The 252,137-nt window shown below is 47.2% G+C and overlaps 2 protein-coding genes and 1 long non-coding RNA gene across 7 annotated transcripts; 2 read left to right on the plus strand and 1 right to left on the minus strand.

Annotated features, from left to right (window-relative positions):
• Positions 1–62,446: 62,446 nt before the first annotated feature.
• LOC132432886 (uncharacterized) lies at positions 62,447–149,723 on the minus strand. Of its 3 annotated transcripts, none has more exons than XR_009521025.2 (3): positions 149,229–149,723; positions 146,162–146,411; positions 62,447–68,384 (listed from the first exon to the last, which is right to left on the minus strand). It is a non-coding gene; the product is annotated as an uncharacterized lncRNA (long non-coding RNA). The 3 variants fall into 3 exon arrangements; XR_009521027.2 differs by lacking the exon at positions 62,447–68,384 and adding an exon at positions 142,505–143,890 and having other exon boundaries at positions 149,229–149,717; XR_009521026.2 differs by lacking the exon at positions 62,447–68,384 and adding an exon at positions 143,908–144,734 and having other exon boundaries at positions 149,229–149,717.
• A 78-nt stretch (positions 149,724–149,801) lies between these two features.
• On the plus strand, positions 149,802–197,135 carry DUSP22 (dual specificity phosphatase 22). 2 transcript variants are annotated; one of them, XM_060023759.2, is made up of 8 exons: positions 149,802–150,275; positions 162,144–162,177; positions 166,246–166,328; positions 184,309–184,358; positions 192,997–193,071; positions 194,671–194,842; positions 195,277–195,349; positions 196,521–197,135. In XM_060023759.2, exons 1-8 carry the CDS (start codon positions 150,255–150,257, stop codon positions 196,565–196,567), a joined length of 555 nt encoding a protein of 184 aa, XP_059879742.1. In that variant the 5' UTR covers positions 149,802–150,254; the 3' UTR covers positions 196,568–197,135. The 2 variants fall into 2 exon arrangements, with proteins under 2 accessions (XP_059879742.1, XP_059879741.1); XM_060023758.2 differs by lacking the exon at positions 196,521–197,135 and having other exon boundaries at positions 149,807–150,275; positions 195,277–196,019.
• Positions 197,136–231,470: 34,335 nt separating this feature from the next.
• On the plus strand, positions 231,471–249,089 carry IRF4 (interferon regulatory factor 4). Of its 2 annotated transcripts, none has more exons than XM_060023755.1 (9): positions 231,471–231,533; positions 232,761–233,037; positions 234,183–234,369; positions 235,159–235,247; positions 235,807–235,951; positions 238,010–238,117; positions 240,378–240,731; positions 243,121–243,233; positions 245,789–249,089. In XM_060023755.1, exons 2-9 carry the CDS (start codon positions 232,822–232,824, stop codon positions 245,930–245,932), a joined length of 1,356 nt encoding a protein of 451 aa, XP_059879738.1. In that variant the 5' UTR covers positions 231,471–231,533; positions 232,761–232,821; the 3' UTR covers positions 245,933–249,089. The 2 variants fall into 2 exon arrangements, with proteins under 2 accessions (XP_059879738.1, XP_059879740.1); XM_060023757.1 differs by having other exon boundaries at positions 235,810–235,951.
• Positions 249,090–252,137: the final 3,048 nt, after the last annotated feature.

Genomic DNA, 252,137 nt, shown 5'->3' on the forward strand with positions numbered 1-252,137 from the left:
AACCCTAACCCTAACCCTAACCCTAACCCTAACCCTAACCCTAACCCTAACCCTAACCCTAACCCTAACCCTAACCCTAACCCTAACCCTAACCCTAACCCTAACCCTAACCCTAACCCTAACCCTAACCCTAACCCTAACCCTAACCCTAACCCTAACCCTAACCCTAACCCTAACCCTAACCCTAACCCTAACCCTAACCCTAACCCTAACCCTAACCCTAACCCTAACCCTAACCCTAACCCTAACCCTAACCCTAACCCTAACCCTAACCCTAACCCTAACCCTAACCCTAACCCTAACCCTAACCCTAACCCTAACCCTAACCCTAACCCTAACCCTAACCCTAACCCTAACCCTAACCCTAACCCTAACCCTAACCCTAACCCTAACCCTAACCCTAACCCTAACCCTAACCCTAACCCTAACCCTAACCCTAACCCTAACCCTAACCCTAACCCTAACCCTAACCCTAACCCTAACCCTAACCCTAACCCTAACCCTAACCCTAACCCTAACCCTAACCCTAACCCTAACCCTAACCCTAACCCTAACCCTAACCCTAACCCTAACCCTAACCCTAACCCTAACCCTAACCCTAACCCTAACCCTAACCCTAACCCTAACCCTAACCCTAACCCTAACCCTAACCCTAACCCTAACCCTAACCCTAACCCTAACCCTAACCCTAACCCTAACCCTAACCCTAACCCTAACCCTAACCCTAACCCTAACCCTAACCCTAACCCTAACCCTAACCCTAACCCTAACCCTAACCCTAACCCTAACCCTAACCCTAACCCTAACCCTAACCCTAACCCTAACCCTAACCCTAACCCTAACCCTAACCCTAACCCTAACCCTAACCCTAACCCTAACCCTAACCCTAACCCTAACCCTAACCCTAACCCTAACCCTAACCCTAACCCTAACCCTAACCCTAACCCTAACCCTAACCCTAACCCTAACCCTAACCCTAACCCTAACCCTAACCCTAACCCTAACCCTAACCCTAACCCTAACCCTAACCCTAACCCTAACCCTAACCCTAACCCTAACCCTAACCCTAACCCTAACCCTAACCCTAACCCTAACCCTAACCCTAACCCTAACCCTAACCCTAACCCTAACCCTAACCCTAACCCTAACCCTAACCCTAACCCTAACCCTAACCCTAACCCTAACCCTAACCCTAACCCTAACCCTAACCCTAACCCTAACCCTAACCCTAACCCTAACCCTAACCCTAACCCTAACCCTAACCCTAACCCTAACCCTAACCCTAACCCTAACCCTAACCCTAACCCTAACCCTAACCCTAACCCTAACCCTAACCCTAACCCTAACCCTAACCCTAACCCTAACCCTAACCCTAACCCTAACCCTAACCCTAACCCTAACCCTAACCCTAACCCTAACCCTAACCCTAACCCTAACCCTAACCCTAACCCTAACCCTAACCCTAACCCTAACCCTAACCCTAACCCTAACCCTAACCCTAACCCTAACCCTAACCCTAACCCTAACCCTAACCCTAACCCTAACCCTAACCCTAACCCTAACCCTAACCCTAACCCTAACCCTAACCCTAACCCTAACCCTAACCCTAACCCTAACCCTAACCCTAACCCTAACCCTAACCCTAACCCTAACCCTAACCCTAACCCTAACCCTAACCCTAACCCTAACCCTAACCCTAACCCTAACCCTAACCCTAACCCTAACCCTAACCCTAACCCTAACCCTAACCCTAACCCTAACCCTAACCCTAACCCTAACCCTAACCCTAACCCTAACCCTAACCCTAACCCTAACCCTAACCCTAACCCTAACCCTAACCCTAACCCTAACCCTAACCCTAACCCTAACCCTAACCCTAACCCTAACCCTAACCCTAACCCTAACCCTAACCCTAACCCTAACCCTAACCCTAACCCTAACCCTAACCCTAACCCTAACCCTAACCCTAACCCTAACCCTAACCCTAACCCTAACCCTAACCCTAACCCTAACCCTAACCCTAACCCTAACCCTAACCCTAACCCTAACCCTAACCCTAACCCTAACCCTAACCCTAACCCTAACCCTAACCCTAACCCTAACCCTAACCCTAACCCTAACCCTAACCCTAACCCTAACCCTAACCCTAACCCTAACCCTAACCCTAACCCTAACCCTAACCCTAACCCTAACCCTAACCCTAACCCTAACCCTAACCCTAACCCTAACCCTAACCCTAACCCTAACCCTAACCCTAACCCTAACCCTAACCCTAACCCTAACCCTAACCCTAACCCTAACCCTAACCCTAACCCTAACCCTAACCCTAACCCTAACCCTAACCCTAACCCTAACCCTAACCCTAACCCTAACCCTAACCCTAACCCTAACCCTAACCCTAACCCTAACCCTAACCCTAACCCTAACCCTAACCCTAACCCTAACCCTAACCCTAACCCTAACCCTAACCCTAACCCTAACCCTAACCCTAACCCTAACCCTAACCCTAACCCTAACCCTAACCCTAACCCTAACCCTAACCCTAACCCTAACCCTAACCCTAACCCTAACCCTAACCCTAACCCTAACCCTAACCCTAACCCTAACCCTAACCCTAACCCTAACCCTAACCCTAACCCTAACCCTAACCCTAACCCTAACCCTAACCCTAACCCTAACCCTAACCCTAACCCTAACCCTAACCCTAACCCTAACCCTAACCCTAACCCTAACCCTAACCCTAACCCTAACCCTAACCCTAACCCTAACCCTAACCCTAACCCTAACCCTAACCCTAACCCTAACCCTAACCCTAACCCTAACCCTAACCCTAACCCTAACCCTAACCCTAACCCTAACCCTAACCCTAACCCTAACCCTAACCCTAACCCTAACCCTAACCCTAACCCTAACCCTAACCCTAACCCTAACCCTAACCCTAACCCTAACCCTAACCCTAACCCTAACCCTAACCCTAACCCTAACCCTAACCCTAACCCTAACCCTAACCCTAACCCTAACCCTAACCCTAACCCTAACCCTAACCCTAACCCTAACCCTAACCCTAACCCTAACCCTAACCCTAACCCTAACCCTAACCCTAACCCTAACCCTAACCCTAACCCTAACCCTAACCCTAACCCTAACCCTAACCCTAACCCTAACCCTAACCCTAACCCTAACCCTAACCCTAACCCTAACCCTAACCCTAACCCTAACCCTAACCCTAACCCTAACCCTAACCCTAACCCTAACCCTAACCCTAACCCTAACCCTAACCCTAACCCTAACCCTAACCCTAACCCTAACCCTAACCCTAACCCTAACCCTAACCCTAACCCTAACCCTAACCCTAACCCTAACCCTAACCCTAACCCTAACCCTAACCCTAACCCTAACCCTAACCCTAACCCTAACCCTAACCCTAACCCTAACCCTAACCCTAACCCTAACCCTAACCCTAACCCTAACCCTAACCCTAACCCTAACCCTAACCCTAACCCTAACCCTAACCCTAACCCTAACCCTAACCCTAACCCTAACCCTAACCCTAACCCTAACCCTAACCCTAACCCTAACCCTAACCCTAACCCTAACCCTAACCCTAACCCTAACCCTAACCCTAACCCTAACCCTAACCCTAACCCTAACCCTAACCCTAACCCTAACCCTAACCCTAACCCTAACCCTAACCCTAACCCTAACCCTAACCCTAACCCTAACCCTAACCCTAACCCTAACCCTAACCCTAACCCTAACCCTAACCCTAACCCTAACCCTAACCCTAACCCTAACCCTAACCCTAACCCTAACCCTAACCCTAACCCTAACCCTAACCCTAACCCTAACCCTAACCCTAACCCTAACCCTAACCCTAACCCTAACCCTAACCCTAACCCTAACCCTAACCCTAACCCTAACCCTAACCCTAACCCTAACCCTAACCCTAACCCTAACCCTAACCCTAACCCTAACCCTAACCCTAACCCTAACCCTAACCCTAACCCTAACCCTAACCCTAACCCTAACCCTAACCCTAACCCTAACCCTAACCCTAACCCTAACCCTAACCCTAACCCTAACCCTAACCCTAACCCTAACCCTAACCCTAACCCTAACCCTAACCCTAACCCTAACCCTAACCCTAACCCTAACCCTAACCCTAACCCTAACCCTAACCCTAACCCTAACCCTAACCCTAACCCTAACCCTAACCCTAACCCTAACCCTAACCCTAACCCTAACCCTAACCCTAACCCTAACCCTAACCCTAACCCTAACCCTAACCCTAACCCTAACCCTAACCCTAACCCTAACCCTAACCCTAACCCTAACCCTAACCCTAACCCTAACCCTAACCCTAACCCTAACCCTAACCCTAACCCTAACCCTAACCCTAACCCTAACCCTAACCCTAACCCTAACCCTAACCCTAACCCTAACCCTAACCCTAACCCTAACCCTAACCCTAACCCTAACCCTAACCCTAACCCTAACCCTAACCCTAACCCTAACCCTAACCCTAACCCTAACCCTAACCCTAACCCTAACCCTAACCCTAACCCTAACCCTAACCCTAACCCTAACCCTAACCCTAACCCTAACCCTAACCCTAACCCTAACCCTAACCCTAACCCTAACCCTAACCCTAACCCTAACCCTAACCCTAACCCTAACCCTAACCCTAACCCTAACCCTAACCCTAACCCTAACCCTAACCCTAACCCTAACCCTAACCCTAACCCTAACCCTAACCCTAACCCTAACCCTAACCCTAACCCTAACCCTAACCCTAACCCTAACCCTAACCCTAACCCTAACCCTAACCCTAACCCTAACCCTAACCCTAACCCTAACCCTAACCCTAACCCTAACCCTAACCCTAACCCTAACCCTAACCCTAACCCTAACCCTAACCCTAACCCTAACCCTAACCCTAACCCTAACCCTAACCCTAACCCTAACCCTAACCCTAACCCTAACCCTAACCCTAACCCTAACCCTAACCCTAACCCTAACCCTAACCCTAACCCTAACCCTAACCCTAACCCTAACCCTAACCCTAACCCTAACCCTAACCCTAACCCTAACCCTAACCCTAACCCTAACCCTAACCCTAACCCTAACCCTAACCCTAACCCTAACCCTAACCCTAACCCTAACCCTAACCCTAACCCTAACCCTAACCCTAACCCTAACCCTAACCCTAACCCTAACCCTAACCCTAACCCTAACCCTAACCCTAACCCTAACCCTAACCCTAACCCTAACCCTAACCCTAACCCTAACCCTAACCCTAACCCTAACCCTAACCCTAACCCTAACCCTAACCCTAACCCTAACCCTAACCCTAACCCTAACCCTAACCCTAACCCTAACCCTAACCCTAACCCTAACCCTAACCCTAACCCTAACCCTAACCCTAACCCTAACCCTAACCCTAACCCTAACCCTAACCCTAACCCTAACCCTAACCCTAACCCTAACCCTAACCCTAACCCTAACCCTAACCCTAACCCTAACCCTAACCCTAACCCTAACCCTAACCCTAACCCTAACCCTAACCCTAACCCTAACCCTAACCCTAACCCTAACCCTAACCCTAACCCTAACCCTAACCCTAACCCTAACCCTAACCCTAACCCTAACCCTAACCCTAACCCTAACCCTAACCCTAACCCTAACCCTAACCCTAACCCTAACCCTAACCCTAACCCTAACCCTAACCCTAACCCTAACCCTAACCCTAACCCTAACCCTAACCCTAACCCTAACCCTAACCCTAACCCTAACCCTAACCCTAACCCTAACCCTAACCCTAACCCTAACCCTAACCCTAACCCTAACCCTAACCCTAACCCTAACCCTAACCCTAACCCTAACCCTAACCCTAACCCTAACCCTAACCCTAACCCTAACCCTAACCCTAACCCTAACCCTAACCCTAACCCTAACCCTAACCCTAACCCTAACCCTAACCCTAACCCTAACCCTAACCCTAACCCTAACCCTAACCCTAACCCTAACCCTAACCCTAACCCTAACCCTAACCCTAACCCTAACCCTAACCCTAACCCTAACCCTAACCCTAACCCTAACCCTAACCCTAACCCTAACCCTAACCCTAACCCTAACCCTAACCCTAACCCTAACCCTAACCCTAACCCTAACCCTAACCCTAACCCTAACCCTAACCCTAACCCTAACCCTAACCCTAACCCTAACCCTAACCCTAACCCTAACCCTAACCCTAACCCTAACCCTAACCCTAACCCTAACCCTAACCCTAACCCTAACCCTAACCCTAACCCTAACCCTAACCCTAACCCTAACCCTAACCCTAACCCTAACCCTAACCCTAACCCTAACCCTAACCCTAACCCTAACCCTAACCCTAACCCTAACCCTAACCCTAACCCTAACCCTAACCCTAACCCTAACCCTAACCCTAACCCTAACCCTAACCCTAACCCTAACCCTAACCCTAACCCTAACCCTAACCCTAACCCTAACCCTAACCCTAACCCTAACCCTAACCCTAACCCTAACCCTAACCCTAACCCTAACCCTAACCCTAACCCTAACCCTAACCCTAACCCTAACCCTAACCCTAACCCTAACCCTAACCCTAACCCTAACCCTAACCCTAACCCTAACCCTAACCCTAACCCTAACCCTAACCCTAACCCTAACCCTAACCCTAACCCTAACCCTAACCCTAACCCTAACCCTAACCCTAACCCTAACCCTAACCCTAACCCTAACCCTAACCCTAACCCTAACCCTAACCCTAACCCTAACCCTAACCCTAACCCTAACCCTAACCCTAACCCTAACCCTAACCCTAACCCTAACCCTAACCCTAACCCTAACCCTAACCCTAACCCTAACCCTAACCCTAACCCTAACCCTAACCCTAACCCTAACCCTAACCCTAACCCTAACCCTAACCCTAACCCTAACCCTAACCCTAACCCTAACCCTAACCCTAACCCTAACCCTAACCCTAACCCTAACCCTAACCCTAACCCTAACCCTAACCCTAACCCTAACCCTAACCCTAACCCTAACCCTAACCCTAACCCTAACCCTAACCCTAACCCTAACCCTAACCCTAACCCTAACCCTAACCCTAACCCTAACCCTAACCCTAACCCTAACCCTAACCCTAACCCTAACCCTAACCCTAACCCTAACCCTAACCCTAACCCTAACCCTAACCCTAACCCTAACCCTAACCCTAACCCTAACCCTAACCCTAACCCTAACCCTAACCCTAACCCTAACCCTAACCCTAACCCTAACCCTAACCCTAACCCTAACCCTAACCCTAACCCTAACCCTAACCCTAACCCTAACCCTAACCCTAACCCTAACCCTAACCCTAACCCTAACCCTAACCCTAACCCTAACCCTAACCCTAACCCTAACCCTAACCCTAACCCTAACCCTAACCCTAACCCTAACCCTAACCCTAACCCTAACCCTAACCCTAACCCTAACCCTAACCCTAACCCTAACCCTAACCCTAACCCTAACCCTAACCCTAACCCTAACCCTAACCCTAACCCTAACCCTAACCCTAACCCTAACCCTAACCCTAACCCTAACCCTAACCCTAACCCTAACCCTAACCCTAACCCTAACCCTAACCCTAACCCTAACCCTAACCCTAACCCTAACCCTAACCCTAACCCTAACCCTAACCCTAACCCTAACCCTAACCCTAACCCTAACCCTAACCCTAACCCTAACCCTAACCCTAACCCTAACCCTAACCCTAACCCTAACCCTAACCCTAACCCTAACCCTAACCCTAACCCTAACCCTAACCCTAACCCTAACCCTAACCCTAACCCTAACCCTAACCCTAACCCTAACCCTAACCCTAACCCTAACCCTAACCCTAACCCTAACCCTAACCCTAACCCTAACCCTAACCCTAACCCTAACCCTAACCCTAACCCTAACCCTAACCCTAACCCTAACCCTAACCCTAACCCTAACCCTAACCCTAACCCTAACCCTAACCCTAACCCTAACCCTAACCCTAACCCTAACCCTAACCCTAACCCTAACCCTAACCCTAACCCTAACCCTAACCCTAACCCTAACCCTAACCCTAACCCTAACCCTAACCCTAACCCTAACCCTAACCCTAACCCTAACCCTAACCCTAACCCTAACCCTAACCCTAACCCTAACCCTAACCCTAACCCTAACCCTAACCCTAACCCTAACCCTAACCCTAACCCTAACCCTAACCCTAACCCTAACCCTAACCCTAACCCTAACCCTAACCCTAACCCTAACCCTAACCCTAACCCTAACCCTAACCCTAACCCTAACCCTAACCCTAACCCTAACCCTAACCCTAACCCTAACCCTAACCCTAACCCTAACCCTAACCCTAACCCTAACCCTAACCCTAACCCTAACCCTAACCCTAACCCTAACCCTAACCCTAACCCTAACCCTCTAACCCTAACCCTAACCCTAACCCTAACCCTAACCCTAACCCTAACCCTAACCCTAACCCTAACCCTAACCCCTAACCCTAACCCTAACCCTAACCCTAACCCTAACCCTAACCCTAACCCTAACCCTAACCCTAACCCTAACCCTAACCCTAACCTCTAACCCTAACCCTAACCCTAACCCTAACCCTAACCCTAACCCTAACCCTAACCCTAACCCTAACCCTAACCCTAACCCTAACCCGTGCCCTCACACGTACGCTCACACTAAACCGTTGTCGTACCCTCACCCGGACTCTAAACCGTCTCTGTCCCATAACCCTAACCCTAGCCCGAACCCTAACCCTAACCCTTACCCGAAGCCTTACCCTCACCCGTCCCCTAATCCTAACCCGTACGCTAACACTAACCCGTGCCCTGACACGTACGCTCACCCTAAACCGTTGTCGTACCCTCACCCGGTCCCTAAACCGTCCCTGTCCCCTAACCCTAACCCTAGCCCGAAACCTAACCCTAACCCTTACCCGAAGCCTTACCCTCACCCGTCCCCTAATCCTAAGCCGTACGCTAACACTAACCCGTGCCCTCACACGTACGCTCAACCGAAACCGTTGTCGTACCCTCACCCGGACCCTAAACCGTCACCGTCCCCGAACCCTAACCCTAGCCCGAACTTTAACCCTAACCATTACCCGAAGCCTTACCCTCACCCGTCTCCTAATCCTAACCCGTACGCTAACACTAACCCATTCCCTCACACGTACGCTCACCCTAAACCGTTGTCGTACCCTCAACCGGACCCGAAACCGTCCCCGTCCCCTAACCCTAACCGTAGCCCGAACCCTAACCCTAACCCTTACCCAAAGCCTTACTCTCACCCGTCCCCTAATCCTAAGCCGTACGCTAACACTAACCCGTGCCCTCACATGTACGCTCACCCTAAACGGTTGTCGTACCCTCACCCGGACCCTAAACCGTCCCCGTCCCCTATCCATAACCCTAGCCCGAACACTAACTCTAATCCTTACCCGAAGCCTTACCCTCACCCGTCTCCTAATCCTAACCCGTACGCTAACACTAACCCATGCCCTCACACGTACGCTCACCCTAAACCGTTGTCGTACCCTCACCCGGACCCTAAACTGTCCCAGTCCCTTAACCCTAACGCTAGCCCGAACCCTAACCCTAACCCTTACTCGAAGCCTTACCCTCACCCATCCCCTAATCCTAAGCCGTACGGTAACACTAATCAGTGCCCTCACACGTACGCTCACCCTTAACCGTTGTCGTACCCTCACCCGGACCCTAAAACTTCCCCGTCCCCTAACCGTAAACCTAGCCCAAACCCTAACCCTAACCCTTACTCGAAGCCTTACCCTAACCCGTCCCCTAATCCTAAGCCGTACGGTAACACTAACCCGTGCCCTCACACGTACGCTCACCCAAAACCGTTGTCGTACCCTCACCCGGACCCTAAACCGTCCCCGTCCCCTAACCCTAACCCTAGCCCGAACCCTAACCCTTACCCGAAGCCTTACCCTCACCCGTTCCATAATCCTAACCCATACGCTAACACTAACCCGTGCCCTCACACGTTTGCTCACCCTAAACCGTTTTAGTACCCTCCCCTGGACCCTAAACCGTCCCCGTCCCCTAACCCTAACCCTAGCCCGTACCCTAACTCTTAACTGAAGCCTTACCCTCACCCGGCCCCTAATCCTAAGCCGTACGCTAACACTAACCCGTGCCCTCACACGTACGCTCAACCGAAACCGTTGTCGTACCCTCACCCGGACCCTAAACCGTCACCGTCCCCGAACCCTAACCCTAGCCCGAACTTTAACCCTAACCATTACCCGAAGCCTTACCCTCACCCGTCTCCTAATCCTAACCCGTACGCTAACACTAACCCATTCCCTCACACGTACGCTCACCCTAAACCGTTGTCGTACCCTCAACCGGACCCGAAACCGTCCCCGTCCCCTAACCCTAACCGTAGCCCGAACCCTAACCCTAACCCTTACCCAAAGCCTTACTCTCACCCGTCCCCTAATCCTAAGCCGTACGCTAACACTAACCCGTGCCCTCACATGTACGCTCACCCTAAACGGTTGTCGTACCCTCACCCGGACCCTAAACCGTCCCCGTCCCCTATCCATAACCCTAGCCCGAACCCTAACTCTAATCCTTACCCGAAGCCTTACCCTCACCCGTCTCCTAATCCTAACCCGTACGCTAACACTAACCCGTGCCCTCACACGTACGCTCACCCTAAACCGTTGTCGTACCCTCACCCGGACCCTAAACTGTCCCAGTCCCTTAACCCTAACGCTAGCCCGAACCCTAACCCTAACCCTTACTCGAAGCCTTACCCTCACCCATCCCCTAATCCTAAGCCGTACGGTAACACTAATCAGTGCCCTCACACGTACGCTCACCCTTAACCGTTGTCGTACCCTCACCCGGACCCTAAAACTTCCCCGTCCCCTAACCGTAAACCTAGCCCAAACCCTAACCCTAACCCTTACTCGAAGCCTTACCCTAACCCGTCCCCTAATCCTAAGCCGTACGGTAACACTAACCCGTGCCCTCAAACGTACGCTCACCCAAAACCGTTGTCGTACCCTCACCCGGACCCTAAACCGTCCCCGTCCCCTAACCCTAACCCTAGCCCGAACCCTAACCCTTACCCGAAGCCTTACCCTCACCCGTTCCATAATCCTAACCCATACGCTAACACTAACCCGTGCCCTCACACGTACGCTCACCCTAAACCGTTGTCGTACCCTCACCCGGACCCTAAACTGTCCCCATCCCCTAACCCTAACCATAGCCCGAACCCTAACCCTAACCCTTACCCGAAGCCTTACCCCACCAATCCTAACCCATACGCTAACACTAACCCATGCCCTCACACGTACGCTCACCCTAAACCGTTGTCGTACCCTCACCCGGACCCTAAACCGTCCCTGTCCCCTAACACTAACCCTAGCCCGAACCCAAACCCTAACCCTTACCCAAAGCCTTACTCTCACCCGTCCCCTAATCCTAAGCCGTACGCTAATACTAACCCGTGCCCTCACACGTACGCTCACTCTAAACCTTTGTCGTACCCTCACCCGGACCCTAAACCGTCCCCGTTCCCTATCCTTAACCCTAGCCCGAACCCTAACTCTAACCCTTACCCGAAGCCTTACCCTCTCCCGTCCCATAATCCTAACCCATACGCTAACACTAACCCGTGCCCTCACACGTACGCTCACCCTAAACCGTTGTCGTACCCTCACCCGGACCCTAAACCGTCCCCATCCCTTAACCCTAACCCTAGCCCGAACCCTAACCCTAACCCTTTCCCGAAACCTTACCCTCAGCCGTCCCCTAATCCTAACCCGTACGCTAACACTAACCCATGCCCTCACACGTACGCTCACCCTAAACCGTTGTCGTACCCTCACCCGGACCCTGAACCGTCCCCGTCCCCTATTCCTAACCCTAGCCCGAACCCTAACCCTAACCCTTACCCGAAGCCTTACCCTCACCCGTCCCCTAATCCTAAGCCTTACTCTAACACTAACCAGTGCCCTAACACGTACGCTCACCCTAAACCATTGTCGTACCCTCAACCAGATCCTAAACTGGCCCCTTCCCGTAACCCTAACCCTAGCCCGAACCCTAACCCTAACCCTTACTCGAAGCCTTACCCTCACCCATCCCCTAATTCTAACCCGTACGCTAACACTAACCCGTGCCCTCACACGTATGCTCACCCTAAACCGTTTTAGTACCCTCCCCTGGACCCTAAACCGTCCCCGTCCCCTAACCCTAACCCTAGCCCGTACCCTAACTCTTAACTGAAGCCTTACCCTCACCCGGTCCCTAATCCTAAGCCGTACGTTAACACTAACCCATGCCCTCACACGTACGCTCACCCTAAACCGTTGTCGTACCCTCATCCGGACCCTAAACCGTCTCTGTCCCATAACCCTAACCCTAGCCCGAACACTAACCCTAACCCTTACCCGAAGCCTTACCCTCACCCGTCCCCTAATCCTAACCCGTACGCTAACACTAACCCGTGCCCTCACACGTACGCTCACCCTAAACCGTCGTCGTACCCTCTCCCGGACCCTAAATCTTCCCCGTCCCCTAACCCTAACCCTAGCCAGAACCCTAAACCTAACCCTTACCCGAAGCCTTACCCTCACCCGTCTCCTAATCCTAACCCGTACGCTAACACTAACCCGTGCGCGCACACATACGCTCACCCTAAACCGTTGTCATACCCTCATCCGGACCCTAAACTATCCCCATCCCCTAACCCTAACACTATCCCAAACCCTAACCCTAACCCTTACCCGAAGCCTTACACTCACCCGTCCCCTAATCCTATCCCGTACACTAACACTAACCCGTGCCCTCACACGTACGCTCACCCTAAACCGTTCTCGTAGCCTGACCCGGACCCTAAACCGTCCCCGTCCCCGAACCCTAACCCTAGCCCGAACCCTAACCCTAACCCTTACCCGAAGCCTTAACCTCACCCTTCCCCTAATCCTAACCCGTACGCTAACACTAAGCTGTTCCCTCACACGTACGCTCACCCTAAACCATTGTCGTACCCTCACCCGGACCCTAAACCATCCCCGTCCCCTAACCCTAACCGTAGCCCGAACCCTAACCCTAACACCCGAAGCCTTAGTCTCACCTGTCCCCTAATTCTAAGCCTTACGCTAACACTAACCCGTTCCCTCACACGTACGCTCACCCTAAACCGTTGTCGTACCCTCACCCGGACCCTAAACCGTCCCCGTCCCCTATCCTTAACCCTAGCCCGAACTCTAACTCTAACCCTTACCCGAAGCCTTACCCTCACCCATCTCCTAATCCTAATCCGTACGCTAACACTAACCCATTTCCTCACACGTACGCTCACCCTAAACCGTTGTAGTACCCTTAGCCGGAACATAAACCGTCCCCGTCCCCTAACCCTAGCCGAACCCTAACCCTAACCCTTACTCGAAGCCTTACCCTCCACCGTCCCAAAATCCTAAGCCGTACGGTAATACTAACCCGTGCCCTCACACGTACGCTCACCCTAAACCGTTGTCGTACCCTCACTAGGACCCTAAAACGTCCTCGTCCCCTAACCGTAAACCTAGCCCGAACCCTAACCCTAACCCTTACTCGAAGCCTTACCCTCACCCATCCCCTAATTCTAACCCGTACGCTAACACTAACCCGTGCCCTCACACGTATGCTCACCCTAAACCGTTTTAGTACCCTCCCCTGGACCCTAAACCGTCCCCGTCCCCTAACCCTAACCCTAGCCCGTACCCTAACTCTTAACTGAAGCCTTACCCTCACCCGGTCCCTAATCCTAAGCCGTACGTTAACACTAACCCATGCCCTCACACGTACGCTCACCCTAAACCGTTGTCGTACCCTCATCCGGACCCTAAACCGTCTCTGTCCCATAACCCTAACCCTAGCCCGAACACTAACCCTAACCCTTACCCGAAGCCTTACCCTCACCCGTCCCCTAATCCTAACCCGTACGCTAACACTAACCTGTGCCCTCACACGTACGCTCACCCTAAACCGTCGTCGTACCCTCTCCCGGACCCTAAATCTTCCCCGTCCCCTAACCCTAACCCTAGCCAGAACCCTAAACCTAACCCTTACCCGAAGCCTTACCCTCACCCGTCTCCTAATCCTAACCCGTACGCTAACACTAACCCGTGCGCTCACACATACGCTCACCCTAAACCGTTGTCATACCCTCATCCGGACCCTAAACTATCCCCATCCCCTAACCCTAACACTATCCCGAACCCTAACCCTAACCCTTACCCGAAGCCTTACACTCACCCGTCCCCTAATCCTATCCCGTACACTAACACTAACCCGTGCCCTCACACGTACGCTCACCCTAAACCATTCTCGTAGCCTGACCCGGACCCTAAACCGTCCCCGTCCCCGAACCCTAACCCTAGCCCGAACCCTAACCCTAACCCTTACCCGAAGCCTTAACCTCACCCTTCCCCTAATCCTAACCCGTACGCTAACACTAAGCTGTTCCCTCACACGTACGCTCACCCTAAACCATTGTCGTACCCTCACCCGGACACTAAACCGTCCCCGTCCCCTAACCCTAACCGTAGCCCGAACCCTAACCCTAACACCCGAAGCCTTAGTCTCACCCGTCCCCTAATTCTAAGCCTTACGCTAACACTAACCCGTGCCCTCACACGTACGCTCACCCTAAACCGTCGTCGTACCCTCTCCCGGACCCTAAATCTTCCCCGTCCCCTAACCCTAACCCTAGCCAGAACCCTAAACCTAACCCTTACCCGAAGCCTTACCCTCACCCGTCTCCTAATCCTAACCCGTACGCTAACACTAACCCGTGCGCTCACACATACGCTCACCCTAAACCGTTGTCATACCCTCATCCGGACCCTAAACTATCCCCATCCCCTAACCCTAACACTATCCCGAACCCTAACCCTAACCCTTACCCGAAGCCTTACACTCACCCGTCCCCTAATCCTATCCCGTACACTAACACTAACCCGTGCCCTCACACGTACGCTCACCCTAAACCGTTCTCGTAGCCTGACCCGGACCCTAAACCGTCCCCATCCCCGAACCCTAACCCTAGCCCGAACCCTAACCCTAACCCTTACCCGAAGCCTTAACCTCACCCTTCCCCTAATCCTAACCCGTACGCTAACACTAAGCTGTTCCCTCACACGTACGCTCACCCTAAACCATTGTCGTACCCTCACCCGGACCCTAAACCATCCCCGTCCCCTAACCCTAACCGTAGCCCGAACCCTAACCCTAACACCCGAAGCCTTAGTCTCACCCGTCCCCTAATTCTAAGCCTTACGCTAACACTAACCCGTGCCCTCACACGTACGCTCACCCTAAACCGTTGTCGTACCCTCACCTGGACCCTAAACCGACCCCGTCCCCTATCCTTAACCCTAGCCCGAACTCTAACTCTAACCCTTACCCGAAGCCTTACCCTCACCCATCTTCTAATCCTAATCCGTACGCTAACACTAACCCATTCCCTCACACGTACGCTCACCCTAAACCGTTGTACAACCCTTAGCCGGAACATAAACCGTCCCCGTCCCCTAACCCTAACCCTAGCCGAACCCTAACCCTAACCCTTACTCGAAGCCTTACCCTCCACCTTCCCAAAATCCTAAGCCGTACGGAAACACTAACCCGTGCCCTCACACGTACGCTCACCCTAAACCGTTGTTGTACCCTCACTAGGACCCTAAAACGTCCTCGTCCCCTAACCGTAAACCTAGCCCGAACCCTAACCCTAACCCTTACTCGAAGCCTTACCCTCACCCGTCCCCTAATCCTAAGCCGTACGGTAACACTAACCCGTGCCCTCACACGTACGCTCACCCTAAACCGTTGTCTTACCCTCACCCGGACCCTAAACCGTCCCCGTCCCCTAACGCTAACCCTAGCCCGAACACTAACCCTTACCCGAAGCCTTACCCTCTCCCGTCCCATAATCCTAACCCATACGCTAACACTAACCCGTGCCCTCACACGTACGCTCACCCTAAACCGTTGTCGTACCCTCACCCGGACCCTAAACCGTCCCCATCCCTTAACACTAACTCTAGCCCGAACCCTAACCCTAACCCTTACCCGAAGCCTTACGCTCACCCGTCCCCAAATCCTAACCCGTACGCTAAAACTAACCCGTGCCCTCACACGTACGCTCACCCTAAACCGTTGCCGTACCCTCATCCGGACCCTGAACCGTCCCCGTCCCGAAACCCTAACCCTAGCCCGAACCCTAACCCTAACCCTTACCCGAAGCCTTACCCTCACCCGTCCCCTAATCCTAACCCATACGCTAACACTAACCCGTGCGCTCACACGTACGCTCACCCTAAACCGTTGTCGTACCCTCACCCGGTCCCTAAACCGTCCCTGTCCCCTAACCCTAACCCTAGCCCGAAACCTAATCCTAACCCTTACCCGAAGCCTTACACTCACCCGTACCATAATCCTAACCCGTACGCTAAAAAAACCGTGCCCTCACACGTACGCTCACCCTAAACCATTGTCGTACCCTCACCCGGACCCTAAAACGTCCCCGTCCCCAAACCCTAACCCCAGCCCGAACCCTAACCCTAAACCTTACCCGAACCCTTAACCTCACCCTTCCCCTAATCCTAACCCGTACGCTAACACTAACCCATTCCCTCACACGTACGCTCACCCTAAACCGTTGTCGTACCCTCACCCGGACCCTAAACCGTCCCTGTCCCCTAACACTAACCCTAGACCGAACCCAAACCCTAACCCTTACCCAAAGCCTTACTCTCACCCGTCCCCTAATCCTAAGCCGTACGCTAATACTAACCCATGCCCTCACACGTACGCTCACTCTAAACCTTTGTCGTACCCTCACCCGGACCCTAAACCGTCCCCGTTCCCTATCCTTAACCCTAGCCCGAACCCTAACTCTAACCCTTACCCGAAGCCTTACCCTCACCCGTCTCCTAATCCTAACCCGTATGCTAACACTGACCCGTGCCCTCACACGTACGCTCACCCTAAATCGTTGTCGTACCCTTACCCGGACCATAAACCGTCCCCGTCCCCTAACCCTAACCCTAGCCCGAACCCTAACCCTAACCCTTACTCGAAGCCTTACCCTCACCCGTCCCCTAATCCTAAGCCGTACGGTAACACTAACCCGTGCCCTAACACGTACGCTCACCCTAAACCGTTGTCGTACCCTCACCCGGACCCTAAACCGTCCCCGTCCCCTAACGCTAACCCTAGCCCGAACCCTAACCCTTACCCGAAGCCTTACCCTCTCCCGTCCCATAATCCTAACCTATACGCTAACACTAACCCGTGCCCTCACACGTACGCTCACCCTAAACCGTTGTTGTACCCTCACCTGGACCCTAAACCGTCCCCGTCCCCTAACCCTAACCCTAGCCCGAACCCTAACCCTAACCCTTACCCGAAGCCTTACCCTCACCCGTCCCCTAATCCTAAGCCATACGGTAAAACTAACCCGTGCACTCACACGTACGCTCACCCTAAACCGTTGTCGTACCCTCACCCGGACCCTAAAACTTCCACGTCCCCTAACCGTAAACCTAGCCCGAACCCTAACCCTAACCCTTACTCGAAGCCTTACCCTCAACCGTCCCCTAATCCTAAGCCGTACGGTAACACTAAACCGTGCCTTCACACGTACTCTCACCCTAAACCGTTGTCGTACCCTCACCCAGACCCTAAAACGTCCCCGTTCCCTAACCCTAACCCTAGCCCTAACCCTAACCCTTACCCGAAGCCTTACCCTCACCCGTCCCCTAATCCTAACCCGTACGCTAACACTAACCCGTGCCCTCACACGTACGCTCATCCTAAACCGTTGTCGTACCCTCACCCGGACCCTAAACTGTCCCCATCCCCTAACCCTAACCCTAGCCTGAACCCTAACCCTAACCATTACCCGAAGCCTTACCCCCCCAATCCTAACCCGTACGCTAACACTAACCCGTGCCCTCACACGTACGCTCACCCTAAACCGTTTTCGTACACTCACCCGGACCCTAAACCGTACTCATCCACTAACCCTAACTCTAACCCTTACCCGAAGCCTTACCCTCAACCGTCCCCTAATCCTAACCCGTACGCTAACACTAACCCATGCCCTCACACGTACGCTCACCCTAAACCGTTGTCGTACCCTCACCCGGACCCTAAACCGTCTCCGTCCGCTAACCCTAACCCTAGCCCGAACCCTAACCCTAAACCTTACCCAAAGCATTACCGTCAACCGTCCCCTAATCCTAACCCGTACGCGAACACTAACCAGTGCCCTCACACGTACGCTCACCCTAACCCGTTGTCGTACCCTCACCCGGACCCTAAACCGTCCCCGTCCCCTAACCCTAACACTATCCCGAACCCTAACCCTAACCCTTACCCGAAGCCATACCCTCACCCGTCCCATAATCCTATCCCGTACACTAACACTAACCCGTGCCCTCACACGTACGCTCACCCTAAACCGTTGTCATACTCTCACCCGGACCCTAAACCGTCCCCGTCCCCAAACCCTAACCCTAGCCCGAACCCTAACCCTTACCCGAACCCTTACACTCACCCGTCCCCTAATTCTAAGCCTTACGCTAACACTAACCAGTGCCCTCACACGTACTCTCACCCTAAACCATTGTCGTACCCTCACCCAGACCCTAAACTGTCCCTTTCCCGTAACCCTAACCCTAGCCCGAACCCTAACCCTAACCCTTACCCGAAGCCTTACCGTCCCCCGTTCCCCAATTCTAACCCGTACGCTAACACTAACCCGTGCCCTCACACGTATGCTCACCCTAAACCGTTGTTGTACCCTCACCTGGACCCTAAACTGTCCCCGTCCCCTAACCCTAACCCTAGCCCGTACCCTAACTCTTAACTGAAGCCTTACCCTCACCCGGCCCCTAATCCTAAGCCGTACGCTAACACTAACCCGTGCCCTCACACGTACGCTCACCCTAAACTGTAGTCGTACCCTCACCCGGACCCTAAACCATCCCCGTCCCCTAACCCCAACCCTAGCCCGAACCCTAAGCCTAACCCTTACCCGAAGCCTTACCCTCACCCGTCCCCTAATTCTAAGCCGTACGCTAACACTAACCCGTGCCCTCACACGTACACCCACCCTAAATCGTTGTCGTACCCTCACCGGGACCCTAAACCGTCCCCGTCGCCTAACACTAAACCTAGCCCGAACCCTAACCCTAACCCTTACCCGAAGCCTTACTCTCACCCGTCCCTAATCCTAACCCGTACGCTAACACTAACCCATGCCCTCACACGTACACTCACACTAAACCGTTGTTGTACCCTCACCTGGACCCTAAAGCGTCCCCGTCCCCTAACCCGAACCCTAGCCCGAACCCTAACCCTTAACCGAAGCCTTACCATCACCCGGCCCCTAATCCTAAGCCGTACGCTAACACTAACCCGTGCCCTCACACGTACGCTCACCCTAAACCATTGTCGTACCCACACCCGGATCCTAAAATGTCCCCGTCCCCTAACCCTAACCGAAGCCCGAACCCTAACCCTAACCCTTACCCGAAGCCTTACCCTCACCCGTCCCCTAATCCTAAGCCGTACGCTAACACTAACCCGTGCCCTCACACGTACGCTCACCCTAAACCGTTGTCGTACCCTCACCCGGACCTTAAACCTTCCCCGTCCCCTAACCCTAACCCTAGCCCGAACCCTAACCCTAACCCTTACCCGAAGCCTTATCCCCCCCAATTCTAACCCGTACGCTAACACTAACCCGTGCCCTCACACGTACGGTCACCCTAAACCGTTGTCGTACCCTCACCCGGACCCTAAACCGTCCCCATCCCCTAACCCTAACCCTAGCCCGAACCCTAACCCTAACCCTTACCCGAAGCCTTACCCTCACCCGTCCCCTAATATTAACCCGTATGCTAACACTAACCCGTGCCCTCACATGTACACTCACCCTAAATCTTTGTCGTACCCTCACCCGGACCCTAAACCATCCCCGTCCCCTAACCCTAACCCTAGCCTGAACCCTAACCTAACCCTTACCCGAATCCTTACCCTCACCCATCCCGTAATCCTAACCCGTACGCTAACACTAACCCGTGCCCTCACACGTACGCTCACCCTAAACCGTTGTCGTACCCTCACCCGGACCCTAAACCGTCCCCGTCCCCTAACCCTAACCCTCACCCTAACACTCTAACCGTAACCCTAATCCTAACCCTAACCCTCTAACCCTAACCCTAACCCTACCCTAACCCTAACCGTAACCCTAAACCATCCCCATCCCCTAAACCTAAACCTAACCTTAACCCTTACCCGAAGCCTTACCCTAACCCATCCCCTAATCCTAACCCGTTTGCTAACACTAATCCGTGCCCTCACACCTACGCTCACCCTAAACCGTTGTCGTACCCTAACCTGTACCCTAAACCGTCCCCGTCCCCTAATCCTAATCCTAACCCTAACCCTAACCCTAATCCTAACCCTTACCCGAAGCCTTACCCTAACCCGTCCCCTAATCCTAACCCATATGCTAACACTAACCCGTGCCCTCACACGTACGCTCACCCTAAACCGTTTTCGTACCCTAACCTGTACCGTAAACCGTCTCCGTCCCCTAACCCTAACCCTAACCCTTACCCGAAGCCTTACTGTAACCCGTCCCCTAATCCTATGTGGGAGGATCCCATATGCCACAGAGCGGCTGCACCCGTGAGCCGTTGCCGCTGAGCCTGTGCATCCGGAGCCTGTACTCCGCAACGGGAGAGGCCACAACAGTGAAAAAAAAATTAAATACAAAGAAAGCATGTGAAAAGCAGCAAGGGAAAAACAACAAATAACACTCAAGGGAATCCCCATAAGGTTAATAGCTGATCTTTCAGGAGAAACTCTGCAAGCCAGAAGGGACAGGCAGGACATGTTTAAAGTGATGAAGGAGGAAAAGCTACAACCAAAATTACTCTACCCAGTAAGGATCTCATTCAGATTTGATGGAGAAATTAAAACCTTTACAGACCAGCAAAAGCTGAGAGAGTTCAGCACCACAAAACCAGCTTTACAAGAAATGCTAAAGGATCTTTTCTAGGCAAGAAACACAAGAGAAGGAAAAGACCTATAATAACAAACCCAAAACAATTAAGAAAATGGGAAGAGGAACATACATATCGATAATTACCTTAAATGTAAATGGATTAAATGCTCCCACCAAAAGACACAGACTGGCTGAATGGATACAAAAACAAGACCCATATATATGCTGTCTACAAGAGACCCACTTCAGACCTAGAGACACATACAGACTGAAAGTGAGGGGATGGAAAAAGATATTCCATACAAATGGAAACCAAAAGAAAGCTGGAGTAGCAATTCTCATACCAGACAAAATAGACTTTAAAATAAAGACTATTAGAATAGACAAACAAGGACACTACAAACAAGGACACAAGGATAATGGTCAAGGCATTGATCCAAGAAGATATTATAACAACTATAAATATTTATGCACCCAACATAGGAGCACCTCAGTACATACGGCAAATACTAACAGCCATAAAAGGGGAAATCGACAGTAACACATTGATAGTAGGGGACTTTAACACCCCACTTTCACCAATGGACAGATCATCCAAAATGAAAATAAATAAGGAAACACAAGCTTTAAATGATACATTAAACAAGATGGACTTAATTGATATTTATAGGACATTCCATCCATAAACAACAGAATACATATTTTTCTCAAGTGCTCATGCAACATTCTCCAGGATAGATCATATCTTGGGTCACAAGTCAAGCCTTGGCAAATTTAAGAAAATTGAAATTGTACCAAGTATCTTTTCCGACCACAATGCTCTGAGACTAGACATCAGTTACAGGAAAAGATCTGTAAAAAGTACAAACACATGGAGGCTAAATAATACACTACTTAGTAACACAGTGATCACTGAAGAAATCAAAGAGGAAATAAAAAATACCTAGAAACAAATGATAATGGAGACACAATGACCCCAAACCTATGGGATGCAGCAAAAGCAGTTCTAACAGGGAAGTTTATAGCAATACAGTCCTACCTTAAGAAACAGGAAACACCTCAAATAAACAAACTAACCTTGCACCCAGAGCAATTAGAGAAAGAAGAACAAACAACCCCCAAAGTTAGCAAAAGGAAAGAAATCACAAAGATCAGATCAGAAATAAATTAAAAAGAAATGAAGGAAATGATAGCAAAGATCAATAAAACTAAAAGCTGGTTCTTTGAGAAGATAAACAAAATTGATAAACCATTAGCCAGACTCATCAAGATAAAAAGGGAGAAGACTCAAATCAATAGAATTAGAAATGAAAAAGGAGAAGTAACAACTGACACTGCAGAAATACAAAAGATCATGAGAGATTACTACAAGCAACTCTATACCAATAAAATGGACAATCTGGAAGAAATGGACAAATTCTTAGAAATGCACAACCTGCCAAGACTGAATCAGGAAGAAATAGAAAATATGAACAGACCAATCACAAGCACTGAAATTGAAACTGTGATTAAAAATCTTCCAACAGACAAAAGCCCAGGACCAGATGGCTTCACAGGCGAATTCTATCAAACATTTAGAGAAGAGCTGACACCTATCCTTCTCAAACTCTTCCAAAATATAGCAGAGGGAGGAACACTCCCAAACACATTCTACAAGGCCACCATCACCCTGATACCAAAACCAGTCAAGGATGTCACAAAGAAAGAAAACTACAGGCCAATATCACTGATGAACATAGATGCAAAAATCCTCAACAAAATACTAGCAAACAGAATCCAACAGCACATTAAAAGGATCATACACCATGATCAAGTGGGGTTTATTCCAGGAATGCAAGGATTCTTCAATATACGCAAATCAATCAATGTAATACACCATATTAACAAATTGAAGGAGAAAAACCATATGGTCATCTCAATAGATGCAGACAAAGCTTTCGACAAAATTCAACACCCATTTATGATAAAACCCCTCCAAAAAGTAGGCATAGAAGGAACTTTCCTCAACATAATAAAGGCCATATATGGCAAACCCACAGCCAACATCGTCCTCAATGGTGAAAAACTGAAAGCATTTCCACTAAGATCAGGAACAAGACAAGGTTGCCCACTCTCACCACTCTTATTCAACATAGTTTTGGAAGTTTTAGCCACAGCAATCAGAGAAGAAAAGGAAATAAAAGGAATCCAAATCGGAAAAGAAGAAGTAAAGCTGTCACTGTTTGCAGATGACATGATACTATACATAGAGAATCCTAAAGATGCTACCAGAAAACTACTAGAGCTAATCAATGAATCTGGTAAAGTAGCAGGATACAATATTAATGCACAGAAATCTCTGCCATTCCTATACACTAATGATGAAAAATCTGAAAGTGAAATCAAGAAAACACTCCCATTTACCATTGCAATAAAAAGAATAAAATATCTAGGAATAGACCTACCTAAGGAGACAAAAGACCTGTATGCAGAAAATTATAAGACACTGATGAAAGAAATTAAGGATGATACAAAGAGATGGAGAGATATACCATGTTCTTGGATTGGAAGAATCAACATTGTGAAAATGACTCTACTACCCAAATCAATCTACAGATTCAATGCAATCCCTATCAAACTACCACTGGCATTTTTCACGGAACTAGAACAAAAAATTTCACAATTTGTATGGAAACACAAACGACCCCAAATAACAAAAGCAATCTTGAGAATGAAAAACGGAGCCGGAGGAATCAGGCTCCCTGACTTCAGACTATACTACAAAGCTACAGTAATCGAGACAGTATGGTACTGGCACAAAAACAGAAATATAGATCAATGGAACAAGATAGAAAGCCCAGAGATAAACCCACACACATATGGTCACATTATCTTTGATAAAGGGGGCAGGAATGTACAGTGGAGAAAGGACAGCCTCTTCAATAAGTGGTACTGAGAAAATTGGACAGGTACATGTAAAAGTATAAGTTTAGATCAGTCCCTAACACCATACACAAAAATAAGCTCAAAATGGATTAAAGACCTACATGTAAGGCCAGAAACGATCAAACTCTTAGAGGAAAACATAGGCAGAACACTCTATGACATAATTCACAGCAAGATCCTTTTTGACCCACCTCATAGAGAAATGGAATTAAAAACAAAAATAAACAAATGGGACCTAATGAAACTTCAAAGCTTTTGCACAGCAAAGGAAACCATAAACAAGACAAAAAGACAACCCTCAGAATGGGAGAAAATATCTGCAAATGAAGCAACTGACAAAGGATTAATCTCCAAAATTTACAAGCAGCTCATGCCGCTCAATAACAAAAAACCAAACAACCCAATCCAAAAATGGGCAGAAGACCTAAATAGACATTTCTCCAAAGAAGATATACAGAGTGCCAACAAACACATGAAAGAATGCTCAACATCATTAATCATTAGAGAAATGCAAATCAAAACTACAATGAGATATCATCTCACACCAGTCAGAATGGCCATCATCAAGAAATCTAGAAATAATAAATGCTGGAGAGGGTGTGGAGAAAAGGGAACACTCTTGCACTGCTGGTGGGAATGTGAATTGGTACAGCCACTATGGAGAACAGTATGGAGGTTCCTTAAAAAACTACAAATAGAACTACCATATGACCCAGCAATCCCACTACTGGGCATATACCCTGAGAAAACCATAATTCAAAAAGACTCATGTACCAAAATGTTCATTGCAGCTCTATTTACAATAGCCAGGAGATGGAAACAACCTAAGTGTCCATTATCAGATGTATGGGTAAAGAAGATGTGGCACATATATACAATGGAATATTACTCAACCATAAAAAGAAACGAAATTGAGCTATTTGTAATGAGGTGGATGGACCTAGAGTCTGTCATACAGAGTGAAGTAAGTCAGAAACAGAAAGACAAATACCGTATGCTAACACATATATATGGAATTTAAGAAAAAAAAAGAAATGTCATGAGGAACCTAGGGGTAAGACAGGAATAAAGACACAGACCTACTAGAGAATGGACTTGAGGATATGGGGAGGGGGAAGGGTAAGCTGTGACAAAGCGAGAGAGAGGCATGGACATATATACACTACCAAACGTAAGGTAGATAGCTAGTGGGAAGCAGCCGCATAACACAGGGAGATCAGCTCGGTGGTTTGTGACCGCCTGGAGGGGTGGGATAGGGAGGGTAGGAGAGAGGGAGACGCAAGAGGGAAGAGATATGTGAACATATGTATATGTATAACTGATTCACTTTGTTATAAAGCAGAAACTAACACACCATTGTAAAGCAATTATACTCCAATAAAGATGTAAAAAAAAAAAAGAAAGCAAGGACTGGAACAGATATCTATACCCCATATTCATAGCAACATTATTCACAATAGCCAAAAGGTGGAAGCAACACAACACATCCTTCAACAGATGAATGGATAAGTACAGTGTAGTATATAAACAATGGAATATGATTCAACCTTTAAAACTAAGGTAATTCTCACACATGCTACAATGTGGATGAACCTTGAAGTCATTATGCTAAGTGAAACCAGCCAGACACAAAAAGGACAAACGTTCTATGATTCCACTAGTATGAGGTATGCAGATAAGTCAAATCCAAAGACAAAGTAGAATAAGGTTGCCAGGGGTTGAGGGGAGTCAGTGTTTAATGGCTACGGTTTCACATGGGGAAAATACAGTTCTGGAGATGGATGGTGAGGATATTTTTACAACAATGCGAATGTACTTAAGGCCACAGAACTGGATACTTACAAATGGTTGAAATGGGGCTTTCCTCGTGGCACAGTGGTTAAGAATCCGCCTGCCAATTGCAGGACACACGGGTTCAAGCACTGGTCCTGGAAGATCCTGCATGCCGCAGAGCAACTAAGCTCGTGAGCCACAGCTACTGAGCCCTCGTGCCACAACTACTGAAACCCGTGCGCCTAGAGCCCGTGCTCCGTAACAACAGAAGCCACCGCAATGAGGAGCCTGCACACAGCAACGAAGAGTAGCCCCCGCTGGCCGCAACTAGAGAAAGCCTGTGTGCAGCAGCAAAGACCCGACACAGCCAAAAAATAGAAAATAAAATAAAATAATTTTTTAAAAAGGTTTTAAAAAATGGTTTAAATGGCAAATGTTATGTGTTTTTAATCACAATGGAAAAAATGAATGAAATAATGATCAATGTTACAATGCGGATAAACACTGAAAACATCCCAAGTGAAAGAAGCCATACAGAAAACCACCCAGATCATGCCCATCTTGTACACTTTCAATCCAGCAAGGTTTTTAAAGTGAAGAAAAGCCCCAGTGATGGTTCCAAGAAGAGAAAACTGGATTCGAATAGAAAATTACATTTCCACAAAGCTGGGGCAGCTGGTGAAAGTTGAAGCGGGTCTGTGGATAGGATTATAATGTGGAAACCTTAATTATTCCTCACTTTGGGGTTATGTGCTGGTTCCCTGGGAGAGTGGCCCTCCCACTCTCACAGGGTAAAACAAACTGGAGTATTTTGTGAAGGTGGAAAACTTTATACTGCTATTTAAAGTTTTTTATACACTTGAAATTTACTAGAAAATAAAGTACTTATCAAAACAACAACATCATACCACGCCAGAAATACAGACATCAAACGCTGTTATAGAGGCCGAGCCCTACCCAGATCCAGTTCACCCACAGTGGGGACTCTAATCACCCTTGTAGGAGTCCACATACTACAAGAGGCACCATGGGAAGATTGTATTCGGAGCCACTATGTCTTGGGTGCTGTGGATGACCTGGATGTAGATGAAACAGTGGGATTTCTGAATTCTAGTTTTCCACATTCAACCACCAAAAAACTTACAACTAACAAATGAATTCAGTAAAGCTGCAGGATACAAAAAAAAAAATCAATGCACAAAAATCATTTGTGATTCCATACACTGATAATGAACCATCATAAAAAGAATTTTAAAAAAGATCCCGGGCTTCCCTGGTGGCGCAGTGGTTGAGAGTCCGCCTGCTGATGCAGGGGACGCGGGTTCGTGCCCCGGTCCGGGAAAATCCCACATACCGCGGAGCGGCTGGGCCCGTGAGCCATGGCCGCTGAGCCTGCGCGTCTGGAGCCTGTGCTCCGCAACGGGAGAGGCCACAACAGTGAGAGGCCCGCATACCGCAAAAAAAAAAAAAGAATACTGTGAAAATATGCATTCTAAGGTGGGACTTCCCTGGCCGTCCAGGGGTTGGGACTCTGCGCTCCCACTGCAGGGGGCGGAGGTTCGATCCCTGGTTGGGGAACTAAGATCCCGCATCCTGCATGCTACATGGTGTGGCCCCCAATTTTTTTTAATTTAAAAAGAATATACATTCTAGCCAAGTTAATGTACACATTCAATGCAATCGTTACCAAAAGTCCAATGACATGTTCCATAGAAACAGAACAAACAATCTTAAGATGTGTGTGGAACCACAAAGGACCCAGAAGAGCCAAAGCGACCCTGAGGAAGGAGAACGGGCTGGAGGCGTCTCCCTCCCTGATTTCACACTACATTACGAAGCTACAGTCCCCCAAAAGTGTGGAATTGGCACAAAAACGGGCACACAGACCAGAGGAACAGAGCAGAGAACCCAGGAATCAACCTACAGGCATGTGGTCAGTTAATTCACAAGAAAGGAGCCAAGAACATACACCAGGGAAAGGACAGTCCCGTCAATAAACGGTGCTGGGAAAACCAGACGCCACACGCCAAAGACCAACACTGCACTCTGTCTACACCACACACAGAAGGGGCCAAAAACCCAGTTTTCCACATCAAGCCCTTCCTCTCCTGGGTCCTCTGAAGACAGACACCCTCAGCGGTCAGCCACGCACAGGAACCTTCTGCCCATTTTTCCTCACCTTCTCCCTCAGCGGCATCACCTCCCAGCAGGTCCTGAGGAGACCAGGCTCCTGTCAGCATGAACTGGACCCCCCAGTGTCCCAAGCTGAAGCCCCAGTGGGTCCTGAGGAGACCTGGCTTCTGTTAGTGTGGACTCGACCCCAGCTTGTCCCGAAGCCCGGCCATCAGTGTGGACTCAGCCCCGCGTGTTCCAGAAGCCAAAGTCTCAGCAGGTCCTGAGGAGACAGGGCTCCTCTCCGCATAAACATGAACAGCATGATCCGAACAGACATCCCGCCAAAAATGACATACAGATAGTAAAAATCATACAGAAACAAGCTCAGCATCATATACCATTAGGGAACTACAAATTAAAATCATGAGCTATCACAGCACACCTATTAGGACTGCTAAGCTCCAAAACTATGACAATACCAATTGCTACAGGGTGAGGAGCAAAAGGAACTCTCCCTCATAGCTGGGGGGATGCATGTGCAGCCACTTTGTAAGACAATTTGGCAGATTTTCCAAAGCTAAACAAGTCTCACGTTGGGATCCAACAATCATACTTCCATATTTAGGCAACTACTTTGAAAATCTATGTCCAAATGCAAACAAGGATGCAGTTATGCACAGCAGCACTTCCATAATGGCTAAAAACTTGAAGAAATCAGGATATCCTTCAAAAGATGAATGCATAAGCAAATTGGGGTACATCCATGTCAAGGCGAGTAGAATATGCCACCCCAAAATATGTCTCTCTGGCATAAGGATTATTGGTCTGCTTTAAAAAACAAAACAAAACAAAAAAAAAACGGCTTCCCTGGTGGCTCAGTGGTTAAGCGTCCGCCTGCTGATTCAGGGGAAACAGGTTCGAGCCCTGGTCCGGGAAGGTCCCACATGCCTCAGAGCAACTAAGCCTGTGAGCCACAACTACTGAGCCTGCGCTCTAGAGCCCACGAGACACAACTACTGAGCCCGTGTGCCACAACTACTGAAGCCCGCACGCCTAGAGCTTGTGCTCCGCGACAAGAAAAGCCACCACAATGAGAAGCCCGCGCACCGCAATGAAGAGTAGCCCCTGCTCGCCATAACCAGAGAAAAGCCTGCACGCACTAGCGAAGACCCAATGCAGCCAAAAATAAAATAAATTTTAAAACAAATCTCAGAAAACTGAGATTGCCGTTTTATGAAGGACATTCACAACAGAGAAATCTCCATTTCTGAGGGTATGTCCCTCTTTGCACCAAAAATAGAAGGATAATCTTAAGTAACTCTTTCCAATGGGGAAGTCCTGACTTAAATGTGCAAACAGTCATACTCTTGTTTACTGTGCTGTGCATGATAACCTGCCATAACTGGCCTTCCCGCCTTCCCCAGCATCTTTCTTCTGTTTTTAGCTGAAGACGGTATTTAAGGGGATGGTTTTGGTCATTTCAGGGAGTGACTCGGTTTTCCGTGGTATCCCCCCTGTATTCAGAAGGTATAAATGTTATTAAACTTCTGTTTTTCTCCTGGTAATCTCTTTTTTATTACAGGGGCAGGGGGGGCCTCAACCAAGAACCTAGAAAAGTAGGGGGAAAATTGTTTTTCCTCCCATACACGTGTAGTGGAATACTACTCAGCAGAAAGGAATGCACCACCAACCTATGGAAAGACATGGATAAATCTTCAGTATATACTGCTAAGTGAAAGAATCCGGTCTGCGGAGGCTGCACACAGTGTGACCCCATTGATGACATTCTGGGAAACGCAAAGCTACGTAGATGATAAGCAGATCATGGGGTGGGGGGTTTGAAGTAGTCCATGTGATACTCTAGGGTGGATACCTGTCACTATGCATTTGTCTAAGCCCACAGATGTGCATAGCCCAAGGGGCCAATCATAATCTATTCAAATTTAGTTATTTAGGATGTAGGAGTGTTGCAGGATGGAATACATAATGTCACAGAATCCAACTGTATTAGAAATATATGGAAACAACTCACTGTAGGGGATGGGATAAAAGCTGCTGACCTAAGTCACCTTTGGAAATGAATGGAATCTGCAGACTGAAGGCAAAATGGACCGTATAGAAACAGTGGGCTTTATTCTACGAAGTTCTTTCCAGGGTGTAGTAGCTAACAATTCTGAAACCTCTGCACATGTAACCTGGAAAGGAGCAATGCACAGATAAATGGCAGATGGTGGGAGCCAGCCACAGCCTTGCTGTGGGAGTGGGAAGTTACAGATAAGCAAGGGGACAGCCTCTGCCCTCGTAATCCTGGATCTGGGCTTCCGGGGGGATGTTGACTGGCCGGGGGAAACACACAGATCTTCATGCTGGGAAGACCCTGCAGACATAGGAACTTCACACCCCATCTTTCCACCCATATCTGCTGGAAACACCCAGTCTTTTGTAATCAGTCACTTGCAGCTTTTAAGACATTCTCACCCCCAGGCAGATAAAGGAGCATGAGGGTCTTGCTTACCCCTAAGCTGTCCCAGAATCCAGGCCCTGGGGGTGGAGCCAGGATGGGGGTTCCTGGGACTCTGAATCCAGGCCCTGGGGGTGGAGCCAGGTTGGGGGTTCCTGGGCCTCTGACCAGCAGGTGAGAGGAGGGAGGAACACTGGTTCTGAGGACAGAGGTTCCCTCAAGTCTGTGAGCGCAGGAGCCCCGATGGGGTTCATTCCCAGTGCGGACATGGGCAGGGCCTGCAGTGGTTCTCTGTTCCCCCTGGGCCCTTTGATGAAGCCATGGCAGCACTGGGCCCAGACGTCTCCTGGCGGTGTCTCAAACTCTGACACAGCGGTTTTACAAAGGGACAGGAGAATGGAGCTGAGCCCCTGATGGCCACTCCTTTCTGGATCTGAGTTGCTCCCAACAGGACCGCAGTCACCTGCATGTAGTCTGCTGTGACCTACCTGCCCCCACTGGCCTTTTCTCTCCCTCCCTGCGATGATTCCCGTGACATTTCCAGCCTGGATCCCTCTCCCAGGCCAGACACCTCTGTCCAGCCGCTGCATCCCCGTCTCCCTTGGGGGCTAACAGGCCCCTCAGAGGACTGGGCCCGCAGCTCCCCACACCCAGGAGCAGCCCCACCTTCCCAGGTTGTCGAGCCCAGGCACCGGGTGTAACCGAGCAGGACCCTACGGGGCCTTCCCAGGACAGACCCCTCCCCGACATCCTCTGCTGTAGGTCCTCTCTGAAGTACCTGGATAACAGTGTCTGACGCACGCTTCCTCCACCACCAAGTGGAAGAAATTAACTACTTGATGATCATGAACACGTAGCCCCGGAGCTTCTGGCGCCTAAGAATTTATAATGTTAACCGCCTGTTACCTCACCATCAACCAGAGAATTGTGCACCAGCTGATCACATACCCTGCGACTCCCCTCCTTCACCCGGCCTTTAAAATTGCTTTGCTGGAATCCTTCAGGGAGCTTGGGGTTTTAGAGCACAAGCCACGTGGCCTCCTTGTATTGGCACTTGTACAATTAAGGCTGCACCTTCCTTCACCGCACCCAGTGTCAGTAGACTGGCTTTACTGCACTCGGGCAAGCGGACCCAAGTTTTGTTCAGTAACACTGGCGTCTCCCAGGCTCCCACCCTCCTTGTGCCCCAGTGACTGTCATCTGCTCCTCCAGTCTTGTTGCAGCAAAAGTAGAAATGAAGTTTTCCTTCCTCTGAGAACAAGGAAAACAAAGGGAACAGTGAACAGGCTAGAGTAGAAACATAACCTGGCCTGAAAGAGTTCATCACTCCTTGTTTTACTTTGTCACTGATCTGTAATAACGACATTTGTACTTTACAAAGCTAACCTCACTCCCTGACACTATGTAATTTACATTCGGCTCCCATCACCCCTGACTCCGTGTGAGTTACACCCCCTGCCTCTCACTCCCTAACCTTATCATGTCCAGCACTTACATTCTATAAGCCCCTCACAACAAATCAGCCCCTATAGCTTTTGCATTTCAGAAACGAGGTCACCGCCGATAAACCAGAGGCAAACGTATGCAATTACCAGACTGCTGGACCCCAATTACCAGGCGGCCTGATGCCAGCTATGACTGTTTTGAAATAATGCAAAGGAAAGGAGGAATGCAAGACCTTCACTACTTTTATCCTCATCCTATACCCCGGACTGCGAGAACCCCACATATAAAATCTTCCCTGATTCTCAAGGAGGGGTGCCCAGTTCTTGAGGAAGCTTGAGGCTTCCCTGCTGTCTGGCAGAAAAATAAAGACATCTCTCTCTTCCTCCAAAACCCGTCTCTGTATTTCTGTTCGGCCTTGGTGCACAGGGAAGCCGAGATTTCGACAACAGTCTGTGGCCAGTTCCCACACTAATTCCCCTCTATGCCCACAACCCTGGCCCAAGCCCGATCTTGTGCCTGGTTCCCCCATCAGGCCTGACAAAGCTCCCTGCCCGCACGGTGCGTCTCACATCCCACCCCAACCTGGTCTTTCTGAAGCATAAACGAGACTGACTCTCTCCCGCCTGTAATCCCCCAAATGTTTCCCCACTTTCGCTAGGGTATCTGGCGGGAGAGACATCTGCCAAGGCCCTGAGAGTCCCCGGCATCCCCACTAGGCTGCTGGCTCCTGAGTGCCCTGACAATGAGCACCTCAGCAGGCCGGGAGACACGGCAGGAAACCCCAGAACTGCTCACCTCAGGACGGGGCCGGCACTGCCACGGCCTGATCAGAGACAGCAGAGAAGGGTTCCCCAGCTGGGACACAAACTCTGCACGAGTGGCCTCTCCTTGAGCCATTACATCAACTCGTGTGACTTGAGGGAAGGAAGGACTGAAGCACACTTGGTTCCTAAGGAGGATGGCATAGGCTCAGTCACATCCCCTCAAATTCACATGCTGAATTCCTAACCCCCAGGACCCCAGGATGTGGCTGTATTTGGAGATGGGATTTTTAAAGAGGTGATCAAGGTAAAAATGAGGTCACTAGGGTGGATCCTAATCCGATAGGATTGATGTCCTACGAGAAGAGATTAGGACACAGATAGGCACAGGGGGAGACCATGTGAGGACATGGGGAGAAGACGGCTGTCTAAGCACCAAGGAGAGAGGCCTCAGGAGAAGCCAGCGTGCACACACCTTGATCTCCGACAGCATCCAGGACTGGGAGCTAGGTCTGTTACCCAAGCTGCCCTGTCTGTGCTATTTGTTACAGCGGTCCTGAGCAGACTCACACGCAGGGTAACTCAGGGCTCAGACTGTCCAGAGCCCACTCTCCATCCCCCTGTACGTGGGTTACAGGAACCCCAGGAACTGAGGAGGGGGTCCGTGAGGGGAGGCACAAGATAGAAGGTGCTAGGCATTAACATGGCTGCATTCATGTTAAACGTGCCTGAAGTCCAATCCCACGAGATGGTTTTGTCCTGTATGTACATCGGCACCTTCAGTCTGAACTGCAGATCTTGGGCTTCACCAGCTCCACTGAGAGCATTAGCTTCCCTGCTGTGGACCGTCTCCTATAGGATTTCCAGAACCACAAAGCATCGAAGCTTCACAGGACCCAGAGTCTGTGCGTTACCGTCCAGGCGACTCTCACAGGACAGCCGCGCAGCTGCCCATCAGAACCCATTTCCCTTTTTCCTGTTCACAGCTACCCTGCACCTCCCAGGCTTCCCACCCCTTCCAGCTGGGGCGTAGTGTCTCGTGTTACCAAGGGAAATGGGTGGAGGTGGTGAGGGCCTTGGCCAGCCTGCATCCTAGGACGGAGGGCATGATGCCCACCTGGTCACCGCACCCTGCTGGTTGGAGCCCTCACCTGGAAGCAGGGAGGAGAAGCAAGGGGGACAGAGCCTGGGCCCTGACACCCACCTGCCCTGGACTCTCACAAGAAGGGGACAGACACATCTTGAGCTCCAGCCCAGTTTTGGGAGACACTTTGTTCCAGCAACAAACTTTGCCTTAAAAGCCAAGGTGCTTTACAGACCCCTCCCCAGCTGTCACAGAAAGTCAGGCTTCATCTCATCACACTTTTCTCAAACCCCAGCTCACGGTGAGACCACCCCTCAGGTGATGGTGCTTCAGAGCAGCCCCTTTAAAAGATCCCAGGAGTTCAGCTCTCCCAGCCCTGCCTTCAGTTTAAGGGAGAAGTTTCCTTGACAAACCTTCTCAGTTTCCTTGACAACCAAGCTTCGCAATCTCCCAAACTCTTCTCCTTCAAACATTCCTATTCTAGGCTGGATGAGCTTAAAGAGACAGTGCTGTCATCACGTGCCAGAAACCGATTCCCCCAAGCCCGTAGTTATTGGTCACATGACGCTATTGATGATGAAATCCCAGAAGAGCCAGCTTTGCAATATAACCATTTCTGGACTCGGCACTGGGTCCCTTTCCACGGACAGAGTGGAGTGGCTGTTTCCATGGACCTCATGGTAGAAGAGCTCACCTAATGCAGCCAGGACTTCATCCCTTCCAGGTGATTCCAGAGTGATTCCTTCCAGAGTGATTCCTTCCAGAGTGATTCCTCACTCTGCCCAGACCCCACCCACATGGCTGCTGTCTGTGCCAGTCTATATGGGACCTTGGTAATCTCCTAAAATGAGGGTTATTTTATACACAGGCAATGGGTTGAATGCGGGCCCCAAAAGATGTGCCCCCCCCCCCCCCGCCCAGAACACGTGAACAGGACCATATCTGGGAAAAGGGTCTTTCTATATGTAGTTAAGGATCTCGAGGTGAGGTCATCTTGGGTTAGGGTGGCCCTCAATCCAATTGAGAGAGTCCTTATGAGAGACAAAACAGGAGAGACTCAGACACAGAGGAGAAGCCACGTGAAGACAGAGGCAGAGACGGGAGGGATGCAGCCACAAGCCTGGGGACGCCTGGAGACCCCAGAAGCTGGAAAAGGCAGGAAGAACCCTATCCTGGAGCCTCTGGAGGGACTTCGGTCCTACAACACCTTGATCTCAGATGTCTGGTCTCCAGGACTGGGGGAGGATGAATTCCTGTTGTCTTAAGCCACCCAACCCAGCTTGTGGTCATTTGTTACAGAAGACACAGAACAGTCACACCGACCCTGCTCTGTAGGATCCTGGATTGCGGGTCTCATTAAAGGCCAACAGAGGCTGGATTGCAGAACCCTTAGAGTCAGCATTGGGCCCAAGAAATCCTAAAGCAGTGGCTGGACACCAGAACGTTGAGGGGTCAGTCGGAAGCCCATCCCTAAGGGTGCCGGCTGCAAACGGCCTCCCCAGGTGTTTACGCCTGTACCTCTTGGGATAAGTATTTCCAAGCTGACTCAGGAGCTTTGATGACACGGTTCATGTTGCTAATTAAGAACCCACTAGTTACACAGATGGGCCCTTGCTCCAGTGGTAAACAATTCTGAAGTTGGTCAGAGGTGGGGTCTTTCTCACGGGCAGCCAGCAGCCCCCCGCAAGGAGTGTCCTTATTGGAAAGCTGGGGGACCGTGGGGAGGCATCTCTGAATAAACAAACGTGAGCTGAGCCCCAGGCCAACTGCTGCTGAACTTTTCCAACCCTTCCCAGGTAAAACACCTGAATGTGTGCAAGGACCTTACAGGTTGCAGGAAAGGGCTCGGAGCCACATCCCAGTCACAGCACACAAGCCAAGTTGGTGCCTGCAGGCCAGGCGGGATGATCATGGCCCCGGGCGCTCTTCTAGGAGCTTTCCACTTCCCTACATGAGCTACCCCTCCTGTCCCGCCCCCCACTGCTTTTATCCTTCCTCACCTCTGCCTGAGAAGAACTTCCAGCGGCAGGTATGGGCAACAGATCCTCTTCCTTAGTATGTGGAAGCCTGGCAACTCCTGCAGAAGGTCCAGCAGAGCCCCACTCAGATGAGGCCACCCACAAGGCCACGGCCCCTCACGCTCTCCCACCATCCCAGCTCTGCGGCTGCTGGTGGGGCAGAGAATATGGCGTCAGGCACAGCTGCAGGGGCTCTTGCTGCCTGGAGGGGCTATTAATAGAGCCCTCGACGCAGGCACACCTGGGGAGGGCTGGCCGGCCGGGTCAGGCTGCCCACGTCAGCCAATCCTCGCCCCTCAGGGGCTCACAGTTGCAGAAATGGGCCTTGCTGCACCGGCCAGGTCCAAGGACAGGTGTGGGATCCTGAGGGTCAGGGTGGACATTGGGTTGCAGCTCTGGCTTGTTTCCTAATTATTTTATCTGGCCCATGAGTGAGAGGCAACTTCAAGGAGACCCCTCTCCTCATGAGAGGAACCCAGGAGTCAGGGAGAGGAGGGGTGGTGGGTGGAGACAGAGGCACAGTTCCCCAGCTGCAGTGGAAGCCTCTGGAAGACTCGGTGGAGAGGGTCTGCACAGAGTGACGCCCAGGGTCACAGACCTGTCGGAGCTGCTGTTTGTTAGTTCAGGTCCTGCTCTGAGGTGCTCAGGGTCAGCTCTGACCAACAGGCGGGCTGGGGGTGCTCTGCAATGAGGGCTATGTGCAGGGTTGCTGGGTGCTGAGCCCTGCTGGGTGCCTGCCCAGGTGAGCTCTGTATCCTGGGAGGACCCTGCCCATGAGAGCCCTGTGGGCTGCTGGGTGTTTGTCCAAGTGAACCCTTTATCCTGGGAGGAGCCTGATCACAAGAGCCCCTTGCGCTGGGAGGGGCATGTGAATGGGCGTCCTTTCTGTGCAGCCAGCACAGAGTAACTTAGCAACGCCCCTGTGGGCAGCCCTGGGATGAGGTGAGAACCACGAGACGCTGCGGGGCCCCCTGAACCCCAAGCTGGGCTCATCAGAGAGATGAGGTCAGTAGGCGGGTGCTGACCTCTGTGCTGTGTGAGGGAGGCCCCATGGATACTTCTTGTTTCTGCCACCTGACACCAAAGAGGCCTCCCCAGGACAGAGTGGACAGCTTGCCTGGGGCAGGTGGGAGCTCCTGATGACCCTGCAGGGGACATGGGAGGGAAGGACCAGGAGGGGAATGGACGCCTAGGCAGAGCCATGGGGCTCGGAGCCCGAGGGGGCCTTTCTGGGTCTGAGCTGGGAGTGGACGGGCAGGAGGTGAATCTGAGCCAGGGAAGCTGCCCTGGTGACGTGAGGCTGAAACCGCTTCAGAGTGACGAGCCTCCCAGGTGACCCCCAAAACGGGATTGAGATGAATCCCATTAAAGGAAGGTTTTGTAACATGAATCTCGCTGAAGGGAGGGTTTGCAAAGTAAATCCCGCTAAGAGGAGGCTCTGTGAGCTGGTCCCGGGAGGGGGGTGAAGGGAACAAGTGTGGAACCTGCTGGAGCAGGCAGTCCCCCTGGGCGGGCGGCGGGTGCAGACCCCGTTCCGTGGTCCCACAGCTGTGCTTCCGGCTGGATTACTTGGCTTCTCGGAGCCTCAGCTTCCTAGTCTGCTCGTGGGGTGATGGCAGCACGGATGGACTAGTAATTTGCTCAGAACAGGGTAGAAAGAGGTCTTGTGGAAATCTCGCAGAACACCATCTGCAGGTGAATCACGGATCTGTCTTTAGGGTCAGGAGAGCAAATCCAAGCATATTTCCAGCAGAACCTGGGATGGTCTCGGTCTGGTGGATCCTCCTGTTTTCTGAATCATGGAGAGGGAAGACTCTAGTGGACACTGACAGGTCCATCCCACACCTGAAAGCGTCTAGACCTCAAGACCCAGAAGCCCCCAGGCCCTGTGTCTGGGCCTCTGAGAGGCGGGAGGGACAGGCCGGCCTCCTCACCTGCCCGCTTCCTGCCAGAATACGTGGGGCCCAGGCCAACATCAGGGAGAAACAGGGATGGCAGGGGCGCATCCCATGCGGGAAGACGACACGTGGCAGCTTGTATATGTGACGTCCACACCAGTGGCGTGGGTTGGTGGGACGTGGACACTGTGAGGTACAGGTGGTGGGTCTGAGCGAGCAGGGGGTCCCCGTGGAGGGGGTGCATTGAGCTTTGCCTATGCCAGTCCTTGGACTCCACTGGCCTTCCCTCTCCTGGTCACCAGGCAGGAGGAGCTGAGCAGGGTTGGTGTAGTGACCATTCTCACCCTGTCGGTGCTTCAAGCTCTAGGTCGGGGAGCCTGTGGAGTGGGAGTCCAGCAGTACCCACCAGAGAGGCCTGGAGAGGATGGGCAGGAAGCACTGGTGTGGTTATCACCTGTGTGGAAGCTTAGGAGCCAGTGTCCGGCGGGAGCTCTTGCCCTGCACGTGGGTTTCATGTCCACAGCTCAGATCAGCTTCCAGTAGCTCAGTTTGTTTGCTGGACACAAAGCAAAGTCCTAATATCTAGTATGTCCACTGCCCATGAAAAAGTACGTCTGATCTGGTGCCAGGTGCTGCCTCTGGGCCCCTTCTGACTGGACGCCTGGCAGCCAGTGTCACTGTGTCATGATGCTGTGGCAGGTGGTATTGGGCATTGGGGGGTCCAGGCCCATGAAGGGCCACACTGTCCACGGAGCCGGTGTTGTGGCTGTAGGTGTGCCCTCCAGTCACGCGTGGGCAGAGACCACCGTCCCCGTATGGACGAGGAGACTGAGACAGGTGCTTGGGCTGACACCTGCGCTGGGGCCTGTGGCTGGCATGGAGAATGGTCAGCAGGGGGCGTGAGGTCAAGGAAGGCTCTCTGTGTGTTTACACGGAAGATGTGAACGTCAGTGTAGATGCAGAGCTGCCTGCAGACACTGCTACGAAAACCCCTGAATTCTTTCTTGAGAACATCAGGGGGTGGGCCTTCAGGCTACAGAGCCAACAGTGCCTTCTGCTTGCTCTTGTGGAGGAGTGGCAGCATAGGCAGGCGACCAGCCCACAAAAACCCAAAACAGCTCCCGGAACAGCTCCCGGAATGGCAAGGAGAAGAGGTTCTTCCATCTACTAGACGTGGAGGGAAGGGTTGGGGTCGGCAGGGCCACCCTCACCTTCGGGGACTTGCTGGGAGGCTCACAGGGCTCAGCACACACTAGTGTGCTCACAGCTGAGATGTGTCACGGTGCACAGTAGGGATGAACTGGGGCATCCGTGTGCCGGCTTCCTCCCGCCTGCTTCTTCCCACGAGGTTCACAAGAGTGCCTCTTCCCCCAGCCACAAAGGGTAAAACCGTGACATTTCCCCCCAGGGAAGCTCATTAGAGACTTGGCCCACACCTGGGGCTGGTCACATGGTGGTGTCTGCCCTCACCCTCCAAAATGCCAGTGCCCAGGAGGGGAGCTGGTGTTCAGCATGAACCACATGGTTTGTGCAAACAACGTAGACGCAGAGGGCTGCCCCTAATCAGAGCGAGGGTTTGGATCAGGGCAGGGAGCTGCTCACCAGCTGTATTAGCTTCCTATTACATAACAAATAACCACAAACAAAGGCTGAGGACAGCAGAAACCTGGAGACCCAGTCCTGGAGACCAGACGTCTGAGATCAAGATGTCCCAGAGCTGAGCTCCCACCAGAAGCTCCAGGGGAGGGTCCTTCCTGCCTCTTCCGGCTTCTGGGGGCTCCAGGTGTCCCTGGGCTTGTGGACGCATCTCTCCAGTCCCTCCCTCCGTCTTCACGAGGCTTCTCCTCTGTGTCTCCTCTCCTATCTCTTAAGGACAAGGTCACTGGATTTAGGGCCACCCTCATCCAGGATGACCTCATCTCGAGATCCTTAATTATATCTGCAAAACTCATATTTCCAAATACGGTCCCATTCCCAGGTTCCGGGGGTCAGGACATGGACATAACTTTTGGGGGGCCCCCGTTCAACCAACTACTGCAGCCCAGTTCCCAGACACCAGCTAAGGGCCATCCTTGCTGACTGACCTTCCTCAGGACAGCAGTCAGGCTAGAGACATTGTCTTTCTGCATGGAGGTGTCTTTTGTTTCAACTCAGTGGGTGTTGGGAGGGGATGCTGCTGGCTGACTTCCCTGTCTTTCCTAGGACCATGACGAGGTGTTCTCCCTGGGGGTGTGGGGGCATCATCAGGGCTCCCTGTACAGCCTCTACACTGACTGCCTGAAAGGCCAGGTCATCATCAGGCCGGGTGAGAAAGTCTCTGATGATGGAGAACACAGCTGCCCTTGCCTGCTGAGCCAGGGCCTGATGTCCACCTTGTGGTCAGTCATGCCTCCCTACATCCTAGGACAGGGTCACACATGTGTATACAGCAGGATGCACAGCAGTGCATGCAGCAGGCCTGATGCCTACTTCTGCCCTGAAGGTAAGGGATTAGTGATGGTGGAACCTCCCTGCACGACATGGGGCTGACCCCGGGAAGGATGTTGAGGTGAAGCATTTTGGGAGCATCTGGAAGGAGCCTTCACCTGTCAGCACAGGTGGATTAAGGACACCACCTGAGGATGAGCAGGTGGGGGAGCCCAGGGAGGGTCCTGGGTCAGCCCTGAGGCCAGACAAGGGGTGTGGAGCTGGGGGTGATGTTGGTGAAGAGGAGGGGCCCAGTTCCGCCACCTCAGGTCCAGCCTGACCCTGGCCCAGAAGAGAAGGGAAGCCAAGTCCCCACTGCTGAAAACACCAGTGTAATTGTAAGATATTCACCCTCATCTTCACTGCGGGGAGAAACCCGCAAACTTAATTGAAAAGAGTGTTGGTGTTGAGGTGGGAAAGTGTGGGCACTTGGAGCCTAGAAAGGAGGGTTTCCTGTGGTGAACAAGGCCACAGGGAGACGGGCACAGACAGGGATGGACGTGGTTAGGGGCTGGGCATGGGATGGGGGGCAGGGATGGACAGGCGCATGGACAGCCAGTGTCCAGCACTGGAGCATGAGGTCCCATTCTGAGGTCTTGGGAAGTCCATGCATCTTCCTGGGGGCCTCTTGGGGTGACAAATGCTGATGGTCAACACTAACATCATGGAAATATTTCTTTCATATAATTATATGCAGAAAATTTTACAGAGAGATACATACGGTATGAACATATTTGTTTTAAAAACCTCAACTACCAGAAATAGATTTGTATAAATACCTATATGTACATTGATGTGAATGCAAAGAATGGACTGAAAACATGGGCCTGGTTACATCTGAGCAGGGAAGTTGGTTTAGATGTGGTCAAAAGAGATCTTCACATCAATCAAGTTTTTTTTTTATTGTTTAAATGTTTTATCCCAGCATTGTTCATTATTTCTGCAACTGTAGAAATCAATAGAGTTTTTAAAAAAAATCTAAAACAGCAAGAAAATTGTGAAGCACGAAGTCTATGGGTTGTCCATGACAGAAACCCATGCAGCCAGGGCCCCTAGGCATGTCTATTCTAAACCGCATGTGAGGGGACTTCCCCGATGGCACATTGGTTAAGAATCCGCCTGCCGATGCAGGAGCCATGGGCTCGAGCCCTGGTCCGGGAAGATCCCGCGTGCCGTGGAGCAGCTAAGCCCGTGCACCACAACTACTGAGCCTGCGCTCTAGAGCCCGCGAGCCAGAACTACTGAGCCCACATGCTGCAACTACGAAGCCCACGCACCTAGAGCCCGTGCTCCACAACAAGAGAAGCAACCTCAATGAGAAGCCCGTGCACCGCAACGAAGAGTAGCCCCCGCTCGCCACAACTAGAGAAAGCCCGCGCAGCGACAAAGACCTGAGGCAGCGAAAACACACAAAAATGTGTTATTAAACTGCATGTGACCCACGGGATCACAGCTGTGGATGCTGGAAAGGGCCTTAGAGATATGACCGGCTTCCTCAGCTCAGTAAAGGCATCTTTTAGAATAAATCACAAGATAGGGGTCTGTGGTAGGGAATAAGGAGTGTAGATTACAGAAACAAGGGTTCTCCAGAACCAGTGGAAATTCCGGTTCATTCATTTTTTTTTTCCAGTTCATTCTTAATTTTACTTTCATCTCAAAATGGCCTTGCCGCATTAAATATTTTAATAAAATCTAATGCAATATTGGGAAACCCTTCCAAATGCTCTTTATTCCCAAGTGATGGTTGGGCCTCTTCTCTTCCATCTCATAATACACCCTCTTTACCCATACTCCTGAATTGTTCTCCCCCCTGGTCACCAAGAACCTTGCAGCCGTTCTAGCGACTACTTAGTCAGACTTCTAATTTCTACAGACTTCAGACTTTTAGGGACAATAAGAGCTTACTCCAAACTTCTTCTTTCCATAATTTAAACAACAAAAAAGCAAACAAATGAAACAAAACCTTCTCTGGACCCTAGTTTTTATTCTCCCTCCAGCCCCGTCCATCCTTTTACTTTACCGTGCTGTCTTTACCTTTCTTTTTAGACCAAGACCCTGAGGGGGAAATTCCTTACATCTCCATCACCCAATCACTTTTTTTTCTGGGTAGACTGCTGAACTTGGGGGATTTACTGCACCCAGGTTATACTCAGCCACAAATGACAATGGAACCCACCCAGGATGGCACAGGTCCAAGGCACTGGGCCATAGGCAATGGTTTCAGTCCCTGTTAGGGTAGCTCTCTAATCAGATGTGCTATTGACTAGGCAGAATCTGTTGGTGAAGACAAGGTTTCACACATTGGTTGAGTGGGCCAAGTCCCAGCCAGCAGTTCAGTGTCCAGCACCTTGATTCCACGCTCCAGCTTTTATGCATTCACTGTACCACCCTCGGCCTGTTGTTTTGGATCCTTGCCCTGCCGTTTTTCTTTGAGCCCTTCAGCTGTCTCATATGCGTCTTCCTCCAATTCGCCTCATGGCCCAGAGGGATCAGAGTGGACCTAGGGCTGTGGCACACCATTCTCTCTCTCATTCCTGCAGATCCCGCTGGCACGTTGGTTTGCATTGGTCAGTTCTCTCCAACAGCAAAGCCAATGACATTTGCATTAAAACATTTAAATATTCTGATTTACTTGCTGTTGGTCATACATTCCTTACTTCTCCTTCATCTCTGGTCTTTCCTTCCTATTACCCCTTTTCTCTAACAGTTTCTTAAATGACAATGTTCCTCATTTCTGTCCTATTTCTCTCCTTGTTTTTCTCCTCTTTTCTCCCTTCCTTTTCCCTGTCTTTTTCTTCCCTTTCCTTCTGTTTTCAGTCTTTGCACCTCCTCTTCATGGCCTCGTCCTCCCTTGAGGATGTACTCTTGAACTCATCTCCAGACCTCTCTCCCAGTCGTTGCCTCCTGGACATCCCCACATCTGTGTCCCACAGGCACGTTGGCTTTGTCCAAGACAGACTGTATAATTCTCCCTCTAAACTTACTTATCCTTCCTGCCTCCCCAAAACGTATTCATCCCAGCTCTATACTTTTGCATCATCCTTGTTTCTTCCTCTATTCTTACTCAATCTGATCATGCCAATCCCATCTGCTCACAGGCTAAAATCTTAACTCTTGGCATATCACACAAGGAATCCATGATCTGAAACTGCCAGCCTCTGTCCAGCCTCATCTCTGACTGTCTGCATTGCCTGCACACGTGCACCTACACACTGGAAAGTCTTTACGGCTCTGCGTTTGGTGCCTTTGCTCAAGCTGCCCTCTTTGATGGAATCCTCTCCTCCCATTTGCCCACTCTTGAAAGCACATGTCTTTCAAGATTCAGCTAAAGTTTCTGTGATACTCCCATTAAACTATTCTTCTTTTCACAGGTAGAATGTACAGCTTCCTTTTTATATTTCCTCTGTGCTCTGGGCACGCTTTTTTTTTACTGCAACAAAAAAGACGTTTATATGTCTTAATTATTAAATGATAAGGCCCTTGGAGACAAATTCAGCACAGTATTAGTCACACAGCAGGCACTCGATGAATGTTTATTGCATGAATAAGTGAATGAATGAATGACAATAACTAACTAACTAAACTAGGGAATACTCCTGCTACAAAGGCAAAAATCAGTTTTTGTTTCTCAGTGGCCATCCAAAAACCCATAGTATCACTGCCTGGATGTGGGAGTGGACACTTGGGGGATATAAGAGAAAAGTCACGATTTTCATTGTATTGTCCCATCTTCAAGCGGGAAAATTTCTGAAAGAGTACCAAGTTGTTCAGTACTATGAATGTATTGGAAGTCCAGAAATGAGAAAGATGAGCATGTATGTCCATGGTCCCTTAGGATTTCATGTAGGAGCACAGAAAGGATGGGGGCGATCTAGACTAGAATGAGCAATATCTCTTTTAAAAAGAGGTGAGCAAGCAAAACAGCAAAACAACTGCTAACGTTCCTCAGTGTCTAAAAACTTCAACGATCTTCACAAATACTAGCAATATTTCTATGCAATTTTCAAATGCTGTTTCAGTTTTCAATTTCAAACATAATTTCACTGTAGCTCCACATACAACAGGCGCTAAATACAAGAAGGGCTCATTTATGCGGTGTTAGAAGCAGAATGAGGAGGACACAGATCTTCTTAGGTCTAACAGTGAGGTCAGGAGAGCAACTCATTTCAGGGGATCAGGAGATCTAGGCACTCAGAACATAGGAGTTGGCAGAGGCCTTACTCATGATCTAGCCTACCTAACCCCCTATCCAATACCCTCTGTGATGTCATTCAGGCTCTGCCAGGACATGAACAATAATGGGGAGCAGATTATCTTCCACGGGAATAGATGGGGAAGCATTCCAGGTGAGGGAAAGAAAGGTATATCCACAGAAATGCCAGGGTGATAGCTACGGGCCTGTAGAAGGTAGCTTCTGTGAGAAGATGTGCTCACATCTGGACATGCTGAGTGTGAGAGGATATCAGTAAATTCATAGGCAGCTGGCCTGTGGATGGGCACCGTGCTACATCTGAGTATAAGTGACAGATTAGACCCCTGTAGGGAGAGATCCATATAGAAGCAGGAATTGGAGCCATGGGGCAAATGTTCTACAGAAGTTTATTTTTAAATCAACTTTTCAGTAAGAAAAAATCCAAAAGGTGCGCCAAAAGAAAGTACTTGGGTACTTGGACTAGTGTACTTGAAACAGTCTCCTGTTTTAAAGGTGAATGGGTCTGTAATTTATTTTTACTGTGTAGGTCAATATAAAAAGTCTGCTTTGCAAGGGCATGAGGCCTCTTAGCATAAATAAAATACAAGAAAATATGAAATATATAATGTGATCGACTGGCTTAGAATGCAATCAAATTCATACACAGTACTGAGACACCTGGCTGAACTGTGTTTCAATTTCCACATTTCTTTCATTTCCTTTATGAAAGCTACACTAAGAAAAAAAAAGCTCCCCTGAGTATTCTTATGATACCTTTGGTGAGTGAAACAGTAATCTCAGCAAAGTTCAGTCTTGGTATCAGAAAGGAAAATTTCAGGGTTTTGTTTTTTGTGTTTTTTTGGCGAGGGAAGACTAACTGTCATTCAACATCAAAGACACAATATTTATTAGACTTATTTTTATTGAGAAAATAGTCATTTATGGTTTAAGATATTATGCTATGATCTGCTGAAGTATCGTGTGGTTCTAGCATATTATGAACGAAATTCCAGACAAAGGTGGAATATTTACTAGGAAAAAGGTCAACATTTAACAGTCCCTGAGAATGTACATTGAATGTTGTACATCTATATAGACCTAAATTAAAAATGCAAAGGTGATGTAATAAATAATATGGGCTTTTCTACTAACAATTGATCAATTTTAAAGGATATTAAAGTTTATATATATGCTAGTCTGTTGAGGAAAATTGAGATTCAACATTGTCTTATAAAGATAATCTACTATGGTTACTTTATTTATTTATTTATTTTTAACATCTTTATTGGGGTATAATTGCTTTACAATGGTGTGTTAGTTTCTGCTTTGTAACAAAGCGAATCAGTTATACATATACATATGTTCCCATATCTCTTCTCTCTTGCGTCTCCCTCCCTCCCACCCTCCCTCTCCCACCCCCCTAGGCGGTCACAAAGCACCGAGCCGATACCCCTGTGCCATGTGGCTGCTTCCCACTAGCTATCTACCTTACGTTTGTTAGTGTGTATATGTCCATGACTCTCTCTCACCCTGTCACAGCTCACCCTTCCCCCTCCCCATATCCTCAAGTCCGTTCTCCAGTAGGTCTGTGTCTTTATTCCTGTCTTACCCCTAGGTTCTTCATGATATGGTTACTTTATTATATTTATAAAATACTTTTGTTGGGAAGAAAGCCCTTAGTTACATTGATAGCCCCATGAGGGTCTATACAGTCCTTCAGCACTTAGGTCATCACATCAGATCAGCAAGGTGACAATGAACAGGCTAGTCACTGCAAAGTTAGGGGATTAGACCAAACCTCGGGGGCAAACAGATGGCAACCTGAAGTGGGCATCCTAGTTCTCTACAACAAAACCCTCTAACAAATACATTTCCTGTGATAAATATCCATGGTCTCAAGGTGGAACAATGAACAAGAACCCCAAACCCTTCAACATTATCTAAAAGATTTTGCCCTATCTAAACAAACTGATAAACGCATTTTGTAATGACAACGTACAAAAGAAGTATAGATTTAACTTAAAATTTATTGTAAAGGATATGTAAATATTTGCTAGACTTATCTTTCTAAGCACAGGCTAATGGTTAGTTAAGTACTTGACAATCTCAAAGCAACTGCTCCCTCTAAGGTCCCTGTTATTGAAGTTTGAGGCATCAAACCTCGTCCTAATTTTTAACCAAGGCTGAATTCAAGATATCAGAACCTTATAAATTTCTAAATCCTCTTAATGATGTAGAGAGGTTTATTTGGACATGAACATTCCATCAGACAGTGCTTCAACTATTTAGCCTAATATCAGGTAACATTCTCCAACAACAGCAATATTAATAAGAGGGCGAGAGGACACTTCTGGAGGTAACATGTATGTAATGGCACAGACTGATGACAGCCACGGATGTACACTTATACCAAACTCATCAAGTTGTTTACATTAAATACGTACAGCTGTTTGTACGTCAATCATACCTCAATAAAGTGTTTTCTTAAAAAAAGAACTGTTAGAAGAGGAGTAGGCTGCTTGGAAGGTAATGAGGTTTGCTTCAGTGGAAGTGACAGATGGCCTTCCTCAAAGGCAGAGAAGAGGATGTCTATATCCCATCCAATTAAAACTTTAGAAAGTGCAGGCCATAGACACTGGCGAGGGACCTTGGCCTTACTTCCAGATGCTGGTGACTCAGAAATCCTACCACTGCTCCCCTTCACCCCTGCAGGCCTTTTGTAATTGGGTACCATTGAAACTGCATTTAGGGAAAATTACAGTGTGTATCTCTTAGCCACTTAATTCATAGAATGGGCACAAGGCAGTAGCAATGTTGATCAAGACACGGATGTAGCACTGATTCCAGCCTGTCCTCCCAACTTGGGCCTTACCTACTCCTTCCTGGTGGCACAGGTATGCATAGAGAATCTATTGGTGACGGAGGAACCATCTCTCCTCACCAACCACCAGGTTTCCTTCTCAAAGTCAACTTCCTGCTTCCAGGAGAGGCTGCCTGAAGCTCACCTCCTCTGCACTCTCACCTGAAGAATCAGTTAAAGAGGATGGGGGGCTTCCCTGGTGGCGCAGTGGTTGAGAATCTGCCTGCCAATGCAGGGGACACGGGTCCGAGCCCTGGTCTGGGAAGATCCCACGTGCCGCGGAGCAACTAGGCCCGTGAGCCACAACTACTGAGCCTGCGCATCTGGAGCTTGTGCTCTGCAACAAGAGGGGCCGCGATAGTGAGAGGCCCGCGCACCGTGATGAAGAGTGGCCCCCGCTCGCCGCAACTAGAGAAAGCCACGCACAGAAACGAAGACTCAACACAGCAAAAATAAATAAATAAATAAGCTTTCATTTAAAAAAATTAAAAAAAAAAAAAAAGAGGAGTGGGCAGCCAGGGACCCAGACTCCGGAGAGAGGGGGAGAGCAGCGCTCTCTGTTTTCTTCTTGTTCCTCCCCAGGTGGCCCACAGCTGGAGGGCCGGCTGGGCAAACAGGTTCTGGACAACCTTCGGTGTAGCTCGGAGCCTCCTTATTGGCAATTACAAAGCAGTGGAGAGAAAGGTGTTTCCAAGAACTGAAGCTAAGAGGAACTGGGCAAGGGTAACTGGGAAAGATTAAGCAGAGGAGGCTGCTTCATGTGCCCTCTGCGACCTCTTTCCCCCACGGTGGTTCTGCAGAGGCAGCAGCTGCTATAATTGAGTCTACGCCATCAAGCAAGGTGAATTAGGGAGAGTACCGGTAGGGAAAGTACCTCCAAATCTCCCACACACGTTCTGCCACCTACCCATCAATGCGAACCTCTTCTAGTATCTTTTCTCTTTTTAGAGCTGGTCTTCCTGCAGTGACCTCAGCCTCATTCCAGTCATACTATTATTATCACCATTTACAGATGAGAAACGTTTCTGCGTTCCATAACGTTAGGGTATGCATTTAGAATATGGTCTGCCCTTTGAGAAACTTACCGTTTCCTTAAGAATTTTGTGCCAGATGTCTTCCTTTATTCTTCCAGACCCATTCTCCACCCTGACTGGTGCAGTGGAAGACAGACCAGAGTGGCCACACAATGGCCCCGCCCTCTGATTTCCTGTTGGGGTCAGCCTGCGGGGATCCTGGGGGAGACCAGAAGTGAAGAGGGAAAGAGCTTCCCTTCAGGCCCAGCCGTGTTTGTGCAGCCGTCATTGCTCACCTCTCTTCCTGGGTTCTGGGCTCTCAGTATACTTAGAAGTGGTAAGTGCTTCCCTGTCACAAGGGCAGGAGTAAACTTCACTTTTCTTTCTGGTTTCCCTATTCCCTGTCCACACTTTTAAATAGGCTCCTTTATTAAACCCTCCTTATATATTGTAATTTAAAAATATCCTAATCACTTGTTTTCTGCTAGAACCCTAAAAAAAAATCAGTCTTACTCACATAAAGCAGACAACTATTTAAGAGAAAAAAAAAATGTTGGTAAGAACTGTAGATTTCAGAGATGGAAAAACTGATGTGGAGCCTTGCTGTAAGACCTCAACCGACCCCAAAGGCCACCATGCACGGACATGTCATTCACGATCCAGGGGAAGCACCTAAAGCCTCCCTAAAGCCTCCTAACTAGGACTTAAGCCCAATATTAAGGAGTCTCTTCTCTAGCTGTGTCACTGCCTCTACCCTTGATGTTTACTTTTCGAATGAAACCCTTCTACATAGATGCAAGATAGCAGTTGAAGTTAGTGCTACAGTGTGATGCAGTGAACCAGATATTTTCTTCTCTGAGTAGAGGGTACCTGAAGTCTCTAGGAGTTCTTGTGTACCTGGGATGAAGATGCCAAATGGTATGGCAGGATGGGAGGCAGAGAAAGGCAAGTGCAGGTCTAGAAGGCAAACATGGGTGTGGAGTCTTCTCCAACCACTCCAATGTGTTCTCCTTACTGGGCTTAGGGCTTGACCTTGCTTTTCAAAAAGACAAGCTAAGGACAAAAGTGGAAACAAACTAAACGTCTAACCATTATGACCCAGCAGCACAGTGAGGTGTGCAGGGTCTTGTGAAAACTGTGTAGAACCATGGGAACTGTTTATGATACAGTGTTAAATGGATCAAGCAGAACCCTAACATATGCCATGGTTACAACTCTGAAAAGTGTATATGAACAGAGATTCTAGAAAGATAAAACCGAACAAAGAAAATAGGATTATGGGTACTATTTTTTGTCTTTTATGTCTTTGTTGGAAGAGGTAGTCCTCTGTGGGCCTCTTGCCCCCTTAAACACCTTTCTGGGAATGCCAGGGTACAAGGCCCTGACTGTCCCTTTAGCCATTTCTCAGCGTTGTTTGTATAGCTGGTAACCTTGAGAGATGTAACAATGTTCCCCAGACAAAGAGCAGGCTTGCTTACTACTTGCTATAAAAGCAGTGGATTCCCTAAACTGTGTTCCTCAGCTGTGATGCAAACCACTGTGCGTGTAGCATCTAGTCCAGCCCATTGTATCACCTGCGTGGGAACCGAGGGCAAAGGGAACTGACTCAAGCTGCTTGCTGTGCTGTGAGTGATACAGTCCTTTGTCTCTGGCCCAGAAGTCTCAAGTCTTCTGCCAACATCCATGAAACAGTAGTAACGGGTTGATTTGCACAGCTTATAAGGAGGGTAACATCCAATCTCAGACCAATAGTCTTTAATATTATCACAAAATCAATTTGTAATTATTTCTTTAATATTTCTCTTTCCCACCAAACTATGGATTTTAGGAGATAAGATTTGCGTCTGTCCTTTTCACAACTGTTTTCCCAATGCTGAAAGTTTGTAAAAGCTTCAACAAACATTTGTTGGCCGATGGTTTGAAGTAGCAGAGGTGTCTAAGAAGCAAGTTCTGAAAATGAATTCAAACCCAAATATGGGGTTTGAAGGTTGGAATGACATTTTGCAATCATATATCCCTATTGTTCAGCAACAATTAAAGCACCATGATTTACTGAGTAGCAGACGCCAGGCCCTCTTCTGGGTGAGTTTCCAAAGCTATCACATTTAAATGCTCACACCCTCCATTTTCCAGACACCACCTTGTGTATCGTCAACCCTAAAGGAAAGCCGACAGGAACAGCGAGCGAAGGCTGACCTTCCTGAGGAGCTACTGTGCACCACACACTCTTCTTGGCTCATTAGGTGTGCAAACTTGTGTACCATCGCATCTATTCTGTGAGCACATACCTTTATTGTCCCAGTTTTACAGTTGGAGAAATCGTGGGACAGAGTGGTAACTGACCCGCCCACAGTCAACCTGCTGCTGAATGGTCAAGCTGCAGGCCGAGCGCACAGTCACTGGGCTCATTTTCTCAGAGACAAGAGAGTGAAGCGAGTGGGTGTGAGTTCCTTTGTGGAGGTCAGCCAGCTGATAAGCCACAAGCAATGTTGGAGCTGAACCCAAATCCGAGACCCAGTATCATAACCAACCCCAAAACAGCTTCCTTGACCTCTTCCTATGGTCTGAGGGCCCTTACAGTCCAGCCGCTGCAGCCTTCTGGTGACTCTTGCCAACTCTGCCTGCCTGGTGGCTGCTAACGGATTTGCCTCCCTCTGGCCCATGGCCTCAGACAAACTTTAGACAGAATCCCTGGACGTGTCCACAGGGTCGGTTGTTGCAGCATGAAAGAGGTCAGAGTTCTCACACTGGTATTCCCGAATCTGAGGGCAAGATTTGGAGATGGGGGCTCTGAGCCCCTGCAGCTGTGTGATTCTGAGTCAGTCACACTCTCCTCAGAGCGTCCTCATCATCGACAGGCCTGGGTCAGGTGGACTCTGAAGTCCTTCACTCTGCTTCTCACACATCATCTGTTGCACCATTTCCTCACAGCGCACATTTGTGACTCCCTTTGGAGGGCCTGTGCTTTTTCCGTCCCCATCAGACCCACTAAGTGATGCTTCCTTACCCTCAGTTCCTTTCTGCTGCCCTTGACTACGCTAGGCCCCTCCTGGCTTTCTCAGTAAGTTGCATATCAAAATTTTCCTACCCTATATTTTCTTCCCACAGGGCAGGAAAGTTTTGATATCTGTCCTTATACTTGCAAGGATACTTGCATTTGACCATATAAGTTGGAATTTTGGCTCTCCAGTTAATATTTCATTTCTTCCAGGAAATCTAATGCCTCGACTCTCTTAAACTATCTTTGTTGTAAAAGGCTTATATTCCCAAATATATTCATTCTTCCAGATCAGAAACAAGTCCACTGATATACATGATATTGACCTTGGAAGTACCAATGCTTTATCTCTGTGTGGTGTTCAGGAGACTGAACGAATTCGCTAGCATGTCATCATTTATTAAGTGAATGAACATTGATTTATTGAACACTTACTTCCTATGTGCCAGGCACTGTGCCTAGGTGCCAAGAAGACGCAATGAACAAGGAAGGAAGGATATACTCAAGTGGTTTATTGTCTAGAGGGAAAGACAGACATGTACAAATTATTATATATTCCATGCCACAACACATCAACACACATGAGCAAGTGATAAACCATGTGGGGAGACCCAGGAAAGCTTTACAAAGGAGGTGACACCTGTTCTGAAAGCTTCATCTGAATTTCAGCCCACAGACCATGTTCAGTGACTACTTTTCCCCACAGCTCTGGGCAGGACTTGACACAAAGATAGGTCAGTTAATGTGGGTGAAGCCGTAACAAGTTTCTCCATTACTTTTGAGTGGCCAAGGGTCCTCTAGAGGGAGCCAGATGACTGTGGGAAAGGAACAAGCTTTGCGACATCTCTTATTTTTTTTTTTTAAGATTTTTATATCACTTTTTCTGATTGAAGTATAATTGACTTAAAATATTTTATTAGCTTCAGGTATGCAACGTAGTGATTGATATTTTTATGCATTATGAAATTATCACCACTACAAGCCTATTTATCATCTGTTATCATACAAAGTTATTACAATATTATTGATTATATTCTCTATGCTGTACATTATATCCTTATGAGTTGTTTTTATTATAACTGGAAGTTTGTACCTATTAATCCCCTGTACCCATTTAGCACAGCTCCCCAGCAACCACTAGTTTGTTGTCTGTTCTCTGAGTCTGTTTCTGTTTTGTTTATTTAGTTTTTTTAGATTCCACATATAAGAAAAATCATACAATATTTGTCTTTCTCTGTCTGACTTATTTCACTTAGCGTATTACTGTCTAAGTCTTCCATCTATGTGTGTCCCCAATGGCAAGATTCCATTCTTTGTTATGGCTAAGTAATATTCCATGTTATATATACAAATATATATATATATATATATATATATATATATATATATATATATATATAAAATACCTATATGCATCTCACGTCTTCTTTATCCACTCATCTATTAATGGACACTTGGGTGACTTCCATATCTTGGCTGTTGTAAATAGTGCTGCCGAGAACATCAGGACCCATAACCTTTTTGAATTAGAGTTTGGGGGTTTTTTTCAGGTAAATACCCAGATGTGGAATTGCTGGATCATATGGTAGTTCTGTCTTTAATTTTGAGGAAACTCCGTATGTTTTTCCATAGTGGCTGCACCAATTTACAATCCCACCAATAGGGCCTGAGGGTTCCCTTTTCTCCACATCCTGGCCAACACTTGTTATTTGTTATCTTTTTGATAACAGCCTTTCTGACAGGTGTGAGATGATATCTCATTGTACTTCTGACTTGCATTTCCCTGATGATTAGTGATGTTGAGCATCTTTTCATGTGCCCATTTGCCATCTGTATGTCCTCTTTGGAAAAATGTCTGTTCAGATTCTCTGCACACTTTTTAGTTGGATTTTTTTTTTTTTTTTTGATGCTGAGTTGTATCAGTTCTTTGTATATTTTGGATATTAACCCCTCATTTGATGTATCATTTGTAAATATCTTCTCCCATTCGGTAGGTTGTAAGGCACCCTCTTTGATGTTTGTCCAACTCCTCGTTTGCAAAACATTTTTGTTTTAATCAGAGTTGTCCCCAACTCCAAATCATTCTATATGTATTGTCAGTTATCCTATAAATCTGGATGTTTCTTCCTGAGCAACTTTGTAGCTTTTCCCTTATTAATGTAAGAAATGAAACTGGATTTCCAGGTGGCACAGTGGGGAAGACTCGGTGCTCCCAATGCAGGGGGCCTGGGTTCGATCCCTGGTCAGGGAACTACATCCCACATGCATGATGCAACTAAGAGTTTGCATGCCACAACTAAGGAGCACAGCAGCCCGCCTGCTGCAGCTAAGACCCAACGCAACCAAATAAATAAGTAAATAAATAAATATTTTTTTAAAAAGAAATGAAACTGGAGTCTGCTAATAGTACTGAGTGTAGGTAACAATTCTAGATCTTTCCATAAAATTTAACACAAGGGTCCTCATGGGGAGGTTCCTTTCTTTCTCGTTTGAATGTTGATTCTCGCATTGGCTTGGCCATAGCTCTGAAGGTGGTTTTTTGTTTTTATGTTTCTTTTGAAGAAAAAACAAGTCTTTGAGGCTTGTCTGTGAATTCTTGTTACTTCAGAACATAGCTCTTTTTTTCTGCTTTTTTTAAAGGAAAAAAGGCAGAAATTTATTCTCTCACAGCTCTAGAGGCCAGAAGTGTGAGATCAAGTCATCAGCAGGGCTGGCTCATTGGGAGCGCTCCTTGTGGCTGGCTGGCAGTCGTCGGTATACCTGGTCCTTGCCTTCACCTTCGCATGGATCCGCCTTGTGTGCCTGTCTGTCTCCAAATCTCCCTTTTTTAGGAGGACTGCAGTCATGTTGAACAAGGGCCAACCCTAGTGACTTCATTTTAACTGGGTAACCTCTGTAAAGATTCTGTCTCCAAATAAGTTTATATTTTGAGGTTCTGGACATTAAGACTTTAACACATGAATTTGAGGGGAACACAGTTCAACCCACAACAGTGCCCAAGCTAGAAATCTCAGACTTGGCTTTCAGTGTTCCCTCCCTTGCTCCCTAACCCCAATCTTTAGCCAAGTTTTGCTGTTTCTCTCCATGTCCACCCCTAGTCTGCACCTTCATATTCAGGTGACCTCTGCCCTCTGACTCATCTCCTCCAGCCAGTTCTCCCTTGCAAACCGCTGTGGTCCTAAAATCAACTGGTACCAGGTTTGTCACATTTTTTTGGTTTGTCAGGGACAGTGACTCTCTAGTATTAATTCATTTAATCCCCACACTAACAGCCCTTAAATGTGGATACTGTTACTACTATTATCCACATTTAAGGGGTGTTAGTGTGTGAATTAAATGAATTAATACATGTATTATGCTTAGGTGCCAGGGACATAGTAAATATTCTACAAATGTCACCTACTATTATTGGGACTAAATCACAATTACTGCAGGACATGATTCCTAAGTCAAATTATTGCCTGAGGTAGCTCTGGGGGTGAAAGGATTACACAATTTTGTCTGTACTTTCTACCTTCTGAATTTTTAAGAAGTGGAGCGCCGTGGGGACATTCCCACTGACGAATGACTCCTTCACACAAGAGGGGCATGATTTCCCTAGAACGTTGTGCCTAGTCTTCCAGATCGGCTACCTCTCAGAGGGACACCTTGCACGTTTCAAAAAGTAACTTCCTTAACGCACATCTGCTTGGTTTTCCTTCCTCTCTCTCCTCTTTGTTTCCTTTTTTCATATTTAAACTTTTGAGCATATTAACAAGACCGAAAAATTTTCCCCAGTCCCTCTTTTAACTGCAACATGATTCAGCACACTTCTGATCATTCTTTTATTCTGGATATGTGGTTTTTCTTGACCTTTTTTAAGGACCTAGTTCTATGTGCTTGTCCTATGTGACTTACCGTGATGCCAGAAATAGACTGTGATTAATTACACTGTTGCTTTTTTTTTTTTCTGAAACCACAGTCACATTAATGGGTATTTGTCATTTGACATCTATGAGGTACATTTTGTGGTTATTAATCTGAAGCCAGGATTCAAGGGAAGTACAATTCTCTTAAGAAGTTTATTTGGATGTTGAAAGAGTGTGTTTAGGACCACAAAGCAGTTCAGAGATAAAACTGGGATTTGATTGCTAAAGAATTAATGCATTGAATTTCATGCAAGAACAAAATATCAGCAACGAGAAGGTGGCCCAGTTACTCTGTTGTGGTGGAATTAAGACGCGTATGTTACCAGAAATCACACTCTCCTTCCGTACTCTCTGGGGTAGATGCTTAGCTGAGGATTTCTGGGATGGCCCAGTTACTCTGTCGTGGTGGAATTAAGACGCGTATGTATCAGAAATCACACTCTCCTTCTGTACTCTCTGGGGTAGATGCTTAGCTGAGGCTTTCTGGGATGCAGTATCATGTGATGAGAAGCAATAGGAAGAGTTGTGATGGGTAATGGCAGGTGACTGCTTTGTAGCACTGTTTTCTTCTAGAAGGGAGGTAGGGATCTTAATGGGAGAAAGAAACAAAAAGGACTAAAAGGTAATAGCTCCTAGAAAATATGAAGGTGGAACCAAGAACTAGAGGAATTAACGTTGTTAAGGGTTATAGTAGCTTGTGATGTCATTACATAATAAAATATAAGAAAAGTCATGATGTCTGTAAATACCTAATATCTGAAATAATTTAGCAAAACTAAAATAAATAGATGAGAACAATAAAGATGGAGGACTCCCACTATCTGATTCCAAGAATTACTATAAAGCTACAGTAATTAAGATAGTGTGGTGTTGATCTAAAGATAGATAAGGAGATCAATGGATTAGAATAGAGAGTCCATCCAGAAGTAGAACTATACAAATATAGTCAGTTGACAATTGACAAAGGTGCATAAACAGTTGATGGAGAAAGAAGAGTCTTTTCAGCACACAGTGTTGCGATAATTTACATCCATATACAAAAAGATGAGCCTCGACCCATATCTCATACCCAATGCCAAAGCTAACCCAGAATGGATCATAGACCTAGGAATAAAACATAAACTATAAAACTTCATGAAGAAGATATACCAACTTTCAACATTTTGGTATATGTCTTTGTAGTATTCTATTCATATAAAATCATATCAGACTGTATATACTATGTTTGTAACCAGTTTTTTGTCACTTAACATTATATAATTAACATTTTTCCATTTTACTAGAAGGCTCCTCTTGCCTCTTCATTGAAGGCCATCCTCTGGTTCTAGGACAGAGGAAAGCTATGAAGCAGGCAATTCGTTAAGAACTTGGGCTCCTACAGTGGAATCCAGAAACACACTTGGTGGCCCAGCTCATCCATCCTGTAGGGTGGCCTCAGAATGAAGAACACAAACCTTTTCCAGTGACAAAACTCAGAACTGTGCTGGAAAATCATGTACCACACAAAGAATCCTGAAATTAAAATACCTGAAAAGAGAGGTGTTCTCCATAAGTTACCTGCTGTAGCTGTGGGGGCACGCAGATGACTTGCTCAATGTCAGTAACTGACACTGAGAGTATTTGGCCTTTTTCCTCTGGGTCAACTGCTTGTGTTTTCCAGACCACAACACTCTGCAGTGTCTGTGTCTATGCCTGTTAAGATCTTAAAAAAATCCCAAGCCACATAAATTGTAATAAACCAAGACATTTTGAATTCTACCCTTTAAGTTTGTGATCACATGTAAAAATCATGTCCTGGGTGTGGGTTGGTTGATAGTGATGAATTCATTGTAGGAAATGGTCATATGACTTCCTTCTGGAGGAGAGGCCTCTGGGGGAGGGAGTGCTTTGGCCCAAGTCCAGGGGACACAGGTATATTTAGCCTCTTACAACCATGAGCTGCTGGGGTTGAGTCAGACCAGTTCTACTCCTCTGTGAGGTCCTCAGGCATCACTTGGTGTATAGAGTAGATTCTATTCTCTGTCTCAGTTTCTCCATGTGAATGTAAGACCCACTCCATAGGAGCAGAGGCTGGACCACATCTGTTTTTTTCACCTCTGTATTCCAAGCATCAAACAAAGTGCTGGCATCTGATGGGTATGAAATTAAAACTGTGTAGGATGGATGGATAGATGGATGGGCAGATGGATGGATGAGTGGATGGATGAGTGGTTGGATGGGTGGATGGATGGGTAGATGGGTGGGTGGATGGGTGGATGGATAGATGGATGGATGGATAGATGGATGGATGGATAGATAGATGGATGGATGGATGGATGAGTGGATGGATGAGTGGCTGGATGGGTGGCTGGATGCATGGATGGGCAGATGGATGGATGAGTGTCTGGATGGGTGGCTGGATGAATAGGATGACACGGTACTGATTTGTTGATCCTGTAGTTCAGTTTGAGTGCTTTATTGAAGTCATGTACCCGGGTGTCACACACCCCAAACATCAGCCTTCAGTTTAGGCAGTTTCCTCTCAGTCATGAGAGGAACAAGGTAATGAACACTCCTTTGATTTCTCTCTACTCCTTGTAAAACCCCACAGGTTGCTCACTAAGTACATCAACAACAACGGAGATTTGGCACAATCCTTGCAGCCCCTCCCCTCCTGGCCAGGGACTTCCAGCATGGCAGGATTTGTCTTCCAAGCCATCTGCATTTGCTCATTAGGGCCACACATGTGTGTCCCTTCTGTCAGGTGTCCAGCACAGGCCAACCACATTCAGCCCTTTGGTAATGTGATTCAGCCCATCTGTGACGATGCTGTCACCCACTCACCTCAGGTGCCCAAGCAGGCACACTCCTCCCTTGTAGACTGTGGGTCTGTGCCATTCTGTAGCTGCCAGTTTGCTTCCTTTCTCAGATAGAGAAAAATTGATAAAGGGTCCTAGGCGAAAGCAAAGAAAGTAAGCTTTGGGGTCATTTTACGACAGGCATAGTAACTTGAAGTCAGGCTCCTACTGGGCTTTTTAAAAGTTGAAACCCATACAGGACTCCCATTACAATCTTGGCATATCCCTTAGGGCTGCCCTTCAAGGAACCCACATTATCAGGCACTATCGGGCAGCAATCTAGAGATACTTGCTTTTTGTTCACCTCGGTAGAAGTTTATTAAGGGCTGAATGTGGCAGGTACCGTGAATTCTTGCTTAAAGAGAATTTACAACTTGGTTAGGATAAAAGGTGATATGATTCGAGAAGAAGGCAAAATACACTCAGAAGGTGAACTCTACACCCTCCTAGTCCAAGAGGGGAGGAGTATCTTTCTCTGCCTTCAGGTAGAGAGTCATAAAGCAACACCTAAAGTTAATCTATTAAAAAAGAGAAAGTTTAAAAATTTTTTAAATGGAATGACATCACACAGACAACTTATATCCATTCAAATATAAGTTGGAAACTGTTAATAAAATGCATCGGAACCACCTCCTAAAAAAATAAATAAATAAAACCTTCAGGGATTTAGGTTTCAGTTTCAACTATCTGAAATTTAGTTGCAAATTTAGGGGTAAATAACAAAAGCTCTCTAAACAGAAAAACAGATGCAACAGGGTTTATGCACCCTACGTAAGTGAGCTCCACCTTCGTCCGGTTGAAAGAAGCATAACACTCCTGCTTACTAGACAAAAACTAGTTAACAGCAGATATTTCAAGCAGAAATAATGCTGCCAGAGATGGAGTCTCTGCATTTAAAAAAGAGACAGCTGAAAGTGAAGAATTATATAAACTATTTTGTAATGTCAGGCACAGGAACTCAAAAGGCAGAATAGTCTTAAGACATTTTACTATTCAAGCAACCAGGCTTACAATTTCATGGCTCCTCAAACAAAGTACAACACACTTCAAATGTTACCTGATTTTCTAATGTGATATTCTATATATAACAGTAAGCTAGATGTTGGGAACACTGAGTAATTTCTTTTAGATATGATGGTATAAATAAAAATTCTATTTTCAGATCAGCCCCTAAGAGTAAATGACCTCCATAATACAACTGCAATATTTATAAATTGCAGTAGACATAACAGAAAACAATTCTAGAGCCACTGTTTTGTTTTGCTTTTTTTTAAACACGTGAAAGCCATATGGTAATACTAAAATAAGCCCATAGTTTGCAACTCTCCCCAAACCACTGGTCTGGTCCAGAGCCCAGGCCCATTTGGTGGAGATTGAATCGCCCTTAGGACCAGTGCTTTTGCTTGATTTCCCACACAGACCACTGGAATCCAAAACAGGTAGAAATATGGATTGGGAATGTTTCATATGAAAGGATGCAGTGAGGGTTAGTACTTGCCTCAGTAAGGCCAGAAGAGAGCTGATTTGTCACCAGAACACGTTAAGGACATTCTCCTCAATTTGCTGCATCTATTCTTTACGAAACCACTGAGGGCAGGGTCAGACCCCCTTGTATCCCCAGCACCTACTGAATGGCACATGGTAGACAGTAAATGTATTCTGAGCACATGAAACAATGAATGGAGGTAGATATCCTTTCCCAAAGAAAAGCAGCCACTGAAAGAGGAAGAGTCACCCTAGCCTAGGGATAGGGAGCTAGGTCCCCACTGCCTACTCCCAGAATGTCCAAACTCAGGGGCTAGAGGCCAGAAAGCCAGGCACAGAGTGGCATCTGGAGCCACTGGGAACCCCAGCACCCCATGTAGCAGGAATTTCTAGGGAAGCAACAGCTAATAAGGAAGGGAGAGGAGAAGTATCCAGAATACTCAGTGTCAACTGGTGGTGGCATGAGAAAGAGAAAATGTACTAGCAGCCAGAGGTGAACTCATTTAGGTAAGAGACCTGCTAAAATGAATGTTCCTGCTAGAAAATCTCTCAAGCCATAGGAAAAACAATTAAACTGTGTTTAGTTCCCTCTGAGAAACAAAAGAATATTCAATGCACTTTAGAAAGAATGCCAAAAAATGCATTAAAATTTAAAAGAATTCATTATTTTTCATGAATTGAAAGAATGTTCCATTATTTGCAAAATGCACTGATGTGCTAGATAAATGAGAATTACTTCTCCCAGGCTGAAAGTTATTTTAACAGCTGATTAGAGTTCTGTTTTTTAAAAAAAGTGTGACTCAATAGGATAAATCTTCCAGTCCAGTCTAATGTTAGAATATGTCTATACGTGGCTTTTGAATGTCTCGATTTTCAGATTCATAAACAATGAAAATGATCTTCAGCTACACCCACCACAGGAAAACAGCTGTAATAACCAAAGGTAAAGGACTGTGTAATACATAGAACCAAAATGAATACAGCTGAAAGTAAGTTCTGCTTTTTAGATTTAGTTCATTGTTAAATAGCTTGTCAGACTAGCAGGAGAAAGTAGGTAATTCAATAGCAAGGAAGACTGAAGCAGTATGTTTCAAAATGATCCATTAGTCATCCAGATAGATCATGCTATTCCCAATCCTTTGTTGGAACCCCATCTGAGCGTCATGGTTCTAGGAACTATAGGAATTCCAGTCACTGATTATTCCTCAACAGATCAAACACAGCAGAAAAATGGCAGACTGCAAAAAAAAAAAAAAAAAAAAAAAAAAAATCAACAAAGGCTAAAATCCTTAACAGAAGAAGCTCCTAAAAGTCAATATGAAAAACAAAAACAACTCAATTTTTTTAAATGACAAAGGATATGAGTAGCCAATTCACATAAGAATTATAAATGGCTAATAAGTATTTTAAAAGATTTTCAAGCCCCTGAAGATCAGGAATACACATATCTGACAAGATAGCATTTCCGGGCTTCCCTGGTGGCGCAGTGGTTGAGAGCCTGCCTACCGATGCAGGGGACACGGGTTCGTGCCCCGGTCCGGGAGGATCCCACATGCCACGGAGCGGCTGTGCCCGTGAGCCATGGCCACTGAGCCTGCGCGTCCAGAGCCTGTGCTCCGCAACGGGAGAGGACACAACAGTGAGAGGCCCGCGTACCGCAAAAAAAAAAAAAAAAAAAAAAAAAAAAAAAAAGATAGCATTTCCAGTTATTGGGTGAGCAAAAATTAAAAAGATTGCTAATATCCACTTTTGTGGAGAACGTAGGGCATTGTTTTCTAAGCATGATCTGAGGACCGTCTGCATGAGAATCATTTGATGGGTTTATTAAAAGGCAAATCACCGAAACCTGGAAACAACCCAGATTTCCTTCGAGTGCTGAGCTGACAAACTGTGTCAGGGGACACTACTAGGGAACACTACTCAGCAATGAAAAGGAACGAGCTATCGATAGGCAACAACTTGGGTGAGTCTCAATGGCATTACTCCAAATGAAAGAAGACAGTCTCAAAAGGTTACATACTGTGTGATTCCAGACTCAAAAGGAAAAAAATTGATAGTGGCAGAGAAAAGACTAGTGCTCAGCAGGGCTTTGCAGTGGGGAGGCTGTGAGTACAGCTCCATAGCATGAGGGAGCTTGCTGGGGTGTTGGAACGCTTCTGTAACCCAGTTGTGCTGGTCACGCAAATCTACTACCTGTGTACAATTCATAGAACTGTACATGCCACCTCCCCAAGACTCAAACTTAACTGTGTGGAAATTGAAAAAAAACTGACAAAAATATGTATGGAGCCCACCTCAGACCTAACGATCCAATCCCTGGGCAGGTGGGGTTGGGCCTGTGAGCTTTTCCTAACAAGCTCCCGGTGACTCTCATGGACAGCAAGTTTTGAGAGTCACCAGCCCTCATAATTATTCATACGAGTGTGAATGTGTGCCACGTTCTAGAGGACAACTAGGAATATCTGTCACAATGTGGACTATGCACATGCCTTCACTCAGCAATCCATGTTTTAGGAATTTACTGCATGGATACACTCACAAGAGTTTGCAAAAGCATGTACAGACATGGTTACTGCGGCTACACACGAGCGAAAATTGAGAACAACTTAGTCTTCCACCAACAGGAAATAGCAAGATAAATCATGCTACAGCCATATGGTGCATTAGGAAGCGTGCAGTGGAGAAAGAGAATGCGCCTTCATTTCATGTGCGTATTTACATTCTAATACATCTGGGAGGAATCTTCCACATGTCAGTGAACATGCTGCAGCCCCAGGGAGGCGCTTTACCTGCACTCACCCTACCCACTAAAAAAATGAGAACGAGTTGCCACATATGAAGCTGAATGTGCAGTTCCTTCTGAAGAATCGGAAGGCCTGGCAGCTGGCGTGGCTCACTCACTCTGCCCTTTCCCTCAGCACCGTTCTCCGTGTGTGTTATCAGGCACAGGAGACCTTGAGGTATGACGTACCTAATGAACCAAATTTTGTGTTTGCTTTTTTGTATGTGTCCCTGGGTGAATTGAAATTGATATGAAAGGTCTAACAGAAAGATACAAATTAAATCAAATTTAATGTTTTTATTATTATTCTGGGGCACCTTCTCTCTGATGAGGCTTTACACACGTGTCTAATTCTCACAACAGCCTTAGGGTGGATTTTGTTATTCCCCTATACAAATGAGGAAACCATGGGACAGGGAGGTTAACTCACTTGCCCAAGGCTCCCTGCCCACCCATGTCTTTGTCCCCTTGGGCTCCGCCTACCTTTCCAAGTAGGTTCTGAATTGACAAACCAACCCATAAAAATAAAATTCAGCCAATATATAAGCATGTTTCCATAATTTCACGTTAATTAAACAAATATTGATTGAATGTACACTCTGCAACAGAAACTATCAGTTCAAACATTATTTAAATTTGAAGTATTCGAGGTGAACAGCGCCCATTCTGTTTTCTGCGCCTCCCTGGCTACATCCCCGAGCGAGCTCTGGAAGAGTTCTTCTCCATGTCCATAGCCCTCATCCTTCTGATTGGACCACGATTCTGATGGTTAGTTCCCTTGCTTACCAGTTGTGGAGCCTTTTGGATATCACTCCTTCTTACGTGAATGTTTGCTTTGTAACTCTTCCCTGATATGCATCACATCTCCCTTCCTCCTTCATCTCTACTGCTAAGCTGTCTCTTGTTTTCAAAGCATATGTGACTCTTGAAGTTCCTTCTGTCTGAATTGACCTTCTTTACTACTCCCTTGATCTAACAGCCTCAAGCTTCTGGTCACATCCTCTGAAAGCCTTCCCTGCCCAGCCACCTGGCACTCTTGGTGGTCACCTCTGCCATGGACTCCTCTGCAACTGCTGTGAGTTTCCTGAGGGTGGCCTTACCTCTGTGTATCTTCCACGGGGGGCACAATACCTGTCACCCACTGTGTGCCTAGCACATGCTGCTTGACCCAGCTGGAGACGGACCAGATGAACAGCACTTACAACGGACTGGCCATTGGGGAACACCTCTGATTTAGTTGTTGTCAGAGCCCAGACCCCGTGATGCCGTCTCTCACCAGGCAGTCGCAGGAGTGGCCAAACTTGAACCCGATGGGAGGAAGCGCAGTCCCGGAAAGGCTTTCACAGCTCCACCACCTCCTGGCTTCAACGGCCTGACTGTTAACACAGTTTGGGGCTTGCCCCAGAAGTTGTTTCAGACAGACCGGGTACTGGCCCCACCCCCACCCGAAAGCCCTGACACCCCGTCCAGTCACCACTCCAGGAAGAAGGGGCTAATAAACATTCAAGTCTAGAGTCAGAAGTTCAATGTTGATGTTGTGAGATTGTTGTTTTCATCCACAAAACATCTCTGTGTTCTGCAAAGCCCATGAAAACAAGCACCCGGAGGAAGCAGTGGTGTGGCCCTCACTGCCCACCTCTCCTCCTGCCACCTGCCCAGCATTGGTCATGTATCCCCCGTTGCCCTGAAGGAATTTTCTGAAATAGAACACCCTCTCATTGCCTCAAATTCAATGTGTCTAAACACAAAACTCGGTCTTCCCACTCGAAACGCACTCACTACTGCCTCCAGTCTCCAGTCTTCCTGGCTTGGACCTCTGGCATAATCTCTCACTCGTTGCCCCCTGAGCCTTCCTCTCTCCTGTGCGACTAGCCACTAGGTCATCGTACCGATGAGAGGCTACCTTCTCTGCAGCTCTTTTACATTTGTGTTTCTCTCTCATTTCCTCAGCCACCAGCAAGTCCAGACTCCCCTTTTCCTCCTATGTTTTCTGACCAGCAATGTCTACGGGCAAGGCAGGGCTCAGATGCCACCTCCAGGATTTTCCATTATTCTCTGAGCCTCTGGATTCACTATAGTTCACTTCATGAAATGTCTCTAACCTGAGCTCCATCCTTCCCGCAGCTCCAGGACCTGGCATCTGGGTGCTCATGTGGAAGGGTTATCTGCTTCTAGAAAGGGAGGGAGGGAGGGATTATTCCACTAGAATACTCACTGATGTCCTTGTTTCATGTTTTGACCCCAGCTGAACCCAAGAGTTCTCAACTTTGTGGGGGTCTGATGTAAGCTATGGAATCCCTCCTCCAAAAGATGAATAAACCCACAAAATGATGGGTTTATTTAGGGACTCATAGGCCTCCTGAAGCCTACCCATAATCTCCAGGTTAGAAAGCCCTGCTTCATCCTTGCGCCCAACTGAGAATGTTACCGTCAAATTAATCTTCCCAAAGTATGTCAAGAATCTATATCAGAAAAGTGCTACCAAGCAGAGCAGAGCCTCTGTGGCTTGGCACTCGTGGCGCTTTACTAACTGGCTATGCCTCTGCCCATCCGTATGTATTTCCTACTCCCCAGGGTATAATCGGGCTGTTGATACCAGAGAGAAGTGTGTCATGCTCAGAAGTGACCAGCACTCTACAGCAGCTTTCTGAGCAGAACAGCCACCAGCAGTGCCACATACTGTCTTCTGGGACGGTGAGGCCACATTTGCTGTGCGGTCTGGCCAGAAGCCTATGGGGATATCTACACAAGGTCTCACCTCCACCCATCAACTTTCTTCCTCCCTCCAGCTCGTATGCTGCTCCCTTTACTCAACATGTGGTTCTTGGCTGGGACAGTTGTGCCCCAGGGCACACGTAGCAGTGCCTGGAGGCATTTTTGGTTGTCACAGCTGCGGAATGGGAGCTGCTGGCATCTAAAGGGTAGAGGGCAGGGGTGCTGCTTCATACCCTACAGCGCACAGGACGACCCCACAGCACAGAACCTTCAGGCCCCAAACGTCGACAGATCTGAGGCTGAGAGGTCCTGGTCTCCAAGGATCTCTCCACCAACAGTCAATCCTGAAACTTCCTCAAGCCCCACCGCCTCACTGAAATTTCCCAGGTCCCTCAAGTCTACCAGGATCTTTCCTTCCTTAGACCCTAGCCTGCTTAGCATCTCCCCAACCTGCACAAATTAGCACTTGACACTTATATAAGTGTTGCCGAATCTTGCATTTGTTTCATCCCATATCCTCAATTAGGTTACAGGATCATTAAGGACAGTGATGTTTATTTTTCTATAGGTATGAGCATAAGGTAAATATGGAATAAATACTTGTTCACCCAAGTAGTTCCCTGAGCACAGAATGAAAAATAAACTTAAATTCTAAGCTTAATTAAGCCAGTGCTTAAATTTACTGGCTCCTCTGAAGGATGCCAGGGTATGGAAGCAAAGGAATCGTGTTTAAATATAAAAGGGAAGTTCTAGAATTTCCACAGAATTTAAACTCTTCTTATGCTGAGGAATATACCTGGAAATGGAAGTCAACTATCAGCTAGAGTCACAACTGTCCTTTGAAATTTAAATAAAATTTGACTCAACCCTTCAACAATGGGGAAAATCAGCATTTTTCCCGCCCAGGAACTCTTTGGGAAGTTCTGTGTGCAGAAGTCCCTTCTTCTGCTGAGACGCCCTCGCTCTTCACCCCCGTGGCTGCCTGGGCGCTCAGCTCCTGTTCCCGTCTCCTGAAATCTCCCACAGAGGACATTTATGTGTGCAGAAGCCTTTAGGGATGGTTAGAGGGACAGGGTGGAAAATGAAATCGTAGAAAGCACTATTTTTTTTCAGACAGCCCTATTTTTGGAAGTCCCTCAGTAAACCCAGTCCAGGAGTTTCCCACAGACCCCCCTTTTGCTCCAAACTTCAGTCTCTTGCTATGTTGCTCTGTGCCTTCTCTGCCTTCTTCCCTTTTCCGAAGACCCTCTGAACCACTTCTGCAAAGCAGCCAACAGTTCCTGCACCCCAAGCCGGCTAGGCTGGCCTTACCCTAAGCAAAGACAGTTATCTTCCTAAAAAACCCGCCCGCCTTCTGTTCCTTCCTCTGCACAGACGTAATCTTGAGTCCAGTGAACAGAAGCATCTGCAGAGAACGCAGAGCTCCGCAGGGAAGGGCAGGTGCGTGGGCTGCCCTGTGGAGCGGGGACATTGCTGGTATAGCTCTCACCACTTCGCTGTGTGTCACAGTGGTTTTCTTGCTATCCAGATCTTGGAGGGCTGGGGACACCTTTAAAGCCCCGTGTGCCAGCCGGTCACCAGGCTGGCTGGGCCCCTCAGAACCAGCCAGCACGCCTCTGGCCGCACCCTTCCACCAGGTAAACGCAGATAGAGGCCTCGCTCACAATAAAGAAACACAGGTAAACACGCCATTTGGGCTGGACTTGCTTTTGCTGATGCACAAAAAGTGCTATAATGTCCTTGACTCTTATTTTGTAAGTGATACAAGCTCATTATAACCTCACTGGGAGAAATGATCTCTGTGAATATTTTAGTGCATTTCCTGCTCTGAGAAGGGTCCTTAGGGAATAAGACAAATGACTGGGTCAGTTTTACCCAAGGAAAAGGCCCGTCTTATTTTACAGGGGCAGAAACCCCTTCTGACCTGCTCCTGGGAAGTGTCACATAGCACCCTTAAGTTAATATGGATATCCTCTGCGGAAACTCAGAGGCTTTCTTAGTTCTCTTGCCCCTTAGAATTACTTGAATTGTTCGATAAATATTTATTGAGTGCAAACTGTTGTTACCAGACACACGTCTAGGTGACGGGGATGCACTGGAGCAGACAGATCTCTACTCATGTGGCTCTTCCTCGTGGGAGGAGACAGAGGAGGTGGGCACTCCCCTCATTTCTCTGGGCCTCAGTCTCCTTCCTGAGCAAATAAGGGAGGTTGGACCAGAAATTAAACATCTTCAGAACTTGGGAAACTCATTTGACAATGCCTGTGTGTTTTAAGAGAGAAAATTTCTTCAAGGTTTCTTTTTTTTATCTTTTAAAATTATAATGAGCTCTGCATTTTATTTCCTGACGTGTCCAGGTGTTTTAAAACATGAAAACAATGCTTAAAATGATTTATCATGGAGTAAAAATTGTACTCTGGGAAAACATACCTTGATTATCCAATGACTGACACACCTACTCAGAAAGACACTCCACCTTGAGAAGCAGGACTCTTCCTACTCTGGTGGAACATGGGAGCACTTTCTACTGACGTTTTCTGGACAGCCAGTGCAGAAAGCAAGACATCCAGAAGCATGGTGCTTGAGGTGGGCAGAAGAAACCACTGAGTGGGAACACATTTTCAGAAAAGGGAAGCTGAAGGCAAACTTCCCAGTTGTGCCACTGATGGGGCCTGAGGTCTGAGCCCTGTTGCTTCAGCTCTTGACAGATGAAATGACTTAATGCATGTTTTGAAGCTCCCAGACGCTTTCTATGACCTGACGTAATCCTCACAGTTACTCCGTGAGATGGAGAGCTTGGTCCCTTTTTTACAGATCTGAAAACACAATCAAAGAGGAAGGGCAACTTGCTTAAGGTCATGCAAGTAGGGGACTCAGACAATGCCCCCAATACCAAATTGGTCACTTCTGCCCTGTACTATATACACCCCGTCTCTGGACCTAAAATCCCTGTAAATTACTTAAAAGTGCAGACATGCTCCACTGGTCACAAAGTGGCTTTGTGCTTTGCTCACTATCAGGTACCAATGACATTAAGCAAGGTGCCTAATGGAAGCCCAAAGGCTGGCTGGGAATGAGCTGACTGGCTGACCACATCTTCCTTGGGCTAGTTTGCCCCCAGGTGAGGAGCCTGAACCCAGGTTCCACAGCGGTGGTGAAGGGCCTCCCTGCCTGTGTCTCCTAGGCACCCACATCTACCAGCAGGCTCTGGTAGCAGCCTGGCTAGTCTCGGTTGACCTGGCCCATTCACTGAGCCCTTTTCAGAGTAGCCATTATGTGTGAACTCTGCTGGGAGTCCTCTAGGAAGAAGAAAGACTTCTTAGAAGAACTTCTTTAGAAGCTGAGTTCTAACGAAACCTCCAGTGTTCTTCATCAGGCGAGGACTGTTCTCTGCCTAAGAGATCAAGCGGCGGCTGCTGGGGCGGGGGAGGAGGGGAGGCGCATCGAGGGTCTCCATCAGGGAGCTTTGGCGGGGTCTTCTCAGCGCTCTCTTCTTCCTGCCCTCCCCTAGGTGAAAGCAGCTTCAGTCTCCTAACCTGTAAAGTGAGAACAACAATAACCGACTTCAATGGTGTTTTCCTTCGAATTTTGAGAATTGAGCCTGACTGTCTTTAGCATAATTCTCCTCTACTCATGTGCCTAGTTTGAAATCTGAATCAACAGTTCTCAGAATAATTCAGGTTTGGGTGTGCGTGGAAGGGGGAGGGGTGGGGGCCTGGTCAATGGTTTAGAACTTTGCGGAAAGCTTGGAGATGTCACACTGACTGTCAGCAGAGGTGTGTGAGAAGCCCAACCACAGAGCTGTCCTGGGAGGGCAGGGCTGGGTGAGGTGAGGCTCGTCAGAGGCGGTGATGAGGAGAGACCTCAGGAACACAGGAAAAGAAGGAGAGCAGGAGGGAATTTCTTTTTGGCCACAAGGGAACTTGTCTCTGAGGAGGGGAAGCACAAAATCGACCACTGAGTAAGCAGTTACATCGCCTACCAATTTTCACATACTGGTGAGATCAGTAAAAAGAGAAAGGGAAGGAGACCACATATATCATGAAACTAAGCCATAAATAATGAAAGTACCAGTTACTCCCTAGGAGTATCTGTTTCTAACTGACTTTTTGTTAGATGGGGCAGGTATAAGCAAAAATAGCAAGACCAAAGCAGCAGTTATTTTCTGTGGATAATAAGCAAACATGAAAGGATATTTCCTACACTGATGTATGTGATGGGCCACGTGCCAGCTGAGGTCTCCCTATCCCTGAGAGATGTTTCATGGCTCCATCCCTTTATCCCACATTCTGTGGGAAGCCCATTGTCCCCTTTGGGACACAGGGACTCTCCTGGGCACTGCTGGGTCCCCTTTCTGCACTCCCTGAGCTCACAATCTCCCTTGGCTCTCGGTTCCCACAACTGTCCTTGTCCCTCTCCTCTGCACAGATCCAATGTGGAACTTATTCCTTTTGTGTGAATCCCACACCCCCAAACCAAAGCCCATGATATTAGGTGTGTTGCAAAATGTTGCAGGTTCAGTGTGAGAGGGACTGTCAGTAGATGTGCACAGACACCAGGCTGCTGCTGTCTTCACCTTTCCCGCCAGCCTGTTTCCGGGACCCTTGCCCTCAGGCTAGCCTCCTCGCGGACATTCCTCTCCCCACTTCTCCACTCTCTTGCCTCTCAAACTGGCTCCCCATTCAGCCCCTCCCTCAGCCTGAATTCAGCCCTTCCCTTTGCTCAGCCTCAACTTAGGCCTTCCCTTTGCTCATGAAGAACTCAGTGACCCTGCTAAAATGAATGGTTTTATCCTTCAGTAACATGGAAGGATGTGCGGACCCTTCGAAGATTTCAGGTTTTCGTTTTCTTTCTCCTCCACCAGTGTCTCTAAATGCAGGGGAAAAGTATAGAGGTTTCCCCATGGGTGATATCCTTTGTGTCCCATCTTCCCAGAATGCAGCGCATAGAAAACAAGCATGAGTTTTGAACAGCCAACATTTTTCCTGTTTCTTCAGTAAGTGAACATGAGTACTATTGAATAACGCACTGTCATGTTACTTGTCCCTAAAGTGACACTTGCTGCGCCATACTCACCTAAATGTGCTGTAGAGGCCTTTCCTCCTTCTGCCTTCTCGACCCCAGACCCTATTTCCACAGTGCCTCTCCCCGCCCTCCACCGCAGGCAGCGGTCTCCTCCTCTCTCTTCCACATCACCAGAATCCCATCCTGCCAACTCCAAGATGAACACCTGACCTCCCTGCTGGACCTGCTGTTTATTTTCTTAGTACTCTTTGTAATTATTTCACACAACTTTGTCTTCTCTCCTTAATTTTAAATGGACTACTTAAGGCTTCAAGAATTTCAAGCCTTGAGGTCATCTAAATACATACACCAGCAGTGATGTGTCCTTGGTTATATAGCCCCATCAGTCTAAGTGTCTGTCTCCTGCACAATGGAAATGAAAATAGTACCTTCTTCAGAAGTGATGCTGTGAGGATGAAATGAGATTATGCTTCAAAGGGCTACGCACAGTGTTGCCACATGAGAATGTCAGCTTTTATTATGCTGCGGATAACGATCAAGACGGAAGGCGTGAGCAAGACGAAGAAGATGAAGATAATCTGACCAAGTCAGTGAAATAACTGATTGGTCAAGCAAGGGAGACACACCAGCCCAGGAAGTTACCCGAATTATTGTGGACCAGAAGGAAGCCAGGTTGCTAGCTTGACTCCGTAGCTCTTCAGCCTGTGATGGCATGTTTTGCAGACAATATGGTTCTTGGGAGATTGTTCTAGCTACCACAAGCAGCACAGTGTGTCCCCTCTGCAAAGACCACTCTTGGCCAGTAGTAAGAATAGAAAGTGATGACAACGATCAGTCCGCTGGCCAGCTGGGATGGAAGGGGAATTCTTCCACAGATCATTGTAATTCCCCAAACTGAAAACTTGACCAAGTAGCCAGAAGGTTCACAAGGGGCCTCTGCTTGTCAACCCATGGCAGTCTGGTGGGTTTCAGGCAGGGTATCAGTATGAGCTTTCTGCAGCGCAGGCTGGCATGTTGCTTCTGTCCTGACTCAAGGACCTACTCATGACATTCTGACTCACCAGCACCTCTTCCTGCAGCTTCTCTATACAAGACTCTCTCCCCCAAGGGCTAACGAATGATAAAACTCAGAACCAACAGTTATTAAACATGTACTAGGTGTCAAGAGCTGTGTTATTCTAGCAGCATAACAGCCTTATGAGGTGCCTACACCCCCTTTTTACGGAGGAGAAGACTGGGCTGTGATGTCTGGGTGAGTCTCCCCAGATTACAGTTCGTAGCGAAATGCAGACCTGAGCTCCTTGGCTCCAAAGTCCACATTCTTAACTGTTGGACAAAGAGACTGAGCACATCTCAGCCCACGTAATTTAGGGTTATGGTCAGTATCATAGTTAACAGGTTAAATAAGTGCATATCTGGTATGATTTGAAAGGCAGTAAATGGCTATTTAAAACAAACAAGCAAAAGCAACAACTAAAATATCATCTGTATTTCCTGAAATTCTTATATTGCTCACCTCTTTAGATCAACACCCTAAGACTCTATCTACTAGGGAAAGAAATGTGATCTATTAAACAGACGCTATGTGTCAGGTAACTGTCAGGGATCCTGGGCGATTCTTGGGCACACTAAAGTTTGAGAACCTCGCCCTAGAGCATGTCTCCATTCTCTCCGCTTCACCCGTCTCCCCTTGTAGATGACTCAGAACTCTCTGTTCCTGAGCTCAACACCGCTCTTCTGGTAATCTGACAGTATCTGCACCCAGCTGTCCCTTTGGCACTCAGTGGCCTCAAAGTCAGACTTTTTTTTTTTTAATAAATGTATTCATTCTATTTATTTCATTTTTGGCTGTGTTGGGTCTTCATTGCAAGTGGGCTTTCTCTAGTTGCGGCGAGCGGTGGCTATTCTTGGTTGCAGTGCACGGGCTTCTCATTGGGTGGCTTCTCTTGTCGTGGAGCACGGGCTCTAGGCACGTGGGCTTCAGTAGTTGTGGCACGTGGGCTTCAGTAGTCGTGGCTCGTGGGCTCTAGAGCGCGGGCTCAGTAGTTGTGGCTCACAGGCTTAGTTGCTCCGCGGCATGTGGGACCTTCCTGGACCAGGGCTCAAACCCATGTCCCCTGCATTAGCAGGCGGATTCTTAACCACCGCGCCACCAGGGAAGGCCCAGACTTTTTAAAAAATCCTCTCTGACTTCTCCATTCTAGTCAGCGTTGACACCATTTCTTTACCACCCAGGCTGGAAAACTCAGTCTCCCTGGATTCTCCCTTTAACTTGAGAGAACCAACTGAGTCCTATAGATTCTGCCTTGTACGCTCCTTGGAACCTCCTTCCTCTGCTTCCCTCTCCTGTGGCTTTGTCCCTGTTCAGGAGCTGTTTGTTCTCCACCCCACCCACCACCACCAGGACTGGAGGAATGGCCTATGCTGAGAGCCGCTGCCCCAACTCCTGTCTCTCCCCACCACCGCCCCTGTGCACACCACCACAACTCGGACCACGTCATTGCTGTCAAGGCTTCCCACCAGCAGATGCTGTCACTGAAGGTCATCCACAGGGCGGCTCTAACCTGCCTCGGTGCCGCTTCTCCAGCTCCCAGGCAAGCCCTGGCTCTTGCTGCCCGACCACAGCCCCTAAAGTTCTCTCCTTTGGAGTGCTCTTGCCGTCTCTCCACATAAACGCTCCGGAGTTTTTATTAAGACCCTTTCAAAGGCACACTTTCTCCAGGGCTTTTGCTGGTGGCTTCTGCCGCTCCGTCCTAGGAAAGAACTTGAGGACAGGACATGTGAGCCTCGATCCCGACCCAGTGCTTAGCAGCTGGGTGGTCACAGAGAAACCAGCCCTGCAGAATGGGATTGAAATGGATAGGTAGGTAAGATGTGGAATAATGGGAACCAGCCTATCTTAAGCACCAGAAAGACAGTGTTTGAATCTAAGCCCAGCCCATGGTTAGCCACGTGGCCATAGTCGAATTGCCTGGACTTTGATGCTTTATAATTTGATTTTCTCACCAGCAAAAATGAGAATAAGTATCTCTTTTAGAGAAGTTCTGTGAGGATGAGAATTAACAAATGCAAAGTGCTGCATACGTGACCCTCGACAACAGTGTTTTTACTGTTAGTATGCCTCCTGTCCAACAAGCACTGTACACAGTTACTGTGATTATTGCTCTCAGCCCTTTGCAGCTCCCTGGAAGCCTTATCTTTCCTTGCCATGTTTTCTACTTATTTTAAGATTGCCTTTCCTTTGACTAAACTTGGAACTTCCTAGAAGAGAGACTGCTTCTTACTTATTTTTGTATCTGTCATAGAAGCTAGCAACATGCCTGGCACACAGAAGTAGCACAGGTATGTGGGATTTGGTTAAATCTGAGGAGAAAGGAGCCCCAGGTAGGCATGGAGGGTGGGAGGGGGTGTCCTTTGAGGCACAGCAGCGGGGACCTCAGGGACAGCTGGGGGCAGCCTGAAAACAGCAACAGCAGAGAGACCCAGGGCAGCCGGGGTCATGGGTTTTCAGAATCTGGCAACTTCACAGTCTGCCTCCTGGGGACGATAAGAGGCGTGTGCTGCTGTGCAGCGTGATGTTCATGAAGGAACAGAACCTTCAGTCACCCAAGCTTGGGTTCAAATTTGGGTTCTGCACTTAACTAGCTCCCTCAGGCTCCGTTCACTCCTCCATAAGGCCAAATAAGAATAAGATGATGAGCTCCAGAGGGTTTTAACAAGACGGATTCTCGGCCAAGTGCCTTGAATAACAATTTTCATCTTTCAACGTGATGACTGAGAGATGTGAAGGAAAATGGCCAAAGGGCAGGATTAGCTTAATCGCTAATCCTGTAGAAACTCCACCACATTACACCACCTCTTTGGTTGCAGGAAACCCCCCTCTTGGTCCCTGCCCTCCCATGGGCGAGTAACACAAATGCCAACTACTGGAAGTGACGCTCTCCATCATGCGTCACAACCACCTGCGCCCAGGGTGTGCACATTGGGGTGGGGGCACAGCGGCTGAGGGAGTGCGGGCGCGTGGGCTGCCATCCACGCTACGTGGAGCCCAAAAGCAGCTGAGAAGGCCAGCAGTGGTCAGGTTATTGCCAACATCATGCTGAAGGAAGCTTCCAATCCTGGCTTGTCTGACTTCAAAACCAGGCTCTCTTCTTGAGGCCACGACATCTCAGAAATGAAGAAGACATAGTCCCAGTTCTCAGGAAGTTCACAGTCTAAGCCCAGATTTGGAGAAGAAATGAACTGATTGATTGATATGACCAGAAGGAAGAAACATCACACGCCCTTAACAACCAAAAATTAAAACTAAAAAAGCCCCAAACTCTTTACTGACCAACTTCCTCCTGCACTCCCCTGCACTTTTATCTTCCCTTCTAAGCAGAGGACCAGGGCAAAGACCAGACAGCAACCTCGCCTCTTGTCTGTTTTCTGACATCTGTACTTTTGGAGGGAGGTGCTCCTTCCTGAATTAACGTTCCGGAATCAGAGCAACTGGAGCCGTGAGATTCTCAATCCACCCCATGAAGCACCAAGTGTGTGTGGCGCTTCCCTAAAGGAAGATGCCCTTTGAGCAGCAGCGTTCACGCTGAAGGGAGGCTGCGGTGCCTCACTGCCCTGAGGGACCGAAAAGGGGCAGGAAAGCTGGTCGAAGATTCCCCTGGGAGAGAGTGTTGACCTGAGAGAAGGTGACGGCTTTTTTGAAGGCCCTTAAGCTCCTCGAGGGGTTACGTTCTGAGGGTTTACCTTGGAAGAGAAGAACAGGCTGGAAGAAATAGGGGAAATATATGCTTACATGGAGGCATATAATAGACTATAGGCCCAGAAGCAGCCTTGGAGATTTAGTCAGTCCAACCCTCTCATCTTACACACAACTTGACTAAGACCCAGAAAGGTGAAGGAGCACGCCTAAGGCCACACAGCCAGCTAATGGCAGGAACCAAAGTTTCTTAGCAGCAATTCAACACTCTTCCACCACGTCAAGCTGCAGAACAATACCTTACAGCCTTGGTGGGAAGTGGGGAGGCCAAAGCAGCTGTGCAAACCCCCAACCCTCCTCACAGGCTCTGAGTCCATCCTTTCCCAGCCTGGAGTAATAAACTGACGTGTCAACATCTTTGAGGAGACAATCCGTATGCTGTTTGTTTTCCATGTCTTCCCAGCCCCACTTCCGTCCTGTCAAGCACCACACCTTGCAGGGAAAGTGAAGCAGGTGCTGAGGGCATGGGCCACTTGCTGGGCTCAGTATGATGAGCTAACTGAGCAAATGTAAAATAAAAGAATAAATCAATGAATCGTCTATATTTTCTTTTTTACAACCTAAATCAATATCTTCCCTAATTAATAAAAAATGAGTGAGTTTTAAAAATATAGATACAAGAAAAAAGTATTTCACATCTGCTCACTCTTATATATAACTTTTTTCACATATTCAGACTGTATACATCCGAATATCCTTAAATATTATTTTATACATTTGTTCACATAAGCCCTGTATTTTAGTTATATTTATTCCTAAGTATTCTTCCCTGTTTAAAAAAATTTCAAACCCACAGAAAAGACAAAGGAACACCTAATCTACCTTTCACCCTAGATCTATCAATTGTTAACAGTTTGTCATATTTGTATTCCCTATCTCTTTCTCTGACAAACCGTCTGAAAGTATGTTGCACAAATCAGATCACTTTACCCCTAAAAGCTTTTGCACCTACTATCTAAGAACAAGGACATTCTCCTACATAACCACAATAGCATTGTCGCAGCCAAGAAATGTAACATATAAAGACATATACGTTTTTTCGTGTGGTTTAATTTGGAGCAGCATGTGTTGAAGAAATCTGGAAAAATGTGATGCTACCTCTTCCAGATTGACTTGAAGCAGCAAATCCTCACTTTTGCATTAAGGCCAGTCTGGGTTCTGCCATAGCCTCCACCACCTCGCCCCCCCCTGCAGATGTTGACCTTTTCACGCCTTAGGCCCAGGGACTCTAAAGAAACAGGCTCAGGGGAGGCTGCATCCTTTCTCATGCAGGGGCTGGCTTTTAGGCTTCTCAGCCAGAGTCATGAAATATTAGTATTAGACTAGCTTTAGAGGTGTCTGGGAATCTTGCTGATTTGAAAACATATATAGCTTATTTCCATTTCATGGAAGCCTCTTGTTTTCAGTCAGACGGAGCAGAGCATCGTGCAGATGTATTTTTCACTTTAATGTGCTGCACTTCCTTACTCTGCCTTCTGAGGTGACGTTTCTAATCGAGGGTGCTAGCAAGGCGCCCAAGTTCCTGTAAATGCTCCCACAGGCTGCAAGTAGCTGGCTGTGGGAAACTACAGCTGAGAGGCAAGGGAAGGCACAGCGACACACAGAGAAGAGAAGCACACCCGAAGGGCTAAATTTGAAAAGAGCCGCAGGAAGCGTGAAACAAGGGCTGGTCTTCATGGAGAGACTAGAAACTTCTAAAAAAATTTAACGAAGTTGCCAAAGACACAAAGAAGCAACTGGCAACCTCTAGCAGGGCCCTTAGAACACTTCTAACTCTGAGCTTCCTTAAAATGGATAGCTATGGTGACTTTAAAATAAATAATATCCTGCCTTTGAGGGCGGAGATGCTCAATTAAGGGATTAAGGAACATTTGAGAGTGTACTGCTAGGTCGGCCACTAGCTTTTTGCTGCAACGAAGTCCTCAATTTCAGTTATTTAAACATGTAGAGTGGCATCTGGGGAGAGAATACACTTTCTGATAAGAAAGGAAACTTATTTTTTTTGAAACTGGTTAAAGATTGTCGAGTTTGTAATTCCCAGAGCTGAAAGAGCTGTATTACTGAAGGAAGTGAAGACTCTGTGGTCCCATATTTGTAAGATGACTAACAATAACAAGAAAAAAATGAATGAATTCACATGCATATTAACAGATATGAAACTTCTACTTTGGCTTCTTTCCTAAAAATTGTTTTTATTTGTCCCAATATTTTCCTCAAAAGAAAAAAAATGTAAGTGGGTTGTAAAGATAGATAGTTGGCATCTGTTAGGGTGGAAACTACCGTAGAGTATTTTGTAATGGTCAGAATAGAAACATCAAACGACGCAAACAAGCTAAAAACTTTGCATCAATGCCCATACTGCAGGTTCACTTTTTAAGCAGATAAGCAAAGTTTTCAGAACTTTGAAACATACTAGATCTGTTGAGGATGGCAATCTAAACCGTTGTGCTTTTCTAAATAATAAAATGTACATTGGCCTCAGGAGGTGAACGTGTGCTTCTGAGATTCTCTTTCTGTAATGTGAAGAGTCAGTGTTCTTTTTCTTTTATCTGATGGTGGAAAATGTCATAATGATACATCCAATTATATATTCTGCTGCCTCTTTTTCTTTCTTCTATTTGTCTGAGATCACACATTTGACTTTCCATGTCCCTGCGTGGTCCAGGGAGTGGAAATTCCGAGAGGTCTTACATGGGGAGTCCCCTTCCCTCCCGCCCCTCACACCCGAAGGCAGAGCAATGGAGGTATCTGAAGTCTGACAAGCTTGGCTCTAAAAAGGGACACTTCTTTTTTTTTTTTTTTTTTTTGCGGTACGCGAGCCTCTCACTGCTGTGGCCTCTCCCCCTGTGGAGCACAGGCTCCGGACGTGCAGGCTCAGTGGCCATGGCTCACGGGCCCAGCCGCTCCGCGGCATGTGGGACCCTCCCGGACCGGGGCACGAACCCGTGTCCCCTGCATCGGTAGGCGGACTCTCAACCACTGCGCCACCAGGGAAGCACTAAAAAGGGACACTTTTTATCCCATGCATTTTCTTATAAATGTGAGAGTATCATTTATTTTGGGTGAAAGCCTGCACAAAAGTGGTTTAGTAAAAAGCACATTAGAATTAAGCTGCTTCCGCTTTCATGCTTATAGTTTCATTCCTAATTTATAGCTGTCAGAATTGAAGCTCCTGGGTTTTGCAACAATGACAGTAACAAAATCCTCTCCCACTTCTCTGTGTATTTGCTGATGAATTTGGGGAAGAGGGGTTTGGGTTTGACTGGTCCTCCCAGCCTGTGCTTTGCGCAGCCTCTCCACAGCCAAACACAACATCCAGTTACCAGAACAAACTTATGTCCCTACTTCAGACATAGACTCCCTTTGTTATTGTTCATTACAGCAGGTGACGATTCTCTTGGAAGTAATTTTAGAGGAAGTCTTCCAGCTCATATGGCCCTAGTTCAGCTTATGTGGCAATTCACTCGTGTAATCTTACATGGTTTTGTCAGTGTGGCCTGTCTCCACAGTAATGTTTTAGCTTCCTGGATCTCATTTCGTCTGTCTCTCCACTTGCAGTGTGGGAGAATGATGGCTTAACCACAGTCCAGGGTCCAGAAGGCTTGTGAAGCCCTTGTGCGCAGTCTAGCTGGGAGCGGCATGGCTGGGGAGGGGTGCTGAGCGCCAGACTCAAGGCTGCATGTCTCGTTTTCAGGAAGCAGATCTGCTTTCTTCCGCGTGCGACCAGCCTGCTCACGTGGGGCGGGGCGACCACGTGTCAGGCCCAGAAGCGTGCGCTCATTAAAGCCCGACAACAACCCTGGGAGGTAGATCAGATGACCATCCCTTTCCAGAAGAGGAAGACCAGGCCCGCGAGGGCTCACAGTGATGGCGTAGCGTTGGAAACCTCTTTGCAGTACAGCATGGCAGGGGGTGGGGAAGTGGGCGCCCTCAGGAAGCCCTGCCAGTGCCATGGTTGAAAAGCTACCACCTGCCTTGGGCATCAGGCAAACAAACTACCTCATCCCTGCTTTGCGAGTTTTTATCTGAGTGGCTTCATCAAAGTTGCTTAACCCTGACCCTCATCTCTTTCATATGTAAAACAGGGGTCAGAAAATTTACCCCACATTTACCATGTGAAAGCAATTAACTGAGGGCCAGTTCTGCCGTAGGTGCTCAGCACATGTCAGCTGTGTTCTGCTCACGCCTGCACCCTTCCACCCTCAATGCCCCAGCGACTTCACTCACCGTGCTGCCGCCTGCCTCACTGCCCGTCCTGCCAGCCCAGCCGGAGCTACACCAGCTGCCCTCCTGCTGGCAGAGCATGTCAGGGGTGAAAAAGAGTGTTTTCTAAGGGATGTGATGTGCAAATTTCCCAGGCACTGATTTCTCTTTTAGCTCTATTTACCCCAGTTGGAATTTAATAGCTCCTGAGTGGCGCTTATTCCCAGGGACTAGGTTGTCCTGAATAAGAACTGCGGGAGGCCTGGACAGGAAAGCATGATGTTTCGGAGCTCCACCTGTGACACCCTCTGGAAACATCTAAAGGGCTTGAGAGCGTGGCAGAAGAGCCATTCCTCCAAGAATTACTTGCAAACATTCTTCCAACTATGTGCTGGACAGTCTTTAAAATGAAAACTAATTCTTGCTTTACATATGCCCGTTTTGTGCCAGGCACTACATGAGGCTCTTCACCTACCTTTCTGCTAATTTCTACACCAGCTCTATGAAGTAGGTATTACTATATCCATTTTAGAGATGAAGAAACTAAGCAGAAGTAGAAATAGATTTAGAAAGTGACAGAAGCAAGCTTCAAGTCTGGGGCGCTCTGGATGCATGTAACCTTATCCTTCCCGCTCCATCTTTGGTTCTCACCTGCATTGGCTGCACCCCTGTTCCACCTCTCTGGCTTGGGCAGAAAATCAAACCCCCTAATCCCAGCTCTGTAAATTCACCCCAATGATCTGAGCATTTATGCCTCACTACAAGGGATCACTCCTCCTTCTCTTCAAAGAGTAACCACCGCCTGGCCAGGCCGGAGTACCACTCTCTGCCCCCACCATCCTGGGCTCCAAGTCACCTTTGCCTTCTCTGCTCCACCTCTGTCCCTTGACCCTCCAGCCCCAGGTCTCTCGACTCCATTAGTGCACTGGCCCCCAAACCCCCTGTCCGGGCGGATGCAGCCTCAGGCCGGGAAGTAACTTCATGAAGGATGTGACTCACCTTGCAGAGCCCCACAGACAGCATGTAACCTCCTTTAAGGGCACTGCTCTGACCCTGCATCTCCACTGGCCTCAGGCGAGAGGCAGCATTTCGTGCGCTTAGGGCTCAGGCTCTGCCCTCACAGGGGGCTGGGCGCGTAGCCAAGCCCCACGTGGCTGGGAAACCTGGGCTTTAATCAGCCATTACACTCTTCGTGAAATGGGAATAAAGTCTCCCAGCAGAGTCCTTGGGAGGATCAGATTAAAAAAAGAGAGAACCCTTATTTGACGTCCCTCCCATTACTGAAAGGCAAATAGGTGGCAGTTGTCGTCCATTTGTCTGCGTTCTTCTGGAGCGGCGCAGGCGGCCACGATGCCACGTCCGTCCGCGGCGGCCGTGGGGACAACAGTTAGCTGTCTCTGGGGACACAGCTGGGACGATTGGGTTCTCCCGGTTTCTCTCAGATGTCTTCACTCCAGACCCCCAGCTCCCTTTCGACCAAAGGTAAGCATTTTTCTGAAGGAGCGGTCAGTCTGCGGACTTCGAGTGAAGAGAAGTCCTTTCGGACCCTGGGCTGGAGACCCCGGCACGGCACCCAACCCTCTGCAGCAGGGGCCGGGTCTGCAGCACCTCCCACCTAGGAGTCACTCTGCTCACATGCGCAGTGACTTCTACCCCGGCTGGGCCAAACATCACAGGTGAAAGGCAAGGCCTCTCACAAGACTGCTCTCACTTCTGATGCCAACCACGAGCTCCAGGGTCCCCAGGCCACCTGCACCTCTGACCAACAAGCTATAAATTCAGAGGTTCCCACAAGCCCTCAGGCTTGATCATTCACTGGATGATTCACAGAACTCAGGAAAATGGTACATGCATGATTATAGTTTCATTACAAAGGATACAAATCAGGACCAGACAAAGAACCTGGGGTCCTGAGTGCAAAGCTTCTGTGCCCTCCTCTCCCCGTGTCCTCAGGAAGTGTCACCCTCCAGGCACACCAATGTGTTCACCAAGCAGGAAGCTCCACTGAGCCTTGGGGTCACGAGTTTATTGGGGTTTCATTCCACAGGCATGATCGATAGAATCACTGGCCATGAGGTTGAGTCAATCTCCAGCCTCCTTCCCTCCCCAGAGGTTGGCCCGACCTCACGTGGCTCAAAGCCTTGATCTTCTAATGACATCATTCGTCTTCCCAGTATGGCCAGCCCCCATTCTGAAGTACCTAGGGCCCACCAGGAGTCACTTCATCAGCATAGACTATCAGGGCTTACCATGAACAGCAAAGTTACTCCAGTCACTGGGGAAATTCCAGCGATTTTGGGGGTCCCACCCAGGAACTTGGACAAAGGCCAGTTGGATTCTTTATTAGGCAGGGGTATGTGTATCTACTTGCATGAGCCTTCACACACATGCACATGTATGTGTCCTCTGTCATCCAGAGGATAAAACCGTATCTCCTTAACATGCCCCACAAAGTCCTTCATTATCTGGCCCCATTCCTCCTTCCCAGCTCTCCCTCCGGCTGCACAGAGCTCCTCACTCTTCCCGGGACACCAGCCCTTCCACTAATTCCCAGGTGCACGTCTCATCCTCGCTGCCTGACGTGAGGCTCCTTCATGGCCAGAGAAGGAGCCTCATGTCCATGGCCCTCCCCAGAGAAGCCCTCCCCAGGGAAGCTCTCCCCAGCTCCTTCCAGCAAGGCTGATTGTTCAGTCTTTGGTGTAGCCAAAGCTCTCTGATCATATTTCTGTAATCATAATTAACATGATTACTTTTCTATTTAATTTAATAGTTTTCCCCACTTGATTTTTAAGCCTGTGTATACATTAAATGGTGTTTTTGGCTACAAGTAATAGAAAAATCTGGCTTACATCACAAGGACTTTTCTAGTTTACTTAATAAGTCTAGAGATAGCTGAATCCAAAGTGTTTCAGCCACTCAGTGATGCTGTTGAGGACCGGGTTCTCTCCGTCCTTCTACTCTGCCTCCCCTGGAGAGCTGGGCTATCTGCCGAGTGTTCATCATCTAATGCGGAGAGATGGCAGCTGCCACAGTTGCAGGCATCATGTCTTCACAGTTGTCCTAAGCAGGAAGGGAGGGGAGGAACAAGGGACTTGCTCCTCCTGCACTTCTCTCCCTCAGGAAGTAAAATAGTTTTAAGTAGCCCCCAGCACACTTCCTCTTATATCTCATTGGTCAACACTGGGTCACAAGCTCTCTCCTAGACCAGACCCTGGCAAGGGGAATACATTGCTACAGTTTATTTGAGCTGTCATGTGTTCCCTAAGCACAAGTGAGGTTGTTTTAGGAAGGAAGATGGTGGGAATGGCTGGGGAGGGGTGGTCCTTTGACTTGGAGTAGTTGTAGAATGTGTCCTTAGACAAGAGAAAGGCAGTCAAGGGTATGAGGAAAGGAAGGAAGGAAGCAAGGAAGGAAAAGGGAAACAAGCAAGCAGGCAACGGTAGGAAGGGGGAGAAAGGAAACAAGACAGAAATATTTAACCAAAACAAAACGAAAAAAGGCAAGGTTCTAGCTTGTAGAAATTTTTAAAACTCAATTTATATTACAACTAAACCATATTATCATCCCTTACTATGGCTTAATAGTTTTCAAACTTTTTGAAGCAAACTAACTTCTATGTCAAATAAATAAAATCTTGGGTTTTTTATTTTTTAAATTTTTATCATTATTATTTTTTTTAATTCTATGGGTCAATATAAGACAAAGATAACCTATTTTCCATCTGGAAGTGACTTGCACCACACACTTTTTGGCTTATTCCTGGTTTGCTCTTGGGAAAAAATGCTCCTTCCCTTTTTAGAGTGAAGATAAGCACTTTCTTTGGAGATTGACAGGGACACAAAGCAGAATTAAATAATAAACTTCTGCAAATTTCAAATTTAGTTTTTCTCAAAGGACCAATTTCTCCCAGTCCCTCAACTTGTGGCGTCCTTGTTGAAGCCCTCCCTAGACTCTCAGGCAGTGCTGGTGGAAGCTCGGCAGCCGTGCTCGGGACGAGCCCTCCTTCCATGATGCCTGCACTGGCAGAAGGGCAAGACAGAAGATGCACATTGGAAGTTGTGCCCCAGAAGCAAAGGACAAAGGTGCATGATTTCATCCCTCCTCACAAGGTCTAGAAGGAGAGAGGGGCTCAGCCAGGCGGTGGGTGCTGATGTGTGGACCGACTCTCACCTTCCTGCTGCCAGATGGGTCCAGATCAGTTTTAATGGTTTTGAAAAGAAACTCACCTGGTGTATGTGGTTTGGATTCATTCTTCAGGTGTACGTGCTCCCCAAGGTCAAATTGAAACCCTCGAACCAGTGCCTCTTAAGAGGCTGACCCTTGTAAGTTATGCAATGTGTGCTCAGACTCCCATCACCTGAGACAGGTGGATTCTCAGAGCCCAACAGGACCCACCTCCCAGCCAGCGACCCCCTGGAGTCCTGAGCTGACAAGAGAGACTTGTGTCCAGCACTGACTCAGAATGAAGGCATCTTGGACCCCAAAATAAACTCCCTTTACTCTAGACCCTGCCCCCTTAATCACATTTCCAGTACACAAAGATGATGTAAATCCTTCAAATTTATACCCAGATGAAATCATTATATCTAAATATATATATATATATATATATATATATATATACACACACAGTATGTATGTCCACACATGTTTTTAAGTGTGTGTGTGTATATATACGATTCCGAATCTTGCTTTTTCACTTAATGATATGACTTGCAGAATTTTCCATATGATCATATTTAGACCTACCTCATCCTGTTTAATAGCTGCAAAATATTCCATGGTATGTATATGCTACAATTTATCTAGTCTTCTATTTAGGAAATAGGAGGTTTCCTCTCCTTCCCTCTTTTTTGTTTTTTTAGCCTTACAAATAATGCTGCAATAAGCAGCCTTAGACACAGATATCGATAGATAGATAGATGATAGATAGAGATGATACCTATTTACTTAAAAACACATGTCCATGGGGTATATAGATTTGCCTGGAAAAGAATATATGACTTTTAAATTTTGACAGGAGGGCTTCCCTGGTGGCGCAGTGGTTGAGAGTCTGCCTGCCGATGCAGGGGACGCGGTTTGTGCCCCAGTCCGGGAAGATCCCACGTGCCACAGAGCGGCTGGGCCCGTGAGCCATGGCCGCTGAGCCTGCGCGTCCGGAGCCTGTGCTCCGCAACGGGAGAGGCCACGACAGTGAGAGGCCCGCGTACCGCAGGAAAAAAAAAAAAAATTTTTGACAGGAATTGCCCACCAAAATTATTGCACAAATTTACCTTCCCACCAGCACTGCAGGAGACTTCCAGGTAAACCTCACCAGAACAGGACTTTATCGAATGTTATTTGGTGCCGTAGTTAAATAGACGGCCGTGCGCGTTGCACTGTTACCTTGATTTGCATGCCTTTAATTATGAGCGTAACTGAGAAATCTCTTTGGTGGCTATTTACATCTTTACTGTCACGCACTGGATGCTGATATATTATTCTTCCATAGAATTATTCACTTTTTTTTTTTTTTAACTAATATAACAGAGCTCTTTGTACAGTAAGGAAAGAAGCCTGTGGTCCATCATGTTGCAAAATTTCCCCAGTATATTGTTTATCTTTTGGCTTTGTGTATTTTTTATGTAAAAGTTTAAAACAATTTTTGCAAGATTAATCAATATTTTTCTTTATTACTTCTGGCCTTCCTTTATCAAGATGATTTTTGAGATCAACCATCTTTTCTTAGAACTTACAGTTATAACTAATTTTAACGTATCACGCAGCTTTTAAAAGATGACTGTTAATTCATAATCTCAGTGATTCCTGGGTGATGTTCCTGTGAAAGCTTTGGCACTTGTAAATGCACTTTTGTCCTACGTGACCTTTTCTCAAGGAAGACAAACTCATTAGCTGCTTGTCCTTCCCATCGTATTGGTGTGTGAGAAGATGAGTTTTGAGGACGCTGAATGCTGGTTAAACAATTATATGAACATTCATGGTAACAGCTGCCAGGTTTCCTGATTTTTTAACTGTGAAAGATTCCTGGGCTGTTAGAGCCCTAATTTAATCTACAATTTACCTTATTCAACGGTAGTGCCATTTATTTTTGTTTAATTAGAGTGATATTTCTTTTGATGAAATACTTTGAAAGAGTGGCCTTCGGGACACGCTGAGCACGTTCAGTACTTGTGTCTATGGTGGGGTTGGCTGGGAGGAGGAAGGAGGGGGATGGGGCTTGGGTAAGCCAGCAGTATTTTCCATTCAGATTCTTCTCTGATGCCCCGGGCCGTGCTTCCCTTCCTTTTGGAGTATAACTTGTGGTTCTGGTGCCTTTAGGGAATGGGTCAAGTCATGCTAAAGGTTGCTGTGGTGGGAATGCATATCGCATATCAAATGGGAAATTGTTCTTCAATCACTCACACCAAGGCTGCGTTATTTTTTTCATTTACTTTTCAGTAATTTCAATACTTATGTAATGAACATGTATTAATTTTACTTTTTAAAAGAACAATGGATGTGGGAAAAAATTAAATAACAATAATGTAGAAATTTAACTCTTGTTGGGTGAACAGAGAAGATTCCTGAGTTCATTCATTTTGAAACAAATGTGGGAGGGTGAGAATACACGAGCTGTTAAGGGGCCCTAAAGATCAGCTGGCGATCAGATGTCCACGTGACAACAGAGGCAGAGACTGGAGTGATGCAGCTAGAAGCCGAGGGACGGCAAGGATGGCCAGCCACCACCAGGAGATGGGAGAGAAGGAGACACGGCCTTGCCAACACCTTGAGTTTGGACTTCTGGCTTCCAGAGTGTGAGACAATAAATTTCTGTTCCTTTAATCGACCCAGTTTGTGGTAATTTGCTATGGCAGCCCTGGAAGCTAATACAGATACTGAGGCTCATTAAGTAGAAAGTATGACCAAATCCACTCAGCCAGGATTCACACTGAGGTGTCCCTGATTCCAAAAAAGTGATGTTTTTTCTGTGCTCCACACTGCCCTTCTAAGGCCAAGTGAGTGGTGGAGGTGACCTCACGGTGCACCCCTCAACCCCACTGCGCTGGCAAAGACAGAGTGGAAAGAGGCGGGAGGATAAACCTCTCCCAGGGGTGTTACTTCTGCTCTGAGCTTGGCAATCATGCAAGCAGGTTTCCTCAAAGCAATAGCTACCACATAGAATAATCACAACTCCACAGTTCAGCTAAGGAATAGTTACCTTAGGGATACAAATCAAGTTAGAAAAGGCTTAATAATAATAGTAATAGTGGCAGGAGAATAGCTCAGGTGAAGGGCTTTGCAAACATCAGAGCATAAGTGACTTTCTTAAAGACACACAACAGAGAAGTGGGGTTCTGAGTTTTAACCCTATGAACTGACTCTACACCAGGTGCTGCCCTAGTAGAAAGTTGTCGTAAAGGACGAGCATGCAAGAGAGCTTTGAGGGTGTAATTAGGTCACTTCCGCTAGGGCTTCCAGACAAAAGTCTCACTAACAGCTCCTGGGGAAGATGCATTTGTCCTTTCAGACTCTTGGCCCAGGAATCTTTTTTTTTTAATTTTTACTTTTTATTGGAGCATATTTGATTAACAGTGTTGTTAGTTTCAGGTGTGCAGCAAAGTGATTCAGTTATACATATATGTGTATCTATTCCTTTTCAAATTCTTTTCCCATTTCAGCTATTACAGAATACCAAGCAGAGTTCCCTGTGCTGTCGTTGTTGGTTATCTATTTTAAATATAGCAGCGTGTACATGTCAATCCCAAACTCCCCATCTGTCCCTCCCCCGACCCTTCCCCCCAGAAGAAACTGGATGTGGCAAATTGGAGGCTTGCCTGGGGGCCCCTAGCCATCAGGGAGGAGGGAGGGTGGGACTGAGAGACACAAGGGAGGAAGGAGGCTCCTCTCCTCTCCCTCCCGGCCTCTCCACATGCATATTAAAAGTAGTCCATAAAATCTCTTCCTTTCAAAATATCTGGGTTTGTCGTTTTGTACCAATTACCCCAATCTTTTCTTTTCTCCTCCTCTTCCCTGTTCCTCTAAAGCTTAAAGTCACATGAACAGATGGCACTGGATGAAAGTAGTGTTGGGCGTGGGAGGGAGACGCCGTGGGCAGAGGGACCAGTGCCGACAGAGGGTGCTTGTGCGTGGAGGAGCTGCATCCTCACGGATTGTCCTGATGCAGCTTTTCAGTGTGTCAGGAGTTGTTCCCAAATCCCGTGTCAGAAATTCATCACATCTTATTAAAAGGACTATCTTATTCGTATACTCTCTTTTCTTTTCCCACAGTGAACACAGAGGAGCCTAAAGAGAATTTAAACTCAGGTTTAAATCAAAACTCCTATCAGTGAACATAAATATTTTCCCATTCAAAAAAGAAAAGGGAAAAAAAGGTTTTGGAAACTTCCTTGGTGACTTGATTTTCCTTCACTTGTTGTGCTCTCTCTTCTCTCTCTCAAGGCCTCTTTCCATTTTTTCAGACATCACAAAGCAGAAAAGAAACTTATCTGACATAGACTCATCCAGGACGAGGAGCCCACCACACACCGAAGGCTGTCAGGGTGAATGTGGTTAATCATTTCACAGAGAGAAACCTCTTTCTGGGGAGAGCAGAGAGAGAAGAGGTTGAATTTTTTGCTCACTTGGAATTGACAAAATAAAATTGCAGAACTGGGGTCTGTAAGACCAAGAGGGACAGAGAAATAATGAAACAACAGCTGCTAGAACATCTCACCAGCCTGTGTCTTTCACAGCCCCGCTGCCTTCTCTTCATGCTCCTGGAAAGCCAGGTCTCTGGGGCATTTTATCTGGGATGCTGATAGGGGAAAAGTAGGGTTCTAGGAAGAACTATTAAAACAATCAGGAGTTTTGGATTTCTGACCTCAAACCTGTGTGGACAATAAATAGAACTTTCTATATCCAAAAACAATTTCTTCTTCCGTGTCCATTTTGCCTGTTGGGAGAAACTTGTTTTCAGGCAAGTCAGGCCCTCACCCCCTCCCACCCCCAGGATTGTCTTCAAATACAAAAGCAAAGCTCTCTTTCTACAGCCCTGTCCACCTCTGGAACACTCCGGTGTGCAGGCAGTCCCTCTACTGATGGCTGCTGGTGCCACACCGGGCACCCAGAGACCTAGAGAGCTTCCTTGGGCCATCTTCCCAGGTGCACCATTTCTATTTTTGCTTTCTTGGTAATTCCCTTTCATCCTCTCGACCCCCAGTAACACTGTTCCACAAGTCACCTAGGACTTCGGAGGAAAGTATTCTGTGACACAAAATGCAGTGAAAACTCTACACTAATGTTGTTTTTTGATCCTATAAAGAGAAGGAAAACCCCTAAGTTGCTGCCAGCCTATCTGATTTTTTGTCTTCTTTCGTGTTACTTCAGGACTCCAAAACATCAACTAAAAATCAGAGTCTTGTCACAGAACAAAAGTAAAATGCCACTTTCCCCATGATGTGGATAAGCAAACACGTACACACCAGTTCTCAGGGCTGGGCATGCTGCGGCACCGGGCAAGTCTCATCCACTAATGGTAGAAATATAGACGGTGTACAGCCTCGTGGTGAGTAACCGGGCAGCAGGCGCCTAAAAACCTCACGCATTTGGAACACGGACCAACTCTACTCGGAAAAATGTTAATTATATGTTAAAAGTGACTCATATACCCAAAAATGAGTGTGCACCATATTTATTAAAGTACTGCTTAAATAGTGAATAATTTGAAAACATTTAAAAATCCAAACATGGACTCACTATATATTCTAGGGGATTTTCATACAATGGAGAAAGTATACAGCCATTAAAACTTGTTGTAGATGAATATTTAACCACATTAAAAATGTCACTGATATATTAGAAAGCTCATATTACAAAATAAGATTTATAGTATTGTTCTTATAGAAACTTATATTTATATTATGTAATATGAATAGAACAAAGACCAAAAAAACCCCTAAAAGCTGAAATGTTATCATTAGTATTCCTAGATTATGGGCAATTAAAATTTTTTTCTTTTTCTAAAATGCTCACAATGTATTTTCTATACCTGTATAGTTTATAATTAGAACTTTTTAAAAGAAATTCACTGGATGAACGAGACAATACTTTTTAATATTTTGTTCTTTCCATCAAAATGTTCTCTCCAGCATAAAGCCCAATAGAAGGCAGCACAGTGCTCAGCCCCTCATACTTCATACAAGCTTGAAGAAGAAACTTCACAGAAATGAAAACTATTGTGTTTCACACACCTGTTCTAAACTGGAGGCTAAAGATAACAGCTCCTGCTGAATTCAAAGCAAATTTACGAAAAACAAAAACAGTCTCCTCAAAAAACAAACAAAAAACCCCACCACCTACCACATACTCTTTCAGTGAACACTAAATTCACTTTCTAGTTGATTGTCCAATTCCTCCCTATTATTTTTCCTGTAAAATGAGCCACTAAATTCATGATCACTCAAACCAGACAGCTCTTACTGATCATTAGCAACACTGAAGTCCAAGAATGTAGAAATTGCACAAACCTGAGACCAAATCTGCAAAGGACAACCGAGAGGATGATCTAACAAAAGGAATTGCATATATAAAGGAGTGGTATTTATAGTACATATATATATATATACTTTTTTCTTTAATATTCTTTATGATACATATATATATATACATAAAAGAAAAAAATTATAGTTGGAAAGTCTCTTAGTAAATAAAAGGGAGCTCTTACTATATATCACTACATTACTATTAATTAATTTTAACTTTTGAAAGAATGTACTTCATGGAACTAAAAAACCACTGATGGTGAAAATGGAAACAACTGTTGAAATAATACATTTATTTGACTTGACTGTGTGCAGCCTCTTTGCTCTCTTCCCCTGCCACACTCCAGAACACCAGTATCTCCCAGAGAGGAGCTTCTACACAAGTCTGGTGCCCCAGTTCTTATGTCTGGTGCCCAACTTTTTGCAGCTGCCACGCAGAAGACACCCCTGATCACCTGGCTCTAGAGGCCAGGGGGGCTTAAGTTCCTGGGTTCCATTGAGACTGTCACAATTGGAGGGCCAGTATTTGGCAGACTACTGCTCCCAGGGCACTGCAAACACAGAAGGCTGAAACACACCTCAGTCTTTCTGAGAAGGAGGCCTATTTGCCTGTCCAGAAGCTTCAGCTTGAGGGGCAGGCTTCTGGCGTGCAGCACTTACAGGGGCCAAAAAGATGCTCCCAAGAAATGGAGGCTGGTGGAGGCAATCTTCATGCTTGGCCTCTGCCTTGCCCCAGCTCACCAGTATCTCACAGAAAGGAGTTTATACCCTTCTCCGGCACCTTGATTTTTGTGGTTACTGCCAGGGGACACCTCTACATCTCCTGGCTTTGATGACTAGCATGGCTTATGCTTACAGGTCCCTCAAGACTGTAACCAGCAGCAAAAGAATACTTAAATAACTACCACCCCCAGGGCACAGCAAGAGGCAACAGACCAAGGAGCTCAGTCTTTCTGGAAAGAGGCCTATTAGCTAATCATCATAGCTGCAGCTTGAGGGGCTTCTGATTAAGCACACATCTAAGGGCGGACTGTAAACCTTTCCTGATACCTCTGAGGGTGGGCACTGTGTTCATGCTATCCCTCTGTTGCATGTCAGAGAGCCAGCATTTCTTGAAGGGGAGCTCTTACACATGTCTGGTACCCCAGGTTTTATGTCTGGTACCCTGGCTTTTGCAGCTGCCATTCAGGAGACACTCCTTTGCCTGACTCTGGTGTCTGGGGGGCTTGCATTCTTGGCTCCCACAGGACTGTAACACCTAGGGGGAATGTTCTCAGAAGGCTACACCACCAGGGCTCTTATACATGTACAGGGCACTGCACAGAGGGCAAAATGAAACACACTCCCAAACTTTTTGTGGAAGAGGCCTACTTGCTTGTCTTGGAGTGTCAGCCTTAGAGGCAACCTTCAGGTTTGGTACATCTAGAGGTCTATGGATGTGCTCGCAGGGAACATAGTCTGGAGGATGCCATCTTTGTGCTCTCCCTCTGCCTCACTACAGCTCACCAGTATCACCCAGAAGTGAGTTTTTATGCTCATCTGGAGCCCCAGTTTTTGCAAACTGCTGCCCAGGGAACAACTCCAGATCAACTGGCTTTGGGGGCCAGCAAGGCTTACACATGTGGTCCCACAGGACTGTATATATTTGCATTATTTAAAAGCTGTTACCTGAGGGTCTGGCTTCCAATCAGCCTGAATCTAAGTGCTGACTGAGATCCTCCCCTTTGGGACACTGAGTGGTCTTGGCACACCTTCAACTACTAGGAGTTATTAAAAATAGAATAGGTTGCTTCAACAACCACAAAGGTTCGAGAGACATCCAAGGCCATGATTGAATGACAAGGTTTTCCTACACAAGGCCAACGCTTCAAGATTGGGAGAAGTGGCTGTTTTATCTAATGTGTAGAAACTAACACAGAGAGTCAAGCAAAATGAAGAAACAGAGGAATATATCCCAAATGAAGGAACAAGATAAAACCTTAGAAATACAGCTTAATGAAACAGACATAAATGATTTACTTGATAAAGAGTTCAAAGTAATGGTCATAAAAATGCTCACCAAACTTGGGAGAAGAATGGATGAACACAGTGAGAACTTCAACAAAGAGATAGAAAATATAAGAAAGTTCCAAATAGAAGTCACAGAACTGAAGAATACAATAACTACACGAAAAAAGACACCAGATGGATTCAACAACAGACTAGATGAAGCAGAAGAAAGGATCAGTGAACTCAAAGACAGGACAAAGGAACTCACCCAATCAAAGCAGCAAAAATAAAAAAGAATGGAAAAAATAAAAAAAGTGAAGAAAGCTTAAGAGACTTAAGGGACAACATCAAGCAGACTAACATTTGCATTGCAGAAGTACCAGAATGAGAAGAGGGAGAAAGGGGTAGAAAACTTCTTTAAAGAAATAATGGCTGAAAACTTTCCTAACATGGGGAAAGAAACAGAAATCCAGATCCAAGAAGCCCAGAGATTTCCAAAAAAGATGAACCCGAAGAGACCCACACCATTACACATTATAATTAAAATGTTGAGAACTGAGGCTCAAAGAAGTGAAGTTGTCCCTATCACAAGGTTAAGTAACCAGATAATATCAGAGCCAGGGCCAGAATCTAGGTCTTCTCATTTCTAGTAGAGAAGTCTTCACCTCCACCACATTCTCCTAGATCACATCTCAGAATAGTGACACAACTTCCACTCCCTAGAAATGTTTGCCCTCTACATTGTGTAGGCACTTGAGGTTCTTGACTAACTACTGCTGCCCAGAAAAGGAAGTGGAGTGACTCAGTGAGCAAGCCCGTTGCAGCTCAGGGTGTTGGAGTGCTGAGGAGACTCCGTGGGGATAACTTCTCTCTGTACCTTGAGTTATCACTATCATCATTTCAGCATCCAGTTCAGTGACTACACTCATTTCTTTGGACAATATTATGAACAATGGCTTATAACTGTTTATTATTTTAAAATCCATCTATTGATCTATCCTCGTTGATTTTACAATCCCATTTTTCCTATTTCTCTGTGCCCTTTGACCGGGAGTTTAAAAATAATATTAGAGACAGACAAGTTATTCTTATACTTGAACCAGTTCCAAGAACAGTGTTTTCCAGAGCAGTGGATCAGGAGGGGTTGCTTTGGCCTGAGTAGAGGTAGGGGAGCATTATTACGGCCGCGGACTGGGTCTAGTGTGAGCCTCTCCTCTGATGAAGCACAGGCATCCTCTGAGATGCAGTTAAAGGCACTATTGCCTTGGCGGCTCCTTTACATATAAAACTTTTTAAATTCTTTTATGGCTGTATTGATACAATGACCAAATCCAGGTTGGAGTCATCATTATATCCTCACTATTATTATATTTATTGTTTCTTCTGATTTTAAAAGAAATTAAAATTAATTATTTTTGAGGGTAGCATGGGCCCTGGGCCCCATGTCTCCCGTGCCTGTTGGAAGAGTGGGCCCTGATCAGACTTAGATGGGCTGAGGCAAATCCTGCTCCTGTTGCATACTCTTCGTGGTATCATGAGTTCCCCAAACCCCTGTTTCTTTTTCTCTAAAATGGGGATGATCATCAATCTTCTACCCAGGGCTGCTGTGAGGATAGAAGGAAATAATACATATAAAAGGAATATCCACCCCCATCTCTCCATCTCCTCCCTTTCCTGGGAGACTGATCTGCAGCATGTGTCCTGGATTTCTCCCTTCTGTAATAACAGACAAACCACTGGTCAGTGGCATAGCCATTAGCAGAATCTAGTTTTCTAGATATCAGCTCATTTTTCTCCCTCTGCTCTTGTCAACACGTTCAGAACATTGCTAAAACTTTCCCACGATGATGATTTCCAAATGATTTCATATCTCCCCATTTGTGCACAAACACAAGCTAACCTCATGTATAGAATAATTCACCTTGAGCATCTTTTTAAAAATTAGCTAAAAAACAGAGTTACTTCAACCACAGGAGACAGAGGAGGAATAACGTCCAATTAATGGTGAAAATATCATTCATTGATTCAGATTATTTGCTTTATCCTTTTACGTGTCAGGCACCAGAACAGTCTTATAAGCCAACACATTGGTATCTTCAGAACCAAAATTCACTGTGAAAATAGACAAAGCATTTTTTTACAGTTACTTTTGGTACCTCAAAATCTTTGAGACAAATGCTCTAAAGCGTCATGTGATAGGCAATCGTATGGCTTTTCCAATAAAGGAAGTGTGACCGTTTTTACTCATGTAGGATAATAGGCATTACAAAACTGGCAGTAATGACTCCAGAGTTTCTAGTATAATTACCAAACTCTGGTGCAGTGGTTCTAAGCCATTAGTTCTTAAGGCACAGACTTCCAAATCAGAAAAATTTTGGTAGTATTTGTGAAGGGTATAAAAGATAAAGAATGAATTTAAAAAATGAGCACAGAATTATTTATAATGGAGAAAAGTAAGGAAGTAAAAACACCCAACAGAAGGGATTAGTTAACAATCATGGCCTATCCATATGATGGCCTATCCTATCCATATGATGGAACGTTATAATATGGATTAAATTTTGGGGAATGGGATAGTGCTCATATCATGCAGAGAAAAAGCTGAATAAAAAACAATAGTGATAGTATGATGCTCTCTAAATGGCACACACACAAAAAATGGTGAAAATAACCAAGATTGATGCATTCTGTAGTATCCTGAGGCCTGCCTTCCTCAGCTATTCATTTGTCATGAACAGTTGTGAAAGGTTCTGAAGTGGGGGAAAAAGTGGGTGAATATATGGTGCAAATGATTCTTTTTCATATAAATGCAATTTAATTGTGTCCCTATTGGAAAGCAATTGATCATTGCCCTATGGAAGAACAATTTTAAGACTATTTGTAAATTCATTTTATAGTTCCTTATTCCCTCCCTATATGGTTCTTAGAATTCTCCCTTGAACTGGTTGTAACATCTTACTGCTTCCCTTATTTAATTAATGAGTACAATAAAACCTTTGATACATGTTCATTTTATATTTGTATTAGAGTCTGATTTTACCTTTTTGTAAAATTTTTCTTTGACATATTTCATCACCAATGATGAGATAACTCTTCCCTCCTTTATACAACCTCATCACCATCTGACATGAACCAAAGCCTAAAACCAGGTCTTTAAATCATTGGCCCATGATGGGTCTAGATTATCTGACAGAAGGAAAAGATATCAAGTAAAACAGATGTTATAAGATGAACAACTTCACTATGAAAAGTCTGGAAACCCAATCTCTGGTTACTGGTTTGAGATCATCAGATATGCATACTCTCCTTTGATACATTTTAAATGTATGTGTTGTGCTAGGCTGAACTACAAGAAATTTCTATCTTACAGGTTAAAATTGTCAAATATCAGCATATTCAAATCATTCAATCTAATCTAATATATATATATATATAATATATGTATATATACACATACATACAGCATAGATTTATACAGAGTAAAACCCTAAATGATAATGGAATTTTCTGGGCTAATTTAGGAATAAGCAGAGAACTGCACTTCTTTGTGTTTCTCTGTTTCTTTAAGCTCTTATTTGTGAAACTTTCTGTGAAATGTCAAGAGGAGAAGCAGTGCAGTATTGTAAGAAACTTATTAATCCAGGAATGAAAAGACTTTTAGTCTAACTCTTGCTCTAAACTGTACTCATTCCATTAGCAAACATCACCTTAGAAAACTCTTCTTTGTTGATGAAGGATCTTGCACTTTATCTGGAGTACCATTTTGACAATCTGTTTTTCCTGACGATCTGGAATGAACAGGAAGTAAAGTAGAGTTGGAGCTTGAAATTCTCTGTTTTACTTTTGGCTGGTAAGCGTCAAGTTTTGAAGAAAAGCAATTCTTGATATGAAATTGTTTTTCTGATTGACTTCTTTCTACCAAAGGGGAGAGCAGCAAACACAAAGCCTGACTGAGATTCCTTCAGCAGAGCTTCAGTGATTCTGAGTTTGACTCTCCTATATTTTCATTCTACAGAGCACATCCCTCCCACACAAACTCACACTCTCCCATATCCATCATGGTGAGTGTGCCACTCATGAAGATAATGGCTCAGGCATGCAGGAGTAGGACAATGCCCTGCCCATGACACCACATGTGCTCTTGGTGCCAGTTACGGCAAAGACTTGCGTTGAGTCATCTTCAAGTTCTCACCTTCTCCTCGGCAGTGCATGTGACCTTCAAGCACAGGTCTTAGAAAAATGACCAGGATGATGGAGAGACAAAAGAGAAAGGGTACACACTTTTTTATATAATAGCTTTATTGAGATATTACTCATATACCATAAAACTCAACCTTTTTAAGTATCAGATTCAGTGATTTTAATGCATTCAAAGCATTGTGTAATCATAGCCACTAATTTAGAACATTTTTATCATCCCTCCCCCCAAAAAATCTCTCTTACTCATTAGTAGTCAACTCCCTATTCTCCTCTCCCCCAGCCCCTGGCAGCCAGTAACCTACTTTCCATGTCTACGGCTTTGCCTATTCTACACATTTTACATAAAAGACTCACGCAATACGCGGCCGTTTTTGTCTGTCCTCTTTCACCTACCGTGTTTCCAAGGTTCATCCACGTTGTAGTATGTATGAGCACTTCATTCCTTTTATGGCTGAACGATATTTCATTGTATGAATCTATACCACACTTGGTTTACCAACTGATGGATATTTGAAACTTTTCTACTCTTTGGCTCGTATAAAAATGCTGCTACTGTGAACATTTATACACAAGTTTTTGTGTAGATGTATGTTTTCATTTCTCTTTTTTTTAATTGCAGTAGAGTTGATTTACAACGTTGTGCCACCCTCTGCGGCACAGCAAAGTGACTCGGTTATACACATACAGACATTCTTTTTTTATGCTCTTTTCCATTACGGTTTATCACAGGATAATGAGTATAGTTCCCTGTGCTGTACGTTAGGACCTTGTTGTTTACCCATCATTTCTCTTGAGTATATATCTAGGAGTGGAATTTCTAGGTCGTATGAGAACCCTGTATTTAATATTGTGAAGAACTGCCAACTGTTCTCCAAAGTGGCTGCATCACTTTATATTCCTATAAATAAAACAAGAGTGTTCCAATTTCTCCACATCTTTGCCAACACTTGTTATTATTTGTCTCCTTGATTATAGTCATCCTAATGGGTGCAAAGTAGTATCTCATTGTGGCTCTGATTTTCGTTTCCCTAATGGCTAATGATTTTGAGCATCTTTTCATGTGCTTATTGGTCATTTATACATTTTGTTTGGAGAAATGTCTCTTCAGATCCTTTGCCTTTTTTTTTTTTTTTTTTTTTTTTTGCGGTACGCAGGCCTGTCACTGTTGTGGCCTCTCCCGTTGCAGAGCACAGGCTCCGGACATGCAGGCTCAGTGGCCATGGCTCACGGGCCCAGCCGCTCCATGGCATGCGGGATCCTCCCAGACTGGGGCACGAACCTGTGTCCCCTGCATCGGCAGGTGGACTCTCAACCACTGCGCCACCAGGGAAGCCCCTTTTGCCCCTTTTTTAAAAAAACAGGTTATTTTTCTCCTTATTATTAAGTTGTAAAAGTTCTATATTTATTATGAACACAAGTCCCACATAAGACGTACGGTTTTGCAAATATTGTTTGCGTTTTATGAGTGGTCTGTTCACTTTCTTGATGGTGCCTTTTGCAGAACAAAAGTTTTAAAATTTGATCAAGTACAATTCATCTATTTTTTCTTTTGTCACCTGTGACTTGGTTTTGTATCTAGGAAGGCTTTGCCCTATTCAAGAGTATAAAGATGTACTCTTATAATTTCTCCCGAGTGTTATAGTTTTAGCTCTTACATTAAGGTTTATGACCCACAAAGAGTTAATATTTGTATATAAGGAAGGAGACCAACTTCATTCTTTGGTATGTGGATGACCAGTTCTCTCAACACTACTTGTTGAAAAGATTTCCCCATTAAATTGTCTTGGCGCCCTTGCCAAAAATCAATTGACCACAAATGTGAGGGTTTATTTATGGACTCTAAATTCTTTTCCATTGACCTACATATTTATCCTTATGCCAGTACCACACTGTCTTACTTTCTGTTGTTTTGTAGGCTTTGAAATCGGAAGGACGACCCTCTTCTAACTTTGTTCTTACTTTACAAGATTATTCTGGCTATTCTGTATCCCTTGATTTCCATATGCGTTTTCTGCCAAAAAAAAAAAAAAAAAAAGCCAGCTGGGATTTTGATAGGATTTTGATTTGCATTGAATCTGTAGATCAATTTGGGGAGTATTTTCATCTTAACAATAAATATTAGGTATTCCAATCTATGAACATGGAATGTCTTTCCATTAATTTAGGTCTTCTTTAATTTTTTTGATGATGTTCTGTAGCTTTCACTATACAGGTCTTACATTTCCCGTGTTAAATTTATCCCTAAGCATTTTAATCTTTTTGAGACTATTGTAAATTGAACCATTTTCCTAATTTCATTTTCAGATTGTTCATTGCTAGTGTATAAACTCAATTGTCTTCTGTACATTGATCTTGTACCCTGCAATCTGGATGAATTCGTTTATTAGTTCTACTATTTTATTTTGTGGCTTGCTTCAGATTTCTGTATATAAGATCACGTCATCTGCAAATGAAGAGGGTTTTAATTCTCTCTTTACAGTCTGGATGTCTTCTTCTCGTTCTTGTATAATTGCCCTGACTCAATCCTCCAGCACAATGTTGAATAGAAGTGAAGAGAGTGGACATTCTTGTCCTGTTTCTGATTTTCGGGGAAAACTTTCAGTCTTTTACTATATAGTGTGATGTTAACTGTGAATTTTTTATAGAAACTCTTTATCACATTGAGAAAATTCCATTATATTCTTAGGTTTTTGGATGCTTTTATTATGAAAGGGTGTTGAATTTTGTAAAATTCTTTTTCTCCATCTATTGAGATGACCGTGTAGCTTTGTTAATTATTCATTATGGTGTATCACGTTGATTGCTTTTGCAATGTCAAACCAACCTTAGATTCGTTGGCTAAATCGTATTTGAATTAATCCTCTTTATATGTTTCTGGACTCAGTTTGTTAGTATTTTGTTGAGGACTTTGTGTCTATATTTTTAAGGGATTATTGGTCTATAGTTTTTTTTTAAATTTTTATTGGAGTACAGTTGCTTTATGATATTGTGTCAGTTTATACTGTATAGCAACGTGAATCAGCTATATGTATACATATATCCCCTCTTTTTTGGATTTCCTTCTCATTTAGGTCACCACAGAGCACTGAGTAGAGGTCCCTGTGCTAAACAGTAGGTTTTCGTTAGTTATCTTACACATAGTAATGTATATCTGTCAATCCCAATCCCCCAGTTCATCCCATCCTCCCTCCCCCCTTGGTATCCATACTTTTGTTCTCTATGTCTGTGTCTCCATTTCTGCTTTGTAAATAAGATCGCCTATACCAATTTTTTCAGATTCCACATATAGACATTAATATATGATATCTGTTTTTCTCTTTCTGACTTACTTAACTGTGTAACAGTCTCTAGGTCCATCCATGTCTCTATAAATGACCCAATTTCATTCCTTTTTATGGCTGAGTAACATTCCATTGTATGTATGTACCACATCTTCTTTATCCATTCCTCTGTTGATGGACATTTAGGTTGCTTCCATGTTCTGGCTATTTTAAATAGTGGTCTGTAGTTTTGTTTTCTTTTCTTGTGGTGTTTTCATCAGGTTTGGGTACCAGTGTAATGCTAGCTTCATGGAATAACTTGGAAAGTGTTCCTTCATGTTCTGTATTTTGAAAAAGTTCGTGATGAATTGAAGTTAGTTATGCTTTAAACATTTGGTAGAATTCATCAGTGAAGCCATGAGAGTCTGAGCTTTTATTTGTAGGAAGCTTTTTGAAGACTAATTCAATCTCTTTACTTGTTACATGTCTATTCAGATTTTCTGTCAGTTTTGGTAATTTGTTTCTGGTACACACATGTTAAAAGAAAAAACTTAATTTGAAACTTCTTTCCCTCCCTCTCATCTACCTTGTTAATTCATCTCCCTGACAGTCACTGTAGAAAAAAATGAGAAAGAAAAAAATACTATCTGTTTACATATTGCAGATTCCTTTAGATTTTGCTGCCCATGGTTTCTCTTCATATACATGGTCTCCTTCTAGCTACTGCTCCTTGTCTTGAAAACTACTCAACTACAGAGAAACATAAAAAGTCGGGGGGAGGGTGATGAGGTGGGGGAGAGACTGCCCCAGTAAGATTTAAGTCCATTTTGCTTGGCCACGTGGATGAAAAGTTAGGCACACCGAATTTCACTAATGCCCCCATGTGGGCATCATAAAGCTCTTACAGTGAGTAACTGTTAACACAGGTGTGATGATTCATAACTTCAGCAGAAATGAGAACATGAAATCCTATATTTCCTTCCTCCTTAGGATTGTTCAGAGGGAGAGAATACTGTTTCTTCTAGGAAAGGAAATTGCAAGTTTCTTTCCTTGCTTTCTGAATCAAATCTTAACATTTATTGATGGAGAACCACTTCCACAAAGAATGAGGTAAAAAAGATTACAGTTCTCATATTAATTCCAAGGTGATTTAACAAAGAGGCATCAATACTGTTGTTATTAGAAGGAGATGAATTATTTTCCCCTCAATGTACTTTAAAAAACAAAAACTAAACACCACACCACCAACAAATACCCCTTCAACTTGTATTCAGACTGCAGTGAGAAAAATTATTTTAGCAAAGTTAGCATTTTCCTAGTATTGCCCCATCTTGGATTCGAGCTTTTAAATGATCATGGGCAGTGCCTTTTCTTCTGAGAGGTTTAACAGCCTTTTCTGCAGGCCATTCCCTCCAACTCTACCTGCACGGTAATATTTTATTTTATTTACCAAGAAGTAAATGTTACAGTCTTGGGGACTAGACTGCACAGAAATTATCTAGCAGTTGTGTCCACTGAAGGGTTTCACTGCATCTGAATTTGCCCTAAACACTCCCCACCACCGCACGGCTATTAGGTCACGAAAGGAAGACCAGCAGCTTCTCCATGACCTGGACCCTGGCTTATGGTTTTACAGTTAACTGTGTGCAACCCTGGAATAATCATTTACACTCAACTGTATAGTTTCTCTTACATTTTCTTAAAGCTGCTGTTCTTTACCTTTATAAAAATAATGCTGATTCAAATTGATTGCCAGTCTTTTCATTTACTTATAAACTTGTTATTTTGAAATAATTTCAGACTTGCAGAAAAGTTGCAGAAATAGCAGAAAGGACCCCCGTATTTCCTTCACCAGGTGTCCCCAGGTGGTAGTATTTTACCAGATTTCTTTTGCCTATGTTAATGTTTTTAAAACAGCAGTGATCTCAAGGGGGGATTATGGAATGTGTGTTCCCATTTCATCAGGGCCAGGCAATCAACTATCAATAAAATGTAAAACATTAACGAGGCAGCTTTGTTGCTATCAAAACTCATCTCCAACTTTCTTACTCAGTTTTTTTCTTGTTTTCCTTCTTAGTTTGTTTGCTTCTGGAGCCCTGTTTCAGAAAGTCTTAGAACATACTTTCTTGTCCATTTAATAAACATTGCAGGACCTGAAAAAGTCTGTCCTCAATTATTTCAAAACTGAAACTAAAGCAAGTTTTAGCATGTCAATCTGATATTGTAAGCTACACACAGGAAGCCCACGTTTGTCATAGAGTGTCTTAGTTCTGAATGGTAAGCGAGGCATTTTTTTTTTTTTTTTTTTTTTTGCTTTTTTTTTTTTTTTGCGGTACGCGGGCCTCTCACTGTTGTGGCCTCTCCCGTTGCGGAGCACAGGCTCCGGACACGCAGGCTCAGTGGCCATGGCTCACGCGCCCAGCCGCTCCACGGCATGTGGGATCCTCCTGGACCGGGGCACGAACCCGCGTCCCCTGCATCAGCAGGCGGACTCTCAACCACTGCGCCACCAGGGAAGCCCTAGCAAGGCATTATTGCTTCTTATAAAGTAGTCTATAAAGTAAGGCTAACACTCATTTATCAGCATGTATAGCTTAACTCAGATATTAAACAAATTAAAGAGACCTTTATTTTCTACCTGACAGTGACAAAGTAAGTGTCACAACAGGTAGAATAATAACAAAACAAAAATATTTAATATGTCATAAGATGTTTATTTTCTAGTTTGAGAGAAACAAGGACATTATTTTGACGCTATAATTACTCTTTTCCACTTTCTTTCTTGTCCACGGATCTTATCTGCACAGACTTAGATTATTCATAATCCTTGGTTCATGACACACCCACCATTGGTCCATATCTGGCTCTTTTATTAATTTACTTATTTATTTATTTTTAATAATATAAAAACACCCATGAACCCACTACCCATCATCACCAACACGCAAGCCAGTACTTTGGCAATAAGTTGGCTCTAGTGCTCTGGTCCTCTCCCATTTTGTATCTGTGCTTCTCCCCACCCAGCATTTAGGGCTGTAGCCACCATCCTAAATTCTTTGTTTATCATTCCCTTGCCTTTCTTTTTAATGTGAATTTTTTTCTTTGCTTCTCTTGATTAGCAGATCAACTTATTTTGTTTATTTTTAAGTCCTTCCCAGGTTTCACTCAGATATGCCTTTCACATAATTGTATTTGAGAGAATGTTTCTGTTCATCAGTGTTGGGGTAATCAATTCTTCATTTATTCTTATGACTGGCAAGGGCGGGGAAAAACCCCATCTCACTGGACAATAAAAACAAGAAGTTGTTCCGTGAGTTGTCTTAGTTACCTCATGCTGAGTCTTCTCATGACACGCCAGCTTTGGGGGGCTTCTCCTCCACTCATTGAATAGTACCTGTGGCTAGCCAAGTTCTGTGATGACTGACACTGTGAGTTTCCTTTTCAAGAGTTTTTCTATATGATGGCTAACTTATGAACCCACACTGAGGAAGTTTTAAGCAAGGGAGGCTGACTTTAGGGGCGTTTGGCTGTATTATCCATTGAGGTCAATGGAAGTTGGTTCCACAGGAAGGGAAAATTACAGAGTAGTACGAAGAGTACTGGCTTCAGAGCTTGGAGACATGAATTGTAGTTTCGGTTCTGCTGCAAACTAGCTGTGTGACCTTGGGCGAGTGGTTTTGACCTCTCTGGGCCCCAGCTTCCTCTTCTGTAGAATAAATACTTAAACCAAATAATTTCTAAGGGTCCTTTCAGAGGAGGAACCTGCAGAAAGAGTGGTTAAGTAGGCTGCTGAGGGTTCCAAGGCTCTTCCTTCACGCATTTAGTTGTAGAGTCAACATGCAATCCCTTGAGCTCCTACAATGTGCCAGGGATACAGGGATGAATAAAACACTTACGGCTCCTGGCCCAGGAACTCAGAGTCCTGCCACACTGGGAAGTATTGTAAAATGTATTTTTCAGTCTGACTTACTAAACGAAGATCTGCTTATGGACAGGACACCATGTTAAGACTCTTGAATGTAAGCAACAGAAGCACACTGGGCACTAACTTAAGCAAAAGGGGAGGTTTATTTTAAGAACACAGGGGTATGGAGTGTTTCATGAAATCATAAGCAGAAATACAACTGGGATTCAGTAAAAGACCAGAGACATTAGCTTGTTTGTAAGGGGCACCCAGGAAACCATCTCTCTCCATCTTTATCTCCAATTCTCCTGTCAGCTTTCTTGATTCTTCATTTTTTCAGTAGCTGTCACTTGGCAGAAAATAGCTTTGACAATTACACTGTTTTATATGGAGGGAGACATACTCTTTTCCTCTTGGTCTCAATTCCGAATTCCTAGGAAACAACTGTGATTGGCCCATTTCGCGTCAGCCACTCCACCCTCCCAATCCAATCTACTGTGGCCAAGTTGAGGTGGAGGTTAGGGAGGTTATGTCACACCAATATGGCCTCTAGCTTTTCCACTACAAGGATGGGGTGTGGGAGACATGCCTGGGAAAGGCACTCTGGCCTCCAACTCTGACAGAGGCCCATGATCAATACTGGCTCACTCATGTCTCCATTCTAGGCTCCAGCCCAGAACGGGCACTCAGTATATGCTTTTTTGGGGGGGAAAGGGTATAGTTGCTTTACAATGTTGTGTTAGGTTCTGCTGTACAACAAAGTGAATCAGCTGTATGTATACATATATCCCCTCTCTCTTGGGCCTCCCTCCTACCACCCCCCATCCCATCCATCTAGGTCACCACAGAGCACCAATAAATGCACAAATGAATACTATCAACTAAAAGTGAAATTTTAAGGAAAGACTCAGCAAGAGAACCCCATTTTGGGCTTTAAAATGACAGTAAAAGAATATTAGCCCAAAAGAACAAGTCATACATTTCTGAAATAGACGTTCCTAGAAGGCAGTGAAACTTGACACTAGACACAGTGCATGTAGAATCATGTATTAATCCATGCGATGGAAAGAAAGGTTGATTATGACCCTTAGGATGAATGTGTATTTTCTTATAAGGCGTCAAACAAAAAGGAAGTGGTAATAGAATGATATCTTTTTTGGGATTTCAGTGACTTCGAGGTCTTTCTCAAAGCTCCTCACATTCCTTTAAAAATAGACACCAGAAAAGAATGGCCAAGGTAGACAGGGAAGCCCCTTTGCAGTTCACCTTCTAGTGGTCATGACCTTAAAGTCTAACGAAAGCTTCGAATGAAGACCTGTGGCACTTTAGAGCTGAAATGAGGCTAACACGACATCTCATTCTTTGCCCTGAATCTATAGAAGAGACTCAACTATTCACTGCCAGCTAGAGGCGGTGACCCAGCTTGGTGTTCTGGAGAGTCACAGTCTTTAGCTGTCACTAACGTTATGTGCGTACAATACTTAACATCTGTCCTGCCACTCAGACTGAAGAGGCGAACCAAGAGCAAAGGCATAGACTAGGACCGCTAACAATTTAGCTATTACTGACGCAGTAAAGAGAAGTCTGGCCCTCACCGGGATGTGCTCAGAGCTAAGCATTGTGTTTGCGCCCAGTTACTTGCTATGTATCACCTAATTTAGTGCTATTATGATGGTGTTTTGACCTGATTTGTGCCTGAGTATTCGCATCCTCCCGGGCCTGTCTAGCAAATGCTGTCAAAGCCGGGCCCGAGCCCTGCTGGCCCCTGTGTAGGTGCCCAAAGGAGGGTTACAGGTCAGCATTTATACAGTCGGCCAGCTGGGCAGCGTATGAGCACGCTGTGGTAGGCGAGCTGTAATACTGTATGTTACGTTATATTTATTTTTTATAGACAGAAAGATATAGATATATTTACATAACATATTTATATAAATGTATATATTAAATATATAGATATACAGCTTGCGACAAGGGTATCTTCTCCCTAGATTTTATCTATTTTGTATCTCATGGGACTTTTTTAAGGGAAGGAATATTCGGCAATTTTATTATTAAAAATGTAAAGCTGATCACGTTAAGTTAATTTAAAGTTTTAACTTAGATCTAAAGTTCCTTGGGGAAAAAAGCTCATGAAAAATGTTTCAGCATCAGAATTCCACTTGTATCATTTAAGAACAATATACCCACTTACAAAGCCGACATGTTTCCTCTAAAGCACTGCAGATGCTCTAGGAAAACATGCTTCCTGGAGGAGTGATTTCCTTTGAAAATGCATTTCATTTGACTGTGACTGTTATTGGTTGGCTAATGATGAGAAGCCTCCCATTGGTGAGGTAATTCTAAATCTGATGCTGTCACCATAGGGGAAAGAATTTCCCCTATGAGAAATTTCTAATTTCTTGCTAAGAGGAAGGAAGTCAGTGCCTGGGACAGATAATCACTTCCCTGAAAGAATAACATCTCTTGATAAGTTGAACTTTTTAAGCTTAAAAATTAATTTTTTAATGCTTAAAAATTGAAACTATTGCTATAATTGATAAAGTGGATACAAATTAAAGATTACATGTGTAAGGTAAGCATGGAAAATAATTTTTATGGAAATAGAATTTCTCGGATATTCCTCAGGTCAGAAGAAGGTGTGGACCAGGTCTTTTGAAAGCAACCCAGAAAATGTTCTATATCTCATACTGGTGGAGGTTAAAGGAATATCTACATATAAAAGGGCAACAATATTATGTGCTTTACTGTATGTAATTTATACCTCATTTAAAAAGGCCAGGCAAACTAGCAAGGCAGCTAGAGAGCAGTGCAGAGAGCTTCTCTCCACACTTGCTATCAGCTCTAACCATGCCCTTCTCTGCTCCTGGCTCTGAACCAGCCAGATACTCTACTCAGCTTTGACAAGTTGCCTGAGGGCGACGGAGAAGTGGTCTGCACTGCTCCGGCTTCCATTTTGTTGTTGGGGAGGAATGATCGTTACCCACTCCTGATTCGACTCCTCCCCCACCTGCTGGAATTTGGAAGGGGAGCCAGATGGTGTGCAGCCCCTTCTGCCTCTTTCCTCAGCATGAGATGCTCATGGGAAGCCCACGTTTGCCATGGCTCCTCCATGCTGCAAGTCCTGCAGAGACAGACCTGCCACGAGGGGAGGACTCTGACATTACCTGCGACTGGGTTGGGAAGCCCATGCTTGCCTGTAAATATAAGTTATTTCTTCATTAATATATCAACTCATCTACCTTATTTCTTAATTGGTTCAAACCTCAGGTGGGAATGAAATGCGACGATCGTTAGGTTCCCACAAAGACCCTAACAATTGCCTTCCAGGCAAGAATAGATAAAAAGCTCCCTGCTTCTCTGAAACTAAAACTGGCATACCTGATTTAAGCCTTGCTAAAGCCTTGTAGAATTATTATATAAGAGTATCAGCTGACTTTTATTTGTTAACTTTTAAATATCTTTCATTTTGAGGAAAATTAAATCTATTATTTTTGATGTTTGAGAATGAATTAATGACACACAGACACAGAAGCCAGATGTGGATCAACATATTGGCTTTGCTACTGGTGAGGTTAGATTAAAAATCTTGGCTTGCACCCAAGGCCCAAATGGTCTTCAGGTTACCACCCACCCACAGGCAAAACAGCTGTAAGCCTCCCCCAGCACGGGCAGCACCTGGCTCCTTGGGCTCGCCCCAGGAGGGGACGAGGACAGGTGCATCCTGTGGCCAGGCTGTTTTAAAAAATGTTGAGAGAGAGAGACAGAGCACCAAGGGGAGGGAGGAGGGGGAGAAGAGAACTGTATGTTGACCCTGATCCGTAGTGGGTAGCATCAGTAGTTAGCCTTGCTGGAGAGTTAGAGAAGGGAAAAAGAAGAGAGGGAAAAGGTTCTTTCCAATACTTCTGAAAAGTTGGGTTGAGGCGGGAGCAGGTGGGGTCAGGGAGATGTCCCCCTGTGATGGATGACTCCAGTAGGTCCCCGAGAATGTTACTGTGAGCCAAAACTGAAACTAGGCTTTGCCTAACAGGCCTTTGCTTGTAATGCACCAAAACTTGAGAGCCCAGCAAAAGTTTTAAATATCATTTAAAAAAGACTGTGCATGCATTTAAATCCCACCTCCCCAACAAATCCTCTGCCACCAGCACTATAGCCTCACTGAAAGAGGCCATGAGCCCAGGTCAAGTCTCAGGCCAGCCTGGGAGCCAGCAAAGGTCACGGGACTAGAGACTCAATGTCCCTCTGTGGGCATAGGGAGTGTCCCTCTCTTCCTCTCCCCTTCCCTTTGCCTGCTGCATACCCTGATGCTTCTTTTGATTTGAGGAATTTTCCCTGCTGCTTGTCTCTAGCATCCAAATTCGTAGTTAGGAAGCTGAAGGTAGAAGAGTTCCATTCCAATAAGTGTTGGAATTCTCTCAGCAGTGACCTATTGAGTACTTACTATGTGCTATTCTAGGTGCCAGATACGCTACCAAACAAAATGGTTTATATTCTAGTGGAAGGAAGCAGCAGTGAACAAGTGATTAATTTTTGGAGATAATTTTGCTTGTGTGTGTTTGCCTTTTACATGCTTTCACATAAACCAGTACATTGATAAGACATATTTCAGTTACTTCAAAGACAGTCATTGAGACAGTTCTTTGAGGAGTGATTATTGTAAGAAGGCATGATGACAAATCACAGACACCAACACAGATACACAAAATTGATTTATTGACCATTCAGGCTGTGCAACAAACACTTTCATTTGAAAGCTTACTATATTGCAGGAAGTATATTAAAACCAAAACCTGATTCCTTTTTAATTGTGGACAATAAACCTTGAACTCACATCTCCGCTTTGTTTTAAACAGATATCCAAAAAGCAATAGTAAAAGCTTTTGGCCTTTTCTTTTTTCTTTCAAATAAAGACAAGTTTGAGAGGCAGATTTTCAAACTTATTCTTTAACCAAGTCACTTTATTGGTCTGTGCCCAGTGACAATTGTTTCTTGGAGCCCACATCCTCGGGCTGCCTATGCCTTTGCCCTTACTGGCTCTTTATAAACAACCATTTATTTATTTTGCAATCCAAAGAAAAGACACTTTTGTCAGATTGCAGCCTGTTGTCTGTATGTAGACTTATAGACTCAGCATGGGAGGAGCCTGAGACACCATGAAGTCCAATCTTGCCTGCAACATAGCTGAGAGATGGTCATCTATTTGGTGGCTACAGGGCCCCAGTGAGCACATGCACTTCTGAGAAGGAACAACTATTCAATTGTTGTCCAGATGTGGTTGTTAGAAAGTTCCCTCATATATTGTGATACACCACATTAACAAATTGAAGAATAAAACCATATGATCATCTCAATAAATGCAGAAAAAGCATTTGACAAAATTCAACATCCACTTTTGATAAAAACTCTCCAGAAAGTGGGTATAGAGGGAACATACCTCAACATAATAAAGACCATGGATGACAAGCCCTTCACTAACATCATACTCAATGGTGAAAAGCTGAAAGCATTTCCTCTAAGATCACAAATAAGAAAAGTATGCCCAGTCTCACCACTTTTGTTCAACATAGTATTGGAAGTCCTAGACACAGCCATCAGACAAGAAAAACAAATAAAAGGCATCCAAATTGGAAAGGAAGAAGTAAAACTGTCACTGTTTGCAGATGACATGACACTACACATATAAAATCCTAAAGATACCATCAAACAGCTACTAAGGCTCATCAATGAATTCAATAAAGTTGCAGGATACAAAACTAATAAACAGAAATCTGTTGTATTTCTGTACACTAACAATGAACTATCAGAGAAATTAAGGAAACCATCCCATTTGTCATCACATCAAAAAGAATAAAATACCTAGGAATAAACCTATGTAAGGAAGTAAAAGACCTATACTCAGAAAACTATAGGACACTGATGAAAGAAATTGAAGACAACACAAACAGGTGGAAAGATATACCATGTTCATGGATTAGAAGAATTAATATTGTGAAAATGACCATACTATCCAAGGCAATCTACAGATTCAATGCAATACCCATGACATTTTTCACAAAACTAGAACAACTAATTTAAAAATTTGTATGGAAACACAAAAGACCCCAAATAGCCAAACCAATTTTAAGAAAAAAGAACAGAGATGGAGGAATTACACTCCTTGACTTCAGACTATACTACAAAGCTACAGTAATCAAAACAGTATGGTACTGGCACAAAAAAGACACATAGATCAATGGAACAGAATAGAGAGCCCAGAAATAAACCCACCCACTTATGGTCAATTAACCTATGACAAAGGAGGCAAGAATACACAATGGAGAAAAGACAGTCTCTTCAATACGTGGTACTGGGACAACTTGATAGCTACCTGTAAAAGAGTGAAATTAGAACATTATCTAACACCACATACAAAAATAAACTCAAAATGGAATAAAGACCTAAATGTTAGACTGGAAACCATAAAACTCTTAGAAGAAAACATAAGCAGAACAGTCTTTGACATAAATCATAGCAATATTTTCTTAGATCAGTCTCCCAAGGCAAAAGAAATAAAAGCAAAAATAAACAAATGGGACCTAATCAAATTTGAAAGCTTTTGCACAGCAAAGGAAACCATTGACAAAATGAAAAGACAACTTACTGAATGGGAGAAAAATTTGCAAATGGTATGGATAAGAGGTTAATATTCAAAATATATTAACAGCACATACAACTCAGCATCAAAAACGCAAACAACCCAGTCAGAAAGTGGGCAGAATACCTGAATAGACATTTTTCCAAAGAAGACATACAAATGCCAACAGGCACATGAAAAGATGCTCAACATCACTATGCATCAGTGAAATGCAAATCAAACCACAGTGAGATATCACCTCCCACCTGTCAGAATAACTATTATCAAAAAAGCAAGAAACGAGTGTTGCTAAAGATGTGGAGAAAAGGGTACCCTTGTGCACTGTTAGTGGGAATGTAAATTTGTCCAGCCACTATGCAAAACAGTATAGAGGTTCTTCAAAGAACTAAAAATAGAACGCCCATATAACCCATTAATTCAACTTCTGGGTATATATCCAAATAAATCAAAATAGCTTATTCAAAAAGATACACGTACCCCTATGTTCATTGCAACACTATTTACAATAGTCAAGATATGGAAGCAACCTGTGTCCATTGATAGATAAATGGATGAAGATGTGATGCACACACACACACACACACACACACACACACACACACACACACAATGGAATATTACTCAGCCATAAAAAAGAATGAAATCTTGCCATTTGAGGCAACATGGATAGACCTGGAGGATACTATGCTAAGTGAAATAAGTCAGACAGGGAAAGGCAAACATCATGTGATTTCACTTATATGTGGAACCTAAAAAACAAAACAGGGGCTTCCCTGGTGCTGCAGTGGTTAAGAATCTGCCTGCCAATGGAGGGTTGAGGTTAGGGTTCAAGCCCTGGTCTGGGAAGATCCCACATACCACAGAGCAACTAAGCCCGTGCGCCACAACTACTGAGCCTGCACTCTACAGCCCGTGAGCCACAACTACTGAGCCCGTGTGCCTAGAGCCCATGCTCTGCAACAAGAGAAGCCACTGCAATAAGCAGCCCACACACCACGACAAAGAGCAGCCCCCACTCGCCACAACTAGAGAAAGCCTGCAGGCAGCAACAAAGACCCAACACAGCCAAAAATAAATAAAATAAATAAATTTTTAAAAATAAAAAAATAAACAAAACAAAACAGACTTATAGATACAGAGAACAAGCAGATGGTTGCCATAGGGGAGGGATATGTGGGGGACAGATGAAAAAGATGAAAGGGATAAAGAGGTACAAACCTCCAGGTACAAAAAAAAAAATAAGGCTTTCCATAAACTTTGTATAAAATAGATACATAATAAGGACCTCCTGTATAGCACTACAGGAGGGAACTCTACTCAATACTCTGTAATGACCTATATGGGAAAAGAATCTTAAAAAGAGTGGATATATGTGTATGTATAACTGATTCACCTTTCTATACAGTAGAAACAAACACAATATTGTAAATCAACCATACTCCAATAAAAAATTTAAAAAAATTTTTCCCAAAGGAAAAATAAAAAGTTACAGAGATGTAACATACAACATAGGATATAATATTGTAAAAACTTTGGTGACATGTGGTAATTAGATTATTGTAGTGATCATTTCATAATGTATAAAAATATTGAATCACTATGTTGCTATGTTGTACACCTGAAACTACTATAATGTTGTATGTTAATTGTAATTCAATAAATAAATCCAACAAATATAAAAATAAAGAATTAGATTTAATGATTAATTACAAGAACTTACAGAGTTTGGCAAAGCTGTTATACTCATGGTTACAATTTACTACAGCAAAGGATACAGATTAAAATCAAAAAGAAAAAGGCACATAGGGCAGAATGCAGGAGACCAGGCACAAGCTTCAAGGTGTCCCCTCCCACTGGAGTCTTTTTGATAACATTTAATTCTTCCAACAATGATGTGTGACAACATGCAGAAAGTGTTGCCAACCAGGTAAGCTCACCCAAGGCTTTATGTCAAGGGTTTTTATCCAGCGTCAGTCATGTAGACATGGCTGACTCTGTGGCTGAATTTGGTCTCCATTAAGGCCCAACCATAAATCAGGGTATCAGCATAAACTCTCTGGTGTGGCCTCAGGTACTCTTAACTGACAGGGCTTAGAGGCTATCTCCTGGGAGCCCAGCAGGAGCCTGACCTTCCTTTGGAAACTACAAGTCTGTATGACCCAGACCTGTTGAGTTAACCATTTACTGCACAGAAGGTAATCTTCTATTTCAAAACTTTTGCTTTGATCCATTTTAGTTAATTAAAACAAATCGTAAATTCAAAAGAAACAAAATGGTATACAATGAAAAGTATTCCTCTCACCTCTACTCAGCTTCCCTCCGAAAAACAACCTGTGTTCTCAAATTCTTGTATGTAATTCCAGTTATAATTTAGTTGCCTATGCATATATAAGCAAATATATGTTGTATGTTTGAAACCTCTACCACAAATAGCAGCTGAGAATTGTGAGTGGAAAAATGACACATTAACCACCAGGTGTTTTCTTTTTTTTTCTTTTGAGGCCACTGTTTCTTCTTCTCCTTCTTTCTTATTGTGGAAAATTTATACAACATGAAATTTATCATTTAAAATATTTTTAGGTGTACAATTCAGCGGTATTGATTACATTCACAATGTTCTGCCACCATTATCACTGTTTCCAAAACTTTTTCAATCACCCCCAAACAGAAACCTTGTACCCAGTAAGCTATAACTCCTCATTGCTTCCCCACCGCCACCCAGCCCTTGATAACCTCTTATTTCTATCTCTGTGTATTTGCCTATTCTAGATATTGCAAATAAGAGTAATCATGTGATATTTTTGTCCTTTAGTGTCTGGCTTATTGCATTTAGCATATTGTTTTCAAGGTTCATCTGTGTTGTAGCGTGAAGCAGAACTTCATTCCTTTATATGCCCAAATAATATTCTATTGAATGTATATACCACATTTTATGTATCCATTCATCTATTTGTGGATAATTGAATGGTTTCTACCTTTTGACTATTGTAAATAATGCTGCAGTAAACATTGGCACAAAGTATCTGTTTGAGTTCCTATTTTCAATTCTTTTGGGTATATACCTAGGACTGGAATTCCTGAGTAATGTGGTAATTCTACGTTTAACCTTTTGAGGAGCCACCAAACTGTTTTCCACAACGGCTGAACCATTTTAAATTACCATCAGCAATTTCTAATTCTAATTCTAATTTCTCCACATTCTTGCCAACACTTATAATTTTCTATTGTTTTAGTTATAGTCATCCTGGTAGGTGTAAAGTGGTATCATTTTGATTTTGATTTGCATTTCTCTAATCATTCAATGATGTTGAGAATCTTTTCATGTGCTTATTGGCTGGTTGTATATCTTCTTTGGAGAAATGTCTATTCAAGCCCTTTACCCATTTTATCTATTCTTTAATTTGTCTTTGTGTTGTTGAGTTGTAGGAGTTCTCTATATATTCTGGATATCAATCCCTTATCAAATATATGATTTGCAAATATTTTTCTCGCATTCTGTAGGGTGTCTTCCACTTTCTTGATAATCTCCTTTGATGTATAAATTTTAAAATTTTGATAGTCAATTTATCTATTTTTTTCTTTTGTTGACTGAGCTTTTGGTGTCTTATCTGAGTATTCATTAACAAATTCAAGGTTATGAACATTTATTCCTATGTTTTCTTCTAAGAGCTATATTATTTTAGCCCTATTATATTATATTATTATAATTATATAATATTATTATATATTATATTATTATATAATTATATATAATATATACATATATAATAATTATATAATATTATTATTTTAATTATATAATATTATATTTAGGTCATGACCCATTTTGAGTTAATTTTTATATATGGTGTAAGGTAGGGGTCCAACTTCATTCTTTTGCATATGGAAATTCAATTGTCCTTGCACCATTTGTTGATGAGATGATTTCTTCCCCTATTGAATGGAGTTGGTACCCATGTCAAAAATCAAGTAGCCATAGATGTATGGGTTTATTTCCAGCCCCTTGATTCTATTCCATTTGTCTATATATCTATTCCTCTGCCAGTATCACATTGTTTTGACCAGTGTAGCTTTGCAGTCAATTCTGAAATCAGGAAGTGTGAGTTTTCCAACTTTGTTTTACTTTTTCAAGATTATTTGTCTATTTGGGGCCCCTTGTAATTCCCTATGATTCTGAGGATCAACTTTTCCATTTCTGCAGAAAAGGTTATTGGTATTTTGAAAAGGACTTCATTGAATCTGTAGATTATTATGAGTAGTATTAACATATTAACAACATTAAATCTTCCAGCCCATAAGTATGGGATGCCTTTCCACTTATTTTTGTCTTCTTTAATTTCTTTAAGCAATATTTTATAGTTTTCAGTGTAAAGTCTTTCCTGGTTAAATTTATTCCTAGGTATTTATTATTTTAGATGCTAATGTAAATAAAATTGACTTTTAAATGTCCTTTTTGATTGTTCACTGTTGGCGTACAGAAACACAACTGAATTTTTGTGTGTTGATCTTGCAACCTACAACTTCACTGCATTTGTTTTCTTGTGGATTCTTTAGGAGTCTGTATATATAGAATCATGTCCTCTGCAAATGCAGATAGTTTTCCTTCTTCCTTTCCAATCTGGATGCCTTTTGTTTCTTTTTATTGTCTAATTGCTCTAGCTAGAACATTCAGTACAATTTTGAATAGCAGGAGTGGAAATGGGCATGCTTGTCTTGTTTCTGATCTTAGGGGAAAGGTTTTAGTCTTTCACAATTGAGTAATATAGTAACTGTGGGTTTTTAATAAATGACTTTTATCATGTTTAGGAAGTTTTCTTCTATTCCTAGTTTCTTAGTGATTTTTCAACCATGAAAGGGTGTTGAATTTTGTCAAATGCCTTTTCTGCATCAATCTAGATGATCATATGTTCCCCCTTCCTTCTTTTAATGTGATCAATCTATTACGTTGATTGCTTTTCTTATTTTGAAACACCTTTGCATTCCTGGCATAAACCCCACTTGGTCATGGTGTATTGTCCTTTTAATATGCCATTGGATTCCATTTGCTAATATTCTGTTGAGGATTTTTCCATTTATGTTCATAAAAGATATTGGTTTATAATTTTTCTTTCTTGTAATGTCTTCTGACTTTGACGTCAGGGTGATTCTGGTCTCATGGAATGAGTTAGGAAGTATTCTCTCCTTTTCTATATTTTGGGAAGAGTTGATAAAGGATTGATTGTTAGTTCTTCTTTAAGTGTTTTGTAGAATTCACAAGTGAAGCCATCTGGTCCTGGACATTTCATTGTTTGGAGATTTGGAGATTGCTGATTAAATCTATTTACTTATTACAGATCTGTTGAGATTTTCTATTTCTTCTTCAGTCAATTTGTCCATTTTATCTGGGTTATCTAATTTGTTGGTTCCAATTGTTCAAAGTATCCCCTTATAATCTTGTTATTTCTATAAAATACATGTCCCCATTTTTATTTTTTTTAATTTTTTTACATCTTAATTGGAGTATAATTGCTTTACAATGGTGTGTTAGTTTCTGCTTTATAACAAAGTGAATCAGTTATACATATACATATGTTCCCATATCTCTTCCCTCTTGTGTCTCCCTCCCTCCCACCCTCCCTATCCCACGCCTCCAAGTGGTCACAAAGCACCGAGCTGATCTCCCTGTGCTATGCGGCTGCTTCCCACTAGCTGTCTACCTTACGTTTGGTAGTGTATATATGTCCATGACTCTCTCTCGCTTTGTCACAGCTTACCCTTCCCCCTCCCCATATCCTCAAGTCCATTCTCTAGTAGGTCTGTGTCTTTATTCCTGTCTTACCCCTAGGTTCCTCATGACATTTTTTTTTCTTAAATTCCATACATATGTGTTAGCATACAGTATTTGTCTTTCTCTTTCTGACTTACTTCACTCTGTATGACAGACTCTAGGTCCATCCACCTCATTACAAATAGCTCAATTTCGTTTCTTTTTATGGCTGAGTAATATTCCATTGTATATATGTGCCACATCTTCTTTATCCATTCATCCGATTATGGACAGTTAGGTTGCTTCCATCTCTGGGCTATTGTAAATAGAGCTGCAATGAACATTTTGGTACATGAGTCTTTTTGAATTATGGTTTTCTCAGGGTATATGCCCAGTAGTGGGATTGCTGGGTCATATGGTAGTTCTATTTGTAGTTTTTTAAGGAACCTCCATACTGTTCTCCACAGTGGCTGTATCAATTTACATTCCCACCAGCAGTGCAAGAGGGTTCCCTTTTCTCCACACCCTCTCCAGCATTTATTATTTCTAGATTTCTTGATGATGGCCATTCTGACTGGTGTGAGATGATATCTCATTGTAGTTTTGATTTGCATTTCTCTAATGATTAATGATGTTGAGCATTCTTTCATGTGTTTGTTGGCACTCTGTATATCTTCTTTGGAGAAATGTCTATTTAGGTCTTCTGCCCATTTTTGGATTGGGTTGTTTGGTTTTTTGTTATTGAGCTGCATGAGCTGCTTGTAAATTTTGGAGATTAATCCTTTGTCAGTTGCTTCATTTGCAAATATTTTCTCCCACTCTGAGGGTTGTCTTTTGGTCTTGTTTATGGTTTCCTTTGCTGTGCAAAAGCTTTGAAGTTTCATTAGGTCCCATTTGTTTATTTTTGTTTTTATTTCCACTTCTCTAGGAGGTGGGTCAAAAGGATCTTGCTGTGATTTATGTCATAGAGTGTTCTGCCTATGTTTTCCTCTAAGAGTTTGATAGTTTCTGGCCTTACATTTAGGTCTTTAATTCATTTTGAGCTTATTTTTGTGTATGGTGTTAGGGAGTGATCTAATCTCATACTTTTAAATGTACCTGTCCAGTTCTCCCAGCACCACTTATTGAAGAGGCTGTCCTTTCTCCACTGTACATTCCTGCCTCCTTTATCAAAGATAAGGTGACCATATGTGCATGGGTTTATCTCTGGGCTTTCTATCCTGCTCCATTGATCTTTCTGTTTTTGTGCCAGTACCATGCTGTCTTGATTACTGTAGCTTTGTAGTATAGTCTGAAGTCAGGGAGCCTGATTCCTCTGGCTCCGTTTTTCGTTCTCAAGATTGCTTTGGCTATTCGGGGTCTTTTATGTTTCCATACAAATTGTGAAAGTTTTTGTTCTAGTTCTGTGAAAAATGTCAGTGGTAGTTTGATAGGGATTGCATTGAATCTGTAGATTGATTTGGGTAGTAGAGTCATTTTCACAATGTTGATTCTTCCAATCCAAGAACATGGTATATCTCTCCATCTCTTTGTATCATCTTTAATTTCTTTCATCAGTGTCTTATAATTTTCTGCATACAGGTCTGTTGTCTCCTTAGGTAGGTTTATTCCTAGATATTTTATTCTTTTTGTTGCAATGGTAAATGGGAGTGTTTTCTTGATTTCACTTTCAGATTTTTCATCATTAGTGTATAGGAATGGCAGAGATTTCTGTGCATTAATTTTGCATCCTGCTACTTAACCAAATTCATTGATTAGCCATAGTAGTTTTCTGGTAGCATCTTTAGGATTCTCTATGTATAGTATCATGTCATCTGCAAACAGTGACAGCTTTACTTCTTGTTTTCCGATTTGAATTCCTTTTATTTCCTTTTCTTCTCTGATTGCTGTGGCTAAAACTTCCAAAACTATGTTGAATAAGAGTGGTGAGAGTGGGCAACCTTGTCTTGTTCCTGATCTTAGTGGAAATGCTTTGAGTTTTTCACCATTGAGGACGATGTTGGCTGTGGGTTTGTCATATATGGCCTTTATTATGTTGAGGAAAGTTCCCTCTATGCCTACTTTCTGCAGGGTTTATATCATAAATAGGTGTTGAATTTTGTCAAAAGCTTTCTCTGCGTCTATTGAGATGATCATATGGTTTTTCTCTTTCCCCACTTTTATTTTTTATTTTACTTCTTTGTGTTGTCTCTTTTTTCTTTGTCAGTATAGCTAAAAGCTTGTCAATTTTGTTATTTTTTCAAAAAAACAATTTTTGGTCTTGTTGACTTTCTATTTTTCTATTCTTTATTTCATTTATCTCCACTCTAATATTTATTATTTTCTTCCTTCTTTTAGTTTTGCAGAAGGATGTGTAGTTTTCCCTCTCTCTCTCTCTTTTTCATAGATCCTCCAGGTGTAAAGTTAGGTTGTTGATTTAGAATCTTTTTTCTGTTTTAATGTAGATATTTACAGCTATAAGTTTCCCCTTGAGCATTGCTTTTGCTGCATCCCATGAGTTTTCATTTTTCTTCATCTCTAAGTATTTTCTAATTTCCCTTGTGGTTTCTTCTTTGAGCCATTTGTTGTTTAAGAGCATGTTGTTTAATTTCCACATATTTGTGACCAATTTTCCTTCTGCTTTTTGTTTCTAACTTATTCCACTGAGATTGGAGAAGATACTTTGTATTATTTCAATCTTTTAAAATTTACTAAGACAGTTTGTGCCCTAATATATGTTCTATCCTTGGGAATGTTCCATGTGTACTTAAAAAGAATGTGTATTCTGATGTTGTTGGGTGGGGTGTTCTGCATATCTCTGTTAGATGTAGGTTTATAGTGTTATTTGAGTCCTCTATTTCTTATTGATATTCTTTCTCTATGTCCTACCCATTATTGAAAATGATATATTGAAATCTTCAACTATTATGATAGAAATATTTTTCCCTTCAATTCTGTCACTGTTTGCTTCATATATTTTGACTCTGCTGTTTTATGCACATATATTTATAATTATTAGATATTTTTCGTGAATCTACCCCTATACTCGTGCCAACACAGTGCTATCAAACTTTCATCTCTGCCAATATGCTTGGTTTATTTGAACTTTTCTTATTATGAGTGCAATTGAGCATCTTTTTATGTGCTAAAAGTCATTTGTTTTTTCTTTTCTATAAACCCTCTGCTCATATTCTTAGCTCATTTTTCTGCTACTTAAATATTACTGACATACATATATATATATACATATACATATATATGTGTATATATAAAATCACAATATATTGCAGTAATTAGTCCTTTGTTTCAATGTGATTTGTTAATATCCATTTACTCAGTGTATCATTTGTTCTTTGACTCTGCTTATGATGGCTTTTGCTATGCAGAAATGTTTGACTTTCGTGTATCTAAATTTATTAATATTTTCTGAGTTTAGTATAATAGTTAGTCAGGGATACTTCACTCAACGGTAGTGTAAAAAATTTTTTTTTCTTTAGCTTTTAGTTTCTTTAGTTGTTTTGTTTTGTTTTGTTTTGTACCTTCTGGTTTCATTTTTTTCCAAACTTATTATTAAATAAGTTCCTTTGGGAATGTATGCTGGTGCAAAGTGTAAGGTATGGATTCATACTTATTTCTTTTTCCAGATGGCTTTCCAATTATCCCAGACTATGTATTGACAACAAGTTTTTATGTGACTTAGCTTTAACAATCTGCTGTTCTCCCTGATCAGGCAGATTTCTACTCACCACAGCATTACTTAAGAAAAGCCCACCTAAGAATGTAACTCTGTCCTATATTTTGCTACCAAATCTGTCCATAGTAGAAAAGGCATCTATGGATCCCTAAGGTAGATAATTTGTCACCAAGTCAATATTCCTGTTTGTTCTACTCTGACCTGTTCCGGTTTAGTAAATGGGCTTTCTGTAGTCAAGACTCCATCTGTACCCCATTTCAGGACCATATCTTTATTTTGTACAGATTTGAGTGGGCCACTGCCTTGAAAACTTGTTTAGTACCCTTATTTCCTTCATGACTGAGAAATGGAGGCCTATTATAACTTGTAGTGAGAATACTCTAAGGCCAACCATTTATCAGATGATCTGTACCTCTGAATGTTGTTTCCTCAGACTTTCTATTGTGAAGCTCCATGGAGAAAGTATTTGCAAATCACACATCTGCTAAAAACAAACAAACAAACAAACACCTTGTTTCGTTCCTTTTTATGGCTAATATTCCACTGTATATATGTACCATATCTTCTTTATCCATTCATCTGTTGATGGACATTTAGGTTGCTTCCATGTCCTGGCTATTGTAAATAGTGCCGTGATAAACATTGGGGTGCACGGTCTTTTAGAATTATGGTTTTCTCAGGGTATATGCCCAGTGGTGGGATTGCTGGGTCATATGCTAGTTCTATTTTCCATTTTTTAAGGAACCTCCATACTGTTCTCCACAGTGGCTGTATCAATTTGCATTCCCACCAACAGTGCAAGTGGGTTCCCTTTGTTACAAAGTGAAGTAAGTCAGAAAGAGAAAAACAAATATTAATGCATATATGTGGAATCTAGAAAAATGGCACAGATGAACCTATTTGCAGGGCAGGAATAGAGACGCAGATTTAGAGAACAGACGTGTGGACAAGGGGTGTAGGAAGGGGAGGTGGGATAAATTGGGAGAGTGGGATTGACATATATACACTACCATGTGTAAAACAGACGGCTAGTGGGAACCTGCTGTATGGAGCAGGAACTCAGCTTGGTGCTCTGTGGTGATGTAGGTGGGCGGGATGGGGGGTGGCAGGTCCAAGAGGGAGGGGATATAGGTGTACATACAGCTGATTCACTTCGTTGCACAGCAGAAACTAACACAACATTGTAAAGCAACTATACCCCAATTAAGGAAAAAAAAAACACCTTGTATCTGGAATACATAAATAATTCTCAAAGCCCAATAATAAGACAATAAACTACCCTATCAAAATGTTCAATTTGTATAGACATTTTAACAAAGCAGATTAACATATAGAAAATAAGCACAGGAAAACATGTTCAGTATCATATGTCATTAAGGAATGAGATACCACTTCACATCTATTAGAATGTCTAAAATTACAGAGAGTGACCAAAGTAGGTGTTGGTAAAAATGTGGAACAACTGGACCTCTCATACACTTTTGGTGGGAATGTAAGTCAAACATATTCAAACGTACACCTACCATACAATATAGCCATGTTTATACAAAGATTATACATAAATATTTATGACAGCTTTATGTGTAATAGCCATAACCTGAAAACAATCTAAATGTCCACCAACAGGTGAATGGATAAACAACTTTGGTATATCCATACAGTTGAATAGTACTCAATAATAGAAAGGAAATCAATAATGACACATGCAACAATATGGATGAATCTGAAAATAACTGTGCAAAGTGAAGGCAGACAGACCAAAAAAGTGTACAAACTCATGATTCTATAAAATTCTAGAAGGTACTAACTAATCTTTAGTGACAGAAAGCAGGTCAGTGGTTGCCTGGGGATGGAAGGTATACAGAGAGGGGAATGAGAGAGAAATTACTAAAAGGTTCATGAAGAAACTTTTGGGGATGATGGATAAATTTATTTACTCACTTGATTGTGGCAATGGTTTCAGAGGCAAAACAACAAATTATACAGTTCAAACGTGTACAATTTATTGTACATCAATTACGCCTATGTCAATAAAGTTGTAAAAGATAGGTATATAAGCTGAGAATTGCTATTTGAGTCTGTATGCAATAAGCAAGTCACAGGAAGGTTTTGAGAGAAAGGTGATGCCCATAGTGCTATATGTAAAATTATAATTGAATTGATGAAACTGATATTTATGGAAACATTTTTTCAAATTATTACTCCCTAGAATGAGCTATGTGGTACTAGGTTAGAGTTAGAGACATCAGAATGAGCTCATGTTTAGGTTAACACAGACATAGATGGACAGATAAAGAAATTATAGATATTTGTGTATACATGGGTTAGTGTATGTATGTGTGTGTGTATATATATATATATATATATATATATATATATATATATATATACACACACACACACATATATATACCATATATGTCCTAACTCTGTCTACTAAGAGGGCCTAGAAGCAGTGGGACCATAGTAGCAATGAGCATACTCAGATCTTCATTTCTAACAACACCATTCTCTGATAAAAGGAACAAGGGCTCTTTGGAGAAAAGGCTAAGTCTGTGGCAGGGAAAATACAAGGTGAGACTGGAGCATCTAGTAGTGCCAGCAGTAAAGGAAGTACTCAAGAAACAAAATGATTCAATCATGTCAAAGGGACACAAGAGCCAAGTTGAAAGAGCTCCGAATGGCAAAATTTGGAAAACTCTGAGCAACAAAATAAATAACATAGTATTGGACTATAAACATCCATGAGTCCATACTGATATAAGTAAGTGGTTGAATGAGTGAATAAATGAAGAAAGAAAGAAAGGGATCTTATATATAAAAGAATGACAAATAATTTATGTAGATACTTTGCCTTCCAAGAGGTATTGCTTAATCCTTCCTCCCTGCCCCAGACTCCTCTTGAGTATGGGCTCTGCTTGATGACTTGCTTCCAAGGAGAAGAAGGACAAGGTAGGGGTAACTTTACAGTAAGGATACCTGGAAAACACTACTTCAGCCAGGTGGTCAAGGTTACCATCACTGGTAAGTCTCATTGATAACATGTAACCCTAATATGATCAGAATGGTACTTCACCTCTGTGGTCTTCCTTCCAAAAACCCATAACCATAGTCTAACCATGAGCAAACATCAGACAAACCCAAACTGAGGAACATTTCTACAAATATCTCACTAATACTCCTCAAAACTTTCAAGGTTATCAAAAACAAAAAAAGGGCTTCCCTGGTGGCGCAGTGGTTGAGAGTCCACCTGCCGATGCAGGGGACGCGGGTTCGTGCCCCGGTCCAGGAGGATCCCACATGCCGCGGAGCGGCTGGGCCCGTGAGCCATGGCCACTGAGCCTGCGCGTCCGGAGCCTGTGCTCCACAATGGGAGAGGCCACAACAGTGAGAGGCCTGCGTACCGGAAAAAAAAAAAAAAAAAGCAGTGACTATAACAGAAAAGAAGCCATCTCACAGATATAGAGAACAAACTAGTGGTTACCAGAGGGGAGAGGGAAGAGGGGAGGGGCAATATAGGGTTAGGGGATTAAGAGGTACAAACTATTGGCATAAAATAAGCTACAAGGATATATTGTACAACACAGGGAATATAGTTATACATGGAGTATAACCTTTAAAAATTGTGAAACACTATGTTGTACACCTGTAACATATAATATTGTACATCAATTATACGTCAATAAAAATTAAATAGATAGAGAGATAAAAGACAATGGGGAAAGACAGAGCAAGTTTCTGCCCTTTCTTTGCAACTTTTCTATAAATCTAAACCTATTCTAAAATAAAATGTTTATTTTAAAAAGTATTATCCACCTTATTCTGATCTTTAGGCAGACTATTACAAACCAAACCAGACCAAACAAACAAAAACAAAGTAAAAACTATGGCCAAGATCAACTTTGTTCATCTCAAAGTGATATCTCATGAGAAAAGAAGAGAAAGTCCTCCTATTCCAAATCTAACACTTGGCTCTGGGTGTTACTGACTAAATTCCCAACGTTTTATAGCTGAAATCTGAGGTCTTAGTATTCCCAACCTGATAAATGAAGTTCCATAAAGGAAATCATTAGTGGGCTAACAGGGGTCTAGTGAACTTGTTGAAGGTCCGCAGAGAAGCAGATTATGTTGATGGCTTCTTCCAGTTGGGGAGAGAAGCCTTAGAAGAAAGGTGCTGGAAGGCTTTATCCAAGGACAGAGGGTGAGGGGATGATCTCCACTATCAGAAATAAAGGCTGAGAACACAAGTCTTTGAAGTTCCCTGTTGTCGTATTTTAAGTCTCCCTGAAATATCATGAATTTCCTGTATCCTCCAGCTGGGTTAGATCCCCTACTCTGCTTTCAAAACACATTAAATATCCCATTTTGGCACCTGTGATTATTTAGTTAGTATTTCTTTCCCTAGCCAGATGGTAAACTCCATGAAGGTCATGTCTCTGCCTGTATCCTTCCCCACTCCCCTCAACCCACTCTGACCTTGTGCCTTGAACTCAATAAATATTTTGTATTAGTTTCTGTCCTAATATTACCACAAACTTAATAACTTAAAACAACACAAATTAATTAGCTTACAGTTCTGTAGGTCAGAAATCTGACATGGTTCTCACTAGAAAAAAATCAATGTATTAGAAAGTCTACATTCCTTTCTGGAGGTTGTAGAGGAAATCTGTTTCCTCCTAATTTGGCTTGCTGGCAGAATCCAGTTGCTTGCAGTTGTAGGATGCAGGCTCATGTTTTCTTGCTGACTGTAATCTGAGAGCTATTCCTGGCTTCTAGAGGCCATGGGATTCCTGGGCTCTTGTCCCCCCTCCTCCATCTTTAAAGAAATGGCACTTTTCACACTGCATCTTTCCAACTCACTCTTCTTTTGTCATCGTCCACTTTTAAGGGTTGAGCCAGGATAATCTCCCCATCTCGGGGTTCTTAACCTTAATCATATCTGCAAAGCCCGTTTTGCCATTTGAGGTAAGATATTCACAGACACCAGGGATTAGCCTGTGGACATGTCTGGGGGGAGAGCATTTTTCTGCCTACCACCACGTTTGTTGAATGAGTCAAATTATAGAGTGAAAAGTTTTGTTTTAATACACTACAGGAACTTCGTAAGTTTTGTAATTTCTTTACATTCATTATTTGTTGTTACCTCATTTCATTTTTTCTGTAGTGATTAGTTTTGTTATGATTGGCAGTGACACTGTAAAAAACAAAAGAAGAAAGTGTTCCACTTTAGAAAATCAAATCATAAAAGCACTTACTAAGCACTAAGATGTCCCAGGGACTCTGCTAAGTGCTTCAGATGCATTACATCCTTTGATTCTCACAAACCGTAGAAACTTAATACAGGTATTATGTCCTCATTTTGCAGATGAGGAAGCCAAGTTTAAAATATTTAATAAATCTCCCAAGTTTATACAGCTCATCACTAGTGGAGGAGCTGGAATTCAAAACCAGTTCTGACGAAGTCCAGAGCAGAAGTAGCTACCCAAGGAGCAACTCTGCCTAGCAAGGAAGAGGGTAATACAGGAAACCCTAGCATTAGCCCTTAGCTGAGTTTCAGAGTTAAAAAATCCCAAGAGTTGGAAAGGATGGTGTCTAACTACCAACAGAAAGAAAAGAAAAATGAATTATTTGTGGCCTGAGCAAAGGAAAAAATAAGAACAAGTAGGACAAGGCTGAAACTAGGGGTGGATGAGAGGAGCTGATCTGAGTGCGGGAAGGGATCCAGGAACTGACTTCTGTCACTCTACTGAAATTGTATATGTATAAAATTTATTTGTGTCATCTTTAAGTCTTCTCAGCATTTCCCCCAACAGCGTTATTGAGATACAATTTATTGCCATAATATTCACCCTTTTAAAGTGTAAAATTCAATGGTTTTTAGTATATATATTCAGACAATTGTGCAACCATCATCACAATCTAATTTCAGAATATTTCTAATTACCTAAAAGAAACTCAGTACCCACCAGCCGTCAGTCCTCATTCCCGCTCCTCAACCTGAGGCAACCACTAAGTTATTTTTGGTCTGTATAGATTTGCCTATTCTGGACATTTCATGTGAATTGAATCATGCAATATTTATCCTTTTGTTTCTGGTTTCTTTCACTGTGCACAATGTCTTCAAGGTTCATCCATGTTACAGCATATATCAGGATTTCATTTCATTTTAAAGCTAAATATCATTCGAGTGCATAATATACCACATTTTGTTTACCCATTCATCTGTTGGTGGACATTTGTGTTGTTTCCACCTTTTGGCTATTGGGAATAATGCTGCTATGAACATGGATGTACAAATATCTGTTCAAGTCCCTGATTTCAATCCCCTCGTGTACATACTCAGAAGTGGAATCCTGGATCATATGGTGATTCTGTGTTTAAATGTAATTACACAGAATGTAAAAGCGTCTGCACTATTTTACATTTTCACCGAAAGTGTTAAAGAGTTCCAGTTTCTCCACATTCCCACTAACACTTGTTGTTTTCTGTATTTTGGGGTTTTAAAATAATAGTCATCCTAGTGCTGTGACATGGTATCTCGTGATTTTGATGTGTATTTCCTTAATGATTAGTAATGTTGAACTTTATTGGCCATTTGTATATCTTCTTTGGAGAAATGTCTGTTCAAGACGTTTGCCCATTTTTGAATTGTGTTGTTTGTTTTTTTATGGTTGTTGAGTTTTAGGCATTCTTTATATATTCTGGATAGTAATGCATTATCAGATATATGGTTTGCAAATATTTTCTCTCATTCTGTGGGTTGCCTTTTTACTGTATTGATAGTGTTTTATGCAAAGAGTTTTAAATTCTGATGGAATCCGATCTGTGTATTTTTTCTTTTGTTGCCTGTGATTTTGGTGTCATATCCAAGATATTCCAAATCTAATGTCATGAAATTTTGAGTTAATTTTGTATATGGTGTTGGGTAAGGGTCTAAATTCATTCTTTTGTATATGGATACCCAGTTTTCCCAGCACCATTTGTTGAAAATAACATCTTTCCCCTTGAATGGTTTGAGTATACTTGTCAAAAAACATTTGACCATATATTTGTGGGCTTATTTCTGAGCTCTCTGTCTCATCTATTGGTCTATGCATATGTCTTCGTGCCAGTACCACACTGCTTTGACTTCTGTAAATTTGTATTGTGGTAAGTTTTTTTTTTTTTTTTTTTTTTTTTTGCGGTATGCGGGCCTCTCACTGCTGTGGCCTCTCCCGTTGCGGAGCACAGGCTCCGGACGCGCAGGCTCAGCGGCCATGGCTCACGGGGCCCAGCCGCTCCATGGCATGTGGGATCTTCCCAGACTGGGGCACGAACCCGTGTCCCCGGCATCAGCAGGCGGACCCTCAACCACTGCGCCACCAGGGAAGCCCTGTAGTAAGTTTTTAAATCAGGAAGTGTGAGTACTCCAAATTTGGTCTTTTCTTCTGGACTGTTGGGGCAATATAAAGTCCCTTTCAGATTCCATATGAATTTTAGTATGAATTTTTTATTTCTGCGAAAAATAATTGTTGATATTTTGGTAGGGATTGTATTGACTCTATAGACCCCTTTGGGGAGTAGTGACATCTTAAAAATATGACAATTGAACATGGGATGTATCTGTATTTATCTCTAATTTCTTTCAACAATGTTTTATAGTTTTCAGTACAAGTTTTTCACCTCCTTGGTTAACTCCTAAGTAGTTTATTATTTTCAATACTATTGTAAATGAAGTTTTTTTCTTAATTTCCTTTTTGGGTTGTTTATTGTAAGTGTATAGAAAAGCAAATGGGTTTTGTGGGTTGATTTTGTATTCTGCAACTTGGCTGAAATTGCATATTAGTTCTAACAGTTTTTGCTTCTCTCTGTCTCTGTCTCTCTCTTTTGCTCTGTGTGTGTGTGTGTGTGTGTGTGTGTGTGTGTGTGTGTGTGTCTGTATGAAGTTTGGGGGGTTTTCTACATATAAAATCGTGCCATCTGTGAATAGATATGATTTTACTTTTTCCTTTCTAGTTTGAATATTTTTATTCATTTTCTTGCCTAATTGCTATGGTTATGTTATGGACTGAATGCTCCCCTGCCCCCACTGTCAAATTCATATGTTGAAGCCCTAATCCTCAAACTGCTGATATTTGGAAATGGATCCTTTGGGAGGTAACCTGGTCATGAGAGAGGAGTCCTCATGAATGAGATTCATACCCTTATTTTTTTAAAAAAAGAAAACACAAGAGAGATGATCTCTCTCTTTCAGCAAAGTGAGGGTACAGCAAGGGGGAGGCGATCAGCAAACCAAAAGTAGAGTTCTCACCAGGACCCATATTGCCTTTGATCTTAGCTTTCCCAGACTCCAGGACTGTGAGAAATAAATGTCTGTTGTTTAAGCCACCTGATTTGTGGCATTTTGTTACAGCAGCCCAAACTGACTAAAACAAGCTAGAACTTTCAATACTCTGTTGAATAGAAATGGTAAAAATTAACATTCTGGTCTTGTTTCTGATTTTAGAGGAAAAGCTCTCAGTCTTTCACCACTGAGTGCGATGTTAGCTGTGGGTTTTTCATATATAGCCTTTATTATGTTGAGTAGTTTTCTTCTATTTCTAGTTTGTTGAGTGTTTTTATCCATGAAAGGGCATTGGATTTTGTCAAATGCTTTTCCTGCATTAATTTAGATGATCATGTAATTTTTCCCTCTGCATTCTGTTAATAGGTGTATTTCACGATTGATTTTCATATGTTGAAGCATCTTCACATTGCAGGAATAAATCCCACTTGGCCATGGTGTATAATCCTTTCAATATGCTCATGAATTCAGTTTGGTTATATTTTCTTGAAGGCTTTTGGATCAATAATTCATAAGGGACATTCATCTGTAGTTTTCTTTTCTTGTAGCGTTCTGTGGCTTTGGTATCAGGGCATTGCTAGCCTCTTAGAATAAGTTTAGAAGTATTCCCTTCTCTTGAATTTTTTGAGTTTGAGAAGGATTGCTGTTATTTCTTCTTTAAGTGTGTGGTAGAATGTACCAGTGATGCCATCTGCTCCTGGGCTCTTCTTTGTAGGGAGGTTTTTGATTACTGATTCAATCTCCTCACTAGTTACAGATCTATTCAGATTTTCTATTTCTTCATGATTCAGTCTTGGTGGGTTTTGTGTCTCTAGGATTTTGTCCATTTCATTTAGGTTATCCAATCTGTTGGTATATAGTTGTTTATGTGCCCTCTTATAATCTTTTGTATATCTGTAGATTTCGTAGTAATTTCCCCACTTTCATTTCTGACTTTAGTAATCTGAGTCTTTCTTTTTGCCTCAGTCCAGCTAGCTAAAGGTATGTCAATTTTGTTGATTTCTTTGAAGAACCAACTTCTGGCTTCATTGAATTTCTCCATTGTTTTTCTACCCTCTATTTTATTTATCTCTGTTCTAATCTTTATTATTTCCTTCCTTCTGCTAGCTTTGAGGTTAGTTTGTTCTTCTTTTTCTAGTTCCTTAAAGGATAAATTTAGATTGTTGATTTGATATCTTTCTTCTTTTTTAAAGTAAGCATTTACAGTTATAAATTTTCCTCTTTACAGTGCTTTCACTGCATCTTATCAATTTTGGTATGTTGTATTTTCATTTTTAATTCAATTCTAAGTATTTTCTAATTTCTTTTGTGATTTCTTCTTTGAACAAGAGAGAAGAAGTCTTTCCTTGTTAAAGACTATACTTTTACATGATTACATATTTGTAAATTTTTTTAACATCTTTATTGGAGTATAATTGCTTTACAAGAGTGTGTTAGTTTCTGCTGTATAACAAAGTGAATCAGCTATACGTATACATATATCCCCATATCTCTTCCCTCTTGTGTCTCCCTCCCACCCTCCCTATCCCACCCCTCTAGGTGGACACAAAGCATCGAGCTGATCTCCCTGTGCTATGCGGTTGCTTCCCACTAGCTATCTATTTTACATTTTATAGTGTATATATGTCCATGCCACTCTCTCACTTCATCCCAGCTTACCCTTCCCCCTCCCCATGTCCTCAAGTCCATTCTCTACATCTGCACCTTTATTCCTGTCCTGCCCCTAGGTTCTTCAGAACCACTTTTTTTTTAGATTCCATATATATGTGTTAGCATACAGTATTTGTTTTTCTCTTTCTGACTTACTTCACTCTGTATGACAGTCCCTAGGTCCATCACCTCACTACAAATAACAATTTTGTTTCTTTTTATGGCTGAGTAATATTCCATTGTATATATGTGCCACATGTTCTTTACCCATTCATCTGTTGATAGACAGAATTTTTTTTGTTTCCTTTCAGTTATTAATTTCTAACTTCAACTTGTGTTTAGAAAAGGTATTTTGTGTGATATCAATTTTTAAAAAATCTATTGAGACTAGTTTTGTGGCCTAATGTATGGTCTATCCTACAGAATGCCATGTGCACTTGAGAAGAATGTGTATGCTGTTGTTGCTGGATGAAGTGTTCTGTGTATGTTTGTTAGATCTAGCTGGTTTGTTGTGTTGTTCAAGTCTTCTGTTTTCTTACTTATTTCTGTCTGGTTGTTCTATCCATTATTTTTTTAAAATAAATTTATTTATTTATTTATTGGTTGCATTGGGTCTTTGTTGCTACATGCAGGCTTCCTCTAGTTGCAGCGAGCAGGGGCTACTCTTCATTGCAGTGCACAGGCTTCTCATTGTGGTGGCTTCTCTTGTTGCAGAGCACAGACTCTAGAGGATGCGGGCTTCAGTAGTTGTTGCACACAGGCTCAGTACTTGTGGCTCACAGGTTCTAGAGAGCAGGCTCGGTAGTTGTGGTGCACAGGCTTAGTTGCTTCGTGGCATGTGGGATCTTCCTGGACCAGGGCTTGAACCTGTGTCCCCTGAATTTGGCAGGCAGATTCTTATCCACTGCACCACCAGGGAAGTCCCTGTTCTATTCATTATTGAAGGTGGGGTAATGAAATCTCCAACTATTATTGTAGAACTGTCTATATCTCCCTTAAATTCTGTCAGTTTTTGCTTCATATATATTTTGAGGGCCTGTTATTAGCTGTGTAAATATTTATAATGGTTATATAATCTTGCTGTACTGAAACTTATTAATATATAATGAGTTTTTTATCTCTTACAGGCTTTTTAAAGTCTATTTTGTATGATATTAGTATAACCTCCCCAACTCTCTTGGTTATTATTTACATAGAATACCTTTTTCCATCTTTTCACCCTAAATCCTTTTGTGTCTTTGAATCTAAAGTGAATTCCTTGTAGGCAGCATATAGTTGGATTATTTTTAAAAATTCATTCTGCAAATCTCTGTCTTTTCATTTGAGAGTTTAATCCATTTACATTTAAACTACTGAGAAGGAGGGGCGTGCTTCTGTCATTTTGCTATTTGTTTTCTGTAGGGTTTATTGCTTCTTTGTCCTTCATTTCCTGCATTACTGTATTATTTTGTGTTTAATTGAAACATTTTCCTTCTCTTCTCATTTCCTTCTATGTACGTACTATAGCTATTTTCTTTGTGGTTACCATGGGGGTTATATTTAATATCTTAAAGTTATAACATTCTAATTTGAGGTTTACCAGTTTGAGTTTAATACCATACAAAATCTCTGCTCCTATACAGCTCTGTCCCCACCCTCTGTCAGTTACTGATGTCACAAATTACAAACTTGCACACTGTGTTTCCTAAAACAATGACTAGTAATTGTTTTTCTATGCATTTGTCTTTTAAAACTTGTAGAAAATAAAGAAGAGTTACAAACCAAAAATACAATAATGCTAGTTTTTATAATGTCTATGTATTTACTTTTACTGGAAACATTTATTTCTTCAAATGGCTCTGAGTTCCTGTCTAGTATCCTTTTATTTCAACCTGAAGAATTTCCTTTAGCATTTCTTGCAAGAAGGTCAGATGCTAATGATTCCCCTCAGCTTTTGCTTATCTGAAAATTTCTTAATTTCTCCTTTATTTTTGAAGAAGAGTTTTGCTAAATGTAGAATTCTCAGTTGACAGTTTTCTTCTCTCAGCACTTTAATTATCTCAACCCAATGCCTTCTGGTCTCCAAGGCTTCTGGGTGTCATGTGTATGATGAATAACTTCTCTCTTCTACTTTCAAGATACTCTTTGTCTTTGTTTTTCAACAGTTTGAGTGTAACTTACCTCAGTGTGAATGTCTTTGAATTTATCCTGCTTGGAGTCCATTGAGCTTCTTGGATTTGAAGATTCATACCTTGCTTCAAATTTGGGAAGTTTTTAGTCATTATTTCTTCAAATATCTCTCTGCACCTTTCTCTCTCTCCTCTTCTGGGACAATGCGTATGTTCCTTTTCTTGATGATGTTCCACAGATCCCTTAGGCTCTATTCCTATTTCTTCAATCTTTTTCCTTTCTGTTCCTTAGACTTGATCATTTCAATTGTCCTTTCTTCAAGTCTATTGATTCTTTCTTCTGCCTGCTCAAATATGCTTTTGAATCCCTTTAGTGAATTTTTCATTTCAGTTATACTTTTCAATTTCAGGATTTGTTTTTGTTCCTTTTATGCTTCCTGTGTCTTTATTGATATTTCTATTCTGTCCATACATTGTTTTCCTGATTTTGTCCATGTCTTCCTTTAGCTCTTTGAGCATTTTTAAGAAAGTTGCTTTAAAGACTTTGTCAAGTCTGGCATTTGGTCTTCCTCAGGAATCACTTCTATCCATATATTTTGTCTCTCTGCATGGGTCATACTTTCCTGTTACTTTGTATGCCTTATAATTTGTTGTTGTTATTGAAACCTGGACATTTGAATCTTATAATACGGTGACTCTGGAAATTAGACTCTCTCCATTCCCCAAGGTCTGCTGTTTTGTTTTGTTTTTTTCCCTATGAAGAAAGGCAGACAAACTTTTGAAATATTGGGAGCATCATATGCCATGCATTCTGACCTTTACATGTAACATTTTATTGCTGAAAACTATTTGTGAATGGAATGAGACCTTCCCCTTATGTTAAAAAATGTATAGTGTAATAAATCTTTGACATTTGCTAGATTATTTTGAGATCTTTTCCATTTCCCCAAGTTTGCAAATATCTTTCTGTCATAGCAGTTGAATTTCTTCTGAGGCCATCTCACAAAGAACAAAGCTTTTATCTATGTATGGTCATGAATAGAGTACAACCCTAAACGAAATTTGGATACTGATCAGTGGGTAAGCACACATATCAACTAAGTGACTTGGTACTACACATTATAAAGCAAAAATGATTCAAATTTGCCTCAGCAAAATTATACATGACCATATGTTAAAGACCTTTGACATCTCTCATGTTTAATCTTTAAATGCCGTGGTACAGATTTAGACCATAAGTAGCATTTATATTTTTCCTTTGTTCATTTTAGTTTTCTCTCTCTCTCCCTGCCTTCCTCCATCCTTCCCTCCATCCCTCTTTCTCTCTCTCATGGCAGAAAAAAGAAAATCTGAGCTGCTTATTTAGGACAGGTCTTGTCATTGTGTTTAATTTAAAAAGTCACAACAGCCTTAATAAAAATGATAGAATCCTTATATTCTGTACATAAAAACGACCACCAAGTACTTACCATGGGCAAGACACTGAGTTGTTTACATGTTTCTTTACCCTGCCCATGCAGTATAATCACCCAGGGAACTTTTTAAAACACAGATGCCCAGGTCTAGGCTCAGACCTGCTGAACCAAAGGCAGGTAACCAGTGGATTCCTGGGCTCCTAGCTACACTAGTCACTTTCATACATGTCACTTAGTTCTCATAACTGTGCTAGGTGGTATCTTGTCACACACTATGCCTGAGATGACTGACTCACTTTAGCAACTTGCCCAGGGTTACATGGCTGTTGAGTGTAGCAAGATTTAAACTGAACTCTGTTTGATGCCATAGCCCATGTTCTTTCCACTGTGTGATAAGCTAACAAATGCTACAAAAATTTAATCTCTGTAGGTGTTTTTTTTTTTTTTCTCTTTCCAGCGTTTCCCCTTGATATCCTTGGCTGTACTGTGTGTTTTATTTAAATGGAAAAATATATCAAGAATTTCCCTTTCGTAAGAACCTCTTTTATTTTTGTGGTTCCTATAATACCAGCTCCTCCTCCATTTCTCTAATTCTTTTTTGTTTGTTTTATTGAGATATAATTAACACATAACATTGTATTAGTTTTAGGTGTACAACATAATAATCTGATATATGTATATATTGTGAAATGACATCACAATAAGCTTAGCTAACACATATCACCTCACATAGTTACAAATGTTTTCTTCTGTGATAAGAACTATTAAGATCGACTATCTTAGCAACTTTGAAATATACAGTATAGTATTATTAACTATAGTCACCATGCTGTTCATTATTATATCTGCAGAACTTATTTATCTCATAACTGAAAGTTTGTATCTTTTGACAACCCTCACCCACTTCTCCCACACCCACCCATTGCTTCTGGCAAATACCAATCTATTCTCATTTTCTCTGAGGTTTTTTTTTTTCCCCATATATACGTGAGATCATACCGTATTTGTCTTTCTCTGCGTGACTTATTTCACTTAGCGTAATGCCCTCAAGTTCCATTCATGTTGTCACAAATGGCAGGATTTTTAATGGCTAAATAATATTCCATTATAGATATAGATCTATAAAATCACATTTTCTTTATTCATTGATCCATTAATGGACACTCAGATTGGTTCCCAGCCTAGGCTATTTTGAAAATGCTGCACTGAATATTGGGTGCAGCCATCTCTTTGAGATAGTGATATAGTGATTTCATTTCCTTCAGACATATACCAAGTAGTGGAATTGCTGGGTCATATGGTAGTCTTATTTTTAACTCTTTGAGGAACCTCCACACCATTTTCCACTGTGGTGTATCAGTTTACATTCCCACCGATGGTGAACAGGGATTCTTTTTCTTCACATCCTTGCCTGCATTTGTTATCTCTTATCTTTTTGATGACAGTCATACTAATATGTGTGAGATGATAAATCATTGTGGTTTTGATTTGCATTTATCTGATGATTAGTGATGTTAAGCATTTTTTCATGTACTTATTGGCCATCTGTATGTCTTCTTTGGAAAAATGTCTAGTTCTCTTGCCCACTTTGTAGTTCAGATTGTTTGTTTTTATGCTGTTGAGGTGTATGAGTTTTATATATTTGGATATTAACCCCTTATCAGATATATGATTTGCAAATATTTTATCCCATTCTGTATGTTACCTTTTTATTTAGGTGATGTTTTCCTTTGCTGTGCAGAAGCTTTTTAGTTTGATACAGTCGCATTTGTTTATTTTTGCTTTCATTGCCTTTGTTTTTGGTATCAAAACCAAAAATCTTTGTCAAGGTCTATGTCAAAGAGTTTACCCTCAATGTTTTCTCCTAGGAGTTGTATGGTTTCAGTTCTTATGTTCAAGTCTTTAATCCATTTTGAGCTGGTTTTTTGTGTGTATGGTATAAGATAAGGGTCCAGTTTCATTCTTTGGCATGTGGCTGTCCAGTTCTCCAAACACCACTTATTGAAGAGACCATCTTTTCCCCATTGTATATTCTTGACTCTTTCATCATAAATGAATTGACTATATGTGCGTGGGTTTCTTTTTTGGCTCTATATTCTGCTCCCTCGATCTATGTTTCTGTTTTTATGCCAAGTCTATACTATATTACAAAGCCATAGCTTTGTAATATAGTTTGAAATCAGGAAGTGTGATGCCTCCAGCTTTGTTCTTCTTTCTCAAGATGGCTTTGGCTATTTGGGGTCTTCTGTGGTTCTCTACAACTTCTAGAATTGTTTATTCTATTTCTTTAGGAAAAAAATGCCATTGAAATTTTGATAGGGATGACAATAAATCTGTAGATTGCTTTGAGTAGCACATGGACATTTTAACAATATTAATTCTTCCAACTTATGAGCACAGAATACCTTTCCATTTATTTGTGTCATCTTCAATTTCTTTTCTCCATGTCTTATAGTTTTCAGAATATAGGTCTTTCACCTTCCTGGTTAAATTTATTCCTACGTACTTAATTTTTTTTGATACAATTGTAAATGGCATTCTTTTCTTCATTTCTCTTTCTGATAGTTCATTGCTAGTGTATAGAAATACAACCGACTTTTGTATATTGATTTTGTATCTTGCAACTTTACTTGTTTATTAGTTCTAACAGTGTTGGTAGAGTCTTTTAGGATTTTCTATGTATAATATTATGTCATCTGCAGATAGAGAGTTTTCCTTCTTTCTTTTTGATTTGGATGTCATTTATTTCTTTTTCTTCCTAGTTGCTCTGGCTAGGAATTCCAGTACTACGTTAAATAAAAGTGGCAAGAGGAGGCATCCTTGTCTTGTTCCTGAGCTTAGAGAAAAAGCTTTCAGCTTTTCATCATTGAGTATGATGTCAATAGAATCCTCCATATAGGTAAATAGTTTTGAGAGGGATAAACAGGCAACAGTAAAGGTTACCACTTCTGAAGTATTAGTATAAAATCTCATTCATACGCTTCATATTTTTGGTAGAATCATCACTAGACATTTCTTGCATTAGCCCATTAACTTTAGTTCTCACCAAATAATATTTCAATGTTATTTGGAAAAACTTCTGCCACTACACTGTGCTGGCCATCATTATCACATAATAAAATCATGACCCAGTCATCTAGTCAGAATTTCAATTTTTAAGTTTCATCCATATTTACTTTTTTAGCGTTCACAGACATCACTTTGCTAAAGCTTCATCTAATAATTACCATTGCTCTAGAATAGTCTTCAATACACAGGGTTAGATGTCCAGGGTTAGGCCTTGTCTGCACTAAATGTCCCTGACTTCAGGGTCATAATTGATAAACCCAGGGGTGGGCATCTCACCTAACCTGGGCCAATCAAATTTTTTTTCTCCCAGGGATTTAAAGTCTAGAAGTAAAAATGCAGATTTATATTAGGAGTTGTTGGAGGAGAGTCACATTATTGTATTATCTAGGGAAAAGCTTCACAAATCCCTCCTGCTCAGATCCTTGGAGACATGCTGGGAATTTCTCTTCTGACTATTGGTTGCTTTATTTTTCATTTGATTCTGTGAGATAACTCATTGTTCACTGCCTACTCAAGAACCCTCCCCTATTCTTCTTTGCTTAAAATCCCCAGATATTTCCCAAGATGGTCTCTCATGAGATGACTTATAATTGCTCTAAGACTTTCCAGACAATATAGTTCATCTTTGCCAGGTACTCTATTTTTTATACTTTCTTGCAACAAGTGTGGCCACATGACCCTGTTCTGATCAAAGATACACAAGAAAGTTTGAAGGAGAGATTCTGTAATAGCTCTCCCTCTGTTTTCTAACCTTGAAAGCAGACATAGTGCCTGGGACTGCAGCAACATCAGCAAGTCAAAACACTAAAGATGGTAGAGTAGAAAGATGAAAGAGGCCAGACCCTGATGGGCACCCAAACCTAATCTCACTGCCTCCAGACCCCATTCTATCACAGAAAAATAATTCCTATTGCTTTAACTCACTAGCAGTCAGGTTTTCTATTTGCAGCTTCAAAATTCTTAACTAATCTCTACGTACGGCAGGCAGAATACATCAAAGATGTCCATATCCTAATCCCCTGTGAATACACTGCCGCCCTACATGGCAAAATGCACTTTGCAGATGTGATTAAGGTTAGGAACCTTGAGACAGAGATATTATCCTGGCCCAGTCTAAACATCTGAATCCTTAAAAGTGGAAGACAATGAAAAAGAGTGGTTCAGAGAAACGCAATGTGCAAAGGATTCAGGCTGCTAATGCTTTGAAGATGGAGAAAGCAATCTAGTGACCTCCAGAAGCTGGAAGTGGCCCTCAACTTACAGCCAGCAAGAAAACATGGACATAGGTTTTACAACTGCAGGGACTGAATTCTGCCAGCAGACCAATGAGGAGGAACCAGATTCTCCTCTACAACCTCCAGAAAGGAAGGCAGCCTGCCAACACCTGGATTTTAGCCCAGTGAAACCCATGTCAGACCTCTAACCTGCAAAACTGTAAGCTAATAAATTTGTTTCATTTTAAGCCACCAAGTTTGTGGTAAATTGTTAAAGCAGCAAGAGAAAATTAATTAACATAATATTATCTCAGGAAATTCAATTTCTCTCCCCTAGAACTAGAAGAATTTTTGTAATTCAAGAATTCAGTTTTATAAAATTAAAACCGTATCTTCTCTGCATTAAAAGGAAACTATGCTTTCCCGAGACTCTCAGACATGTGCCTGGCTGTGCCCAGTATTATCATTTATTTGTTTTGGTTTAGTTTTTTTTGTTAGTCTATACTCTAAGAAGACATGGAAATTTCTATATTTCTCTCTGTTATTCTTCAGAATTATATCTGGAGTTGTGGTTCCTCTTTGTTGCTTCCTCCACCAACTTAGACAAACTCAGCCAAGCAGAGACAAATATTTAGATGTTCTTCTTTTAGCAGAATTAGAATCACAGTAGATGTCTAGAAATATAAGTGTGTGAAATAAAAAACAATAAGTTCTAATCTGTGATTCTATTAATCAGCTCAACATATGGAAAAATTTTTAATATTATTAAAAATTAAAAACAATTCTATTATTTAAAAAATGGTTGTTAGAAATCCATGTGGGGTTGCTCTGTAATTATCTCTAATGAAATACAGTGTTGTAAGTAAGTGTGCACAGTACAGAAAGGATTCACATTGGAGTAGCAGTTAAGTGCTGGTGCCCTGAAGACACACACTTTCCACTTACTCAGCACATGATTATGGGGAGTCACCCTATTTTAACTTTAGTTTTTGGTCAGTTAAAATGGGACGCCCAGGCTCAGCGGCCATGGGTCACGGGCCCAGCCGCTCCGCGGCATGTGGGATCTTCCCGGACCGGGGCACGAACCTGTGTCCCCTGCATAGGCAGGCGGACTCTCAACCACTGCGCCACCAGGGAAGCCCCGGAGTTACCCTATTTTAACTTTAGTTTTTGGTCAGTTAAAATGGGAGTCATAGAACCGTAAGCATTAATAATCCATACTAATGCTAAACAATTATTTGTTGTGTATGTAAAGTTCAAATTATCTGTTGTGTATGTAAAGTTCAAATTATTTGTTGTGTATGTAAAGTTCAAACTATCTGTTGTGTATGTAAAGTTCAAATTATCTGTTGTGTATGTAAAGTTCAAATTATCTGTTGTGTATGTAAAGTTCAAATTATTTGTTGTGTATGTAAAGTTCAAATTTAATTTTTGTTTTCTGATAACCCTACCCATACTTGAGCTGCCAAAGATATGCAGAATAATTTGACTCCATGGGAAGAGGGGAAGCCCAATCCTGGAGTCCCAGGCACACAGGACCCATCTGAGACTGCAGCTAGACCAGGACAACAAAGCATTCTCCCATTTCCCATCACAAAGATAGTGAGCGCCAAGGAACAAGCAACGGCCGTCTACCACTGCGAGGTGCCATATTTACACAGAATTTTTTTTATTGTTTTTGTGAAATTCAGATTTAGCTCTAGCTTTACATGCTAAACCTGGTAACCCTAGTGTTGCAGTTCCCAGCCCTCTCCCAGTGGCAGGAGCCCTCCAAGGTACTGGTATGGGATCCTGGGCCAGGACTGTTTTCTGTCCCTCCCCCAGAGATAGATCGTTTTTATTCTTAATCTTTCCTGAGACACAACACATGCTCCTTTGTGCATGTCCCTCTCCCAGGGACGTAGAGCTTTAGTCGCAAAGGGGAGACAGGCCTGGATGGGACTCGGATTTCCCTGGGCTGGCAGCACTCCCCTCGTCCACGTCTGCACCCCACAGGGGCTGCCTCCCACCTCCTACCCCCAGCCCCAGTCACACCGATAGGGATCTGATGAAAGTCTGTGGGGAAGAGGCTGTGAGTGGGCACAGACTCTCCTCATGTCACCTGGGGGCCTTTCACACTAGCTCGTACTTGGCCTCTAGCAATCTGTTACCAAAATTTTAGCTCTTACCTACTTGTATGGTGCCCGGTATCTTTTCCTGCTATCTTCTACCATGGGTGGGCAAGTGCTTGTATCCTCTCTATCCTTGAAAGGGCCTACGTTTCCTTGGACTTGGGGCTATTTAGTTTACCTGTGACCTCAGGTCTCTGATGGGTTCAAGAAAAGTTATAATTATATAGTTTATCTAGTTTTTACTTGTTAGAGTAGGAGCAATATTCCTTGTCTTCTGTATGTTTAGAATTCCTTGCCTTTCTATTTATGTCTTAAGTGAAATTTCAGTTAGGATATAACAAAGTACATAGTTTTTTTTATTGCAATAAAGAAAATGCATGGTGCCTTATCTTTCTCATTATCCAAATATATATTAGGGGCATTTGTTTGACCAACAGCATAACCAAACAGATGCTTTTGCAAGGGACTTTTAGGAGGACTGAGAGCCATTTCTCAAGGAGGCTGTCTCTCTTTTATACTACTTGGCACCTGAGGAATACCTGCTGACCATAATTAGGGTTGTCAGAACTACCAAGCCACTGAAGTTGAGGTGGATGATAAAATAAATTATTTCGAATTAAGATCTCATAAAACCATCTTTGGAGTCTCTTATTTAGAATACACAGGCACCTTTATTATCTTTACAAGTTTCGGCATTGCATAGTTTACTTCCTCATTATTTGTTGCCTATTAGAGCTAATTTGAAATGATACACTAGAAAGAGGCCTCCTGCGTGACATGTATAATTTGCTCTACCAGTGGGGTTTAAGAGTTGTTGCCTTTATCTGGCCCTTATTCCTATTATTATTTTCTATTGCTGACAACATAACTGGAATGTGATTTATGAGTAGCTTAGTCATCATGCTAGTGTTCAGTTGGAAAACTTGAGGCATACCATGTCCATATTTAATTCCATCCTCTTTGGGTCACTCTTTTGTTTCATTTTTGTAACTCCATCAGTTATTCCTGGAAGACTCTATTTTATTCATCTTTCACTATTACCTTCCTATCTCCCAATACCTATTTTAGTACTTTATGTAAAATTGGAACAATAATTGCTTATTTAAAAAATTAGTGAAATAACACTCTTATAACTATGACCTAATCATGGTGGTATTTGCTTATCTCTCAGAACAAAGGTAGGAAAAATAGTCACTTTTTAGAGCAATCAAGATATTGTGATTTATGCTGTGAGATACAACACAATTTAAGTCATCATTGGGTTTTCTATATTTTCTGGAGTAATTTAGCTCTGTATTTTCTACCTGGATAACCCAGAGGTATCTGAAACTCGGCATGTCCAGACAATAATCATCGCTCTCCCACTAACCCTGTTCCTCCTCCTGTGCTCCCACCCTTGTGAATGGCGCTACCATCTATACAGTTACCAAAGCTAGAAACCTGGGTAACCCTTTGCTCTTCCCCCTTTCCAATCTCCTGTATCCAATTAATCTTCAAGTCCTACGAATTCTCCCTCTTCCCTTTTCCCCAACCAGCCCTTCTCTCCATCCCCTCTGCCAATCTTTATTTAGGGCTCTCATTATTTTTCACCAGGCAATGGCCTTCTAAGTGATCTCCCCATCTTCAGTCTCACCTACTAAAATATGACATACTCCCAAAAGCCCTCAAGATGCTCATTCTAAAATCCAAATCCTGCAAAGGGTCCCCAACATCTCTGAGAGGGAGCCTAAACTTCCTGGCATGGCATATGAAGATGTCTTTAAACTGGCTCTGCCCCCCTTCCACTGATGTCTTGCCTCTCTCCACTTTGCATTCCATGTTGCCACCTTGGTAAACCACCTCAGGTCCCCAAAGGTGCCACAGTCTCTCTTGCCAACATGCCCCTGTGTCTGTAACATCCTCTTTCGGAATTGTCCTTTATTCAGGTTTCATCATCTGGCTGATGGCTATCAGGGATGCAACCTGGACTGGTGGCTTCTGAGCTAGGCAGGCTTGAGTATGGAAACTGGCTTAGCCATCGGCTCAACCTCTTTGAGCCTAATTCTCTTATCTGTAAAAAGGGGAAAATAATACCAACCTTCCTGGACTGCCAGGATGAACCAGAAATAATAAATAGAAAGGGTATGGTGGTAAAAACAACACCACACACAACTCATATTACGGTACAAGTAAGCTTCTAAGTACTTTATTCATATTAACTCATTTATTATTCCACACCCAGTTCAAGAGCCACCTCCTCCATGGAGCCCTTCTTTTCAAAACTTGATGAGATGTCTTTGCTGATCATTTTCTATTTGTCCCCCCGAATCCATTCTTACCCTTCTCTGTCCTGCAAGTGCCCTGGGAGAGTGTACATATGGAGCAAATCACTTGGGCTCCTTTGCCGGCCTCCAGGTAGGTTTATTTTTTAAGTGAGATAGAGAGCAGAGAGCTTTAGTCGCAAAGCTAGGGCATCTCTTCCCCATGGCTTCCCTACAAAGTCACGGTTCTGGCAGTGGCTGCTTCCTTCTCTGTATTAGTTTTCTAGAACTGCTGCCATAGCAAAGTACCACAGACTGGACAGACAACATCTCTTATTTCTTTTAACAGCAGAACATTATTGTCTCACAGTTCTGGAAGCTGTAAGTCCAAGACCAAGGTGTCAGCAGGGTTGGTTCCTCCTGAGGCCTCTCTCCTTGGTGTGTAGGCAGCGGTCTCTCCCTGTGTCCTCATAAGGTCTATCCCTCTGTGTGTGTCTGTGTCCTAATCGCCTCTTCCTTCTTAAGATAGGATGCTTATTTTTTATAGAAAAGAAGAGCCAGCTAAGGCAGTTCTGAGTGCCCTCCTCTGAGTTCCAAAAAGCAAGTTTTACAAACTCAGCATATACCATATTCCATGAAATCATTTATGTGTAAGTCCCTATTTCCAGTGAACTTATAAATAAATGTGAGTTGAGTGTGGGGCAGCTTTGTTTTTATTTCTGCATCCTCAGCTTCTGGCACAATGCCTAGAACCTAGTAGGTTTTCAATAAATGTTGGTCGAATGAATAAAAATGTCACCTTAATGCTTGGAAATGGGGTTGCAGAAGGATGTCTAAGGCCGTGCTACCTGGGGAGCAGTAACTAGGCTGAGGGACAGTAGGCAGTGAGGGGGAGTTACGAGGAGAAAGAAGATGCTCAATTAAAGCATTTATGTACCCAAACCCTCCGCTTTGTGAAAATCTAACTGCTTTTAGGAAACTGTCCATTTTCCTTGAAATAAGTACTCTTTCAAGCATTGTGATCTCGTCAATTTAATACTATAAGGAAAATCTATTAGGCTCTCATGGTTACTCTGAGAGAGTTTCTAGGGAAAATATTCAAATTGAACCTAACACAACCATTGATTTGTTTTGGGGAAGATCAATATGCATTTTTCTTCAGGGAGAAATACTGACATTGACTTTTCTTTAGCCAATACTTCCCTTCTGGAAAGTAGCAGCTGCTATAACTGTTAAGGAGAGACCAGTTCCTGCCACGTAGAAGCAGCTGGAGACAGCCTGGCTCTGTCCAGTAATGGGAGACAACTGCTCCTTTTCAACATTTCACGCCTGGAACTATTTGTAAATAAAGAGGAAGCTGCTTAAGTAAAAATTAAGTATTTTTTCTTATTTAAAGCTAATGTGCATTCCCCCAAAATACATCATAGATCTAGGGTAACCAGCTGTCCTGGATTGCCAAGGATTAAAGGGCTTCCTGGGACACAGGACTCCCAGTTCTAAAATGAGGGAAATCCTGGGCAAACTGGGACAAGATAGTAACACTCATGACAGATGCTTTATACTGAGTGAAGGGACCAAACTGTCCCCTCTTTTTTTTTTTTTTTTTTTTTTTTTTTTTGCAGTACGCGGGCCTCTCACTGCTGTGGCCTCTCCCGTTGCGGAGCACAGGCTCCGGACGCGCAGGCTCAGCGGCCATGGCCCACGGGCCCAGCCGCTCCGCGGTGCGTGGGATCTTCCCGGACCGGGGCACAAACCCACATCCCCTGCATCGGCAGGCGGACTCTCAACCACTGCGCCACCAGGGAAGCCCTGTCCCCTCTTTTTTATGTGATAACTAAACATTTTAGAAATAAGAAATTTCATAAAATTAAAAAGAACAGAAAGTGACGGATACAAACTAAAACCATATATTTTTTTAGGAAATAGGTAAAGAGGGCTAAGGGGTTATTATCTTGACTCAGTGAAACTTTACACTTAACAACCAGAAGGGAGCACGGTCTGTTTCAAGGTAGTTCTGCCTCTACCACACAGCAGACATTTTACCTCTGCAGCCCTGTCATAGCCAGATATGTAACTCTGGAGATCAGAATCAACACTTACACCGACTCTGAAGTCCTAGAGTTACTGTTACTCAAGGAAAAAAACCACACACATACCTTTATACCAAAAAGAAACTTCATACATGGCTTGAATAAAATAACCACAAAGCAGAGAGCTTCCTGCCCCGTTTGCTTGGTTGTTACGACTGCAACGAACATAGTGAGATTTTAAAAGCAAAGTTCCCCTTAAATTGTACATTTTTTTGTTATATTCAATATCTTGCAATAACCTATAATGAAAAATAATCTGAAAATGTGTAATATATATAACTGAATCACTTAGCTATACACATGAAACCGACACAACATTGTAAATGACTATACTTCAAAAAATTATACACATTTTTAGAAGCACTGCAGTGAGGAAAGACGTCCACACACCACACTGTCTTATATATCAATTATCTCTCTCTCTAAGCAGCCACTGCACTTGCCCTCGGGCTGCCTTACAAAACAAGCAGGAGAGGAGACTGCTATTTAAAAGTCACAAAGTTTTCTACGTTTAGAGACAGATCTCACATCACCTTGAAGACAAACTGTGCCTTTGATAGGGTAAGCACCATCGTGGACCCTTTAGTTAGAAGAGACGTAAAGTAAGGACTCCCTTGTATTTTGAAGCAGAATGGGGAGAAACTGATGCCATTATAAAGCCAAATATAAATGTTTTTAGATTGAGACATTGCTCTAGTCTGTACAGTATGCAAGTTGTGTGTTGGTGAATCAGGGCGAGCATTGCCTCAGACCTTCCTGCCCTCTTTCAGGGGTTACTGGATGTATGAGAGGTGAAAGAGAAACACACCCTAACTTCCTGTGAACTGAATACACCTCGTGCTACCGTGGCTTGATCCTCCTTGCAGCAGTTGCTCCTGTGCTGGTGGCTGTCTATGCAGATCTGGAGTTGAAGCCCTGCATAGAGAGGACACACAGGTATGACAGAGATGGTAAAAAGTGCAGGCCCACAAGCACTGGAAAGGTGCCAGCTTTGAACAGCAATACGCAGCTCTGAGTGAAATTGTCTTGTCTGGGTGGAGGCAGGTGGTCTCCTGCAGACCAAGAGATGGTCAGTGAGAAAACACAAACGCCCCGTCGTGTACAAGAAAGAAAATGATCCTGATCTATTGTTTAGCCTGAGTAGCACTTTATGTATAATGGTCTTTCTGTAATTCACAGGGTTTTAATGATGAATGACAAATCAAAATAATGATAAATATTAACAAATTGCCCAACAGAGTGTTGAACAATGACACCACTACGTCATATGAAATGGACTTCCCCTCTCACGACAAGTGAAATTTCTCTTGGGACATTCCATCCTCTGAGGAAACCCCCTTCTCCATCCAGCCCCCTACCCAGACACTTTTTAATGTCTTCAGATCTAGTTCAATTTCTGTTTCACATAAAAGGGGGAAAAAAACAAACAAAACTAACCAACATGAAGCTCTTCAGTAGGAAAGAACTCTACAGTAACATTCCGCAGGTGCGGATCAGTCTCTCTAAGGGGAGCTGCCCCCGCCCAGCTGTTTCTCAGAGCTGGGGCTTCTCTTGCCATGTTCTCTCGTGTCTTCAGTTCAGGGCTGCCCCCAACCACCAAAGGCATTTGAAGAAGCAGAAGTACGCCTCCCAGAGGGCAGCTGGGCATGCAGGTGTGGTAAATGCAGACGGATCCTCTGGCCAGGGACACTCAGGGGCTAGCCCACTCTCCACTAGATTGCAGGCCATGCAGTCACTTTGAATAGGGTTTTAGGAAGATCTGGAGACCGTGAAAACAGTCTGAATCACTTAGCTACACACATGAAACCAGCTAACATCACCTATTAGTGTACATTTGAGTGGTTATCAAGCGAGAGAAAGAGACACACAGAGAAAGAAATCTCGTCCCTAAAATATCTCATCCCTATGGGCCCACTGCACAAACAACACTGGCAGGGGCTGCATTTGCTCTCCAAGGGCTGCAGACATTTCTGACCATCATCAGGGAAGTACTTGGTGTGTCTCCTTGCACCCAGATGAGCTAGAATACAAAGTAAGGCCCAGGTTGTATCTTATGCCAGCCTTGTCACACACAGATGGAAAGGGCAATTATTCTACTGAACCTAAAATACATTCGTTGTTCAGATTTTGTCAGCTGTTTTGGGCTGCGATCATCGACCATGAAAGGCTTCTGTTTTTTTCACCATGAAGGGTTTTAAAGGACCTGTTTGTTGTCTCAGGTAGACCTTCCTTAGTAGAGAGAGGGGAGTGCAGAGGTGGAGTCAAACCATTCCTGACAAGAAAAGGAACCATAGCCAACCTGCAAGATGATGTTCATAAGCCAGGACTGCTTTCCTAACCAAAGCTCAAAGAACAGCATGACGTCAAGGGCAGAATTACAGAGCTGGGCTCTGCCAACCACAGCTATGGCTGCAAATCAAGAGGAAGGGCACAGCAACACATGCAAGCACTGTGTTCAATCTCCCTCCCTCTCTCTCTCTCTCTCTCTCCCCCCCCGACCCCTCTCTCTCTCTCTCTCTCTCTCTCTCTCTCTCTCTCTCGTCTTTCTGTCTCTCTCTCACCAGTATATACTGCATCAGTTTTAAAAACAAGGCACAGTAGGACTTTGGTCACTCCTAGATCACAGCCATCCCACATGGAAATTGCATTGCTCTAGAAAGGCAGGCTAAGTAGATACAGCATTGACAGAGTATCTGGCATATAAAGGGATGAATTATTTGTGAACCTTACGTCTGGATAAATGCAACAATCTCCCAGTTGTGTTTTCTCTCCTTAATCAACAAACATCTGAAGGTTTCCCCACATAGTAGGGGCTATTTCAGGTGCTGGATACTAAGATTGATGACAACTTGTCCCTGCCCTCATGAAGCTTACAATTCTGGAAACTAGGTATACTGACAACACACAGGCATACGTGCTACAACCTGTAGGCTGACAGCAGTGTCACCTTCCTCCAGTCTTTAGGGACCCGGGCTCTGTCTTATTCCCCCTTTGCCTGATACTTTGCCTTACAATCTGCCTCACAGCTCCATTCCTCCACAACTGGGCAGGCCTTGCCCCTGCCAACCCAGCTGGGAGCTCTACATGTCAACGTAGTTGACTGATGCCCAACTACATGCCTGCTGGCGTCTCTCCACTTACCTCCTCCCAGACTCTCCACCACGTCTCTCTACCCTGCTTACCTACCTGGGTATTCGTTCCTCCTGCTGTTTTCCCCTGACGCCACACTCTCCAGTTGTCAGTGCTCTGAGATCCGCGGTCCCCAAACCTCTTAAGTGGAAGAAGGAAACCAAGTTCATGTTCAGGAGACTGCTTGGAGGCTGGAAATCAGTGGCCTTTCAAACGCTGAGGTCACTGAAGGGGCCATCCTTGTGCTCACACTGCTTGGCAAGGCCCCAAGCACTCAACTGGATACCCATTCTCCTTCTGGACAGTTCTGGAGAAGCAGAGAAAAATGTTTTGTGCTTTTGCTTCAGTAGTTATAGACTCTTCTTTTTTTTTTTTTTTTTTTACTTATTTCCACAATTCATTAGGTTCTAGCTTTTTCTTTTAACTTTCAGTCATGTTTTGGCTAGATTAGCTCTTCACCTTAACCTCTTGTTCTTAATTTGTTCTAATTTGACCGTGTGGCCTGAGGATTCTGCAGAGGGCTAACATCACCTATTAGTGTACATTTAAGTGGTTACCAAGTGAGAGAAAGAGAGAGGGCAAGAGGCACACAGAGAAAGAAATCTCGTCCCTAAAAGATCTCACCCCTATGCGCCCACTGCACAAACAACACTGGCAGGGGCTGCATTTGCTCTCCAAGGGCTGCAGACGTTTCTGACCATCATGACAGAGGGGTGCCACTGGCATCCAGTAGCAGAGGCCAGGGATACTGCTAAACATCGTACAACGCACAGGACAGCCCCACAAGAAAAAAAAAAAAAGATCTAGCCCCAAATGTCAGCAGTGCTGAGGCCGAGACACTCCAGATTGCAGTATGTTCAAAAGGCCAAGGAAGATTGCTTCACTACTTCCCACTTGGGCCAAGGTTGATCTCAATTCTCCGAATTATCAGCAACACCCGTAATGACCTGGCTGTGGCTCTAATGGCTGAACTTCTGCTTGTGGGCTTTTACACACTCCCACCTTAAAGTTCAAAGTTATTGCTCACTCAGTACACCACTAACTGGTTATCCTCAACCACATGCGTATGGTCCCTGCTGGCCACGTGCCTGGTAACCATTCCGCGCTGTGCACACATGAAAGCTTTGTTTGTTCGGGAGTTGCTGCCAAAATGTGTGGTGTTGGCTGTGCTGAGACACAGGAAAACAGCAGCAAGAAAAGTAGAAGGAAAACTCTTACACGGAGTGAGATTCCACTAGGCTTATGATGCCTTAACACTTTTACGAATAAGAATGCAAGTGAATGGATTCTACTCTAAACGCGACTCTAAAGAGATTCTAAATAGATTCTACTCCAGCTTCCTCTAGGGGTCTTCTTCCCTCCCTTCTTTCCATTATCAGCAGCTATGAAGAATAAAAGAGGAAGACAGGAAGGAGCTTGGAAATGAGTATGTCGCCTGTTCAGCATGAGAGCTGAACCTGAAAATCTCTGAGGTGGTGCTATGAAAATTAAAAGAGAAAACCAGGACATGTCAAAATGGATCAGACTTTCTCTTTTCCTTTCCTTTAGTCACAGAATTGCAACACATGACAATGATAATTTGGGGGTTATGATGCAGAGAGTTGGGGTTAGCTTCAAGGATAAGGTGGACGGGAGTGCAGGGAGATAGAGTCCCTTGTGGAAAACTTTCCCGACACACCCATGCAGACACACGTGCACACACACGCACAAAGACACAGACACACACACAAATACAGACACACAAACGCACACACACGCACACACCATAGCTGGTTCTGAGCTTAGGAGAGCTTGTTAAGCAGATGGTCTGAGCTAGAAAAATAAGTTTATAAGAAATGAATAAGAGAAAGAAAATGTTCCAAATGGATGGCAGAAGAAAAACTGGGTGTGGCTCTGTCATTTATGGGCAGATACTAACTCAAGAATTGTTCATGTTTTCGAAAGTTCATCTGAAATGGAAGCAACGACAGCACAAGCAGAGGAGGGAAATAAAAGTCGTTCACTGATTGCTGGCTAGGACCTTTGAAAATTCACAGTCCAGTGCTCTATTTTAAGGAGGAAAAAAATGGTTCAGAAAAGCTGATCATCTTGCCCAATAGCACTCTGAGATTTAGGGACACAGGCTGGTCTTGGGATTCCCCAGGCAGCCCACTAACCATGCTGTGCTGTCTATAAGCAGGAAAGCAGTACAAGTAATGATGGTGAGGGGCAGAGGAGGTGGGCTGTCCAGGTGACTGGGAGGGGGAGGGAAAAGAGGAAGTGAAGGTGGTGGGGAAGGAACACCCCAGAAGCAAGGGATAGGAAGGGTCCTATCCTACCCACGGGGGACAATTTGGGTGCACACCAAGGGGGGCTTCCTACACGTGGGGCTCTGGTACCTGTTGTGGCCCAGAAGACATCAACAAGGAGGGAAATGACTAAGATGGAGTCTGCAAGTTCTTTTCAAAATGTCAGCCTTCCTTAGAGCCTCACTACTGTTTCCTCAGTCTTCTGGAATTTGTGAACTTATTCCACAAATATTTACTGAACACCTGTTTTGTGCCAGGCCCTGTCCCTGGCCATGTGGCTGCAGCAGTGAATAAGACAGACAAGGTCCTTTTCCTCTGCAGGATGCTTTCCAGTGAGATAGATAGCAAATAAATAGGAGAATGTCCACTCATCTTAATTGCTATGAAGAAAACAATACCGGGTAATATGATGGTGACTGGAGAATCTCCTTTAGATCGGGTGGTCTGGAAAAGCCTCTTTGAGGAGGTGACATCTGGGCTGGGAGCTTGAAGGGAAGAGCCAGCTAGGGACTGAGACGGCTGGGTGGAGAGCACAGCCCACACAAAGGCTCAAGGCCATGGTCAAGAGATCAAGCGCCAAGGGTGGCACGTTCAAGGGACACACAGAAAGTCTGTGTGGCTGCGACTCGGGAAAGGAGGAGCAGATGAAATGAGGTCATCGGAGGTGAGCCCGGCCGTATCAGAATGAGGCATCCGTTCATTTAACAAATAATTATCAAGCACCCACGATGTGCAGGGCATTGCTGAGGGTATAAAAATGAAACGGCTAAACGCCTAGGTCAAGGATTCTGTCCGCAGGGAAGAAGTCAGTTTAGTAAGGGTGACAGAATACTTACACAATTCTGCTACAGGTTAGAAAGTGTTCCACTCCAGGCAGAACCACAACGCAGACATTACCGTGTTGCTTAGCAAAGAAAGGGGCTTTCCGGAAGCAACTGTATCAACATACCCATGCAACTACTAGAGCCAGTTTACAATCTGAAGGGGGCACACTGGCCGTCCAAAGTCACGGTATGACGTCTGGCATCCGGACATCTGCTCCGCCAGGGTCGGGAGGTTAGGTCATCCCAGAGATGAGTCACCGAGCCCACCTTCTCCACCGGGTGAGCCTTCTCGCTCTTCGTGGGCGCGGCAGGGCCGTAGGAATCCCCCCACCCGGACTAAATCGGTAGCACTCAGAAAACCCAGGCAGGGGAGCCTGCAAGACCAAGGCTTCGATTAGCACCTGATTCACCCAGGCAGTCAAGGCAGGGCGGCGACTGCCGGTAACAGGCCCCCAGTGGCCCCGGGGAAAGGCCTGCCGGAGTTTTGGTGACCCTGACCCCCGGGGAGCGACCCGTGACACGCCTCACTGGGTAGGGGCTGCGCCTGCGTGACCACCAGCCCCGCCCCGTCTCGGAACGCGCAGGGCGACGGCGGTCGGGGCGGGGGTGCGCGTGCGCCCTGGGCCCGGGCCCCCGAGTAGCCAGAATCCTGGAGGCCCCCGCTTCCAGGAGTCATGTCCCTGCACCCCGGTCCCCGGGAGACATAATTCCAGCGCCCCGGCCGGGCCCCTAGGAACCGCGTCCACAAGTCCCGGGGGCCGGCGTGGCAGGCGCCGGGCTCACTCCGGGAGGGGGCGGGCGCCGCGAGCCCCTTCCCGCAGGGGCGCCTGTGCCGCTGTCCGGCGGCCGGGGAGCCCGGGGGCCGCGGGGGACAGGAGCGCAGCGGACAGAGAGGCCTGGGCGCCGCCGGTCCGTGTTGCTGTTTACGCTGCGGGCGCGCAGTGCCCCCTGCCCGCCCTCCCGCTGCTCCCCCGCCCGCTCCAACATGCCCTCAGTGCGCCTGCCGCCGCGCCCCGGGCGCTAGACCGCGCGGCCGCCATGGGGAATGGGATGAACAAGGTAACGTGTCCCTCGTTCCTGCCCTCTGCCTCCACTCCTCAGCCTGCCTGCGCGGGGCTTTGCCGGCGAGGGGAGCCCTCCGCGCCCCGTCCGCGCCCCCGGGCCCCCGAGAGGCGGGGGCCGCCGCGTGCCTGCGTCTGCGAGGCCCCCGGGCCCCGCCGCTTCCGGCTTGTGGCTGAGAGCTAGCCGTGCCCTTTAGCGGCGCCGGCGCTTGTTCTGCCCCGACTTGGGCTGAGCTCACAAGGATTGTGGTTTCTGCCTTTTCTCCCCTCCCCTTCACCCCCAGACTCGGCTCTTGAAGCCTCACCACCCACGTCATTACTAAAGTGGAGTAGATAAGTGTCTTCTCTTCCGTAATTTCCTCTTCCCAGATTTTTTTTTTCCGTGTACGCAGAAAACTTTTTCTTGTGGACAGAAAAGTTGACAGAGGCCTAAATCCTGAGGTGCTTTTAATTCCCTGGGGGGCGGGGGGGGGCGGGTGGTGAGAGCACAGATTCAGAGCTGATTTATCCGGATCGCGTGGTTTCTGCGCAGGGCGACCTGTGCCTTCTAGAATAGAAAACCCGGCTTGCTCTGCTCTCCGGCGCCCCAGACCCTTCTTCCGAGGCCGTGGGATGGTCTGTGCCTTTCCTGCCGGTGGAGGGGACCAGATTCCAGCTCTTACAGTTGAGAGTTGCTTGGGGTGTATTCATGTCAAACGCAAGGTTAAGGAGCTTTTGATCTGGTACTTCTGGTTTAAAGAAAAGACTTACAAAACTTTTTTTTTTTTTTTAAAGCCCTCATCTTCTCGGGTCTTTGAAATGGTCCTGGATCAGAGATTAGTCTCTGGTCTGTTTCTCTTCCCCGGTGTATTCCACTCACCAGCGTCTCCGCGCACTTTCAGCTTCCCTGCTGGGTGGGTATAAAGCTGATTTGTCAGCCCTGGGGTTCTTTCAGCTGGAGTGTTAGCAGTCCAGGCAGGTAGGAAAGGTACCCACTTAACTCTTCACCTGCCACGTCAAGTTCACTGTCATGGAGACTCAGTTTATATAAAAGGGGATTGTGTGGTTTAGGCCTGCGTACCGGAGGTTTTTTGGTAACCAGAATGGTATTCCTTGTGAGGGCTTTTTTGGTGGGAAGGGTGGGTGGAAAGAGACTCTCTTTCTTGGATAAGTACTCGCAGTATGTGTGTCCCCATTAGCACTGGAATCCGTCAGCACCACACGCTTCTGCTTTTTTAATGCAAACAGAACAATGAAGGGGCTTCTGTGAGTTTGTGGGCTCTGTTTGCCTTCCCATTAGTTGTGGTCACACCTCAGCTTTACTTTGTTTTTTTCCTACAGTTATTTCCCCTTGAGGTGTTCACTCTCCACCTCTTTCAGCATTAATTTGTAATATTTTTCTATTATAACTCAAAGAACGTGTTTAGGCATACAAATCATTGCCTAAGTGTTCAAAATTAATTGCAGGCTTTTCAGCAAAAGCAGTCATATTCATAGCATGATTTTTACCTTTCAAAGAAAGCACTACATTTCTTGATGATGTTATTCTCATGACCATCTTATATTGTACATAGAGCCACTATCTCCAATGTAGAGACGGGGAAACATACATACAGACAGATTTAGAGACACCATTAAATGAACGAATTGTTACTGTGTACTTACCATTAGCCAGGTGCTGTACTGGTTGAGGGGGCTAGGAGAGGTGCAATGGTAAAAACACAGACAGAGGTCTTTCACAGAACCTTCAGTATAGACCAGCGGTTGACCGATAGAAATATAATGTGAGCTATATATGTAACTTAAATTTTTCTAGTAGCCACATTAAAAAAGTAAAAAGAAACTAATTTTAATAATATATTTAACTGAAATATGTTGAGAATATTGTTGTTTCAACATTTAACCATGATAAAGTTACTCTTAGAATGGTTTGTATATAGTTTTTTGGGCTAAGTCTTCAAAGTCTGGTGTGTATTTGATACTTAAATCACATCTCATTTGGGATTAGCCACATTTTAAGTACTCAAAGCCACTGTGGCTAATGGCTACTGTATTACACAACACGGGTTGTGTGAGTGTGTGAGTGTGTGTGTGTGTGTGTGTGTGAAAGAGAGAGAAAACAAACACAAGGTGGGGAGGAGTGAGGGCTCCAGAGGATGACAGGCAATTTCCTGAGAGTCGGGTAACTAGATGTGATGAGCACAACCTAGAAGCAGCATTCGGTCCAGGCCAAGGATCATGCTGGAGAACAGATGTTTAAGCTGAGATCTGAAGAATTGCTCTAGGTTGCAGGGTTATTTAGTGGCAAAGTAGATTGCTGGAAGCGAGAAATTAAAAGCCTTAATTAGAATTTGCTCATGTGTTAGTGTGTGACTTGGAACTAGGCTTCATTTTTTCTGTTAAAAATTTTAAAAAAGAATGGTTGATTTGCAGACCTAGTGGAATTAGTATAAGGTGCTAGCTGTAGAAATGCTTTTCTAAGAACATTTATAGATAAAAACGCAGTGCCTTTGGAACTGAAAACTTTATTTGCCGTGTGTGTGTGCCCTGAGGTGCCTGGGACAAGATTTATTTCCAGTCTCACAAAAGTCGGTCATCCTTGGCAAAAGGAAACTTATGAACTAAACAATGCAGCAGTTTTTGAATACAGCAGTTTTTATTTCTATTCTTTGTCCTCGTGGAGGATCTCCTCATCAATACGCCCCCAGTCTCCTGTGTGGCAGAATGTCGTGCCCATCTCAGTTAGGTGTACACAGCATGCTACTTGGAGAGTGTTAGGGGAAGAAACATCTGTGTTCTGGCCAATTAAAGATGATGAGGAGGGCTTCCCTGGTGGCGCAGTGGTTGAGAGTCCGCCTGCCGATGCAGGGGACGTGGGTTCGTGCCCCGGTCCGGGAGGATCCCACATGCCGCGGAGCGGCTGGGCCCGTGGGCCATGGCCGCTGAGCCTGCGCGTCCGGAGCCTGTGCTGCACAACGGGAGAGGCCACAGCAGTGAGAGGCCCGCGTACCACAAAAAAAAAAAAAATAAAAGATGGTGAGGAAACAGAGAATACAGCAGTTGTAATCTTTTTTTTTTTTTTTTTTGAGCCTCATACAATGTGCCTGCAGTTTATAAAATCTAAGCCTCACTATAGCCCTAGGAGTCAGTCTGTCTTATCTTACTCTCTGTGCTGATTAGGAAATGGAGACTCAGAAAGTAGCATGTCTAAGGTCCTAATGCTAGGAAGTGGCCGAACTGGGTTTTGAACCCAGTTCCCACTGATGTTGACGATAGTGGAAGTCTTTCTTTGAACTAGAATACCAGTTCATTCCAAGTGACTTCCGAAGACACTGAGAAAAGCTCCCCGGAGTCCCAAATTAGTTGCAAAATAGGAAAAGCCTTCTCCTCTCTCCCTTCATGTTTGATATTGATATAAGGAGGAGAGGGTTAAGTCAGGCAACTACAACTATTTTTTCATTGTTTTTTGTGCAGTTTCCAAATAGATCCTCTAAAGTGACCAAAATTATAGTCACTGATGAACTTACGGTGTGCCAAGGCCTGTTTTGAGACTTCACCACATGGAGTAACTCATTGAATCCCCACCACAACTCCACGAAGCAGGTGCTGCCAGTTTCATCCCTGCTTTACAGATGACCTGGCCAGAGTCACCCACTGGGTGGGTGGCAGAGCCTGGACTCAAAGCCAGGTGGCCTAGCTCTTGGCGTCATGCAGGTTGCCCCGCCTTGCTGCTGAAGGCCAGTCTAGCAAGTGTCTCTAGTAGGATTAGGTCAAACTAAACAGGCTGCTGCAAGCAAATGTGTTTCTGTGGAGCCTTTGAAAATTCCTAGTTGAGTCGAAGTTTTCTCAAAGGTCTGACCCCCAAATCTTTTGGGGGAGGGCCTATAAAGAAAAGTCCTCATTCTCATCTTATTAGTCTTAAGTACTATAATAGCCCATTAAAAACAAAAATCTAATCTCTCTGGCCAAGCATTCTATTAGAGAAATGTGCATGTTTTTATCTTGAGCAACCTGAACTAATGATCTAAAAGTGGGCTGAAGCATTACCATTCTCGGGCAGGTTGTAAGGACCCAGCGTTGGTTCAGTTCATCCAGCACACAGCTGCCCAGTCTGGCGGCCTTTTCGTTCCTCACTGCCCTGTTTCCCCTGAAAGCATCCTACCTGGTGGAAACAGGTGCTGCCCAGTATTTCATGGGCAACTTGCTCATGGCAGCGGGAGGCAAACACTTAGCTTGTTGCATCACTTTTCTATGAGAAGACCACTGTTGTGAAGGAGGGGGCAGAGCCATCAGAAAGCCTGATCTGTGGTGTCCACCACTCTGCTCCTGCATGGGTGTGTTCTTGAACAAGCCACTCTGTTTCTGAGCATCAATGTCTTTATTGCCCTTGATCCACAGGGATGGTGGTTTGCTTAACTAGTCTCCTTATTTGGCTCTAAAATGAGTATAATGTTACTTCCCCCATTTACTACACAGATTCTTGGGAGAAGCAAATGAGAATATATTAGAAGACATTTTTGCAAACTGTGAAGTACAAATATGCACTGCTATTAGTGTTCTTGGATTTTTCCCATCAACGGTGACAGCGAAGACATCTGCTTTAGATATGGTTGACACCTGTTTTAGGATGACTTCTCTTCTTAGGAAGACAAGGGAGTACAGTTGAGAAAGGAGTATAGTCCAAGGGCAAAGAGCAAGGAGAATACGTCCCCCTAGGCATAGCCCGTTCCTCAACCTCTGCACTGTTGACACTTGGGGCTGGATCGTTCTTTGATGTGGACCCCAGTGGGGGCTTCATGGCGTTGTGGTGAGCAACATACCAGCCTCCACCCGCTAGATGCCAGTAGCACTCTCCCCTCATGGTGACAACCAGAAATTTCTCTGGGCACTGCCAGATGTCCTCTGGAGGGTAAAACTACAGTTGAGAGCCACTGGCCTGGGGTTCTCCATTCACAATCTCCCGAGCCCTGTGTGATATGGAACTGAATCGTTATCAGAGGGTGGAATAAGGCTGAAAAGGTTGGGAAGCATGGTTTTAGTTTGGGAAGGGGCTGGAAGGTCAGACGTCCTCGTGCTGTTAGATGCTGCTGTTTCCACAACGGAGCACCCGATGTGGCTACCTTCATAGCTCATTCGTCTGTCCATTCACCAGTTCATCAAATTAGGTTATTGAATTCCTGCTATTGTCAAGGCACCATGCTAGATCCTGTAGTGGGAAATAGCGTGAAAGACGAGACCCTGCCACCCAAACCGGTCGCAGGCAGCCTACAGAGGAGTCCTGCAGGAGGGAGCACGCCGCAGGTGGCGTGGCTGTGGGCCTGGCGGATGCAGGGTTCCATGCTGGTGGTTTCTGTCTTCTGCACACCACCCCTTGTATGTTTTTTCTTCTCAACATTACAGTTTTATTTCATTTTAAAGAAATAGATGCTTAAGGCACTGTTCTAAGTGCACACAAGAGTATTCTCAGATTCTTCCTTTCATAAATGCAAACTGTTAAGTTCATGGCCAAATGGCATTAAGAAAGTCTGTGACATTTAGACCTTCAGGGAATCCACCAAAGTCTTCCCCGTCGCCCCTGGCTTTGAAGCCCACAGAGTCCTTTCTAACCTAGGAAGAATTAAGATGCCCCGCCCCGTGACCGTGTACTGCTACCTGATCAGGTATTTGATCTTACATCTGTTTGGGGGGTGCCCTCAGATTCCATGGCATCCTGAAGTACTAAGAAAAATGTTTAAAAAATAAACTTAAAATATTTCCTGTCTTAGAAGCAATGTTGTTTTGTGCCCAAGTGCTTTTTTGTGGCGAAGGATTTGATTTTGTCCATGTGTCTGTGGTCAGTGTTAGGACAGTGTGGCTGTGAAGGAGGCTGACCAAGAGGAGCCGTCAGCCATGGGCAGGCCGGGTTTCTGCGGGATAACCTTCGTTATCTCTCCCAGACAGTGTTCTAGTAGAAAACAAGGATCATTTTTGACCAGCAGAATGTCAGAGAGTGTTTCCCTTTGTGGTGTGTTTCATCACCTTTTATTCAGTGGTTATCACTTCATGTGCCCATCTCTGGGCCTGGCTTTTGGGACACAGCAGGGAACAAGACAGACACAACCCCTGCTTTAAGGTCAATCAAAAAAATAAGGAAACAAATGAAAAAAATTTAGGTACTGATCAACGTGATAAAGAAAATAAAACAGGGTAATGTGACAGAGGGTGCCAGGGAGTTTGATGGTCAGGGAAGATCTCCCTGGGAGCTGTTACCTCATGTGAGACCTGAGTGACAAGCGGCCACCCAGGTGGATGATGGGGCATGAACATCCTCAGCACAGGGAAAGAACAATGGTTTCCAAGGCCCAAGGATGGTTGGGACCAATTCTCTACTTTTCTTTTAGAGCCGTAGAACATTCCCACGTGGCATTTACAGACGTTTTCCTTGATCTATCCTTACTTCTCACTGTGTGGTGATAACTTCACTCCCCCTGTGTTCTTGCTTCTGGCTTGGGTTCAGACTTTCCATGAATTCACGGGTCAGCCGCTTTGTCCCAGATGCACACTCTGCCCTTCCCTGGCCTCCCCCATGGGCCAAGAGGAGCCATGAGCCTGCTGGGAAAATATTTCATTTCATTTTCTCTTTCTCTGCACTTACGGCTTTACCAGCAACAGTAATACCAGGGGAGTCAACCAGTCAGATTTTTTGAGTTTTAAGTTTGAACTGAGGCTGACTGGTATAGAAATTTAAATATTTACGGGCTTTTTTTTCTCCTTGAAAACAAAAATGTAATTTCTCTGCCTGGCAATGGCCAGTTCTCCAGCCTTCCTGGATCTTGTTTTGTAATTTTATATGGAAGGAACTACAGAAACTGGGATTGAGCAATTTGCTCTCTATTTCCAGCCCCTGAACCTGTAGCTTGTTCTCCTAGTCTGGAAAATGGAGTTAAAAGTTTACTGGCGCAACTCTGTCCTCTCCTTATGATTAAGATATTTAAGTGCATGTAAAATGTGCATCGTACATGATTTTTGGTAAGTTGCCTCCTTGATTTTGCTAAGTTCAGACCTCTGTCCTTGCCAGCGCTCTGCCCCGGGGTCTCTTCTGGGAGCCGCTCTCCTTTAACACCAGCCCCAGAGCCACTGGCCCTGAACAGAAAACTTCCCAGAGCAGAAAGGGGTAAAGCTTGATCTCTCAGGCCTCACTCATCATGGTTTTCCATCTTTCTCTTCCTTGCTTGGCCCCCTCCCACCTGACTCACGTTGTCTACTTGTTCATTCGTTTGTTGAAGAAACATTTACTTAAGTATCTACCAGTCAGTGGAGAACCACTCAAGTTTAGAGAAAACATATTCACAAATACGATGCAGGCAGCAGATAGAGGTCATAAACTAGATGTCTATGGGCCATGCTTAGCCTACAGATGTTTTATTTATCACAGTATTTAAGGTTTTAAAAACATACAGTTGACAGTATTTGAAAATTGGGCTGTTTCCCATAAAACCCAGATGTTGGAACTGGGGATCCTGGCCTGCATCTCTGCATCATCACCTTGGCCAGGCATGGGGCGGAGGCTAAAGACCGAGAAACCTCCATCCTTGAAGGTCTTTCTTGCTGAGGTGTCGAATTTCTGATAGCTACTTGGAGCGCTAAGGAGATTTTAGTGTGTTGAAGGAGGCTTGAGGAATCCTTTGGAGGGACCAGTCCAGAGGCAGGGAGGACTCTAAGAGCTGTTGCAGTAGGTCAGGCAGGAGCTGAGCAAAGGCACTGCACCAGGGCGCAGAGGCGCGGACTAACTGGGGATCTGTGGAGGAGTGGAAGCTAGTGCTGACTGAGGCAGGCGTGGTGTCCAGAGGAGGGAGGCGTCTCCGGTTGGCTCCTGGAGCGCCCGCGGGGCTGCCCTTGCAGGTGGGTGGGGCTTTGCTAGTCTGTGACTTGCTTGAAGGTCTGTGCAGTTCATTTGCATTTGTGCGTTTTTCTGGGTTCAACGGCCAACATCAGGGTCCCTGGTTGTAAGCAACAGAACCCAAATGTGACTCCTTTAGGTAGAATAGGTCAGAAGGCTGGGAAGTCTGGAGAACCAGATTTAGGCTACCTGCCAGGAGCAGATCCTAGAACTGGTCTGGTGAGAGCATTTCTGCGGCTGCCCCAAGATGCTACTGCTGCTGCCAGTGGGTCCTGCGTGTTCCACCTGCCCTACTGCAAGAGAGGATGCTCTGAGTTGTCTCTGGCTTCGTCTGGAGGAGCCGTGGAGACGTGTTGCACTTATGTCCCATGTCCCTGCTGTAGCAGGAAGGCAAATGGGAGTGGGGATCTTACGTAGGAAGAGCTGGGCTCTGCTTCCCACTAAGACTCCAGAGTGGGGATGGGGATTCTCCAAACACAGGAAAGGGCTTCAGAGGCTAGGAAACCAATAAAATAACTGTCAATTACAGGGTTTATAATTTTCAAACATACCCATGGGATGAGGGACCCCAAAGAGTGAGCATCTCTTCCCTGTTTAGAGAGAGTATTGGGAGCAGAGCAGGTGATGTTCCAAGGTGGAACCAGGAGGGGATGTTGGGAAAATAGGGGTTATCTGGCCTGACTGCAGATTGAAGAGAAGTGGGGAATCCTTTAGAGGTAGGAAGCCACGTTGAAATTCTCAGCTCATTTTCAGTTTTGGCCTTCATTTTCTTGGGAAAGGGTTTGCCAACAAACATTTTGACCTAGAAAATGACCCAATGAGAATATGGCTTTCAGAAATTAATTTGATGAGACAGAGAAGTTCAGTGGCTACTGCTGTAGCCTGTGAGGTTCTGCACTGGGACCCTTGGCCTCACAACCAAGGGACAAGGGCTGTGATGGGACTTGGTAACTCACTGAGAGCTACCAAGGGGAGGGGTAGCTGGGAGGGGGCTCCACGTTTTTCATTCTGGGTGACGGGGAGAAGGTGACACCGTGAGGGGACAGGTGGGATCAATAGTGGGGGTGGGAGGATAATGGGGTGCAGGGTCTGGAAGACGCCCTGGAGGTGAGTTCCAAAGGATGGATTCAAGGAACATACAATCAGTTCGAGAGCAGTAGAGCCCAGAGATGAGCTAACCTCATGCCCCTGTTTTATTTTATTTGAAAATAATATGAAATATATTCACTTATGTTTAGTAGAGAAGGTAGTAGAAGTACAAAGAAGAAAAGCAAAACTGGGCCATAATCTTTTCCCCAAATAACCCCACTTGACTTTCTGGAAAAACTAAATTGAAGTAATGCATGTGCACGATATGTGAAAGTGCCAACGGAAATCTAGAAGTGGTCTTTCCAGACCTCCCAGCCCCCAGTGTCCCCTGCCAGAGGTGAGCACAATAAGGAAAGCATTCCTTTATATTTATCATGATCTTTCCCAGATACAGTAGATAAAAATACTTCTCTCTAACAGCCACACACACCTAGCATCTCAGTGGCACTTAACCTAGAGCCTGAACACTTGCAGCGGCTGCCCCTCCTCTGCCCCTTCTGTCTCGCCTCCTTCACGCTTGCTCCCAGGAGAGACGGGCCTTCCTTCTCAGGGCTGGCTGTCTCCACCGCCCCCTGCCTGTCCTGCCTCTCTCCCAGCCCGCTTCTTTTGGACATCAGGGCCCCTGAGTGTCATCGCCTCCTGAAGGTCCTCGGGGACCCCAGAGTGGTCAAGGCGCCTCTTCCCTCCCTAGGCAAGCAACTCAGCAAGGGAATTGGGACACCAGCAGGGCCATGTCTCTCGGTCACACTGTATCCCGAGTGCCCAGAGGGTACCCGTGTGTGACAGGAACTCAGGAAACCATTCAGCCACTCTGATGCATTCTGCAACTTTGGGGAAGCAAACGTGCTCCATGATTGTGTTCTGGTCCATTGTAACTGTCAGCTGTATGAATTGGGAGACTGCTGTGGTCAGTGTTAGGAAAGAAAAATAATTTTGACACATTGGAAATGGCAAGGATGATTCTATTCAAGACCATTACAAGTGGGAGATGGAGCTCCACTCCCACTGCAACCGGGGCAGGTGAGGGAGTGGGTGGAAATCACTGATGGAGCTTGATCAGAGCCAAGGGTGGAGGAAGAGGGGCTTGACTGATACCAAGAGCGGGTGGGCGCTTGACACCTGGCTCTGCAGGGTTCTTGGCTAAATCTGGCCAAGGACCAGCCAGGTGGAGAAGACTCGAAGTTCGGTCAGGGAGGAAGTCTGTGTCCCCATCAGTCAAAGGAGCTGGGTGATGATTTTGCCCTTGAGTATCTAATGAAGATAGGAGAGACCCTAGAGAAGCGCAGATGACACGTGAAAAAGCTCTGTGCAGGCAAGAGCTGCCAGAGAGCATCAGTTCGAGGCGTCTCCCAGGTGAACTTGCATTGTTCTTACGTTGTTTTAAAACAGGAATGGTGAACTGTTTACTCCACCCTTCCTCCCAGGAGAATCCCAAAGACTGATTATGTTTCAAGAAAGACCTGTCAAGTGTTTTAGTTCCTTGGCAGTTTTCCATTTCCTGGTTCCAGGGCTAACCCTGCCCGCCTCAGTGCCGTGACTCTCTCAGTCCCCTGGGGCACTCTCCAAGCCAGTTTTGCCTGCCCGGGTATTGAGTCAGCCAGAGTGACCACATGTCTCCATGACGACGATGTCACTTCTGGATTTTGCCTTTTGTCCTAGATTATTAATAGTACCTCTTTTCACTCTCACAAGTGTCCTATTTTGGTCGATTAGTTCTTTGGTCCCCCATGACAGACGCTGACCCTGGACCCAGTACTGCTGTGTCCCAGTAGATCCCCACAGTGACTTTTTCGCAGGCAGCTGGTTGTCAGGAAGATGCTTGAAGGAATCCAAGCACGTGAAGGACGTTACTACCTGCTGCTTTCAGCTTTCTTAGTGGAAGTGGAAAAAAACAACCGAGAGTGTGAAGCAGATGGGGCTGAGAGGTGTGTGTGGCAGTGGTGCTGGTGAGGGTGTCGCCAGGGCACCAGGGGTTGCACTGAAGTGTCCCCAAGGCCACTGTGCTGTGGGCACTTGGAAATCATATGCGTGGTGTAGCTTCCAAAGCAGTGTCCATGTTTGGATTTCAGAGGTTCCATACAGGGTATTGGCAGGACAGGAATTGGCTTCGTGTTTTGCAAAGTGGGGGTGCTTTAAGGTGAGAATTACAGTCACCCGTTTCCGTCTCAGGTCTACTGAATCATTCTGTGTGGAGCCTGGGGCTGGGGGCTTCCCAGAAACCTGAAGTTTTAATAGATTCCGCTGGTTCTGGTGGATAGGCGGGCTTGAGAACCACTGCCTTAGAAGTAGACGTTTTGCAGCAAATGTGTGTTCTTATTAACGTGCCCGTTTAGACAGTTCTTTCATTCATTTAGCAACTCTTTATTGAATGGTAATCACGGGCCAAGCCCTGGGCCGGGAGCTGGGTGTGCAGCCCAGCAGAGGGGACAGGCCTCCACCTAGTAACGTCCATGACAGCATCACTGCAAGGGGAAGACGGTGGGCGCTGAAGCAGGGCTCAGGACAGGCCTCCCCAGGGCATGGGTCGGAGCCGGGGCCTGAAGGATAGGGAGAGCGGGAGTAGAGCTGCTGCCTGGCTGCGGAACAGCATGTGCGAAGCCTCAGACTGCAGAGGGTGGGTTTGCTGGAGCTGAGAGAGGAGTGGGAGAGGGGGAAGCGGGGGGCGGGCAGGCAGGACGGGTGGAGGGGATGCTGGCAGCGCTTGGTGTGGGGCTGGACTCAGAAAGCCGGCGAGCACTGGCGAGCCCTGGAGACAAGGATGCTTGTCGTCCATGCTGTCCACCTGGGAAGGTGCTGGGAGGTGGGTGTGGTGGGCACAGGCCTGGGCTGCGCTCCCACCTCCTGGAGGGCCCCGCCTCGTGCCAGATGCCGTCAGCCGCGGGCCTGTAACACTCGCGTCTGGTCTGTGTCTCCCCCTAGATCCTGCCTGGCCTGTATATCGGCAGCTTCAAAGGTGAGTTCTCCTTTTTTATTATTGTGGTAAAATATGTAAACTGTTAAATAGGCCATTTTAACCTCTTTTGAAGCGTGCAGGTCAGTGGCATTAAGTCCATTCACACCGTCGTGCAGCCGTCACCACCCTCCGTCCACAGAACTCCCATTTTCCCAACTGAATCTGTCTCCATTGGACACTAACTCCCCATCCCCCACCCCAGCCCCTGGAAACCACACCCCTCCTTTCTGTCTATGAATCTGATGGCTCTGGGGACCTCGTGTGAGTGGAGTCATGCCGTATTAGTCCTTTTGTGACTGACTTATTTCACTGGGCATAACACGGTTGATTCACTTCTGTAGCCTGCGTCAGAATTTCCTTCCTGTTTAGGCTGAACAACGTTCCAGTGTGTGGATGGACCACACTGTGTTTGTCCATCACCTGTGGACGGACACTTGGACGCCCCTGCTAGTGGTGAGTTCACTGTTTTAAAGATTACCTTTAGGCTCTCACGCATGATGGAGTCCAGGTGTAGACGTCAGATCATCCAGAGTCTGCTCTGGACGTGACCACCACTGTGCTCTGGTCCTTGTACCCCGACACCTTGGCCAATGGCTGGCAGAGTGGCGTGGAGCCCTGCAGATTCCACCTTGACCTCTGACTTTTTTAACTCTGCACGCTTGCTGGAGCTCTGTTATCAAAAGAGGATGGCTAAAAGGCACATTTAGCAGCCATGTAACTTGTCTGTCATCTTTATCACTTTTATTTTCTAGTTATTAATAAATGTTCAGAAACCCATTTTTTAAATCACCTGGGGAAAACAAGTGGCAGTTTCATCTCTAGCAGATTATTCTTATCCTGTGTTGACTTTTCTGCTTACACATGTCTCTGCAGCTTGTTGAATGTTTGTTGATATGCTGTCTGCTACCGACCTTTTATTTTTAGCTCGTTTGTCTCAAAATGCTCTGTAGATGCAAAGGTGAGTAGCAACCCACGGAGCAAAGTGCATGCGGAGGGGAGGGGCTGGTCCCCACCTTGTGAGGCGTTTGAGTGTGTGTGATGGGGAGCCCGGCCTCCCTCACGCTGGAGAGGGACTGTGCGTCATCCATGGACTTGGCCCAGGACGTGCGCAGAAACAAGCCTCCTGTTTTGGTGGCGAGGGCCCTCCTCACCACGCCTCGCTCCCCAGACAAACAAGAACACACTCCTGTCTGTTTTCTGGTTGCTTAAATCTGTGAGCTCAGGTTCACATCGATTGTTAAAACAGTCTCAATGACTTCTCTGCATGATGTTCATTTCTTTTTCCCCCTGGGCTCCGAGGGCAGCTAACCGGCCTCAAAGAGAATTCAGCACAGTGAGCTGACAGCTGCTAATTGCTGCTAGAACATGTTAAAAATAGTCCTGGAGTTCCTAAATTAGTAAGCTCTGTAGTTCTGAAAAAGCAGCAGTGCTTTGTGGCAGGTAGGGGAGTGGTGCTAGAATGCATGAACATCTTTATGGTTATTTAGTGAATTATTATTAACGCTTTCATGGGGAGAGGGGAATGTCTTTGTTTTTGAAAACAACAGAATTTAAGATAAATTCTTGGAAGTAGAATTGCTGGGTGAATATTTTTACAAATCAGAAATTGTAATAAATACCAACCAAATTCAATACTCCTGCCAACAGTTTCCATCACGCTCACAGATGGTGCCAGGCTGCTGCTTGCCAGACCTCGGTTTGAGCAGCAAAGGACTAAGTTCTCCAAAGATTTCGTGCTCGGGGAGAGCTTGTGCACGTGCATGTGGGCTAGCTGATGACCCCACGGCCGACCTTCCAGCTGCATTCACACCGTTACCACGGTGCCCATGGCTCTAGACAGCCATCCACCAATAACATGTAGTCCTGAAGAATAAATGTCTTCATTCCAATAGTGTTGGCTGAGCACTCATGCACGTAAATGGGTGGACAGAGCCTGTGCTTATGGGAAAGAGTAATCCGAAGGTGGCGTATGCATGCGGACGGATGGCGCTGCAAGAGAGTAGAAAGGAGCGCAGAGCAGAAGGGGCACGAGCGTCCCCAGGAGTCACTTCTGTTTTCTCTGGGGCCCAACAGTCAGTTTTCTCATCTGTGGTATCAAGGGTGGTTGTATTCGAAAACAATTTTATCCCCAAACCACCTTTTTTGTTGTTGTTTATCTTAACCTGTGTTACGAAAGCATATTTATGGGGCGATGAAAATACTCTAAAGTTAGATTGTGGTGATGGTTAAACAATTCTGAATATACTAAAACCCATTGCATTGTACGCTTTAAAAGGGTGAATTTTATGGTATGTGAATTACCTCAGTAACACTGTTTTTTAAAAAAGGAAAACACGTATATTTAAACAGTCTTTAAAATTCAAGTCCTGGGTGGAGTCAGAATCTGGAAGAGCCTGGCCTGGAGTGCCTTGCGGGGAGACCCCGCCCAGCTGCTCCGAACGCCTCGCTGCCCCGCCTTGTCTGGGCGCCAGCAGCTCCAGCTTGACCTTGGTTCACCGCTTGTCTAAAATGCACGTACTGGTGGGGACTGGAAAACCACACCTCGGTGAACACGTGGGGTCTGCCTGCCTGTGGGACCCTAAATAATTTGAGTTCCCGCCGAATTCAAAACTCACTGAAGCCCCGGCTTGGCGTAGCTGGCGGAGGGTCTGCCGGGCCGGGTCCTCTGTGATGGACGTGGAGGCGCTTGGGGTTGCTGCGGCAGTTAAGAGAGTTTTAAAGTAAAACCGACGTTTTAAAATTACTTTTAAAGATCATTCTCTTGACTCTAAAAATGTTACATGCTAATTGCAAAATGTTTAGAATGGTGTTTCTTAGTTTCTGCTTAATCACCAAGGCTTATTAGAAATGCAGATTCCCAGCCCTGCCATAGACCTTGAACTAAGTTGGAGCCCAGGAGTCTGCCTTTCTAAAAAAAACCCAGGGAATTCATAGGCATGTTAAACTTCTACAACCACCTGTGTTGAATACACACAAAAAAACTATAAAGAAAAAAAAATTAAAACACTTGTAATTCCACCTCTTCAAGATTATCACCGTTTGGGCTAATTTCTGAGAGCAGTTTTCCCCCACTGTGTGTGTTTGTCTTTATGTGTTTTAACAAATTGAGTTTATATTGTATTTGTAGTTTGGTACCTGCTCCCCCTCTCCCCCGCTAATACCGTATCCTGAGCATTTTCCCATGTCATTAATATTCTCCAGAAACATCATAATTAAACATTTGATTTTCAGTCCATTTTACCCTCTATCATTTTCAAAGGCTTGCCCCAGGCCAGAACAGGGGCAGAGGGGAAGCGGACCTCCTTGATTCTTGCTGGGCCCTGTTCTGTAGATTAGCAGAAGTTCCAACTTGAGGGGATTTATTCCAACTTTCTTCTACACGTATGATCACTGGAAGGGAGTGTAATTTTGGTGTCTCCTTAGTGTCATATGCAGATAATTTAATAGCCAACTTATAGCTTATGGACTATTTTGTTTGGAATTTCCAGAAAATGTTCCATTTTTAGTTTTGCCATAAAGTGAATGTAGATGTTATAAACCACAGTCTTATCTGCATCTGGAGCCATTCCCTGGTGTTTGACATTAGGGTTGATAAGTCTGGCAGATTCCTATATCTTATATAGTAAGTTGCTTTTTGGTATTTAATTTTAACTTAGATTACTAATCATTAAGAGGTAGTTAAAAAATATTTGAAACATCTTTCCTATTACATGTTTCACGTAAAATACTAACCTAAGGGTCTACAACTTAACAAGTGTCAACTACAAAGTGACTCCCTCTAAACAGTAACACTCATGATTATAAAGTTTATTAATCTAAATATATTTCAAGTTTTATATGACTACTTTTTAACAGAAGATGTGCCAATCAGAAATAAACTTAGTTATCTGCAGAATACCTAAAAGCAATAATCCTAGATTGCCTAAGTCTAGATTATTCTGGTCTAGTCAGTTATGAATTTTTAAGAGAGAAACATGCAAGTCATTTTGTGTTCTTTTGCCGGCTAAACTTAAGGAGTACTTCACTTGCAGAAAACATTAAAATGTCCTCCTCTTTCTTCTGTGACAGATGCCAGAGATGCAGAGCAGTTGAGCAAGAACCAGGTGACACACATCCTGTCTGTGCACGACAGCGCCAGGCCAGCACTGGAGGTGAGAGAACTGAGGTGCACGCGTGTCTGCACTGTGCTCCTGGGTCCAGGGGGCACTGACGAAGCAGCCATGTTCTCTGCAGCACTGCTGTGCCCCTGTGTCACCGGCCGTGTTAATCTTGCACTCGGGCCACGTCTGTGCCTGGTCCGTGGCGTGGCGGGAGGACGCCTTCTCTTCCTGATCGTCCTTCTGTTACGCTGCTAGCTACTTGGCTCTCTTGGCTGAATGCCAGAGGACAAGCTGATGCTACGTTTCCCTTTGGACCTTAAGGACATTTAAAACCTGTTTTAGTTCCTTTCAAAATTATCTCCCGTTTTAGAATCCAGAAGAATTCGGGCTGCTCATTTCCTGATTTTTTCCATTTAAGCTCAATTATTTGCTAGGAAATAAAGGCAATGGAGGGTGAATTGTCCCTGCAGATTTTCCGGGGCTTCTCTGCGCAGACTGTCAGTGCAGAAGCTGTTGTTGTGTTTTAGGTTTTAGAGTAAACAGGGTGTGTCTGCCTTCACACTAATTCCAAAAGCATCTTCAATTTTACCCTAATGGACGGTTTGAGCTGTTGGCTGGGAGCAAAATATATTTCTGTTTATTAGCCTTGACAGAGCCCAAACTACCTCTTTGTAGAAAATAATGCGAGTGTGGTTGTGATGTGTTTTTCTATTTTAGGGTTGGGTATTGGAGAGGGAGGTGTGGCTTGTTCTGAAAGAAATAATCCTAGTTCAATCAGTTTACACTTAAATTCATATTATGCAAGAGTAGGTAATATATTTTTATTTCAAGTTTATCTATCTTACTTGTCCATTACAGCTGCCAGATTTCAGTCAGTTTCAAATAAATGAGGATATAGAGTAATAAGTGACTCTGCTGACATCACCATACAGAGGACGGTGGGATGTGAACAAACCTCTGTTCCTTTCTCCAGATGTTTGACCTTGCACTTCCCTTTGTTGTTTCAGCTCGTGGGTTTTGTTAAGGTGCTATAACTTGTGCTGCAGCGTGATTTTATTGGAAACAACAGCAACAAAACGTCATTTTTCTGGAGCCTAACATTTCCCTAGAAAATAGCTACTCCATTTTTCATATATCAACAGTAGTTTATATTAAACATATAGCCAAGCTATGGCCTAGATGATAAGTTAAACGTAAACTGGTCATGATTTACTTCCTCTTAAATCACAAGATGAGGCTTGAGGTTTCCTTTATTTTAATAAATTGCATAGATGTCCTCCCCACCCTCGCCCTCTAGGCTGCCTCGCACCCTTGTGCCCTGGTCGGCACAACACGTTGTCAGGTAGGAACACGGCCCCGGAATCCGTCCACACTGCGCCTTCCGTCAGATACCAGATCTTCAGGCTCACAGAACGTCCTCCTTGCGGGAGTTCTGTGAGCCTTGCTGCCCTGCCCGACACTGGAGGTGCTTCTCTGATGGACGAGATCAGGTTTGCTTATCCTCTGAACCCTGGGGTGATGTGGTCAGTGGAGGGAAACAGGTCCGAGCCTCCAGGTACCAGATCTACTGCCTTTTCCCCACGGGACTGCTTTTATTTGGCAACATCCCGTTTCAGCCTTCGGGTGCTTTTATTACCTCTCTTGATAGTGAGTACTTTCCTGTGATTTCATTTTATTAAGGGTTAGACCTTCGTTTTATAGCATGACATACTTTAACGTTGCCCCTCTTACTTTATTCATTTTTAACTTCACAAGTAATTCATGAATATATTCTTAGTTTAAAAATTAAAACGATAAATTCTCTGATTGCACAGGTGGGGAAAACTGAGGCGTCAAAAGTTATCTGATCGGGCGTGCTTGCCTTGAGTGGTTGGGGTCGAGGACGCTCTCCAGGGCCCCAGAAGCTCCGGACCTTTGTGTAGCCCTCTGCCTGATGCATGAAGGCAGTTGTCTCTCTTAAGTTTCAAACTCAGGTCCAGAAGCCATAATTTCACCCAGCCTGAGATGAGTCAGGGAAGTTACTTGTTCGCAGTCGGTAGGGAATTAATGGATAGATTTTATGTTTCAGCAGCTCCATGTTTTGCTGGCCCTGATCCTTGGATGGAAGTAGGGCAGGAATGAGGTGAGAGGGCAGGTGGTTTCAGGGCCCTGATAAAGGGTGGAGGGATAAGAGATAGGAGAGGAGGGAGCTGGCACCTCGTGCCCATTCTGAGATCTTCAAAGCCATGCAAGTTTATAGAACAGGCCCTAACCTTCTCTGGGCAGCCCTGGGCTGGGCTGGGCTGGGCTGGGCTGGAAGTGGGGAGGTAGTTACTATCCAAAATAGAAAGGTTTCAGTCCTGTCACATCCATGCGGGGGTTCTGTGAGCCTTGCTGCCCTGCACGGCACCGTAGGTGCTTCTCTGGTGGATGAGATCAGGTTTGCTTATCCTCTGAACGCTGTGGCAAGGTGGTCAGTGGAGGGAAAGCGGTCCAGGGCTCCAATTACCATCTTCTCTCCCAGGCCAGAGATTTTCCCAGAATGCTTCACTGCCTTGGTCCTCTTCTAGCATGACTGATGCTTCTGACTTTGCTAGCAGTCCTAGTAGATATTGGCACATCAGCTTTGGAAAGGTTGTACCATTAGTACCCCCACTGGCAGTATATCAAAATACCTATTTCCCCAAACCATCACCAGCACAGAGTTTTGCTCTTCTTTACTTTTAATTAGCAGTATTTTTGTTTTGTTTTATTTTCTGTGAATGCCTTCCTCACACCGTCGAGTCCCCTGTCCAGACAATTCTTCCATTTGAAGGCAGGGAGCGGATGGTTTACTCTTGAGCTCCTGCCGCAGGCAGGGTCCTGGGACGGGTGCTAGAGAGAAAGTGATGCCAGTGTCTGCCATGGTGAAGCCCTCCGTGAAAAAACAAAATACACACGGTAACTCTTTTATACATGTTACTAATAATTACCATCAGGCTCAGGGCGGGAACCGCTCAGAGAACAAGCGTCCTCCTTTACCACGTCAGTCTGGAGGCATTTGCGGTGCTGGGCTTTTGGCTGGGCCTTTGGAGACAACTGGGCATTTAGAAAATTTGGTTGGTACCGGTCTGGCTGGTAGAGTACCAGGATATGCCTTCTGGTGGGGCCCTGACTCCACGGAATCACATCGGTCCTGCTCATCCCCCATGGATCCTGGGGACCCAGCCTGGAGGATAGCAGTGTCCTGGTTCCTTTGTAGCATAACCAGACCTGGCGGCCTGCCCCCGTCACCTGCTAGCAGATGGCGGAGCCGGGGGAGAAATCATTGCCATGTAGATGAATTTCAAGTAGGAATTAAGCCGAAATCTGTAATCATGACATCTAAGGGGGAAAAATCCCTTCCTCCGATTCCACATTGAGGACTGGGTGGGGCAGTGGCCTGCGTTTGCTGAAAGTGTTTCTTTATTTGTGGGCTGTGTTTTCAGTGCCTACTGGTTGCTCCAGATTTGAGGGATGGTGAAAACTCGTGTCACAAAGACAGTGCTTTTTCAATCAGAAACCCCGTGTTGTTCGTAGGTGCTGAGGAAGTGATATTGAGCAATGAAAGGTTTCTCCCTTCCTCTGAAAAAAGAACCAGAAGTCTATCTTTCTGATGTAAAAATTTCAGAGTTTGTTTCATCTTTCATGTTGGGTATTTAACCAGAGCACCTGCAGGAAACAACTATTTTTCACTATTAACAAAAATGCTTTAAAAAGTATTCTCATTCCTTCTCTGGGCTAATAACAGAAACAATTTAATGTTTAAGTGATTTACATTTTAGGATTAAATAGAAAACAAATCATTTATATACATATATTCAAATCAGGGCGTTGCATGCATGATGCCACAAGGATTTTCTGAGCTTGAGTTCGGCTTGCGTATTCTTCCCATTTTAAGTTGTGACTTTCGTATTTTGAACCATTTAAGCGTTTGTTTCCGTTTTCAAGAATAGGATGTTTTCATAGGCCAGCATTTACTCCTGGTGATTCTGTTTTATATTTCCTTTAACACAAAAGACATCTTCTTGAGTTATCCAGACTCAGGATTTAATTTTGTTAGTTTTCTGTGTAGTTGACCACTTCTCCTGGTTCTGCCACTTACTGTTATTTATGTGTCTGTACATATAGGTGTGTATCTCCAAGAGATGCCCAGTCTGCTTGGACAGTGGTGCTGAGAGCCTGAGGGGCTCCTGTAGGGACCTCGTTCCCCTGCTGCATTTCTGTCTGGTGACCCACCCCGTTTCTCACCCTCAAAATTTTTGTTGGCTTCCTAAATGTAAAACAAGCCTAGTCCAAGGTGTGAAATGGCATTTGAAGTTTGAGAAACTGTGCTCTGTGTCCACTTCTTTCTTCCACCCTTCTTTTGCCCACCCAAGTCCTACCCTCCCTCAGACCTTGGCCCAGCTCCTTTTCTGAGAAGGACACTCCCAGTGACCTCCAACCTCAGGAATTCTTCTCTTTTTCCTATAATACTTATCGTTTGCACTCTTTGTCGGGCCCTGAATTGTGAGTGCTCTGTGACAGACCCTGCAGGCCGTCAAATGGCCGTCTGACCTCCGTCTGATGGCCTAGCTCCTCAGCTGGCCTCAGGCCACTGCGGGCAGTGGATTTCTGCCGCGTTGGACTTCCTGGTCTCCCCAGCACTCGGCCTGGATCTGGTTCTGCAGATGCTGACACACTCAGAGCCGAGTGCATTTAAGCTCCACTCCCAAGTGAGAAGCCATGTCTTCGGTCGTTTGTGGCTGACTTCAGGGTGTGAAAGAAGAGCAGTGTCAAGAATGGTATATTGACCACCAGTGATCTGTGAGGCCAGAGGTCTGTCAATGCAGCGTAGCCTCGCTGCCCTCCCCCCACTGTCAGGAAGCCTGGGCAGGCGCAGGTGTTCTCCCATACACAGCTGGGGTGGCCTCCAGTTCAGAATTCCCTCTTGCTAAGTTCCTGCAACCACGTGACTCTTCTGTGACTCTCTGGCTGACCTCTCAGCGGTGCTTCATCTGCCTTTGGTCTGCGTTGGAAGCCTGGTCCTACAAGGAAAGCACAGTCTAAGACACGGACAGTGGACGACCAATTAAAAGAAGACTGGCCGCAGCCAGGGCAGCTCGAGGTTGGGAAGGTTGGCTGAGACATCCTCTCGGATCTCGGGAGCTTGTGGCCGGATCATGAAAGGCTGGGAGGGCTTTCCAGGCACCGGGGCCGTGTTCTGACTCATCAGGGAGACCTTGGTTACCTTGTCCTCCTCTGGAGGCTTCGTAGGCAGACCCAGCTCTGCCTTTCTGCCTACCTGGTGACCATGTCAGCTCAGCTCTTAGGACTCTGAGGCCCCCCCTGTCCATGACCTTCAAGTCACAGGGGCTATTGGCCACATTTCCCCTGGCACGAGGAAGAGAATTGCTGAAAGCCACATGCCTTGTCCTGTACACACAGGTGTAGGCAGGGAGGTTCACTGCAGGTCTGTTTGTAATGCAAAAAATTGGAGCCAACCCACATAGCCGGCAGAAGGGTACCTGTCAGCGGGGATACACCTGTGTGAAAGAGACACTGCAGCAGTTCAAACAGAAGAGGAAGGCTTACATGTGTGCACTGGAAAAGGTTGATTGCTAAGCAAAAGAAGCAAGTTGTAGAATAATATACACAATATGATCCCCTTTGTGTAAAATTGCATATCAATAATGTATTCCTGTATGTACATAAATAAGTGTGTAAGTGTACAGATAGGAGCTTGCAAGGACCGTATCAGACTCCTGGGAATGGTAAAGAGCAGTAGGATAGGAGAAGAGGGTGGAGAGGGTGAGTTTCACTTTTTTCTCTATTTACTTTCCACAGTGGGAGTATCTTCATAGTATCATTTTGAAGGAAGAGAGGTAGTGTGGATGAGTTCTGTTACTCTACTGGCATTACAGAAACCACCACACTGTCATAATTGCTGATGAGGTCCAGGGCCTTTGAAAGCAAATCGTTGTTCGACCTGGGATCGTTCTCAGGCTGACAGTTGTTTCCATCTCTCCGGTGAAGTCTCTGAGTATCGGCGGCACCTCCTGGGCCAAAAGTTTGCAGCTTTCATGTGTTGAGGCAAATTTCTTTGAAGCCAACCCCAGACTTAAATAGAAATGACTCAAATAGAAATGATTATGGTAGGTATCGAAAACTGTCTAGTAATCGCTCTTTCTCGAATCCAGCCGTGTCTGAGTTCCCCGTGTGTGGGCCGTCAAGCGCGAAGAAGGCGGCTCCCCTGGCTACTGGCCTTCTGTGACAAATGGAATTCTGAAGCCAGAATTCCAGCGCAGATGAGCCAGAGGGGCTGAAACTGCCGAGGCCTGCGTTGGTTCCAGGCAGGAAAGCAGTGCTTCTTGTCTGTGAGTGAAAGAGGTGTGTTAACTTCCCTTTGCCCGGCTCCCTGGAGCTCCTGGTGTGGGCGCGCTCTCTAGTTCTCACACTTACTGACCAGCCTCCACCACGTAACTGAAGACTTTTGCAAAACACCCTTCTTCCTAGACTTTTCCTCTCAGTCAGGTTCCAGTTTCTTGAGCATCTCCTGCTGAGCTTCCATCTCCTCTCTCTTCTGCAGACGCCCCTGTGCGATCACGTCCTGTGCGTGGGCGCCAAGCGCTGCTTCTGGAGGGGACTCTCCTAGCTCAGACCCCTCCCAGAGTCCTCAACAGGGAGTATGCTAGTGGCAGGATCTGCCAGGATTTCCAAACCGAGGTCTCAGGAGAAGCATGTGACACGTGGTCTCTCCCCTCTGCTCCAGCTGGAATGGCAGTATGCACTGACACACTGCGGCAGGATTGCCCGTAAGTGCTGGATGGTAGTTGGTCTGTTTATACAACGTCCTCATGCCCACGGACTGGGGGTTGGGGAAGACTTTGTGAAGAGGAGTGTTGAGGCAGCCTTGCAGGACTGGTATGTCCGCTTCAGTGGGGAGGTGTGTCTCACGTAGGACCAGCCCTTCCGGGCTGGTCAGGAAGGGGGAAATAAGGACACGTGTGGATGTCGTCTGGTTGCAGAGTGGAGAGGGTGGTCAGCGTGGGGGGTGAGGGGGGTGCCACGTTCAGTTCTCCTTTTGGCTAAATTGGGAGTTACTCCTTCAGATTCAGCAAATGTTAATTGAGCACCTACCTTGTAGCAGGGATTGGGGATAAAATGCAAAGAGGAGTACGCTGTGGCCCCACACTAAGAAGAGACAGGCAAGAAATCCTTAAACGGTGCGGAGCTGCGAGTGCACGTCAGAGCTGAGGGGCCCGGGGCACCGTCCCCGCTGGGTCAGCCAGGCCTCGCCACAGAGCGGGCAGTGTGGACTGACCCTCCAGGATAGGGGGGTCTGCTGGGGAGCGGGGGATGGATGCTGGGTGAGGGCGTGTGTGCAGGGCACCGGGTGTGCAGAGCACAGGGCTCAGCGGGGCAGGAGAGCCAGGAGCCAGGCTGGAGGGGCAGAGGCGCCGGGAAGATTAGGAAAGGTTTATTCGTCAAGCTGAGGAGTCTGAGCTTCGTCTTGTGTGAAGCAGAGACTCAGCAAAGACTTAGGAACAAAGTCAGGTGACTCCTTCACATTTCCTTTCCAAGATTCTGACTAGGGGATGGGATGGAGGGAGGGAGACAGATACCAAGGAAACTGCTGGGAAGCTCTCACGGTAATCCTGGTCAGAAACCGTGAGGGCTGAACTGGGACGCCAGGAAGTAGAGGAGTCATCTGCACAAAGAGACACAGCAAGGTTAGAAATCAAAGGATGGGAAACGGGTCTCCAGCAAACATGAACCAAAAGAAAGGTGGCATAGTAATAGTCTTATCAGACAAAATAGAATTCTTGTGGGCACCTTATAAAACCCTAAGCAGATTTGCCATTTTCAGGTGCTCCTGTAATTCATTGCCAGGTAGGCACTGCCAGTGGACCCTGTGCCGGCCACACCTGCAAGGGAAGTGGCCCAGCCTGACTCCAGGAGCTGGGGGTGAAGCAACAGTACCAGCTGGTGCCGTCGCCTTGCTGCAGCCGAGGCCCTGCCTTCCCCTCTCTGTGCTCTGACTCCTGGGATGTTGCGGGACATTTGTGTGTGTGCCGGGGCAGAGACTGGCAGAGGCCCCGGGTCTGGAGTGAGAAATTGTTTCTCTCCTCTCAGCTATCACCACGAGAGGAGCACAGGTGTGGTTCCAACATCGGTGACTGAGCAGGGCATCTGCAGCCGCTCTGCTCTCTCTTCTAAGGGAAAATCACTGAATCCGCGGTGAGGGCAGAGGCTGGCTGGCGGAGAGGACACGGGTGCGTCTGCATTCGGGGTGGGATCCCCCTCCTCTTGAGGGCCAACTGTGGACAGGCTTGGTGGCTTCCCAGACTTTGTCCCAACTAAAGGAGCGTCATCCACAGAACTACTGCCAGAGCCAGAGAAAGGAGAGGCCACCCCGCGTTGTCCCAGTGGCTGCAGAGGGACGCCGCCGCGACTTGTGCGATCACCTGAGGCGTCTCAGACAACAGAGTGGAGCCTGGGCTTCGGCTTGAGCGTTCCAGGCCTGGAAACTCTTCCTAACCAGAGTAGTTCAGAGGTCGTTGCCGACTGTACTGGCCTTCAGAGTCCTCAGGGCCTAGCGATGGTGGAGCTGGTCCGACCTGAACTTACCTGTGTAACCAGACCAGCCCCACGGAATCCAAGTGGAAGACACTCCCAGATCCCCAGATCAACCCAAAGGGACTGAATTCAAACGGCCTTGTAGAACACCCCGACTCACGGCGAAGAACGATCTTCCCAAGGGTTTGCCTTTCTCCCACGCCCCCTCCGGTGTTCCTGTAACCTGACACTTCCCCACTTTTCCGCTGGAACCCTCTCCTGCTGCCACCCCTGCACTTGCAGTGGCGTCAAGACCAGTGGTTTCAACCAGTTGTCTTGACGTCCTGCCCACCCCCATGAAGGACCTCTGGCCTCCCCACACAGTTCTCCCCTCTGTGCCCACTGCGAGAGGATGCAGCTGTCAAAATAAAAATGGCCCGTCGGCTTGCTTTCAGCGGCAGCGTCTGGGAGGGAGGGCTTGGTGAAGTGTTGCCCTTCAAGGAAGGCCTGGGGCACCGAGCAGAGCGGAGTCAGTCTTAGAGCAGAGCAGGGAAGGCGCCCCTCCCCTGTAGTGCTGGAGGTTGGACCCCCACACTGTGGTATGTCGGCGACCCGCGCGCCGGGGAGATCCAGTGCAATCTGACCGTCCACACGTACCTGCCTTGGAGAGCGCGCCCTTCCTCACGCCCAGGAGAAGCAGGAGTCATGGACTCACGCGCTGGCCTTTACCGCATCCCACCTGTGCGTGTCCGTACCCTGACCCCACCCACGCAGGACTGGCTATCTCGCAGGGCAGTGCCCTGCTCTGGGTCAGTGTTTGCTTCATTCTCGAAACACCATTTCTGGGGTCTGACCCCACCTGGAGGATGTGACGTTAGGCCCGAGGGACCTTGAATGCTGCTTAGAAAAAGCTCCTCAAGTGCCGAGGATTGTGCCCCAGTGGAATCTGCGGCGTTGGCCACTCGCCTGTAGGGAGGTCTCGTCCCATTGGGAGGGAGGGAGTCTGGACTCATTTGCTTGGCAACCCGCAAGAGGGACCACAGACAACATTCCAAACGCTGAGCTCCTTGCGGAGGAGGGGCTGGGCACCCTCCTGCACAGAGGCCAGGCCAGCCGGCAGCGCACCCACGCATGAGCCCGGCCCTCCAAACCCCCGGGCGACACCTCTGCAGCCTGGTCTGTGCTGGTGACAACACACGCCTCGTTTCTTTGTTAGCACCTCCAGCCGCTCAGTGCTTCACAGGTGGAATCAAATCTCCTTTTTTAGAAAAGTCCTGTGTTGGAGAGAAATTCCTCTGTGCCTCTCTCCAGAGTGAGGAAGAGAGCCAGGCACAAGTGATGGTTTAGAATCGGGCAATCCCAAGGCCTGAGCCCCCGAGGCCTGATCCTCATATCCCGTGTGTGGAAGAGGAATGCGACGTGTGATTTACCTAATGAGCTCCAGGTTGTCACGGTGACCTCGGAGGCGTCACTGTCCGACCAGGGCTCAGCACACCTTCTGTCAAGGGCCAGATGATGAATATGTTTGGCTCTAGGACCCTGAGGTTTCCGGGCAGCACTCTGCCGCCCCCTCCCACCCGTGTCCTGAGAGAAGCTGCAGGCCACACGCAGATGAACAGGCGGGCTGTGTCCGGACACACACGGGCCTGTTTCTCACCTCTGGACTTGGTGGCCAGGTGGCAGGGAGTGTAGCTGGGGTGCACCTCAGGGACTGAGCCAGCGGTTTCCAGGGGCCTGTGTTGGGAATGAAACTTGGGGCCACTGAGTCCCCAGTTTAATGCACTCCTGGAAATTTCTGAGCATCTGGCCAGCCTCCACCTTAGTAATAGTTTTTCATTGTTAGTGAGATGGGCCCAGCATCCTGCTGAGATTTAGAGCTCATAGGACCCTGCAGATGGAGACATCGCCCTTTAACACGGCTTGGCCTGCCTGCCTGCCCTGGGCGGTGCTTCCTGCCAACTCTAGGGACCTCTGGCCCCCCTGGACACGGGACTCTCAGGGCACATTGGAATTTAATATTCTAAAGGTGGATCTCCCTTCCTTCACTTAGTGACCATGTATTGATGATCTCTGGAGAGAGAGGTGCCTAGGGTGCTGCAAGAAAGATGAGTGAGATGGGACCCAGGCATTGAAGGAAACTGGGATCTAAGGGAGATACCCTCAAGTCAATTACCGTCCTCTGTGCTGGGGCCCCGGCACCCTTGGGGTCTAAAGGAGAGACTGACCCTCAAATCAGTTACTGTCCTTTGTGCTGGGGCCCCGGCACCCTGTGCGGCCCATTGGGTGCTGGGTGGCAGTTAGAGAAATCGCTGGAGTCAGCCTGGGACGGGGGTGCTTTCTGAGGAAGTGCCCCCCAGGACTCCTGAGGGAGAGAAGGACCCACAGGAGCCTGGGCAGGGGAAAGCAGGAAAGTGCAGGATGCCTGGGGGTCTCAGGCAGCAGGTGCCTGGGCTTGGTGAGCTGGAGGAAGGGGGGTCGTAACAGAGCCACAGAGCTTGGGAGGGGGTCGTTTTACTTTGCAGACGGGGTGTTTCACCAGCCGAGACACACGATCAGATAAAAATCCACCTTTGTGTCTTTTACAGGCAAACTTGGTCCACTACTGATCACTCCTGAGGAGTGTTTCATTCACGGTGACTTTCAACGTGGTCGTGTAGCATTAACACCCGTTAGGTTACACCGTAGAATTGCTCGATTTGGAGAGATTTTGCCGAAACTGCCCTGTTTTCACGAGTCACATCGGGCGCACCAGCAGGTCCTCAGACAGAACCCAGGTCGCGGAAGAGGGTTAGGTGGTTGGGCTGGCGTGACCTCCCCATCGCCCGCCCTCGCAGCCTGAGGGACTCCAGCGGACTGTGCCCGTGTTAGCAAAAGGAGTTAGAGCAAAAATAAGCCTTTGGGTTCTCCACCTGTTGACCTGACGAGTCAAATGTATGTCGTTTTTTGACTAACCTGAAAGAAGCCAGCAGGTGCTGGAGGGTTCTCATTTGCATTTTTTCTCACAAAATCAAACTGAGGGCTAAATCTTGTCTCTCCACTCTGACCTTCCCACCCCTCCCCTCCCCACCAAGCACCACAGAGTTCTTGGAAGTTGTTATTTGTGGTGGTGTTTCCTAAATTTAGCTGATGCAGGAAGAATCAGTGGCAAGTGGGGACGTTAAGAAAATGCATCTTCGGTTTAGAACCTGGATTTAAGACGTGTATCATGTGGCACAGCTAAGGGGCCGCAGTTAGCTTCTGGGGTGATTTTCTACAGTAGTTTCTTTGAGATTTTTGCTGTGGTATAAACAACCAAACAAGAGAGATGGCGGAGCCTCACCCTCGGGACCTTCCCTGTCTGGTGTTTTGTGCTGATTTCCAGCTCTCAGTCCGCAGACGCACATCGGGTTTTCCAGATGTCACCTCTTTATGGATATAACTTTGTACTGTACTTTTTCCTTTTAAAATGTTATTGGCTGGGTGAAAGTTCTTACATCAAGGAGAAATACTAATCAAAGCGTATGTGCCAGGAGCTGGGCTTGGCTTCCACATACATGAGCGGTTTGGGCATCTTCCTGGGCTTTCTCTGCACGGAGCCTCTGCCAGGAGGGGCCCTGGAAACAGACAGTGAGGCTGTCAAACCTGGTATGTTTGTCCAAAAGCAATTCCAAGTCAGCAGTTGCCATCTGTTGGGTATGTGACCTTTAAGAGTGTGGCCAGACTAACTTTTTCAGAGTTTACCTACCTTTAGGCTTATATAAAAGTGCAGAAGTTGTCAAATTCATAGCGACAGAAAGTAGAAGGCTCGCAGGGGCTGGGGAGGGGTGGGAGCTAGTGTTTAATGGGGACCGAGTTTCCATTTGGGAGGATGACAAGGTTCTGAAGGTGGGCGGCAGGGATGTGAATGTGAGTGCATTAACGCCTGTGAGCCGCGTACTTGTTAAAATGGTTAAAATGGTTAATTCTATGGTATGTGTGTTTTACCACACCAGAAAAGTGGAGAGAGCGATTGTCCCAAGTGAGAAAGACTTTTTAAAAATTAGTATATAAGCTGTGGTCCTGCTTCTGATCAGGTGTGAGACAGTTCAAATTGAATTCTTTTTTTATTTAACACTGTATTTCCAGTCCTATTTATTTTTTATTTTTGGCTGCGTTGGGTCTTCATTGCTTTGCGCAGGCTTTCTGTAGTTGTGGTGAGCAGGGGCTACTCTTCGTTGCCGTGCACGGGCTTCTCATTGCAGTGGCTTCTCTTGTTGCGGAGAACAGGCTCTAGGTGCACGGGCTTCAGTGGTTGCAGCACATGGGCTCAGTAGTTGCAGCGCGTGGGCTCAGTAGTTGTGGCGCACAGGCTCTAGGGTGCGGGAGCTCAGCAGTTGTGGCGCACGGGCTTAGTTGCTCTGCGGCATGTGGGATCTTCCCAGAACAGGGCTCGAACCCATGTCCCCTGCATTGGCAGGTGGATTCTTAACCACTGCGCCACCAGGGAAGTCGCCACATTTAATTCTCTTTAATTTTATGTTTCTTTTCTGGACTCAGAGTTTTTTGGGAATGTGGTGAAACTAGCTTTTCATGGGGTCTTCAGCTTACTTTCTCAAGCCGTGCAGTACAGCCCCCAAACATGCTGCTCAAAGGAAAAACGCAGTCTCTTCAGGGGTCCTCCCATGCACACCCAAGTTGCTGCTGGCACTGAACGGGATAAATGAGAAACCAAGATTTCTGATTATGTCGTTTCTGCCTGGATTTCCCGACTCTGGCCCCTTAAGTGAGCCCCTGCTTCTCCTACTGATGTTTCCTCTTAGGTCGTAAATAGGCAGGAAGGAGTTATTTTCTGTAACTGGTCTCCATTAGCGTCCTGGGAGAGAGAAGACAGCTCTGAAGGGCTTGGCCTTTCCTTTGAAAAGTAGAATGTCAACTAGGTTCTTCAGAAGACTCTTACTTACGATGTTTCAGAAAGAAAAGAACAGTGAATTTTAGAAATTGTACTTGAAACAAGCGAGAGTTTGATTCCTTCACTAGTCCTGAAATCAGAACCTTGGCCCTGCTTTTCAAGTACTTGCCTACGTATCGTTTTAAGTGTAATCTTTAGTTTCAGACCCAAAGAAAGGCAAAAACCTTACTCTTGGTGGTTACTATGCTTGTTGAAACAGAAAACTGAAAATTATTAGAACTTTTGAGAATACGGACTTAGAAAGCTTTAACCTTTTGTTCAAGAAGAGCCTCTGGAATACTTTCTCAACTTTCTTTTCAGTCAAGTGATGACTACCGCTTCTTTGAAAACCTAACAAAAACAAAAACTTCATCCAAAAAGCGCTCCTTGGCAAATCCCACCTAACTCTTACTTCTTTTCTGTATTTTCTAATTTTTTTCCTACGTTGTGTCACATTAGTGTGACATTATGTCACACTAATCGATGTGTCACTTGGTATTGTGCAGATTTAGTGTATACGTTTTTTGCCTTTTTTCCTCCCTCTGGTTCCCATTTCATCAGTATTGGTGCCATTCTCAGGACATGTGAGGCCATTCAGAAGGTCGTGTAGTCCAGAGAATTTGGTTGCTCTTTCTTTGCCCCTCGTAGAAACCGTGGCCGCCTTAACTGGGCTCCTTTCCGTGCCTCAGTGGGCGCCGTGGCCGTCGTAACTGGGCTCCTTCCCGTGCCTCAGTGGGCGCCGTGGCCGTCGTAACTGGGCTCCTTCCCGTGCTTCAGTGGGCGCTCCTGGGCCAGCTCTCTAAGGTGAGAGTCTGTAACTCGACATTTATTAGCTCCATAGAAGCTTAATGTCAATTAGCTTTCCAACAATCACTTCTTTGAAGATCATGGAAATACTGAATTTTTACTTATTTAGTAAGAATTTTGTTTCAAAGAAGATAACTGATTTTAGGGGTTTTAAAAAATACCAGCGGCAAATACGAAGGAGGAGATGCCCCCCAGCAAGCGCTGTAGTAAAAGGGAGACCATGGCTGCTGTTTTCATTGCTTATGAAGTTTTCAGGTTGCTCTAGAATTTTGTCCTATAATAAGACGTTCTTTATTTTTTTGCTAAACTTTCCGTAACTTAGCTAAACATCTGTCTCTCTGAACTCCAGCACTCCAGAAAGGTCCTTTGTTTAGGTCCAGGTAGATGAAAAATTGTGTTCCACATCATATTAAAACATTTGCTGAGCCCAGTTCTTTAATAATTTTAAGTCTGTCCGGCTTTCTCATTAGCGTTGCGGTCCTTCACGCTGCCAGCACTCTTGCTGCTTTCTGAATTAGTAATTAACTGAATTGTACACATGTGCAGGCATCTGAAGCCTTCTTTCAGGCACCTTATGTTCTGCAGTCTGTGGCCTCCAAGAAAGATACTTTTTGTGCTTTGTTAATGACTAAGCCAGGATAAGTAGACGTTCTTGGGCGGTGAGCAACTGAACCTTTTCGACAGTTTTGACTCCTTTCTTCACTGTATTTGCATAGTTTGTTCCCTTCTTATTGTAGATCACGGTGAGCTGCTTCTTAGCTGTGTCCCGCTGGAGCGTGTGTGTGCGCGTGCCCCCAGCATGGCGTGCCTCTTGTTTCTGTGGTCACCAGAATAAGGCCTGGGCACGTCACAATATTTTTCTCCCCTTGTACTATTCTTACGATGTGATCTTCATGTTAGCTGATTTTCACCTCGTTCTTATCATCCAGCAGACGTTTAGTAAGTGCCTGTGGTGTGCCAGGCATCATTCCAGGCAAGGTTCTTACTGCCGTTATTGTGTCTTTGAGAGAACATGATCTTATATTGTATATTTTCAGCGTCCTTCCTTTGCAGTAGGGGATCCCCAAACTTGTGGCCAGGAGACCCTTTGTTCCTCCTTAAATGCGTCACAGATGGGAAGCCATCATTGCCACGTGCCCGTCCCAGCTAGTGAGGCTGAGGGGACCGACATGGCCGAAAGGTGCTTCCTCACCCTCGGCAGGCACGGAGTGGGGACACCCCTTGCCACCTTCTCCCGGCTTGCTCCTGCTGTGTGGGGCTGGCCTCTTTCCCTTCGTACGTCAGGCACCACAGAGGGGAACGAGACCCCGTCCAGAGACCCCTGAAGCAGCAGAGCACCCCCCCCGACACCATGCTGGCGTTGATGGCGGACGCTCTCGATAAGCTGAGAGCCACTTACCCTCCCCTCCTCTCTTCCTTCTCTCCTTTTTTTCTCTCCTCCCGACATATGGGCTGGGCCGGCTCTGGATTCTGCAGGATTAAGGGGCTGTCGGTCGGAAAGTGCGGCAGGTGCTTTCATCCCACATTAGAGGGACCCGCCTCAGCATCGCTGCCTAGCAGCTTGCTCAGACCGACAGTCGCAGGAGAAGGGAAAGTGGAACCCTGAGAACCCTTCCCGTCCCTCTGGAAGGGTTGGTCTGAAGGAACTTGGGGGAAGTGTGTGGGAGGGAAGCATTTCACAAGCTTCTGGGCCTGATCCAGCCGACTCTCACTTCAGAGTAAAAGGAAAAAAGTAAATGAGTCATTTCAATGGCGGATCACAAGATGATCAGTGTGTGTCTACACCAGCAAGCCTGTTGGCCTCCATGAGGGGAGGCGTGAAATGACTCTTTTTAACAGTGTCGTTTCCTTTTCCATGTTCTTTCCCTTCATATCAGGGCTGTCAAACCTCTCTGGGTTTGGAGCTGCTTAGAACTTCAGGCAGCCGCTTCACTGTTTCCAGCAGAGCACGATGCCCAGAGTCCAGGGGACGGGGACGGAAGGAGACAGTGAGGTGACGAAGCGAAGCTTGAGTGAGGGACAGCCTGCTGCTTCACGTTCTTCTCCCAGCAGCTAACCCGTGGCGTGTTAGCACGTTTGGCCACGTGTGGAGTGTTCCGCTGTGGTTAAGTAGCAGTAAAACTCGTCTTCTTGGAGATCCACAGGAGCCTTTGTTAGAAGATGTCGTGACTGACTCAAAACTGAAAAATATATATACATATACGTGTATGTGTGTGTGAAATAAGCAGGAGAAACGATTTTTCTGACCTCTCATAATGGTGGGGGACAGGAAGGGGAATTGTGTCACTCAGATCTCAGTTGCAGACAACAGATTCCACTCTGAGGCACTTCAGCAGAAAGGGGCTTGTTAAGAGAGAGCCGAGGGCTATGATCTCCTCCGAAGAGCTGGAGAGACAGGCTGCCAACTGCAGCTCGAGGAACAATACCCAGTGCACAGCATACAACTGCCCACTGTGACCTGCTGCCACGTCCGCCCAGCACTTCCCGCCTCAGCCGCCACCTGCACCTGTTGAGCAGGTGCTCTTTACCCATCTGACACTTCCCGTGTCCTGTTTCCAAATCTGCCTCAAGTAGGTGTGTCAGATGATGCAACCAGGTCCCGAGTCTGCACCCTAACAGCAAAGGAGGTTGAGAAACATAGTTTCTATAGCTTCTGTGTTGGAAAGTGGGATCCACAACGTGGAGGAGGACCACATGTTCCTCACAAGACTGCACTAGCAAGTACAACACAGAAATTCCTAATGATACGAGTTGAGTGTAAAATTTTAATGATCAGCTGCAAAAAAATTGCAAATAATTCTAGAAATAATAACTTTATGCCTTCAACTGCTAAGGGACATGTGGTTGTCTGTACCATGATTCCACATATTTCTCCTTCTTTGACTCTTAGGTTGGTTACTTTTCTAGTTTCTGAAAATGTGTTCCCCGTTAATTATCTATGACCTGGTGGCTAGATTCTGTTAGATTAGGCTATCAAGAGAGAAAGGTTTAAAAGTGGTTTATTTAAGTCTTCATGAAGCCATTTTCCTTCGCAAAGTTTGCTGAGATTTCTAGACTTTGTTTCTTTACTTGACATTGAAGACCTTTTGAAATATACTTTAAATCCCTCCAAAGAAGAGGCAACCAGGCTTTTAATAAAACTCAAATTTGGCATGATTTTTTATAGTATGAATTTACATAAACATTTTTATAGATTTTTATAGTGAACAATGAGAAGTTCATTTTTTTTCAAATTGGGTCATTCTTTTAAAAAAATATTAGTTTGGTATGTAAACTTTTACTCTTCTGAAAAGCAAGCAAAATAAATCAAATTGTTTCGAGTGTGTGAAGCTCCTACCATCGCATCAGTGAAACTGTAACTCTCCTCCTCCTAAGACTGTCCTATAACATGTCATCAGGATAAGGTTTTTACTATCAGTGCTTCCTTTTTGGCCATTCAGGATCTTAAGTGAAATAGATTTAAAGAGTAGAGTATTCGAACAAGCATCAGAGATGACAGTTTTGAAACTTGTAGACACTTCCTGGGAAGGACTCAGTCATCTCGCTTCTTTGATAAACCCTGTCTAACCTACAAACGAGAGCATGAATATTTGTGTGCATGGTCATAGAAAATGACCAGGAACTTAACTAAGAGTTTTCCTCCAGTTCCTTGGCAATAGAAGATGAGTGAAAAACTTCTCCTTTTTACTTTTTATTTTTTGACCTGAGTAAATAGTTCCTTTAAATACTTTTCTCCACAGAGTATCATCTTTTTATCTTATTTTATTTTTTATCATTCCACAGGGGGTTAAATACCTGTGCATTCCAGCAGCGGATTCACCATCTCAAAACCTGTAAGTTTTTTTCTGTATTATTTGGACATATTAAAGATAAAGGACTTAAAGCCATCAGAGCAGAGGGACCTCGATGCACAGCTGCCGCCCGGCCGCGATGGGGGAGGGCCAGGAGGTCAGCGCTGCTGGTTTGCCGGTCCTTCCCCTGTGCAGCTCTGACAGTGGGGTGTGTATGAAGAGCCTAATTTTGTACAGGGTGCCTCAAACCAAACCTTTAGCGTGTTCACCCTTTCCCTGGAAGCTGTTACACTTTGTCCAACAGAAACATAATACGAGCCACAGACACAAGCCACACACATGATTTTAGATATTCTAGGGGCCACATTAAAAAGTAGAAAAGAGACAGGTGACAATAATTTTAACAATACGTTTTATTTAACCCAATATACTCAAAATACTATCAACTCAACATGTGCTCAGCATTTGAAAAATGAGATATTTTATATCCTTTCATTCATACAAAGTCTTCAAAACCTGGTGCGCTTTTTATACTTATATCACATTCCATTCGGACCAGCTCCATCTCAAGTGCCTAGCAGCCTCACGTGGCCAGTGGCCACCTGAGGGACAGCATCCTTGGAAAGCTGGTCTGAGTTGAGAGACCACGTTTTTCTGGTTAGGAAAGTCCTGCCCTCTCTTCCCCACAGCTGAATACATCTCCGGTGCCGCTTTAGCTCTGTGTGTCCCTCCGAAGAGAGATTCATAGTCGCTCTCCTTTCCAGATTCCCCACAGTCATACGAGACCTGTGGGACAGGGGTTGCAGACCAACGAGGTTACAGCTGTGACACCACACTCCTCGGTGTCTGGAGGTGATGTGGACTAGATGAAAGTTCTCCTGAGCCTGGATTTGAACCAGGCAGGCTGAGAGCCACAGGAGTCGAGGACGTGGCTGTTCAGTACGTCCAGCAACCCAGCCTCTGCCTCAGACTCACCTTTGCTGCCTGTTCTAGGGCAGACACAACAACCCTTCCAGAATGACATGTTGCTGCATTTCATCAGGGAAGAGGCTGTGGTGGTGGAGAATTTGGGAGTCCATGGGCTTGTCAGGATTGAGAACCTTCATGGTTCTCCAGCTTTATCGCCTGCAAGGCCTACATATCAGAAGTACAGACCATACAACTTTACCACTCTGAAGGTTGTCCAATACTGAATGTTAGCCAACCTTGGTTTTTCACTGCTGGAGAGCAGAGAAATCACAGGTTATGCAATAATTTTGTGAGGTCTACCTGTTTGGAAAAACGGGAGGCTATAGTCAGATGGACTGATGGGGGAAAGAGTAAAGGTGAGGGCAGGGGCAGGAGGTGTAGAGTCAGACCAGGACGGGGCAGGGGAGGCTGGATGCAGGGCCAAAACCTCCTGCCCAAAGCCTGTGTTTCCACAACAGCTCTCCGTGTTTCACAGAAAAGGTCAGTCTTTAAGATCGAGGGTGGTGAGGAAAGATTTTATAGGGTCACCAGGGAAACAGTAGTAGCCTAGATCTGGAAGGAGAAGAAGTATCAGAGAGCCTCCTTGGTTACTAGTCGTGTCGAGAAACAGAAGTGGTTGGAGGGCATGGTGTATACGGAAGGAAGCGAGCCACTGCCTGTCTCTCGAGGCCACGGCAGTCTTCTGCCCATGTTTTGGTGGCTGTTTTTAGAATGGTTGCTCTGCTCTTATCTCAAACCGAAATTCTAACATACTGTTGAACTTGTCGTACCTGATTGGCATCCTGACCCTCCGGAAGAATCTGACTGCAGCAGCCCGTGGGTGTTCGTGGTCAGGGCAGAGGCCACTCTGCTCGAACCGCGCCAGGATGCTTCAGCTTCGGCGGAGGCAGGCACTGTGCTCCACGTCTGGGGCAAGGACCCTAGCTCACCAGGTGAAGACAGCGCTCAGCGGTCCTGCCCTGTGCAGACAAGTGAGCGGTAGACCCAGACTGCTTAGAGATCTCAGGTTCAAAAGCAGCTCCCTCTGCCACGGGCCGGTCATTCTAACGCCCCTGAACTTCAGTTCTCTCATCTGCAAACGCCTGCCTCCAGGATCTGTGGAGATGAGACCATGTGTGTGGAAGTGTTTTCTGTGACCTCTGAGCACTTTTGAAAATAAGTGTGTTTTTACTCCAAGTGCGTTGGTGCGTCCTGAGAGTTACAGGTGCTCAGGAGGTCCACTGCGGATGCTGGGAAGGTGTGATCCAGGGAAGGACGGGGACAGAGGGTGCAGCAGCCGCTCCCCCGACTTCCGATGTCTCCTGGGTCTGTTCAGATCTTCTGGCAAAACCAGCCCGAGCCCAGTCAGCCTGGGGCCAGAGGACTAGCTCATAAGATTGAACTTGTTCTCTGCTGTCCCAAGTGTGTACAGATGTCTCGTTATGATGTGTGGTTTGCCTTCTTACCCTTTCCTGGAATCGGGCCAAGAGTGTGGTCCAGCAGGTGGGTGCTGCGGCGTCTGTGCTCGGGGCTGGTGACAGGTCGAGCTGGGCAGTGGCCGTTGCTGCCGTCGTGAGTGAAGCCCTGCAGCAGCCTGACCTCGGGTTCAGTTGGAAAAGGGGGTCCAGACCATAACTCAGAGAAAGACGGTTGTGCTCATAGGCACATGTGTGATTCTTTAGGGAAACTTTTGTTTTTGATCCATTAGTAATAGCAAAGCTTATACACAAGTAGGGATTTAGGTGCATAAATGTGCACGATTCTATAAATGTTTCTTGCTTTAGTGAAGTTATATAGAGATCGTGAAGTTAAGCTTGGAATTCGAGGGTACTTCGTATGTTAAGAGACAGCCTATGAAATAGTTTGAGTTTCTCTACCTGTTACAGATACTTCATTGGAAAGCACAGCCTGCCTTTTAACCGCGAACATGCATTCATGGTACAGTGAGACGGTTAGCGCTGGCAGGCAGAGCTCTTGACTTCTCTGTATCACCCACGTCGCTTTGGGTAGCTTGTATTTATTACTCACCAAGTAGTAGGCGCATGTGCAGGCTGACCGTGAACCTTCAGCTTCTGTATCATCAACCGACGTAGATGGTCAGGAGGCAAATCCTCTTACTGCTCTGGAAGCCCAGTTAGAACCAGAGGCCCTTCAGTCTCGCAGCTTTTACTTCCTGGTGCCTGAGAGTTCCTATATTTAAGGACAAAAATAAATTCTAGAAAACAGTATTGCTTATTTTTTTCACTTAAAGATTTTAAAAATTATTTCCAACTTTGGATATAATTTAAGGTTTGATATCCTAACTCTTTCCCCACAAATCCCTATACCAGCAGGAATTCTTGCTAATTATGCTTAGTAAGAGGGTTGTGACCTTTGGAGACTACCTGCATTCGGTCACCGCAGACGCGCCCCAGAAAGGTCAGTTTTCTGTCTTGGCCGTACTCCTCACAAATTCCCCTCTGATCTTCCAGGAATTTGAAATGCAGAACCCTGACCGGAGACAGCAGTAACACATCAGAATTTTAGCTTGGTCCCCACTACCACCCTGCCTCACAAAGTCAGGACACATGAAAGTTCAGGTTCTCACAGTGGTGACAACCCCACAGAACCCAGGCTGGTGTGTTCTGCGTGCTTTGCAGAATTGGAGGCATCGTCGGGTTTACATCAAATGCACACCCCTTCTGCCAGTGGCAGACGTGCAGTGGTTGAGTGAGCTGAGGCTTTGGAAATGTTTGCTTTTGCTTTCTGTCTGTGCTTCCCTGGGCAAGTCATTTGAACCTCACTTGTCTCCCCTGTGAAATACCTGTCTCACACGATTTCTGTAGCATTAGGTGAGGTAGTGCAAGTGTGTAAAAAGACACTAAGTGTCTCCAAAGAATCAGATTCCATATTCTGCCTCTTCAAGAAAGGAGTGTTAACGTGTCTTGAGAGTGAATGGTTGGAGGTATCGCAGCTTATTGTATTCATTCCTAGTTGAGTATTTATCAGGTTGGTGTTTGGATTTAGACACCATAAGGGAAGGGTTATCTTTTCTGTCTTCTCTGTGGAGCTGCAGCATCGCATCTTCGCAGCAGAAACTTGGTGACAACAGTGGCTTGAGGGTCGAGCAGGGTCTCAGGTTCCTGGGGTTTTCGTGGAGAGAAGAGGCACCAGAAATGCAGAGAGCTTGCATTAAACCCTCCTTGCTTTATTCCACCTCCCGTCTTTTTGTGTGTGTTTTCTTTAGTTTAGTCTTCTGTACTTCCAGCTCTCTTTTTCTCTCATTTACATTTTTCTTTACTTTTATTATTAAAAAGCAGTTTTGCAAGATCAGAGCTAAGTGGGCCCTGATGTGCTCTGTCCTGCTTCCAGACAAAGATGCACATACACGACTCCTGAGGACTCTGCAGTCGCAGAAATGAGAAATATGTGGAAAACGTGTATTGCGTTTTTCATAAGACTCTTCACTTATTCAACTTAAAAACCTATTTTTTAGTCTTAGACTATGTCGTCCTTGCTTTTTTGGGGTGGAACTGTTCTTTGTAAAATGATGTTGTAGTAGATGGTAGAGAGGGGATGTTTTTTTGTTTGTTTTTAAAATGACCTTATTTGGCAAAATGAAAAGTACAGTACACATATTCCCCGCAATTTTTCTTTAAATGTTGACAATGCAGGAAATGTAAAAGTTGCGGAAGCCTTGACATAAATGTGCTGAAGGCTGTGTGCAGTCTGCTCCGGGTGGGGAAGTTTCCTTCCCGCTCACCTCGGGTGCAGTGAGAGCTGCCCGGTCAGCGCAGGGCCTGGGGGGCTGCACTGACTCTGCCCAGGAGGAAGCAGCTCTCTGATCTGAGCGCACCCTCCAGAGCCTGCACCCAGAGAGGACACTCCACCCATAGGCTTTTTTTTAAAACATTCTTTTCTGAGGGAAAAAACCCCTAAGGGTGCTGGCCTTTCCTGGTCTTTTTCTCCTTTGCTTTCCTGTACACATACCGCACACACGTGCACACACACGTGCACACACACGTTCATACTCTCATGAGGGGCAGGAGAGGTGGCCTGGATCTTGTGGCTGTGCCGTCAGCGCAGCCTGGTCTGGCACTGCTGGCTTTGGGGTGAGCCCAGCTGCCCCCCGAGGTGCTGGGCCAGACCTCCCACAAGCAGAGTCCCTCCCAACAGGACAGGACCGCCTCAGACCTCCCAACAGTGGGGACCACAGCCTCCAGGTCTTGCCGTCTTGGAGTGAGAAGAGATTGTCCAGACGCAAAGAGTGAGCGTCGTGTGGTGCGGCTTGGCTAGGTTCATCCAGCATCCTTTCCCGAAGGTCAGGGACACCCAGCTGGTCCTGCTTTGGGCGTCTGGATGGAGAGGGCGGGCTGGGACGCACTGCCCAGTGGGGAGGGCCAGCACAGACTGGGGAGGAGGAAGAAGGGGACAGTGGCACAGCTGCCGGGCTGTGTACCAGCCCCACGGAAGGGCGTCTCTCGCCCGGCCCCCGTGCTCTCGGCGATTGTCGGCAGCTCCACACTGGCAGCCACACGCACGTGTCGGCACGCGTCCTTTTGGACGCGCCCAGGTGGCTGTCCTCCGGCAGAGCTTGACCGCGTGTCTTTGTGTGGAAGTAAAGGTACAGCACGAAGAGCAGGAACAGGGAACTGGCGTTCAGGGGAAGCCTGTGGCGGATGTGCTTCCCTCTGGTCTTCTGCTTTGATCCAGGGTTGAGCAACGTGCGGCCCGGAGCCCCGGGTATTTCCCACTGTGGAGGAGGGGGTGTGATGGCCGGGCCAGGGCTTATGTCACGAGCTTCCCTGGAAATAACCTACCCCAAGAGCACTGAGCGCACCTGCCTCCTGGCTTTCCTTGGAAGAGGCACTTCCAGGAGTGTCTGTCCGGCTTGGTCTCGTGTCCGGTCTCGCCCATGAGTCAGGTTTCGAGGTGGGGCTCCGAGCGGGCCCTCCGTGGGCATCATTAAGCTCCTGGGCCGGAGCCCTTGTCCCAACACAGCGATGGGCAGGAGCCATCGGTGGGTTTTTCCTGGACTTGACGCCTGATGCAGACAGAGCCGAAAGAGGAGAGGCTGGGGGGAGACCCTCCTCACAGCTCCCTTGTCGGGGGGCCCCTCGCACACACGCTCTGGGCTCCGGCCACTTTAGACGTTTCCCTGCTGACCACACCCCACCTCAGTCTCTCGTGCTGCGGTGTGGCAAAACTGACCCTTGAACCCAGCACCACGCCTTATTTAGGACCTGGGTTTCATCCTGCGTGTGATTTTGGACATGCAGGCGTGAAAGGCGGACAGAAGAGGTTCCCACCCTGGGGTTTCAGTAAAGGGGCTCACTTGTCGTCTCTGTAAGGTGTCGGTGGCCTCCCCAGGGCCGACAGGTCCCCGGGACAAGCCACCCGCCTGGCGTAGCCTCCACAGTGTGTTCCGAGGCCGTCCGTGCTCCCCACGCGCTCAGGCCGTCGTCTCTCGTTTCCTGATTCGCTCTTCCTTTGCTTAGAGGGTGTTCTTCCCACCTGTCTCATCTCAGACACAGCTCTCCTGGGCCAGAAAGAGCCCCACAGAGCACAGGCTAGAGCATGGGCTGCAGGCGTGGAGAGGCCTCTTGGGAACCCTTGGATACTGCAGTGTGGCCAGCCTAGGGTACGGAGGCCACTAGCCTGCAGTTGAGATGAGCCTGGGTCCTGGGCGAACTGCCTAGCCCTGGACCTGCAGTCAAACCTGCCCACCCTCTGGCGTGTCTGCGTGGGATACCACGAGGCAGAGGGTGGACGGGCCGCCTGTAGCCACTCCTCGGCCACATGAGTGGCTCAGTGTCTTTAAAACCGTTGCACTTGTTAATATCAGGTAGACAGTGCTTGGCTGTAAATAGCAGAATATCTGATTGACAGTGTTTTAAGTTATAAAGACATTGGTTTACTTCACTCCCTGCCCAGGAAGCCTGGGGTGGGTGCTCCAGGTCTGGGCAGCAGCTCCTGGAGCCCCCTTCCACCCCGGAGGCCTGCCACCTGTGGTCGCAGAGCGGCTGACGCAACTCTGGGCATGAGCCACTTCCCAGTCCCCTGGCAGGAAGCCTGGGGCAGAGATGCCCTTCCTTTTATCAGGAGGGGCCCCCAGCCCACAGCCTCCCCTTTACTTCTCTGTGGCCGGAACTGGAGGGAAGACGGGCCTCCGAGGGACTGGGAACTGCTGCCCCGACAGCCTCAGGGTGACAGAGGAGACCCCCTCAGCCCCAGCACTTCCCAATCATCAGAAGAGTTCACCGCCAGCTCCGCCTGCTGAGAGACAGGATGGGCGGCGCTCCCCGCCCTGGACCGTCACTCCTGCCTGTGCACGGGCAGCCTCGCCTCCAGGGCCACACCCTCCGCCCCTCCCTGCTCTGCTGCCTGGCCTTCCTGGCTTCTGCCTCACAGCCCTGCTCCGAGGAGGTCTCCTCGGATTTCAGGATCACAGCAGGAATCTTTCCTTGCCTGTTTTACAGCAGGTCGGTTGGGGGAGTAGCGTCGCGGCGCCCTGCTTACTTTGTACGTTTACACCTGGAGCGTTTGCCCCTGGGAAAGTCAGCAGAAGCACCCCTTGCCCTGCTCTATAGTCAGGTTTCAGGTGAGAGTCTAGAGTCTGCGGGTGGGAGCCTGGCCCCTCCACACATGGCGGCATCAGGCCTGCCACTAGAGTTTCCTCTGTGCCAGCTGCCCTAATCTAGCCGGGCGCCGGCACTTAGGTTGCTGAGTTTCCTCTGCAGTCGATAGCTGGCTGAGTTGGTTTGTCCCACCACCTGAATTTCCCCATTCTTACTGGATTCATTCACCCTGACATGAGACAGCAGACCTAGTTTGTGTGGCTGGGAACCACATTTTATTCAGCGCTGAATCTCTTGCATCTTAGCAGAGTCCCTGCTAAATAATCAGTACTCAGTAGGTGTTGTGACTTTAGTCCATGGGCATCTTTAGGTGTTTTGCTGCATTATAAGCCATTCAAAGGCAGGAGACATCGAAAAGCACGTCCTCTGTAGTTCCCCTCAGAGTACGTGTACTTAACCCACCTACCCATCTAGAACATGCTGGTGCACACAGCTGGGCAGGAACCAGGGACAGGGGAAGGGGGTCCTATAAAAGCCGAGGGTCAGGAGAAAAGATCATGGTTTCATCTTCATGCAGGACCTCAGAGTTTGCAAAGCACATTGTTATATGTTTCTTCGTCCCAGCCTGTGACACATAGCTCCCACTTTCTAAGTGAGGTTAAGGGAAGCCAGGTGATATTCCCGAAGTCCCACATCCAGTGAGGCCGAGCGGGACTGGAGCAGCAGTTCCCCTTCCCCGGCCTGGAGGACGGGCAGACAGGACCTATCCACAGACGGTCAGAAGTGAACTGGCTTTAGGGCTCAGGGAGCCCACACTGGGTGGGCACCTCCCTCGCCTGGGTGGCTGGTAAGCAGGTCACGGTACTGCTGAGTGTTGAGGGACCCAAACCGACCATGGGGCTGGGCAGGACCCACCCCCCAACAAGTCAGTGGCAACTGTGTGTTTCAGGGATCCCTTGCAGAGAACTTCTGACAATTCCAGCGGATGGGCTGCCCTCCCAGACCTCAGCGGTGTGGGTCGGATTCAAAGCCGAGGCCCTTCTAGCCCCGGTCGGTGACTGGGGTCTGAAGCTGTGAACTCAAGACCTTTACAATAAACCTCAGTGGAGTTTTCTTTTCATCATGTGTTGAGTAAAGTACAGAGATGTCACGTCTCTCCTTTTTCCTCACCCCAGGACAAGACATTTCAAAGAAAGTATTCAGTTCATCCACGAGTGCCGCCTGCGAGGTGAGGGCTGCCTCGTTCACTGGTACGTGTGCCCCTGCCGGATGACCCCGGGCCTGTTCTGCTTACCTCCCCCAAACGCCCAGTGCACACCCCACCTGACCCCACCTGCTTGTTAGTCGTCCTTTGCTTTTGTGCAAAGAGAACCGTACATTTTTTCTTTCCTTTTCACTTAGGATTTTCATTTTCTCAGTTAGGTTTCTGCAGGGACTGTTGAGGTCACGACACAGAAACTCCTTTTCCAGCCTTCCTCCGAGATCCCGACAGAGTATGGGCTCTGTCCGGTGCCCATTCAAAGCACTGCTTCTTGCTGGAGAGTTTAGATTGCACGTGTGGGTGTCACACCAAAATGACCGTTTCTTCTCAGTTTATAGATTGGAGCTTTTACGTGTTTGGGGCTTACACTTTGCTTTAAAGAGAACTGAATAGACTCCTAGAATTGAGCAGTTCCTATGCAGCTCTCCACCTGCATTCGGCTGCCGTCTGCGTGGTACACACACATACACCTGTGCACACATCGTGCAGAGAAAGCTTCTCTGAGACACAGAACTCAAGCACGGTGCCCCGCACCTGGCACGTCGCAAGCACTCAGGGAATGTGGGCCCTCGTTTCATCGCTGCCCGTTTTCATTTTACTTTTAAAAAGAGCAGGACATGTGATAAACACAAAGTGCACGTTTTGTGACATTTGCTTCAAAACGCTTTGCGGCGCAGGGCCGTTTCAAGGGGCTCTGGAGTCCTGTGCCTGGTGAGAGCATCTGCCCGGGTGCAGCCCAAGAGTATGTATATTTTTTAACGCTCTCTCAGTTTTTCTGATACGCAGGAAGAACCGCTACTTGAGAGTGGTTTTTTACTGTTATTATTATTTATATTTGAATATGTGCAGGCCTGATGTTCTAGGAATTTGTATCTCGTACAGTTGTGTCAATCTGAAGACAGGCTTTTCTAAAAATGAGAAATTTGCTAAACTTCCCCATCTTAAACCGTTGCTGAGCACTCCAAGTCTGACGCAGCACAACTCTCTGTGACTGCCGTAATTTGCATGTGCATTTAAAATCGGTCCCTTACTCAGCCTGTGAGAGAAAATTGACCGTTATGGCCTGCAGAGCGTGCCCACGCTGGCACTCTGCTTATGTATGTGAAGAGGATCACAAAATATTTGGTAAGGGCTTCTGTATTTAATGAGTTTTTTAAGTTATAGACTTGGCCCTTATATCCCTAAGAAAACCAGACTCTCAAAACGTGAAGCTGTCTGAACGGCTGCAGATTATAACTGGGTTTGTTGCTCAGATCCTGGACCCCTCCAGTCCCTGGATGTCCTTTAGCTACTTTATCTGTCCAGGGAAACGGGGACTATCTGAAGAGGAGCTCAGGAGCAATAGGGAATCAGACAGTGAAGTGTCCGGAGACACAGCCAGTAGAAAACCAATAAAAAAATGAGGCTACACAGGTAAAGGATGCCTGAGATTCTAGTGTCATAAAGGAGAGAGAGCTGGTGTGTTCTGAGTAGTTTCCTAGTAACGTGCTGGCTTGCTGTGCACTCGCACTCCAGGGCAGGCAGGCTTCCGCAGTGAGCCTTCAGAGTCCCCGACCCTCCCTTGCCTGTGTGGTTCTTGGCCCTGCAGCCTGGCCGGCGTCTCCAGGAGTGTGACTCTGGTGGTCGCATACATCATGACGGTCACCGACTTCGGCTGGGAAGATGCCCTGCGCACTGTGCGTGCGGGGAGGTCCTGTGCAAACCCCAACCTGGGCTTCCAGAGGCAGCTGCAGGAGTTTGAGGAACACCAGGTCTGTCAGGTGAGCGTGCTCAGGGGCTGGGAACACACCTCCGTCTTTCCGTGCCCGCCTAGACTTGTGGAGGCTGGAAAGGCCCCCAGAGGTCGGCTGGTCCGAGGACACCCCTTCAGCCCCTCTGCAGTATCACTGGCCACTCGTCCACCAGCCGCTGCGGTCATTCCCTTTTCCCACTGTCCTCAGGCCCCATGTTAGTTTCTGTTTCTCTGCCTTGGGGTCAAGTACCGTTTCCTTGGTCAGGCTTGCTTTCACGTTCTCAGGCCAGAACCTGGAAGAAGCAGTCATTTCTCTTGCTAGACACTGGCTGGCCAGCCTCAGAGCTGACTGCCCGATGCCCCTTGGCCCCCTGTTCATAGGGGCAAACCTACACCATCAGGTAACAGGTGGGAGTGTAGGGGATGAGCTGTGTGACGTCCTGGTTTGTTTCACTTCTCCAGTTCCGCCAGTGGCTGAAGGAGGAGTACGGAGAGAGCCCTTTGCGGGATGCAGAAGAAGCCAGAGGCATTCTGGGTAAATACAAAGAGCAGGGGCGCGCGGAGCCCCCGCCTGGCGCCAGGCGCTGGGGTGGCCTCCCGGCCTCACCTCCTCTGGCCTACGGCAGCTGCACCACGGAGACCTAGCTGAGCCCTTGGCGCCCCTGCCCGCGGACAGGAAGGGGCGTCACGGTGGATCCAGGCACCCCCCGAGACCCCAGCAGCCCCACTCCCGGCTTCTGCGCCGCAGGCTGGGGAGTGTGCGCGCGCGCGCGCGCGCGCGTGTGTGTGTGTGTGTGTGCGCGCGCGCGTGAGTGCTGGATGTGCGCGCTGCGGGAGCTGCCGTGAAAGCCACACTGCCGGCGTCGGCCTCACTGCCTTTCCCCGTGCGAGGTCTGCTGGAAGGCACTTGGAGGTGGCCGTGGAGGGCCCCCTGCTGCAGCCGGCCCTGCCCAGGCCAGCCCTGCCTTTCCGCGCCCTACTCGGTGGTGCCTGCCTGAACCGCCTGCCCTTGGGTCGTGTGGGGAGCACCCTAGACGCCCGCCCTCGGCCCCCGTCCAGCTTCCCCTCCTCCCAGCCCCCCGCTGCTCTCACCCTGGGGCCTCGTCACAAGGCTTGCTGCACCTTTGGGATTTGGGAGGAAAGAGCATCGCTAGGCACTGTCACGGTTTGCGCTTAAAAATACATTTAAAACGCCTGAGCACTTACTAAGCGCCTTTGTGTCTGCTGTGGTTTTGGGATTTGATCTCAGCTACCTCGTGAAATGGTTTTTGAAAAAGTGTTTTTCATTGTTCCAATCAACTCTGCCTCATGGGTGAAAGCGTTTGGGCACGATGGCTTTTGAAGCCAACGGGAAAAGGATCGTATCATTGGGCCACTCGAAGCTTCTGATGCGGGCTTTGGGGGTGCCTTGTGGTGGGTAAAGCCGAAGTCAGGCCAAGCCGGGGGCCAGGCTCCACGCTCGTGCGGGCCGCAGATGTGCAGCAGGAAAGGAAAGCGCAGCCGCGGAGCTGCTCACCTACAGCCACAGCAGTTTGCTCTGAAGTCATGTCCTCCTTAAACCAAAAAGAAATGTAAATATGTTAACAGAAGTGTTTAGGAGTCAGCTTGAAGGCTTAAATGCGGGTACGATGTGAACGCCTAGATCTGTTCCTGTAACCTGGAATGTTGTCCTAATATCGGTCGCCAGTAACATGCTTTCTCCACAGCCACCCCAGGGATTCTGAAGTACTGGGCCTCTCTCAGAAGACTGTAATGTACCTGAAATATTGCAAAGCCAGAGTTTAGGTGCTGCCCAGAAGAAAAGCAGTCAGAGTTCATTTTTCAGTGTCCAGAAGTAATTTGTGAACGCACCTGTTTTCATTTTAAACAATACATATGCAGTTGTGTCGTCATATGTTGGGAACTACGCGTCCTCTTTGACAAGGGAAGGATTTTTGCCTAATTCCCCTGCTGTGGCTCCTTTTTCGCCAGTAGCCCTGCTGCCCCCAGGCCATCTCAGGGCCCTGCTGCCCCACCCAGTGACCATGTGGTGATCGCGGTTGCCACTCCTGAGGGCCCTGCTGGGCACGCCTGCCCCTGGGGACTGGCTCCTGGCCTGTTTCGTCCTGGGGTCTCGCCTCCACCACACGTGCATGCATCTGAGGTGAAGGGCAGCTGCACACGCTGTGCCTGCCCTTAGCTGGGGTGTGGATCCCACTTGCTCCCACGGGCGCCACGAGGCACGTTCGGAGGCTGCCCCTGGCAGTGATGCTGCTTTATTTTAAGGCCACTGCCATCCTCCAGAAGGAGAGTAGTGACGGCAGGAGACGTGAACTACGTTCCCTGGGAGAGAAAGCGAGTCCCCTGCTTGAGCAGAGGGAAGTCCGGGGGGTGCGCAGGGCCATCTCCCAACTCCAGTCTCAGCTTCAATGTGAAGGACAGTAGCTGGTGTGAAGAGCAGTTTAAGTTGATTTCCCAGCGTTCTCTCGTCTAACTCACTCCAGTGGGGGAAGAAGGAAGTGTAACGTTTTACTTAAAGGAGAGGTCTGGCGGGACCACGGGAGCTGAGGCGCGTGGGCTCAGTGGCTGAAGGAGGCTTGACCTGTGTGCTGCGTCTGCAGCGCCTGGACGCTCCTGGCAAGGGCTCGGGGCAGGACGCTTTGTGCCAAAACGGCCCCTGATGGGTGTGGGGGGACGGGCACCACAATGCTTGTTCTGACTTAACAGGCCTACCTGGGTGAAGAACAGGTGATCCAGGTGGAGGTGCCAGGCCTCGAGGCCCCGAGGTGTCTCCACTGCCCACCTGTGAGGGCGCGCCGGGGGGCGCGAGGAAACATCACGAGGGACGACGGCCCCAACCCTGTGGGCTCCCCTACCCCTCGTGGCACCCACGACAATCACCCAGTGATCGGTGCTCTGCGGGTCACGGACTATCACCTTGAAGCCGTATAAACCCACAGAGAAGGTATTATTTCATTCACTTGAGGCTCAGAGAGGCCAAGAAACACACCGAAAACTAAAAACGTTAGTGCTGCTTTGCCTGAACCCAGGTTTTGATCTCAAATCAGTGTGCGATGCGAGAGGGAGGGGCAGAGTGCCCTGGGCTTTGCACTGCGAGGTTTGTGAGGCTGTAATGCCAGGGCCCCTGGGAGAGCCAGCACCGCTGCCGTGTGCACGGCTGTCCGAGCCAAAGCCAGCACCGCTGCCGTGAGCACGGCTGTCCGAGCCAAAGCCAGCACCGCTGCCGTGAGCACGGCTGTCCGAGCCAAAGCCAGCACCGCTGCCGTGTGCACGGCTGTCCGAGCCAAAGCCAGCACCGCTGCCGTGTGCACGGCTGTCCGAGCCAAAGCCAGCACCGCTGCCGTGAGCACGGCTGTCCGAGCCAAAGCCTCTGCCCGCTCCCCCCAGTCTCTCTGGGGGTTTTGTTTGGGGCCATGGTGGGTGGTGGCCAAAAGCACACGGACGTTTCCGTTAGATGGTATTAACCGTGCTTAGATGTTAGAGGCAGAGGCCCCTTCTCCGAGACCAGAGCAGGTGTTCAGGTCACATGGACGTGGGGACGGTGCACCCCCCCGTCCCAAGGGCCTTGCCTTGTTAGAGGAGGGGGTCGTAGCCCTGGCAGTTTCTTTAGGCTGTCTTTTCTGTGATGTTCTTTGAACACAGGTCTGTCCAGCCTGGGTCTCAGGATCGTGGCCCATGGTGGAAGAGACCTGCACTGCCTCTCTTCATTCAGTCATTTGCCAGTTTGCTTGAGAAATGCTTATTCATCCCAGCTGACACTCTGGGACTCAGGCAGGGTGCACAGACCCACCCCTGATTCTCAGAAAGACTAGCTCGGTGGGGTTGGCAGTTAGGGAAACTGGCGGTTACAGAGCCGGCCGCGAGCACTGGTATAGGCGCCCCTGCTGCTGTGTGTGGGGAAGGCACAGAGAGGCCGCTCCAGTTTGGGTGAGAGAGGTCGTGTCCCAGGACGGCATCTCGGAGGAGGTGGTACCTAATTGGGGCCTGAAGCATGAGTGCTGGAGTTGGCTGGCACAGTGGGTGCGGGGGAGTCCAGGCAGGGGCCTGGCATGCGCGCAGGAGAGGCCACAGTCTCTCTGGGTGACCAGGGCAGGCACAGGGGTGAGCGCCGATGAGAGGTGCAGACAAAGCTGCAGAAGCAGGCAAAGGCCCAGGCTTTCGCTCTCTGCTTGGCACAGTAACTGGTTTCCTTCTCACACCAGCCCTGGAGCTGACCAAGCTCAGAGGGCGGGTGCCCTGCAGCTTCCCGCAGTCTGGTCCCCAGGCGTGGAGCCTTGCAAGCGCGTGGACGCCGTTTTGCAGGCACGGAGTGGGGCTTGCCGAACGTGCTGGGCAAGCAGGCACCGTGATGGTGCGGGGGAAGGGGGCCCACGCTGGGGGCCTGTCAGGAGGCAGCAATCACGGCCATCCAGGCGACAGTCGTGGCGCCCAGAGCGGGGCTTTGGTGCGGAGGCGAAGGGGCTTGAGGGAGCCTGGGGAGGGGGAGGCCATTGCTCCCAGGACCAGAGCCCGTGAGGGGCTTGCTTCCCTGGCGATGGCTCTTCCCACACCGAGGTGGGGTGTGGACTCTGGCACGTTGAGGGCAGACTGAAGGGGCCGCTGGCCAGAGGCGTCCACGGGGCTCACGCCCTGCTGGCACCCAGCTTCGCGCACCGGGGGCTCAAGTCTGTCCACAGACCCGGAACAGACTCCCAGGCACCATACTTGCGACAATTCATGTCCAATCCAAATGTCCAATTTATTAATTTATTGTGAAAGATAAAACATTAGCTTTATGAAGACTAATTTTATCCCCTAACTAGGCTGTCTTTCATTATCAGATTTTTGGAAGCCAGCATGCTGTACACCTTAACTTACACAATGTTATGTGTCAGTTATATCTCAATAAAGCGGGAAAAGAAAAGGAGTAAAGCACCTTGTAAATTAGTCCTGAGGTATCTCCCTACGCTCCTGGAAGTGGGGCTGAGACCTGGGGGCGGGGTGTCCTGACAGGCGTGTCCAGAGAGGCGTGCTGTTGCCATCGCGCCCTGGAGCATTTCTGCAGCCTGCAGCCTCCTATGTCCCCGTCCACGTTCTCAGCAGCCACCCTGGTCTGCGCTCCCTCTGCCTGAGCTGTTTCTCTGACTTAACTCACGTCTCTCAGAGCAACTTTGTGAACCTTGGGCTTCCCCCTGGAGATAGGTTCCCCCTGGGGGCTTTTTTATGTATGGGGTGCTGATTCTCTCCAGCTTCCGTCTCAGCAGGGGACCCCACTTCCAACTTCTGGGGCTGCTTCCTGTTGCTGGTGCATGAGACAGCCTACAGATTCCAGGGACTGCTGTGCATGCGTGTGTGTGCACACAGCTGTGTTCTGTTGTTTTTAAATGTTATTTTAGAGGACTCCTTAGCCTCCAGGGGAGCCATGTGGGCAACGTCAAGGGGCATTGGGACCTTAGGCAGCAGAACCTGGGCGCCCAGGGAAAGTCAGCTGGTCACGACAGGCTGCCCTGCACACCAGCATCTAGTCTTGAAAATAGGGAACATGCTAAGACTCAACCCTGTGATCCCACATTAGGTGACCCCTCCCATCCTGACCCTGCGTTATTAATAATTTTATCGAGAATGTGCTTTCAACACTCTTGTATTTATAGATGTACTTAAGAAGAAATCACCAAGACTTCGGAGGGAAGTTCCTCTTCCCTTTCCTTTTTATTGCCCAGAGAAAGGGAGGGAAAAAGAAACCAAAAAAAAAACGGCCTTTGACTTGTTCCCGGAGGCTTGAGAACGTTCACCGTCCCTTCTGAGGGTTTACCGGGGTCTCGCTGGGCCCCCAGCTGGGACACCCAGGCTGTCAGGTGCTTGAATCTGGTGACAGCAGCTGCATTTCACCGGGATACTTTGCTCTCTTGCTTCCCCCCAGCTGCAACAGTGGGACGTGATTATCGGAGCCAGTATCAGAATTCGCGTTCTCTTCTGCAGCCTGGGCTCCGCCACCTCGCCGCGAGGCCGCGGGGCCGCTCTGGGCTCACTGTCGGGGAAGCGTTGCCATCCGCGGCTGCAGGGTGTGTGAAGGGCTCTGGCGGCCTTGACTGAGCACAGGCCGCCGGTGTTCTGATCCCGGCGGTGTGCTGCGTCTGTGGGGAAGGGATCGGACCTGAGAACATCCTTTATACCAAGGCCTGTGTAGGAAAACTAGATGGGGCAGGGGGGCTGGTTCTGGGGGAGGACAATCCCTTCTAGTATCGATAGTTCGGGACAGTTTTTGGAAACAACGCTGACCACGCCAAGTGCCTTTTGTGAGCTCGACCCAGGGAGACACATCAGCTTATGGGGGTCGGGGCCTGGCCCCCCGGACACTCTCACGATGAGCACGTGTGTGATGGGACCTTGACGTGTGTGTCCCTCCGGCCACAGAGAGGGACAGAGTCCACTTGCCCCCAGACGTGGCCAGACCAGCACAGACTGGAACCGTGCTTTCTGGCGAGCGGCCCTGCCTGTCAGTCGGCTCTGGGTTTCCCCAAGGCACTGATGGGAGCCTTTATGGGAAATAATAATCGAAAGGCCTCCATGTGCCCCAGAGAAATGTCACCTGCTTTGCAAAGGGTGTGCCCTTCACGGCAAGAGGCCACGGGCGCCCAGCTTCCTCAGAGGGCATCCAGAGAGGCCCGTCCCGGCTCTGCCGGACGTTCCATTCCCCTTGGTGTGTGTGAAGCACGCGGATGCCAACAGGAACAGCAGGACGGTGTGAGATCAGGTGTGTCTCAGGTGTGCTGCGCGGTGGGCCATTCCCGCGGCACGAGAGCCCCTCCTGAGTCATCCGCTGCTGGGAGCTTGGAGCTGCGGGTACCGATGCGCAGCTCGGGGCAGAGGTGGTGCTGGGCCGGGAGAGGGCAGCCGAGGCCTGGGCCCGTGGCCAGGTGGCCTGGTAGAAGTCCACTGCGACCCCAGTTCCCTGGAACACCTTGGGAGCCCCCGAGGAGGCAGCCCACTCCGTGGGGACTTCTTCTCAGACCCGCCTGAAAGAAACTCCCTGGGAGGGGTGAGCGGGCTTGGCCGGCACCCTGTTTGGTGGCGCAGAGGTGTAGCCAGAGCCCACCTTGCAGCCCCCGGGGTGGCCCCTTATGGTCTAGGAAGGCCCCTTTGGCCCCCCTCCCCCCATCTGGAGGACAGGACAGGCAGCCTCTGGACGGTCAACAGTCACCGAGCACTTAGTGTGTGATGTTCCCGAAAGCGCATCCTCTCGACAATCTTGTCACATAGGTTTTACTTTTATCCCCAATTTTGAGATGAAGAAACTCTAGAAATTCTAGAGAACTTGACTGTTGTCCAGTCTCGGGCCAGGACGTGGCAGAGTGAGGCCTGGAGTCCGAGCAGCCTGACCCACTGCGCTAAGGTCGCCGCTTCCTTGTAAACGCCAGCACCGCTGGGGCAATGCCAGGGGGTGCGGGCATCCATGCTGGAGTTCTCTCCTGAGGTCGGGGCCTCGTGGGGAGACAGGAGGAACACAGGTGAGGCACGAGGGAAGCCTTTCTTCCTTCCACCACATCCCCTTGCGTGGGCGCTGTGTCCACCATACGTGCCTCCACCAGGCCTTCCTGATACTCCCAGGGTGGCGGGCAGAGTCCTGGGGTGTCGTGGCGCCCCAGGAGGCCCTTTTCAGGAACATGGAATTGGACCAGAGTGGGGTTGGTGCTGGGAGCCCAGCACCCGAAGCAGATGGTGTTCTGTCCTTGAGGTGCAGCGTTACACAGGTTGAGGGGCTCCGGGGTGGGGGGGTTGTGCAGGAAGCCCAGGGATTTGCTGTTATTCAGCTCAGATAACTCAGTGGAGACTCATCAAGGACAGAGGCAGGGGAAGCAACAGTGTGTTGAAGGAACAGGGGGCCTCCTTCTGACTTTGGGGCTGAGGGCAGGGCTGGGGGCAGGGAGGCAGGGCAGGTCTTCAAGAAGGACAGGAAAGCTGGGGGCAGAAGAAGTTTCCCATCCTGTGTCCTGTCCTGACTCCCCAGACCCAATGGGATGCTGGCTGGCAGGGTATTCTGCTCGCTGTGGGCCAGACTCCTTCCTACAGGCAGCCCTGGCCCTCAGCATGGGTGGGACGGAGAGTCCGTGATAGGAAGAGGAAATACCACCGGCTTCCAGGAAGTATCAGTGTCAGCAGCTGATGCTAAAAGTGGGTCTGAGAGAGGAGCCTGGGTTCTCCTCCACGCTTTGTCCCAGAAGCATGCTGTCGGGGGCTTGGCCTGTGACTCACCGCTTTCATCTTTAAAACGCATCCTAGAAGCATCTATTCCTGCCAGTGTGCCCAGTGTGCCCCCCGATCTGTACTTTCCGTGGCCCATCTGGAGGAATGACACCCTCCAAGGGAAGGCCAGCAGGGTCGGGTGGCCTCTGACATCTGCTATGAACTGTGCCCCCCTGCGAAGGGCGGGGGAGGATGGACTGCGTGCCTCAGTCAGGCCTCAGTGCCCAGCTCACGCAGGCGCCCAGCAGCTCGCGCAGGCCGCCATGGGGGAGGGGAGGAGCCAGGCTTGGCGGCCCTGCCTTCAAAGGCTTTTTAACTGAGTTGGGGAGAGGGGGCAGTCACTCCGGAATGTCCTGTGAGCAAATGCTGAGCTAGAAGCGCAAATGCAGGCCAGGAGGCCCCTGCAGTGGAGGGTGCGCTGGCTGGGGCTGGAAAGGGAGGGGAGTCAAGGGCCTGCTGGGCGGAGGGCGAAGGAGGGGGGCGGCACGGCCAGGTGCACTTGGAAGCAGATGTGCAGGGCATCTGGGGGCCTGGCTATGACTGGCAGGCAGGATGGGCTGGAGGCGGGGGAAGAGCTGTGAGGGAGGGCAGGCGTCAGCCCGATGGAAGTAGTGGCGGGCAGTGCTGGTTGGGGTTCCCCAGAGGCAGAGAGGGTCAGGCGCCAAAGGTGACTGGCGGGTAGCACCTGTAACGGGCGGGGGAGGAGGCTGGCGGGGCTGGGGGCTATCAGGCCGGGGGCGGTACGGCGGCCCCAGAGAGTGGCCCGAGCCTGGCGGCGCTCACCGTCCGCACAGGCTGGGGCGGCCCGGCCGCTCTCCGGGGTCCTCAGGTGCTGCAGTGCGACCCTGCGGAGGTACTTCTGCACAAGGGTTTCCCCGGCAGGGCCGCCGAAATGCTTCAGCCGCGCTCCAGACTCCAGAGCTGGAGCTTCCAGGCAGCATGGTCGCCAGGTGCCCCTGGCGACCTGAAGTCCCCTCCCCGCCCCCAGGTGCGGCACCAGGACTTGGGGGATCCCTTCTGCCCCTCCTCACAGCCATCCCTCCAGGGGGGCAGCAGGGCCTCAGCGCTCCCAGTGCAGGAGATGGAGACGCACTGGCCACAGAGCATTTACTACAAATAACCTTTAGTAATAAACAACCAAACGTTGATCTGTCTACCCAGAGCCAGCAATCCTAAACCATTCCAGTGCGAAAATACCCAGAGCCAGCAATCCTAAACCATTCCAGTGCGAAAATACTCCTCCCCCACAATTTCTTTGGTTGATCCAAGTCTAAATAACGGCTGTGTCTGCTGTAGAGTCTTAATAATATTACATCACCTTTAGATGTGGGTGTTTTTATTACGTCATCTTTAATTAACGATGTTTTCTACACGATGTGAATGTAGAGAACGCCAGTTAACAGGCAGCACTGGCGCAGAGGGAATCAGCTAGGCTTAGCTTTGCCTTTTTCTTTTTCACTAAATTCAGAAAGACTTGGAATCCGAGCCCCATGGGGGCAGTTTGGTCTCCAGCCTGCAGAGTAGATTTGAAATAACCAAGGGCAGCCCCTGTGTAACCACCTGAACATTTACTTGCCTTTACAATTTTGGGGCTGGAGAGATATTTGAAAGCTACCAGAATTGGTCCCAAAGACGCGTAGACATGCTATTGATGGAGTCTGATGTGAAATGGGTTTTCTATAAATCGCTCCCAATCTTATGCTTTTAAAACGTTTCCTAACTATTTGTATCGATATATCTGTTGCTTAACATGAAAGAAATTTTTCAAAATTAAAATAAAGCAAAAGAGGTCTGTGATCAATGATGAGTGAAGATAGATTGACAAATCTGACATAAAGAGAAGTTCGGTTCTCCTTATGTTTATTTGTTAACTTTTGCAACAAATTTGCAAAAGTTAAGGCTTTAAAACAAATTGTAATTATTCATTAATGTGACAGACCAACATATAGGTACATATGGATTTCCCCAATTTTCAAACTATGCTTTATTGCAATTGAAAAGTATTAGTCCATGACTTTTTTCTTCTTTTTACTGTGATATTTATTTTATTTTTGTTCTCATTTATTTACTGGAGCGATAAGTATAAAATTCAACAAGAACATTTTTAACAGCATGTGTTTCTGTTCTGTCCCGTATTCTTTTTTGTTTAATTCCGTGACCACTACTGGCTGTCACACAGAGAACCCTGGTGTCATGTATGCTGTGTGGACCTGTGCTCACAAGCTCCCTCGGAAACACTGAGGCCCTGAAGCCCACTGGTTTTACTGCAGCCTATGTGCGTGGGTCTCCCGACCCCATTCTGATTTGGTTTTTTCACATTTCCTAATACCCGAGACTTCACTAATCTGTTTCTATTTCATTCTCTGTAGAGGCACAAGTGAAAAGATAATGAAAATTCTCTGATTTTTCAAATGTTCGTTTTTTCTGGTCCTTTTTTCAAAGATAATTGAAGATGATTATTGTTATTTGGGGGGACCCTCGGTGAGAAAGCTGCTCTATGTTTCCTGTGCAGTGTTCTCCTGTGGGTGTCCCTTCCATTAAGAGGCTCACGTATGAGAATCCACACTTCACAAGACGTGGGCAGAGGCTGAAGCACCCCCCTCTCCCATCAATGTGTCTTTAAATTGCCGTCTCTCCTAGTGCATTTCAGAGACTCAGATATATAATAATTCTACAAACATACAACTTATTAAGACTGTCTCCTCTATTGCAAAACTCACGATGTTCCTCTATTTGGTGAGGGACCTAATTTAAGTGTTCGTGAGATTTTGATGAATCCCAGTCATAAAGCATGCCCTTCTCCTGTGCCAAAAATCACCAAGTGCATTTCTTTCTTTTTTTTCTACTGAAGTTTAGTTGATTTACAATATTGTGTTAGCTTCAAGTGTACAGCAAAATGACTCAGTTTTACGTACTTTTTTCACATTCTTTTCCATTGTAAGTTATTACAAGGTACTGAGTAGAGCTCCCTGTGCTGCACAGTAAGTCCTTGTCGCTCACCAAATGCATTTCTAAGGTGGGAGTGCCAGCCTCGGCAGCGGGCCCTCAGCTCCCTGGGGGCGGGGCCTGGCTCGCGGCAGGTGCCTGAGTCTCCTGGTCATAGCTCCCGGAGTCTCGCTCCCATCAGGCTGTCCTGCCCCGAGCAGGGCGCCTCAGAGGCCCCAGCTCTGCCCTGCTCGCTCCCCAGACCCCAGGCTCCGGTCTGTGCTTCCCTCCTGGCCCCTCACGACTGCGCTGTGGGAGCCCCCCTTCTTCACTTTCTGGCTCGCGAGAGGGCGGGCTGAGCCGACCGACGGAGGACAGGAGCCCCTCTGCTCACCGGGTCCTGCCTACCCACCCACCCAGTTTTCAGAAACGCGCTCAGGACCTCGTTTGCCCTCATACAGTTAGCACCTTGGAAACTAGGAATCTGAGCCCACTGTGGACCAGGCAGGACCCGGTTCAGCCCACCTGGAGTTTTGTAACCTCCCCTGTGTGCTGACATCGTTTGTTTCTGAGCCTTTCTTTAAAAAATAAATACATAAAAGTCAAATGTTCTGGGAAATGAATCTTAGCCTCTTAAACATTCTTTTTACCAAGGCCTCACCACTAGGACCCTAATCTTATTTTATTTTGCTTCTTAAGCTAAAAAAAAAATTCCGCTGACATGTTTATTTCCTTTTTCTGTATTTAAGTCAATCAGTCAAAACTATTGGTGGCCCCGCTGTGCTCACAGCCCTGGGCCAGGTCCCCGCCCAGCCGAGCCCATGTGTCCCCCGCAGGGTGCAGGGTGCTCTGGTGCAGAGGAGAGGCCTGTTCCGGGGTCTCCTCTGCGGCTCCCTTCTGCAGACCCGACCAGAGCCCAGCCACACGTTTCTGTCTTCAGCTACCTTCCTGTGGCTTGGATTTTTAAACTCTTACATATTTCTTACAATACCGTGGACCTTATTCTTGTTACCTTTCACTCCAATCCATGCACTTGCTATCTGATAGCCTTGTTCTGTTTCCTGGATTTCTTCATTCACTGCCTTTCTCACAATTTACATTCATTTCTCAGAAGAGTTTTGATGCTGATTGTTTGCTGTGAAACTAGCTCTGGACAAAGTTCACGGTACCAGTTGAAACGGTTGCTTAAAGCCACTTTTCTTCTCTCTAGAGAAGCACAACTTCTGGTCCTAGAATCACACACCTCTTTGGAAAATACACGAGCTGACGTCGGGCGACCGGGATGTTGCACCGTAAGCCAGCCTGCTGGCGGCAAGGCTCCCGTGCAGCCTCTCGATCGGATCTGAAGTGCTTCACTGCATTGCAGTGTCCAGACATGTCTGTTCTACTTTACCACTTCTTTTCTTCAGGTTTCTCTGGGAAAAGTCCAGACTCTCTAGGTTTTCTGTTCAATAGCTTCTTCCTCAGATTATGAAAATTTGTTTTCCCTCACAAAATGAAAGAAGTCTACAGTGCCATTCAGAAAATTACTTTTATTTTGTAAATCCTATAACGCTTCATAAAGTGTTTCCATATAGAGAGCACCTTCACGTACATTAATTCATTTTCCCAGCAAAGCTGTGGAATCACCAGCACCCACGGTCAGCTGCTCAGTAGCAGGACAGGACCTAGAACTCAGGTCTGACTCATATCCATTGCTCTTTGCTCTATACCATGTTGGAACCAATGAGCAACGAGCTCTCCATGTGAGCAAAACAAAGATAACCTGCCAAAATGATTTAGAAACAAAGGTTGAGGCAACGTTATCATGTGACATAGTTGGGTCCCAGTGGATTGATTTATGAATTAATAAAGTGGAATTGAATCGCAGAAGAGGCCACAGTTACCTGGTCCACGAGAGACCAGGTCATGTCTCCACATGATACATTTACACAGGGAAGTGTCTTTCCTCAAGGACTGTGGATCTGAAATCATCTTGAGGCTTGTAGACTTGAACTGGTTGTGTCTGAGATCCACTAAACAGGTCTAGACATGCCAGCGAGTGGCATCTCGGTTAGAAGGGGCAGCAGGTAGAGATGGTGTCTGTCTAGGAGGGACCTGCTGGAAGAACCAAGACAAAGGTGCAGAAAATAAGCCAGAGGCAGGGCAGAAGCTGCCCGGGAGAAGCAATGGGGCAGGTGGCCCAAGAACTGAGCAGACAGGAAGGAGGGACATTGGGCCAGGTTGGGATGGACTGTCCGGGAGCAGTGCCCTGCGGTCCTGGGGACCTGCCAGGCGGAGTGAGAGATGCTGCTGTCTACACTGCGCAGGTCGGCACCAAGTCACACGGTCTCACAAACACAACTCTGGACCAATGACAGCTGTTCCGTCTAACACCAAATCATCAGACATATCTTAACATACTTCTAAGACCAAAGAATCAGTCTCCTCTTGTCGAGAATTGTTTTGCCCCCAAACAAAACAAAAACAAACAAAACAAAAGCTCTCAAGTCCATGGAAAAGAATTAACTTTTTCAAAAGAAAACTTTGTGTAGGAAAGGAAACAATGGGGCAGTTGAAAAGTAGTTATAACAACCATTATAAAAAGGCAATGAGTAAATATTTTAACAGACGATGGTTAAGTATAGTGGTGAATACATCTCTGACTTCCTTAGCTAGAATAAACCCAGTTGGGTTGTTGAATCAGTAACCCCGCCCCCCCTCTTTGGTTTCTATAAGTTTAAAACTCAAAGCTAAGAAAGCAGAGAACCATCATGCCCTCTGGAAGTAAAAGACAACTTCGTGTTTTGGAAAATAGCCTAACCTGCGCCGCTTAGGTAGTGAGGGCTTCTACCCCAGCCATATGCCTCTCGCTCCGATCCTGGCACTTGACAACTGCCAAGATCTGGAAAGAAAACTTGCAAAATTACTTCTGAAGCTTATATTTATGTATTTTTCAAAAAGAGGTAGGCAACAAACCATGACTGGATCTTCTCTAGCGATGTCACCTCTTTCTCATTCCCATGTCTTAGGAGATGCCTGTTTTTAACGTGTTTGTTGCCTGGACCCTGTTCAGCAAAACATTTCACAGGATACGCGTGAGACAAACAATTTTCTAGGAAACCCGTGGGATTTAATTGGGTAGATCATCATCCTTCCTGCTCAGCCCACTTCGGAAGTTGGGCCTAATCAGAATTATTTATCGTTCAGTTATTTTTCCTGAAATGTTGGCAGGCGTCACCCACCTTCCTAGCTGCCATTTCCGTCAGGGCCAGTGTGAGTTCTCCTGTCCTCAGTTTACCGGGTCTTAAAATACAGAGTTTCTCAGAATTTCAGTGTTTTGTCTCGGGTCAGATGTAGAGTCATTAAAAGAGAAAAGTATCTTTTTGTGTGCGTGGCCTTTGGAGAAAATATAAATTGTTGAAATTATCTCTTCCAAGGCCGCACAGCTTCCAGCTAAAGGAGATAGGGGTGAATTTACTATCAACACCTTCCTTTACCCAAAACTTCGCCACAATGAGGTCTTGGGATAACTTACCCAACAGCCTCAATTTCTAACCCATTTCTCGATTTTCTTGGGTGCATCAGAGCTGAAGATTCTAAAAATTTCAATACACACACTTAGGGCTGTATGTGTATTGGGTCAAGTAGGTATGTATAACTTGACCAGGGAAAGCTCTCCTGCCTGAGACAGGTTACCAACCCCTGGAAACGACTAGCCCTCCAGGGAAGAGAGGATATTTCCGTTCCCTAAGAAGGCATGTGCTGTCCCATTTACAATAAAAGAGACCCCAGAATTTCTTTGAATAGCAACAACAGCTGTTATTTAAGGCACACCAAAGGAGATAGACTTGGTTTTTTTTTTTTACCGTGACAGAGGTTTGAGTCGGCCATGGGGGATTCTGGGGGCTTTCAAGCCTTTTTCCCCTTTGCATTTTATGTCACGCTAGGCATGCTTCACCATGAACTATTTCACATGCTAACAGAAGACAGAGATGGTCTTGTAGGGCAGACCCCTGCTGATTGCCCGTCTTCTTCCTGGCCAGGTTGGACATGGGTGACCATGCATACACAATGTTTTCCATAGAAAGACACACACCAGCACTGACTACACAGCCCGTTGGATGGCATCAGGTGCTAACAGACGATGCAGCTGTTTGGCAAAAACACCTCAGGCTTGTTCTAACGGTCGCTCGGGCCAGGAGAAGGCGGGGCTCTGACCTCTGTTTGGGGAGACTGCTGTCCGGAGTCAAAGCAAGTCGCTGGGATCAGGGTGGCCCCTGTTTTGATTCTTCCTTGGGCGATACGTTTACCCTCCTCCTATTGTTCTTTCATGTTTTTTTAAAAACAGCTTTATTGAGGTCAAATTTACATGCTATATGAAAATAGTGCACATCTACAGTGTGCTGTTCAGTGAGGTTAAGAACACCGACCCAGTTGTGCAGCTGTCATCATAACCAGATGCAGAGCAGTGTCATCGCCCCTCCTTCCCACACTGACACCCGCCCACAGATGCACTCTCTTTCTCTGTAGAGCTGCCTCGCAGGCTGTTTCATATAAATGGGACCATACAGTGTGTGGTCTTTGGGTCTGGCGTCCTTCCTGGTATAAAGTTTTTGAGAGTCATCCACGGTGTACCTTGTGTTGGTGTTTCTTTCCTTTTTATTAAACAGCCTGGTTTTTTTTTTAATGGGAGTTGAGGGTCTCCATGGGGCCTGCCTGTGTGACGTCCGGAGGCACCGTGACTGTCACACGTGGGTGGGGGCTGCTCCTGGCATCTGGTGGACGAAGGCCAGTGATGCTGCTAAACGCCCGCACGCGAATAATGACCTTTCCCAGAACGTCAGCGGTGCAGAGACTGAGAATCCCCGGTGGGCTCCACAAAATTCCCTCTTATCCTCAGGGTACATGTCTAAAGCCAAGTGCTGCCTGACGGGAGCCTTCCCTTTGATTGCGCTGCATGTCATTGAATTGGGATTCCGTTTGTCTAATTTATATGTATGTTTAAAATACAAACTCATTTGTGAAATGTAATTTTTTTTACCATTTGGGAAAATTTTGGAATCTCCTAAAATATTATTCATTGGGTTGCACTGTCCACCAGAGAGAAAGGTGAGGAAAGAGAGTGTACAATTCTTGTTTCCTGGCTGAGATCTCAGCGTTGCTTGGTTTTGGAAACTTAGCGACAGAAAAGTAGCAAATGGTGTGGCTTGTACAGCTTTAAGTTCCAGGAACTGCAGGAATCGTTGGGAGGCTTATAATAGAGGAATTTAATAAAGGACATTAAGTTTGTTTAGCAACAAATTGCACTATAATTTTTGTGGCTTAGGGTCCAACGTTACGTACTCTGGTTATATTTTTCCACTTCAGCTCCAGAATTTTGACTCTACTATGTTATTCTTAACATTAATGAATAAAGTTTACAGGGGGCAGGGATTAAAAGAAACAGATCCAAAAATCAAAAACTAAACTAAAGAAGTTCTTATCACCCAGCATAAAACCCCTCTTGGGAAAAAGAAGAAATCAGTCCGAATTTAAATACTTTGTTTTATCTGAGACCAGGGACCTCGGACTGCTCGATTTTTCCTCTGGGGTTGTTGAGGTGCCAGGAGGCGGGATTCTGTCTTGGTTCTTTTGAGTTTTGTGTGATGATGAATAAGAAACACAGTTCTCTGGAGCTTAATAATGTAAGAGGAGACCCAAGTGCTGTGAGTCGGTAAACCATCCTGGGCAGGGTTACCTTTGGGAATTTAACAAATAAACAGTGCATTTCAACTGCCCTGGGTAACTTCTCACTCCGACCACTCTGGGGTCCCAGTGGGCAGCTCTGCCTCAGCCCTGGGGGAGGGGGTGCTGGGCAGGAGTGCTGGTTGGCAGGGGCCGGCAGAGCCGGGTCTCCTGCAGGCTCCCCTGCATCTGACCTCCTGCACCGCCTCTGTGTCTCATCAGCACCGCCTGCGAGAAATACACAGCGGCAGTAAAATGAGGGCAAAATGCAAATGTACATGCACACGTGTGCACACATATAACATACGTGTATACAGATGGGCACCTGCATGTGCAGTATACGCCTGTACAGTCCTACGTGCACACACAGCACACAACACATACACATACACACGACATGTGTGCACGGCACATATGCACACGCACATTCCTCAGAACGACCGTAAGCACTTTGTACACATTTGTTCATCGCTGCCAGATAGTTGTTTTGTGTCTGTGTCACAGTTGAGGATGCTTAGGCTCAGAGAGGTTGAGCAATTTGATCGGGGCCACACAGCTGATAAGCAGTAGAGTTTAGAAATTAGAACGGAGTTTTCTGTAAACCCAAATTCCAAAGAAAGAAGCAGTACAAAAGGAGATCTGGCCTTTACAAAGCTGTAACCCAGGGACTTCCCTGGCGATCCAGTGATTACGAGTCCACCTTCCAATGCAGGGGATGTGGGTTCAATCCCAGGTCAGGGAACTAAGATCCCACATGCATGGGGCAACTAAGCCCACAGGCTCTGGAGCCTGCCCAACACAACCAGAGAGAAGCCCGCACGCTGCAATGAAATACCCTGCGTGCCGCAACTAAGACCCGAGGCAGCCAAATAAATAAATAAATATTAAAAAAAAAAAAAAAAGCTGTAGCCCCAACATAAAAATACCAGTGGTTGTGGCAGTGGGAGGAGACGAGTAGACAGTGCAAATACTGTGTATGATGTTATGATGTGGGTACATATCATTGTACACTTGTCCAACCCTGCAGAGCGCACAGCACTGCGAGTGACCCTGATACGAACCATGGGTGGTGCTGATGTCGTAATGGGTGACTGGGTGTCCATATAGGTTCAGCGATTGTAACACCTGCATCATCTGGTGGGGATGCTGATAGCAGGGGAGGCTCTGTGTGTGTGTGTCTCTGTGTGTATGTGTCTGTGTGTGTATCTGTGTCTCTGTGTGTGTCTCTGTGTGTATCTGTGTCTCTGTGTGTGTCTCTGTGTGTGTCTGTGTCTGTGTGTGTGTGTGTCTGTGTGTGTCTGTGTGTGTGTCTGTGTGTGTATGTGTGTCTGTGTGTGTGTGTCTCTGTGTGTGTCTCTGTGTGTGTCTGTGTGTGTGTGTGTGTGTGTGTGTGTGTGTGTGTGTGTCTCTGTGGGGGGGGGGGGGTACATGGGAGATCTCTGTACCTTTCAGTTTTGTTGTGAACCTAAAACTGCTCTAAATAAAGAAAGTCTGTAAAAAAAAAAAAAGCTATAACTCCACACTTGCGCTCCAGCTCAGTTGTTTCAACACCCTTTACAGAAGACTCAACTTGGTTGAACAAATGCCTGAATCTAAAACTCTGGAATATGATCAACCTTGGTCTGTCTGTGTCTCTCTTAAACGTAGCTTTTTTTCTGAAGATAAAAATGACATATGCTAATTACTGAAGTAGTATACATGTATATGAAATATTTTTTAAAAGTAAAAATTATCTCCACCTCTTCACCTAGAGATAAGCAATGTGAACACATCCACATAGCTCTCCTGCAGTCTCTCTAGGCAGATTAGATAGATAGATGACAGAGAAAGCGGGTAGAGTTTTATGTAAGTGATACTAGAGTATAGACAGGTAATTAAAAGAAGGAGATCAAGGTGAAGGTCTTCCCACTCTCACTGAAAAACAAACTATCGTAGACATAAGCATTTTGATGTTCGCTGGCGGAGGGGAAGTGTTCTGAGAATTTCCTTTGTGTTCATCTTGGCTCCATGATTGATTAACGGATGAAGCTCCCAGAACCTCAGAGAGAAGCAGGTGTTTGTCCTTTTTACCATCTCCCCTGTAAGAATGTGTCTGTTCTTCCATGATGGTGATACTCTGACCCCTGGGAAATGCTCACTGCCAGCACAAACCACAAATCTCTGAGTGCAGGAAATTCTCAGTTCAGCAGGAAACTGTTCCCCTTCGGAACTTGAGCCCCAAACCTGCGTTCCCGGGACCAAGCTGCTCTGTCCTGACCGCGGCCTCCTCCCCAGTACCTGCCTCCGCTTTTCAAGCCTCCCTTCTGTGCCCTCCTTCTCCGTCTCAGGTCTTCTTTGAGGCCTTTGCTTCTGTAAATGAGAGGATTTCGATCGCTGCTGTTTCAGCTGACGACACTTCCATGTGCTGAGCCCCCGGTTTCCGGATTCACACACCATCTCCTCCGACAAAGAGCACGCGGCTCTCTAAGGAGATCTTTAGCCCTCACGCTACTGCCCTTAGGAAGCAGAGGTACCTTTCATTGGTCCTGCCAGGAGAGACCCGTTTCCTGCTGGCTGCCTCACGGAGAGCAGGGGGTGGTACCAGCTCCCTCCTCCAGCCCCGTTTGCCGAGGGCTTTACTGCCCCACGTCATGTCACTCGGCGTCAGGTAGATCTGACCCTTCCGTTGGCAGACTGCTGGTCACGTAGTTGGAAGTGGTGTCTCCAGGACCCAGACGAGCATGGCCTTGACCCCGCTGTGCGCTGGGTCCGAGGCAGAAATGCCCCCATGAGCTCTTGCCCTGCCCCAGGCCAGGGACGAGGCCCACAGGAGTGTGGAGAACTTGGGTCCTGACCACACAGGTGACCTGCAGGCAGGACCTCACAGGCAGCTTCAGGCGAGTTCTTGCCCTGCCCTTGCCCCTGGGGAGCTGTCGGGTAAGCCCCCCAGAGGAGTTGAAGAGAAAGTTCTGGATTAGGAACCGTGAATGGAGCAGGGCTGTCAGCCACCTGGGTTCCCAAGCTTTGCTGGCTTTTCTAAAAAAGAAATCCAAAATATACAAAGTACAATATAACGAACAGCCAGGTTTCCACTATAAGTATTGGTACTTAATAGTTTGTCATGTTTACTTTTCTGTAAAACGCTACAAATATAATTTCTAGAACCTTTATAAAAACAAGCAAAAAATAGCATATACTATTCACAGATGTACGTATAAAGGCTAGAAATAGGTGGGGAGATCATGGGCCCAAATTGCTGTCGTGGTGCCTCTGGGGAGAGCCTGAGGCAGGACCGGGGCGGAAACTGCAAAGCCAGGAACATCCGTACAGAGCGGGTGACCTCCCCTGCCCCCCCAGGACAGAGAGATTCACTTGAAATCACAAGGTCTTCCGGAAGGTCCGCCTGGCCTTCGGTACAGGCCTTCAGCTCCCTGGGAGAGGCTGTGAGGCAACGGGCTGTGGAGGGCATGACATGGCAGAGACTGGTGGCATGAACACGCCTCTCCCAAGAGCCTCCTGGGCGCTTCCCTCCCAGGATGCTTTGCTGTCCCTTGGGGTGCCACGCACCCTAAGGCATCCTTGCTTCTGCACAGCTGACCACTCAGGCTGGCCTGCTCCCTCTCGTGGGGGCCTGTCTCGGGGGGAAGACGCCGAGCTCCCTCTCCCCCAGGACTCGGCCCCTCCCCCCTGAGCCCTCCCTGCTTCCCCCAGGCACGTCCCTTGCTGCACCCACAGAACCTCGTCCTACAGAAGCCATTTCACATATCACTTATCACACTGTACTGTGCGGTGTGTGTGCACACGTGTGCATGTGTGTGTGTGGAGAGAGAGCTCCGTTAAGCCAGGGTAGTGTCTTAGCTCAGCACAAGCTTCTTACATGCCGTCTGGCATAGGTTATTGAACGAGTCATTCATTCAGTGAGCGTGGCGTTTGGGTGATTCTAAGCCAGTGTACTCAAGACTTTTACATGATCACTGGGATAGATCATTAGCTGATACTTTAGGGTAAAGCGGATGTCTGGTGTGAGGTTTGATGTTAATGACAGAAGGCGGAAATCCACCTATTAGTTTAACTGGACTGAGGTACAAACTACCACAGGCAGCTTCAACAAGCGTGTATTTCTCACAGTGCCAGAGGCTGTGACACCAGGATCAAGGTGTCGGCAGATCTGGTGCCTGGTGAGGCCCCCTTCCTGGTTCACGGACGGCTGTGTTCCTGCTGTGTCCTCCCGTGGCAGAAGGGGCGAGGGAGCCCTCTGGGGTCCCTTCTGAAGGGACACTGATCCCATTCATGAGGCTCCATCCTCAGGACCTGATCACCTCCCACCTCCTCACACCATCACCTTGGGGTTAGCGTTTCACACGTGAATTTCGTGGGGACACATTCAGTCTGTAGCACCAACATTTCATATAGCCATTCTGAGAATCGCAAATGTTGGGGACTGAGTTCCTGTTAGATCCGTACTGCATGTCTTTAACCTGGAAACAGCTAACAAAGAGCTTGTTCTCAGAGTGAAGGAGGCTCTGGGTTGCTGTTTGCTTGCTCTTTATTACCGCCGTCTTTCATTCACAGTTTCTTGCTAATAGTTCTTTTGGGGGCTGTCTGCTCAACACCAGAAGATGCTACCTGCAAATCCACCTAAGGGGCCCCGCAGTGCCCGGTGGCGGTCACCACTAGGGCCCTCCCCGTGGAGGGGCCACTGTCACTCTCTAGGCTAAGCGTGAGGTCGGCTCTTTTTTTTTTTTTTTTTTTTTTTTGCTGTACTCGGGCCTCTCACTGCTGCGGCCTCTCCCGTTGCGGAGCACAGGCTCCGGACGCGCAGGCTCAGCGGCCATGGCTCACGGGCCCAGCCACTCTGCGGCATGTGGGTCCTCCCGGACTGGGGCACGAACCCGCGTCCCCTGCATCGGCAGGCAGACTCTCAACCACTGCACCACCAGGGCAGCCCTCGGCTCATTTTTTAAACTTTATATTAAAACAAATAGAAACAGAAGTTCTGATATATCCTTTTGGAGATGCTTTTGTGCTCTGCTGACTAAGGAGGCACTCACTTGGACCTGCGGTACCTCAGCCCCTAGAGTAGCGCGGGGCACGTGGCAGGTACACGACACAGGCTAGTTGAAGGAGAGAAGGAACTAGGACCAAAGTCACCTTCATGAATCAAAGACTGACGTGGTGGCAGGTGATACACGGGCAGGTGGAGCTAAGCCTCCGTGCCTGTCTTCTCGGGACTGGAGCTCGCTCCGGCCTGGGGGCCCTCAGGAGGCTCGCCAGACTTCCACGCATGCGCCCCATGGAGTCTGAGTGGGCAAACGATGCCTCGGGAAGTGCGGGGAGTGACCGCGGGGCCTGGGATGCGAACTCGGGGGTGTCCGTCTTCAGGCTCTGCCTTTTGTGCTGTCACCTCCCACAGTGAGTCGGGAGCCAGGCTGACACTGAACAGCTTGTGCGTCCCTGTGAGTTGACCCAGCTCCCGACGCTGCGAACCCGGGAGTCCGCCGGGCCCCGGGGCATCACGGGCAAACCAAGAGAGGGGTTTGGTCTCACTCGTGTCACTCAGACCTTCACTCAGACCTTATTTTCTAAAAGTTCGATGTCAGAGTGTCTCACAATAATAAAGGTACATGTTAAAGTGCTTCATTGTAGATGAATTCAACAGCCATGCTCAGCGGCAGCGCCTCCCCCTTGCTCCTGGGGCCGCCCCCACAGCCCCCGGGGCTCTGGACCCCCGGTGCCCCCGCTCTCCTGTGGGCTCCTGCGTCCGGCACGTGTGGGCAAAGGAGCTTTTCGGATCCGCGTGCGTGTGCGCGTTAGAGGCCGAGCTCCCTGAGGTCCTGTGACACACGTGTCCCTCTTTCCTGGCTGCTGGAACGGCACTCAGTTCTGTGGAGGTGACTTACACTCTCCTGGATTCTGTTTCCTTAGGAGCTACTTTTAGAAAAATGAGGACAGACGCTTGGTTCCTAGTTTCCGGCGCCCCAGCCTGGCGGAAGCTGGAGCTGTTTCCAAGCCCGACGCCTGCGGCCCACTTGCCAGCGGCCGCTCCTGAGCGATGCGAGTCCGGGGTCGGTGGGGTGGCACCTCTGCTCGCTGCCCGGACCGCCCGCGGCCCGGGCTGCGCGGACGAGAAGGCCTGGCTCCGGGCCGAGGCTCCCCCGGAAGGTGGTGTTTGGCTGCAACTGTGACTGTGAACCGGAGACTCAGAAACCGGGGCGAGGTTCCAGCGAGGCCGCCCTGCAGTCTGTTCCGAACAAGGCGACCTTGCCGTGGGGTCCGGTTGTGAGCCTGAGACGTGTGGGGCTAGAAAACTGGGACGGGTTTGAAAAACAGAGGGAGGTGCCCGAGGCGCAGACAGCCCCGAAGGAGCCCCTATGGTCAAAACCGGCCTGTGAGCAGCCAAGTGGACAGTGGCGCCTAAGACGTCAGTTACAAGAGTTGGATCCTAATCCACAGAACAAAGTAAGTATCCGTGAGTCCACGGTGATGTAAATAAGCAAATAAGTAGGTACACAAACGGCAGACGCGCAGCTCTTCCCTACAGAACTCAAGTTAACAAACATGGAAGAAAGGAGGAGGGTACCAAATCACCGACAGGCAAACATGACAGTAAAAGTCGCTGCAGGAAGGATCCACTGACGGATACAAAAATCACTGGGCTAAGCTCTGACAACAAACAAGGATTGCTGATCAACTAGAAAGAGAAAAAGAACCACTTTACAGTCTTTCCCATGGAGAACGTCTGCAGGCATCGTAACCAGGAGCGGAAAGTAACATCTCCAGGAAGAAGATGCAGCCCTGGTGTGACGCTCCGAGGAGGACCAAGTACCGTCTCCATGGGATTCCTGCCAAAATGCATCAACCCCACCAACCAATACTGGGAGAACATCAGACACGCCCTCACTCCGAGGCTTTCTGCAAAGCTCACTGACTGGAACCATCAAGGGTCAAGGGTGTGAAAGACAAGAACAGATTGAGAAACCGTAAAAAAAAATCCAGTGCTCTGTCTGCTCTCCTAAAAAAACAAAGAGATGGGAAAAAAAAAAAGAGATGAGGGTTGAGATGGAGAGCTGCCCGTAAGCCCTAGCCGGAGCTGGGCGTCGCCTGGAAGGCTTGAGAGTCCAGTGAAATGTGGCCCTGAGGTCTCTGCAGGGATGAAATGAAGTATGAGAGAAAGGCACCTGAATGTGGCCAACGTAGATGGACAGGTAGGATAGTGCAAACGCAAATTTCTTATTTTAAAAAAATTAGCTTCATTTGAAAAATTACCTGAATCTTGACTTCATGTTGGCTGCCAGAGAGCTTACTTCGTACAGAGCGCTAGTCTAAGTCCTGCGAAAAATAAAAGAATTAGAAAATGTGATACTTACCTTTAGAACTGGGGGGGGGGGGGGGGGGGAAATAAGATATTACAAGAGAAATACACAAATCAAAGATTAAAATATGCCTCCAAGCACTAACCACACACTTCCCTCAACTTCGGTGTTAGCTACCAGTCTGATCTTTGCCTCTAAATTGCAATAGTTTGAGGACAGTTGTCAGTCTATCCATGGCTCCTCTCACAGCCTAGGGAGTGCCTTGCGTGCTGTAAAAGGCACTCAGAAATGTTTGCTGTGTGAATAAAATGTCTTACAAGTTTAAAAATGCTTATAACGAACGGATAAAGAAATGTCGTGTATACAGACATGGGATATTGTTTGGTCTTAAAACAAGGACATCCTGCCATTTGCGACAACACGGACAGAACTCGCTGGAGGACATTGTACTCAGTGAGGTAGGCAGACGCAGGGCAGATCCTTTGTGGCCTCACCTGTAACGTGGAATCTCAAATAGTCACACAGAAGAGGGGAGAAGAGTGGCTGCCAGGGGCTGGAGGAGGAGGGGAGAGGTAAGTGATGGTCGAACGGCACAGTTGCACGTGTGCAGGACAGACACGTTCTGGAAGTCTGTGTACAGCCTGGCGCCTGCTGCTGAGGGCACTGACCTTATGTTAAGTGTTCTTACCCCAGAATAACAGCAACGATAGTAGTAGCAACAGTAGTAATAAAAGGGGATGTGGGAGGAGCCTGTGGGAGGTGATGGGCGTGTTTCTGGCCTTGACGGTGGTGATGGTTTCACAGATTCTACTTATCCCCAAGCTCAAGTTACATACATTAAGTATGTACAGCTTTTTGCATGTCAAACATGCCTCAATAAAGCAGGTTAAAATTTAAATACGTAATTAATTAATTTTAAAAGCCATGCCCATAGGTATTACACATACTCTGATGTAGAACTTCTGCTAAGCAAAGGGACAGCCCATTAAAGGTGAGTGGGACAGATGGGACCAGCCCAGGAAGAGGAAGTTGAAGCTGTGGTTGAATGCTTGAATTCAGGCTGCGAGGAGAATATTCTGGGATGGAGAGAGGCCTACCTTTTTCTGCTGAAGACACAGCACTGAATCACGAGGAGCTGGTAGAGGTGAGAGGCAGCAGTGGGGTTTGCTTTTCTGGTTGAAGAGAGCAGAATAGGCCACTGGGCCCAAGGTGATGAGGGTAGCTGGTGTCCGGAAGATAAACATCTCTGAAGTATTTGGTCAGATAATCAGGGTTGGTTCCAGAGCGCTGGGAGGCCTGGAGATGCTGAAAAGCAGGAGATGAATTCGGTTCGACACCAACAGAATATGAGAGAGATGATTACAGAGCAGGAGGCCCCTGAAGACCAGACCCGAGCACGTCGCTGAGAAGGGGCTGGTGGGCCTCCGCAGAGGAGCTGAGAGCTCAGAAAAGGGGTGAGGCCATTGGATTTTTGCCAGAAGTGTGTCATTGGTGGTTTGTTAATAAAAGTAGTTCCTCCAAGGTAAGGACCAGAGAACCAGAGGTATTCAGCTGAAAATTTATTGAGGGCAGGAAGCATACTCTAATATATCTTTGTATTTTCCCAAAGCACCTCTCTTGCCCAGAGACCATCTTTGAACTTTGACAGTGGAGTTCTGCGTTTCCCTGCCAAGAGCTTCAAACCAAGCCAGACTTCAAGCAATCTAGAAAGAGACACCAGCGTGAAAATAGGAGTAACTTGAACCAAAGACGTTTGAGGAAGGAATTGTACAGCAAGAAAGAAGAGAATGCAAGCCTGGCACAGACTGAGGGCTGCAGAAACGTGCAGGTCAAGAGGTGGTATCATAGCGTTTGACATAAACCAACGTGGGCAATCAGTCTTAGTGTGTGTGGATTTTCTGTCCTTAGAACATGTTTTTATGGTTTTGGTTATACCATATTTTATCCCTAAAAAACTGTAAACTTCAGAAAGAACATGGAGGAAAGGACAGTTCATACGAGCAACGCGAGAGCTCCCGCCATGGGGTCCCTAACTCTGGCGTGTTCTCTGTTAAGGCCACACTGTGCGTGTGATGTTCACCCCACTCTTCTCCTTTAACTTCATATCATAAGCATTTTCCAAAAATTAACAAAAATTTTCAGAACTGTAATTTCCCAACTGTGTGGATGTACTAACGTGTATTTAATTGTTCCCAATAATTAGATATTTAACTTAATTCCAAGTGTTACAGTAACAAATGCTGAGGTGAGCATTTTGAACAAGGATGTCCAGCCACACTTGTCTCACGTGGTCTCGTTTAAATGGGTGTGAACTTGCTATCCCTTTGCAATGATCACTCACTCATGTATTCGTTCACGGAGCATCTAATGTGTGCGGACACAGCCCTGCCCTCACGGGCCACGCTTTGGAGAGCGGAGGTGACAGGCGTGGACGGTGAAAGGCAGCGGAGGCCGCCCTGCGTGGGACCTGAAGGACTGTCCGATCCAGGGCTGCTCCTGAGCCGCAGTTTTCAGTGTTGGTCACTTTGGGCTCAGCTCAGAGGAGGCGGGTGGCCGAGGGGCCTCCGTGCCCAGCTCGTCTGATCCCAGGGGTTCATCCCTAAGTGTAATCACAACACCTGCCCCCTTCCCCGCCAGCTCTCCGCGGGCTACAAGGAGGCAGAGAAGGGAGCCCCGCATGGCAGCCGCAGACCAGACACCAGGTTGGGCCTCTGCGCTTGCCCCGAACCCTGACCCAAAGGGAAGCCTGGTGGAGACTTCTGACCTCCCCGCCGTCGTGGGAACGGTCATGGCCGTGGGAACCAGACCCTGAGTGCACACGGCCCTGCTGCCCACTTCCAGGCGGGCTGAGCAGCTTCCTGGCTGAGTGTGCTTGGGGGAACCCTCCACAGAGTTGCTGTGCCCACAGGGCGCCCCCCGCCGTGTTTGCCCCTCTTCTCTCCGATCCTTTTCCCTCCTCCCCTTGCCGCGTCTGCGCTGAGCGGCCGGTGCGGCGTCTCCTTCCAGGGCCGGGGAGTCTTCAAGGAAGTCATCTTGGGCGGCTCCCACCAGGGACACCCCAAAGCCGTGCCAGTGAAGCGTCCTGGGAGGGAAGTGTGGCACCAAGGTCAGGGGAAGCCGAGTGCCTCCTGACCTCCCCCTGCCCCCAGCCTGAGCGTCCTGGGCGGGCAGAGAAGCTCACCGGCCAGCAACCGCAGGACCTCCCTTACCGCCAGGGCCCTCTCCGCCCACCGCCAGCCTGTGCCCCGCGGGCCACCCTCCGCAGCGGATTCCACTCCTCTCTACAGGCCCACCCGCCCAAACGTCCCTCTGACGGCCCGCGTCCGGCTCCCGGGTCAGACTTGCCACCCTCCGTCCTACACGTGGTCACCCTCTGTGCTGGTCCTCGGCGCACCCTGGCCCACCTGGCACCCATGCCGCCCTCGCCGGGACCTCCTGGGCCCCCAGGCCCACCAGCGCCGCACCTCCTGGCCCACCTCACCCCGCCGCAAAGCAGTCTTCCGGAAGCTCGAGCTGGGCTGTGTCACTTTCTGCTCTAAAACTGTCAGTGTGCCCCCCATGGCCCCCCTTTCTCCCAGCTGTGTTCAGAGTGAGTGGTGCTGGGACCCTGGAGCCAAACTCCCACCCTCTGATGGAAAGGCAGGCTCCGGGGCCCAGCGGCTGCGTCTGAACCCCTGCACTCACAGTGACGGTGAAGGGCCAGTGGCCCGTCCATGCAGTGCAGGTCCCTCGGCCGTTCGTGAGGCTCCCGTGGTCCTCCTGGGGAGCACCGAGCCCCCTCCCTGGCCTTTTACCCTGAGTCCTCCTCCCTCCGGAGCACCTTCCCCCATGGCTTCCCAGCCTCTAACGTCCTTCGCCTCTTCTGTGACATTGAAGCCTTCAAGGTTCAGGTCAAACACCATCTTCACGACGCTCTGAGTTCCCTCGTGGCCGCCCCCTTTCTGTCTGTCTGATCAGATTTTCTTCTGGGGGGGAGGGCGGGACATATGCACAGCGGGAGGGGGCAGGGGAGGGCACAGCTGGGGGGACTCCAGGCAGGCCATCCTCCTGGCTTCCTAGGTGTCTGGCGCCAAGCCTCCCAGAATCTCAGAGGAAAACCTTTGCTGAGATTCAGGGTGTAATTCCAGCCCGAAACGGGTGCGAGGGAAATCAGGGTCCTTGCTTCCACTTTCGGGACTCTGCTTTCCAAAGCCCCACCTTCCTGGAACAGGGGGGCCTGCAGCAGAATCTTACTGAGGGAGCGTCTGCGCCAGGCTGGAGAGGGGTCTCGGGACGTCACAGGAGTGTTCATTACCACGTGGGGAGGCCAGCCCCTGACCCCATCTGGGACCCACAGGGCGGGCACGGGGGCCAGATCACGGGCAGGACACCTGCTCATACTGAGACCTGGCCGCAAAGTGGGGGTCGCAGCCTGAGGCACAGCTGGGGCCCTGAGGTTCTGCTGCTGCAGGTTGAGACACCTGGATGACAGAACGGAAAGCTGGGGACGCACTGATGGACAGACGCCAGCGGGCTGGAGTCTCCTCACAGAGCACTGAAGCGCCCACGTTACTGAGGCCTGCGCGTGATTTTCAGTGTTTCAGGAATAAGCTTTTTCCCTGAGCGTTATTCAGTAACGCTGACGCAGAAAAACAGCACCCACTAAATATATGCTCGCCACCTGGGTGCTTTAACTTGAGAGTCAAAATAAACAGGAACTTTGCTGATGGAACCTGAACTTGATTTTCAAAAGGAAGAAATTTCGAAGGAATTGGGAAGTTTCGATGAACTTTTAAAAAGGAATATTGATTTTTAATTTATAAAGATGGAGGCAGAGAAGAATGGATTAGGACTTTTGTTATAGATGCTACAAAAAGACGTCAAGAAATAGCAAAAATTCACCCCCCAAAAAGATGGCATGTTAATTTATAAAATAAAAAGTTTATATAAGTCACAAATTACCAAAATGCAAAATTTTAAGGCTCCCAAAAGTTCTATGTAGCTCACCCAGGATGAGCACCCCCGAGTACCTGTAAGAATCCATTTACAACCTGTGACCATCAGGGATGCTAGCGACACTTAGTTCAAGATAAAAGCAAAGTGCATCTACCAAAGAAACGGAATCAGGGTATTCACAGTGCCGCTCCACTGAGGCCTTATCTCCCAAGTTGGTTCTTTTCTACATTTGACAGACGATACCAAATAAAAACAGAGAACTGAATTCAGTAAGCAGAAAGGAACACTCAAGTTCATGGGTTTATTCAAAATGCACTGCCTACTGGCTTTGAATGATGATTCTGCAAAGAGTTGAAAGAAAAAGCACAACGTTTAGAAGAGAAAGGGAATTTCTGAAGGGAGTTTCAAACCAGAAATTTCAGTGTAAATGAGACGAAGGACACAGGCTCGTTCAGTAACCACTGAGAGCCTCCGGGGTGCTGGGGGCCCGGGAGGAGCTGCAGGGGTCAGACAGTTTCCAGCGCGCTGCGAGGCCACACATAAAGGGCCAGAGGGGCAGAAGGGGAGGACGGTCCCACCAGTTCAGCAGGGAGGACAGCTCGCCGCCTGCCAGAGACCTCAGCCATGTCCCGGCAGAGCCATCCCCGCCGCTCACGTCAGGGCTGTTACTGGTGCGGTCCGAGCCTCATGCAAATCAACCTACCACGACGTACGCCTTTCAACAAAGCCAAACGTCTGTCACTGTCCAGATTGTCCCCGTCACTCCCCAGGGGCCATGAGTACCTTGGCCACATGGACCTTTCAGAACTCTGAAGATTGGAGGCAGATCGGCCAGTCGGGTCACCAGGACCTGACTCTGCGTGGGCACCTCCAGCCACCCCTCCTTACACTCCTGTGGCCTGTGGGCAAGTGCAAGCAGGGCAGGAACCCCGCTGATAGAGGAAGCACCTCGGCTCCATGTGAAGGAGGTGGCCGAGGGCAGGTGGCTTTGCTCCTCAGTTAGGGCCAGCTGAGCGAGGGAGGGGCACGTGGAGGTGTGGAGGTGCTGGTCCCGGGGGGCCTGGCAGGAAGGCCGGGTGAAAGGTCCGAGGCCAGGGGGCTGCGGGCATCCGCAAGGTGGGTGGCCTCAGTGACCAGCTTGTTCTGCTGACATCTGTGCCTCTAATTACCCCTCGATCACAAGTGTTCACCTCTCACATGGAATGATAGCACTCGCCTCACTTCCCCACTGACCAGGGAAACTACCCTTGACCACGTCACAGAGCCTGTCTGACGTGTCAGGCCGTTGCTGGGCGTGGGGAGGGGGGAGCGCCAGGGCACGTCCCTGAGCTCAGAAAGGGCAGACCACGTCTGGGGGCCGGGCTGGGCTTTCTAACCAGATGGGGCAGGCCCCGCTTCGCCCTCAGTGTCCCAGGGAAAGTGTCAGGTGCCATGCACCCTCCTGGAGGAGACCCCACTTTCGCAGCGCCAGGCTTTGTTTCATTCAGAGCTCGGAAGCAGGAATTCCACGTCACATTTCCCAGGGTGTCCGCTTCCACAGCTGCGGGTGGCTTGGCAGGAGCATGTAGCTGAGCCCCTGAATCAGATCGCGTCTGACTTGGCCTGGTCGCCCTCTCGCACGTCTCCAACAGGGCTAGTCATCTGCATTCACGAATGAAGGCCCGACAACATTAGAAAGAAAAGGCGTTCAGAGGTTTTAAGCTAACCACGTGTGGAGAGTAGCTGAAAGAGAATTTCTGAGGTGCTTAACGTCCAGGTTAAAGTAAAGTTAGCGGCTCTTGCTAAAATCAGTTAATGTGTATGAAGCACCTAACGGCTGTGTGTCAGAGGCTGTCTAACATGCAAAGCACAGAGCAAAGGAGGAACCAATGATTTCCAGCCGAACATACCATCTGTGAATCTCCCCAGGCAGCAGAGGGACGATGCTCCTCCCTGGCCAGCCTCTCCCCTTCCCGGTGGATCGTGGCCCTGCTCGTGCCAACCGCCCCTCAGCTCCCACACCAGGCCTCGATTCCCCTGCCGGAAGCCGGGATCAGTGTGGGCTTTCCTGCTTTCACCTCAGGGACAGGTGCCACGCCCTCCACCAGACCGAGGGGGACTGGCCTGGTGCATCCCGTCAGCGGATTGCACAGATAAGGATGGAGGTCCAGGGGAGACGTGCACTGCGCCCCGCGGCAGAGTCCCGACCCGCCTGACTGCCCTGGACTCTCTGAGCTGGCAGGAGTGCCCCCTCCTACGAAGGCTACTGCTCCCCTTATTTGGAAACGATGCAGAGGCCCCTCTTCTGCCAGACAACACGTGCCCACTCAGGCTCGGCCCCATTGCTCCTCCTGGCTGGCCGCTGGGGTCAGGCTGCCAGACAGCCTGGCGGGGGTGTGCGGGGCTGGACCAGCGGCACGCGGGGTGGTGCTCCTGGACCTGGGATGGTCCCCTGGCCGCTGCGGGGGACCTTCAGGGAAGACAGACAGGAGCAGTCTGAACACCCAGCACGGAGATGCCGGACACACGCAGGAAGGAGGAGAGAGCGACGGCCGCACCAAGGAGGGCAGGAAAGCCTCGGGCAGGGAGGGTGGTGGGAGAAGGGGCGGGACCTGCATACTCCACAGTCTCTGCAGCCACGCACGTGGCTCAGGGAGCCTGGAGAGGTGGAGGGGGGTGGTGGTTAGGAGCAGCAGTGCCGTCACTCGCAGAGACCCGTCAGGGAGGGGTGCCCCCGCGTCCCGTCTGGTCCCCCTCCAACCTGCTCCTCACACCCCATCTTTTGTGTGTGTGTGTGTGTGTGTGTGTGTGTGTGTGTGTGTGTGTGTGTGGTACACGGGCCTCTCACTGTTGTGGCGTCTCCCATTGCGGAGCACAGGCTCCGGACGTGCAGGCTCAGTGGCCATGGCTCACGGGCCCAGCCGCTCCGCGGCACGTGGGATCTTCCCGGACCGGGGCACGAACCCGCGTCCCCTGCATCGGCAGGCGGACTCTCAACCACTGCGCCACCAGTGAAGACCCTCACCCGCTATCTTTGATCCTGGAAACTCCAGTCACGTTAGCTCGAGCTCATCGCACATGCACCCGCGCCCCCTGCGCGCTGCCGCCCTCCTCTGACCACCCTCCACGCACCCTGGTCCGAGAGGCCGTCGCTCTCCCTGGGTTCCCGCTGGGCTCCTGCCTCAGCCAGGCCACACCAGGCCCTCCTTCCTTCCACCAGGGGTGCAGGAGTCACGGGGAGAGGAAAGCTCAGAGAACAGCACTGGCTCTTTCTGACCCCGTCTCTTTGACCTGTGGCCAGGAAGGTTCTGGACACACGCGGCTTTGTTGGCCTGAGTTCTCAGAGCGGTGACGAGCAGGACAAATGACTCGCGTGAGCAAGACGCAGCCCTGCGTGGTTCCAAGCCCCTGAGGTTGGGGGACTGGGTACTGGGGCATAACCGGCTGTCACAAGCTGCCACCGACAGGACCCTCAGGTCTCAGAAGTGACACCTCTTATGCGACAAGTGACAGTGTGCCTCACAGCGTCCAGCTGGAAGGAGGGTTGAGCTGGACAACAACCCAGCCTGTGAACTGCTGCAAATGGGAGGAACTGGCTTTTCACCTATTGCTTCAGTTTTCAGAAAATTGCCCAAAGTCTTTGCAAACCATTTGCCCTTTTGTTGGCTTGGTGAAGGGAGTTGGCAGAATCGTAAGGTCCCTTGTTAAAGCCACGTCACTGCTTACGTAGAGTCACAGAAAGGACGCGTCATAGGAGACTTCTCAGAACACTGGCAAGAAGAGGAGACAAAAGGGAACCGCTGCTTACACAGTGTATTTGACTCTGTGACTTTTTACTACACAACTGATTAAAATCACAAGTCCAGTTTCCTATATGCCTGGCAGTGGGTTGTCCTCTTGCCAATGGGCTACAGGGTCCCAGAGCCAATGCTCGAGGCTGTTCTGCAGAGCTCATTCATTGAAGAGATGCAGGGCACTTAGCAAATTAAATTAGGAAAGTGTATACAGTTCTGCATGAAAAAAGATCCAGGTTTAGGTGCCCTGTTGGTATTGCCAAGGAGTTCATCACATTACCAAGTTCAACTCAATTCCTATAAACTGGGTGTGCTGTGACAGCATTTAACATACAACTTCTTTTCCAGAGCATTCCACCCTAACTGCTGTCCTGTATAAGTAGCTTATAAGGTTAGATTTTCCCAGAGGATTAAATATTTGAAAGCAGGACCTGTTTCCTCAGAGTGAATATAGCTTCATGGAGAAGAATGAAGTGGAGACCAGACAGGTCAGTGGCTTTAAAACAAAAAAAGGCGGTTTTTCTTACTCTGAACTTACCGTAACCAGAAAGGCCACTGGTTCTAAGAGCCGAAAGAAGAAAACAGTTGTTTAGGGTTGGAAGAAGTTTCAGTGGTTGCTGCTTCCAGCCTCAGCGGAGGCTGGAGAAGAGGTGGGGAGACTGCGCCTCGCCTGCTCACGGGAGGGGCCAGGCTGCCGTGCAAGTGCCACCAGGCTGACAGGCCTGCGCTCAGAGGCTGCTTTTGGAAGATATCGCGACAGGCAGCCAAGGGCCTGTAGACCCCGGCAGAGGACAGAACGGGTCTTAGGGTAAGCCATGTGGAACTCAGCAGACCCCCTTTGAATCTCTTTTCTTATCTGTACCTGGGCCTGAGCACTGCCTGCCCTGCCCCCTGGGGCAGCTTTGGTTGGAGATCAAGCGAGATAAAGTCTATGAAACTTCCCTAAATGCTGAAGCACAATGTAAGTGATAATAGTCTTGCCTTGTTGAACACGGGATGTGCCAGGCATGGGCTCAGCACTGTCTCGTTATCACAGCACGCTGGGAGGCGAGAAAGCTGTCACCTCCGCTGCACGCGGGAAGGTGAGACTTCCCTTAAATAGTCCATCAAGGCCTCAGGAGCTTGAACCAGCTGTCCCACACCCGAGCATTTAATTATTAATAAGATCATGCAGTAAGAATACCATATTACACACTACAGCATTATGTCGCGATAGGACGCTGCTCTACTACACTAGTCCCGTGACACACGAGCACCACATCACTGTAGTGTCAGAGCATATTGTATGGTGTATACTACAGCGTATTACTATATTACCGTGTATCACTGTGCTGTTACATAGTATATATTAATATTTATATGAAGACATAATAGTCCAGTAATAATACACTAGCACTGCCACACAGGATGCCACGGGCAGAGGCAACAATCAGCACTGCACACACACGCAGCCAGAGAGCGTTAGAGGAGCCCTTTATCTTATACGAACTGCACCATTTTTAGTATTTTCCTGCTTTTTTACAAGTAACTAAAAATCACTGCCCTTTAAATGTTTTCAATGATATCATCGCACTGTTTTTAATACATTTAGTTCCCTCCTTCTGAAAGAATAATTAGTGAGAGAATAGGTTTATCCACAACAAGGGTTTCAATAATTTATTTTTTGTGTCTAGTATGGGTTTTTCTAAACTACTTTTCTTGCATACGAATGTAAAATTTTAAAAGATTGATTTGTAAAATATTGCATTTACGTAAATTAAGCTTCTCTTACGGTTTCTTTACAACAAATATGAAAGGAAAATTGAGCCTTGGCGTTCAGACTGGGCTGCATCCACAGCAGCACTTCCACGTCTGGACAATTCACGGAAGTAAGTCACCTCCTCACAGAATACGATGATCGGCCCTGTTTTGGAGAGACATTCAATGACCTGCGTCCTTACTTGTTTTCACTTTTTTACAAGCTGTGACCTTTGAAGATAATGTCTAGTCTTTCACTGAGGGGCACTTTGATTTCCTCAAGTGTTGGGGGCGGAGGGCCAACTTCAAAACTTCTGTCATTTCTCTTTCAACTGTGACTACGATGGAAAAGTCTTCTGTGAGCAGCCGGCGGGCCCTGCCTGTCACCACCCACCACTTCCCAGGGCCAGTGAGGACACCAAGAGTTTCAGTGATTAACATACACTATTCTTTGTATCCGCCTCATGATACAAGAGAAAATACCACTTCTGGTAGATCAATATGACAAATGAGTAAACCAGAAGATGGCGTTGAAGGTTTGCAATCACATTTTAAAACAAGGTAAACGTGGTTTTCAACGTCTGAAAGCGGATGAGTGAGGAGAATGTTGAAACAGCTAAGTCTGGGCAGAGGACACGTGTGCGAAAGTGCAAAAAGCTCAAGTGTGCCATTTTTGTTCTTAGCAATCTCCCGTCTGCTGCTGGCGAGCACCGGTTAAAGTGTAAAGACGTGCCCTTTGTTCACTGAGGTATCCCAGGTGCCAAGGACGGTTCGTAATAAGCAGAGGTGCTCGAAAAATATTTGTTGAATGAATGAATCCATGAAAGAAGAAGAAAAACCTCTGTGACCATAATTTTCTTTGAAAAAAAAAAAAACCTGTTGTTTATTACATAGATTCTGATAATGGAAAACTTACTTAAGTGAATAAAAACATGGCATCCTGTTAATTTCTGAGAAAGTCATTGGTTTGAGGAAGAGCACCCCACTCTGCACCTCATGCCTGTTTTGCTCTAACCTGAACTTAGTTTGTTCTTTGGGTAGGAGACAACGGCCCAATATATAAGATTAAAAGAAAAACTGAGAAATCAGTGAAATCAGAAGCTTCTCAAAAGTTGCGTGTTGACCTGGGATGGTGGTGGTCTAAAATCATATAGAAACCAGTGATCTGACGGTTTACCTGAAATTGTTAACTACACAAACATGCTGAAGCACCCAAGATGCTCTGGGGGAGTTTAGTGGGCAGGTGCTCAGGGAGTTTATTTCGATATTAAGGAGATCCTGGAAAATGAAGTAAAATCACTCCGCTTAAATATTGTTCCTATTCTGGACATTTAAAACCCCACTTGTAAATTGTTTCTTACCAGGTTGAGCTTAAAACTACGTCACTGTGAAGCCCAGAGCAGTTAGGCACTTGGATGCTCGGGGACCCTTCCCGTTCTCTCCTGTGGCCATAATCAAAACGTCGGGGGCTGTGCAGTCTGAGTCACTGCAATTCACCCGTTTAAGAGACGCACGCGTATGTGAGCGTTTCAGACATGCGGGCAGTGGGTGAGCCGCAGTTCATAGCTCAAGGATCTGGGACATTTCCTTTTTTCTTTTCAATGAGTGTGACGTTCTCTAAACACCGCGGAGGGGCGGGGCTCTCGGTGACAGCGGCCGAGCCAAGGGTGGCCCCCAGCTACCCGCAGGTCTTCGATGTGGACAGTCCTCTGTCTTTGGTTACGCCAAGCCCCCTTCGCGCCGGACTGCCGCTCCTGCACAGGCCCTGCTACCCGCTCTTACAGCGCCGCTGTAGCGACTTTCGTTAGTTACCGGCGGGCCTCCCGCAGTCCCTGCGCGCAGGCCAAGTCCCCATTCGCGCCTTGCCCTTGGCAGGAAACCGCCCAACTGAGGTTCCCGTGCGCCCGACTCGAGGTGCGTCCCCAGCGCGGCCCCGCGCGCCCAGCTTTGCGCCCGCAGCCCCCCAGTCCCGCCAGGAGGCGCCCCCGGCTCGCCCCGCCCCGCCCCAGGCCCCGCCCCAAGCGGGGCTTTTAAGCTTTATAAAGTTCCTCTTTCGCACTTCGGAGGCTTAGTTTCACTGCTTGAACTTGGGACTCACCGCCGCCCTCAGCTCCGCGTCGGGGACAAGGTAAGACTTGGGTCGGGAAGGAGCACGGCTGCGAGGCGGGCACCACAGCGAACCTGCCGCGAGGCCAGAGGTCTCGGGGTCCATCTCGAGGGCAGCGCAGGGGCCCCAGCGTCGTCGCCAGCAGGGAGCACGCCCCTCGAGGTCGCCCCGACGCCCGTTCCATCCGCTCTTGGCCGGGCGCTCCCGCGGCCCCGGCGCGCACGGGTCGGCCCAGCCCGGGCCCGGGGAGGCCACGCTGTGGACCGGGTCGGATAACGAGCTCGTCGGGGCCCAGGCGTGGCCGAGGTGGGGCCGTCGAAGGAACCCACAGCGGGCGGCAGGCTTAACCGCGGGGGACGGTCCCCCCGCCCCGGGGCTGCTTCCCCTGCTCCTCCTTGAGGGGCTCAAACTCACCTCGGCCTCAGGCTCTGGCTTCCCGGCTGGTGGTGGAAGAGAGGCGCTCCGAATTTCGGCCGCTCCGGGCCCCGCGCTCCGCGACCCCTCGCCCTACCCGGCACATTCCCCGCCTCCGCTCTCCCCGGCCGGCCTCCGGCTCCAGCTGACGCTCGGCGCGCGGGGATCCCCCGCTACGAGGCTGCGCGGCTCGCTAAGGCTGGCTCGCTCTCTGCCTCTTGGGGCTCGCGGGGCCCCCCTGATCGTCGCCAGCTGCCGGGGCTCAGGGGCAAAAGAGTGTGCTGGGGCAGAGAGTGCGGGTCCCGGCGAAGGCCGCGGGGGGAGCTGCGGGCGCCGCGCGCCTGGAACGCCGGCCCGAAGGGGAGGCCGCGTGCGAGACACGCCGGGCCACCAAGGGAGTGGGAACTTGGGAGAGGGCACCAGTGGAAACTGACAGTGGCGCGGGAAATGGACTGGCCTCGGCTCGGGCCCGAGCCGAGTAGTTGCTGCAGGGGAGCAGCAACTACGAGTGCGCAGAGTGTCACGCGCGGTGGCGGTGGGATTGGGAGGGGGTCGGTGGGTGCGCGAAGGCCAGAGCCGCAAGTCTGGGCAGCGCGCGGGCTGCGCGCGGGCTGCGGGGCGTGACAAGAATGGAGAGTCCGGAAGGTGGGGTGGGAGGACGGCCTCCGGGGAGGCGGCAGGACGGCACGCGCCCAGAGCACCAGCCGGGCCGGCTGAAAGGTGCCTTCTCTTGGGACCTTAGCCGCCCCCGACTCGGTAGCGCGCGCCTTGCCGCCTCGGAGACTCCGGGGCCTCGTGGTCATTACCGGAGGGCGGCCCTCCTCTCCCCCGCAGCGCAGAGCGGGCGCAGGAGCGGATCTTGGGCGCGCGAGGGGACTGTGCCGGCGCGCTGGACATGAACCTGGAGGGCAGCAGCCGAGGCGGCGAGTTCGGCATGAGCTCCGTGAGCTGCGGCAACGGGAAGCTCCGCCAGTGGCTGATCGACCAGATCGACAGCGGCAAGTACCCGGGGCTAGTGTGGGAGAACGAGGAGAAGAGCATCTTCCGCATCCCCTGGAAGCACGCGGGCAAGCAGGACTACAACCGCGAGGAGGACGCCGCGCTCTTCAAGGTGCCTGGGGCGCGGCTTGGGGGGGTGGGGGGGCAGCGGCCCGCGCGTCCCGACCTGACCCGGGCTCCGCGGGCCCAGTGCGCAGCCGGCAGGCCGGCGGTTCTCAGCGGGGAGGGACGCGCGGGCGCCCCGGAGCGCCGGCTGGCCAGCGCCCCAAGCCCTGGGAGAAGGAGAGGGTTCAGCTTCTCTAGTGACTCGCAGAGGGAGGACCGGGTCCCAAGTCAGAGCGTGTGGGGCGCGCAGACCCCGAGGGTCAGACGCCGGAGGCTCGCCCACCAGGGAGAGGGGCGGTCCCAGGCCGCACCGCTGTTTCCGCCGGAGCCTCTTTGTGAACCTCTGGATCCCTCTTCGCCTCCCTTGATCCACACGCGTCTGTGTTTCAGGCTCCCCTTCTGTGAACGCCGGTGGGTGTGCTGGGCTGTGCCCCTCACTGTCTGGTCTCTGCTCCTCTGCGTCTGTTCTCTCCCGTCTCTCCCTGAATATTTTTTCGTCTTCTCACTCTCTGTCTCCGGCCTTCACTCTCCTACCTCTCTCTCCTCTCTGGTCCTTCCATCTGTGTGTCTCCCAATGTCTCACTGTCTCTGTCTGACTCCCTCTTTCCAAGTCTCTCTGGAAAGTTCTGTGCTGGTCTCTCTCCCGTCCCCATCGCCTTTGTGTTTCTCTCCCTTCCGCTTTCTCCCCTCTGTCCCTCTCAGGGTCTATCTGGGGGTTTCTCTCTTGTCCTCTGTGTGTGCGTCGCTGTCCTGACTGTTTCCCCCTTGGGCAGTTTACCCAGCGACCTGCGCATTAGGGCCCAGCCCTACCACCAGTGGGCAGAGCAGGCGAAGGGGACTTCCTCAGGGAACTGGCGTGCAGAATACCTCAGATCCTCTGACGTCCAGAGGTGCTGTATGGGTGGGCCCTCACCCCACAGCTCTGTCCCTGCTTCCCAGCCAACTCACGCCAGACCCTGTGGTTGGAGCCCTTCCAGGGGTCCTCCAATCTCACCCGCCTTTTACAAACACCTGCTGTCTTTCTGTCCCACGTTTTGGGCAACAGTGTGAACCTGAAGCCCCTGACACAATTCTTTCCTTTACAAATGCAATTCCCAGATTCTCTTTGGAAAGACCTGGATTTTAACTTTTTCCCCTCTTCCTTCCCACCAGGCTTGGGCGCTATTTAAAGGAAAGTTTCGGGAAGGCATCGACAAGCCGGACCCTCCTACTTGGAAGACACGTCTGCGATGCGCTCTGAACAAGAGCAACGACTTCGAGGAACTGGTGGAGCGCAGCCAGCTGGACATCTCTGAGCCCTACAAGGTGTACAGGATCGTGCCTGAGGGCGCCAAGAAAGGTGGGCTTCCTGGGTCGGGCCGCCGGGCACTTCAACGCCTCACTTTCACTGTGAGGGTCCCTTTCTCTGCCTGCTGCTTCTTATAGCCTGCCTGCCTCAGCCGCCCAGTCACGCTCAGCAGGCGACTTGCCCAAGTTCTCGGGTCATAAATTGAAATTCTCGTGGTTTTAGTGCAGAATAAGTTCTCAGACTCCAGGTCTCTACCTGTGTGCGTGCATGTGTGTGTGCTTTGCAGTAGTTCCACTACGATACGGGCCAGATTTCCAAGCCAAAAATGGAAAAGCTGTTTGAAGCTTTACTCATCCATCAGTCTCTCGTGATTAGCCATTTTGTAGAAGGGAAGCGTTCAAGCTCCGAATATTGTTACCACTCATAGTAATTTTAGAGTGTGTCATGGTCAACTGGGTGCTTATTCAAATTCACATTCCCACTTGCCGAGATCCTGACCTGTGTGTCAGAGTAGAGCCCGGGAATCTGCAATTTAAACAAACCGCTAGGTGACCTCACTAGCCGCACATCTCGCTGGGGAGCCCTCGAGGCCACAAGGCCCGCCACGCACTGTTTCTCTACTATGTATCTGTTTCTCTACTATGCTCCATACATACATTGGACCTTGTGGGAACCAGTTTAATGGCCTGGATAAACAATTGCCCAAGGAGACTGTAGAAAAACGCCTTACTTGTCAGTACTGTGTTCTGCATTCTAGGAATTAAACTCTCAGGTATTTTTCTAAGCCCTTCCAGTTCCCGTTTTCAACACTGTGCGTCTCCCTTTGGCCCAAACACTCAGGAGCGAAGCAGCTGACCCTGGAGGAGCCACAGGTGCCCATGAGCCGCCCGTACAGCATGCCGGCTCCTTACTGCTCACTCCCAGCCCAGGTACGGGGGGGCAGGGCTTCCAGGAGGGGAGGCCCCGGCAGAGACCTACAAGCAAAGCAGCAGAACTCCGTTTCTGCTGTTTGTCAATCTGCCAAACCAAATCCCGGGTCACTGGATGAACGGCTCAGTTTCCACCTGGTGTTGCTGGTTGGAAGTTAGGGAGGGGAGGTGGGTGTGTCTGCCTGTCGGTTAGACTCTGAAATCTGGGAACCGACCTTAGAGTCCAAGATTTTGGGAGCAGGGCTTTATCATGTGAAACCGCAGGGCAGCTGATCCCTGCAGACGCTTCTGATGTGAATCACAGCTCTGTTTTATTCACTTTGCTGGTAAAGGAAGGCACATTTCCCTGCGGTACTTTGGTGCCAGGTTTACCCATATGACGAAGCCTCACATAGGTCATCACTTTACAACACTGTCTCCATTGTGCCTTTTGCTTCTTCATGGCGGGTTTCCACCAAGCCTCTTTGGAAGATAAGGGAGCTCCCGAGGAGTCTGGGGGCTCCCCGAGGCCATCCCCGGGCTGGGCACTCTCCCCCCAGCTCCCCTCTGGCCCCTCCAGCAGGCTCACACCTACATGATTCCGCCCCACGACCGAGGCTGGAGAGAGTTCGTCCCTGATCAGCCCCACCCGGAGACTCCGTACCAGTGTCCTGTGACCTTCGGGCCTCGCAGCCACCACTGGCAAGGCCCAGCCTGTGAAAACGGTAAGGAGGGAGCTGGGGCAGTTCCTGTGGCCAGAGGGCCTGGCCCCGCCTGGTCTGTCCTCTGTGCCGTCCCACGGCTCTCACCTCCTCCGAGCCGCTAGGAAAGGCCCCGCATGCGGTGAAGGAGGAAAAAGGCCCCCAGAGGAGGACACCAAGGTTCACTGATGCCTGGTCTGCTGTGTGCCAGGACCCAGGCTCGGGCTGCCTCGTGGAACCTTCTTTAAGCATTGCAGGGATCTCGCCAGGCCCCTGAAAACTGCCCTGTTTTGTATAGGGATTCGCTCCCAGAATGCAAGCAACGTGCCCGAAGCTACTGGGTGAGAGTGAGGGCTGGGTTCAACTCCAGGTCTCCCAGCTCCGGAGCCAGGCCACGCAGGACGGGGTGTCAGGTTTCAGACTGGTTGGCTATGTTTTAAATTAGCTACTTAGTAAGTTAACATGTTTCTTCCTTCCTGAATAATCTTAAAGTTTATGTTTTAACCTTGGGCAAAAAGTAGTCGGTTTTGTCAGTCTTCCCAGAGAAGACTAGACTGTCCCTTAACGCTGACTGTCTCTGCCTACACTTCTGTGAAGTCAGCGTCCTGCAGCTGAGCCCAGGCACCCCTCCACAGGGACACCAGGAGATTATCGCGCTGGTGGCTTTCTCTCAGGCAGTGGTGTGCCCACGGCAGTTGTCACTGGGATTAGAGGTGATAGTAAGAAGGGGATGAATAAATACTATGAAGAAAACAGAAAAGGTCTCCACAAAAGGGCGCCCGGTTGGTGTTGGTGCTGGACGAGATTAGATGTGGTCCCCCCGGAGGCCTTCCCCAGACACGAGGATGAGATCTCTCAGCGAAAGCACTGATTTGCTAAGTGCAGAGAAGATCTCACACAGAACGTTCGTGCAGCAAAGCACAAGCTTGCAGGACTTCTGAGCTGTTACTGAAATAGAAATCCTGAGATCAGTCAACACACAGATGGCTCTAGGAGTATTTTTCCAGCCAGGTCCGGGTCACTCTTGGCGTGTGGGATTGAAGATGTATGCCATTATTTAGGATTTGTATTGAGTGGCATGTTTACAAAAAAGCTGAGAATTTGGTTTTATTAGCTTCTCAAGAGTGAGTTGCAGTGAAGGTTTGTTTTCCGTACTGTAGTGAGGGAATCAGCTGACATTGGACGGGTTTCTGGAATTCAGACCCGGGTCCGGGGCATGAGCTCTGCTGAACTAGTGACCCTGGTGAAGAGGCAATGCCTAGAGCTCTGAGAGGGTAGACTGGTGGACATATCTTGAAGCATTAAGTGACATTAGATGACACCCCAGCACAACGAGGTTCTACCACATACTCTTTCTCTGCTGACATTTAACACGGCAGCTGTGCCGGCAGGAACATGGCTCAGCCCCTCCTGGTTCCAGAAGCAGCGGCGAAGGGAATGCGGACAAAGCCACGGGCAGGGTTTTGATCCGGCTATTGGGCGTCAGATCTCATGTAGAGAGACCTGGGCTCACAGCTCTGCCACGAACTTGCTGTGTGAACGGGTGAATCACGCCTCAGTTACCCTGCGTATCAGTGACGGAGGAATGTTGGTCAAACGGCACAAACTTCAGTTAGGAGATGAATACGTTCTGTGGCTTCAGCCTGGCGAGCACAGTTAGCAATGCTCTGCTGTATTGAAAGTCGCTAGGAAAGTAGGTCTGAAATGTTCTCAGCGCGCGCGCGCGCGCGCGCGCGCGCGCACACACACACACACACACACACACACAGGTAATGAGGTGAGGCGCGGAGGTGTTAACTAACAAAGAAAGGAAGGAAGGAAAGAAGGGAGGGAGGGAGGGAGGAAGAAAATGACAGAGGGCGACTCCAATTTCCCTCGGGCTGTGAAAAGGCTCCTCCCTCCTTCAGCCTTGGTTTTCCCGACTGGACCTCGGCCTCCTTGCCTCTCGAGGGCCCAGGCCCTCCCCCACCGGGCTGGTGCACCCCCGGGGACCGGCGGGCCCCCCTCAGGGAGCCGCCTCCGCTCCCTCTGCCTCCGAGGGGCTCTGTCTAGGCCGCATCTGATTTTTATTTGCAAATGCAGGTTGCCAGGTGACAGGAACCTTTTATGCTTGTGCCCCGCCCGAGTCCCAGGCCCCCGGGATCCCCATAGAGCCAAGCATAAGGTCTGCCGAAGCCTTGGCCCTCTCAGGTGAGTGGGGCTCCCTGGAGGCGGCGTCTGTGAGGGTCCCCTCACCTTTGGGTGGATTCGTGGGGTTGGTGAGCTCAGCTGGGGCCTGGAGCGGGTGGACGCCTCTGACTCCCAGCTGGGAGAACGAGGTTAGCACAGTTAGCACCGAGAGGCCGGCTTCGGACCCTGATCCACTTCTGCAGGCTGGTCTGAACTGAGTCATTCTAAGCTCTGCACTGGCGTCTGACTGTCCAGGAATGTGCGGACCCTCCAGTTCCGTTTACCGAGGGTCTCCCTACAGCCAGCACCCCCATGACGCAGTGCAGCTTCTTGCAACAGCGCAGGGGCTGCTCGTTTTTGGAAAGCTCATCCTCCCCGCAGGCTTAGCCACAAACAAACAGTGGCCCCGTCGGTTTCCCGGGACGCGAGCTCTGGGTTCTCCGTCCTCGGCACGCTTGGTGCCTCGGTGAGGAGCATCTTGCATCGTGTGTCTTGCAAACAAATACAGATCAGATCTGGCTTTTAGAGTCTCTCTCTAAAGGAATCCCCATACCTCAGCGGTCTCTCCTGTTTTAAGGAAGATACCTGAGGTTTACTGAGCACGTGTAGTGTACGTACATTTACTTTTTAGATAATGTTTTGATTGTTTTAAAATGAGATTTGCATACATTGAAAATGGAAAGCTTAAGCTTCAGAATTCTCACCTTGCCCCCTGGCCTCTTTGAAAATGAGCGACAGAAAACAAGCTGAATTCTCAAGGTTTCAGGAGAGGAGAGCTGGGGCCCTTCCTTGCACCCAGGGGAGCTGGCCCACCGTCCTTGCACCCAGGGGAGCTGCCCACCGGCCTTGCACCCAGGGGAGCTGGCCCACCGGCCTTGCACCCAGGGGAGCTGGCCCACCGGCCTTGCACCCAGGGGAGCTGCCCACCCTTAGGCTCCTTTTGGTTCTGAGACTCTGAGGGAAGCCTGCTGCCTTTCTTCTTAGTTGCTCCTGGACAGTGGAGGGAGGAGAGGTTTCTGAACAGAAAGGCCTGTTTGTTTTTAGGAACTTTCAAACCCTTTTCTTGAGCACATAAGACTTGTGTGGGTGCCTGAAGAGTAGGAAATAAACAGCTATTTATATCCCCATGACCTCGTGATTTCTGATGACGTTCAGTGAAATGAAACCTCGAGTGGCCGACACCCACTCCTCGGGGTTCACAGCGGCAGGAGTCACAGAGGAGGCTTGAGGCAGTGATGTGGGTTGTTTGAGTCTCAAAACCTGCCCTTGAGGGATGAGAGGCTCTTGTGGGTTTCTCTGGGTGTGCGCAGTACAGACTAGTTAGCAGCCTGGCCCGTTGATCAGAGGACTGCCACCCGCTCAGGTTTGAACCCCGCAGTTACTGTGGGAGCTGTTGCCTCTCGGGAAGCCCTTTGGCACTCCAGGTCAGTGGCCCTTGGCAAACCTGGCCTGGTCCTTTCAGCCCATGGGTCGCATTTTAAAGAAGGTTCTAAAATCAGCAAAGTTTCAAAAATGAGTTCATCTCGTTTAGTGTTTGAGAAGCACAGTTCTAGAGCCAGCCTCAGACTCAAACACAAAGCGAAGTGGGTCTCAGCGGACTTTACGCTTGGGACGTTTCCCTCACGAGGTAATTTTATTATACAAGTGGTACATATACAGTGGAAAAATAATTTAGAAATCAGAAAAGCAAAAAATGGAAAATAGGAACGTCATAGTCCCACCACCCAGAGATCACCACTGTCAAGGCTTATGCTTCCCAGAACTTCAATGCATACTTGGATGTGTATAATTTTTTTAATGTAACCGGTATCATATTGATATTTTAGGGTAGTTTTGGATATGTGGACATATTTGCTTTTTTTTCCTGAAACACCATTGTACTCTTTTTGCTGGTAGAAATTATTTAAACTTAGGGTTTACTTCTTCCAAACTCCAAACCGATCGCTGTGCTTAAAATGAACTTTTGCTCGGCGGCACACGACTCGCTGTATTAGACCTAAGTGTTGCCATCACCACCCCTATGCTCTGCCCCCCAAAAAAATCCATGTCCCATACATTTGGAAAATGCTGAGCTAGAGGACATTACCCAGACTCGTACAGAGCTTCTCCACCACGGGGTGAGTCTCCGGGAGGGATGTAAGGCCTTGCAACGTCCGTCCCCCAGGCCCCTTCTTACGAGCGTCCCACCAAGGACACTTTGCTCTGGGCAGTCATTTGGCATCCTGGGGGGCACCAGCACCTTGACTCCTTAGCACTGACCCCGACGGGCCTGTGTTTGCAGACTGCCGGCTCCACATCTGCCTGTACTACCGGGAAGTCCTGGTGAAAGAGCTGACCACATCCAGCCCCGAAGGCTGCCGGCTCTCCCACGCCCACACCTATGACGCCAGCAGCCTGGACCAGGTCCTCTTTCCCTACCCGGAGGACAATGGCCAGAGGAAGAACATCGAGAAGCTGCTGAGCCACCTGGAAAGGGGCGTGGTGCTCTGGATGGCCCCCGACGGGCTTTACGCCAGGAGGCTGTGTCAGAGCAGGGTCTACTGGGACGGGCCCCTGGCGCTGTGCAGCGACCGGCCCAACAAGCTGGAGAGGGACCAGGCCTGCAAGCTCTTTGACACGCAGCAGTTCTTATCAGGTGAGCGGGCGCGTGTGTGCCGGAATGGGCCCTACCTGTGAGGCTTGGGGAGGACGGAGCTGGAGACGGCACGCCTGCCACAGGGGGCGAAGGCCGCAGGCCACTCCCAGCAGGTCTTCCTTCTGTGAGGCCCTGAGCCCGCGGGGCCCGATGCCAGAGTAGGTCTCCTGTTGGTCCGCCTGCCACCCCATCAGAAGGGCTGTGGAGGGGGATCGTCGGGGGCTGTGGTTCAGGCTGAGGTCTTGAAACGCCGGGATTCATCCAATACTCACCAACTAACAAGCTTCATACTTCACCGGCCAGTGTGTTCTCAGCAAGCACACCTGTTGGTGTTCCAGCTCTTTTAAGGGTCCTAGAAAAATCATAGGGTTATAAGTACACTGTGAGCGTCCGTGGTTCTGAGATGTATCAACCCCGAGCAGATGCTTTCCAGCAGCTGGGACCACGGCGAGCGTGTTGAACTGATTTTGCAGAGGGGAAATTATGAGACGGCTTTGAGTTGTTTCTAGGTTTCAAATCACATTTTCCAGAACCAGTAGGTTTTGTTTTCCCAGTTTTGATTTCATGACAATTCAGTCAGCCCTGGGCCGGCTTTTGTGAGGCCTTCGGCCACCTTCTGGTGGAAGGTGGTCCGGAGTTTCCACTTAGCTGTCCCCATTCACAGTGCTGCTTCTGGACGGAGAAGCGGTTGCCCTGCTGGCTACTGCCCGTCCTTCCTCAACCTCATTCTTAACTCTTCTCATACAGGCGCATCCTCAGAAACACCCTGTGTCTTTGGGCTGTCACGGGCCCCTCCTTTCCCTGAAGCTGCTTCGTGATTCAGTTCACGTGAAGCACAGAGCGCCTGTGAGCTCCACCACCAGACACTCGCTCAGCCTTTGGGGCTCAAGTGGCCCACATTTGCTCAGGCTCCTCCAAATTCTCTTGCTGCCCCAAACAAACATGTCCCTGGATGACTCACCCTCCCCCAGAGGCAAAACGGGAGGAAGAGGGAGAGCCGAGGCTCTGGTCTCCAGGCAGCCCACCCCCCCCGACCCAAGCCGCGAGCTGCCTCCGAGCAGACTGTTCTGTCCATCCTGGGGCCCAGCGTGTGGACCGAGGGGGGCTCCGAGGAGGGGCCGAGGGCCGCACCTCTGGGGTCTGAAAGAGCCCTGCCTTTGGATCTCCTCCGAGGCCGTGGGTCTTGGAAGCAGAAGACATGCTGGGCCGGGGGCTTCATCCAGGGAAGAGGCCCGCTTCTCTGGCAGGCGGGACGCCGGCAGTCGGCCTCCGGGGCGGTGTGCTCGCTCATGCTTGCGACCAGGAGCTGCTCTGGCTTGGCGGCTTCCTCTGTGCCCAGGGCAACCTCTTATCTTGAAGTGTTTACTGAGGCTCAAGGAGGAAACTGTGAACTAAAGAGCTGCAGCTGTGCAGACCAGCCCCACAGTCGCGGATTCCCGCGAACATTCTCAAGCTACCAGGCAACTCGGCCGACTTTTTCAGAGAACTGTGCCAACGCAACAGGCGTGGGTGTCACCTCCCACCTCGCACTGTGGAAGCTTTGCACACGTTCTGCCGAAGTCGGTTAGGTTTGATTTGAATTCTGGAAGAGAAAAAAGCAGGAAGTCAAATGGTCCAGTGAGTGAGCTAGAAACTTTTCTTCGGTTGAAGAGAACAGTGGAAATCTTTGAGAACCACCCATTCAGGCCCCGCAGGCTGCTGGGGACAGCCCCGCCGTGCAGCGGCTCACGTCTGATAAGGCGACAGCCGCAGCTCTGCAGACGGGCTAGCGCCTGCGTGAGCACACTTCTTCTGGGGACCTGAGGACAAGCAGGAGACCCTAGAGGACAAGCAGGACAGCCGGAGGTCTGAGGGTGGGCAGGGACAGCGTCCCGTCAGGGTGAACGCAGGCGCCTTCGGGACACGCATCCACAAAGGTGGGCCCGGCGCTTCATCCAGCGCCGCCCTCCCTTCTCAAACCCACGGCTGCCCCTGATGGGCTCAGCCTCCCAGATTCTGCGGTGCCCGAGTCACGTGGACCGCGGGTTTGAGGGCTCGGCAGCTCTGAGATGAGGTTTCTAAGTCATCCTGGCTCAAGTCAGAAAAGTCTGATTTTAAAGCACATTTTCTCCGTGCGTGAGGGACTCTTCTGGCTCCATTTCCTTTTCCTCCTTCACCCATTCCTGCTGCCCTCGCCTCCTCTGGGTCCGAGGCCGCAGAGCAAGGTGCGTGGCCCCCTTGAAGTGAAGGCGGGGCCGTGGGAGAGACCCGCGTGAATGGGCGTGCGCACTCCTGCGTCTGCTCCCACTGTCCCCCCTGCTCTGGCCTCCAGGTCAGCGTGGGCTCCCTCCCCAGCCTGCGTCCAGCGCTCGGCTGGCTTTCTGAGTGGTTTCTCTTGTGCTCTCTGCAGAGCTCCAAGCCTTTGCTCACCATGGCCGGCCTCTGCCAAGGTTCCAGGTGACGCTGTGCTTCGGGGAAGAGTTTCCAGATCCCCAGAGGCAACGGAAGCTCATCACTGCTCACGTGAGTGTCCAGTCACCTTCGGGTGTTTGAGTTTCCCTGACCCTCGTCAGGGACAGGGCCCCATTTAGAGGAGTTCAGATGAGAAGTAAGTGTCCAGGGACCTGGGCAGAGGGGATGGAGGGAGGGAAGGTGTCCAGTGAGTGGTGCAGGGGTGCAGCCCAAGGACCATGTGCCTCCCAGCCCTGGACATGTGCTCATCACCGCTGGGGGTGATCTCCAGCCCTGGGCGGCACCCATCCCATCTTTTTTATTTTTCAAGGAAATTGTCATATTCCCATTTTACAGGGTTTTAAAAGGATGATGCTAAAAGTTGCCCTTTAAAATTCTTCACGTTTAATATTGCTTTTAAAATGCCAACCAGCTGATCTTCACTTGAAGGGAAAGTTTTTCCCAAGTGGGAAGCTGTCCACTGACTTGAGTATTTTGTAGGCCCCCTCCTAATGTCCCCCCAAATCCTCTTTTATCTCTGCATTTTTAGAAACTATTTAATTTTTGGAAACCAAGGGCCATGTGCTATTTGGAGGCGTGAAATCTCTCAAGGACGCCAAGTCGCTCAGGCCACGGCCATGTTCTCCAGCAGAGCTTAAGATGCATTCACCTGTGCAAAGTAAACATCTTTCACAGAAAAGGAAAGAAAAAGGGTTAGATAGATAACATGTAGCATTAATTTGCCACAGAAAACAGAGCTTTGAATACTGAAGATTTTTGAATTTGAAGACTCTGTATTGCTACATACCTGCAAGGGTTATTAATGGGCCCAGGTAATGGGCAGCAACAGGTAAAAAGTTACATCAAATAATAACAGAATTCAAGTCAGATTTTATTTTATTTTTTTTAAACACCTTTATTGGAGTATAATTGCTTTACAATGGTGTGTTAGTTTCTGCTGTATAACAAAGTGAATCAGCTATACATATACATATATCTCCATATCCCCTCCCTCTTGCGTCTCCCTCCCACCCTCCCTATCCCACCCCTCCAGGCGGTCACAAAGCACCGAGCTGATCTCCCTGTGCTATGCGGCTGCTTCCCACTAGCTAGCTATTTTACATTTGGTAGTGTATGTATGTCCATGCCACTCTCTCACTTCGTCCCACTTACCCTTCCCCCTCCCCGTGTCCTCAAGTCCATTCTCTAGTAGGTCTGCATCTTTATTCCCATCCTGCCCCTAGGTGCATCAGCACCATTTTTATTTTAGATTCCATATATATGTGTTAGCATATGGTATTTGTCTTTCTCTTTCTGACTTACTTCACTCTGTATGACAGACTCTAGGTCCATCCACCTCATTACAAATAGCTCAATTTCGTTCCTTTTTATGGCTGAGTAATATTCCATTGTATACATGTGCCACATCTTCCTTATCCACTCATCTGGTGATGGACACTTAGGTCGCTTCCATGTCCTGGCTGTTGTAAATAGAGCTGCAATGAACACTGTGGTACATCTAATAATGTTCCTTATTGAACTCTGAAATAAAACACTAACCTTAAACACACATCCCCTGCTTCTTGATTATAAAATCAAAAAACAACCAACCAATAAACAGAAATATAGTCCCCACAAACTTTAGAGTTTTCTCATGGATTCTCTCCAGCGATCGATAGATTTATTGATATAATAACTGATTCTTGTTAACAACTGTCAAAGGACTAAATAGTCTCGGTCCTGGTGAGTAACATCTCTGAAAGCGGTGGTGAGCCCCTGCGTCTGAGTCTCAGGGCTTGGACACACCGGCCTGGCTTGGTGAGGACGTAGCCCCAGCTGGGACCATGAGCCCGAGGTGATGGAGGACGGATGCGTGTGCACCCAGGAGTCCTGCTCCTTTTATTATGGATTTAATTTACTTCAGTTACCTCAGATGAGTTACGCTTAAGTCATTTTATGTCAAATAACATAAAGGCTCACGTGACTAGCACAATCGATTGGCTGAAAGCATTCGGATCTCTTAGATGCTGCAAGTTCAGGAAAAGCTGAATGTTGGATACTTTCTGGTGAATGTGGTCCACACTAATAGCCAAACTAGAGGAATCTTGGGTCAGTTAACTTCTCTTTTTCCACAGTAGCAGTTTTGCTGTTGTTTGGTTTTGCTTCTTTCTTTCTTTTATCTTTGGTTTAGAAATATACAGATTACCAGGTCATCCATGAATTGTAAATCACTGAGCCCCTCATCCCTGTCAAACTGCAGATGTGGAAAAATAAATCCATTGGCCTAAATTACCCGATTACCTTAAATTTACCTTTAACTTGGTCGTTTTATCCGATTAGCTTCATTCAGTCCTAGTTTAACGTAAGTTTCAAGCGGCGGCTGGTTTACAGGTACCAGCTTTCCCTTCCCCTTCAAGGGAAACCCAGAATTAAGTATATTCTGTTTATAGGCTGGTGTATGCGAGGACTCACACAAAGTCAGTTCTCCAGAAGGCTCCCAGTGTGACGTGTTTCGATGAGTCATAGCACCTCACTTTAGACCTGACTGTATCCTTAGGTATGGAGGGTTATTGCAGGACGTTAGATAGAAGAACTCAGTAACATCTCTTTTCAATCTTTCACTAAAGGTCGAGCCTCTGCTGGCCAGGCAGCTGTATTATTTTGCTCAGCAAAACAGTGGACATTTCCTGAGAGGCTACGACTTACCCGAGCACGTCAGCAGCCCCGAGGATTTCCACAGGCCCATCCGCCACTCCTCCATCCAAGAGTGAGGACGCCAAGACCAGAGATGTTGCTTCATTGTAAATGAAGAGAACAGCTGACTGAGCCCCTACTTTTTCTTTTGAGGAATGTGGGAACTGGGGCTTCAGTCCCACACCTGAGGAAAACATTGAATTGACAGATGAGCTTTTTGCAAAAGGAAGACTGGTATTCAGGGTCTTCTGTAGACCCTGACGATAATGTGAAAACTGACTGAAATGTGTTTACATTTACTGAAATGCCGTGTCCAGTTTGATGTGGACTCTCTCTTGCATGAAGACTGAGAAACCTGTGTCTCAGTGCTTACCACTAAGGACGGCATGAAGGCACCCAAGAGCCGTTCTGCTTCTCAGGGAAGGAAAGCCTAAGTTTGAGTCTGCTCTGCCCACAGGAGAAGTGTACCGACACCTGTGGACGGCTGCTCTGTAGGAAATGCTTGCTGATAGAAGGACCCAGACTCAGCCCTGGGGGTCCCTCCCCAGGATGGCGCCCGCCCACCTCCCATCCACACTCCCTATGGCCCCAGAAGCTAGTAGGCGAGACTCCGCTGTGTTTTCTTGAGCCAAAAGCATTAGGGCCGCCCTGAATAGAGCATTTTTTCTACCAATGACTGTTAAGATAGTTGTCTTTCTGCCTCTCGTTCTATAGAAATTATTGCTAAAATTTTTTTTCTTAAAGACAACAACAAAAAAAGACAGCTCAGCAACCCGAGTACTAAAGGTGTATTTTTGAAACGTGGTCGACACGTGGTCCTGCTTGTTTGTTAGGCGACCAGTTACCACGGCAACACTAAGAGGAGGAGCCCCTACTTGTCCCGGTGGCGAGTCCTGTAGGGAAGGGAGGACAGGGCTTCACAGATTGCGTAATTGCAGGCTCAGTGAGCTGCTTTTGCTTATTGGTATATTATATGCTTCCTCATGCCAGTGACGGTTTGACAGGGCCTTAAAAATGCTGGGCTTTTCCCAAATACAGCTCTTCATAGAATTACTAAGATCTCCACTTGCGTACTTAAACCTGATCGCGTATTTGTTGTTCCTTCTGGGAAAGTAGAGATATTTAGACTGTGATGTAGCAGCTGTGTTTCTGTCACACCGGGAAATAACTGCTGTTACTTTCGGCTCAGCACAGGACTCGATAGTTCTCTTACTCTAGTCTATATTTTTAATTCATTCAACAAACTTGCATTAGACAGATTGGAGCTTTCATCCAGCTTAGTAAGCAGTGAAGCCTGAGAATGTCGTTTCTTTCTGTTTTTTCTTTTGAAGAAGTTTTTAGGGATAAAATAATACATATCAACTACAGAAAATATAAACTGTATAAAAGGGCAAAAACCAAGTGAATCTTCCTTTGTTCCAGGCCCAATCCTCCTCCCTAGAGCTGTCCACAAGAAGAGTTTGATTCTTCCAGCACGTTTTGCTTTTCTATAAATATACATAAACTTAAAACACCTCGGGGTCTTCCGTGCACTCACGCGCATGCAGTGTCCTGTCAATCCCACGACACAGGTTCACCTCGTTCTTCCCAGAGGTGGGGCTTCAGCAGCCCCCTCGTGGCCATCAGCACAGTTGAAGGTGCATCAGCCACTCGGAATACACACATTGGGACAGTAGATGGTATTCTGTGGTCTGCAGTGACTTATGCATCTTATAGATGCGAGTGCTGGGGGTGTATTACCCCAAGGGGGAGACAGATGAGCCACTAGCGCCCAGAGCGGTAGGTGTGTCCCGGCCGTGCCGCCCTCCCGGCTCTTCAAGGAGACGCTTACTTTCAGTTGTTGTTATGGGCCCTTTCCTTTTCCTCCCTTTTCAAACATTAAGCTGCTTTGACTCTGGAGTTACATTTTCTGGAAAATGCTGTTGGCCTGGGCCAGGCCCCCTTCCCACCTCCACACTCGGGTGTGTTGGCGTTCTTTCGTTCTGAGGGATCCAGAGCGTGAGGGGTAAATGGACTAATTATGAAACGGTCCCGATGAAGGACCCTGACAGCTGTCTCAGGACATTTGAGAAGGGGCCTCCTTCCCTGACAGTGGCCTCAGCAAACCAGAGTTGAGTTTGCTCGCAGAGCTTAGGTGCTGCAGAGCTTAGGCCCTTGTTATCCGAAGGCGCTTTGAGGTTCGCTGGAGGAGAAAGGCCACAGGGACGTTCCTGCCTTATTTCTCGTTCTTGAGACTTAGGAACACCATGGGCAGTAACCGGTGTCTTCCGGAACACGACGGAGAGCTCGTTGAAACCAAGGCTTTGGAAGCCGCTCGGTCACGGTACAGAGCACCCAGAAAGACGGCCCTGTTTGAGACTGCTCCCCTGGGAGAGAGCGCACCACGGTGTGGGAATCACCTACACCGGCCGTGAGCAGAGCGGCATCTGTGAGGCTCAGGTGTGAACAAGATCGTCTTCCTGTGTCACTGCATGCAAGCCTTGGTGCAGGTCTGCCGTGGGCCGATGTCCACGAGGCTGGTGATGGGGTTGCATCCACAGGGAAGGCTGCACCAGGGAAGGGTTTTTTTTTGTTTTTTTTTTTTTTGCATGAGTCATTTTTTCAGTAAAAATCCAGACACAGTTCAAAGCCCCTTCCGTTCCTCTTTGGTCACGTTTCTCCCCTTTCTCCACGGGCGAATGCCTCTCTGACGGTGGCGCACTTCCCCAAGCTCTGTTATTTTAACACGCGCCCCCTGAACGGCTTGTAGCTGGCTGGCGCCGATCTCAATGCCGCTTTCGGGCCGCCCTGCCACAGGCATCCGTGTGCAGCTTGCCTTTTCCGTGGCCCGTCTCAGAGCTGGACCCCCGGCAGTGTGCTCACTGCGGTGGGAGAGCCGTCACGTGCATGCAGGGAAGGTCGGCTCTGCTGGTATTTCTCTTCCCGGCTTTCAGGAGGACATGTGCGTGGAGTATGGCTGAAGCGCAGGAGAGACGGGCCAACCTCCTCCAGGGTCAGCTCGCATCTTGCCTTGGACCCTTGGAGACGGGAGGGGCCTGACAGGTCGCGGGTGCCCCCTGCGTCCCGCTCTGCAGGCGGAGAGGGCCGCGTGGCTCCCTCACCCCGATGCTGCGCTGTGCAGCCCGGGCGCCAGGCTGAGCATTCCTTGGACAAGCGTACATCATCGTGTCACGAATTCTGCTGTAAATCGCTTTTCAAAGCAGACTGATATTTGTGATAACGTGGCGTTTTAGATACTTGATAAATAAAGACTTTGTAAAAAAGTGATCTGTTATGGGCCCGTGCGTGTTATTAATCCCTTATCTGGATAGCTTTTTAATACTTCCTCCTTCTGCTGCGTTCGGCAGCCTGTTTCCTTCCTGGTTCCCGTGAGCCTCGCTAAAATCAGATCTCAGAGTGCGCAGCTTGTTCATAAACACCTGCCCCCCGCGCCCACCCTCCGATGCCCGCTAAGCAGGACAGGAACGACCCTCGCCCCCTGGCTGCGTCTCACAAGTTCCCGCAGAGCCGAGGACACTGTGTCAACATTTCCTTCGATTCTGTCGCTGTTGCTAAAGGGCAGGGGCTGTAGCATCTTGAACGTGGAAAATGACATAAAGCCGTGTGTGGGGAGCACAGATGAGGCCGTGCGCCCTCCTCCCCCGGCTCTGGCCGCTGTGACCCGCCCTTCAGCCCGCCAGCTCCTGTTCGCGGTCACAGTGTTAAAATCCTTGCAGCGAAGATGGAGTGGAGCTGTCAGCAGTGACTGCACTTTGCAGCCAGGAGCCCAGAATGTTAGCTAAGAACAGTTTTGGATGTGCTAAGTGGTAACCAAACAGAAATAATGGGAAAATAAACTACGACACTGCTTTTGGGGGCTCTGTCTGCTCAGAAAGTGTGGAAGGATGTGAGTCAGTGTCATAGCAAGCTTTTTCACGTGATCTATCAACTCATTGCATCTGAAAGAGGGTTTAAAGGGATTCTGTGCCCTTGAACTTGTTCTCAAGTGATTCCACACCTCTGTCGAGTACCACATTTGTAAGATTTCTTCACACACAGGGCGCGTTTGGCTGCACTGGATTCAGTTTCCTTGACAAGTAAACCCTTTTATGTGGAGTGCATGAGCAAAGCACGCCTCTGCCAGAGAAAATCATCACCTTTCACACCGTCTCTCTGGAAAGAAACTCCAGGGGTCATACTAGGTCATTTTCTTCTAGGAGAAGCTATACCTAAATTAACCCTGGCAGCTGGATCAACATCTTCTGACTTAGAGGAGAGTTATGAATTCAAGGCTGTTACAGGCACCTGGAGAACTGGGAACTCTTTCAGCGACCCCTGTCCCCCAGGGGACAGTGTGTGTCCCATGCTGTCCTTGGAGACTTCCTGGAGGGCAGAGGCCTTGATGCCGTCAGCAGGCATCTGCCACAATATATCATAAAGTTCATTTTACCCCAGTCCTTGAGCGAATGGTCAGAAGTTTGGAATCTGCGGCCACTTCATGATCCTTGAAAGCTGTTACTTTGCTTCTTTAAAAATTACCATTCTCAGTTTCCCCCCTTTCCCATCTGGCGGGCATGATGGTGGCTTCGTAGAAAATCATCCAGCAAATAAAACATCTTTGCCTCTTTTGTCCTCTCTTTCTGGGTCAGGTTTCCACAGCAACCTTCCTCTGGAGGAGAATCAGCAGGTCATCCAACACCTCGGTCCTCATTTCTCACCATCTCCTCGGTCCTGCTGAGCGGCCGCAGGGCCCCAGGCCCCTCCTCTCTCCTGGAAGACCTCTCCTGCTGCCACATGGCCACCCCTTTCCTCCACCAGGTCCCAGCTCTGACGGCGTCCCTTTCTGGAGGCATTTCTTCACCCCCAGGGAGCCTTTCCTGGTTGCACCCGCTGTTTGGCTCAAGGAAGGGTGATGTTGAAATACTGGAGAAACGCTCCTTCCATGTATACCCACCTTGCTCACTCGCAGGGCAGAAAGAGGACACTGTGGCTCTTGTCCTCCAAAGACACTGGCTCTTGTTGAGAAAGGAGTGGACTCAAGGAGACTGGAGTTTAAGAAAGATCAACCCTTTCAGCCCTTCTGGACTCAGATGCCCAGAGCCGAGGACAGAAGACAGAATGAGAAGAAGTGAGGGTGCAGTTGTCAGTGGCTCCCAGGTGAAGGAGAGCTGTCCTCTGTCTCCTGGAAGGAGGCTCTAGGGAGTGGACCTGAAAATAGCTTGTTGGAGGAGCAGTTCGCGCAGGTTCAGAGGGTGGGGGGCTGGACGGGAGGAGAGCTCCACGCACTCTGTGCGGGCTGAGCGGTGGACACTCGGGTGTGTCTGAGTGGAGATCAAGCTGAGGACCAGTGCCCCACACTTTCTCCCCTGCCCAACCACCTGGCATCACAGACGCAGCACCAATTGTAGTGCCAACTCAAGGAAAGGGGAGCGATCCAAAGTGAATTGAGATTGAAATTCCCTGGGGGAGTAAGAGCTAAAATGAAAATTACACTGTTAAAGAAAACATGAATTATATTGCTTGAAAACATTAGCCAAGGCTTCCATTTGTACCTGCTGCGTCTGTAGTATGACACTGGCCATTCTTTGTTGTAGTCGCCTATTCATTAATTTTCTTCCCTAAATAAACTGCTTGAAGACGGGTGTTGGGCCTCACCATGTACAGTAAATCCCCTACATACGAACCTGCAAGTTGCAAACTTTCAAAGATGTGAACGTGCGTTCACATGCCCAATCATGTGAGTTAGTTCACGTGTCTGGCGTACGTTGTCACGTGCCTGCATCCTTGACAAGTGGTTGTACTTTTGTGTACTTTACTATACAGAGTATAGTAGTACAGTATCTTTATTTCAAGCCCAGGATGTCCAGAAGCAAGTGCAAAAGCTGTAGCTGGTACTACTCTACTTTCCAGAGTCCTGTACTGTAAGATTAAAAAGGTTTTCTTTATTTTCGTGTTTGTTTTTTATGTATTATCTGTGTGAAAAATATTATAAACCTATTACAGTACAGTACTACGTAGCCAATTGTGTTAGTTGGGTACCTAGGCTAACTTTGTTGGACTTACAAACAAATTAGACTTACGAACGCACTCTTGGAATGTAACTCGTTCATATATAGGGGACTTACTGTACCTGGTACCTGCAGGGCACCACACACGTGACTCGGAAGGATCTGTCCACTACATCCAGCAGTGTCCAGGGCTTGTGAGCTAAATGAAGGCCACATATAGAATGGGACACCATGTCCCATTTCAACATGTGCAGTGGAGAAATGTTTGTTACGTGGTTAGGTGAAAAGAAAGCAG

Source organism: Delphinus delphis, chromosome 10 (genome assembly GCF_949987515.2).
Source record: "Delphinus delphis chromosome 10, mDelDel1.2, whole genome shotgun sequence".
NCBI lineage: Eukaryota > Metazoa > Chordata > Mammalia > Artiodactyla > Delphinidae > Delphinus > Delphinus delphis.

Bases quoted from the DNA above. Each gene is read 5' to 3' on its own strand.
- DUSP22 (XM_060023758.2), top strand. From the start codon at position 150,255: ATGGGGAATGGGATGAACAAG. The intron at 166,329-184,308 runs GTGAGAGAACTG...ATCATTCCACAG, and splicing joins GCGCCAGGCCAGCACTGGAG to GGGGTTAAATACCTGTGCAT. The intron at 184,359-192,996 runs GTAAGTTTTTTT...TCCTCACCCCAG, and splicing joins GATTCACCATCTCAAAACCT to GACAAGACATTTCAAAGAAA.
- IRF4 (XM_060023755.1), top strand. From the start codon at position 232,822: ATGAACCTGGAGGGCAGCAGCCGAGGCGGCGAGTTCGGCATGAGCTCC. The intron at 233,038-234,182 runs GTGCCTGGGGCG...CCTTCCCACCAG, and splicing joins AGGACGCCGCGCTCTTCAAG to GCTTGGGCGCTATTTAAAGG. The intron at 238,118-240,377 runs GTGAGTGGGGCT...CTGTGTTTGCAG, and splicing joins CGAAGCCTTGGCCCTCTCAG to ACTGCCGGCTCCACATCTGC.